At 33.0% G+C, this 273,704-nt stretch overlaps 1 protein-coding gene across 2 annotated transcripts; it reads right to left on the bottom strand.

Annotated features, from left to right (window-relative positions):
• Positions 1-31,270: 31,270 nt before the first annotated feature.
• LOC114324607 (T-box transcription factor TBX20-like) lies at positions 31,271-258,481 on the bottom strand. Of its 2 annotated transcripts, none has more exons than XM_050655194.1 (6): positions 258,045-258,481; positions 211,924-212,230; positions 97,061-97,334; positions 94,615-94,776; positions 48,009-48,085; positions 31,271-35,900 (listed from the first exon to the last, which is right to left on the bottom strand). In XM_050655194.1, the coding sequence occupies exons 1-6, from the start codon at positions 258,172-258,174 to the stop codon at positions 35,438-35,440; spliced, it is 1,413 nt and encodes a 470-aa protein (XP_050511151.1). In that variant the 5' UTR covers positions 258,175-258,481; the 3' UTR covers positions 31,271-35,437. The 2 variants fall into 2 exon arrangements, with proteins under 2 accessions (XP_050511151.1, XP_050511152.1); XM_050655195.1 differs by having other exon boundaries at positions 31,271-35,885.
• Positions 258,482-273,704: the final 15,223 nt, after the last annotated feature.

The raw sequence follows: 273,704 nt of genomic DNA, 5'->3' as shown, positions 1-273,704 counted from the left end.
GCGTTTTTGAGAAATGGGTGAATTAGTCCCTAGGCACAGGGTGAATTAGGGTGCGTGCTATGCACTTTTGGTACAAAGACGTCTACAGGAAAGTTGTTCCAGGTTAAATTTACTATCGAAATATTACATTTTAAAGTAAAAAATATTTTTATTTACAAAATTATATTCAAAAGAAAACCAAAAAAAACAACACGAAAGAAACCAATTTTGATTTTTGACCCATAACTTTTTTCCACGAGGATATAGGTATAGACATTGCTTCAGCAAAAAATAACCTACATTCTTTCTCTTTAAAATGACGTTTAGTAGAAGTCTCTAGGATTTATATTTCCGAAAAAGGAATTTTTCAAAATTCGCCGCTCACATCATTTTTGGACCATTTTCCCCATTATTTCGCATTGTTCTGTAACTTTTTTTACACATTTATAGGTATATTCAACTTTTTATTATTATTTTTTATGATTATTTTGTAAATTTCTCATTATGACTTTTTTTCTTGTACATCTAGGGATATACATTGTATAATAGAAAACAGCATATTTTCTTTACTTTAAAATGGTGTATTCCAAAAAAATCTAGGACTATTTTTAAACAAGATATCCGTAGGATATCCAAGAGTATCTTTAATTTAAAAAAAATTTTAAATTTTTTATTTTTTTCAATTAGAAGAATATCATTGCATACTATAATATAATTTTCAATTCCAAATAATTTTTCTTGATAACACTTTTCGATATTGTGAAATATAAAGGTACTTTACTCCTGAGCAAATTCATATTTTTTAACATATCTCGTACACCATCAATAAAATTTTATATCTTATAATTCCATTTTAGGTTTAAGACAAAGCAGAGCATTTTATAAAGAATAACTTTTTTTCATAAAATTAATACTAAAAAAGTTTTCCATATGGTTCCAACTATTGCATGTGTATATGTCGCTTTGAAAAAGCATATCTTGTTTAAAAATAGTCCTAGAATTTTTTACAGTACACCATTTTAAAGTAAAGAAAATGAGCTTTCCTTTTTATTACACAATGTATTTATACTGAAATATACAATAAAAATAGTTATGAGAAATTTAAAAATAATCGTAAAATATATCAAAAATCATTAAAAGAATAAAATTTTGAAAAACCATATCTTGCTTAAATACATTAAAACCTGCCATATCCGGATCAATGTGGCGACAGACCGATCCGGATATGAAAAAATCCGGATATCAATCAAGACCACTTCTTTTATAGTCTCTAAAACGTTTTCTCCTTCATACATTCCAGTAATCAACGCCGTCAATAACCTTCGTCGATAGACCTGTTTTATAGATTCTATAATACATTATTTCGCCATCTTTTAGTTCTTATGTGTCGAGGTGAGACGGTGCGTTGTCCAACAGCAGGACTGCTTTTCTCGGTATATTTCGGTAGATGCGGACATATGGGGAGGTCCGGATATGACAAGTCCGGATATGACAGGTTGTACTGTATAGACATACGGCCTTCTACTACAGAACATTTTAAAGGTAATTGACTTTTCTTTCTACTAAATGTACCATTGCGTGTACTTAGAAATGCGTAGAAAAAAATTACAGAACAATGTTTGCGAAGTACAGTACAACCTGCCATATCCGGATCAATGTGGCGACAGACCGATCCGGATATGAAAAAATCCGGATATCAAGACCACTACTTCTTTTACAGTCTCTGAAACGTTTTCTCCTTCATACATTTCAGTAATCAGCGCCGTCAATAACTTTCATCGATAGACACGTTTTATAGATTCTATAATACATTATTTCGCCATCTTTTAGTTATTCTTTTAGTGCGTTGTCCAACAGCAGGACTGCCTTTCTCGGTAGATTTCGGTAGATCCGGACGGCGCAGAACCGTCCGGATATGGGGAGGTCCGGATATGACAGGTCCGGATATGGCAGGTTGTACTGTAACAAGGAAAATATCCCAAAATCGCTGTGAGTGGCGAAATTTGAAAAATCATATTTTGGAAATTGTAAATCGCAGGGACTTCCAAACGCCATTTTAAAGAAGAAGGGTGGAAGTTTTTTTTCTGTGAAGCAATGCCTATACCTATATCCCCTTGGTAAAAATTTATGGGGCAAAAAACAAAATTGCTGTCGTTCATGTTTTTTTCTTGCTTTTCTTTTGGAAATATTTTTGTAAAAAACGTGTTTTTGACATTAAAATGTGATATTTCGATAGTAAACTTAACCTGAAACAATTTTCCTATAGACGTGTTTGCACTAAATGTGCATAGAACTCACCGTAATTAAGGAAAACAAAAAAAGGAAATTTTTACTATTTCTTCCTACCATGAATTTACTTGCGAAAGATTTAAAAAGGAGTGGTTGTTGTATCTGATTTTATAGGTGGATTTATTAGCAAAACCTTCAAATTATTATCTAATCCACTGTATATTGCTGAGCCATCCTCCCCTTCCTCATTAGCAAGGAAAATTCATGAATAAAAGGTACCAATAATTCATCAAGAACAAATTAATGACCTGAAGAAACTTTTGCAGTACGTCTCTCAAGAACACAAGTGGTTTTCCAATGAGCTTACCCAATAGCCTACAGTTGCAACCAAAAAATGAGCAAAAATGTATAAAATGGCAATTAATTTTAGCTAATTGTATTGTCTTATAACTGTTTTAATAAAGTAATATTAATTATAAATAAACATGGTGTAAATTCATCTACCAATCAAAACTTTCCCCGTAAAACAACACTTTTGTTTATGAAAGGCCATTTGTCAGCTATTTTCAATAATAAAAAATACAATATTGATTTTAAAAAGTGTTACTAACATGATTTATTTTGAGTTTTAAGGTCCTTAAAATGTTTCGAAAAATCAGAAAAGTATAAAATCGTTTTTTATAAAATTAAACAGTTTTTTCTTGTTTCCCAAAATTTACATTTTGTGACAAGAGGCCTTTCATAAATAAGCGATTCATATATAGACAGTGTCTTTTTCACGTCAAATTTTTGGTTGGTGCAAAAATTACCACGTTATTCAGTTATATTATGTCTAAATTACTATTGGTGCTTAATACGAAATGACTCTTCAACGTCTTTCTATGTAAATGCATTTTGCGGCCTTTTTCGTATCGAAACTTTAACCACAAGTTACCAGTACGAGTATGACTATAATTTATTCAGACTTGTATAAATATATGTTTTTTCTTGAGTAATAGCTATCATTACAGCCAATAAAATTACGCATAAAAGTCTGTTCCAAACAACTAAACGTGTATAAGAAAATTAATTTCACCGTCGTCTTCATTTTTAATTTATTGATAAGCCAGAACAAAGAAAGGTAGAAAATATGCATAAAACATTCGAAAAGATTTATTTAAATCTCATCCCGAACAATCAGATAATATATTCAAAAATCCAGAGTGTGATTCTTAGATCAGCAATCGTAAAACTACGGTGAAATAATTATCTGTAGTCAATATATGTCCCAAAGACATTTCTTCATCTGGTGGTCTTCATCAATCAAACTCACGTTAGGTTGTCACGTTTGACGTTTCCCTTTGCCCCCCTGCCGCTTCTCGATGAATTGGAAACCATTAATAACTGAGAAATATTTTATGTATGTATATTATTGTGGTTTCTTCATAGGGAACGTTGTAAGCTTGTGGAAAAAGTGAAACATTTTGAACAAATATATTTGATAAACCATCAATCTCTTAAACATTCGAAAAATTAGTTAAATTAGTGAATTATTTCTTTAAGTTTGATTCATCATTATTGAACTTCAGTACGTTTGATTCCATTGAACATAACCTTTTAAAAAGTTTTTAGGCTTTAAAAAAAGCTGAAAAAATCTTATACAGCTTTTTAAAGGTTCTAAATGGTATAGGATAGATCTTTTTAACTTGAGGCATTACCCAGTGAACGGTGAAGGTATTCCCATACCTTCACGGTTCCTTTTCCATAGCTTTAATTTCGTTTGTAATCTTTTAATTCGTTCGAGTATTTGTTGCTGGTTTCAACTTTTACCATGTTGATGTTGTGTTATGGCTTCTTATTAGACCAGGAAACATCTGTAAAAATATTAGTACATTTGGATGTTGAGAGGTGACTCAAATTTTTTTGCAGAAATTGCTTGAAAATAACTCATATAATAATATTTGAGTTATCCTCTCACTCCAAAAGGTCCGGAATATTGTTTAAATAAGCAAAATGTCAAAAAATAAAGGAAAAACTCGATTTTTTCTTGGTTTTTTGATTATAACTTTAAAAGTATTCATTTTCGAGAAAAGTTGACCGACATAAAAGTTGCGTAATTAAATTTCCTACAATATAGGACTAACTGTAAATTTTAAAAATTATCACCCTTGTTGCAAAATAGCAATAATTTCGAAAAAACCATAAAAAACAAGTATTCGGATTTTACGGTTTTCAACCATTTATGCTACACTTAGAACCTTCATATTTCACCCAGATAAAATTTATGATATGATAAAACAATGCTGTAAATTTAATTAAGGTCGGTTTAATAGATTTTACAAAATAAATTTTGCAATCCAGATTTCGCAAAAACAATTATTTTTTAAAATGTTGCAGCACTGAAAATAAAGCAGACAGCAAGTTGAATTTTTTTACATATAAAAGAATATCGCACCTTTCATTTGCAATTTACAAAAATAAAATCGGTTAACTACCACGGCGTCAGGAATTTTTTTAAATAAATATTAATTTTTGGTGCTACGCGCAGCACAACGGATATGTTCGCTCTGCTTGGGCATTCCAATGACCTTTGTTAATTATTGATAAATTTAAATTTTTAATACTTTTCGAAATGAATAAATAAATGTGTTTATTGCAAAATAAAAACACATACTCTGTCCGTTGAAATAAAATTTTTTTTTGCAAAAACTTTCTTTGTTCATATATTTTAACTTAGAATATAAAAGTGTATTATTTTTAAAAATATGCAATTGTTTAAACAATTTTTCACAAACAATAATCTAATTAGTTTGATTTTTGTGGAATTAATATGAACATACAACAAAATATAGAGGAAGAAAATAATATATTAGATAAAGATTGGAAGAAATTTTGGCGGAAATCAACTTGTGTGAATCGAACACCGCTTTCCTGCGCGTAGCACCAAAAATTAATGTTTATTTAAAAAAATTCCTGACCGATTTTAATTTTGCAAATTGAAAATGAAAGGTACAGTATTCTTCTATTTGTAAAAAAAATTAACTTGCTATCTGCTTTATTTTCACTCATGCAACATTTTGAAAAAATGAATTTTTTTTGCGAAAGCTGGATTGCAAAATTTATTTTGCAAAATCTATTAAGCAAATCTTAACTTTTACAGAATTGTTTTATCATATCATAAAGTTTTTTTGGGTGAAATATGAAGGTCAAGTGTAGCAGAAATGGTTGAAAAACGTAAAATGCGAATACTTGTTTTTTTATGTTTTTTTCGCAATTATTGCTATTTTGTAACAAGGCTAACAATCTTAAAAAATTTTAACTAATCTTATATTGTAGCAAATTTAATTACTCAACTTTTATTTTAGTGCAACTTTTCTCGGAACTGTACACTTTTAAAGTTATAATCAAAAAACCAAGAAAAAAATCGAATTTTTCCTTCATGTTTTGACATTTTGATTATTTAAACAATGTTCCGGACCTTTTTGAGTGGGAGGGTAACTCAATTATTATTATATGAGTTAATTCCAAACAATTTTTCTGCAAAAAAATTAGAGTCACCTCTCAACGTCCATCTCAAAACAAAACAGATCCGCCCTGGACTATCTATTAACCTCTTCTATCTCGATTTTCTTCATCGTTTTCTATAGTTGTTTTCTGAGAACCGTGTCATATGTTCCTTTTAAATCGATGAATACCGTGTGTACCGGTGTATTAGGCTATTGATTATATTCAAAATAAGATAGCTAAAAGGAACTACAACGTTAACGGCGTTTTATTATTTGATGTGGTCAATGGACATCTATATATGAAAAAACCGCGGAGTGCTACCATTTAAAGGGGTGCATTTTTGAGAAATGGGTGAATTAGTCCCTGGGCACAGGTTACATTAGGGCGAGTTCTATGCACTTTTGATACAAATACGTCTACATAAAAATTTTTCCTGGTTAAATTTACTATCTAAATATAACTTTTTAAAGTCAAAGATACTTTTTTTTACAAAAATATATTCAAAAGAAAAAGCACAAAGAAACCCAAAAGAAAGAAATTTTGTTTTTTGTCCCATAACTTTTGTCCACGGGGATATAGGTATAGATTGCTTCACAGAAAAAAAACTTACATATTTTCTCTCTAAAATGATGTTTGGTAGAGGTCATTAGGATTTACAGTTTTCGAAATATGATTTTTCAAAGTTCGCCACTCACATCAATTTTGGGCAATTTTCCTTGTTATTTCGCAAATATTGTTCTGTAACTTTTTTCTACGTAACTTTAGGTATATGCAATACACGTAATAGGAATAGAAATCAATTACCTTTAAAATGGTCTACTGTATAACGTTGTACGACTTTTTTTTTAAAGAGATTGTGATTTTTCAAGGTTTTATACTTTTAACGATTTTTTTATAATATAATATAAAAATAAAACAAAATTATTATATAATATATTATATAATAATTTTTTTATAATATAATATAAAAATAAAACAAAATTATTATATAATATATTATATAATACCTAATATAAAAAAAATATTATTTTTTACATTTTTTACGATTATTTTGGAAATTTCTCATTATAACTTTTTTTCTTGTACATGAATATACTATCTATATATTGCGCAACAAAGAGGGCTTACTTTCTGTTCTTTAAAATGGTGTATCATCTATATTTAAATACATAATGTAAAACCGAGTGATTCTTTGATATTTTTTTACCTGTATTATTTAAAATATTTCTTTTACAAAAATTACAAAAACATTAGTCTTAGAAAACATCAGTCTTAGCTAAAATTATTTAAACGTTGACATTTAAAAAAATTTCAAAATCAAAGTCCACCTCTTCGTTAGCATTAGCTTCAATATCTTCCTCTGACACCTCAGTTATCTTAGAGTTCCCACAATTAGTACCCATGCACATGCACCCTTTGCAGAATATTGAACAACTAATTCCTATCTTCCTACAACCGCAGTTTTTGTACATCCTTTGGTACATTTACATGCTATTTTTTCAAGCAAAACTTGTGGTGCAGGAGCTTTGACAGTAAATATTGGAGTTAATCCATATTTTCAAGTTTGCCCGGCCGAGTCAAGTGGATCAAAAGTATTACCTATAAAAAATAAGATTCAATCATAACACACAATCACATAAAAAAGTTATAATGGGGAATTTAAAAAATAATCCTAAAATCAAAAATCGTTGCAAGTACTTATTACAATTTGAAAAAGCATATCTTATTCAAAAATAACCCTAGAATTTTTTATAATACACCATTTTAAAGTAAACAGAATAAGCTTTCTTTTTTATTATATAATATATACCATATAGAACAAAAAGTTATAATGGAAAATTTAAAAATAATCGTAAAAATATAAAAACTCTTTAAAACCTTTCGTTACTCGCGCCAACTTTTTGTGATCGGATACTCGCGCACGGTGCAGGAGACCGGGTTCAAAAATATGGGTCAGCAGTGTTTTAAAATTATTTTTTTTTGCAAAATTGTGTACGATTAAATTATTTAATGAATAAATGATCATATAATTTTGTAGATATGCGTTTGTGTTCACATTATATTACTTTAATCAAAAATTTAATAATTTTCATTGTTATCCATTTATATGTATATACAAAAACTTTGGAAGTGAAAAAAAAATTGAATATGGTTAAATTTGTTTACTAAGAACTTTAGATCTTAATTCAATACACAAAAAAATTAAAAATAAAGAGTAATTGTAGTAACAAAAAAAGTTATAAAAATTAATTAACGTTTTTAAAACATGAAATACACAATGGTGTCACATTCATTGGAACAATGGTGTTCCAAACACAGATATTTTGAGCATATTTGGCAGTAAAACTTTGTTTTTCTATTTTTCTTCCAATCACAAACAGCACAGCGATCTGAAGTTCCTGGTGTTACGACTGGTACTTGTTCTGTTGGTAAACCATATATCTCCCTAAACTTCATTCTGATGGTTCTGGGTAAGTTATATATTTATATTTATATATATAAATATAAATAAACTAATCTATAAACATTGAAAATAAGGAAAAGATCTTAAATTACCTTACTAATTAAAAATAACGATGTGTGATCCAAACACAAAAATTGGTGCACAAATACTCGCACACGGTGTACGGGACCGTGTTGCGTAATAACAAAAGGACAGTACTATTTTTTACACTACGAACTGACTTTATCCACAGTTGATTGACCACTGAAGAGATATACGAAGTAGCCATTCAAAATCCCCACTACAAGCAGAGTTACAGGAATTTATTTACAGGCCCGGTCTCCCACACCGTGTGCGAGTAACGGAGGGTTTTAAAAGTCTTGAAAAAGATAACCTCTTTAAAAGAAGTGGTACAACATTATACAGTAGACCATTTTAAAGGTAATTGATTTCTATTCCTCTTACATGTACCATTGCATATACCTAAAGTTACGTAGACAAAAGTTACAGAAAAATATTTGCGAAATAACAAGGAAAATTGCCCAAAATTGCTGTGAGTGGCGAACTTTGAAAAATCATATTTCGAAAACTGTAAATCCTAATGACCTTTACCAAACATCATTTTAAAGAGAAAATATGTAAGTTTTTTTTCTGTGAAGCAATGTCTATACCTATATCCCCGTGGACAAAAGTTATGGGACAAAAAACAAAATTTCTTTCTTTTGGGTTTCTTTGTGCTTTTTCTTTTGAATATATTTTTGTAAAAAAAAGTATCTTTGACTTTAAAAAGTTATATTTAGATAGGAAATTTAACCAGGAACAATTTTTATGTAGATATGTTTGTACTAAAAGTGCATAGAACTCACCCTAATGTAACCTGTGCCCAGGGACTAATTCACCCATTTCTCAAAAACGCACCCTTTTAAATGGTAGCACTCCGCGGTTTTTTCATATAGAGAGATTCATTGACCACATCAAATAATAAAACGCCGTTAACGTTGTAGTTCCTTTCTATACCTAGTACATAATCAATAGCCTATATTTTTTGCCGTTCTTTTCAATTATTAATTGTTGAAAAAATGTACATATTTGGTCTAAACCAGGACCAGTTCATTAATGATTCCTCCTGGTACCACTGATTTTTTATTCTTTAGAGTACTAATGACATCCTTTACTTCACTTAATTTTAGCTAATTCGGTTCTTCGTTTTGATTTCGTTGATATTCATATTCAGTATCTGACTGTATGAAATCTGGGCGATTGAATGTGAATAAATCTTAATGGTATTCTTCTCACTCTTCTTATTATATTTAAACTTTTCGGTGGTATTTTTCCTTAAAAATTTAAAAATTTTCTAGAATTCATCTTTTCTTATTCCTTATGTTCCTTAACATTTTTCATTCTTCTCTTTGCCCTTCTTGATTTTACTTTTCTATTTTTCTCTATGTACTTCTATCTTCAGGAGATTGGGTGTTCGTGTTCATACTCTTCATATGCAGAATTTTTATTTGTTCAATACATCTTTAGCTTTCTTCGATTATTTTTACTTTATTTTGTTTATTTCTTTTCTAGTGTTAGTGTGTTTTACGTAGGTATTCGTTTCTTAAATCGAATTTCTCCTCTGGTAAAGGTCCATTTATTTGTCTTGCAGTAAATGTACGTTGAACTTTATATTTTCTTCTTTCCCTTCATATTTCTTGGTGTCCATGCTTCTTTCTAGCTAGGGTGTTTAACGTACAGGCAGGAAAACCCCAATTTTAAAAGTATTATTATTTTTATAATTTTTTGAAAGTACATCAATAATCTCCTCTTTAATAGCCATTTCCTCGTACTCGTTCTTATTTCAGCCACATGCATTCGTTCCTCCTTTTTTACTCCCAACATTTATTTCCGATCATTTTAAATCGATATTATCAAGAGCTTGTCTCCACTGGTTTAGTTTTTATTCTAAATATTTTTCAGTATTTTCTACTAACTTTGCATCATCGGCATACATAAAGCATCATGGAGTGTTACCATGTAGTTTCATTGTTATCTGATCGAACACTAATTAAAATAAGAGCAACTAAGTCGCGAGCCCTGAAGCAATCATACTTTTAGATGAAATTAATCAGTCTATCCCACATTTATCTTAACCCTAATTGTTAGTCTCTTTCTTATTGAGCACTGACTACATAATCTCTTGAAGCATTATCATATGCTTTTTCAAGATCAATTGGTTCCGCATGAGTTTCTTTCCTTATTTTTGTATTTTTCATCAAAAAAAAAAAAAAAATCTTCAAAAATCGCGTTACGTAATACTTGAACGCTTCCCAGTATCTGTTAGCTCAACTTATTTATTTAATTGTCAAATGTCAAATTGTTTATTTAATAAATAAACTCAAATTGTTTTATTATTTTTATATCGAAGACGTGTAATCTGATTAAAATCTTTTGCTTTCTTTGCTCTATGTTTAGCTACTTTATATATTTTTGCTTCGCTCTCTTTGATACTTTCGCTTTTTTAAGGACCTTATAGTTTTTATAATAAGTATATGTATGCGATCTATTTCCTTTCCACATTTTATATAGGTTCCTCTTTTCCTTTATTTTTTGTTGAACTTCGTGTGACCTCTAGCAGGTCCCTTCATTCACTTTTTTTCTCAAAGTTTCCTAAGGTTTTTCAAAGTATTTCAATAGCAGCCAATAATAATCTTGCCCATGTTCCTCCAAATTGCAGTCCTTACTTTACATTTACATATACCTCCTTTTTTGTCAATAAATTATCTTTTTGGTGATTTTGTCCACTATTGTTTGTGATACTTGTACGTGATAAATTATTTTGATTATTCACTAATATGAAAGAGTACCCACTTACCTCTATGTATTTGTATACACATAATTTACCAGAGAGCCAACTATACAGGGTGTATCAAAAATACAGGTCATAAATTAAATCACATATTCTGGCACCAAAAATAGTTCGAATGAACCTAACTTACCTTAGTACAAATATGCACATAAAAAAAGTTACAGCCCTTTGAAGTTACAAAATGAAAATCGATTTTTTCGAATATATCGAAAACTATTATAGATTTATTGTTGAAAATGTAGTGAAGTTTTTTGAAATGTAGTAGTTTTTATTGAAAAACTATAGTGAAATTAGTGAAATTTGTACACCCAATAAAAATTTTATAGGGGTTTTGTTCCCTTAAACCCCCCCAAACTTTTGTGTACATTCCAATTAAATTATTATTGTGGCACCATTAGTTAAATTCAATAATTTTAAAATTTTTTGCCTCTTAGTATTTTTTCCATAAGGTAGTTTTTGTTTTTATCGAGTTGCGGCTTCTTTTTTAATATGTTTACATACAAATTGTATGCGGGTTTTGTTCCTTAAACCCCCCAAATGTTTGTGTACTTTCCAATTAAACTATTGCTGCGGTACCATTAGTTAAACACAGTGTTTTTAAAACTTTTTGGCCTTTTCGTATTTTTTCGATAATAAATTTTCATATTATTACCAAGTCTCCATAATCGAACTGAACCATATACAAATATGTGGTGGATTTGACAAATATTCAAAATATCTCGATAAAAACTGACTTTTCGAAAAAGTACTAAGAGATAAAAAGTTTTTGAAACATTGTGTTTAACTAATGGTACTACAATAATAATTAAAATAAGTAATACTACATAAAATTTGTATGGGGTGTCAAAATTTCACTATAATTTTTTCTAAATATGTATACTACTGCCGTAAGATGCCACATGTCCATTTTCAATAAAAAATCTCTAATAGTTTTCGATATATTGGAAAAAATCGATTTTTATTTTGTAACTTCAAAGGGCTGTAACTTTTTTTATGTGCACATTTGTACTAAGGTAAGCTAGGTTCAATCGAACTATTTTTGGTCCCAGAATATTCTATTAAATTTATGACCTGTATTTTTGTTACACCCTGTATAGACACGAAAATTAAGGACAAGTTAACGGATAAAACTATTATTAATTCCAAAATTATATATTTGTCAACTCAGTAAATAAGTTTGAAATAAATTCTTTCAAAATTTCGTTATTGAATTATTAGATTTTAATTCAGTAGAAAAAACATGAACGATAAAATCGTAAAACAGGAACAGCCTACAATTTTGTTTGTCATCCCGAGCATTACATCTCCCAATTTTTATTAAATTATACCACAAAACTTGTGCGTTATATATTCTTCCTTGTAACTCTTAATGTGATTGGTTTTCGAGATCTTGCATACGTGAGTACATTTTCCTTAGTCTATTTTATAAAGTGGTTGTGATTTGGAAGAATTGATTTATGAAGATGTCAATGAAAAGTGCCAAGTCATAACAAATTTTGCAACTCAGGTTTGGCAGCCAGCAGAGGTGTTATCCACAGAAAGAAAAAATGCTTGTAGAAGTTGTTCATATATTTTATATAAATTTTTTAGTTGTATCAATAATTTTACTGAAAATATATCCTCAAATTGTAAATATACTTTTCAAAGTTCTACGTTAAAAGAATAAAATTTTAATGATTTTCTATAAGGAACAAAACAAGTTCCATAAGTTGGATTTATCTTGTATGATTATATGGTCAATTTTAGATACAAAATAATACACATACATAATAATAACATTTTAAATGAAGTTCAGGCAGGGTACAGAACACGGCATTCAACCATAGAGAACATTATTAATCTTGAGTAAAAAATGTTTATATAATATTTGTGGACTTTACTGCTGCTTTTGATACTGTTGATCGGGAGCCCTTTCTTAGAAGTTAAGTCAGACGGGATTATCTAATAAAGCGGCCAATTTGTTGAAAATTGTTTCTGAATTGTTTAACTGCAATGTAGGAGTGAGGCAAGGATGCCTTTAAGTCCATTACTGTTTGCGCTTTTCTTGAATGACCTGTATGAAACATTGGGTGGCGGTTTGGAGATAAATGTTTTGATTATCAAAGTAAGATAATTAAGGTAAGATTTTCAAATTAAGATGTGGAGTTCTATTTTTGAATGATCGACCTGACAGAAATGATGAGAGAAAGTTTTGCTCAATGTGTAACGTGAGGAAATGGAAGATGTCATAAAGTAGGACCAGCTATCTAAGACACTCATTAATATTCAGCTCAACGGGTGCTATTGTTGGAGGTGTGGAAATCCATAAACAAGGGATCTACGTATTTTATGAAATAATCCCTTGTTTATGTAATTTCGTACCCTCAACAATAGCACCCCACTGGAGCTGAATATTAATGAGTCTCATGGATATCTGGTACAAGTATAAATTTTTTGGAAAAATGCTCAGATTAGGTTCAAATTGGGTAGAAATGAATTTAGTAGAGTAGAAGTAGTTAGTATAATGAAAAAGGGACTTAGCGATTATTGCAAGGAGGCATGGTCGTATAGGTATGAGTTATTGAAGTGGGGGTATTATAGTTGATAATGGAGAATACGAACTCTTTCTTAACATCAAAAAAACCAAATTTATGAAAATTAGCAAGAACAACAATACCAACGAAATATTAACGGTAGGCGGCCAGCAGAGAGAGTATAAAATTGGAAAAAAATCCTTCGTAAAAGCTATAAAATTTTATTAAAATCCCTTTAAAAGGCTACATCACAACAAAACGTTTTCGGTTTTTATAAAAAATCATCATCAGTGTTAGATCTAAAAATAAGTATAACCGATTTAATGAATGTAAAGTTGGTATTTAAATTTTGACTAAGGTTAGAGCAAGTTGGTTATACTTACAAACTGGATGCTAGCTGAGCCACAAAAGAAAAATATTCGGGTAAAAACCCTTTAAATATAACATATATGCGTTAAAAGTGCATACTTTAATAAAATGCCTTATGATGGTCACATGGCAATTAGGATAATGCCCTAAGGTAATGTAATGAATTTCCCAACACGTGGGATCCAAATTGAGTTGTTTACATTCCAATGACTTAATGGCAACTAAATGCAAAATGAGTGATGTTTCTGAAAGGTGTCAAAAGACAAACCGACAACGTGACGTAAAAGTTACCCTGTATTACCACAGCCAACTAATTGTAATAAAAGATAACAAACATCAACAGAGTTGTGGCTATAATTACATTTAAGTACCTTGATTATGTAAGATGTAGGTAAAGTATAAAATGTATAAAGTATAAAGTATAAAATATACCTACATCTTACATAATCAAGGTACTGAAATGTAATTATAGCCACAACTTTGTTGATGTTTGTTATTATTGTTGAAAAAAATTTTTTTTTAATCTTTTATTACAATTAGTTGGCTGTGGTAATACAGGGTAACTTTTACGTCACGTCGTCGGTTTGTCTTTTGACACCTTTCAGAAACATCACGCATTTTGAATTTAGTTGCCATTAAGTCATTGGAATGTAAACAACTTAATTTGGATCCCACGTCAGTGGCGGCTCGTGACCTCAGTATGCGGGTAGGCGACAAAAAATATCCTACAATTTGTAATACATTTTGAGCCGTCTTGCAATACTAAATGTAATCTATGAGCGCAACAATTTGTAAAAATTGCTTTTGGAGCATCTACTTTAATTTTTGATTGTAATCCGTTTAAAGAGCCAGCCATTACACTTGCACCATCGTAAAATTAAGCAATTAATTTATTTTTGTAATCATATGGCTCAAGCACGTTTGAAATTAAACTATATAAAGAGAAAAAACCCTAAAAATCTTTCTGTTACCTGAGCAACTTTGTTAACAAAACGGATTGTTAAAGTACACTGTGATTTTTCGGTTATATCAGTAGTATCGTCCGCTAGTATAGAAAAAAATTGACTTTCATTAATTTCTGTTGAAATTTCATTTTTTACGTAATTGGCAAGGCAATCTATTAAATCATTTTGTATTGTTTTTGACAAACCCGTGAACACCCCTTCTATTTTTTAACATGATCCTGGATTTCCTGATCGCGTTTAACTACTAAATTAAAAATTTCTTTAAAATTACCCATGTTTGAAGAATTATGGCTCTCATCACAACCGCGAAATGCAAGTTCTTGTTTTACTAACATAATTGTAACATCAATTTCTTCAACTTCTTCAATCTTTTTCAACTTCTTCATTATATATTTTACTTATTAGATAGAGAAATTTGTCCAGCTAAAGCACTGTCAATAGTTTGTTTATTTTTTTCTAACCGTTTTAAACCTAAGCAATTGTTTAAATGTTCTTTCGAAGATTCGTGTTTTTTTACACTAGCTGATAAATTTTTCAAATCTGAATATCCCTGACTCACCCAAACATTTTGCTTCAAATTTGGGAGCAACAGACAAGACCAACAGAAAAGTGAATTTTTAAAATAACTTCCGCTTAGCCATTTATGATTTTCATACCATTATTGGTTTAAACGATCTCGAAAATGGTCGATTGTCTTTTGTCTTATCTGTGGATAAAATTGTTAAATTTGGTAAAGGCCGGCCCATAGAGGCGTCTCGATCAAACTGCATATTACATCGTTTAAAATATTCAAATTCGATGACTAAAGTTTTTCCACCAATAAAACTAATACACCTACGTTTCAACAACGTCAAATATTACTTATTTTATTTATGTATCAAATAATAATTTACTCTTCGAATAAATTGATAAGTTAACAATTAACCTCGCTTTAAATTTTTAATTATCTATATAATCTAATAACACAATCCGTCAGTTTAACTTTAAATTATCCAAATTGTATTGAAACACAATAAAAATATAATGGACGACTGACAAATAACTATTCACAGATTTATTTGTCGTTAGTGAATTATTACTAAATTAATATAAAATTAAAATGCCCTTCAATAGACCGATCTCAAATTTACCTGTTTATTATTCAGTTTTCATAAACAAATTTAAATTGTCCTACCTAGTTTTATTCAATACTTAACCTACTAATAACAGCCAAAATCAAAAAAACAATTATTTAAAACAGTTTCACAAGACACAAGAGAAGCAACTGATAAAATTTTGTAGGTCCGGCTATAAGACTCTGTGCCTATCCGCCTACTCAAAATCGTAGAATACGGTCGCTACCAGCAGACCTGCAGCAGGCCTGCTCGCGTAAACAGAGGGAGATCGCGCGTCAATTCGGTGTTGGCGTCGTTCTATTTCAGGCTACGTTTTCAAGTGCCTGACCAAGGAAGAATATAGAATCTTATACAGTACTACTGATACTACAAGGAGCGTACAATAATTATTATAACTACGGAGAAAATTTTTTGGATATTTTTAAAAATAATTTGGATAAATTTTACTATTTTATTGTAGGTATTGTGTCAAAATTTATAAATTACAATTTTAAAATAAGTAATTTATATTAATAATTTATATTATTGTACTACATTTGAAGAGGGTAGGCGGCGCCTACCTTGCCTACCCTGACGGGCCACCCCTGTCCCACGTGTTGGGAAATTCATTACATTACCTTAGGGCATTATCCTAGTTGCCATGTTACCATCATAAGGCATTTTATTAAAGGCACTTTTAACGCATCTATGTTATATTTAAAGGGTTTTTACCGGAACATTTTTCTTTTGTGGCTCAGCTAGCATCCAGTTTGTAAGTATAACCAACTTGCTCAAACAGCTAGTCAAAATTTAATTACCAACTTTACATTCATTATATCGGTTATACTTATTTTTAGATCTAACACTGATGATGATTTTTTTATAAAAATCGAAAACGTTTTGTTGTGATGTAGCCCTTTAAAGGGATTTTAATAAAATTTTATACCTTTTACAAACGATTTTTTTCCAATTTTGTGATTGATGGTATACAGCCAAGTACAGGAAAAACTTTTTCTTTTCCTTGTGGATGTTTAGAGTATAAAATATACTTGGGAACGATAATCACAGAAAATAACGTTTATACTGCAGAAATAAGAGTGAGAATTGAAAAAGCACGTGCCAACTTCGTGAAAATGAAAAAGATTTTATACAGCAACGATTTGTCATAGGTCCTCAGTGTGCCAGTGCCATGTTATGTACACAGTGTGCTTTACTATGGAGCCGAATCATGGACATTAAACCGAGATGCAATAAATTGACTTAACGCGTTTGAAATTTGGACATCTAGAAGAGTGTTAAGGATTTCATGGGTAAATAGAGTCACAAAATATATAAGTTTTAAAGAGCATAGACAGAAAGAGAAAAATTGAAAAAACAGTAAAGGAAAGGAAATTGCAGTATCTCGGACATGTGATGACAGGGGAAAAATATAACATCTTGAGATTCTTGAGACTCATAATTCAAGGAAAAATACTTAGAGGGTAGGAGAAACGTAGGAAGGAAACGCGTTTCCTGGTTGAAGAACCGAAGCGAATGGTTTGGTTGCAGCTCAAGGCAACTGTTCAGGGCAGCTGCCCTGAAGGTCAAAATAGCCATGATGATTGCCAATCTTTGTCGCGGAGATGGCACTTAAAGAAGAAGATTCAAAGCTATATGGCTATACGGCGTTAAAACTTGCACTCAAATAACAAAAGTTGGTGATTTGTGATATGACTTGTTGGTTAACTAATAATGGTCCCACTGAAATTCTATTTTTGCTTATAACCATGTTTCTTTGATGTTATAATTAAGCCAAAACCTAATACTTACTTCTGATGCCCTTTAGACAATGCCTGCAGACCTTACAGAATATCTACAAAAATTACAGAGTACTAAGAGTATCTTATGTTGTTCTGTCGATCTCAATTTATAAGTATTTCCTATCTACATCAGTTAGCACTAGGTTCATAATACACTCTGAATATAAAACAAATATTAATGGGGACAATATACATCCCTGTTTCACACTTTTTATCTTTATGTCGCCTGTTAAATGATCCGAACGCTAAAAATTGCAGTTTTTTCGTAACAGATATGGTTTTTATACAGATATCTCTATACTGTCTAGATCAAGTGATTTTAATATTTCATTCAGGAGTCTGACTATGACATGCATAGGTCTGTTGTATATTCCTGTAATTTGGTTTATCCATCTTGTTGAGGATCTTCCTCGTAATCCTCTTGGATAATAAGTATTTCCATGTTTTCTGTGTGTACTCTTATAACATGTCCAAAGTATTTTAATTGTTAGAGAGGAAGAGTTACCTGAGAGCCGTTTGCTGAATTCTATTTTTCTCCAACTGAAGATTTCAGTGACATATATTTTTCTTCTTTCCGCTTGTCTTAGGGTCCAAGAATCACATCATGTCAGTATTGGAAATATTAAGCAGTTCGTCATAGCATCAGCAGCAGTTCGGGGTCCGGACAAATAATCCCCGGACAAATAATCCCCGACAAAAAAGCCCCACAAATTATCCCTGGACCAAAAATCCCCGGACAAAAATTCCCCGTACAAAAAATCCCCACAAAAAATCCCGGACAAATAATCCCCACAAATTTTTTTGGACAAAATATCCCCACAAAAAATCCCCAAGAAATATTTGTTGTCGAATAGTTCTCTAAAAATGTTTCCCGAAATTTTAAAAAATTTCGAATTCTAATTCCATGGTGAAAACTTCAAAGGGCCTAGCCGGGTAAGATGATGAAAAGTGCCCGCAACTCGATTCGAATTCCATATAGGTCACCGTTTAGCATATATAGTGAAACTAACTTTCTGAAATTTTTAGCCCCCTAGGTGGTCATGTGACCCACCTAGAGCCTAATTAGGCTTTTATGTTTTTATTTTTATCTCAGCCGCATCGAGAACTAGCGAAAAACTTTAAACAAAAAGTAAGATTTAAAAAGTTCTGTGCGAAACTTTTTTTTTTTAATTTTTGGCGGGAAATTAAAATTTTAGAACGATTTTAAAATTTTAAATTAGTATAAAAAAATAACTAAGACATTCGTTTTCACGAAAAAAATATATAACGTATATTTTTGCATAATATTTCACCCTGAATTTTTTCAAAGTTTAAAAATTGGTGAAACGCACCTTCAAAAATAAAAAACCGCATTTTTTCGGTTTTTTTTCGTTTTTTGATACAATTTTATACATATTTTTCAAAAAAGGTAACACCGTCACTGGAGCAGGTAAAAAATTTTAAAAGAATTGGGGTTTGCTTAATAAAAATTTTTTGTAACACCATCCATTTTCAAGATACAGGGCGTTGAAGAAAACAAAATTTTACACATTTTTTACGATTTTGCCGAAACTACTGGCAACATTGTAATAAAACTTGGCGGGTTTTAAGAGGTAGTTATTGTGCATTAGGGTGGAGCGAAAAAATCAACTTTTAAAATTTAAAATGCCTGTATGCGGAAAAGTGGTCTGCATATTTGTTGTAATACCCTGCAAAATTTCAAATCGATCGGACTTCGTTTAGCGGTGCCCCCACTACTTCGAAATTTGAGGCTATTGGCCTCCCACTAAAGTAATGCGCCGATGCGCCCGCCTTCGTTAATACTTACTTGGTTAATTTTGGTAGTAGTTCGATTCGAGAGCAAACTGCGTTTCTTGTATTAGTATCAATTTAGATGCAATACAGTGAACCGTTGTTTTATTCTGTGTTGTTAAACTGTGTCCGTGAGATCCGTAAAAAAAGAAAACATGCCTAAAACACGAACAGACGTCGCTTGTTGTGTTTTTGGAGCACCAAGGAAGTTTAAAGACAATATGTTACCGACCTGTGCTGATGTTATCAGAAACTTTTTGTGTATTCGCCAGTTTATGAAAGAAGCTGCAGCAAATAATGCTGAACCAACTGTTAGTGACATTAATGAAATTCTTCTTGTTGAATTAAAATTGCTGTGGGTTAAAGCATCCATTCCGATAATATCCGATCAACAAATTAAATCTAAATTAAAGGAATTACATCAAAAATACAGAAATATTAAAAAACCTATGAAAAGTAGAAACTCAGCCAATATGCAAAGAAAGGTTAAAGATTTTAGAGATTTATTGGAAAAGAAATTGTTTGATATTGCATCATGCAAATGTTCTGACTATTTATTATGCAAATGCAAAAATAAAATACCGGCTCGAGAGCATGACTTCATTAAAGATCAGAGGCATGATAGAAAAATGGTAATTGGTTCGGTGGATAAAGTAATTACCAAAAAACTAGAACGCTCTATTTACCGGAAAATTGTGGAAACACAATCTCCAATAGCTACATCTTCTTCATCAAGATCCGAAACACATCTTCCAGTAGAACAAATTATAAGTGAGTCTTCAGATGAAAGTGCCACAAGTGTCTACGAGAAAAATACAAAAACCGGAACAAAAGACGATTTACCGAATACAAAAAAAACAAAACAAATGCGAATTAGTTTGCCAAACTTAGCTCAAGCATGCGATCGTACAGGAGTATCTGATAGAGTAGCATCCATAATAACAAACTCGGTGTTGCAAGATCTAAGTTTCATCTCGGTAGAAAGTCATGACAAAATCATAGATCGGAGTAAAATTAGGCGGGAGAGAAAAAAAAGGCGCAACCAGATTAAAATTGATGATACAAAAATTTTTAAATTTCTTCATGGAATCTATTTTGATGGTAGAAAAGATAGAACTCTACAAAATGAAATGAAGGATAATAAATACTACAAAACTACCATATCTGAAGAACATATTGTCTTAGTCTCTGAGCCCAAGTCAAAATATATAGGACATATTAGTGTATCGTCGGGTAGTGCAGAAGAAATCAGCAAGACAATGTTGGACTTTCTAAATAAAAATGTAGACCTTGATAATTTGGTAGCTGTTGGATGCGACGGAACTGCTGTCAATACAGGTATTCACAATGGTGTTATCCGTAAAGTAGAACTTGCAATTGGTCGATCAATGCAATGGTTTATTTGCATATTACATACCAATGAACTACCTCTGCGCCATCTAATAAAGCACTTGGATGGAGAAACTACCGGACCACGTGAGTTTTCAGGACAAATTGGAAAAGGACTACAAAACTGCGAGCATCTTCCTGTAGTTAAATTTGAGCAAATTCGATCAGTTTTACCCAAATATGATGCAAAGGAAATCGAGAAGCTTAGCACGGATCAGAAATATTTATTTGAAATTAGTAATTCAGTATCTAACGGTAAAATCTCGAGTGACTTAGCAAGAAGACAACCGGGAAAAATTTCACATGCTAGATGGCTAACAACTGCAAGCAGAATTCTTCGTCTTTACGTAGCAACAGATCCTCCTTCGGAAAACCTAAAATCTTTGGTATGCTATATACAAAACGTATATGCCCCACTGTGGTTCGAGATTAAAGCAAGACCATTTTGTTTTGATGGACCAGTACATTTATTTAATTTAGTAAAAAGGACGAGGTATTTGTCACCTGAACTGCAAAAAATAGTGGACAGGATAATACAAATTAATGGTTATTTTGCACATCCTGAAAATGTGTTGATAGCAATGCTTTGTGATGAACGGCAGCATATCAGAGAGTTAGGTTTGCGGCGAATCTTAAAATCCAGAAACTCCCATGAAATAAGAAAATTTAAAGTCCCAGAAATTAACTTTAACGCAAATGACTACATTGAAATGATTGACTGGCAACAATTAGTGATAAGCGAACCTCCAATGACAAAAAAAATTTCAACAGAAGATCTAAAACAGATGATTAAAGATGTTCCTGAAGAAATGGAGATACTACGTTTTCCCTGTCACTCCCAAGCTATAGAACGCTGCGTTAAGTTGGTAACAGAGGCATCCTTAAAAGTATGTGGGCCTGAAGCAAGAGATGGCTTCATAAGGTCCCAAATAGTTTCCCGACAAGCATTACCTAAATTTAACACAAAAGTTGAGTTTTTAGCTAATCTCAAGCATTAAATCATAAACGTTTTAAAGGTGGGTGGGTGGGTGGAACTCGAATTGCAGCCACCTCCTCGTGGTGAGTTCTGGGTTGTTTTCACGGAAAACAAGCGAAGAGCTGCAAAAAAAATCACTTTATTTTAATTTTTAGGTGGCTCGGGGCACCGGAAAAAATTATCGCATCAAATTCATTTTTTGCAAGCTACTTACACTACACGTGAGACCACTTTTCCACATACAGGCGAAAAAATTTGAGAAAAAAAAATTTTTGTTTTATTTTCACGTTATCTTAATTTTTAGGTGGCTTGGGGCACCGGAAAAAATTATCCCATCAAATTCATTTTTTGCAAGCTACTTACACTACACGTGAGACCACTTTTCCGCATACAGGCGAAAAAATTTGAGAAAAAAAAAAATTTTGTTTTATTTTCACTCCACCCTATTGTGCATGTTTTGACGTACAATTAAGGATTTGATATTCATCATTGGCGCGCTTAGGGGTAATGGTCTGAACTTTTCAAAGAAATAAAGATAGTACGCCACTGACATATTTCAAATTAACAATCATTTTTGAATTCCTCATTCAATTAGCGATAAAAAAACTATCTTATCATTTTTTCATACGAGGCGCCGTTTTGCTGCAAAAAATAAAATATCTGAACGCTTCCAAAGTATTCGAATTAGTTTTTATAATGGACGTACGAGTTGTACGTATGTATGTAGATGTAGAAACTACTAATAGAAGTTCGAATACTTTGTAAGGGTTAAGATGTTTTATTTTTTTAATAAAAATGGCGCGTCGTATGAAAAAATAGAAAGATAGATTTTTTGTCACAAATTAAACGAGGAATTCAAAAAGGATTGTTAAAATGAAATATGTCAGTGGCGTACTATCTTTTTTCTTTAAATAGTTCAGACTATTACCCATATACGCGCCAATGATAAATATAAAATTCTTAATTGTATGTCAAAAAATGCACAACAACTACCTCTTAAAACTCGCCAAATTTTATTACAATGTTGCCAGTAGTTTCGGCAAAATCGTAAAAAATGTGTAAAATTTTGTTTTCTTCAACGCCCTGTATATTGAAAATGGATAGGATTACAAAAAATCTTTATTAAGCAAACTCCAATTATTTTTCAGTTTTTTACCTATTATAGTGACGGTATTACCTTTTTTGAAAAATATGTATAAAATTCTATCAAAAAACGAAAAAAAAAACGAAAAAAATGCGGTTTTTTTATTTTTAAAGATGCGTTTCACCAATTTTAAAAATTTGAAAAAATTCAGGGTGAAATATTATGCAAAAATACACGTTATGTATTTTTTTCGTGAGAACGAATGTCTTAGTTATTTTTTTATACTCATTTAAAATTTTTAATTCGTTCTAAAATTTAAATTTCCCGCCAAAAATTAAAAAAAATTTTTCGGACAAGAAAATTTTCGGAAAGTTTTTCGCTAGTTCTCGATGCGGCTGAGATAAAAAATAAAAACATAAAAACCCTAATTAGGCTCTAGGTGGGTCACATGACCACCTAGGGGGCTAAAAATTTCAGAAAGTTAGTTTCACTATATATGCTTAACGGTGACCTATATAAAATTCGAATCGAGTTGGGGGCACTTTTCATCATGTTACCCGTCTAGGCCCTTTTACATGACAAAAGAGTGTGAGTTTTTTCAAAAATCGTGGAAGATATTGGGAATGAGCTAAGGCCCCGTTTTCAAGACAGGCGCTTAACGCGAGTTTTAATAACGCGCGATTACTAAATACATTTTACTGAAGACCGTTCACATGCTAACGCGCGTTTTAGGTCATTAAGACGCGCATTGGCATGTGAACAGTCTCAAGTAAAATGTATGTAGTTGTAATCGCGCGTTAAGCACCTGTCATGACAACGGGGCCTTAGCTCTTTCCCCGTATTTCCACGATTTTTGAAAAAACTCACACTTCTTTGTCATGTATAATTTAAAGTTTTCAGCATGGAATTGGAATTCGACATTTGTTAAATAGTCCATTCTTTCACGGTTTTTGCTCTAAATTTTAAAGAACCACTTGGATTGACATGAAATTTGGCATACGTATAGCTTACATATAAAACAAAAAAAGTGATATTGTGCCGATGTGTGCTTTTGCCCTGGGGGTGACTTTCACCCCCTCTTGGGGGTGAAAAAATATATGTCCAAAATAAGTCCGGAAATGGGTAAACTGACGAATTTTAAGTAACTTTTGTTCTATAGAGCTTTTTCGGAAAGTCAACACTTTTCGAGTTATTTGCGAGTGAATATGTTCATTTTTCAACAAAATAATCACATTTTTAGACGGTTTTTCGCAAATAACTCAAAAAGTAAGTATTTTGTCGAAAAAAACGTTCTTAGCAAAAATATAGCCTATAAAAAAGTAAAAAAAAATGGCGTACGCTTTAGGTCTCTGGATCTCGTAGAACCAGAGTTATAGCCAATGAAAAATAGATTCATATTCACCAAATTTCAAATAGAATATTTCGACGTGAAATATCCAAAAAATTAAGCACCTTTTGGGGAAAACCCATTATAACTTTTTTAAAGTGTTTAAAAAAATATTTATTTCTGTTTTTACAAAAAGGTTCTAGCATTAAATTTAAGCCAGTTACGCTCAAAATAAAGTTGGTTCCTTTTGTTTTTGCAAAAAAAAAATCGGGAAGACTACCCTCTAATTAGCAACTCAAATGAAATTAATCGTTACCGCTTCACAAATTATTTTACTTATGTTGTGTTTATATGATCTGTAAATTTCATCGATTCAAAGTGCTTATTTTTGAAAAAATTTGGTTTCAAAATAAAATTTTTAAAAATTTAAATTTTGAAAAATATGCTTTTTTTCAAAATAACTTAAAAATTGTTCGAGATACCAAAAATCTTGAAAAACAAAAAAAGTCAGATTTGCTTTTCTGAATATCATGTATTTTTTTGTTTTTCTGTTAGACAAAAATTGATTAAGATTTGGTGTTCCTAAATTTGCATACATTCGTGATCAGTGACTCGTTCAACCCATTTTAACTACAGCCCTTTCAATAATAAGGACTTTGAACCGATGAAACTTACAGATCATATAAACAATATATACACAAGTCAAGAAACTTGTGAAGTCGTAACGATTAAGTTCATTTAAGATACTAATTAGGGGGTGATTTTCTCGATTTTTTTAACAAAACCAAAAGGGACCAACTTTATTTTGAGCGTAACTTGTTTAATTTTGATGCTAAAAATTTTTTTTATAAAACAAAAATGAAGCTTTTTTTTTAAACACTTTAAATAAGTTGTAATGAGTTTTCCCCGAAATGTGCTTCATTTTTGGATATTTCACGTTAAAGTATTCCATTTGGAATTTGACGAATGTCAACCTATTTTTCATTAGCTATAACTCTGCTTCTACTAGGTGTAGAGATGTGATATATACACCATTTTTTAAAAATTTTTACTGGCTATATTTTTGCTACAAATGTTTTTTCAACAAAATACTTACTATTTGAGTTATTTGCGAAAAACCGTCTAAAGGCGTGGTTATTTTGTTGAAAAAATTAACTTATTCACTGTCAAATAACTCGAAAAGTATTGACTTAGTGAAAACACTCTATAGAACAAAAGTTACTTAAAATTAGCCAGTTTATCCATTTCCTGACTTTTTTTGGGCGAATATTTTTTCACCCCCAAGAGGTGGTGAAAACCACCCCCAGGGTAAAAGCACATATCGGCATAATATCACTTTTTTTCTTTGACTTGTTAGCTATGTGTATGCCAAATTTCATGTCAATCCAAGCGGTTCTTTAAAATTTAGAGATTTTGTAATATTTTACCGTTAAAGAACGGACTAAAAATTTCAGGAAAACTTTTAGAGAACTATTCGACAGCAAATATTTCTTGGAGATTTTTTGCCCGGGAATTTTTGTGGGGATATTTTGTCCAAAAAAATTTGTGGGGTTCATTTGTCCGGGGATTATTTGTCCGGGTATTTTTTGTCCAGGGATAATTTGTGGGGAATTTTTGTCCGGGAATATTTGTACGGGGATTATTTGTCCTAGCTCCGTTCAATGATAGAATAAACACAGGAAAAATAAAAAACGTTTAGTTAATTAAAAATTACCTTTAATCTTGTTCATAGGTTTACAGTTTTACAATTTTGTACACAAAGACTAAAAAATAAGAGGTGATAACTATTTATTGCGCAAATTATTGAGAAGAGTGGGTGGTGAAAATAATATTATGACCGTTTATTATTTGTTTTTTTTATTAACAACAGATATTCAGGATGAATTATTACTACAATTAGAAAATTTATTTTAAAACGCAAAAAGTAGTAGTGAGAAGTTTAAAAAAAGATGTCACCGGGGTGAGGAAGTATATTCTCTCACCAGCTCAGCCTCATCATATCTTTCAACGGTTCTTGTGAGTCCCTTTCTGTGGAAGGAAGTTCGTCAAACAAGATAAAATAAATGATCGTTTTCAAGCTTAATGTGCGGGACGATGAAATACATGATGAAGCTTATGAATTACATTAATCTAAAATAAATAGTTATATTTATTTACAGAATTATAGACATATTGTACATAGGATTCATTTCCTTTTTTCGTTTCTATTTTGGGTTGTTTTACAGCACGCTTTATTAAATCAATGGCGTAAATAAATCATTGAAAACTACAGTTTTAAATTTCTGTAAAATATACTTATTAACGAAAAAAATTAACTTTATTTTTGTCTAACTCCCTTAGGATTGGTACTAGAGACTTTTATAAGACATAAAAATACAGATTTTTATCCCATTTTTGGATAAAGGCCACTTGATTGTAATATACCTAAGTATTAAACTATTCTAAATGGAAAATAAACCACAATTTAATTAAAAAGATGATTTTATTAATGTTTCGACGCCCAAATCGGATGTCGTTGTAAAAATACAAAATATTACTAAATTAAACAAAAATGTTGTTGCTTAGTAAAAAATTCTTGTAATTATTTATTTAATCTGACTCATTTATATCGGCAATGCAGACATAATATATTATACATTTTAAAGTAGAAAACTTTAAAATGATATTGCCAATATTTATGGGTTCCTGGGACGACTTTACTGAAAGATAGTTCATTCGATTACATGAAATCAACCCCAAACTCAAGAATATCCGTCACAAAAAAATCATAGCATGTGATCTGTCTTTAAAAAGACAACCAAATGCAACGGTGACATATTCTTGAGTTGGGGTTGATTTCATGTAATCGAATGAACTATCTTTCAGTAAAGTCGTCCCAGGAAAGCAACTCATAAATATTGGCAATATAATTTTAAAGTATTCTACTTTAAAATTTATAATATATGTCTGAAATGCCGATATAAATGAGTCAGATTAAATAAATTATTAGAAGAATTTTTTACTAAGCAACAACATTTTTCTTTAAACCAATAATATTTTTTGTATTTTGACAACGAAAACCGATTTGGGCGTCGAAACGTTAATAAAATCATCGTTTTAGTTAAATTGTGGCTTATTTCCCATTTAGAATAGTTTATTACAACAATGCCACAAGAAAATAGTTTCAGGTCAACATACCTAAGTATTTTAGCAGTCTTATTCCTATCGTAGTGGTTAAGTCCTGCTGCCCGCAGGCAATCGAAAAGTGTATCGTGTAGTACTCTGTATGCCTGCCCGAAGTCGATGAAACAAACATAAATGTTCTTTCGGATCTCAGTTTTTTGTAAGAGAACGCTTTACATGAGAACAAAATAGTGCCTCTTATCTTATCACCCATTCTACATTCACACAGAAAAAAAACTCCGTTTTGTATAATTCGTAAAAGTACCTGTGGCTCATCAAAGTAAATAGTCTAAAATCGCTGCATTTGCTGGGCCTGCTTTTCTTTGGTACTACAGTGGAACCCCGATAAGTTGGCCCCCGATAACCCGGAAGTCCGGCTAACCCGGATCGATTTTCATCAGGCAAATATTTCAACAATAATATAATATAATATAATATTTGAGAGGTAATGTGTATTTGTGTAATTTCAACTATACGATAGTAAAAATGACTCATGGCACACGGCGGCAGAGCGACGTTCGTTATCTCGGATTATCGGAAACAACATTTATTTCAAACTGTTTTAGCATTGTTTAAAAAAGACTAAAAGACTATTTAAAAAAATAATTTTTAGACAATGGTCTTAGTCTCCACTGTTCTTAAATAACATAATATCTATATTGTGTAGTATTATAGTCGTATTGTTTGCTTCCGTTCTGTAATCGTGCTTCAGATAAGTTTGTGTTTGCGTATTTTTTTGTCTACGTAATGGCAACAAAACGTAAAAATGTTGTAATGACAATGGAAAAGAAACTAGAAGCATTAGGTAGGATTGATAAAGGCGAATCTTTAAAAACAATTGCAGCATCATATGGTGTCGGTACATCTACTTACAGTTACGCATTGGAAGAAAAATATAACTTTTTATAGAGTTTTAAATAGAATTTTTTACCAAGAAATGAACAATGCTCTATACTTTATACAACTATACGTAATTTATATGTGTACTGTGCTTATATGTATATTTCGTGTTATTCAATTATAACGCAGTTTATCTGTAAGTATACCGTATTTTATTAACTTTTACTATTATTCTCCGGACGTCCGTCCCAATTAATCCGAGTTATCGAGGTTCCACTGTATTATAAACAGTAACTCCTACTAATCATATGGTATCCTTCTTTGATTTGGTGCAGGTGCTTTATTATTTTTGGGTTGCTGTATTGCTTTTCTAACGTCTGATTTCCGTATACTCAGACCTTTGTCTAACTGGTTGTCAAAGATCTAGTTTTAGAGGAAGGTAAGTAACCTCGTTATTAAATGAAAGCATAGATAGGTATCTGTTAGAATTATATAGGTAAAATTTGGAAGTTAATTTTAATGTGGCGTTACGACTTAAGGGATTTAATTTGTGATTGAACACATCGAAAGAAGTCAACAGTCATATTCAGAAATTATCTTCTTCTTCTTCTTCACGTGCCATCTCCGCGACGGAGGTTGGCAATCATCATGGCTATTCTGATGAAAGTATCTTCAGTGATAGACAATTAGATTATCTATATGAACCCAAAATTTAGATTTTAGTTATTAAACTGTAGTTTTCAATTTTATAATACAAATATTTTTTGCCAACGACCAGTTGAATCCTTTCCCCATATATCACATGTTTTATCTAATTTCTTATTTTGGTAACGATTTCCGAAGTGTAGGTCGAAATAAGTCAAAAATAAGTAAAAAAAAGAAATCAAAGAAAGTCAATGAATCAAGAAAGTCAAAATAATCTTATTTTAAATTAAAATTCTGGTTAATTCGTAATAAAAATAATAGAACTGAAATATGCACTCTAACAAAAAATTGAAATTAGTAAATTAATAGGTGAGGCTATGCAAAATCTTTGAGTTATATGTATATGGCTCTTGCAGAGATAGTACGACAAACTAATGGAGCCACAGATACAATTAAGAACTAGATAGTCTGTTCGGAAAGGAAAATCGGGTATTTCGTTAAAGCCAATAGACTAAGATGAGTAAGTTAGACATCTGAAAAAGGGATAGGAACAAACACAATGTATTTTGGGAAATATCAGATAAAAGAAAAGCTATAGGACGGCCTAGCACAGCTGTAGAACGACACAATAGAGGTGGAAAGATGCAATCAGAGATGATCTGGATAAAATGGAGGAGATTCAATGGGAAATAGTGGCACAGTACCGACATGAGTAAACGTGGCAAAGATTCACGAAGAGCTCTAACGTCGTTGATAACGATGATAAAAAATATAGGAAAAAAGAAGCAAACATCATATTTAGATTCTTATAAAACATGTTATATAGTACCACGTACAATTTTCTGGTGTAGAAAAAATTTCTTACTTTGCTGTATCTAATTTCTTTATATATTATAAAAATAAAAGGTAATTATTCCAGGGCGCATCTGTTTTGAGATGGACGTTGAGGGGTTTTCCACTCATATTTTTTCCAGAAATTGCTTGGAATTACATAACTCATATAATAATAATTGAGTTATCTTCCCACTCAAAAAGGTCCGTAACATTGTTTAAATAATCAAAATGTCAAAAAATGAAGGAAAAATTTTTTTCTTCGTTTTTTGATTATAACTTTAAAAGTATTTACTTCCGAGAAAAGTTGCAGTGACATTAAAGTTGCGTAATCAAATTTTATACAATACAGGATTAATTAAAAGTTTTAAAAATTGTCACCCTTGTTGCAAAATAGCAATAATTGCGAAAAAACCATAAAAATACAAGTATTCGCATTTTACGTTTTTCAACCATTTATGCTACACTTAGAACCTTTATGTTTTACCCATAAAAACTTTATATTATGGTAAAACAATACTGTAAATTTCATTAAGATCGGTTCAATAGATTTTGCAAAAAAAAATTTGCAATCCATCTTTCGCAAAAAAGTTCATTTTTTCAAAATGTTGAAGGACTGAAAAAAAAGAGCAGACAAGTTGATCTTTTTTGCTTATAGAAGAATACTGTACCTTTCATTTGCAATTTGTAAAACTTAACTCGATTAACTCCCACAGCGCCAGGAATTTTTTTAAAGAAACATTAATTTTTGATGCTACGGGCAGGACAGCCGTTTTCGATTCACCAAAAATTGTTGATTTCCACCAAAATTTCTTCCAATATTTATCTAATGTATTATTTTCTTACTCTATATTTTGTTGTATTTTAATATTTTAATTCCACAAAAATCAAAATAATTGAATTATTATTTGTAAAATATTGTTCAAATAATCGCATATGTTTAAATAATAAACTTTTATTCTCTAAGTTAAAATATATGAACAAAGAAAGTCTTTGCTAAAAAAGTGTTATTTCAAAGTATGTGTTTTTATTTTGCAATAAACAAATTTATTTATTTATGTAGAAATTTACTAAAAATTAAAATTTATCAATCATTATCAAAGGTCACTGAAATGCCCAATCAGAGCAAACGTATCCTATGTCCTGCGCGTAGCACCAAAAATTATTGTTTATTTAAAAAAATTGCTGACACCATGCTGGTAAACCAATTTTAATTTTGCAAACTGCAAATGAAAGGTACAGTATTCTTCTATAAGCAAAAAAAAATTCAACTTGCTGCCTGCTTTATTTTCAGTCCTGCAACATCTTGAAAAAATGAATTTTTTTGCGAAACTTAGATTGCAAAATTTATTTTGCAAAATCCATTAAATCGATCTTAATGAAATTTACAGTATTGTTTTAATATATTATAAAGTTTTTCTGGGTAAAATATGAAGGTTCTAAGTGTAGCATAAATGGTTGAAAAACGTAAAATGCGAATACTTGTTTTTTTATGTTTTTTTCGCAATTATTGCTATTTTGCAACAAGGGTGACCATTTTAAAAACTTTTAACCAATCCTGTATTATAGGAAATTTAATTATGAAACTTTTATGTCAGTGCAACTTTTCTCAGAAGTGAATACTTTTAAAGTTATAATCAAAAAACGAAGAAAAAAATATAATTTTTCCTTAAATTTTTGACATTTTGATTATCAAACAATGTTCCGGACCTTTTTGAGTGGGAGAATAACTCAAATATTATTATATGAGTTATTTTCAAGCAATTTCTGCAAAAAAATATGAGTCACCTCTCAACATCCAAATGTACTAACATTTTTACAAATGCGCCCTGGTCTAAATGTGTAACAGGATCCGGACTCGAACTACCTAACTCCGGAAACCAACGTATTTATCGATTTTTTTTTGAAACCAACTTATCTCTAAATCACATCATTAATACAAGGATTTTCCGATAGCATCAAGATGGCTTTGTTTGAGCGATAAAAATATGCGTAATATGGTCGAGGACAACAAACTGGAAACACTATTAATTTGTGATTTGTGTATTGAGGTTGTATTTTTTTATTGATTTTTTTAAAATCAATTTAAAATGGTAATAAATAATTAATAAAGATTTTTTTTGATCCAAAAATAGTCTTAAAATTTAACAATTAAATTTGAAAACAAAGATGTAAAACATAACAAAATTTTTTATACAAAAATAAACATAAATTTCGTTAACGATTAGTTTGATTTATTTTTTAGCATTCTATATAGGTACTATTTTGGATTATTTAGAAGTGCTTTACTAGTTTATTTTGGGAAACCATTAGCTAAATATATTATCGTAAGATGGTAGGTACAAATAGAAATTTGTTCAGTGTTGTTTCTTATTTCTTCTTTCAAAATATTGTATTTTACTCAATATATACCGCTTAATTCAAAATACCCGCAATATCCCCTAAAAAACAAATAATTATTGTTTGACAATAACGACAATGATGAGAAGGTTCTGATACTGATTGTTTTTGGCATGTTTAAGTCAAAAAGGTAAGTAAACGAATCAAAAGAAGATCGAATAGAAAAAAAAGTAAAGGATTATATCAAATCTACCTTCATCTACCGAGATGAAGAAGGGTTTCGCCAAAATCAGGGGCAAATAAAGAAATATTCCAAACAAGTTTTGGCTCATAATATTAATTTGACGTGATTTCACTGAAGATGACTCAATCACCGTGATTTAGAAATCACCGATAACTACCGTTCTTTGCCAACTTCGATAACCGTGACCACGTGACCAGTGACCAGATATATCAAAAATCAATTTCACAAAACGTGTTTATTTAATAAACATTATGATATTCTTGGTGAACGTAATTTGGGGAACGGTGCCTAACATCTGTGGAAAATAATGTCATTAATTTATTGATAATGTTTTTCTTTCATAAAGATATTCTTAAAAGATTATAAAAAAATTTAAGTGTGGTTCGAGAGTTATTTTTAGAGAGTTATATAAAGAGCAACCTTTGTCAAAAAAGTTTTATAGTGCCTTAAATGGATTACTTTATTTTTCATATCGTATTTTTATTAGTATAAATCAAACCAACTAGTGTCGTTAGTTGGTTATTCGGAAATCACAGTCACTAGTCACGTTGTGATTTAAAAATCGTCACGTTAACCATCACTAGGTTATAATGAGTTTATGAGATTATGATAGCGAATTAAAAAATGTGATAAATTTTATGGGAGGAAATTATTATAATGGCTGCATCCGTTGCATAAAAAAGGAGTATGCGAATCCACTAAGCGCCAAAGCTTTTAATTACTTTCTATCGATTTCTAATTAATAAAAAACATTTTATACCGAAAACTTCACTGAATAAAATTTAAATATTTATAAATTTTGCTAATTGTTCCATTATTATTCATTACTTTCATTTGCCTATGCCAGAACCGATCATTTTTATGACCAAAAAATAATAACATAGTGTAACCTATTGCAAAAGCAAAAAAATACAACAAAATTTAATGAAAAAATTATTTGTAGGTGATCTGGATGTAAGTGGTAGGGGGTGAATTATTAAGGGGAAAAATTTCCGGCAAAACTACAATTAATACAAGTGGGATCAATAAAAAAATGTTAAATAGCAAATTTATGGGTAATAAAAAGATCTAAAGCTTATGTATTCATACTTTTTTCAAATAACCTCAACATTTATATTTACGAAAAATTCAAATAATCAAATTTTGGTTTTTTTATTTTTATCTTCCATCAAATGTATTCAAGGAAATATGTTGAAAACCTTGCCTTTTATGTCCCAAAAACACTGTAATTTTTTTATTTAAAATATTTATTTTTTCTGCTTATTTTGATGTAATATCGAAAATTCTCACGTCAAAATATTTGCTTTTTTTTAAGTCGGTGCGCTTTTTGTTTAACTCTACTTTCTGACAGTGCAAACAAAATATATTTATTTATTGCCGATCCTTTTCTTCACAGACCACACTTAAACGATTCTTTTTTCAATAGCTTTTAATAAAAAGGCTGCTTATTTATTTTATTTATTTGCTTATCTGAACAGATTCATCCATACTCTCAATATTAACTAAATTTGTTTGTGAAAAATAAACAAACAAACATACATACATACTATTGTGTGGATTCCAAAACTTTCTTTAAAATAGGAAAAATTGAATCGTAACTCAGCCTGTACGTGTATTTTTATAACCGATGTTGTTTTCTGCTCTGTATCTCGAATACTGATAAATGGTTTTTGCAGCTGTTACGAAATAATCAACAGGGAGTGAAGCCCTGACCATCCTAACCCATTTCCCACTCCTCTATGAATACTTACCCATGTCTTTTCAAAATGATCCTACAACTTTCCCAAAATATTGTAGAAGTCTTTTAAACTAGGGATGGCGGTTGTTGACAAAACACCGGTTTTTGAAATAACCGATTTTTTCAAATACGATTTAACCTGGCGGTTATAACCGGTCAATAAAACCGGTTATTCCAAAAACCGGTTTTCGGTTTTTAGTCAATAGCTAATACCCAATAGGATACATTTACACTGAGCTTTAATTTGCGATACTCCATTCTAATCGATGTCAACCCATATCAGTATAGAAATCAGTCATCAATTTTGTCAAATCGGTTTCGGTCAGCTTAAAATTTCTCATTCGGCGTGTAGAAGTAAAAATTTTCCATTTTTTTCTGAATTCATTATTTTTTCCACTTATCCGGTGTTTTACCGGTTATTACTTTAAAATGAAAAAACCGGTTATAACCGGGACAAAAAAACAACCGGTAAAACCGATTATTGCTTAGTAAAAAACCGGTTTTAGATTATAACCGGTAGGTTTTTTCCATCCCTATTTTAAACTATTAACTTTATTTATTTGGTTGTTAATTATAGTTGTACATTTCGATTTGCAATTTTTTAGTTCATGGCTTTATAGTAAATTTATGGACAATTTCGAATTCGAGTTTTCTTTCCATATCCATGTATATTTTTTTCACCATCAGAAAATAGTAATTTCAGATAACAAAAAGCATACCGACTAAAAAAAGCAGATATTTTGAAGTGAGAATTTTCGATTGAATAATTAGGGTGTTTTTCGATACTTTTTTATTGGACTTTTTTATATTGAACGACTTATAGTTTTGTTGGAAATCGTTATAAATTGTTTTTTGCACTTGCTTTCGTTTCACTACCTCTGATCACCAATAAATTGTTTTTTTATTCATTTTTGTTATATATGTATTTTCTTCCTTTTACAATGGGTGCCATGGTGAAACTAATTTTTTTTTTCACTTTTTACCATTTTCAAATGATACTTATTTTTATATCGTTAACAAAATTTATTATTATTCTAGAGTATGTAGTACGTAATTTATTGGCGATAAAATAATTATAACAATATTATACATCATTAGAGACACAGAATAATTTTTTATAGTTTAAAAAAAGTTTATTTTAATTTACTCAGCATCACATAACTTTTATGAGAGCTAAAACTTAATTAAAGAAAATTTAGGAACTTTTGTAATACTTGGTAAAGATTTAGACATGTTACCTTCAAAAATAAATTGCTTTTTACCTACAGTCCATCACATCAGCCAACCAATAACTAGTACATTTACCATAAATAATTTAAAAAAGTTGATATCACAAATATCTTTATAATGGGCTACTGGGGGAGTCTCTATCGTCCCGTAGACTAGTATCGGGAGATGACCTTTGCGGGGGAGTGTAAGGAGAAAACCTATGTTGAGCTAGTGGTCTCGCCAACGGCGACTGCAGCTGGGAACTACCTGCAGCAGCTACTGCGAGTTGATGCTGGTGCTGAGCTGCTAGCAGTGAAGGGCCAAGGCAAGCCCACTGGTTCCATAGGATTCCTGGAGGTACAGGATTGCTTTGTGATCCTCCAGCACCCGAGTATAGTCCCCCCATTAGCGGACCGTAAGGGCCTGCAGCTGCAGCTGCTCTTAGAAACAGCTGAGACCGAGCTGCAAGGATAGCTTTTTCTTCTAGGGATAGATTGTTGTTGTGGGTGTCCATGTCTGCAAACGGACGAAGAGGTGAGCGGAAATAATGCTGCTCCGCTAGCATAGACTCCATTGTTTCCCTGTAATCACAAAAACTGGTAACGGTTATTACAAATTTAACAATAGAAATAATAAAAAGATAAAAAACATAAATATATGATACTAAATATTTATGTCCCAGACATACTAATAGCAGTATATGAACAATATTTTAAACAAATGATTTACAAAGATATCAGAAGATTTAAATGCGTTTTATTTGTCTATTACATGATAGTTATTATTTTTTGACATATTTTACTTTACATAATAATTACACAGATGAACTAACGGATACAGTAACAGCAGTGGTCATCAAAATAACAAAAGACAAAGACGTTCTCGTGTTTCAAAACACAAAAAAAATGTAAATAAGTTGTAAAAGATGATTTTTCTACTGCAATGCGGACATTAACAGAGCCAGATTTGATAAATCCAAAACAAAAAGGATTCTAGAGACAACTGAAATCTGAATACTAAGCAGAATCACGGGAAACACACCAAGGGATTGAAAGAGAAGTGACGAAAGGTAAATTGAAAAAAAAAACGAGTGAAAATTAATGCCAAATAGACAGCCTAGATTATGATAAAAATGATAATTTTAGATTATTTTAGATATAAAGATGAAGTAGTTTTCAATTCTAATAGCAATGTTATTAATATTTGAAATATATTAAAAAATTACTAAAAGATTTTTAAATTGAAAACTTATTGGTCCATTTTCTTGGTAACACCTCCATGGCTTCTAAAATTTGCAAGCCAGATGGATGCTGAAGCGAAGAAGACAAGAGGGAATTCAAAAAACTTACAATTCACGACCCCGTCTATTCAGCTGGTAAATTCCAACCTAAGTTACTCAAAGAGGTAACGACCAATAAAATGGACCTAAGTTACTCAAAGAAGTAATGACGGGGTCGTGAATTGTAAGTTTTTTGAATTCCCTCTTGTCTTTTTCGCTTCAGCATCCACCTGGCTTGCAAATTTTAGAAGCCATGGAGGTGTTACCAAGAAAATGGACCATAAGTGTTCAATTTAAAAATCTTTTAGTAATATTTTGGTATTTTTCAAATATTATTAATATTGGTATTAGGATTAAAAACTACGTCATATTTCAATTGCCAGATGACGCTAGTCACCTAGTCCATTCACGTCAGTTGTGGTGTGGGGGATGAACTCTCGGTGTTGATCACTTAAAGTATGGAGAAGCAGGCCTACATTCTCTCCGATGAGACTCCAACAAGAGTCGAAAATCGTCGATTCAGAGGGCTGGACTGCGCTCCGTATTTTAAGTGAAAGATAGGATTGTTTTGCCTTCGCATTGCAACTGAATAAAATGGAATTTTTATTTTATTTTAGACATTTTTTCAGAAAAATCCCCAGGAAGTATATTTTTGAAAAGAATGTCGTGTTAAAACTAAAACAATAGGTGTATTATATTTCAATTTGTTAAGAGGGTGCCATAAACAATCTTACTAGTTTTATTCTTATTAGAAATCATCAGAGATTGTATATATGGATATCTCTGAACAAACTAAAATAAAACTTTGAATTGTTTTAAGCAGATGTCGCTACGGCATCCATATTTATTTGTTAGTCGTGATTCGATACTAATGGGCTCAGTTTATTTTAGTTTATTCAGAGATACCCATATATAAAATCTCTGATGATTTCTAATAAGAATAAAACTAATAAGAGTGTTTATGGCTGGCTGATTGGTTTCTGAACAAATTGAAATATAATACACCTCTTGTTTTCGTTTCACGACCAAATTCCTTTGTATTAGTTTTTCTCCTATCTGAGTATCGAGACCTACTTTTCGTTGGAATTTTATCACGTTGTATAGACGGGTAGTGAGACGCAAATGTTAGATATCTTCTTTAATCTTCTTTCATACAACATTCGTATGGTTTGCAAATAATAGAAACCACGTAGAGGTAAACAGAAAATAGGTCTCATAAAAGTTTATTTTTTCGAAGATAAAACTTTGAATTATACATTATGTTTGAAATATTTCTTCATATTTCCACATTTTGTGAAGATGTTACACCGTTTTTATTATGTATAATATTTTTATTCGCTGGACTAAAAAATTCAAAGTTACTCCTTTTGAAGACCTTCTGATTTTGGTATTTGCAAGTGAAATAGCAGTTGTTGTCAATATTTTGCATAGTTTTCTTTCAATCATATCTAAATTAAATATTTAAATTACAAGATTATTTAATTTTTGTGTAAACTTGTCAATCTATCCATTCAAATTCCTGGTTGCTATCGACGACGAACATTTGGCAGATTTTCTCCAATGTGTAAGTATAAACGTGTGTATTAGCATTATAATATAGTAAAATATAATAATTTCTCTCTTAGAATTTTAAATAATCACATTAGTCCAGAAAGCCACTGCGCATCCGCTAGGAAAAATATTCTAATTCGGATTTTTTGCACAACCTTACTCAAAAAGGACTCCTTTTAACAAATTTGCATGTTGCCAGGACCAAAAGGTGGTCAAAACTTTTTTAAACGTTTTTTTTTGTTTTTTTCCTAAAATTATTTTTTTTTGCATGGAAAATAGTTTTTTTAGGTTTTTTGGATCATTCCAAACAGAAAAGGTCTGTAGTGACTTTTCTCTAAAAATGATAGTTTTTGACATATAAGCGATTAAAAATTGAAAAATTGCGAAATCGGCCATTTTTAACCCTCAAAAACTATGTGAAAAACTGAAAATTTTAATGTTGCCAAGGTAGGTAGATATTCTTTAAACATCGATTGATGAAATCCCGAAGAGTTTTTTGCAATACAATATTCAAAACTCCTTCGTTTTTTAATTGCTAATCAAGCGTGCGCGACACTATTTTCCACCGGCGCGCGGCGACAGTATGGTGCAAATGAAAGGAATAAATTCGTTATTTCGTAAACCGGCAACTTTAAGTAAAAATCCCGAAACAGGTCGATTTTATTTTCAAGTTATGATATTGTGGCATATATGGTATACTAGTGACGTCATCCTCTTCAAAGGTCAAAGGTTCTTCAATCCTCTATTTAGTAATATAAACATTTACATAATTATTTATACAGGGTGTCCAAAAATTTTTTATTAAATTAAATTATTTGACAAAAAAAGAAGTAGAAGGACACCCTGTATAAATAATTATGTAAATGTTTACATTACTGAATAGAGAATTGAAGAACCTTTCAAATGAGCTACCACACGACCCCTATTCTCATTTAAAAATCATCGATTACGTCATCACGCCCAGATGGATGACGTCACTAGTATACCATATATGCCACAATATCATAACTTAAAAATAAAAATCGACCTGTTTCGGGATTTTTCCTTAAAGTCGCCGGTTTACGAAATAACGAATTTATTCCCTTCATTTGCAACATACTGTCGGTGGAAAATAGTGTCGCGCACGCTTGATTAGCAATTAAAAAACGAAGGATTTTTGAATATTGTATTGCAAAAAACTCTTCGGGATTTCATCAATCGATGTTTAAAGAATATCTACCTACCTTGGTAACATTAAAATTTTCAGTTTTTCACATAGGTTTTGAGAGTTAAAAATGGCCGATTTCGCAATTTTTCAATTTTTAATCGCTTATATGTCAAAAACTCTAATTTTTAGAGAAAAGTCACTAAAAACCTTTTCTGTTTGGAATGATCCGAAAAACCTAAAAAAAAATTTTTTTTATGCAAAAAAAATAATTTTAGGAAAAAACGTTTAAAAAATTTTTGACCACCTTTTGGTCCTGACAACATGCAAATTTGTTAAAAGGAGTCCTTTTTGAATAAGATTGTGCAAAAAATCCGAATTAGAATATTTATTTTCCTAGCGGATGCGCAGTGGCTTTCTGGACTACAGATATCACAAAAATTTGAGAAATAATTTGTAATCCACATGAATTTAAAATATCTGATGGTCTGATAAGTAAACTCCTTCGCTAGTTAGGTCTGCGATCTCAAAGAAAAAACACTAGTTCTAGAAAGTCTAAGCTTTTTTGGGCATACAAATGCCCAATAATATAATTAACTACAATAAGCACAAAACAATATCAATATTTGATATTACCCAAATATGGAGATAATAGATATAGCGGGGGACGAAACTCATCTCCTTGTACCTAAGCGACTGGCGGTTCAGAGAAGGGAAAATGAGTAGAATAAGATATTCAAAGAATTAAGCATCCAATGGAAATTCTCAATAAATTCAGAAAATACTCAAGCGGTTATCGTCAAAAAGAGAAGTCATAACTCAGAAAAAGAGCTAACAGTGCAAGACAGAGCCATTTAATGGCAAAGGGAAGCCAAATACCTAGGAGTAACAATGGACCAAGGTCTAACATTCACATCACATGTTAATCCGACAGTCCAGAAAACAGCAATTGCCCGAGCCGCAATAAGAGAATTCACGGGAAGAAGAAGCAAATAAGCTATGAAAACAAAATAAAGAATAGTAAATAGCATCATACTATCAATAATTACATATACATCTCTTTCATGGGGACATACAACTCATAGCAACAGAAAGAAGATTCATTCATCACACAACAATTGCCTTAGAGAAGCTACAAAGGTCATCAGATAGATCCAGACCTAAAACACATGAGGGTACTAGATATGATAACGGAAAAAGCTAGAACAACATTCGCCGAGCTAGAAAACCACCAAACACGATCCTGCAAGAGATATTAGGGTAGGTGTAATGTGTACTGGGGCATGGAAAGTATTGGGGCAGTGTGGAGAAATTCCATCATGAAGTGAAGCGGTGAAGATAACCACTTGAGTATTTTCTTATTTATTGCTATTTTCCATTGGATACTTGATTCGTTGGATATCTCATTCTAATCATTACAAGAGTAGAATGCAAGAGAGATTTATCCTGCAAGAGATATTAAGGTATAATGTGTACTGGGGCATGGAGTGTATTGGGGCATGGTGGATTGATTCCAGCTCACATGAGTTAATCCTCCTTGCACCAATGAATTCGTATCACACGAATCTCATTCTCAAGGGGTGTACCAGTCTTTCAAGCTGGGCTAAATAATATTGCTTGATTGCTACATAAGCTATAATACCCGATAGAAATTTAACGTGAAAACTTGGCTAATGGCTATAAAATATAAATGTGAATTAAGGCAACTTTCAAATCAGAGTTACCACCTACACATAATTTATAAACATTTATAAGTTAAGCTCATTCACAATGAAAACGATTTCTGGATTGGAAATCGAAACCTCAAGCCAAGAATAAAATATACTTTTAATTAAAACCATCATCTACCCTTCTGCGTCCAAAGTTTAACAATATGCGTCCACTAATTTGATCCAGTAAATTCTTCCTTTTATAAATACAGACAATTTAGTGCTGTCGCCAGCGGCAGCGGCTTTCTTTATTTAGATGGACTTACCCAAATTTTTTTATGTATTTTGACCCGTAGAACACAAATTTTTTGGGTAACAGTTGATCCGGATGTCGATAAGATTGTCATAAACAAAGAACTTGCAGAATTACATAACAGCGATTTTTCGCAAAACAAAACATTTCTTTTTGTACTTTTTGGGTCATTGCAATTTTTTTGCAAAATTGCAATTTTTGAATCCGAATAACTTTTGATTAAAAAATAAAATAGCAATCAAGTCCATTATACCCATATTGATTATTTTTATTGCTAAAAAATAAATTTTTTTACTATTAAACAAAGCTATAAACCCATAGTGCTTGAGTGATGTTTTCAATGCATCTCTCATTTAAAATTGAACGAGTAGTTATACTTATAAGTGCAAGCACCTGCACACAGGCAAAATCTACATACATAGCATGCGTTAAAACGCATGCATTGGGCACGCGTCAAAACGCTCAAACGCTACTTGTTAAATTAATAATAAAAAAAATTAGCAATGCAAATACTGCAAACCGGTATAATTTGACTTGATCTTTCAAATGCGGTAAGCAGAATTGCTATTTTATTTTTTAATCAAAAGTTATTCGGGTTCAAAAATTGCAATTTTTCGATTTTTTGAAAGTTCAACCGCGTTTACCTCGAAAACTATGCATCCTATGAAAATAGAACATTTTTTGCTTAGAATGACCCAAAAATACAAAAAAATGTTTTTTTGTGAAAAATAGTTGTTATGTAATTCTGCAAGTTATTTGTTTATAACAATCTGATCGATATCCGGATCAAATGTTATCCAAAAAATTCGTGTTAAAAACTTGTCCATATAAATAAAGAAGACCGTTGTAACCCATGGCGCCAGCAATAATTGTGATTTAATCCCTTATCAAAATATTTATCTTGTAGGTTTTGTCCTAATACGTCTTGGAACAGTAAAGGTTAGTATGTATTTATTGGAAAACTGTTATACCTATTATGAGAACTCTTTCTCATATGCTTCACATTCTGCCGAGTTTTTGTTTTATTAGTATTTTTTTTACAACTCCAGTTGTAATAATCCGAGACTATTTTTAAAAGGCGTTGACAATGCCATATGGAACCTAATTTGACGTTTTACGCCGACATGTGAAAATGATTCATAAAACATTTAAAAAAGCAAGCATGCCAAAGTAGCTAATTAAAAAAACTACCGTCATTTACACGTCTCAACCGCAACTAATTTTTTTTAATCCGAAATCAATGCCTTTCACTCAGGATTGACTAGGGAGAACTAATCGATTCATTCAATATAAAAGCTTGTCAATAATTTAACTTTTTTGGGACATTAGCGCCCGTCGTTCATTCAGGGCAGGGTTTTAAAATATAAAGCAGAGAAATGTCCAATAAGCTTAGAAAAATTTAAACAAACGGAAATCAAAAACCAGTCATATTCTTCTTCAGCCTTCAGTAATCCAACTTTGGACATAGGCCTCCCCCAATTCAATCCCGTGTTTTATGTCATCAGCCCATTTCATTTGCGGCATTCCTCTGCTTCTATTTCCTAACCACGGTCTCCATTGTTGTATTTCGTCATTCCATCTTTTATCCTTCAGTCGGGCATTGTGTCGTGCGATGCTCCATTTTAATTTGGCAGCGTGTTCTCCTGCGTGTCTTTTACTTTGGTTTTGCTTCTGATCCATTTAGGTATTTGTTTTTTTTGTCTATAAGTCTTACCGCGAGCACTGATCTTTCCATCGCTCTTTGTGCCTTTACTATTTTATCTATATTGGCCTTGGTGAGTGTCCCCGTCTGTGAACCATACGTAAGTATAAGGAGGATTCACTAATCGTAAACTCTGGTTCTATTTTAGTGTTTTTCAAGATCCAACTCAGTTTTTCAAATCCTGCCCACGCTAACCTTATTTTTCTGGTAATTTCGGCAACTTGATTTTCTTTGTTAACTTTCATTATCTGTCCCAGGTAGATGTATTCGCTTACTGTTTTTAAATGTATGTTATTCAACCTTATTTTTCTGATGTTCGGTGTATTCGTCATTATTTTTGTTTTTTCCAAGTTCATCTTAAGACCTACTTTTTCCGAAGCTTGAAATAGTTGCGTCATCGCCGTCATCATGGTCTGTAATTCTTCGAAACTTGTAGCAAATATTACAATGTCATCTTTTTCTTCTTCTTTGTCATGGCTATTCTGATCTTAGATGCTGCTGCTCTAAATATTTCGGTTGATGTGCATCCGTACCATTCCCTCAAGTTACGCAACCATGAGATTCTTCTCCTTTCTACACCTCTCTTGCCCTGGATTTTCCCCTGTATAATTAATTGAAGTATGTCATATCTCTCATTACGCATAACATGCCCCAGGTATTGAAGCTTTCGTGTCTTGATGGTTTCCAATGTTATCAGCATATCTCAAATGACTCAGTTTTCTTCCATTAATATTAATTCCTTTACCCAGTTAATGTCTTTGAACACGGCTTCAAGTTTCAGTGTGAATAGCTTTGGTGAAATACCGTCTCTCTGGCGAACTCCTCTGTTGTTTGTTTATTGGTATAGCTTTGGTTTTCTCATCTATAACCAGTCGTTTAAATTAGAAAAAAATTTATATATTGATGAATGTATCTATATTCGAACGACGAACCATCTGGATTGCTGCTATGATGAAAAGCTATCGACGACATGGATTCTGGGTGCGCAGTGGTATCTAACAGAAGCCTCTGTTCGGACTCAGCGTTGAAAAAATTGTGGATATGCGCATCTTCTTGATAGTGTGGCCATTGATTGGCATCATTAATGTCTCATCAACTGTTACATTGTTGACATTTCTGTAGTCTACCTCGAAATACGAAGATTCATCACCATTAATATAGGACTGTTGTAAGATGACTTGCTATGTTGGAGGATCTATGTCTCCAGCAGTTCTGCACCGGCTAGGAGATCAGCTTTTTCTGCGTCGATTAGTATCTCTATGGCCTAGTTTTATTGGTTTTAATGGTTTTAATGGTCGGGTGCGTGTTAATTTGGCTTGCATCCCGATGGTTTTATATGGTTTGTGTCCTGGGTCTGTTGTCGAGTCTGCTTAGTTATCCTGGACTTTTTTGCTTCGTGGAGGTATACGGTGGCATCGCATGTCTTCGTTATCTCTTTGCGTTTTCTGTCTCTGAGCTTGCCGCTAGCGGTATTTTTGTTAGCTCTGGTATTCTAGGTCGATCTTTCTCTGACACGATGCATAGTCGTCTGACCTCTTCTCTTAAGTTTGGATTTGTCATAACTAATCTGAATCTCATGATTGACTTTATTATGTAGAAGAAAAATGTTTCTATGAATATGAATATGCCATTCTTTTCTTTAAGGCACATTCTCTATCCTCGAAAATGGATTTTGTCTTTCCCGTTTGCTTGGGGTCGAACCGTTTACCTTATTATAAGCCTTAAAGTATCATATTTGTATATCATTCTCATATATGCATAGGAACAAGATCCATGAGTCTATAAATACGGTCACGAGATTCGCATAGGAGAAGACAACCAAACTGCTGAACTTCTCCATTGTATAAGACTGACTTGGGCAGCCTTCGGCAAGTGGTGCCGCATTTCAAGATCGTTCGACATACCTTCTTCTTCTTCAAGTGCCATCTCCGCGACGGAGGTCGGCAATCATCATAGCTATTCGGACTTTGGAGACGGCTGCTCTGAGAAGTTCGTTTGATGTACGTCGGTACCATTCTCTCAGGTTGAGCAGCCACGATATTCTGCGTCTCCCTATGCTTCTTGTTGCTTGAATCTTTCCCTGCATAATGAGTTGGAGCAAGTTGTATTTCTCTCCACGTGTAATATGTCCAAGATATTCAAATTTTCTGGTTTTGATTGTATTTAAGACTTACATTTCTTTATTCATCTTTCTAAGAACCTCTTTGTTTGTGACGTGTTCTGCCCATGACATTTTTAGAATTCTTCTATATACCCACATCTCGAATGATTCCAGTTTTTTCATTGATGCCGCATTCAAGGTCCAAACTTCCATTCCGTAAAAGAGAGTTGAGAAAACGTAGCGTCTAGCCAACCTTACTCTTAGCTCCAACCTTAGATCTCTTGTACAGAGCACTTTTCTCATTTTGTTAAAATTCGCTCTAGTCTTTTCTATTCTAATTTTAATCTCCTGGAAGTAATCATTTGTGGAGTTGATCATTGTTCCAAGATATTGGTCTACTCGTTCGACGTTGGTTCCGTTTATGAGGAGATTCTCGTTATTTCTTTGAGTTTAAGATATTCTCATAAATTTTACTTCTTGATGTTCATTGTTAGACCGTATTCTTGGCTATACATCGCTATTTTGTTCACCAGTATCTGAAGATCTTCAATCTTTTCGGCTAAGATGACAGTGTCATCCGCATATCTGATGTTGTTAATGGGAACTCCGTTCACCTTTATTCCAGCTGGTTCACCCTCAAGGCATTGTAGGCATTAAAGAGAACTGGCGACAATACGCATCCCTGTCTCATCCCACGTCTAATTTAAATTTCCTCTGACAACTGTTCGTTAACACGTACTTTTGCTCGCTGCTTATAGTATAAATTAGATATGATCCTGAGGTCATTGTAGTCTATCTTCTTTAATTTCAGGACATTCGTTAATAATAATTGTTCATGTCGTACTTTATCGAAAGCTTTTATATAATCAATAAAACAGACATATATATCTTGATTGACATCTAGGCACCTTTGTATTAGGATATTAAGTGAGATAAGAGCTTCACGCGTTCCTAGGTCTTTGCGAAACCCAAATTGCGTATCATTAATGTCTATGTCCAGTTTATGATACATATATTCGGTTATGGATGACTTTCAGTAGCAACTTCAGCATATGGAACATCAAGGTGATGGTGCGGTAATAGGCGCATTCTCTTGCATTTTTCTTTTTGGGGAGACAACATGTCGTCAAAGAAAACCTTTAATTAGTGTGTTTTGCCATTGTTGATTTAGGGAGCAGAAACGTTGACCATGACAAGGAGAACATTGCAAAAGATTCGTGTAGCTCAAAAGGCGATAAAGCGTGCTATATTTGGCACTAAAACAGATGGAAAATTATGAGGGATGTCTAGGTCCAGCAGTGGACAAGCGAAGATTGGATGATATATGTCAGTGACTATTGTGGACATAAATGCGTCTTGTTGAGCGCCATGTTTTTTTGTCAACACATGCTGGTTCCCCATCTTATAATATCTTACGCGTATATCAACACTTATATAGTATCATACGCTCTACCAAGTCGTCGAGTTTTATTATTTCCTCTTTGGGAATAAGCAAAATAAACAAGAACAAAAACAAAAAAAAAATAAAAACAATATCAACAACTAAAATAACAATAAGACAAAAAATACAGACAAGAAAGAGACAAAGATGAAAACGAAGGAAACTTAGCAAAATAATAATTATTATTGAGAGGCTGATGGAGAATAACAATAAATTACAAGAGGAAACCAAAAGACAATTTTATCTGTTGAGTTTATTTTATTGCGTTAATTTATTGTAAATATGTTTTTAGTCACTTTTGCAAGTATCTATTTTATGCACATACAAAATTTCAACCTACTTGACAATATAGGGAATGTAGTGAAAAATGTGTATAATCCGATAATAAGAACACCTAGTTCCAGAACCGTTTAGACGGGGCAAGGAAGCAGTGAAAAACCCAAAACATCAATTTTTTGCAGTTGGATGAATTTTAATGATATTTTTTGCATTCGATTCGTAAGAGTAATAGGAAAACTAAAGTGATGATGTGAGATGAAAATTGGATTATTAAACAAGAAAAATGCATTTTCCAATCATTTCGAGGTGGGGAAAAATAAAAAATTTGTAATTCTGAAATAATTGAAATAAGTTCAATATTACTACTACGGTATTTTTGGGGTCGCTGAATACGAACATCATGACGGAGATATTTTTCGAGGCACCTGGTGACAAGGACAAGCCTCGGATCATCGACAAGATTTGTAGAAATTTGATACAATGTCAGTATTAACTCGATACTCGGAGGTTTTTGGATCGCTGAACGCGAATATTATGGCGGTGACAGTCGCAAAAGCACCTGGTGCCCAGCACGAGCCTCATCTCCTGGAGTTTTGTGAAAATTCGGTACAAAATCAATACCAAGTCTTTACTCTCCAGTTTTAAGCGTCTCTGATTACGAATATCTTGTCGGCAATGATCTGCGATGCACTTGGTGCCCAGTCGGAACTCATCTCTAGGATTTTCATGAAAATTTTACGCAAAATCTTGTTTTCCCCCCGCCCCTCCCGGGAAAAAGCCTCACGAATAATGAGTTTGCGCTGATTTTGAATTTCCTAAAACTCCAAACCAGGCCCATCCTAAGCAATGGGTGCCCCTGAAACTATCGCATATAAGATATTTGAATTCAGAGATTGCAAAAACCTCCAAATTCATTTCCGTCAATTATTTCCGAATCACAAAAAAGAATTTATTATGTTTCATTACATCGAAATGCATGTTGGAAAATGCACTTTCCTTGTTCAATAGTGCAATTTTCATTTTGCCATCATCACCTTAGTTCACAAAATTTCCTGATGCTCTTACGAATCGAATGCAACAAGTTTGATTCAGATCCATCCAACCACAAAAATTGGTAGATTTATTGCTTCATTGACTCATATCTTTTGAAGCTTATAAAAACCTACGAGTATATCTCTACCTGTTTACCCTCTTATAAATCCGTTCGTGCATAATGTTACTAATAAATATTAATAAGATGCATACCTTTCAAATTCGGTGAGTCTAGATGAATCCCTAAAACCTTTGGCAAATGGGTTGCTGTCAATCTTCAACTTCGTTATCTGTAATAAAATTAAAATGATAATTGCAATGATATATAACGTGGTAGTATCTGATTAAAGAAGGTATTTATATGATTTTAATTAAGTACATAAATTATATTATATGAACTTCTATTTTGTTTGACATATTAGGTATTAGTTTTATAAATAAAAGGGACAATAAGCTATTCCTATCCCTAAGTATAGGGATCGAATTATGCTATGTAGAAAATTTCTGTATGCTTTTCTTCCTACCTACCAGTTCCTAACACCAAGACTTTGGTGATTGTGTAATATCTAAAGTGACTTTTCTAGATTTTCTCGGAAAGGGGAAGAAAACTGGTGATTCTCTTTTATTACATAAATTTCTCCCCTCTTCTTCTTCTTTCAGTATCCTATCCAGAACCTGGGTTGGGTAACAGATAACAATCACCAAGGTAGAGAGATCAGGACACGCATCGAAATTCCAAGAAACGCATTTATAAAAATGAAAAAAATGTTTGTTAATCGAGACCTACCTCTGGAGCTGAGAATAAGAGCCTTAAGATGCTACGTGTTCTCGACTTTGTTGTATGGAATGGAAAGTTGGACATTAAAAGTAGACAACATAACGAAGTTGGAAGCATTTGAGATGTGGTGCTATAGAAGGATTTTGAAAATACCATGGATCCAATGAGTTACGAATGCAGAAGTGTTAAGAAGGATACAAAATGATTGCGAGGTGATAAAGAACATCAAAACAAGAAAGCTGGAATATTTATGCCACATTACTAGAGGTGCGAAATATGAGATATTAAGGCTCATAATGCAGGGAAGAATTAAGGGGAAAATATCCATAGGTAGAAAAAGAATTTTGTGGCTGAGAAACTTAAGAGAGTGGTATAGTTGCAGCTCAGTAGATCTTTTCAGAGCAGCCGCCAATAAGGTACGGATAGCTGTGATGATAGCCAACCTTCGTTAGGAGAAGGAACTACAAGAAGAAGAAGAGATTAAGGATGTTACCAGGAAGTGGATCCACTAGAATTTTCAGATTTATAGTTTAGATCTGGGACATTTCTCTTTTGTTTACGTCAGTAGTTTCCTCCGTCAGTAGTTTGATGCCCTTCACATCTAGAATGACGTCTTGCAAATGTTCTAATAGTAGGCCACGCCGTACTCTATTAAATGCTTTTTCGAAGTCTGTGAAGCATATCATATCTACATATATTTTTCTGTTGGTCGGAGCATTTTTGGACCAGAACTAGTAAACTGAACAGGGCTTCGTTCTCTGGTTCCCTGTTCCTCTACCGGCTGTGAATCCACACTGATGATTGTTTCACACTTTTTATAGCTTCGATTTTGTACGACTTTTAGTGCATGACTCATAAGGCTCATCACACGGAACTTGTTATATGTAGTGTTGTTGGTTTGGTTTTCTCGGTAGTGGGATGAATATGGATTCTAGCGAGTCTTGGGGTACTTTTTCTTTATCATAAATGCGATTGAATAAAATGACAAAATTGTTATTACTTCCTGAAAATTAGATCTAATTTTGGTTATTTGAATGCCAATGTCTTTGTCGTAATAGGTACGTTCTTTAAAGGTAAAATATTGCAAAACCTCTAAATTTTAAACAACCGCTTGGATTGACATGAAATTTGGCATACATATAGCTAACAAGTCAAAGAAAAAAAGTGATATTGTGCCGATGTGTGCTTTTGCCCTAGGGGTGAGTTTCACCCCCTTTTGAGGGTGAAAAATATATGTTCGAAATAAGTCCGGAAATGGATAAAATGACTAATTCTAGGCAACTTTTGGTCCATAAAGTTTTTTCATTAAGTTAATACTTTTCGAGTTATTTGCGAGTGAATATGTTAATTTTTGTACAAAATAACCACGTTTTCAGACGGTTTTTCGCAAATAACTCAAAAAGTAAGTATTTTATCGAACAAAAATTCCTATCAAAAATATAGTACGTAAAAAAGTGAAAAACATGGTGTATATATTAGGTCACTATACCTAGTAGAAGCAGAGTTATAGCTAATGAAAAATAGGTTCATATTCATCAAATTCCAAATTGAATATTTTAACGTGCCATAACCAAAAAACGAAGCACTTTTTGGGGAAAAGTCATTCATTTTTTTATAGTGTTTAAAAAATGCTTATTTTTATTTTTTTTTTAATTTTTTAGCATCAAAAGTAAACAAGTTACGCTCAAAATAAAGTTGGTCCCTTTTTTTGGTAAGAAATCGGGAAAATCAACCCCTAATTAGCATTTAAAATGAACTTAATTGTTACAACTTCACAAGTTTTTTACTCTCGTATGTATTGGTCATATGATCTGTAAGTTTCATCGGTTCAAAGTCCTTATTTTTGACAGAGCTGCAGTTAAAAGGGCTTGAACGAGTCACTTATCACGAGTGTATGCAAATTTGGAAGCACCAATCTTTGTCTTACAGAAAAATAAAAAATATAAAATATTCAGAAAAGTAAAGCCGACTTTTTAATTGTTTAAAATTTTTGGTATCTCTTACAATGTTTAAGTTATTTTGATAAAAAGCATTTTTTTCAAAATTAAAAATTTTAAAAATTTGGCTTTAAAACCAAATTTTTTCAAAAATAAGCCCTTTGAATCGATGAAACTTACAGATCATATTAAACACAACATAAGTAAAGTAAGTTGTGAAGCGGTAACGATTAATTTAATTGAAGTTATTAATTGGGGGTGATCTTCCTGATTTTTTTTTTGCCAAAACAAATGGGACCAACTTTATTTTGACCGTGACTTGCTTACATTTGATGCTAGACATTTTTTATAAAAACAGAAATAAAGCTTTTTTAAAACACTTTAAAAAAGTTGTAATGTGTTTTCCCCAAGAATGCTTCTTTGTTATTTGGATATTTCACATTGAATTATTCTATTTGGAATTTTTCAAATGTGAACCTATTTTTCATTAGCTATAACTCTGTTTTTGCTAGGTATAGAGACCTAATATTACACCGTTTTTTTCACTTTTTTTATAGGCTATAGTTTTGCTAAGAATATTTTTTTCGGCAAATTGCTTACGTTTTGACTTATTTGCGAAAAACCGTCTAAAAACGTGGTTATTTTGTTGAAAAATGAACATATTCACTTGCAAATAACTCGAAAAGTATTGATTTGGTGAAAAACCTCTATAGAACAAAAGTTGCTTAAAATTAGTCATTTTATCCATTTCTGGACTTATCTTGGACATATATTTTTTCACCCCCGAGATGGGGTGAAACTCACCCCCAGGGCAAAAGCACACATCGGCACCATATCACTTTTTTTATTTGACGTGTTAGCTATGCGTGTGCCAAATTTCATGTCAATCCAAGCGGTTCTTTAAAATTTACAGCAAAAACCGTGAAAGAATGGATCAGTAAGTTTCAGGTAGACCTTCAAGAATTGCAGGAACTTATCTCATTTCCAGCATTGTGATATATTATGGTTACAATCATCAAATTCTCATGCTTTTCTTTTTGTATTTTTTTATTTTTTGTTTCATAATTATCAGCATAAATAGTATCAACAATAGTATCAGCATAGAATAAAGATTAATAATTATAACCACTTTCAGTAGAACGGATTAAATATAATTTCAAAAGCAGTATCTTACTAACCAAAAAATATTAATATTAATAGGTCATAATATTATGTCCAAATTATAAAAAAATATATGCATGGCGCTATAGGAACCAAATATAGGATGTATAAACAACTTCTGAGATGATGCGTGGGGCGAGAAACTACAACGTACCTCATTACTACCGCCTAAGATTCTCATCTTTATTGACTTTATGGCTTATAGAGATATTTTAACGGCTGCCGTTCGCGTTAATCGTTTTTATTGGTTATGGAGATATTAAGGTACTAGTACACTTTAGAAGACCAAAAATAAGCATTTTTTCAAGATTTTTTTTCTCAGAAAATTTATTAGAAATGAACATAAAACTTTTTACATATTAATGCCTAACTCTTAGAGAATACAAAAAGTATATCTTTTTTCATTTATGCACATACACTAATATTGTAGAGGGCACCAAAGTCGAGGCCTTGAAAAAAAGTACTTCCGATGGCGGACAGTTAATCTCAGGATTGGGATCTCTGAAGCAAAAAAATTGTACGGTATTTGAAAAAGGAAGGTTTCTTACGTGACAATTTACCACCGTTAGTGAAAAATTTTGCAAAACAAAGATTTTACGGAAGTTCGAAAAATTTTTGTGAAAAAATCGCCCGTTTTCTTTCAGTTTTTCATAGTTAAAAAATATTTATTTTTTATTTTTTGGTCAAATTGTGGTAAATTGTCACGTAAGAAACCTTCCTTTTTCAAATCCAGTACGATTTTTTTGTTTCAGATATCCCAATCCTGAGATTAACTGTCCGCCATCAATTTTCGAGGCCTCGACTTTTGCGCCCTCGACAATATTAGTGTACGTGCATAAATGAAAAAAGATACATTTTTTGTATTCTCTAAGGGTTAGATATTAATATATAAAAAGTTTTATGTTCATTTTTAATAAAGGTTCTGAGAAAAAAATTCTTGAAAAAAATGATTATTTTTGATCTTCTAAAGTGTACTAGTACCTTAATGACTGGAGCACAGACGAAACAAGCTCCAAATAAAACAAAATTAGAATAATATAGTCAATATTAAGATTACAGGTACATAAAGTTCCGTGGTTAATATTAATTGGTTTACCGTTCACTTTAACATCGTTAGTTTACTATTCTAACTCTATTTCAACGAGTTTTTATTCTTTTCTTTTCATCAGTAATGTGTGAAACTATCGAAGGTACGACTTTATTTTTCATCATCAGTTTCTTTGCCTTTACTCCTATGCAGGGTCGGCTTCCCTAATTACATTTCTCCATCAGTTTCTATCATCATGGATTATATCAATATCAATCCCCTTTAACGACATGTCCTATCTAAGCGTCTCCCTAGGTCTTCTTTGGTATTTCCCTCCTACTCCATGCATGAACCAGCAGGTCGCCAATTCTTTGTATTGGGTGATTAATGTCTCGACGTTGAACATGACTAAACCATTTTAACCTATCGAGTTATCGAAGCTTTGCACTGAAAAGGTGTTCTACTAAATAGGTACTACATAAACAACATCAGGTATTCAGATGACACGATAGTGTTTGCGGATAACCTACAAGGTAAGTCCTGCAAGTACTTATCAACAAAATCACATATTATAGTCAAGAGTATAGACTAAATATAAACGTAAAGAAGACAAGGCTTATGATAATTTACAAGAAAAAGATAAGAGAAGGTTAACTCTACATCCACCAAACCCTGTAGAAAGAGCATTACAATTACCTTGGCACCATAATAAATGAAGAATGGACCAACAACCAAGAGATATGAGCGCTCATCGTGAAATCTGGATTCATCTTCAACAGAAAGGAGGCCTTCTTCAAGAGCCATAACCTCTCTCTTGGGCTCGGTCAGATGGCTTAGTAGGCTGAGGCGCACGATCGGCAACTCTAGTGGATTTTCGATCGAAGTTCGATTCCCGGCCCGGACATTGAAAAATAAAAAGGCCAACGTCGAAGTATAAAATTCTATATAGAATCTACGGCTTGGTTTCGAATAAGCTAGGTATCTGATCGGCCTATGGAGGAGCGGTACGGCAAGGGATAAGGGCTTGTAGCTTGGTGATACTCCTCCATAGATCCCTACCGGAAGGGCGTTGACGCCTAATAACAGTGTATATACATATTTACCTCTCTCTTGGCATAAAAGTGAGAATGCTGCGATGCTACGTCTTCTTCTTCAGAGAGAATACTTCAAATTTCGTGGACTAACCGCAAATGAGAAGGCCCTCAGAAAAAAGAAGAAGAAACAAGGAGTACTTACCATCATCAAAGCTCGAAAGGTAATTCAGATATGCCCTACTACAAACCATCCTACAATGAAGGAAAAGTATTTCGATGGCGAGGTCCAGGAAGAAAAAGAACATTCTGGTTAACGAACATCAGACCCTGGCTTAACATAATATCTGTGTAGCTTTTCCGCACTGTTGCAGACAAGATAAAGATTACAATGATGATCGCCAATATTCGTCGCAGATAGGCACATCAAGAAGAAGAACCTTAACCTATGCTCTCTCATTTTAGTGCCAATTAGTGCGACCCCTAGACTTTCCCTAATATGCTTATGCTTTTATCGTTTTTATCACTACACTGTCCCGAGATCACAATTGAAGAAATTACTAGGACAAATAATTCCTACCAAATCTATAAAAAAGGAAAATTCCCTGTCCAATGGTTTGTATCTACCTTTATCCCTTTGCCAAAAAAGAACAACGCAACAAAGTGTCAAGACCACCGACTGATAAGTCTGATGAGCCTTAAAAATATTCCTCAAAGTTCTTCACTATAGAATCTCCACAAAATGCGATAAGGTTATTGGTTGCTCACAATTTGGATTTCGAAAAGGCCTGGGTACCAGGGAAGCACTAGTTGCAAACCAAGTGCTAGCTCAGAACTACTACGATCAAAGGAAAGATGTAATGATGTGCTTTATAGATTATGAAAAAGCCTTCGATCGAGTGCAACATCATAAACTCGTACATATACTAAAACAACTCGACAGATCAAAAAGACATTCACTGCATAGAAGATCTTTACTGGAATCAAACAGCTGTCGTCAAGGTGGATAATGAAACAACGCAAGCTCAAAAAATTCTCAGAGGTGTAAGACAGGGATGCATTCTCTCCCCACTACTGTTCAATCTATATTCAGAAAGTATCTTCCAGGAAGCTCTTGAGGAATGCGAAAGCGGCATCAAAGTAAATGGTACCTGGGTCAATAATATACGATATGCGGATGATTCGGTCTTAATAGCAGACAATATAGAAGACCTCAAAACCTTCTTAATAAAATTGGAGAACATAGCGAGAACGTGGGACTTAGCATCAACATAAAAAAGACGAAGTTCCTTATAATCAGCCGTCAATTATTTCAACATTAAAATGCAAGACTAGCATAAAACAACCAAGATGTAGAGCGCTTAAGAAAATTTAAGTACCTGGGAACCTGGCTATATGAGGACTGGATGTCGGATATGGAAAGGAAATGTCGGATAGAAAGGGCCAGAAGTGCATTCATGAAATTCAGAAACGTCTTTACGAACTCTGACTTTGACCTGAACCTAAGACTAAGATTCACGAAATGCTATATATGGTCGGTGCTCCTATATGGCATGGAAGGATGGACTTTAAAAATAAACACAATGAATAAGCTAGAGGCCTTTGAGATGTGGATTTATCGACGAATCCTTAAAGTTCCCTGAACCGCACGAATAACAAATGAAGAAATCCTGAGAAGAATTGGTACAGAACGACAACTGCTATGCACAATTACACAGAGAAAAACGGCATACCTGGGGCACCTAATTAGAAACGAAAGATACCAGTTTCTGCAAACCTTAATTGAAGGAAAGATCGAAGGAAGAAGGGGAGTAGGCAGGAAGAAAATGTCATGGCTCCGTAATGTCAAACAATGGACAGGACTAAGAAACATAGGAGACCTAATACATACTGCAAGGGATAGAGAAAAATGGTCAAACGTGATCGCGAACATCCATTAGTGGATTGCATAAGAAGAAGAAGAAGAACTGTTTGGAGCGGACGATGTTTCCTTTGGAAGAGATCTCCATACCGATGGCAACCGGATGCAGTTATTTCTTTTTTTGAGACAATTCGGTCGTTTTCCAATCTCCATGACTTCTCCAAAAATTCATGGTTTGTATGATTGCTATGATTCTAAAGTTTTCAGCTCTAAGCAGAAATTTAATCGAAATTGAGAACTGAAATGGAATGTTCATAAATCCAGTTTTTGGATTCTACGATTAGTTTGGCTGGTGTAATATTGGGGACATTCATTTGGAATGTTATCTGCCTGATCAGACAAGAGATGAAAGGTTTTATTCGAGGATGGGGTAAATATTGCCTTCATTGCACTTTAATTTTAGTATTTTGTCGTCGATTTTCTCATCGGCATCTTTAATGTAAGAAACAAAGCTGATGTATGATGAAGGTCTTTGGGTTGAGACTGGATGTTTTTGGATGCTCCTATTGATATGATTGTGACATTTTTCGTAATTTTTAACGTATTTTTTAACTTTGTAACGTTATAAACCTCACGTCTTTATTCATTTATATTTAAATAATTATTTGATTAAAATTTCTATTGAATTTAATAGTTTTATATTAATTTAAATACTTAAATGTGCTACCCTTATAGACGGAAGAAGAGGGCCAGGTCGAAGAAGAACGTCATGGCTTAAAAACCTAAGAGAATGGTTTAACAGATCCTCTGCATCCCTTTTCCGAGCTACCGTCAACAAAATTACTATAGCCAATTTGATAGCCAACGCTCGATAATCGAGCATGGCAAATGAAGAAGAAGAATTACAGGGAGTATATTATTATTTTTTTATTATAAAAAGGATCTAAAGAATTACAGATCCATAACTTTACTAAATGTGATGTAGAAACTATTAACCAAGATATTAACAAACAGATTAACAACTAAATTAGATGGATACCAGGCAAGAGAACAAGCCGGATTTAGAAAGAGCTTCAGTACAAGTGACCACCTTTTAACGATGAAGATATTAATCGAAAAAGCTAACGAATATCATATCCCGCTATACATGGCATTTATTGACTTCAAAAAAGCATTTGATATTGTGAACACTGGGCAGTAAAGAATTCCCTACAAAACAGCAGAATAGACTACAGATATACCGACTTAATTACAAATATATATGATAAGGCAACAACAACTATTAAGCTAATGAAACAAACGGAGCCTATTAAAATAAACCGAGGAGTAAGACAAGGAGATACCATCTCGCCATTCAACCATTCAAGCTATTCAACCAAGCGCTAGAAGATGTATTCAAACAACTACACTGGAATGGCTTGGGTATAAACATAAACGGGCAATATCTGAATCACTTACGACATGCTGATGATATTGTATTCATACCAGAAAGAAGTGAACAATTACAAAGAATGATGGAAGAACTAGATAGAGAATCGACAAAGATAGGACTGAAGATGAATTACAGTAAAACAAAAACCATGACTAATCAACAAGAAGAACTAATAATTACAGTGACACAAACAAGAATAGAACAAGTAAAACAGTATATACATCTAGGATAAATCACTAGATTAAATAAAGAAAATGAAACCGAAGAAATAAAAAGAAGAATAATATTGGCCTGGGCATGATTCGGAAAACTGTCTTATATTCTAAAGAACCGAAAATACCCGCAATACCTAAAAACAAGAGTATTCCATCAATGTATACTACCTATTCTAATATATGGCTCTCAGACATGGACGTTTACAAAAGAAAATATGGAAAAAATAGCAAAGACAGAAAGTTTCATGGAAAGACCAATGCTGAACATTAAACTATCAGACAGGAAAAGAAACGAATGCATCCGTAACAAAGCAAAAGTGAAAGATGTCTCTACCCAAGTAGCAAAGCTTAAATGGAAGTTCGCCGGACACACCCTACGCCAGAAGGATGAAAGATGGACTAAGATGATTATACATTGGAGACCGTGGAACCACAAACGAAAAAGGGGAAGGCCACATATGCTATAGTCGGATGACCTGAAAAAACACACTGGGTAAAATTGGATGCAAATTGCCCAAGATAGAGAGGCATGGAAGAAGGAAGAGGATGGATGTTTAGGGCTGATTAGATAGATAGATATTATTTTTTCCACCTACCTCTACCGAAAGTATACATTTCCGGACCTGATTGTAGGGAGGAAAGTTGTATTTTTCCTCCCTAGGGAGGAAAAGTAAAAGTGACGTCATGGTATTTCATTCATGAAATATAACTTGTTGACGCCCTGTATAATATCTATTTTCTATTACGTATCTATACATTTTAACGTTTATTTATAAAACACCCTGTATTTTGCAGATTGGTAAAAAACAGTAAATTGTTATTTTGATTTAACAATGTTTATATTAATAATTTTACTTATATTTGACAGTTGACAGTTATATTGTACCTACTTGTTAGTTTTAAGGTCGCGTCATATTATAATGAACGTCGCGTTTTCGGCACGTAGCGTTTGCAGACCGGCAATCGGACTGCCCATTCACATTATCATACATAGAACGTTTACGTTGGTTTCAGTTTGGTGCGGTGCAGATGTGTTTATTGTTACAACACATGTTTACATGACAAATTGCCTCGAAAACTACATTTTAAATTAGACCGGACAGTATCGTCGCCCCGGCTAGCGAAATTATTCCGATTCGACATTTTTAAACAAACTTACTCAAAAAGAAGTCCTTATAACATATCCACAGGGTGCCGGGCGGTACCGTGGTCGAAAAATTGTTTAAACATTTTTTTTAAACAAATTCACAAAAATATTTTTTTCATTTCGAGCAATATTTTTTTAGATAAACTGGGTCATTCTGGGCAAAAAAGGTCTCTTGTCATTTTTCTCTAAAATTGATTGTTGTCGAGTTACATGCGATTAAAAATTTGAAAAATGCGAAAAGGCCATTTTCAAGGCTTAATAACTCGGTTAAAAGTATTATTATGAATTTCAATAAGTGACCAAATCAAGTTTTAAACCCCTTCTTCAAGGTCCCAAAGAGATTTTTGTCATTATTTTACTACAAAGCTGTTATTTTTAGTTATTAACAATTAGCGCTATAGTCCAACTATATCGTTGCACCCGTTAGCGAAACTATTCCGATTCCATTTTTTTGCAGAAACTTACTCAAAAAGAGTCCTTATAACAAACACATCCACAGGGTGCCGGGCGGTGCCCTTGTCAAAAAATTGTTTTAACAATTCTTATTAAACAAATTCACAAAAATAATTTTTTCATTAGGAACGATTTTTTTTTTTAGATAATTTGGGTTATTCTTAGCAAAAAACGTATCTTGCAAAAATGCGGAAATGGCCATATAACTCGACAACAATCAATTTTAGAGAAAAATCACAAGAGACCTTTTTTGCCCAGAATAACTCAAATTATTATTAATTTGGGTTTAATTAAATTATTAATAAAAAATTATTTTTGTGAATTTGTTTAACAAAAATTGTTTAAACAATTTTTAGACCGCGGCACCGCCCGGAACCCTGTTGATGTGTTATAAGGACCTCTTTTTGAGTAAGTTTGTGCAAAAAAATCTAATTTCGCTAACGAGGGCGACGATACAGTTGGACTATAGCGGTAATTGTTAATAGTTAAAAATAACAGCTTTGTAATAAAATAATGACAAAAATCTCTTCAGGACCTTGAAGAAGTTGTTTGAAACTTGATTTGGTCACTTATTGAAATTCATAATAATAATTTTTAATCGAGTTATTAAGCCTTGAAATTAGCCATTTTCGCAATTTTAGAGAAAAATGACAAGAAACCTTTTTTGCTCAGAATTACCCAAATTATCTAAAAAAAATATTGCTCGAATGAAAAAATATTTTTGTGAATTTGTTTAAAAAAGATTGTTTAAACAATTTTTCGACCACGGCACCGTCTGGCACCCTGTGGATATGTTATAAGAACCTCTCTTTGAGTAAATTTGTGCAAAAAATCGAATAGGAATAATTTCGCTAGCGAGGGCGACGATACTGACCGGTCTAAATACTCTGTATCAAATTCAAAGAAATACCTAAATAAACAACGAGGGGAAAACGACCCGTAGCTGTCAACATCCGAAAAATATTGTTTTCGAATGAACCGAACGCAGACGTAACGTGTCTTATACGCTACGTTACGTGTCTTATACGCACAATATGAATGGTTCAATTTAAAAACCATTAAATTATATTTTTCGCAAACGAAACGCTACGTGCCGAAAACGCGACGTGCATTATAATATGAGGCGACCTTTAGTTCTAATAAATTTTGTTGGTTAGTTACATAAATAAATTAGGTAAAAATAAAAAAATTACTTGTTATTTGAGGAAGGTGGAGAAACCATATGTATAACATGGGAGTAAAGTGCCTTTTCCTCCCTTGAATGGTTACTGCCCTCCGCTACGCGTCGGGCAGTAAACTTCATTCTCGGGAAGAAAAGTAGCACTTTCCTCCCTTGTTATACAAATAGCTATTTTTTATACATATATTTATATATTTTTAATTTTTTAGTTACAGAAGACGATGTGACCGAACTTGTTTAAATTGTTTTTTAAGATCATACAGATTGAAGATTTTCGTTTTTTGGTTATCTTATCTGTTTATTTTCATTACACTTTATAGTTTTTACCAGATGCTACCTTAAATCTAATTAAGAAGCCGTAACCATTTGACGTCCATGAAGTTTTCAGTGTAACATATAAATTTAGTGTTTAAATGGTAAAGGGGATCGTTAGTGACTTCCTAACACATTGATGTTGTGAAATGTGTCATGTAAGCTCGCAAGGCATCCTCATAATACCAACCGATTCCCTTTGGTAGGAGCAATTCGTCACTCGACGTGAGCATCCCATCATGTGTCTTGCCACACACACGCGCGTCGTGTGAAACGTCCTGTCTCATTTAAAAACTATTATTTATGTTTACTTTAAGTCGGGGAATGCTACTTCTTAAGTTCTTGTGTTCTTATGACTGCGTGTTTACTTTTTAGCACAGCGGATAGCTGTCGTTTGCGCATAGTGTTAACTTCTTCCTACGAGAATAAATCTTTCAACTCTCTTTCAAACAAAAAATATATAAGTAGAATGGATATAATACAAGCTACCAGAAATATTTGGAGTTGTTACAAGCTCTCTGATACTATTCGTAAATTTAATTTTGGAAGGCTGGTAACTGAAATTTTAAAACCTCAAATACTTTAAGTATGCAGTAAAAAATGAACATAGTGATTTAAAACAAAAACTAAAGGATCTTGATATATTTCTATGATATCGACTCTTTTTAATAGAATTAAACCACAATTTTAATTCAAAATATGTTATATTGTATATTGAATTCAAACTGAGGTTTCATCCCATGAAATAGAATCGATAAAGTTATGAAGAATGAAGAACTAAATATATATTAACATTTTTCTACTAATCTATTTATTTTTTAATGGATTTCCCTTAGTTATATTTCTCTTTTTTTTCTTCGAATCCTTTTTTATATGTTTTTCTAGTATGTTGCAATTTTTAGTGCTTTCAGTGTTTCGACTCTTTTCCATTACAATAATTAGAACGTTATTTTTCATCCATAATATATGTCTGAATTTTTTCTGTCATCCATTGCCAGTCTTCGTTCTTTTGGTCGTAGATATTGATCTAATGTGGTCCCATTAATAACTTCATTTGGTGCTTCAATTTATCCTTCTATGGTGTGCGCTTTATTGTACCCAATTAAAGTCTGTCATTGTCTGTATTTTTTAATATCTCTTTACTGAACTTCTTTCAGCTTAAATAATATTGGATATCGTATACTATCTATTAGCGATTGCAATTGCTGGATCCAGCATCCAGCAATCCAGCTGGATCCAGCAAACCGTGCTGCATCCAGCACGCGGATCCGCAAACGAGCCAAATTCGATAAAAGCTACTTAATGTCTTCATTAGCCTCTATATTCAAAGCCGTTAGTCGGTAACTTGCCATTCTATCGCGCTAGCAGTATGTAGTTCAGTATGCTGGAAAGTTTCTACAGCCTAAAAGTTTACATAGATAAAGCGTTGATAGACATTGATTCGGTGATAATATTCTCTTCTGGGATATCATTGGAGTCAGTGAAGTAAGACGACATGGAGAAAACCTGACAACACTAAAATCAGGGCATATATTTTATAGTATAGGTAGTGAAACCGAATCAGTCGGGGGAGTTGGATTCTTTATACACAAAAGACTTGCAAATGACATAGTGATTACAAGAAGTATATCCACAAGAGTAGCCTATTTAATCGTAAAGCTAAACCGAAGGTATAAAATAAAGATTATTCAGGTATACGCACCAACAACGAACCATCCGGATGAGGAGATTGAAGACTTCTACGATGACATCTCAACGGCACTGAAAGAAACACCAACACATTACACGATTATATGCGGCGACTTTAACGCAAAGATCGGTCTAAAGCAGGATGAACAGGAAACAGCACTAGGTAAATTTGGATCCAAAGGCAGAAACGAGCGTGGCCAAACACTACTAGAATTTCTATTACAACAAAATCTTTACCAGATGAATAGTTTCTTCTCTAAAAAAGATCACAGAAGATGGACGTGGAAAAGCCCAGATGGTAAGACCAGAAACGAGATAGACTACATAATCAGTGACAAAAAATATATATTCAACGATGTCACAGTCCTTAATAGCTTTACCACAGGCAGCGATCATAGAATGGTAAGAGCCAAACTAAAATTAGACTTAATAACAGAAAGATCCAAAATGATTAGGAAGAAAGCCAACCCAATATGGATTGACCCAACGACTTTAAATGAATACCAAGGCAATATCAATAAAATCCTACAACAAAATGAATGCATGAATAATGTAGATGCCCTAAACGAAAATATCGTAGAAGCTATTCGAGAGGCTCAAGTAAAATGCTGTCCTAAAAGAAGCCAAGACGAAAAAATAACCATTGAAACAAAGCAACTAATGGAAACTAGAAGAAGAATCAAAGAAAACGAAAGCACTGACGAAGAAGAACTGCGAAAAATAAACAAAGAAGTATCAAAAGCTATAAGGAAAGATTTAAGGAAATTTAAGAATGAAAAAGTCCAGCGGACTATAGAAGAGAATAAAAGTCTGAAAGTCCTGAGAAGGCGGCTAAACAATGGAAAATGCGAAATACACAAACTAAAGAACAAAGAAGGAGTCCCCACATCAAATAGAGAAGAACTACTACACATAGTTGAAGACTTCTATCAAGAACTATATACAAGCCAAAGAGAAGACCAAAAGAATTTAGAAGCCGCTGCATCACGCAAAGTTATCAACCAGGGTTCAGAGCTCATGCCAGAGATCACACTAAGCGAAATCCAGGACGCAATGAAAAGGATGAAAAACAACAAAGCGCCAGGAGAAGATGGAGTCGTAATAGAAGCTATAAAGATGGGTGGACGTGTCCTTCTCAACCAAATAAAAATTTTGTTTAACCTTTGTCTAACAGATTGTTGCATACCGGAAACATGGAACAATGCAGTAACAATTTTACTACACAAGAAAGGAGACAAGGCGCACCTAGAAAACTATAGACCAATCAGCTTATTGAACCACATCTATAAAATGTTTACCCGAATAATTACGACAAGACTAGAAAAAAAGTTAGATTTCTACCAACCCCGAGAACAAGCTGGATTCCGCTCAAAATTCGGAACGAACGATCACCTACAAACAGTAAAAACCTTAATAGAAAAGTCGATAGAATATAACAAACCACTGGTACTTATCTTCGTAGACTTTCACAAAGCCTTCGACACTGTGGAATTAGACAGCATTATAACTGCTCTGAACAATAGTAGAATAGATTACCGGTTTACAAAGTTAGTGCAAACATTATACCAAAACGCCACAATGCGTGTAAAACTACATGATACTACCAGAGAAATTCATATCAAGCGAGGTGTGAGACAGGGCGACACTCTCTCACCTAAATTATTTATAGCGGTCCTCGAATACGCCTTTAAAATGCTAAAGTGGGAAAATAGAGGAATAAAGATAGATGGAGAAATGCTCAATCATCTGCGTTTTGCCGACGATATAGTACTTATTACCGAAGATCTGGGTGAAGCACAACAAATGCTACTAGAATTAGAAAACGTGTCTTCAACAATAGGTCTAAAAATGAACATCAGTAAGACCAAATTTATGACAAATTTAGTTCCCAGCGAACACCTAACCATCCAAAATCAAGTGGTAGAATTGACAGAAAAGTACATATATCTCGGTCATGAAGTCAGAATAGGCAAGGACAATCAGACCTGCGAATTTCAACGACGAATAACACTTGCTTGGGCGGCGTATGGATCACTAAGAGACATCTTTAAGAGCAACATCCCGACAGCTATGAAACGGAAGACATTTGACCAATGTGTTCTTCCTATTATGACATACGGAGCAGAAACTCTCACGCTCACAAAAACAACAGCACTAAAAATGCGAGTGGCACAAAGGCGCATGGAAAGATCGATTCTCGGCGTGACAAAAAAAGACAAAATAAGGAACCAAGACTTAAGGAAAAGAACAGGTATCACTGATGTCGTTGAACGTATAGCCAAGCTGAAATGGAATTGGGCAGGTCACATAGCGCGACTGAAAGACTCACGATGGACCAGAAAACTAATTGACTGGCGCCCAAGAGAAGACAAACGCAGCAGAGGACGACCACCAACACGCTGGATGGACGACATTAAACGAATATCCAAGAAATGGCAACAAGAAGCACAGAACCGTGAAGAGTGGCGAAGAATGGGAGAGACCTATGTCCAGCAGTGGACAGAAGAGGTTGTATGATGATGATGATTCTCTTCTGGCGAGTGGTCAACAATCAATGACTTGATCGCCACTCTTTAACCGGTGAAACTGGCTGTAGAAGCTCTTTGGACAAGAGAGTCCACTTTGATAACGGCCGACACAACCATGAAATTTGTCATAGACAAACTAAATAGCCAGTACTCGAGACTTCCTCTAGCCAGTAATCGCGGAACGGCGCCTCTCTGAAATTATAACTACATTAACCCCATGCCGAAAAAGAATGCAATGCGACAAGAGATGAAAAATTTGTTGTCGTATAAATAAACAAGTGATTGTGGAACCAGTGCAAGAGGACATAATGGAAGAAGATGTGCCAACTAACCCGGAGCCCGTGAAGTTTAATTTGGAACAAGAACTTGAGATTTTATTGAAACGAGAAAGAGAAAAATTTTATAACCAAAAAAACTGGTTCTCTGAAAGATTACGAAAATATTTTGGAAAAGGAAATGGCTGTTTATGAGACAGTGAGTGAAAGGCGATCATTTGTCCGTGGTCTATGACTATTTGATGACCTTAAAACCGACCAGCATAGAGGCTGAAAGGGCTTTCTTCGCAGCCGGCTATGTGTGCAGTTCTGTGTGAAGTAGGTTAGACGATAGATAAAATATATTTTTTAAGGTCTCACTTCCAAAAAACTAAATAATTCATGTTTCTGTTGTTTACAAATTTAAAATACAGACAAAAAAACATTAAAATCGTGTTTTTATTTTCATGCGACACTTTGCTGGATCCGCGTTGGATCCAGCTGGATTTAGGCCAATCTTGCAAAAATCCAGCTGGATTGAAAATGCTGCTCTACTATCTATCTATCTTTCTAATTAGTCTTCTTCGGTCCATCTTTGAATATAGGCCTCCCCAATCATTTTCCATTCTTCTCTGTCTGTCGTTACAGTCATTCACCTAGAGCCCACGTGCTTCTTGATATCATCTGCTCATCTCATTTGGGGCTTTCCTCTGCCTCGTCTATATTCCCATGTTCTCCAATTTGTCTTATATTGTGTCCGCCAAATGTCCATTTCAATTTTGCAACTTCTTGTCTAACATCCCTCACTCTTGTTTTTCTCTTATCCCCGTTCTTCTTTTTATTCATTAGTCTTATAATATGTATTTGTCTCTTCATTGCTCTTTGCGTTTTTATGATTTTGTCCATGTTTGCTTTCGTAAACGTCCACGTTTGGGAACCGTAAGTGAGAACAGGGAGTGCGCTTTGATTGTATACCGTGGTCTTAAGATGTTGTGGATATCTTTTGTTTTTATATATGTAGCTACCAAATGCCTCCCATGCTATCATAATTTGTCACTTGATCTCTGCTGTTTGGTTTTCCTTGTTAAGTTTTATAATTTAGTATATAACCGGCATTTTAAAACTATTCGAAGTATCCTTTTCATACTTAGCAAAACGTGCGACTACTAGACTCCCTACTAAATTATGATAAACAAACGTTTCTAGCTACTACCAGAGGCGTACGAAAGGGATGGTAAATGTTTAACCCTTCTCAAATTCTACGCCACTGGAGGAATTACTATTTTAGTGCGATTTTTAGATGTTCCAATACTTTCTACGTAAATAATAAACTTTTCATTGGTAACGATAAAGTCATTAGTATTCGAGATATTTGAAGTTAAATATGAAACGGCACAGTTATTTTGAGTAATTTACGATATGATTTATAATTAAAATTTAAAAATTATTTGTACCCAGTACTTTAAAACTATTTAGCGTATACTTATCATACTTGGCAGAAAGTGTAGGTACTGTACACCCTACTAAATTAAGATAAATAAACGTTTCTAGCTACTACCAGAGGCGTACGGCAGGGGATAGTGGCTGGTTGACCCTTCCCAAATTCTTCGCCACTGACAAAATTGCTATTTTAGTGTAATTTTTTGATTTTGCAATACTTTTTATGTAAATAATATACTCTTCATTCGTAACGATAAAATGATTAATTTTCGAGATATTTGAAATTAAAAATGAAGCGATACAATACACTGATCAAAATAACCCTGTCATTTCATTTTTAACTTCAAAGATCTCGAAAACTAATGACTTTATTTTTACGAATGAAGAGTATATTATTTTCATAGAAAGTATTGGAGAATCCAAAAATTTAACTAAAATAGCAATTTCGCCAGTGGAGTAGAATTTGGAAAGGGTCAACCATTCACTTTCCCCCGTCGTACGCCTCTGGTAATAGCCAGAAACGTTTGTTTAACATAATTTAGTAGTTTGTACAGTACCTATACTTCCTGTCAAGTATGAAAAGGATACGTCAAATAGTTTTAAAATGCTGAGCAAAAATAATTTTTAAATTTTTAGATAAAACACCTTGTAACTCAGTAAGGAACCACATTTTATTTAAGTGTTTTAGGTTAAATCTTCGTATTTTGTGCTAAGGTTTCTCCAGTTACTATATGGACAATTATTAATGAAACATCCTGTATATTGGCTATAAGGTCTGTATATCTGTGGTCAATTCTGCTATTAATCAAAGAAATTTTCACTGTCCCATGTTCGAAACTGTCAAAAGCCTTTTCGAAATCTGTGAACGCTATATATAGAGGTATGTGGTATTCATTTGCTCGTTCTATGTCAAATGGTCACTTGTGGTGAATCACTGTCTAAAATTTTGTTATTCTTTCGTCTGGTATCGTCGAATTTTGTCGTCAATATATTGGTTAAAATTTTTGTTAGGAGTTTATACATTATATTAAGGAGTGCTACAGGACGGTAGTTTTTTATATCTGCTTTGTCTCCTTTTTTTGTGTAGGATAATTGTTACGGATTCCTTCCAGTTGGTTGGGATTCTTTTTTTCTTTTAATAATTGGTAAAAAATGAATGTAGAGTATTAATTACCACTTTTCCACCATATTTCAGCATCTCTGCAGTTATTCCGTCTTTTTCAGGTGATTTGTTGTTTTTCAGTTCTTTCAATGCCTTCTTTATGCCTGATTTACTTATTTCTGGCTGTAGCTCTGAGTTGACATATTCTATTTTAGTCTTAAGTTGGTTTTTAATTTCTTCTGGTGGTTCCTTTTTTGTTTTATATAAATCTGAGTAGAAATGGTGGATTATATTTATTTATGACGTCGTCTTTAATATTTGTTTCTACTCCGTTTACGTGTTTTATTTTTTTTATTTCAAATCTGCCTAGTTTCGGTCTTAAGCATTTCATATTCTTGTTGGTATGTATTACTTCTTCTAATTTTATTTCTTGTTCTTTTCTCTTATTTTCTTTTGTAATTTTGCTTATTGTTTTATTAATTTCTACACATTCTATAGAGTTCCTTTTGCCTTCTTCGTTCAGATTTCTTCTTTTATCAATAATTTTCTTTGTTTATTTTGATACATAGTTGTACTTTTTTACATCCTTTTTTGCTATTTCTTTTTCTTTTTCGTTCAGATTTCTTCTTTTATCAATAAGTTTCTTTGTTTATTTTGATACATAGTTGAACTTTTTTTACATCCTTTTTTGCTATTTCTTTTTCTGGTGTAACCATCGTTGCTGTAAGTATGATATTTATTTCGTCTATGTCGTCGGATATTGTATACAATTTCACTCATTTATCTTTTTTTATATATTTGTGCTACTTGTGCTAATTTCAGTAACACATTTCCCAATTTTCTTCGGCCAATTTCTACCTTGTAAATTTAATTTAATTTGTATCATAAATTCACTGGGGGAATTAACTGATAGTCGTCCAACAATTCATGACGGCGTTCAAGAAGAAATATTATAATACACCTTGTCACACGGGATTGGCGCTACTGCTCAGTTTACGTTCTCAATTCACGGCTTTCGTACTCTCTTTTACTTTTTATGGCATGTTATTCAATTTCTGCTCTTTCTTCGTATTTATATATTCGACTAATCGTCTTGTGTTCTCTAACTTATTAAGTCAATATACCGTTAAGAAAACAATGGAAAACCATAGGAGGTAGACTATTCGTATCAGAAAATGATATCAATTAAATAGGTACGAATACGTTAAGAATTTCACTTTCTTTTCAATCAAGATTTAAAGTCAAGTAAAATTTGATAATTTCGAAAGTTTGAGTAAATATTTTTTATTTATTAAAGACACATTTTATTTAATAAATGTTTCATTTAGGTTCAGAGATAATCCACCATCCCCATACGTCCATTTAGATCTCTCCTGACGTCTTTTGTGGGCCTCCAGTGACGGTTTAAGGCATCATGGGGCCCTAGGCGGCCATAAGAAGTAGGCCCCTTTTGGACCAAGAGCTAGCAACGTCGGGAAAACAGTGATTTTAAGACACTTGGTTTTTTAATATATTATTCCCTATGCTTCCTTGAACACCTTACCGACCATCTGGCTACTGAGACAGGTTGCGTTCATTACTGCGCAGCGCACCTGTATAGGTAAATATATCGAATTTAAAATTATTTTATGACGAAAATTTTTTTTGCCATTACTTTTTAAACATTATTAGAAATATGAATCATAAATGCCAGGCGTTTCTGTGGTTGCTAAATATGCGCCAGACGCTATTTTTTATAAACAATATTTGAAAAATTTAAGTCATTTTAGTATGTCTGAAATTTTAATATTATATTATTTACACATAAATAAATGCAAAATTAATTTGCCAGGCATTAATTCGGTTGCATTCATCAGCCAGATGGATTTAAAATCATAAAAATAATGTGTATTTTCAGCAAAACGATCGCTGCTTGGGTTAAGAAACTAGACAAACAAAAGATACGACAATTTCGGGGGTGAATGTTGTCGGCACGTGTTATTAAGATGGTCAGTCACAGTCACAATAAATTCACAGTTTGTTAACGATTCTTGTCGAGTTTCTATTTAGTGAAAAGTAATTGTGATACAATATAATGGCAAATAAAATACAATGTGTGTTTTGCAAGGAAAAAAACGAGAATATAATAACTTTTGTGGATGAAAAACTGTTAAAGTGTAAAGAAGTTTTGAGTGCGCGTATGAAATACAATTTAAAATATAATAATGTACAGTTAGCGGACCAAGTGAATACCACTGATGGATACCATAAAAAATGTTACAATTCTTTTGCAGCCTTAATGGCTAAGGGCCGGTTGTTCGAACGCTAATCAACAATGATCATTATTAAATATTTAATTACTGTCACCAAAACTGTCAATGTCAACTTTGTTTGGGTTGCTGAAAACATAATTAATTACAATTATGAGATTTATTATTAATTATGTTAATAATTATTGTTATATTAATTGATTATAGTCTCAGAATTGTAATTAATTATGTTTTAACAATTGACATTGACAGTAATTAATTATTTGATAATGATCATTGTTGATTAGCGTTCGAACAACCGGCCCTAAGGGCCGGTTGTTCGAACGCTAATCAACAATGATCACCATCAAATATTTAATTACTGTCACAACTGTCAATGTCAACTTTGGTTGGGTTGCTGAAAACACAGTTGATTATAATTATGAGATTAGTTAATAAATTAAAATAACAATTATTAACATAATTGCTTAATTAATTTCATAATTGTAATCAATAATTATGTTTTCAGCAACCCAACCAAAGTTGACATTGACAGTTGTGACAGTAATTAAATATTTGATAGTGATCATTGTTGATTAGCGTTCGAACAACCGGCCCTTAGTATCGTAACATATCTGACATTAATTCAGTTTTGTCAAATCTTCGTCATACAACAAGTTCTTCGCTGTCAAGTGTGAGTGACACTGTTTTAGATAGTGATGAATTTTCCAATTTTCCAGTTTTTCTGATACATCTAGTTCTAAGACATTATTACCAAAAACTTCAATTAGTATAAGTGAAACAGTGGCATATGACGAGGCTTCTTCAAGTTCATGTACCAGTTCAAATTTCCAAGAAACAAACTTTTGTCCTGAAATCCCGCCGATTGATGATCGTCAGTCAACAGACACAGGTAATAAAAGAATATGTTTTTATTGTGGAAAAGATAGAAAACAATTGAAGTGTAAGAAACAAATTCTACATTCCTGTAATGATGTTAAGATATATGATAAAATAACAGAGTGGGTAACAAAAGTCTACTCTACCGCTATCTTTCTGTAATAACTAATATATTACTGGAATACCCTACAACTTTAACTTGATCTGGCTGATGACTGCAACCGAGTTAATGTCTGGCAAATTAATTTTGCATTTACTTATGTGTTAATAATATAATATTAAAATTACAGACATACTAAAATGATTTACATTTTTCTATTATTATTTATAATAAATAGCTTCTGGCGCGCATTTAGCAACCACAGAAATGTCAGGCAATTATAATTCATGTTTCTAATAATGTTTGAGAAGTAATGACAAAAATTTTTTTTGTCTTAAACTAATTTCAAATATATTTACCTGAATCTTTTGTTTGTCATATTTCTTAACACAGCCAGCGGACGTTTGGATGAAAATATATATCATTTTAAATGATTTTAAATCCATCTGGCTGATTACTGCAACCGAGTTAATGTCTGGCAAATTAATTTTGCATTTATTTATGTCTAAATAACATAATATTAAAATTTCAGACATACTAAAATGATTTAAATTTTTAATTATTATTTATAAAAAATAGCGTCTGGCGCATATTTAGCAACCACAGAAATGCCTGGCAATTATAATTCATATTTCTAATAATGTTTAAAAAGTAATGGCAAAAAAAAATTTTCGTCTTAAAATAATTTTAAATTCGATATATTTACCTGTACAGGTGCGTTGCGCAGTAATGAACGCAACCTGTCTCAGTAGCCAGATGGCCGGGAAGGTGTTTGAGGATTCATAGGGAATAATATTTAAAGAATCAGCTGTCTTAAAATACTTTCTCGAAAACGTTGAGAGCCATTTAGACTATAGCGTCTGGCACGTATTTAGCAACCACATAAATGTCTGGCAATTATAATTCATATTTCTAATAATGTTTAAAAAGTAATGGCAAAAAAATTTTTCGTCTTAAAATAATTTTAAATTCGATATATTTACCTGCACAGGTGCGCTGCGCAGTAATGAACGCAACCTGTCTCAGTAGCCAGATGGCCGGTAAGGTGTTCTAGGATGCATAGGGAATATTATATTAAAGAATCAGCCGTCTTAAAATACTTTCTCGAAAACGTTGAGAGCCATTTAGACTATAGCGTCTGGCACGTATTTAGCAACCACATAAATGTCTGGCAATTATAATTCATATTTCTAATAATGTTTAAAAAGTAATGGCAAAAAAATTTTTCGTCTTAAAATAATTTTAAATTCGATATATTTACCTGCACAGGTGCGCTGCGCAGTAATGAACGCAACCTGTCTCAGTAGCCAGATGGCCGGTAAGGTGTTCTAGGATGCATAGGGAATATTATATTAAAGAATCAGCCGTCTTAAAATAGTTGCTCGAAAACGTTGCTAGCTCTTAGACCATTTATAGCGGCCCTTTACATTAAAACAAATTTGCAAATATTACGACAATATAAACAAGATCATTTATTATTAAGTACTGAATAAAGATAAAAATATTTAGACGGTTTTTACTGCGAATTTTAATGAACTGCTTGGATTGAAATGAAATTTGGTATACACATTCATAGGTAACAAGTCAGAGAAAAAAAGTGAGAACGTGTCGATGTGTGCTTTTGACCTGGGGTGAGTACCGCTCCTTCTTGTGGGTGAAAAAAACATACGGTCAAAATAAGTCCGGAAGTGGATAAACTGACTAATTCTAAGCAACTTTTGTTCTATAGAGTTTTTTCACTAAATCAATACTTTTTGAGTTATTTGCGAGTGAATATGTTCATTTTCAACAAACAACAAACACGTTTTTAGGCAGTTTTTCGAAACATGTAAGTATTTTATCGAAAAAAATATTCTTAGCAAACATATTAGCTAATAAAAAAGTGAAAAATGGCGTATGTATGAAGTCTGTAGATCCAGTAAAAGCAGAGTTGTAGCTAATGAACAGTAGGTTCTTATTTGTCAAATTCCAAATCGAATATTTCAACGTGAAATTAATAAGCAAAACATGAAGCACTTGTCGGGGAAAACTCATCAGAATTTTTAAAGTGGTTAACAAAAGCTCTATTTTTGTTTTTTAAAAAAGTTTTTAGCATCAAAAGTAAGCAAGTTACGCTAAAAATAAAGTTGATACCTTTTTTTGTAAAACAAATCGTGCAAATTACTTCCTAATTAGCATCCCAAATGAAATTAATCGTTACCGCTTCACAAGTTACTTTACTTATGTATTATTTATATAATCTGTAAGTTTCATCGGTGGAAAGTGCTTATTTTTGAAAAAAATTAGATTTAAGGTATTTTTTTGGTGTTGAAAAAATTCTATTTTTTTTTCAAAATAACTTAAAAATTATTAGTACCTAATATCTACCAAAAATTTCAAAAAAAAATGTAGATTTTGTTTTTCTGATTTGGATTTTTTGTTTTTTTTTTTGACAAAAATTGGTTAAGATATATGGCTGTTCAAAATTTGCATACACTCGTGATTAGTAACTCGTTCCTACAAAAACTGACAGATAATATATAAACAAAACATAAGTAACTTATGAAGCGGTAACAATTAGTTTCATTTAGGATGCTAATTAGGGAGTGATTTTCACGATTTTCTTTTCACCAAAAAATGGACCAACTTTATTTTCAGCCTAGTTTGCTTACTTTTATTGCTAGGAACTTTTTAAAAAACAAAAATAAAGCTTTTTTTTTAATTTTTATAAAGGTTGTGATGAGTTTTTTCCCGAAAAGTACTTCATTTTTTTATTATTTCACGTTGAATTATTCGATTTGGAATGTGACGAATGAAAACGTATTTTTTTATGAGCTACAACTTTACTTTTGCTGGGTCTATTGACTTCAATGAATACACTACTTTTTCGTGTTTTATCAGCTACATTTTTTCTAATTATATTTTTTTCGGTAAAAAACTTACTTTTTGAGTTATTTGCGAAAAACCGTCTAATAACGTGGTTTGTTTTTGTTGATCATGAACATAAAATATTTACTCGCAAATGACTCGAAAAGTATTGACTTAGTAAAAAACTCTAGAACAAAAGTTGCTTATAGAATTAGTAAGTTTATTCATTTCCTGACTTATTTTGAACGTATGTTTTTTCACCCCGAGAATGGGTGCTACTCACCCCCCATGGCAAAGCACACATCGGCACAATATCACTTTTTTCTCTGACATGTTATCTATGAGTATGCCAAATTTCATGTCAATTCAAGCGGTTCTGCAAAATTCGAAAGTTTTGCAATATTTTACCGCGAGTGAATGGACTAATTGCCAATACTTTAAAAATATAACCAGAACAAAAACAAAACCCTATCATAAAATGAATACGTTAAACTCTCTAAATAAACCTAATAAAAAATAATAATAATAATTCAATATTAATGTATTTGCGCGGAGAGCGGGCCTCATCAAACAAGCGGGCCCTAGGCGGCCGCCTAGTCCGCCTAATGGTTAATCCGTCGCTGGGCCTACATGAACACCTCAGAATCGAAACGAAACCAAGCTGTCAGAATTATAAAAATATAGCTTATCAGACGCTGTAGTGACATATATTATTAGCCAAAGAACAAGCTGGATTTCGCACAATCTTTGGAACAAACAACCATCTGCAAGCAGTAAAGTTACTAATTGAAAAGTCAATAGAATATAAGTATTGTCCAAGCACCCGTGGATTTTCCTAAAGCCTTTGACACGATAAAGCTAGATAGCATTTTAGAAGCTCTAAATGAATACTGCATTGAGTATCGTGGTTGTACACTCATCTGTAATATTTATAAGGAGGCAACAATGAGGGTTCAGAAACATGATAAAACCAAACAAATAAGCATAGAACGCGGAGTAAAACAAGGAGACAAGCTCTCGCCAAAACTATTCAGAACTGTTCTTGAATATGCCTTTAAGATGGGACAATAAAGGGATCACAATAGATGAAGAAAAGTTAAATCATCTTCGTTTTGCAGATGACATAATCCTTATAACTGATGACCTAGGAGAGGTAAAGGAAATGCTAAATAAGTTAAACGCTATCTGCTCCAAAATAGGCCTGAAAATAAACTTTACTAAAACTAAATTTATGACTAATCTCATTCCTTGCAGACAGCTGATTATACGTGAACAAGAAGTAGAACTAGTGGAAAAGTGAATTTACTTAAGTCATGAAATTAGAATTGGCAGAGATAACCAAACATGCAAAATAAAAAGAAGATTAACTCTTGCTTGGGCAGCCTACGGAGCGCTGAGATACTATTTGGGAGCAGTATTAAAGACACTTAAAAAAATATTCTGGACGCTGCCGGAGAAGTCCTTGGAACGAAAATAATAAACAAAAACAACAAACGGTCAACGAAAACACCATGGTTTACACTAGAGGTTTACACTACAAGCATCCCTTGTAACGGCACGTAAGTAGATCAAAAGTTCAAAAAAATTTAAAATTTTTAGAAAATTTTAAAGTTTAATGTAATTTAACAAATAGTCATAAACCACAAGCAACTGTGTGCGTGTGCGTGCTTATGAGTATCTGTTTGCTCATGTGCATGCATACGTATGTATTTGTTTGATGTTCTGAAATATCAACATTTACATACTTTTCAAAGTTTTGGGCTTTCTATCAGTTTTCATACAACCAGACATTGTTCTAACTCTGGCTTTCTTTAATTGTAGCATTTAATCACTTGTAACGCCGACCTTAAGATGATCTGTATATTGTAGAGATCGAAACCGGTCGTGGAAGTAATTAAATGATTGTAAGTACGTCTGTGTTTCTTTACTGCATTCATTTAAAATGAACTTACATATGCAACCCATTCAACATTTGAAAAATTAAAAATGACAGACAGCTAGGTTACATTTAGGTTCAGAGATGATCCACCATTCTCATAGGTCCGTTTCGGTCTCTCCAGATTTCGTTTTATTTAGGTTTTATTTAATTAGCATATTGTTCCTGGTGCTGCACAACTGCTTCCTTTAATACTTTAGTCAGACAAATAAAAAGGGAACACTGCCAGAGCTATTCAAAACAGATGGGACACTACTTATACGGAACACAAAAAGAAAGATGGAGAATAATCAGAGGACAACGAAAAGATATAAACGAACTAGTAAAAGCCAGACACATTGAGAAGAAAACAAGGCAGTCTATCTTCGATCCCTAATTGCTGAAGGTGACGATAATGAACCACCAACACCAGAAGTGACTATACAAACGAAGCAGTGAACATCGAGGAGGGAAAGGTAAAGGAAGCATTTAGAAAACACAAGAATGGAGATTAAGCATCCTAATACCCCCCAATGATCATTTATCGTAGGAAATGAAATATCGCATTTTGAGAAAAATGGTCCAACTGGATGTATATCTACATGTTCAGATAAGGGATGGTTAAACAATTTATTGTTCTTGAAATGGTTTAATTTCTGGTTTCAATATTAATGCACAGTTATGGAGATACAGAAGCGGAAGTTGCTTAACAAATAAACAAAGCCAACAGAATAACAGGATGTCTTAAACACACTATCTGGCACAACACATATCTACGGACAGAAACAAAGGAGAAAAATCTATAGGACAATAGTTAGGCCAATTATGACTTACATTGCGGAAACAAAACCTGATACCACAAGGACAAAAATACTGATGAAAACGTGTCAAGTGAAAATAGTCCGAGATATCACAAAAAAATCATTATGGGATAGACAGCGACGCACAGACCTCAGGCAAAGCTGTAATACAAAGAACATACATGACTGGACACTGAAAAGAAAAAAAATGGTATAGCCATATAAGCAGAATGGGTGAAGGAAGACTGGTAAAGGTAGCACGAGACAGATCACCAAACGGCCGAAGGAGTATAGGAAGGCCAAGGAAGAGATGGAGTGACAACCTGGATATCTGATGAGGAGGCATCCGAAGATGGAATAGGTGCGAGCCTATTAAGGAAGCAGGAGCAAGAAGAAGAAGAAGAAGAAGAAGAAGAAGAAGAAGAAGAAATGGTTTAAGCATTTCCAGAACTATGAAAATCAAGTGCGCCGATCCAGTTTGCTGCTATCATTCGAGCCATATATCATTGGATATTTATAGCAGGGGTTTGGTCTTAGCTGTTGATATTTTCATGATGTAGTTCTTCGCCACTGTATTGAAAGTCTCTGCCATTAGCTGTAGGTTATCCTCGTTATCGGAGATTAAGATTGCGTCGTCAGCATAACAGAGGATTTTATTTATTTTTTTTTGCCATCTTATATCCTATTTAAGATGGCAGAATATATACATTGTTCTTAATTTTATTGAACATTTATTAAATTTTTTTTAAATTATTAATTTGTTACTTTTCCAGCTCAAATAACATGCACGATATTGCCTTACCTAAGTGACATTATCCCGCCCGCTACTGGTGGGGTAAATTTATATTTTACTTTTTGAAGTTATACTTCAGAAGAAGAATCCGACGCCCTGAAGGGCACTAAGGATTATGAGAAAGAAGAAGAAGAAGTTATACTCAGTGGCGTGCTGGAACTTTTCAAGCGGCCCGGTGATTTTAGAGAAAAGCGGCCTCCAATCCTTATTTTATCTTCTATTATCAGAATTTTTATTTCTTATTTATAAGACAAAAATACTTATTCTTCTTCTATTTGTATAAACATGACTCTGTCTGTTTTTTCAATGTGCCTCTAGTAAGTTGTCGTTCCATCGTTTTCGTGGTCTTCCCACTGATCGTCTTCCTATTGGGGAACCGTTTCTCGCTGTCCTTACTACTCTATTTGTTGTCTTTTGACGTATGTGGTCATTCCATTCTATTCTTCTGTTTCTTATCCAGTTATTAATATTGCCCACCTTGAATTTCCGCTGTATATTTGTACTTCTAGCTCTGTGTCTCATAGAGTCTTACCATCGATTTTTCGAACGATTTTTTGTCCTCTCTGTGTCGGGTCGTGTTTCTGCCGCGTATGTCATTATTGGTCTTATGACTGTTTTGTAAATTCTGCCTTTCATTTCTTTTCCGATATTTTTATTTCTCCATATTGTGTCATTCAGACAACTTGCTGCTCTGTTTGTTCTATTCACTTCTGTTTAGACCCTTTCGTAGCTAGATAGTGTGATATCTAGTTATTAAAACTCCATCACTTGTTCTATTAGCCCTCCAGTTCCAATTTACATATTATTGAATTTGCTGTTATAACCATGCATTTTGTCTTTTTTGGGGAAATTAACATGTTAAATTTTCTGGCGGTTATGTTAAATTGGTGCAGCATACGTTGTAAGAAATGTTTGATCTCCTGCGAAGAGTTGAGTAAGAAAGCAGTAAAGTTGGTCTGAAAATCAATAAAGCTAAGCATAGGCGTAACCAGGGGGGGGTTTTGGGGGTTGTAACCCCCCCCATTGGGATGTACTTTGAGCTCTATACGCTTAACACCATAGCCCTCAGAGACCTTCCAGTAGTTGTAACCCCCCCCCTTTCAGGTAGTTGTAACCCCCCCTTAGGATCATCCTGGTTACGCTTATGAAGCTAAGACAAAAATAGTGGTGGTCGACAGATTCGACACTATTCAACTGACTAATATGTTACAGGAATACCAAATAGTGAACACCTTTTTCTCTCTCGGGTCTAGTACAACTAACGAGGGTAACTGTGAAGCAAAAGTTAGGAGACGTATTGGTATTGCAAAAAATGCGATGAGTCGCCTAACTAAAGTTTGTAAAGACAGATCTATCTCTCAAAATATCAAGATGAGACTGGTGAATGCTCTTGTATTTTCAATATTTCTATACGGGGCAGAGACTTGGACTCTTTGAGTCCAAGTGTGGTGCTTTTGAGAGCGGATGCCTTTGAGATGTGGTGCTAGAGAAGAATGCTGCCCACAACTTATACAGCTCATAGGACAAACTTTTCCATTCTAAACCAACTCGAAATTAAAAAAAAAGTATGTCCACAATACGTCTGTAACGAATTCTGCAATTCTTCGGTCACATTGCTCACAGAGGTGACGATAGTTTAGAGATATTAATTGTTTCTGGAAACGTTCCGGGCAGAAGATCAAGAGGACGATCACCAACTAGATGGTCCGACCAAATTAAGAATTCAGCTAGAGAAGCTGAAGATAGAAACCAATGGAATAAAATTGTTAGGAATATTGGAAGAAATCACGATCCTCAGTAATGGGGAAACGACAAGAGAGAGATATCATCTTCACTTTGAGACATTAGTATTGCATCGCCTGCATAGCAGATTTTTTTAAGTTGTTTTTCCATTTATAGAAAATATTATAAAATCTATATTAAACATATATTTCTAATGGATCTATCCTCGCTAATTTCAAGATAACCGCAATACATCGGCTGATTCTGTCCACTCAGCAAAACCGAAAACATCCAAAAATACTTAACGAAGTTTTCCCAGAAACACATATCTAAAGAAATATATACAATTGCTGAGTTGTATTTTGTGTAAAAGTCTGTGTTTATATTATCAGCCGAATAATACCTATTCATGGCTCAATTAAACGTCTTAATTTTAACCGTTTTGAAATACAGTGTATAAAACAGACAACTGGAATTAATGCAATATTATTCAAATGGCTCGAACACTATGTATGGAAATAAAATATTTTTGAAATGTTTTGTTAATATCATTCGATTAGAAATTAAAAAAAATTTGTTACATCCAAAATTTTTTGTGAAAAAAACTTATTTGACCGGCCTCAATAGGCCGCGGCCTCTCGGTGATTGCACCGATTCATTTATATGGCCAGCACGCCACTGGTTATACTTCTTTAGGCGCGATTGAGAGTAAAATTTCATAATACTGCGCGCATGCGCACACAGACAGTATTGCGTTTAGTTGCTGAATCTTTCAAGTTATATATAAATATATCAGTGCAAGAAAAGGTGTGAAAAGAATATATTAGTGTTTTTAGTAAATATATTTATTATAATTTTTGTGTCTTTGGATTTGTCTTCCTCAGGAGTAAGATGAGTATTATTAAAGCATTTTATTGTATATTTATTTTGTCTGTTTGTTACCGTGAAGTGTCATTAGGTACGTCCGAACCGATACAGACACAGTCATCGTAGCGTATTTGGTATAGCATTCGGCCAGAGATCGAGAGGTCTTGAGTTCGAGTCCGGAGCAAGCCTACACTTTTTTTTATTTTTTTGAAAGCGGTAAGCACAAAATTAGTTTGGTGTTTAAAAAAATTAAAACAAACTGTTTAAAGTACAGTGGAACCTCGATAAGTCGGATTAATCGGGACCGCGGCCGATCCGGGTAAAAGAAAATCCGGGTTAGCAGGAGAATATGGTAAAAATTAATAAAATACGGTATACTTACAGATAAACTCCATTATAATTGCAAAAACATGAAATACATATGCACAGTACATCTAAATTACGTACAGTGGTATACAGTATTGTTTATTTCTTGGTAAAAAACTTAGTCAAAGTGACAAAATGTTTGTTTTGTCTGACGAAAATCGGTCCGGGTTAGCCGGACTTCCGGGTTATCGGAGGCCGCCTTATCGAGGTTCCACTGTATATTTATTTTTAAGAAATCATATAATAGAAGTATAACTTCTTACGTGCGTACAAAGTACACACATTCTTATATAATAGAGGTATAACATCTTACGTGCGTACAAAGTACACACACATGCTTTTTTTAATTCTTCTAACATCTTAAACCAAACATATTTGTGCAGAGTTTACGAATTAGTCAACTTTTTCTGCTTAGCCGCGCGATATTACCCCTCCTACCCCTGTACAGTACTTAAGAAATGATCATTCCGACTAAAAGAAATGACGTGATTTAATTTTATACAAATATTTAAAAACAAATGTACAACTGTGAAAATAAATAAGTAGGGGCGCGATTAACAGAATACACAAAGCTAACCATCTGCTGGTATAAATCATGAGTAAGTGTTTGACCATTCAAACTGCTTAAAATTGAATCGAACCATTAATGAAACTAAAGGTGCATTCATATTATTAATTGAAATACGTCCCTGTAGATTTTCCAGATATAAGAGGGTGCTAAATATACAGGTCGTCAGTCCAAGTCACAGTCAGCAAGGCAGCAAGAGAATGAGGCACTCCTGAGGTGGGCCAATTATCTATTCACGGGGAGTGACAGCAACCGATACGAAGACCTCGTGGAATGCAGTACTCTGGCTCCCCGGGGCGGGTGCCCCGCTTCGAACTCGTTGCTGAACAATATGATGCATGAGACGACATCAGCTTTTCAGGTGACATACACAAGAAATGTATATATTCAGGGACCACTCGTTATCACCGACTGATCTCAGATTTTAATCCTGTTTTGCATAAACATTTTTGTTAGGATTTGAATTTTATGGTTCTATTGTAACGTTTAGTGACAATAATTAGATATGTCCGATGTAAGCTATAAAAATTAATAGGGTGGCCATTGTATTTGTTTCTATCTCGTACTAGCTGACCTGGCGAACTTCGTACTGCATTAGAATTATAGTCTGGGCTGATTATCGGAGAATAGGCCATTTTTGGGAAAAGTTATTTACCAGCAATTTTATTGCTGGAATCGAATCTTATGATTGTATATATTAATAATATAGATATGCAAAGTCCGCAGATAGTGTGCTACTTTTTTTTATAAACAAAATGGCGCCCGAAAATCGTGTTTTTTTAAATTTTTGCTCTATAACTCCAAAGATTTTAACTTTAGACCAAAAACACTCAAATAAAAATTCACTGCAATTAAATTCTGCATAGAGACGTGTTTTTTCCGATTTACTTCGACGAAAACTTTCCCCGGAAAAAGCGGGTTTTTCCAACAAAATCTTTAATTTCCAACTAAACTTTTAGATAAGTAGTTGTTAATAAATAATTAAATAACTTGGTAACGTAAAAGCCCTTTCCGTGTATATTATAATTCCAGAAGCCGATGGAAATTGAAGGAACAGTTTAGCAACAATTGAAATGTTAATTAAAAATTTACGGTCGCTATAATAACGACAATAATTATGATGCATAAGAATAACTACGATTTTTTCATAAAAAGACACTATACCTATCTAATATACTTTACAGAATTGAAATTGGACTATTTAAGCGGCCTCAGGAATATTTTAAAATTATAAACAATTTTTTGACTTATAAGCAAATAGAATATCTCGGGAAATATTAAACTAAATTAAATTGTGAAAACGTCATTCGAAAGACAGCGGCAGGACGCTTCTTTTAAAAGAAAAAAAGTTTAATTATGACGAGTGGTTCCTGAGATACAACCGGTCAAAGTTGACCGAAATTTACGGCAAAGATATAAATAATAAGATCATAATTTTCAAACCATCACCTTTTTATTTTTGTCCTCTTTTTCCACACCAATTTTCATATCTTTAAAATCCTCATAACATATATTATTATAATAAAAACTATCGATAATACGTGTGAAAATTGCCAAAAATAGCAAAATTCCAATCAAAAATTAGGTTGGAGAAAATGTAACCCTCTAAGTTCAAAATCGGTATACGTTAAAAAAATGCATTTTCTCGGCTTCTCATGGAGCAATTTCCTTCATTCTTTTTTTGTTCCCAAGTAACTCGAGTAGAGCCATCGAACTAACGCAATTATTAAATGTCAAACTTGCTTTTGTTTTGTTATAATAAATTAATTTATTTATTATAACACAATATTTTAATTTGTTTAAATAAAAATTGTTTAAATAATTATACAGCTTTCAAATGAGAATATTTATGTTTTTAACTTTAAAAGGTATACTTGTAGTAAGTTTATCTAAAAAAAAGCCTACAACTGGAAAAAATATGTAATTTTCTGTTCTAATAAATAAATTAATTTATTATAACAAAACAAAAGCAAGTTTGACATTTAATAATGCGTTAGTTCGATGGCTCTACTCGAGTTACTTGGGAACAAAAAAAGAATGAAGGAAATTGCTCCATGGAAAGCCGAGAAAATGCATTCTTTTAACGTATACCGATTTTGAACTTAGAGGGTTACATTTTCTCCAACCTAATTTTTGATTGGAATTTTGCTATTTTTGGCAATTTTCACACGTATTATCGATAGTTTTTATTATAATAATATATGTTATGAGGATTTTAAAGATATGAAAATTGGTGTGGAGAAATAGGACAAAAATAAAAAGGTGATGGTTTAAAAATTATGATCCTGTTGTTTATATCTTTGCCGTAAATTCCGGTCAACTTTGACCGGTTGTATCTCCGGAACCACTCGTCGTAATTAAACTTTTTTCCTTTTAAAGGAAGCGTCCTGCCGCTGTCTTTCGAATACCGTTTTTACAATTTAATTTAGTGTAATATTTCCTGAGATATTATATTTGTTTATAAACCAAAAAATTGTTTATAATTTTAAAATATTCCTGAGGCCGCTTAAATAGTCCAATTTCAATTCTGTAAAGTACATTAGATAGGTATAGTGTATTTTTATGAAAAAATCATAGTTATTCTTATGCATCATAATTATTGTGGTTATTATAGCGACCGTAAATTTTTAATTAACGTTTTAATTGTTGCTAAACTTTTCATTCCATTTCCATAGACTTCTGGAATTATAATCTATGCAAAAAGGGCTTTTACGTTACCAAGTTATTTAATTATTTATTAACAACTACTTATCTAAAAGTTTAGTTGAAAATTAAAGATTTTGTTGGAAAAACCCGCTTTTTCCGGGGAAAGTTTTCGTCGAAGTAAATCGGAAAAAACACGTCTCTATGCAGAATTTAATTGCGGTGAATTTTTATTTAGGTGTTTTTGGTCTAAAGTTAAAATCTTTGGGGTTATAGAGCAAAAATTTAAAAAAACACGATTTTCGGGCGCCATTTTGTTTATAAAAAAAGTAGCACACTATCTGCGGACTTTGCATATCTATATTATTAATACATACAATAATAAGATTCGATTCCAGCAATAAAATTGCTGGTAAATAACTTTTCCTTGTATTTTGCTAATTAGCCCAGAGTATTAAACAATATGTCAAAGTTACACCAATTTAATGGTTTCTGATAAACAAAATTCTTGTTTTTTTTTGCGTAAATAGACAATGATGACGGTTTTCCACGCGCGAATAATTGCAAATAATTGTAATAAATGGTTAAGAAATAGAAGAGTGGAATGGAATGACCACATAAAAAATAGAGTAGTGAGGACAGCGAGAGACAATTCCCAATAGGAAGACGATCAGTGGGAAGACCACGAAAATGATGAAACGACAACTTACTAGAGGCACATTGAAAAAACAGACAGAGTCATGTTTATACAAAAAGAAGAAGAGGAGGAATAAAAAATTACCTACATGTTCAAGAATTTATACAACTGTGTAGGATATTTTTATTTTTTTGTTGATTTATGAGACCGGAGCACATAAAAACTCTTACATTAACAATAAATTTTCCACACTAGCAGATGTGAAATGGTATTCATAACTTGCAGACGCGACAATATTTATACATCAACAGATTAAGTTTGTCATAAACAAAATATTGTTGTCCGAATAGCAACCTCTTAATTAACGAGCTAGCAGCGAGGTATTTTGGCCCAGCGCCAATTGTGGCCCACCCAAGCATCGGCGCTGATAGCAAAATGAATGTACTTCTGCTGTGTGACAATTTTCCCGATTCACGGGCTGCAAAACGTATTGTTTTTCAAGTTGGTTGATCAACATCTACTCCGGCCATTAAACTTTTTAGCATCCCAGAGAACTTCTTTAAAAAAATAGGAAAACAGTTTTTAAGAAACGCTTTTCTTTAGTTAGGAGTGACTAAAATTAAAAATATTATAAAAAAATCAACTAAAAAGCAAAAAATAAAAAAAAATTCAAACTCGAAGAATTCGAAAACTACTGTTAGACAGACAGATTAAATATACAAAAATCTTACACATGTTAAAAAATTGGAAAATCTAACAACACATTCGTTAAAGAAAATCGTGGGGCGCGAAAAGTAAAAAAGTATCTATCCTCAAACCGTTTATTCGTTGAAGACGCGCCCCACACTTTTTTTAACGAATGTATGAGATTTTTTTATATTTAATCTGTCATAACAGTTTTTTCGAATAATCCTTCGAGTTTGATTTTTTTTATTTTTGGCTTTTTAGTTGATTTTTTTATAATATTTTTAATTTTAGTCACTCGTTACTAAAAAAAGGGTTTCTTAAAAAAATTTTTTTCATATTTTTTTATTTTTTACTTTTTAGTCTTACACTTATTAGAAATTTAAATATATCGTCATGTTTAAAAAAGGATCTACATATATGATAGACACATTTTTTGCATTTATTTCAACATTTGTACGTACATTGTACATTTTCTTTAATTTTTTTATTCTGTAACAGGTACAGCACATAGGTCACAGAAACACACTTGTTTATAAATGACCGTTGACTATGTTTAAGGGTTCGTAACAAACTGAATTATTACGCCAAAACGAATTCTAATGTTAATTATCCCAATTTGGATTTCGCAAATTTAAATCTACTCAAGATGCTATAACTGCTCTCGTAATAACAGTTCAAGTCAACTTCACGGAAAACGCATCTACTGCAGCTGCATTTCTGGATGTATCATCTGCTTTTGACAACATAAATTTGGATATCCTTGAACAAAAGTTATTGTCAGTCGGGATACCTATAGTTATAACATCTTTTTTGAAAACTTTGTACTCAGAGAGATTGACTTACTTAAAAAATCAATGAAAACATTTTTCCTCCTCGACTGTCCAATATAGGCCTGCCGCAAGGAAGCATATTAAGCCCACTTTTATATATTTTATACAACATAGATTTAGAAGGCATTGTTCCAATTAACACCAAAATACTACAATTTGCAGATGATGTTGTACTTTTTTCATCAAACAAATCAATTGATCTTTCAAAAAATAATTTAACAACAGCCATCTCATCAGTACATGCATATTATGAATCAAATGGATTAACGTTATCAGAATCCAAGACAGAAATCTGCTTCTTTTCTAGAAAACATAGAATTCCAGAAAGATATATAAATTGTGGTCAATTCAAATTTCCAATTAAAAACTGTGTCAGATATCTGGGAACTTATTTAGACAGAAAACTTTTGTGGAAAGATCATATACAACATATCATCAAAAAACCGAAAAAGCTATGAATATCCTAAGGGCTTTCTGTAAAACCAACTGGGGTGCAGATCCCAACATTAGTTTAATGTTTTATCGATCTATGATACGGCCACTTTTCGATTATAGCTGTCACTTGTATGAAAACGCTTCGATCGAACACACATTTATCAAAAATTGAAGTACAGAAAAATAAGTTCCTACGCCTGTGCCTTGGGTATCTTAAATCTACACCAATTAATGTAATGGAAATTGAAGCTGTTGAACCTCCATTGAATTTGCGGCGGCAGTATCTTACCGATAAATATATAGCTCGTACCATTAGCAGAGACCAAGTATTTCTCAAAGATATACATAATCTGGCTGTTTTAGATCTGACTAAAAGTTATTGGTTTAAGAAAAAAAGAATGTGTGTGTACTTTGTACGCACGTAAGAAGTTATACTTCTATTATATGGTTATATGATTATAAACGAAATTAATATACTTTTTATTTATATTTTATTTAAATATTAAATTAATTTATACTTACTACTTCTCAAAAATTTTTATTAAAACAATGCCAAAAAACACATTAAAAATGCCACAAATGATTTCTGAACATTAATTGTCGGAAAAATTTTTAACTAAATACGTATTTTCTGAAAATAAAATTATATAATAAATATAGGTACTTACAATCATAAAATGTATAAAAAAATATAAAAAAATAAAAGTTTCTATTGGGATTCGAACCAACTTACCACTCGGCTGGTATTTGCGTTGTATTGGGATTCACCCGCATTAAAACTTCGCCACAGAGACAGCTTGTCATTATGTGCGAAGATCGTCTAACTAAACAGATTAACCTTTTGACATTTTTAACTTATGTAAATCAAATTATTTTGATTTTGAATTGAAATGATTTAGAATTGAAAAAATACAACAAAACATAGAGTAAGAAGACAATATATTAGGTGAATATTAAGGTGTAAAATAAAAGTATTACATACTACTTATGTATTTTGGTAGGTTCAAGGTAGGTATCGGAGCCCGTATAACGACTAATAAATTTCGCAATCACTTGCGTCGTGCCAAGTGGCTATGTTCAAATATCATAACAAAATTTGATCAACTATTTATAAAACACTTACCAGTGAAATATTCTTTAGCTTTGAATAAGCGAGATCTGCGGCACTCATACTAGGCACAGTTTGATGAGCTTTCACATTGGCATGCAACAATCATCTCTTCTATGTAAATAAGTCCAAAAATATAACATGAAAACTATTTAAAAAGGCAGTATAACCATTAACTAACTTTTTGTTTGTTGTTTCTCTTCCTACAAATTTTAAAACGCAACAAGCATACATTATAACCAAACCATGCACAGTCCCACAGCTGCCATATTGGATAATTTTTGTCATGTCATTTGAACATCCAATCAGAACAAAGTTATAATGCGCATGCGCCCGGTCGCTAGGTTTTCCCATATAAAATTTCACCGTCATTACGCCCGTAAAGAAGTATAACTTCAAAAATCTCCACTTGTGGCGAAAAGCTACAGAAATCTTTCTAAATTCAAAAAGGTGCTTTATAAGGGTCATATTCCACCAGTTTATACTGAAAAACCTCAGGTATTGTTCTCAACAAAAATCAAGACAGAATTTCTTAGTGATGTCCAAGGTCCCATGTTTAACGTAGAAATTCAGAAGAGATGGGCTAATTATTATTATTTGTTTACCGACGGCTCAAAAAAAGGAAATAACACAGTATACCAACAGTATTCTGGACAACAACAACAGTATAAATATAAGATACCTGATGAAGCTACCATCTACACAGCCGAAATGCTGGCTTTAAAGTTTGCTCTTTCTCACGTTTTGAAAAAGAAATTGAAGAACTGTGTAATATTTACAGACAGTAAAAGTGCAGTAGAAAGATTATGTTTAACTAATAAATCCAAGCAATTAACTCATCTTGATATAGAGATTTTAAAATTGTACTACGAGGTTTCAAAACTCGGAGGGGCAGTTATTATCGCTTGGATCAAAGGCCATTCAGGGATAAAGGGAAATATAATAGCAGATGCCTTGGCAAAAGAAGCATTATCAAGTGGAGAAAACATAGACATCAACATTCTACCGATATCAGATATAGATGTATGTAGTAAACATTGGCTCAAATTAAAATGGCAATCCAATTATACGGAATCAGAAAGAGAGTCAATCTTTAAACATTGGCAACCCACACTTCTTCAAAAAAGGTGGTTTTCTTCAGAGTCCAACCGAAATTTTATTAAAACTATTAATAGGCTAAGGTCAAATCATGTTCTAACACCTGCAAGAATGCACAAAATGAATCTATCAGACACTCCAAACTGTACTCGTGGTAAATATGGAGATTTAACACATATCTTATTAGAATGTGAAAACGAACAGGGAAATATTGCATATTTTTATGAAGACTTACGAAAACTAAATGTCTGTTTCCCATTTCACATAAATGAACTAATTTTCTCTGGAAACGTAGAAATGTTTAATTGTATTTATCGGTTAGTTAAAAAATGTAAATTCAAACTTTAAACAATATAATGTACTAACCATAGAATTAAGATGAAACTTGTAAGCAATCTGGAAACACATCAATAATGTAATAAATCTTATAATACGAAAAAAAAGAAACAAAAAAAATAAATAAAAAAAATTAACATAAAAAAGAAAAAACAAAATAAAAATTTAAAATTTATATACCATATCAAAAAAAAGTAATATAATGAAATTAAAAAAAAAGACCAAAAATAAAAAATGAAAAAGAAAAAAAAATAAAAAAGATTAAAAAAAAACAGTAACAGTCAAAACAAGTCAAACTTTTTAATTTAATTTATTACTAACTCGAACTCTGATTGTAGATCTGTGAATACAAATTCCAAAATAGTCTGGTCAATTGGCTATGCCAAGGCCATAAAAAAATGTTAATTATAGCACGAAACGTCTCTACCGGTAATTTTTCTAAGACTACGATAAAAACACGAATTTTTTGAATTCGAGTTTTATATAAACAAATATATAAGCGTTCAAAATCGTCGCCGCTTAGGATGTTTATAAACATGATGTACAAATATGAAGAGTAGTCGGAACCGGCAAAAAATTTAAAACTTTATTGTTTATTTATGAAGCATAACGTAAACAATTTACATAAAAGTGAAATTATGTATAGTTCATATAATTAGCCACAATCTGTAAAAGTTTCAAGTTTCTACATTGTAAAAATAAAGAGAATTTAAGCATTTTCAATTAAAATCGTTTTTTATTTAAACAATTAATAAACAAAAACAATCTTTTATTGACTATTCGTGTATTGCTTCCGCGAGTGTGTATGTCTGCAATTTTTTATTAATTTGCATTGAAGAAAAGACAGTCAAATTACGTCTAATAAAGATTTGACATAAACGATTGAACTAAAGAAAAGCGTTTACCTAATAAACAGAACATTCTGTGTTGTGTCGCTGATTGTAATATAATAAATATTTGAATTAAAAAGTAGACTGGGAAAGTTGTATATCTGATGATGATTTAACATTAATTTAGTTTAAGTAAGAAAAACATGCCTGTCCCGTTTATTGTTCAACCCTTTTTGACTTAATATACAACGGCACGGCTTTTTAACTTTTTATTCATTATGAAATATAACATTCCTTGGGCTATCCAAAATAGAGCCAAGTTTCGGTTATGGTCTCACTATTAGTTTTAAAACTACTTTGGGGAATAGAAACTAGTAACATGTGACTAAATCAGGTGATGCAGTGGGCGGTCGATCAATTCGTATCTGAGTATTTGAGATAACCAAAGAAGTTCCTCAAATCGATGAAAACAACATAATGGGGCTGTATAGTACTTATTAATGTGCCTTTTTTTCAGTAATCAGATAAAAAATATTACAGTTTGCATTCTAAAAAATATTTTGTCTCCATTAAGAATTTCATAAAGAGTTTGTACATGTGTATCAAGGGGCTGATGGGTATATAATTTTCTAATTTTAGTAATGTCACTTTTTTTGTCTCACATGAAAATCACTGCATTCTTCCAGTCATTTGGACTCGTGCCCTCGTGTAGGCATTTACGAAACGATTTTCTGCACTACATTTGAGACTTAACTGATTTGAAACGATAATCTAGAAATAATTCCTTTCTTTTTCCATTCTATTATTGAAACAAAAGACCCTATTATCGTCGGAATAATTTCGATAAGCTGTTCTTTCGGGTCAGTTTAAAGATCTGAATCTTTGATCCATTACTATACAGAGAGAAAACTGTGAAGTTTTAGAAACTGGTGGCAACAGCATTTACTATAAAGCCTGATTGGATATTGGATAGAGGTGTATTTAAATCTCGGCATTTATATAAAACAAGAATAATAATTACTATTTGGATATAAACGTTGATATTCTATTGTATCATAAATTGTTAATTAGGTATACCATATTGGTGACCATTTATACAGGGTGTCCCGAAAAGATTGGTCATAAATTATACCACACATTCTGCGGTCAAAAATAGTTCGATTGAACCTAACTTACCTTAGTACAAATGTGCTCATAAAAAAAGTTACAGCCCTTTGAAGTTACAAAATGAAAATCGATTTTTTTCAATATATCGAAAACTATTAGAGATTTTTTATTGAAAATTGACATGTATCATTCTTATGGCAGTAACATCTTAAAACAAAATTATAGTGAAGTTTGTCCACCCCATAAAAATTTTATGGGGGTTTTGTTCCCTTAAACCCCCCCATACTTTTGTATACGTTCCAATTAATTCATTATTGTTTTATCATTAGTTAAACACAACGTTTTTAAAACTTTTTTGACTCTTATTATTTTTTCAATAAGCCAGTTTTTATCGAGATGCGGCTTCTTTTTTAATATATTTACATAAAAATTTTATGGGGGTTTTATTCCTTTAAACCCCCCAAATGTTTGTGTACGTTCCAATTACACTATTATTGTGGTACCATTAGTTAAACACAGTATTTTTAAAACTTTTTTGACTCTTAGTCTTTTTTTGAGAAATCACCTTTTATCGAGATATGGCTTCTTTTTCAAAATATACCTAAAAATGTAAATTATAAATACATTTTCAGATTATTAACAGGTCTCTATAATCGTATTTAACCATATACAAATATGTGGTGGATTCGACAAATATTCAAAATAGGTCGATAAACACTGGCTTATCAAAAAAGTACTAAGAGGCAAAAAAGTTTTAAAAACATTTTGTTTAACTAATGGTGTCACAATATTAATTTAATTGGAACGTACACAAAAGTTTGGGGGGGTTTAAAGGAACAAAACCCCCTTAAAATTTTTATGGGGTGCACAAATTTCACTTTAATTTTTTTTTTAAGATGTTGCTGCCATAATAATGCCACATGTCCATTTTCAATGAAAAATCTCGAAGGGTTTTCGATATATGAAAAAAAATCGATTTTCATTTTGTAACTTCAAAGGGCTGTAACTTTTTTTGTGTGCACTATTGTATTGTTTTATAGGTAAGTGAGGTTCAATCAACATATTTTTGACCCCAGAATCTGTGGTATAATTTATGACCATTCTTTTCGGGACACCCTGTATATCGGTTGTTAATTAAATTTAGATTGAAAATTCCCACTAATTAAAACAAAGAGAATAAAAAAAGATCAGATAGGTACCTATTTAGCTTGTACATTTAGACCAAGACATTTAAAACAAAAATCACCTGAATAAATCGATTTTTAAATAGAGCATCTGGAGATTTTTTTTAACTACAGCAACTTTTTCCATTGCGTTCAGGAAACAACTCTAGAATAGAAAAATGGGTGGAAATACATAACTGTATTTTAAAATGCATCCAAAAGTACATAAATATATCAAAATAAGCATATTAATGGCCAGATTTTGTTACTTGAGAGTTTTTGGCGTCGCTGTACACGAATACGCCATCAGAACCGACCCCCGGAGCATCTGGTACCTAGGATCACTGCTAAGGCATGCCTTCTGGAGGTACGAGGGTTATCGGCAATAAATTGATGCAAGCAGATTACTTGGAGGCTTTTGGAGTCGCTGAACACGAATACGCCATCAAAACCGACCCCCCGGAGTGTCTGGTGCCCAGTGTCATTGCTAAGGCATGTCATCTTCTAGAGTTTCGAGGGCTTTCGGGATTGGTGGGGTTACTAAAACCGAATATGTCATCAGAGCGACACCCGGTGCACCTGGTATCTAGGGTTACATCATCTACAGGAGTTTCGAGTGATTTCGGCAATAAATTGATGCAAACATCTCGTTAGAGGTCGTTAAAGGCATACGTTGGTAGAATATTTACCACCACTCCGTGCGTTTTGATTCAATTCAGTCTTCTTGCAAAGCTTCTTTGATAACGGGTAAACCTAAAAACACGTGTCAGAGGATTGCAAGAGACAGAGATGCAAACAGATTACACGGGGTTTTTTTGGGGATGCTGAATACGAATATGTCATCATAACCGACTCCTGGAGCAACTGGTGCTCACCATCACTGCTAAGGAACGTCATCTACTGGAGTTTCGAAGTTTTTCGCCACTAAATGCATGCAAATTGATTACTAGACGGTTTTTGTAGTGGCGCCAAATAATACGCCATCAGAACTGACTCCCGGAGCACCTGGTGCCCAATGTCATTGCTAAGGCACGTCATCTGGAGGTTCGAGAGTTATCGAAACTAAATTGGTCCAAACAGATTACTTTCGACACGCATTGAAATTGCAAGATAAGCATTTATAAAAGTGGAAAAAATATTTGTTAATCGAGAGCTGGAGTTCAGGATAACAGTCTTAAGATGCCACGTGTTCTCGACTTTGTTGTATGGAATGGAAAGCTGGACACTAAAAGTAGACAATATAAAGAAGTTGGAAGAATTTGAGATGTGGTGCTATAGAAGGATTTTGAAGATACCATAGATCCAATGAGATACGAATGAAGAAGTGTTAAGAAGGCTACAAAAGGATCGGGAGACCTAACGCTAGATGAGAACATCAAAACAAAAAGCTGGAATATTTGGGCCACATTACCAGAGGTGCGATATATGAGATGTTAAGGCTCATAATGCAGGGTAAAAGATCCATAGGTAGAAGCAGAAGTTTCTGGCAGAGAAACTTAAGAGACTGGTATAGTTGCAGCTCAGTAGATCTTTTCAGAGCAGCCGTCAATAAGGTACGGATAGCTGTGATGATAGCCAACTTCCGATAGGAGAAGGAACTACAACAAGAAGAAGAGGTTGCTGTATTTAAAAATCTATTTACTTTGTTCTAAATGCCCTGGTCTATATTCAGCTTGTACATTTACATGACATATAAAGAAATAAAACGGTTAAGCTGTCGTTTAATATAACCTTCGATGAAAAGCTGCAACACCTCCTCACTCCGCCAGTTATCATAAATTACTTTCTAATGGACACAACATGTTTTCAAACAGATTTCGTCTGTGGATTCGCTGTAATTAATTTATGTTATTTTGGCTGCTGTAAACATGGCCAGGAGTGTCAGTGAGCGTCTTACGAGGTTCTTGAAATATTTACTCAAGTTAATCAATTAGAGAGGGAACTGTTCCTCACACAAAGTTTTCTTGGCTTTTTTCCTCTTTTTTATCAATTTTTTATGCCAGTAACAATTGTACATCTAAAGCTTAGTCACAGCTTAGTAAAGAAAATTCTTCAATTTACAAGAATGCTTTCAAGGTCAAAGTGTGGTTTAAACCTACATTTTTCACAAGAATAGTTTATTCCTTTCTTTCTTCTTACTGCATGTTCTCAACATACCTATTAATTTTTCGCTTTATTCCTCCTTTACAAAACTGTTTAACCATAGTTATTTTCCTGTTGATCATCTTTCTGCTAGTGATTTATCGTTTTCTATTTTCACTATAGTATACAGTGTGGGCCCAAGAAAACAGTCCATCTCGATATTTGACAGTAGTCATTAGATTTTAAGGAAATGCCGAAACAGGTCGATTTTTGATCTAAAGGGGACACATTTTTACGGTACATACATCTGTCATTTGTCAACCCCCTCCCTTCCACTTCATCAGTCCTTATTTCTAAATAGGGAATAGGGGTCGTGTGTCAGCTCATTTGAAAGATTATTCAATTCCCTATTCAGTAATATTAATACTGACATAATTATTTATACAGGGTGTCCAAGAAAAAATATTTTGAATTAAATTAATTGACATAAAAAGAAGAATGCGTGTAATTTATTTAACTCAAAATACTGCTGACAGAAAACAGAAAAAAATGTTTATTTGATAAATAAACATTGTTTGTTGCTTACATTCAATATTCAAGCTACCAAGATACAGATGGGCGGCAGATTGAATACTGAAATCAAGCTAAAAGCAATGTTTATTTATCAAAAAACATTTTTTTCTGTTTTGTGACAGTAATTTTGAATTAAATAAATTACATACATGTTTCTTTTTGTGTCAATTAATTGAATTAAACAATTTCATTCTTAGATACCCTGTATAAATAATTATGTTAATGTTCAATTATTAATGTGTAATTAATGTCATAATATATCTTCGTTCTTTGATGTACTCTTGCTGTATAAAACTGAAGCTTGGACGTCAAAAATCAACATTAGGAGGCAGCTGGAGACCTTTGAAAAATGGGTAATGTGCAAGATGCCAAGGCCTAGAATATCATGTAGAAAGGAACTTTAGAGTTTAGAAATACGAGTACGTATAGATATCGAATTTTTTTTGCCAAGTTGAAAATTTTATTTAAAATGTTTATTTCGTACGCGGAAGTTCGTCGCTCAAAATCGTCGCTCGCTTCAAGCATTGATTCTGAAAGAATGGTTAATGCTACACAAAAATTGCCACAAAAATTTTTTTCTAGACACCGTATGAAGAAGAATAAAGAACAATATTTTAATAACACATAACAGACTTACCAGTTGATTTTGATATGCTGTAACAGCCGTAAAGATTGTTTCAGGAAATATAAAGGTTTTGTACTCTTCATTCTCCAAATCCGTTACTGCACCAGCCGTACCTTCCGGTCGTTTCACTAGGTGAATCCTAGGTTGATATTTATGCATTGAGTTTAACACCAGCTAAAACAAGATGTAAAGGCAGTTAAAATTATGGATAAAAATATATATCAAGGTTGGGAAAACGCATCCGGAATTTGCAATTACTCAAGGATTAAGACAAGGTTATGACTCCAATCTTTCTTTTTTTTAGAAAGAGAAGAAAATTTGAATTTCAGAAAATCAATGATCACTTATTTAAGGGTCATTTAGAAGAATATGGTTATGGGAAGAACGTGATGAGCACACATGACTGACAAAAGAAATGCATACAAAATAGAGCTGAGTAGTGAAACGGTACGGTTACAGTAGAAGTGAAGGTGAAAAACATTTTGGCATCGATAACGAGTGGGGAAGGATGGAGAATAAGAACACGAAGGTCATGATTGATACAAACAACCTAAAATTATGATATATGTACTTATGCCAAGGCACAAATAATTAAATAATACAAAATCTGAGAATAACTTGAAGAAATCATTCCTATTTCGAGGCATAATTTTACGAGCTGTATGGTTTTAAAGTGTATCAGTAGGGTGCTAACCTGGCTGTAGAACCCCTCCTCCTTTATCCGGATTTGGGACTGGCAACAAGTCTGTCGAGCTACTCTATCTACCCAACAAAACTACAGGCGGAGTTTTGTTGGGTGTACAAAAAGCAAATAGATTAGCAGGATGTCTTAATGACACTATATGGCGAAACAGACATATTAACACTGAGATGAAGTCAAGAATTTACTTCTGAGTCTGAGATCAGAAACAAGACCCGATACAGCCACAACCAAAGGACTACTGGAAACGACAGTAATGAGGGTACTTATAAGAATTACAGGAAATACAGAGGAGTGAGAACATTACATAACACAAATGTAAAGTACAGTGTATAAACGAATGGACGCTAAATACGAAAAAGAATAGAATAATTACATAAAGAGAATGGGGGAGACACGAGTGGTAAAAATAGCAAGAGATAAATCACCAATCGATAAATGAAGTATCGCCCGACAGCGCAAAAGTTGGAGTGACAACCTTCCATAGAGGTACCAAGAAGAGAAAGAAGAAGAAGAACTTGAAGAAAGTAGGTATCTTGAACAGAAGAACAGAAACAGGAAATAGAAGATGATTAAGTATTTTCAAAATCTGTATCTGTAGAATTTGTATCTGTAGAAATAACTTACAGGCACACAAACATAACTTTTTTCTCTATGCCTAAAAAGCCTGTTGTACTCTGTAAATGAACAAAATTTCATATCAAGACCCAGCTCACTAAATGAAAACTCATTTATTGAAGTCATATTCTTTTTTTCCTTCAGCCTGATATTGAAATCTACTCCTGTACAAAGGCCTCCCCATAGGTTTTCAAGGTTTTCACTGTTCTCTGTTTTGATGCCAGTTTCTTTCGACAATTACTTTTATTTTTGTTTAAAATTTGCCTATGTGTAATGGTCAGTAATATCTCTTGTAAACAGTTGAAATCTCTCAAAAAGTACGGCTCAGAATATTTTCTATGCAGATACTAACATAAGAATGGCTCTATAGTTCTTACAATCAAGTTCATAACTCTTTTTATGCGAGCATCATCATCATAGTCATTAACGTCTTAGCAGATGTGTTGTGATTCATCATTGAGCTTCAGCAGCTCGGATAGTTTGATTAACGATATTTCTCCGCTAGTCGCAGCCATCTGCTACATATACTGTCCCAGTATACTGTTTGTTGAGAAGCTTTTTTGTAATGTTTGCCCATCGCTTTGGAGATCTGCCGCATTGGCGTTGATTCTGAGGCCTTCCTTGGACCGCCAATCGCTCCATTTTCCAAAGAACTAAAATTTTAAAATAAACAGTACTAGAGAGACGATGATTAAGTTTAATTTCATTTATAACAGAGACATTTCTGCAGCGAGCCGTGCATGCAATTCGAAGCATGTTCGCATTTTAAAGCAAGCATATTATTGCCTTTAGCCAATTATCTGGTAATAATTCATTTTGCGATGGTATAAGTACTATCAACTAATGGATTACTGCCAAAAGATGGTCAGTCACATTCACTTCAATATAAATGATCTAGTGGATCGATAGTTTAAATCTTAGTCATGAAACAACAAGGATAATGTAGTAGTGTAAAATCTAGAGGATCTCTTACTTAGACTAGAATACAATATTTGTATTGGATAGATCTCTGCCTGAGCACTACGGCAAGAGATGGGACCTTGCAGCTTGGTGTTACTCACTTCATACATCTCTACAAGACAAGCTTGTACGCTTCAAAAACCGGAAAATAGATAGAAAACATTTGAAGCAGATACTTACATGACCATGTTTGTCCATTTCATTATTGGTTAACTTGATTTTTTCGAAAGACACGACTTGTTTCCTGAGCTGTTCTCCAGAGAAGGGTGAATCGGGGTGCGAGCAGGTTCTGCATGGAGCAGGAGGATCAGCCTTCCCCGCTACTAACCACGACGATCTATGGTAAGCGTACCGGTATCTTTTATTATCTACAGGAACTATATCTAGCAGTACGGCATATTTTTGTTCGTTTCGAATTCCAGTGAAAGAAACTCTAACGGTAGGAAACATGCGCCTGCAATAAAAAATATTTATTGTTAAAATAAATTAATAATAATCAACCAAATGATAAAACAAACAATAATAACGTACGTCCTAAAAGGATTGGTCCAAAATTCATTGGTTTTAATTTTAACGCAAAAACAAAATACAATCAAGTTGCCTTTAGAAACAAAAGTTTATTTGCTTTGTTTGCTATCAGTTGAGATTTATTTTTCATTTTGAAGTGTCCACTCTAAAATATCGTATATATTAGAAAAAAGAAAAAATATCTAAAAGTTGGTTGCGCTGGTAGTCAAAGCTGAAATCTGTCGAATACTTCAAATGGAAAAGTTTTTTCGCAGAACCATGTACACGCCACTGTATGTTTGACACGCCACTTTTAAAAGGATTACTTTTTCCAACTTTCACTATCTCACTTTTCAGCTGCTTCGCTGCTTGGTTTCTTGTAAGGCCATCATTATTATATTATAACCTATATTATATAAATTTCTAATGCTCATGTTCCTCGTAGATCCCTCTTACGTTCGTTGTTCCTACTTTCAATCCATTTTTAATGTGTATGTTTCCTTTTTTTCTATCTTCTTTTTGTTTCGTCTTTTTGCATGTGCTGTTTACTATTTATTAGTTTTTTATCTCCCTTGTGAAGCTTCCCATGTTTTTTTCGTATCAATAATCCTTTTGTTCATCCTATCTCTCTTCTCTACCGTATACTGTTAACTTTTTCTATCCTATTCTTTCCATTTTCCGTTTTTTCTTTCTGCTTTCGGCACTTTGCTAATTTTTTTCTGTATTCATTTTTCTTTCATCATAAACGAATATTCGGATACAGGATGAACTACAAAAGAAAATTACAATTTTCCCATATTTTTTAAATGTAAAACTATATATTTTATATATTCAAAATATTCCAGCAAAGCAATCCTTTACCCAAACTGATTACTTCCAAAATATTTGTTCAAATTTCGGGAATAACTTCTTCTTTTTTTTGTTTGACATTTGCGTTTATTAAGGTCATAAATTGTTAAAAATATCCTAATTCTTTGCGATACCATAAAAATTGGAACGTTTAGGCTACATTAAACACAAAAGTTATTATTCACAAAACTTACCTAAACATAAAAGATCTATAAACTAATAGTTATAGGTATTTTGCGCGAGCATTAAAAATAATAAATATAAAAACCGAAATTAAAAAGGTAGGTTGAAAGTACAAATAAAAAAAGTAATAATCTTCTGGAAATAATATCTAGTTAGGTCCTCACCCTCACACCTAATGTTTCGAAAATTCAATAAACTTTGGCGGCTTAATCGCCTTCTCAACTGTTGTACCTTAAATGGCCTTTAATTAACCCTAAGTTATCATTTCCTAAAAAGTGAACTCTCCGAAACCCATAATTGAATCCGAACATGTTGCATCCGTAACGACACCTTTCGATGATAAATATATTTCAAAGCGGTTATACATCAGTAAATTTTCGAGACCCACAATAACCCAGTCAATTTTGGCAGCAATTAAAATACTACGAGAAACACACTAAAATACTCTACAAAAATAGATATAACAATAAAAATAAAATAAAAATTGTATTTTTAATTCAGTTGCAATGCGAAGGCAAAACAATCTTACTTTTCAATTAGAATACGGAGCGCAGTCCAGTCCCTTGAATCGCGATTTTCGGCTCTTATTGAAGCCTCATCGGAAAGAACGTAGGCTTGTTCTCCATATCCCAATTGATCCGTACTGAGAGGTTTTCCCACCCATTGCAACTCCTTATAGATATAACAGTTTGTAAATTTACATTTTGATTTCTATTTTTAGAATAATTGAACACTATTGAAAAATAATGCTATTTTTTATCTTTCTTCTCTCTCTCTAGTTCCATCCGTCCTTGTGGAGTATTGGGTGCTTACCCATTCCTTGGCCAAAAGGGTAAGAATGCTGACTGGTCGGTTCAGCGTATTTTCTTTTGTGTTTATTCTCTGGATAAACTGTGTACTAGTTTCTTCCGTTCTCTTCTATTTTTTGTTCTGTTTTTGACTTAACCCCATTCTAGTCCAATTTTTTCGTGTTCTCTCGTTGTAGTTCTTTTCCAGCTGTTGTTTGGTCTTCCTCTCTTTTTTTTCCTCTGGTTGATAATCAAGTGCTTGTCTTCCGTTTTTCCTTGACTATAGTAAATATTATGTTAGTTTGCTTTGTTTTCCCCATAGTTTTTTGTATAAATTATTCTGTTGGAAAAGTATATTTTCAGTATTTTTCTTAGAGATTTGTTTACAAAAGTTTGCAATTTTTCAATTGAACTGTCCTGTTTCCATGCTTGACTCTGCTCCGTAGTTTGTCAGTATACTTTTGATTAAACTATTAAAGATTTTAATTTTTGTTTCGTTTGTTCGCCAAATTCTATTTAAAGCATTGAATGCATGTTGAGTCTTTATTACTATATGTGAACTTGTCTACCTCTTCTATTTCCTTACCGTTTATCATTATTTTATTATTTGAGTGACTGAGAGTTACTATTGTTTTAGAGTTTGGTTTTATCTGCGTTTATTCGGTGTCCGATCGTGTCTGAGTATTATGTCAATTTGTAAATTTTTGTTTGCATATTAGTCCAGAAAGCCACTGCGCATCCGCTAGGAAAAATATTCTAATTCGGATTTTTTGCACAATCTTACTCAAAAAGGACTCCTTTTAGCAAATTTACATGTTGCCAGGACCAAAAGGTGGTCAAAAATTTTTTAAACGTTTTTTTTTTGTTTTTTTCCTAAAATTATTTTTGTTGCATGGAAGATAGTTTTTTTAGGTTTTTTGGATCATTCCAAACAGAAAAGGTCTTTGGTGACTTTTCTCTAAAAATGATAGTTTTTGACATATAAGCGATTAAAAATTGAAAAATTGCGAAATCGGCTATTTTTAACCCTCAAAAACTATGTGAAAAACTTAAAATTTGAATGTTGCCAAGGTAGGTAGATATTCTTTAAACATCGATTCATGAAATCCCGAAGAGTTTTTTGCAATACAATATTCAAACTCCTTTGTTTTCTAATTGATAATCAAGCGTGCGCGACACTATTTTCCACCGACAGGTAGGTGCAAATGAAAGGAATAAATTCGTTATTTCGTAAACCGGCGAATTTATGGAAAAATCCCGAAACAGGTCGATTTGTATTTTTAAGTTATGATATTATGGCATATATGGTATACTAGTGACGTCATCCATCTGGGCGTGATGACGTAATCGATGATTTTCTTAAATGAGAATAGGGGTCGTGTGCTAGCTCATTTGAAAGGTTCTTCAATTATATATATAATTATATTCTCTATTCATTAATATAAACATTTATATAATTATTTATACAGGGTGTCGTTCTACTTCTTTTTTTGTCAAATAATTTAATTTAATAAAAATTTTTGGGCACCCTGTATAAATAATTATGTAAATGTTTATATTACTGAATAGAGAATTGAAGAGCCTTTCAGATGAGCTACCACACGACCCCTATTCTCATTTAAAAAAATAATCAATTACGTCATCACGCCCAGATGGATGACGTCACTAGTATACCATACATGCCACAATATCATAACTTAAAAATTCAAATCGACCTGTTTCGGGATTTTTCTTTAAATTCGCCGGTTTACGAAATAACGAATTTATTCCTTTCATTTGCACCATACTGTCGGTGGAAAATAGTGTCGCGCACGCTTGATTATCAATTAAAAAACAAAGGAGTTTTGAATATTGTATTGCAAAAAACTCTTCGGGATTTCATGAATCGATGTTTAAAGAATATCTACCTACCTTGGCAACATTCAAATTTTAAGTTTTTCACATAGTTTTTGAGGGTTAATAATGGCCGATTTCGCAATTTTTCAATTTTTAATCGCTTATATGTCAAAAACTATAATTTTTAGAGAAAAGTCACTAAAAACCTTTTCTGTTTGGAATGATCTAACAAACCTAAAAAAACTTTGTTCGATGCAAAAAAAAAATATTTTAGGAAAAAAAACAAAAAAAAACATTTAAAAAATTTTTGACCACCTTTTGGTCCTGGCAACATGCAAATTTGTTAAAAGGAGTCCTTTTTGAGTAAGATTGTGCAAAAAATCCGAATTAGAATATTTTTCCTAGCGGATGCGCAGTGGCTTTCTGGACTATATGATTTTGTTCCGTTGTCAGTTATTTTTTTAATTTCTAAAACTTTTTTATTCGAAAACTTCTCGCAAGACTCGAAGAACTAAAACTATTACTATTGTTCTGATAGCTATTTCCTTGTGGCATCTTAATGCCACTTACAATATTATTGGGAATGAGCCATGATCTTACTTTGAAATAAGCTTCTTTTGATGCCTCGATTTTCACTACAGACATGTGTTCTGATTAGTTTCAAAGTCTTCTCTTCTTCTTCTTAGTTCAGTCCCGATTCGTTAATTACTGGCACTCAGTAGTAAGACTTTTATACTATATCTTGTTTTTACATTAAACTCAGATAAATCCTGTAACCTCAACGAAGTCCCACAGTTATTTTCTTATTGGTAGTTTATCATCTCTTCTGGTGCAATATTCAGTTGCAGTGGATTTCTGCCTCGCAGAAATGCCATCACTTAAAAGATTGCAATGACATATATGATATGTAGTCCTTGACAGTCCTTTCTTCCATTTCGCATTTTCTGCACCATGGTTCTTTCACATTACCTAGTTTTTTAAACGATATCTTAAACGCATTTTAGTGACTGTTTTATTCTCTCGTTTATTGAGGTTCATCAAATTTTTTATGAGTACGTATTCTTGATTTTTTTCTTAGTCTGTATTTGCCCTTGAGTGGATCTCCATTTTTTTTTATTCCTTATTAACTAGTTCTGCACCTCGTTTATTGTAATATCTTCAGTGTTGTCAACGAAAGGTTCTTAATCCACAAAGGTCTCTCTCGAGCCTTCTTTTTCAAACATATCTGCTCGTTTATTCCTAAGCACTTCTTCATGATCGGCACTCAGATTGGCAATGGCTTATGATGCTTTATTATCTTTTGCTAACTTGTTGAGGCGATCTTTATAGTTCCTTGCCAGTTTTGATTTGGTGAGTGGGGTCTTTACTGCCAGAAGTACTCTCACTAATAACTATGTGGCTGTTCAATATCTGGATGGTAATAAAGCCGACGGCCGACATAGATAATTCCATCGAAAGGACAGCTGTGAATCCTCTGATAGCCTCTAAATCTGCCGTTTCTGTACAATTCAAAGATCCTGTTATATTTAGAAGCGTCTTTGTAGGACGATGAGAAAGGTCGTACAAGTTTGCAAGACGTCTTTTTTCGCCAAAGAATATAAGTAACTCTCGGTAGCATCACTGATGTGTATATCGAATAGATTATCTTTAGTTTCAACTCCCAGGTTTTACCTACAACAGAAAGGTTGCATAGCTCTGTTGGTTTTATTGTTAATATTAACTCTCCAATTGAGTTTTAAATCCAGCGTTACCCCTAGATAATTGACCTCATTGGTACTCTCTAGTTCTTCCCGAAATTATTTGCTATCTCACCATTGCTTACAGCAATGGTACAACCTTATCGAAACGTATAGATTCTCATATAGAATTTACTATGTAATCATGCTCAGCATAAAACAATATTTTTGTAGGTATATCATATATCACTATATATAAATGGATGGGTTAAAATCATACGGATGGATGTACAGATCGATACAGATCGATCAACATACTCAAATAAAAACAGTACTTTGTGCCGATGAATCAAATACAGAGACACTGATCACAAAATTGACAGGTTTTAAAAATAAAAATAATAAAAATGTATACCATGTATATTGGCCCATTTATTGGCCCATAAAGTTTTTCAATTAAAAATCTTTTAAAAATATTTAATTTACAAATATTTTTATTAGGTTGAAAAACTTAGTCTTTTATTTAGCAGATGCCGCTAGGCACCTACTACCATCTCGTCAGTTGCGGTGGGAGATGGATATGTCGAAGATTTTTACCTGGCCCAGAGAAAAGCAGCCTATGCAGTCTCTGATGAACCTCTAACAAGAGGTGAAATCGTCGATAAGGGTGCTGGCTGCACTCTCTGATCTGAGTAAAAATTAAGACAGTTTTGGTTTCGCACCGCAATTCAATGAATAAAAATGGTATACATTTTTATTTTTATATTAGTATTACTCCTATAGAGTAACTAGGTCCATTTTCCGTTGGAACTTTACCACGCTGCAGACGGGGGTTGTGAATTGCATAGTGTAGAATTCCTTCCCTTTAGTCTTCACTGCAGCATCCATTTGGCTTGCATATTGTAGAAGCCTTGGAGGTTGTCACCAGGAAATGGGCCAATAAAGTTTTTCAATTAAAAATCTTTTAAACATATTTAATTTACAAATATTTTTATTAGGTTGAAAAACTTAGTCTTTTGACAGGTTTTAGTATATATGCCGAACGATTCACAGAACCTTGAACAACAGGATAAGAAAACATATAGGTACTAATAACAATTTATAGGCCAATAACCACATTTTACCTGTTATATGGATGTAAAACCTTGATCTGAGTTGATAGAGAGCAAAATGAAGACGTAAGATAAAACTGATCATGTACGTGGTGAATAAGAAAATAAAAGCATACAGAAAAAATTAATGAAAATCGACTAACTAAATAAATACTAAATTAGAGATTAAAAACAAAAAGGGTGACACAGAAATTCATAGAGGAGGCGAGGAAACGATATTATATAACAAAAATATAATCTTGAATATCGGTGAGCAAGCATATTACCACAATAAGACACATTAGATGAACCAGATATTTTTTTAATTAAAACCAAATGAATTTAAAGGAAATTCGGGAAGATCTCCTACCAAATCTGCAACCTGGATGTTTTTTGAGGACGCCTATGTTCAGCAGTAGACTGATGACGACACAAGTTTGATTTTTTCATTGACACAGTTATGATTGTTATGATTTTCCAAATATTTAAAATGTTATTTAAGTACGTAGTCGAATATTTAAAAGTTTCAATATACTTAAAACTACTTTTGACTTTAAAAATACAAAATTACGTCTATAAATTTTAATTTAAATAAAACATTATTCAATTGTTACGCTTTGTTTTCCATTTTTCTTTTATTTTTTTACTCTTTTCAAATCTCCTCTTTAGATTTCTAGTTAAAATGATTTTTATTCAAGCTGCGACCACACATTGACCGTACTATCAATAATTTGGCAGCTTTATAAAAGCCAACTCAGTTAATCATAACCCTCGAAAATTTATTGTGTTACGTTGTCATAATTTTTATTTATGTGTAAGGGCCCACCCTTGTCTTTCCTTCGGAAGCCAGTTATCAACGTGGTTTTTTGCCTTAAAAATATGTTTTAATTATACCCCTTACCTTTTCGTTCACGCAGTTTCTGACAAGCGTTTCCGAAATACCGATAGGTTAATAGATTTTAATAGATTTTTGTATTTTATATAATAACAATAATTATATTAATATATTACCTATAAAGCTTTTTTCCTACATATATCTTTATTTAGTGCGTAATTATTTAAAACAATAATTTTTGTCCTCGCCCTATATTTAAAGACCCCTTATTGCATAAATTTCTAAAATTGCTATTGGAAAAATAGTTGGAGATAAAAAATCGTTTAAAAAATGTAGTTTAATGTAAATTAATGTATAAATAATAATGTAAACGTATTTCTAAAATATTTTTTTCTACAACCGTGTTAAAAATGCAATTTTTAGCACTCCATAGGAGCGTTAAAAATGCTACTTTAAAGCACTAGTGCCTTAAAATTTTTAAGGCACTGCAGTTAAAAGTGAATTGTCCAATTGTGAAACGTCAAAATATTAATATTTCATTATTAACATTAATATTAATAGTGCAACTTGCGCAATTTGAAAAAGGTGGTTCAAAAGGTTTTTTAAAATTTAATTTAAACTGTATTATTGCATTTTTAACACGTTTGTAGAAAAAAACTAATAAAATTTGTTAGAATATACAACAATAAAAGTAAGATGTTATTCTATAGTTGTTATTATTTACGTATTGACGTTTTTGTAGATATTGTCCTGTAATTGAGAATGAATAAATTATAATTGTTGATATATAAGACGTTTGTAGAAAAAATATTGTATGATATACGTGTTAAAAAGTACATTTTTAAGGCACTCGTGTGAATTGCACTTTTCATAACTTTCACATGCGTGCCTTAAAATTGTACTTTTAACACTTATATCATATCATAAATAACTATCAAGTTAATATGTAGTTTTGATTCCTATACACCCTAGTTCTGACCCTGGTGAAAAAAGAATACCGAATACCTTCTTCTTATTTTTCTTTTATATAGGCAGTAGTTCCTGTTTTTCCTCAACGGTGCCTTTTATTCTGCCCCTAAATTGTCGTTCTATCTGTTCCTGGGGCGTCCTATACTTCTTTTGATTAACGGTGAATTGTCCCTGGCTATTCTTACGATCCTTCATTCAGACATCCTGCTTATGTATTGATTCCGCTCTTCTTTTCTGTTCTTTACCCAGGTATTTTTATATTGTCTACCCCACACATGCGTCTGATTTCCTCACTTCTTACCCTGTCCTGTAGTCCTTTTCCAGCAATCCTTCTTAAGATCTTCATTTAGTTGGTCTCCATATTTCTTTGTGTTTTGCTTGTGTCTGGTCTTGTTTCGGTCGTGTAAGGCATAACTACCTAATAACTGACATTACCATAATAGATTAAAAAAATATTACTTCAGTCATTAACTTGGTAAAAAGATGGTATTCGAAAAGGCAAGTCAACTAACGACAACGTTTTTATTACAAACAAATTATTGAAAAACGAAGATAATTTAACCTAGGACCCCATATGGCATTTAAAGAATTTGAAGAAGTCTTCAAACCACAAACCACAAACAAAATTTGTCTATCCGCGTGTTTATGCGGGGTTGGCTTGCCTTATTAAAAAATAAATAAAAATACAGAAAGATGGGCCTGGAAATAAACATGAAGAAAAGAATTAATAGAAATTAAAAGAACGCAGAATTTTAAATATTTGGGATTTATAATGTCGAAAAATGCAACAAGAGAAGAAAAGATAAAAAAAGAATGTGTGTACTTTGTACGCACGTAAGAAGTTCTACTTCTATTATTATGATTTCAACGAAATTAATATACTTTAACAGGTTATTTGTATTTTATTTAAATATTAAACTAACTTTCTTTACCTACCATTTTTTTTAATAAAACGATACCAACAATATAAAAAAAAAAGAATACGAATCTTCCGGGATTTGAACCCGGGACCTCTTGATCTTCGGTCACACACTCTACCACTGAGCTACATTCCTTTTGCTTTGACAGGTTACAAGATTTCTCATACATACTGGTAAATTTAATAGACCAAGTGAAGTATACAAAAATACTTTAAATATACTTACTATTATTATAAAATATCTTATTCCCGAGGAAGACAAATCCAAACACACAAAAATTATAACAAATAATACATTTACTAAGAACATTAATATATCCTTTTATATGATATAATATGACTTATTTGCGCTGACAGCGCTGATACATACATATCTTGAAAGATTAGCAACGTAATACATACTGTCTGTGTGCGCATGCGCCCGGCATTATAAAATTTCACTCTCGATCGTAAAGAAGTATAACTTCAAAAATTGAATGATTGTAATGAACAAGATCTTAGAGAAAGAGTATAAGACAAGTCTATAGTATAATCTAGAATAAAAACATCGAAGAAAGCAAAAGAAAATTATATACCACAAAATAGTACGAAGTATCATGACATATGCAGCTGAAATTTGGATCATAAAAAAAACCAAAGAAGCATTCTGGCGACCGAAATGGAATACTGGAGAAGATGATGTCGCACCTTGAAAACAAAAGTGGCACTATACTGAAAACATCAATTTTTAGTTATAGCGACATCTGCATTACTTTTGACTAAACGCTCCTTTTGCAGAGACTCCTGTTCTAATAGCTCGCATAGTTTCTCCTAGAAGTCGCTAGTGTCACTTTTGACTTTTAGGTGTTTTGTCAAAGTGGTAATTTAAAAAGTGGCACTCTATCTGTTTCCGGCGGATTGTTAAGGGAGAAGCACGTCGTGGTAAGTAAAAAAGTGACATTTTTTCTTTAGTGCCAGTTTTTACGTAAATTATGTAGTTATTCTGCCTAGTTAATGAATGAAAAACTGACATTTTAAGTATAGTGTCGGTTTTTGAATAACCTAAATGACTAAGTTCTTATATCAACGAATTAAATAATAGCATTTTTCGTTAAGTGCCATTTTTCTAAGAAGTGGAATGAGATTATACTGTTTTTTGTAACTCGATAAATGTCAAATTTAGTTTAATGTCAGTCTTTTAGTAAAAATAATAGGACAATCATGCTGTATTTTAATAAATAAAAGATAAATAAAAGATATTAATTGCAGTTTCTCGTGTGTAGTGGTTTTATAATAATGAAATATAAATAACTGTGATTATTTCTTGAAAAAGAACATGATTTTAACGTTAGATACACCATCAAAATATTGCTAAGTGCATAGACTTTTTTTGTTTAAGGGGTTATAATCATGGACAATTCACACAGTAGAAGTAGAAGAATATTACAATTAGTAGCTCAAAATAAAGGTAGTCAAAATCCAGTACCTGAAAAAATGGAAGAAAGATGCCAAAGTTTAGGTTTTACAGAAACTAAATCCAACCATTTACAAACATCCAGCAACGACTTCGGTTCGTTTAACAACGAAAACTTATCCAGTGATGACAGTGGTGACTTTTCACCCGTTTCAGACGATGACAGAACCTACGCACCCCCCAAAAAAAGATGCCGAAAATCCAGCTCTTCATCTACTTCCAGATCTTCATCTTCTTCCAGCTCGTGCTCCTGTTCTACAAGATCCTCTACATGTTCTTCAAGTTCTTCCTCACATTCTTTCACTAAATGTGCAGCTTACGTAGATGAAAAAAATTCAGAACTTTCTAATGAAAACGAAATAATCATACATGAAGAAGTAGTAAGTAAAAATAGTGGTGATTTGACGACAATTATAAATGAGAATAATTCAAATTCTTTTAACGAGGATTTTAATGAACATGTTATATCTAACGATATTGGTGATGAGTTGCTAACTATAACAGATAATGAAAATGTTCGGATTGCAAATAATAATGTCATGGAGGATATTCCATCTGCTATTTTAAATGGGATCGACAAACCTAGGAAACAAAAAAAAAATGAACGATATGCCAAAACTGCTAAGTCTTTAAAAGACTCTGGACAAGAATATGTTTCGAGTTCTAGATCAAAAAAAGTGATCCAAGCTAAAACTATAAAAAGTTCTTGTGGATTAAGTTGTCGCCTGAAATGCCCAGAAAAAATTAATGAGGAATCAAGAAAACGATTATTCCATGATTATTGGGGAATGGCTTCGCTGATCAGGCAAAGAGAATATATCTCGCGTAATATAGAAGAGATTCATCCAAAGTATCAATACAAGAAAGCAGATTCGACTAGAAAGTTAAAAAGTGCGTTCTATTTTGATGTCAATGGTACTAGAAGCAAAATATGTAAAACATTTTTTAAAAATACATTAAATATAACAGATAGATGTATCAGAACAGTTATTGAGAAGAGAAATAATATGACTGGTATACTAGAAGGTGAACAAAGAGGTAAACATGGAAAACATCGAAAAGTGCCAATTGACTTGACAGAAGGAGTAAAACGTCACATCAATAGTATACCTCGAATTGAAAGTCATTATTTGCGGAAACAAACAACGAAGGAATATATAGATGGCGGAAAAACCTTAACAGATATTTATTTTGATTACAAAGAAGACTGTATACAACAAAGATCACCCTATGTAATGATACACACATATCGAAAAATATTTAACGAGGAGTTTAATATTGGGTTCTTTGCACCAAAGAAGGATCAATGTGAGCAATGTACTAAATACAAGATTGCTGAAGGTTGTGAAAAAGATGCACAAAAAGAAAATTATGAGCGACATTTGGCTGAAAAAGAAAAGAGTCGCGAGGAAAAGGCTAATGATAAAGAGAACGTGTCGCACAGTTTTATTGTGGCATGTTATGACTTGCAAGCAGTAATGCCAGTTCCAAATGGTGAGGTATCAACTTTCTATTACAAGTCTAAAGTAAATTGCTTAAATTTTACTATCTCTGAACTCAAACAGGACAAAACTGAATGCTTCTTTTGGGATGAAACACAAGGAAATCGCGGAGCTAATGAGATAGCTAGTTGTGTTTTAAAGTATCTGCAGAAAAAGTCTCTAACTGCTGATGAAAAATTGAATGTCATCTTTTATTCTGATAACTGTTGTGGACAGCAAAAAAACCAGTTCATTATTGGGATGTACATACATGCTGTCCTAAATTTAAAAATAAAATCTATTACCCACAAATTTTTAATACGTGGTCATACTCAGAACGAAGGGGACGCTGTACATTCTTTGATTGAAAAACAAGTCAAAAGATGTCTTAAGTCAGGACCAATATACGTACCTTCGCAATATGTTTGTGCTATTCGAAGCGCAAAAAAAAGAGGGACACCTTTCGCTGTAAATGAAATGAGCTATGGCGATTTCTTGGATATAAAACAATTACCGGTTCCGAGGCTGAATAAGAGCGTAGATGGCCAAGTTGTAAAACTGTCTGATTTAAAAGTAATCAAAGTTGAGAAAAACGAACATGAAGAGATAAAAATTAGCTACAAAACATCTTACTTTGATGATTTTAAAGAGCTTGACTTAAATAAAAGAACCAATAGAAATAGTCGTCCTTCAGAAATCAAACCTCTGTATCAGCGTAAATTGGATATATCACAGAGAAAGAAAGATGATGTAAGAAGTCTTATTGATGCTGGCTTAATTCCCAATTATTACAGATCCTATTATCAAAGTATGTTTGAATAATATTTAAGTTTTTTAATTATTTTAATTTCGAGAAAATGTGAAGTTTCATTAAGTATTAATAATAGTTTGTTTACTTTTACCAAATAAACGATTGTTCTTTTTAATATGCGACAATTTCGTTTTATTTTTCTGTTTTTTTATCATAAGGTAAATATTAACTTGACTTTTTATTCTAATAATCAGAACTTTTAAGTAAAACAAAAGTGGCACTATAAGGAATTTTTTTTAAAGATTTTTTTTTAAATTAGTAGTTACATTATTAATTTGCCTTCTTCGGTAGAAGCTAACTGTGCTTTAATCAAACTGTTGAATAACATTAATTATAGTATGTAATTCGGTTATTTTAGTTCAATATCCATTACAGAACTCTTCGAAAAACTTTAAACGGTCATACTGAAATATTTAGTTTTTGGGATAATGCCACTTTTGTTTTCAAGGTGCGATGTGGTCCGATCACAAGAGAGACAATATCAAATGAAGAGATAAAGAGAAGAATGAAAGTGGAGAAAGATGCTCTGTAGTATATAGAAAAGAAAAGACTAAAATGGCACGGCCATGTAACTAGAGCAGAAATTACATGGATAAGCAAGGTTGCAGAATGGAGCCCAAGAAGAACAAGAAGGAGAGGATGACCGGGATGATCATGGAAAAATGAAGTCGACGAATTACTTTTCTCCATAAGTTTCTACCTTGACTCATACCAATATCAATTCCTTTTACTAACATGTTTTCTCTAAGCGTCTCTCCCAAGAGAAACCAAGTCCTCTTTGGTTCTCTTTGAGACCAAAACCAAGTCCTCTTTGGTTTTCCTTCCCTACACCTCACAGGAACTGGCAAATCAGTTATTCTTCGCACTGCTTGGTTAAAGTCTTAATGGTTTATTTGGGGGGAGTGTTTATGCTGTTGCTAATTCCAATATATCATCTCCAGCTTCATTTATAATTCCAAAAAGCTTAGTTAGACAAGGCGAAAACGGCGGGTTCGTTGGGAAAAAAAATATTCCCATGAGATTCTTTTGCATAATTACATTCGTGAGACATCCCAGAATAAGGTTCAAGAAGTCGCCCACGTGAAAAGTGGGCCAAATTTTTTTGAACAATTTTTTTTTAATCAAATTGCAAAAATCAATATTTTTGGCCCGGACATCTTAACCTATGCTCTCTCATTTTGGCATCAATTGGTGCCACACCTATACTTCCCCTAATATACTCATTTCTAATTTTATCCTTCTTTGCCACTCCACTCATCCATCTAAGCATTCTCATTTTCGCCACATGCATTCGTTGTTCCTCTTTTTCTTTTTCACTGCCCAACATTCAGTTCCGTACATCATAGCCGGTTTTATGGCTGTTTTATAGAATTTTCCCTTCAGCTTCATTGGAATTTTTCTGTCACACAACACACCACTCGCTTTTTTCCACTTCATCCATCCAGCCCTAATTCCACTGCATGCATCTCCATCTATTTTTCCATTACTCTGTAATACCGATCCTAGGTACTTAAAACTATTGTTTTTCACAATCATTTCACCATCCAAAGATACCATTTTATTTGTAGTAGCTCCATCTTTAAATGAACATTCCAAATACTCTGTTTTTGTCCTACTAAGTTTTAAACCTTTTTCCTCCAGAGCTTGTCACCACTGTTCCAGTTTTTGTTCCAAGTCTGTTTCACTATTTCCTACTAACACGACATCATCAGCATACATTAAGCACCATGGAATGTTACCCTGTAGTTTCGCTGTTATCTGGTCCAAAACTAATGAGAATAAATACGGACTAAGCACAGAGCCTTGGTGCAATCCTACTTTCACATGAAATTTATTAGTCTCACCCACACCTGTCCTAACACTAGTCGTTACTCCCTCAGACATATCCCTCACAATCTTTACATATTCACCAGGGACTCCTTTCTTATTGAGTGCCCATCACAGAATCTCTCGAGGAACTCTATCATATGCTTTCTCAAGATCAGTGAATACCATATGAGCGTTTGTTTCTTTACTCCTGTATTTTTCCATCAACTGCCTTATAATGGAAATTGCATCTGTTGTTGATCTACCCTGCATAAAGCCAAATTGATTCTCGGGTATTTTGGTCTCTTCACGTATCCGTCTATCAATTACTCTTTCCCATATGTTCATGGTGTGGCTAAGCAGTTTTATAGCCCTGTAGTTTGTACATTGTTGTATATCTCCCTTGTTTTTGTAAACAGGTACCAGTATACTGCTTCTCCATTCGTCTGGCATTTGTCCAACTTCCATAATTCTATTAAATAGACCTGCTAGCCACCTTGTTCCTGTGTCTCCCAATGCTCTCCATACTTCCCCAGGAATATCATCTGGTCCTACCTCCTTTCCTTTCTTTATTTATTGAAGCGCTTAAGCCACTTCCTCGTTGGTTATTTTGGTGACCATTGTTGCTACTGTCTCCGTTGACTCTACAGGCTGTCTGTCAAATTCTTCATTTAATAAGCTGCCAAAGTACTTTCTTCATCTCTTTTTGACATCCCTTTCGTGAACTAGTATTTTATTATTTTCATCTCGGATACATCTAATCTGATTAAAATCTTTTGCTTTCTTTGCTCTCTGTTTGGCTATTTTATATATCTTCGTTTCGCCTTCCCTGGAATCAAGTTGATCGTATAGGTTTGAATACGCTTCTGCTTTGGCATTTGGTACTGCTACTTTCGCTTCCTTTTTTCACCACCATATAGTTTTGAAGATCTGTGTCGGATCTGTTTAATAAAAAGTAGTATTATTAATCAAATTAATGCAAATGCTTAAACTAGAGAATCCAGAACAATGGAATACTCCAAAATGGAAAAAACCTCAGAAAATGTAATAGCAAAAATCCAATTATGTTACTCCTCCCTGAAGCACTCGGTAGAAACACGAAGAAAAAAATAAACACACAAACACATACACTATGTGTGTGGCATTGTTTGTTTTGATGTAAAAAATAGAAATCAAATTTTTTGAGGTAATTATGTTTAAAAATAAAGAAAATGAAGCCACTAACAGGCTATGTGTATCGTTTCGTATCCACTATTATAAGTTTATTTTCTGCTGTGAAAATAGTTTAACTTCAAAGTGTTGGCAGTTAGTCAAAGCAACATCTTTATGCGAAACGCACAATTACATCTTCACGAGCGTGTCGTGTCGGTCCGCGGTTCGCCACTCGAGGTGACGTTTCTGTCTGCAGTGATTCATTGCCTACTTGTGGCCCAATATATTTTCATGATTACTGAACAATTTGGATAATATGTAAACTCAATTTTTCTATAAATAAGTTTTATTTTATTGTCGATTTTTATATACACTTTCAAAACATAAATAACGCATAATTTTTGATGTTTTGAATTTGATAATCCGTTGATTCTGAATGTGAATTTGGTTGGCCCATTTCGTCAAGATTTCCACAGAATTTAAAAAAAACCTTATATCAAAAAACTAATCTCTTCAAGTGAGAATGACTTACAACGTATGCCGCACCAATTTAATATAACTGCCAAAAAATTTAACATGTTAGTTTCCCCAAAAAAGACAAAATGCACGGTTATAACAAAAAATCCAATAAGATGTAAATTAGAGCTGGAGGGTCAGATAACAAGACAAGTGATGGAGTTTAAATCAGTGATGAGCGCGCTAATAACCGGCCAAATAGCTCAAAAGATGGAAAATGTATTAAGTTGTGAGATAAAAAGAAATTCAACTAGTGGAGGTGGGATTTTATCGGTATTTATTTATAATTTTCATTACCATTATGGATAGTTTCCACCTTTATACCTTCAAACGTCAGCTAGTTAACTTCGGTCATAATTCTACGTATGACGTTCTTTCAAACCTAGTTTTAATAAGTTATGTATGTCTTCTTCTTCTTTTTAATACGACCAACGACATACGACGATAACTGTTGACCAATACACAATCTGCTTCTACCTCTTTTTCTCGTTCTTTAGTTAATTGGCAATTTTGAATTGTCATGGGACAAATACAACAAAGGCAAAAACCTTTCCAGCACAGGGACAACTGCCGATCATTACAAGATTTCCCTGGTGTAAGCTGGGCGAATTATCCCGAGGGATATAACCCAATAAGAAGAAGAATAAGATCATTACAAGATTGCGTAATGTGGCCTCGGTTAGTTGAAGTGAAGAACCCAGATGATTACAGACTGTTGTATTGTTATTTTACTCAGATTTAAATTATCTAGTCGTACAGTTAAGTACGAAAAATGAAAGAATACCCATGAACGAACATATAAAACACGCTGTATTTTCCCGTCACCGTGTCACACAAAAAATTGGCCAGCGGAAGTACATGTAATAATTATTGTTACATGTACTTGCACTGGACAATTTTCTTTGTGACACGGTGACAGGAAAATACAGCGCGTTTTATATGTTCGTTCATGGGTATTCTTTCATTTTTCCGACTGTAGGTAATTTTTGACATATTGTTCAAATTATTTATTATTTTATTTTATACATTCATTTCCAATATTTTGCTTTCCTCATAACTACGTATGACTTTAACATGGCATTAACATTTTTTTTTTGATTTCGCATAAAGTAAAAATCAATTGAAGACAATAAAGTAAAATAAAAACAGTTTAATTAGTAATTAGTAATTTTTTATTCTAAAATTACCTTAATTTCTACCATGATTTTAGACCTCTCGCATTCACTCATGTCACTACGGAATTGTCGAAGCTTGTTTCAAATCCCACACTTGTGACTTTTTTTGCAATAATTAAATATTAAAATTTGACATTATTTAGTTATACACTTGTGATTTTTTTGCAATAATTAAATATTAAAATTTGAAATTATTTAGTTATTCACTCTAAGGGATTTTTCCTTGATTCTGAGATTATGAGCTGGCCAAAATACCCATGCAGGTAGAAGCCAATAAACCAAAGAAGAAGACATACATAACCTGATAAAACTGAGTTTGAAGGAACATCATACGTAGAATTAGAATTAGGCATTCCAAATCACGTGATATAATATGGCTGCTGGATGGCGAAACTGTCATCCATAGGCGTATCCAATATTTAAACCACTTCATATTTAATTTGCTATCAAAATTTCACAAATTTCGGTACACAATTAACAAAAAAACAAAACCAAACAGGATATTCTTTACAAATTTGTCAATATTCAATGTAAACATTAGATACGCCATGACCACCCCCCTTAACTATGTCTATGGCCATGTCAGTTTAGCCATCCACCGACCACCACTGACAGTTCATTGGAATCCCTAATTATGACCGAAGTTAACTAGCTGACGTTTAAAGGTATAAAGGTGGAAACTATCCATAATGGTAATGTAACTTATAAGTCAATACCGATAAAATCACACCTCCAGTAGATTAATTTCTTTTTATCTCACAACTTAATACATTTTCCATCTTTTAAGCTATTTTGCCGGTTATTAGCGCGCTCATCACTGTATAGCTACAGAAAGCTCGAAACAGAAGTGGAAGATCAAGTGAATAGAGCCCACAGAGCCGCAGGTTGCCTGAATGACACAATATGGAGAAATAGAAATATCGGAAAAGAAATAAAAGGCAGAATTTACAAAAAAAGTCATCAGACCAATAATTACATACGGGGCAAAAACACGACCTGACACAGAGAGGACCAAAAGATTGCTCGAAACAGCGGAGATGAAAACTCTTCGAAAAATCGATGGTAAGACAATATCTGACAGAGCTAGAAGTACATATATACGACATAGATGCAACGTGGAGAACGTTAATAACATGGTAAGAAACAGAAGAGTAGAATTAAATTATTACATAAGCCGAATGATAACAAATAGAGTGAGTCGTAAGGACGACCAGAGACGGTTCCCCGGATTGATGAAGCAGTACCTATGCCAAAGCTTTAAATAAACAAGATGACTGCTTTAAAACTACTTGTGCAACAAATTTCCGGCACTTTCTGAAGATAAACTTAAGGAAGGCATTTTTATATTTCCTCATATTCGAACCTTAAAATCGGGCAGATTGTTCCAGAATATCCAGGTTGAATCTGAATACCCTACCTGAATACCCAGATTGAACCCAGGATGAATTTGAAGCACGGAGTCTTTCGTAGAAGTCATAGACGGTTTCCTTGGAAACAACAAGTTTCCAAACTACAAAGAAATTTTAGCCATCATGGTCGACCATCATATAAAAACTGGAATGCAACATGAGCGTCAAACTTCATGTTCTAAATTTCTAAAATAGTAAATTAACTAAAGCTTATGTGCTTTCAGATCTTCATGTAGTAGATACGTCTGCAAGATATTCTCCACCTTTTCTTATTGTTGACATGATAAGCTATGGATTTTAGGACTTAAAACAAGCATAAGATGAGCACATTAATATTACAAAGCTAAATATCAGTAAAGCTAGCTCTATAATGATCGACATTGATCGAGGCAGCAAATCCTGTACTATTTAAGATAAAAACTTATTCTTCTGATCCTCAAGAACCGATAAAGTCTTCAAGAAAGAGAAAACTTTAGCTAAACTTAGACATGCTGATATACTTATACTGACATCAGAGTGTAGGGTGTTATAAAATAAAAAGACGTCACCTTTAAGCATGATTCCATATCAACCGTCTCCAGAGTAGCTACTAACTTTTCTACAAACAGCTGCTTCAGAATGAAGAAAATGTTTAAAAAACAATAAAACGCCTTAAAATGTATCTAGTAAACGCTAAGGCACCTACACTTTTTTCTAATTTGCTTAAAAGCAAAGTATTTTTTTGTTATAGCTACTATTGCAGTAAGTTGATTTAGGATACATTTATCATTTTATATTAAATGTATTATGTACCGAATAAAGTTTTTATCAGTAATGTTTTGGATCTTCATACTGTTTTTAGACTATCCCACAACTTTGTTTTTGGCACTTTGGCCCTTTCTAATTTCCACCCTTCAATTAACCTGCTTTCTTCACAACAATACCTCCTCATTATATAAAACAAACACTCCCAATTAATGCTGCTTAGAAAACATTTTCTGTTCGTTCTCCATGCTACACAATCTGCTTGAAACACCTTAACGCGAACGAAACATCTCATTTTGCCGAGTAATTCTACATTCAAATTGAATTACCACGACAAGGGTTTGTCACATTTTCTGACAAATTTCGTGTCTCGCGACTGACTCCTTTTATTATTTATCGAATTCCTGCCTAATGAACCGATCGTAAATTTTTTATGTCGTTTCGGGGTATAGGAAGCATAATAGGAATGAATCCGATGAATACTTTATGGATGTTTACACTTTGAATTATATTTTGTCCCGCAACTTTTAGAAATTCCATTGTAGATTTGTGTATATTTGATATAAATAGTAGATCCGTACGTATGTGTGAAGAAGTAGGGGATGAAACTCTTGTACAGCTTGTTTCGAATGCAGTGGCGGGAAGTTCCATGAAAGATTTTATCGCGTAGACTGTAGACTGTAGACCAGTCATGTCAAAGATACGGCCCGCGGGCCGCATCCGGCCCCCGGGCCATACCAATACGGCCCGCGATCGCAATGTGTCACAGAAAGAAGAATCATGTTTTTTAGAGCTTTTAGACTTCACTCGATTGCTCTACGGAAGTTTTAAAATGCGTACACTACACTACATTTATAAGTCATTTCAAAGGCAGCGCGTGCCTAGACAAGCGAGAGAGATAGACAGTAACACCATCTCTTAGCGGAAACACCCTATTATTTTTGTTGAGAACAATAGAATCTTCCATGCGCTTCGAGTCTAGACTAGAACCTTCCTTATCGATATAAAAGAAGTGCGTCGACGTGTCACGTGAGTCAGTTGCGAAGTAGTGGTTGAGAAGGTATTGTACATTTGTTTGTGTCGTGCGTGTGCGATATCCATAATTGTGTCGAGTTCCATATTTGTTACGATTTCGGCATAATGTCACAAAAACGTAAAGTTGATAGTGAACGTAGAGTTTTTCAGTCTAAATGGGAAAATGCATATTTTTTCATAGAATGGAAAGGTAAACCACTGTGTTTGATTTGCAATCAAACAGTTGCTGTTTGTAAGGAGTTTAACTTGAAGAGACACTATGATACGAATCATAAATCAAAATTCGATTGTTACACTGAAAAAATAAGAATGGACAGATTGTCATCTTTAAAATCTAAACTTCAAGGTCAACAATCGATGTTTACTAAAGCTAATACTGAGAGCGAAGATGCCCTGAAATCAAGTTTTATTATTGCATTAGAAATCGCGAAGAGATCAAAACCTTTCACTGATGGTGATTTTATTAAAGACTGTATGTTGAAAGTTGCCGATGTTTCATTTCCATTTCAAAAGTCAATAATTCAAAATATTTCGCTGTCAAGAAACACTGTTGCTTCAAGAATAAATGATTTATCTCAAAATTTGGTTCTTCAACTGAAGGAGAAAATTAAGGAATTTACAAACTTTTCACTGGCTGTTGATGAGAGCACTGATACTGTTGATACAGCTCAACTTGCTGTTTTTATACGAGGTATTAAGAGTAAGTTTGAAATAACTGAAGAACTATTAAAGTGCGTTCCATTGACAGGTACTACAACAGCAAATGATATTTATTCTGCATTGGAGCATTTGATGGCAGAATATGGACTCGATTGGAATATACTTAGCAGCACAACTACGGATGGCGCTCCTGCCATGGTTGGCCAACATTCGGGCGTTGTAACTAAATTAAAACAGAAAACATCAGGAAATTTTGTGGGATCTCACTGTATAATTCACCAGGAATCATTGGCATCCAAACATTTAAAAATGGACCATGTCATGCAACCTATAATTAAAATAGTAAATTTTATAAGGAGCAGAGGACTAAATCACCGACAGTTCAGGCAGTTTTTACAAGATTTGGACGAAAAGTTTTCTGATGTCCCTTATTTCACCGAAGTTCGTTGGCTCAGTCGAGGAGTAGTTTTAGAAAGATTTTTTGCATTACGTGACCCTATTCAAGCTTTCATGTTAGAAAAAGGCAACCCAATTGATTATGACAATGACTGGTGGGTTGATTGTGCCTTTTTGGTAGATATGAATAAACACTTGACTGATCTGAATGTAAAGTTACAGGGTAAAAATCTGATTGTCACTCAAATGTACTCATGTATTCAAGCCTTTGAAACAAAGTTGAGGCTGTGGGAAAATCAGGTAAAAAATCAAACTTTGGATCATTTCCCTCATTTAAAATCATTTGGCACAGTGGATCAAAAAAAATTGGATCAATATTCTCAACTTCTGCAAAATCTTATCACGGAATTTAACAATCGTTTTGAAGACTTCCACAAAATGAATGAAATGGAATTCCCAATTTTCAACAATCCATTCAATTTTGAAGCTTCACAGGCACCAGTTCATTTGCAAATGGAGTTGATAGATCTTCAATCGGACAGTATTTTGAAAGAAAAATTTAAAGAGGTTAACGCACTTACATTTTATACACAATATTTCAAGAGTTTGGATAACTACCCGGAATTAAAAAAGCATGCAGCACGCATTCTGTGCATGTTTGGTAGCACCTATTTATGTGAGCAGATGTTTTCCGTCATGAAAATAAATAAGAACAAACATCGCACAAGACTTACAAATGAACATCTCCAATCAATTCTTAAAATAAATACAACGAATATGATACCTGACATCAATGAGCTTGTCAAAAACAAGAGAAGTCAGGTATCTGGATCCTCGAGCTCAAAATAATTACCCTCTTTTATAACTTTGATATGATTTTTAACAACCGTATATTATAAGTATACTATTAAATAAAATGTTATAATAATTCAGTACATTTTTTTTTATTTGAATCTGGCCCGCCGACACATTCTGAATTTAATATATGGCCCTCTGCAAAATTGAGTTTGACACCCCTGCTGTAGACGATAGGAACAGCTATGCAATGGCGTTGCCATATTAAACAATTTAAAAAGACTATTTTTCTACAACCGTGTTAAAAATACAATTTTTAGCACTCCATACGAGCATTAAAAATGCTACTTTAAGGCACTAGTGTTTTAAAATATTTTTAAGGCACTGCAGTTCGTATTGACCGTATAGACAATTTTGATTTAATGTCAAAAAAATATAAAAATGGAATGTCAGTCAAGTTCAAGTAAAAGTTTTTGTAGATATTGTCCTGTAATTACGTTTGTAGAAAAAATATTGTATGATATGCGTGTTAAAAAGTACATTTTTAAGGCACTCATGTGAATTGCAGAACTCGCTATCGCTCATTCTGCAAACTTTTACATGCGTGCCTTAAACGTGTACTTTTAACACTTATATCATAAATAACTATTAAATACCGAAAAATGGTGATGGTGAACGTAGTGATTTTTCAATCTCGCCGTGGCCGGTGAACTTGATTTCTAAATAACAGTGATTTTATAAACTGTGACCGCAATCACCGATCTTTTATGCACAGTTATTGTAGACTAATCAACACAATAATAAGCAGAATATGTACTTATATTGTGCAATAAAAGTTAATCTTCAATAGCACAACTTTGTCTGCTTGGTACATGCTTCAATGTTTCACGTACTGATCCTTTTCACTTTTGAAACGTTATTTGCTGACCAGGAGATTCTTAGCACTCTGTTCCCACCTAAGGGGTGCCCGGGACTGAGCGGAACTGACTGTTTTTTTTTGTATTTTCAGGTATTGTGGTATCCTACGGACGTCCTTACAGATATTTAATGTGGTAGTCATCCCGTGGCTTTCTACATCTCAATTCTCCGGAGTCAATTTTTCATTCTACATAAGGATCTGTAAAAGTATTGGCACAGGAATTTGCCAAAGTAACTGTAGATAAGTTGAAGATGGAGTGTTCAAAAACATCTGAGACAATAAAAACATAGAATTTGCTGTAAAGCTTAACATTTACAAGGACTTAGTGAGACCGGTTTTGATATATGGGGCTAAAATATGAACTTTATTTCAAAACAACGAGAAGCTACTTAAATAAAGGAAGCATAACGCAGATGATAAAAAATAAATCTCTCTATTCAATCCTGCCCCCCCCCCCCATCTCTGTCTCTGGTCATTTCTTTTTTTTAAGTTATACTTCTTTAGGCACGAGTGTGAATTTTTACATTCCCTGGCGCATGCGTACACCGACAGTATTGTATTAGTCGCTCAAACGTTATACGGGATCTGATTGGGTGTTAAAATCATCTGCCAAAATTGTTCAATATGGAGATTATGGATAAACAAATGTTGTGTATATTAGTTTTTATTGTTATGATGGCAGAGAAAAAGCAAGTTTATATTTGTAGTGAGTTTTTAAATAGTTTTTTAAAAGCGACAGGTACGTAATATTTGTAAATGTTTCAGTATCCTAATAAAAAATTGCATAGGTACCTATCTATTTATGCTAATATGTAATGCTTTGATATACATAATTTGATTACCATCAAAATTTCTACCGATATTCATCTAATATATTATTTTTCCACAAAAAACAAACTGATTTGATTAAATTCATATAAGTAATAAACAACTACTGTCAAAAAGTTTATGGTGTAAACGTTCAGTTGGTATATATTCCCACATGACAGAAACGCGAAGTTGGCGCAATGGGAAAGCACTTCGATTTTCGATCGACGGGATCGACGGGAAGCGTATTCTATCACCAATGCAAGTTACTATTTTTTTATTTTTTTTTATATATTTTATGATTGTAAGTATATTTTTATATAATTTTTGCAGAAAAAACGTATTTAGTTAACATTTTTGGCAACAATTATTGTTCAGAAATCATTTCTTTGCGGCATTTTTCAATGTGCTTGTGTGTGTTTTATTGTTTTATTTTTTTAATTTTTGGTATTGTTTTAATACAAATTTTTGGAAAGTAGTAAGTATTAAAATTAGTTTAATAGTTAAATTAAATATAAATATACTGTTTAAAATATATTGATTTCGTTGAAATCAAATAATAGAAGTATAACTTCTTACGTGCGTACAAAGTACACACATTCTTTTTTAACGCATGCATAGGTCTTTTGCATATTTCTGAAATCTTTCCTTGTATAATGAGTCTAACAAAGAAATGGTAGACCGAAATAAAGACAGATAGGGCAGATTATAGGTACAGGTGAAAAAGGAAGCATCTATCAACAAATAAAAGAAGTTTCAACAGACTGAAAGTACTTAAAGATATGAATATACTCGTATATCTAAGAATTGTGGATCCGGCCCATGAAGAATATAACGAATTATAAAAGACAAGAGTAAAAAAGAAAAAAATATTGTTACTTTTTATTGTTACTAACTACCGTGCCCAAATTTTAGGGGTGGGTAGCTTCCAGGAGAATTTGCCGATATCGTTCTCGATCTTGAGCGGCATGTAATAATTAATTCATCTGCTGATAAACCACTCCATTGACGAATTTTTCGGAGCCATGAATATTTTTTCCTACCAATTCCTCTTTTTCCGTCGATCTTTCCGTTGAGTATTAACTGCAGTACGCTGTTTCTGCTATCTCTCATTATATGCCCCTGATATTCAAGTTTTCTCTTTTTATCTTTTTATCTTTTTATCTTTTTATAAGACTTCTCTGTTTGAAACGCGTTGAACCCAAGATATTCCGAACCACATCTTGAAGGCTTCTAATTTGTTCATCATGTTAACCTTCGTTATTACCAATATTGTTACCTATATATGTAATTTCAAATAATCATATGACTCATTAATAAGGGTAAAAGTTAAATCTGTCTTTTAAAACATTGGCAATGGTTGACTATTTATTGGTATTCGCTGGCGCCTGCCAAACAAACAGTTTGAATTTGTTTGTTTGTTCTTTAAGCGTTCCTGCCAAATTCTACATGTTTCGAATGGTGAACTTTTAATGGCATGTGTGAATGTGTAGTTGTAATTGCTTTAACTGCCTTTAAAGAATCTGGTATGGTGGACAATGATTTAGTTTTACTGAAGATGATACTTCTTCCGAACTTGCAGCTATTGTGAGACAAACAAAATCTTATTAAATTAATCTTAAATTTGATTTGTAAGTTCTGATGGTTTTAAATGCAGTGGCGAGAATTTCTCGGAACAGTACATAATTATGTAACCTAAGGAATCAGTGGCGTATCAAAAATACTTATTTAAAATTATCTAATAGTTCAAATTGTTGAAAATTGGTACAAAATAAACACTTCTTCCTTTTCAAGTGCCCTGTCCATTGCGAACGTTGGCTATTAACATGGCAATTCTGATCTTGGTTACAACACTTCTGAATAATTCGACGGATGTGAGCCTGAACCACTTCCGCAGATTTTGGAGCCACGAGTGTCTTTTCCTGCCTGGCCCACGCTTACTGTCTATTTTTCCCTGGATAATCAATTACAGTAGACGTTACTTATCGTGTCTCTATATGTGGGCTAGATATTCAAGTCTTCTTTGTTTAATTTTCAAGTCTTCACGATTTCTTTCTCTTTTCGGATTATGTGAATTACCTCTATGTCGGTGACATAATTGGTCCAGGATGTACGAAGAATACGTCGGTACACCCACATTTCGAATGCTTCTAATTTCGTGAGCGTCTCTGTCAGCGTCCAGCCATCCACATTATACCGGGTGTCCACTTATATTTTCCTCCATTTTAACTGCCTATAACTTCTAAACGGCTCAAGATAGAAATATGCGGTTTTCGCTGAAATATTTTATTTTAGTAAAAGTTTTGTCTGAATGGATTGAATTTTTTATATCACTTTCAAATACGAAAATAAAAATGGCGGATTTTTGAAAAAAACGTTGACTTTTTTTTAATGGAACACCCAGTATATTTTTTTGTACATTCAAAGAAAGATCATTTACCTATCCAGCGATATAAAGTTTTTCAAAATCGGCTGTCAACTCACTGAGTAATTAATTTTTAAAATGAGAGGTGCAACGTTGATATCACATACCTAAATAACATAAATAAGCAAATTGATATTATGTTATGTGATTTCCACATTGCATCTCTCATTTTAAGAATTAATTGCTCAGTCATTTGGTAACCGATTTTAAAATTTTTTATATCGCTGGATAGGTAAATGACCGGTTTTTCAAGTTTTTAGGTAAATGACCATTTTTATATCGCTTTTAAATAAAAAATGGCGGATTTAAAAACAAAACGTTGTTGACTTTTTTTTTAAAACACCCAGTATATTTTTTGTAAGTTGAAAAAAACGGTCATTTACCTATCCAGCGATGTAAAAAGTTTTAAAATCGGTTGTCAAATTAGTGAGCAATTAATTTTTAAAAGGAGAGATGCAATGTGGAAATCACATAACAATATCAATTTGCTTCGTTATGTTATTTAGGTATGTGATATCCACGTTGCACCTCTCAATTTAAAAATTAATTACTCAGTGATTTGACAACCGATTTTGAAAAACTTTATATCGCTGGATAGGTGAATGAACTTTCTTTCAATTTACAAAAAAAATATACTGGGCGTTCCATTAAAAAAAAATTCAACAAAGTTTTTTCCAAAATCCGCCCTTTTATTTTCGTAATTAAAAGCGATATAAAAAATTCAATCCATTCAGACAAAACTTTTGCTAAAACAAAACATTTCGGCAAAAACCGCATATTTCAATATTGAGCTGTTTAGAAGTTATAGACAATTAAAATGGGGGAAAATATAAGTGGACACCCGGTATAGTAAGATCGGAAAAATGTAGCATTTAACTATTAGACGTAGTTTTAGGGAAAGAGACAAATCCTTGCTTATCAGGAGCTTTTTCGTATTGTCAAAGGCTGCTCTAGCTCGTTCTATTCTCACCTTAATTGTTGTGCCTTGTTCCCATTTTGCATTTACGTTGATGCCAAGGTATAAATACGATTCTACATGGTCAATTGAGATCAATGCCCTGAGAGTACTTGGATCTATCTCAAAGATAAGGTAATCGAGGCTGCAGGAGACTGTGAGGCAGCGGTTTCCACTAGCCGTAAGCCATGGATATCCGATAATACGTGTACTGTGGTTCAACGCAGAAAAGAACATAAAACTAGATACGGAACAAAGGTGAATACAGAGCGTTATCGAAAGAAATCAGAAAACAGTGCCGCAAAGACAAAGCTGATTACATCCCTCAAATATGCAAAGAGATAGAGGAACATGGCTGTCGACATGAACCGAGGGATTTATTCCAGAAGATCAAACTACTTACCAGAGAATTTAAACCTCAAACGTGGTCTGTAATAGATAAGGAAGGTAATCTAAAGACTGATACTGACGAAATATTGGAAACATGGCGAAACTACTGTGGTGAGCTATATAAAAATAACGAGGTATCAGCAGAAAATTAGTGGCCCTCTGACTACCCTAGAGAACCTACGGTCTTACTCGCTGAAGTCAAAGATGCAATTAAATCACTAAAGAGAAATAAATCCCCAGGCATTGATTCAATACCATGTGAAATACTACAGTTACTAGGTGACAAAGGATTACATATCATCCATTCTATCTGAGTCGCTGTTTGAAATTCAGGAAATTGGCCATCTGATTGGTGTACCTCAATTTATATCCTGCTATACAAAAAAGGAATTACTACCATATGTGAAAACTACCACACACTGTCACTAATAACACATGCTAGTCAAATCTTGTTACACATCATCAAAAACAGATTAAAAACCTATCTACATTACCAAATACCTCAGGAACAAGCAGGGTTTGTAAATGGTAAAGGTACAAGGGAACAAATCCTGAACCTGAGACAACTCATTGAAAAGACCAGAGAATTTCAAGTAAGTACCTATGATTATGTGCTTCGTTGACTTCGTTGACAAAAGGCATTTGATTGTGTAAGCTGGATACATCTGTAGTCAATTTTAATAGAAATGCAAACTCAAGTAGACACGCTGTATATCGATGAAGCACTCAGGCACTGGAAGAAGAAGTGTAAAGGGATGGGGCTATCTATTGGGGATGAAACGTTATATACGTTGCACTATGCAGATGACCAGGTAGTTATTGCCCAAGACAAAGAAGACCTGGAGTATATGGCTAGAAAACTAATGGAAGAGTACAAAAAATGGGGCCTCGAAGTAAATGTCCAAAAAACACAATATCTTTGCGTAGGAGGAGAAAATACTCCAGATGACCTCGACTTAGAAGATGAAACTATTAAGAAATGTGACCAATGTACATATTTGGGGGTAAAACTGACAAAGACAGGAAGAAGTGATGAAGCCATAAAATACAGAATAACCAAAGGAAAACAAGTTATAGGTGCGTTGAATTCAGTATTATGGCAAAAAAATATAAGACCGGAAACAAAAAAACGAATATATAATACCATATTAAAACCAGTAATCGTCTATGGCTCAGAAGTGTGGCAGTTATCACAAAAACTTAAAGGTAACCTATTGGCAGTTGAAATGGATTTTTGGAGGAGATCAGCGGGAAAGTCTAGATTAGAACATGTGAAAAATGAGGACATCAGGAGACAAATGAAAGTACAAAGATCAATTATAGAAGACATCGAAAAACAACAACTAATATGGTACGGACATGTTAGACATATGGGGGAAGAAAGACTACCCAAAAAGATATTAGAATGGGTACCACCAGAGAAAAGAAAACGAGGACGACCACCAACAACATGGATCCAAGGAATCTCAAAAGCAATGTCAGCAAGAAATCTATCTGAAGAAGACTGGCAGAATAGACAGGCTTGGCGAACGGGAACTTGAGCGCAAAAAAATTGATGCCTTTGAGATGTGGTGCTGGAGAAGAATGCTGCGCATACCTTGGACAGCTCATAGGACAAACGTTTCCATTCTAAACCAACTCAAGATTAAAAAAAGGCTGTCCACAATATGTCTGCAACGAATACTGCAATTCTTTGGTCACGTGGTTCGCAGAGGTGACGACAGTTTGGAGAGATTAATTGTTTCTGGAAACGTTCAGGGGAGAAGATCAAGGGGACGATCACCAACTAGATGGTCCGACCAAATAAAGAATTCAGCTGAAAACTCATTCTACGAAGCTCTTAGAGCAGCTGAAGATAGAGACCAATGGAGAAACATTATTAGGAATATTGAAAGAAATCACGATCCTCACTAATGGGGAAACGACAAGAGAGGGAGACATGGTCAATAAGTATGTTGTTAAACTGTCGAGCAGGTTGTCGCGTTTTGCTTATCAGCATCCATTTTATCCTCTTGAAGTTGAGGTTCATCACTAACTGAATTAACCCTTTCCATTGCCTGTTGTAGTTCATCTATGCTACTGGCAAGGATCAACGTGTCATCGTCATTTCTTATACTATTCGTTACCTCACCGTTTATTTTGATGCCCTTATTTGCATTTTCCATACATTTTTTAAATATTTCCTCGGAATCAATTTTGAATAAGAGTGGGGATAAGATACATCCCTGCCGGACACCTCATTTTAAAATAAACACAGTGTATTAAAAAATAATATAATATTTTATTGGGCAATATTTTTGTATCTTTTTTTGTATCTAAACAACATGTACTACAATAATATTACTCATTGAGGGAAACATTGTTTTAACTTTGAAACCGTTATAATTTATTAGCATTATTACTAAAATAACAAGTAACATATTATTAGTTTTGTTGCCAAAAAAACAAACCTGTTACAAAAAAATTTGAGACATCAATAATTCCCCTTTGGCTACTTCCTTCTGTCAAGAACTTGTGTCATGATATGCATTAACATATTTACATGAAAATTGACAATCTTTGTTTTCTGGTTAATCTTAATGGATTACCCGTTTTCCCGCTCTGCTGAATTTTCAATCAAGAAAAGTTCAATTATTGAAATGACTTTGTAATAAAATTCATAGGGAACGTTCTATGAGACGTCAATAGTAGTCCCCACAGAGTTTACCCTTTTGCAGGCAGAAGGGTGTAGTTGCTTTTATTCTTATTATCCTCTTGTTTAACTCTGCTGATTATTACATGTCCAATTAGTGTTAAGTGCTATCAATAAATGTATGAAGTATGTTTTAAATTGATGAGAGCAGGTAGTTAAAGTTAATGCCTTAGACTCGAAACGTTAATCAGTAATATGCGGCCTCTCTGTTACTCATTGTAAAAGTATCACAAATTACGGAAAAAAAGAATAATTATGGAAAAAAGGAAAAAAAGAATGTGTGTGTACTTTGTACATACGTAAGAAGTTATACTTCTATTATATGATTTCAACGAAATAAATATACTTTAAACAGTTTATTTATATTTTATTTCAATATTAAACTAATTTTAGTACTTACTACTTTTCAAAAATTTTTATTAAAACTATACCAAAAATTAAAATAATAAAAGAATAAAACACACGCAAACACATTGAAAAATGAAACAAAGAAATGATTTCTGAACAATAATTGTTGAGAAAAAAAATATAATAAATACAATCATAAAATGTATAAAAAAATTAAAAAAAATTAAAATTTGCATTGGGAATTGAACCTGCGTCTGTCAGGTTGTTAGATTATTTTGAACTCACCCCACGCAGAATTTAACTACCGAGAGATGTGAATAAACTGGGAAGATATAGCAATTAAACGTTTTAAAAAAAATTTTGACAGTTGCTTATTCTCTTAGTTTAATCAAATAAGTTTGATTCTTGTGGAATCGAAATACGACAAAATATCAAATTATGTAAATCAAAGCATTAATATCTACCAGCTAGATAGGTACATTTTCCAAATAGGTACGTAATTTGTAATTTTTTATTACAATACTGAAACATTTACAATAAGGTACGTACCTGTTGCTTTTAAAAACTATTTAAAAAGTCACTACAATTATAAACTTGCTTCTTGCTTTTTGTCTCTGTCCTCACAACAATAAAAACTAATATACACAACATTTGTTTATCCATAATCTCCATATTATTGAACAATTTTGACAGATGATTTTAACACCGAATCAGATCCCGTTTAACGTTTGAGCGACTAATGCCATACGCGACCATACTGTCAGTGTGCGCATGCGCCCGGCAAAATAAAAATTCACCCTTGTGCCTAAAGAAGTATAACTTAAAAAAAAGAATAATTAAGGAAAAATAATTTCTCGTAGTCGACTGTTAGATAGATAGATAGATACATAGCACTGATGACGGAATTGTTATTCCGAAAAGGTTCTGTGATGTAGCCCGAAAGGGTCTTTTTTAATATACCTAACAAATATATCTTTTATTAAGGATAGTTAATATTTTTTTTAATTATGTTGTTTGTATTGTACTTATGTATAATCTAGCCTTGTAACATGTAAGCCGGAGGTCTCCAAGATGTGTTAAACTTGAAATATGCATTTAAAATGGTTAAAGCCATTAATGAAACTAACACATCGATTTCCTACACGCTGAACTGTTTTCTCAAGACAAATGTTTAAAAACTAATTGCAAATACCGTTTCAATTATAAATTTAAATAGGTATTTAAAGTTGTAAGCATTAGAAAGACTCCTAAACATATAAATCTAGAATGGAAGTGCAATGTTTGTTATAACAAGAGTTTTCCAACACTTTAGTAGATTTTTTGCTTGCTTGTCCTTAATGGGAAAACCATTAGTGTGGGTGCTTCTGTTCAAAGTTTTGCTGTATTTGTAGATTATTATACATTAGTTATGTAATGGCGAAGATAAACGATTTGTAAGTATGTAAATGTATTGGTTGAAATGAAGGAACGAGACCAAACGATTGACAATTACATGGTTTAAACTTCGTATTCGTATATATAATTATTGAGAATTACTACAAGACATATGGATAGAGCCAAACTGATTTTATTATGATAAACGGGAGGTCTCGAAAAAACCTCTCTAAATATTTTTAGATTAATAAATACCATGTATACTGGATTACTTTTTACCATGCTTTTCTCAATTAATTGTTGGAGTGTATACAGTCGGATAAATGAAAGAATACCCATGAACGATCAAATCAATCACTTATTTTGTATTTGCTGTCTTTTTCTATTAATAACAAACGTTTGTTATAAAAAAAGACAGCAAATACAAAATAAGTGATTGAAGTGATCATTCATGGGTATTCTTTCATATTTCCGACTGTAAGTAGTCTATGCAGGACCTTCCTACAGTAGTAAATCTTATCCTGAATAATCATGACCGACTTACTTGGGCTAGACAGTTCCAATTATTCTTTCAGTATTTTCCCATGTAACCTGCCTATACATGCTACTACATGGGTAATGGGATAAATTCTGTAATATTTCTGCTAAATATAAGAGACTCTAGAAATTAACTTTTAACGGTCCTCTTAAACTTTTAGGGAATTGACGTTGTGTATACAGATATATTATAGAGAACCGCAAAAAAAATTTTTTAGAGGAATCCAGTAGAAGGTTTTTAATTAAATACGGCAACAACGCACGTTGATCGTGTTTAAACTACTTTTAACGTAGAAATTGACGAAAAACTGACCGTTGGAGGCCAAAAAACTTAAGAAAGATGAAAAAAAGATATTGAAAGTTCGTTGGAAATAACATTTGATTTTATTTGTGTTCGTAAATAATATATAAATAACATACAACAAATGTTCCCCTACACATTCGGCAACTCATTGCTGAAAAACGTCGTGCGAGAAGAAACTGGCAAAGATCTAGAAACAACATAGATCAACATATATACAATAGACTACGTAGACAACTTGGAGTAGCCATCAAAGCTGCAAACAACGAAACCTTCGAACATTACATTACAAACCTTACAGCAAATGATCAGACGCTATGGAAGGCGACTAAGAAACTCAAAAAACCATACACAACTATTCCTCCCCTCCATAAACCAAATGGCGAATGGGCTCGTTCCAACAAAGAAAAAGCGGACGTCTTTGCTGAACATCTTACGAGTGTATTTCAAACCGAGCCACCAGACCTTGATGAAGAAGTGGAAGAACTAATTAGCGCAGCATGTCAAATGTCCCTTCCAATCAAAAGTTTTACCCCTATAGAAGTCAAGAAAGAAATAATCAAACTCAACTCACGAAAAGCTCCAGGTTATGACTTAATCTCGGCACAAGTACTAAAACAACTTCCTCGTAAGGCCATTATTATGCTAACAGTAATATTTAATCGCATGCTAAGTTTATCATACTTTCCAAAAATATGGAAATTTGCAGAAATTATAATGATCCTTAAGCCAGGTAAAGCTCCCAATGAAGTAACATCTTATCGACCTATCAGCCTACTCCCAATCGTTAGCAAAGTTTTTGAAAGAATGCTGCTACAAAGAATATACGCAGATCATGAATTCCTAACATTACTACCAGAACATCAGTTTGGTTTTCGGGAAAATCACTCTACTACACAACAAGTCCATCGAATAGTAAATGAAATATCAAAAACTCTCGAAGAAAAGAAATACTGCAACGCTGTATTCCTAGATATCTCACAAGCGTTTGACAAAGTTTGGCACAGAGGACTGCTTTATAAAGTAAAATTAGCACTATCTAGTAACTATTTCCTCCTAATTAAATCCTACTTATCAAATAGATATTTCTCAGTAAAATTCAAAGACCAACAATCCAGCCTCTGTCCTATTAACTCTGGAGTTCCGCAAGGTAGTGTCCTCGGACCTCTGCTTTTCTCACTCTACACAGCCGATATACCAGAGTCTCCTAATACTACGATTGCTTCTTTGCTGGTGACGTAGCAATACTAGCAGTAAATGAAGATCACATACAAGCCTCACAAGACCTGCAACACCATCTGGACATACTCAGTGAATGGTACACAAAATGGCGAACTAAAGTAAATAAAACAAAATCATCTCAAATAACGTTTACAAACCGCCACAACACATGCCCACCTGTAAGAATGGAAAATGTACGAATACCAACAGTAACAGAAGCTAAATACCTTGGCCTCCATCTTGACCAACGTCTTACTTGGAAAAAACATATACAGACTAAAAGAAGACAACTAGACTTGAAATTTCGGCAAATGTATTGGCTCCTTGGACGCAGATCAAAACTCAACATCCAAAACAAAATTCTTCTGTATAAAGCAATAATCAAACCTATTTGGTACTACGGACTACACCTCTGGGGCTGTGCAAAGTCAACATCACTGAATATCATTCAAAGATTTCAGTCGAAAGTTCTAAGATCAATAGTGGATGCACCCTGGTATGTAACTAATCAAACACTTCACGAAGACTTAAATATACCTTTCATTAGAGAAGAAATCCATCGAGCCTCGGAATCACAAAACGAGCGTACCATTCACCATGACAACGAATTAGTAAGGGAATTATTTCATAATGGCCCTGTCACAAGGAGACTAGATAGAACCTGGCCTCAGGACCTATTTTAAAACTTTAAACATAAATAGAATAAGATGAGACATCATTGAAAGTCTCTTCTTCATGACCAAAAACATAGAAAAAATTTACTTAATACTCTTTTAATGATGTAGATTGTAAATAAACATAATTACATAAAAAAAAAAAAAAATTTGTGTTCGTGCTTTGTTGAAACATAATATTCCATTTTATTTGTGTTCAGCCTTTGTTGATGTATGTTTTCTTCTTTCGGTGTCATAATTTTATTATGTCTCATGCTTCAAGAACCACAAGATCTTAAAAATGAATTTTTAAAGTTAAGTTATTATAAATTATTTCATTATAACTTCATCAATGCAACAACTCATGCTTAGTTGGCTTAAAGCAAAATTGTATTTTCGTCCAGAGGATAATAATTGATAGCTTCCAGTACCATAAAATTTCGAAGTTGTTAAAGTCTTCATTTCTTTAGGAAGTACAGACATTCGTTGCCTTCTTGCATAATATGGACTTATCATGTCAATGAGATTCTTGCATCATCTTTATTAAACCGAAAAAGTTTTCTAAATGTTGAAGGAAAGGATCGCTTAAATCTAGAATTATCATTTGTTGTAATCTGAATTCAGCTCTACAAATAAGTGTAGTATGGCAATTGTAAAGTAAACTAAGAGTAACTTTTCATAATTATTTATTATTTCTTCAACTAAAGCTTCGTCAAATCATACATCATAAAAATCCATTTTCTTTTTGTTAACTTTTAATTGATCTATAAATTACAAACTACTAATCATATAAACAAATCGAAACAAACTAAAAACGGACCACTAAAAATAAGAGAAGATTTGATATTTGCCAAAATTTCTGTCTATAACAGTAGTTTTCACGGTTTAGGTCATGATTTTAAAGGATGCATAATTTACAGAATACAAAAATATTTTTAGCGGACGCTAAAATTTTAGAGGTCACTAAAATTTAACAGAAGTGTTACAGGATACACCCCAATATGTGCGTTGGACCACTCATCCGATTTTTGGTTTAGTTTTATAGCGTTACTGAACATTCCGTAGATGTTTCTCTGTTTCGTACTTTATGAGCTCATTTACGATTCCTCCTGGTTCTCCTGATGTTTTGTTCTTTACAGTTCTTCTGGTATTCATTATTCCTAATTCAGAAATTTCTTTTAAGTCCCCTCTGGCAAAGATCCCTTAATGCGTGGATATAGTATATTATTTTCTTTTATTCTAGAGCCAAAGAATGCAGAAGCCTCTTTAGATCGGTTCAGATATATACAAAGTCATCCAGTTCTTGTTGATTGACATGTTGGATGCTTTTTGCATCTGATTGAAAATCATTATCGTTATCTGATTGAAAATGCTCAAATTCATCAGACGTGGATGTTGCTTTATCTTTTTAGAGTGTAATTAGACTGCCAAATGTTTGAGTGGGTATTTCTTCAGCGCATGTAGAATTAATCTTCTTGCCGAATCTAGATCAAGTCTGTTCCTTACTGGATATTGTTCGGAATGAGGCCTTTATTATTTTTAACACAAAAATAGAAAGCATCGAAATAGTTTCTTGATTTCCTCCAAATCACTGACACTCCAATCTTAAGAGGTTTACCCTTCCCAATTTAACATTGTCGCAAATGTTTAAAGTATGTTTGAGATATACAAAATAATGAGCCCAAGCATATAAAATATATTCGTTATTAAATCTCCAGCACCATTTTTTTTTAAATTTTGTTGGGCTGTGTTATCGGTTTGAGTGGTGTGCTTATTCTTTGTTAATTGTGGGCAAGATGGTTAAATGTTTAAGGACAATACAATGCAGGACAGCTTGATATATTACAGATTATTATTTTTCATAACCTTATAAAGATGTCTCTCCCTTGAAGTACTTAATTTAATCGTACAATATCCATCTTTGGTATTGTAAAATACCCCTGGTATAAACCTGTTTCGCTTGGCCCTTATCCCCTTGTGGCAGGGATTGGTGTAGATATGTAGTAGTTATTAAACATGCCCAGTGTAATGTAGAAGCATATGTCGCACGCTAGTAGCTTGTATCATACTTATTCATTTAAATTGAGATGTTTTGATCTTTAACGATAATTTGCTTATTCACCGCAGATACTCATTTGATAATATTTAATAACTTTAGTTGTCAGGAGAAGTCTTTTTAAGGTACTGTAAGAAGGGTGACTTCTAGAGATATTTTATGAAAAATGTGTTTCCTTGTATGTTTACTTAATTTTTAATTTCACTTTTCGCTTTTATTTATATTGCATTATTAGGTACATGTATTTTTATGCACATGTAGCTTTAAGCTACAGAGTAAGAGAATTACAAATAAAAGACAAAGATGGGTTTCAAAATATCTAGGAAATTTTAGAGAAACAGAGTGGTTTTCTTCCTAAATGCTCATGTGCTGATAGGCATTCATAAGTATGTGATTTTCCATAAAATAGCTCATAGAAAAACAATAATTGTATTCAACGCAGAATTGCCAATTATATTTATAGATCTCCGAAAGGCCTATGATAGTATCCCAATCAATAATTTTTGGAAAGCAATGGAAAATGACGAAGTAGATAACACTTACATAAATGCCGTACTTTTCTAAAACAATTATTAATGTAGAACAAGTAGTGTCGTGTCGGAAAAAACTACTCAGAACCGTTTAATATCGATAAAGGCCTTCTACAAGGATGCTGCCTGTCGCCAACCTTATTTAAACTTTATATAAATGAAAAAATATAAATCCGGAACAAGAAATGTAAACAAATGTGACTCAAAATTGACGACAACTATATCCATAGCCTCTTGTTTGCTGATGATCAAATAATTTTAGCAGAGGACAAAGATGACGTCATCTACATGATAATATAGTTGGAAGAAGATTTTGGAAGCTGGGATATGGATATTAATTATGATAAAATGCAATGGTATGGAAACACCGCAGAAGACCTGCAGTTAATTAACAACTTAATAGAACAAACAAATGTATATAAATACGTGGGGTTAACTTTAACAGTTACATGATCAGATGAATAAAATAATAAAAATAAAATAATGAAATGAAAGACAATAATTCGACAATTGTACGCACTAACGGAAAGTAGGAGTTGCTCACTGTATGGGTCAAAGAAAAGAATCAAAAATGTAAAAATGGATGTGGAAATGATGCTTTGGGCAAAACACTGCAGATAATCATTAATGGACAAAGTGAGAAATGAATCCGTTAGAGAACTAATGAACATGAAGCAAAGACTAAATGACGAAATACAAAAATTAAAATTGCTCTGGTATAGACATTTGCAACGGAGGGACGAGACAAGAATACCGCTGCGAACTTGGAAACGGAAACCAAATAGAAGGAGAGAAAGAGGACGTCTCAGATCAAAGTGGAACGAAAAATAAAAACAGCAATGAAAAAAGAGACCTCACTGAAGAAAATACATATAACAAGAAGAAATGGCAATTGGGAGGAGGTATATGACAAACGGAATATGCTGTACAAAGCCAGGGATAAGTAGATACGTCAGTAACTGAAAATATCAATTTTATACTCGAGAAGGAAATAAATGTAAAACAAATATTCTCATCAATTTAGGATAAAATGATTGTATTAATACGCCAGTCAATGGGAGCAAAAATAGGATAAGTATTACCTCCGAATTCTATCCTACTGCATGGAATTTAATGACATTTTTAGAATAGCCTCAACTTATCTCCTAATTCAAAGTCTACCCTATGCTGATGTGTGCTTTTATCTTGGGGGGTGGTACCCACCCATTCTCGGGGGTAGAAAATTTCTTGGTTAAAATAACCACGGAAGTGGCTAGAGAGCTTAATTGTAAGCAAAGACTGTTTTATAATTTTTTTTTGAAAACTCATTATTTTTTGAGTATTCTTCGTTGAAAATTGGCCATTTTCAATGAAACATACACCTTTTCGAACGGTTTTTTGCAAATATCTTAAAAACTATGCATCTAACTAAAAAAACTATATAAAACATTTTTGTAGCTTATAAAAACCAAAGAGACTAGTTCCTTCATAAATCTTCTAGTTATAATATAAAAAGAGATATGGTAGGTGAAAATATTTTGTTGTTTTGGTGTATGCTCAAATCGTTGTATTCAACTTGAAATAACAGACAAACGGTCGATTTTAGGTGTATAATGTTACCAACACCTTTTGTAGTGCTTAAAAAGATCTTTAAAATGAGCAATATTAAAGGTACATTGCATTCAAACTAAGCGAGATATGCTGCAAACAAAATTGATGATTAATGCATTTTAAGAACAAATAAGAAGTATATTTTTAACCTCTCATCCACCAGAATTTTAATGCATCATTTTACTTCTACAATACCTCTTATTATAGTATTATGGACGGGTTCAAAAAGTTGAACGGGTTTAAAATGAATGGTTTTTGAAAAAAAAAATAAGATCAATTTAAAAAGCGCATTTTTAGATTTCCTTAAAAATCTTCTTTTTCTACATGTAACTTGAAAACGATAAGAGATACAATAATGAAACATAAAACAAAATTTTTACTCAACAAAATCCTATATTTTTGTGTGGTACCCTTTTTCGTATCTCGTATCATTTTCGAGTTACATGGAGAAAAAGGAAGATTCTTAAGAAAATTTAAAAATGCGCTCTATAATTTGATCTTATTTTTTTTTTCAAAAACTATCCCTTTTTAAACACGTCCAACTTTTTGAACATAGAAATAACACTATAATAAACAGTATTGTAGAAGGAAAACGATGCATTTAAATTCTGATGGATGAGGGATTAACTGAACTGCTAACTGTAAAAAGGGGACTTCCAACAAATTTTCATAAATTCACTTTTTGTTATTTTTGCGTTCTATACACGTACACAGATCGTTTTCAACAAAAAGGGGACTTCTGCGTCTATGCTAAGTATATTGAATATGCGGATAAAATTTCTCTAACTGCAGAAAAGGGGACATTTACAGCAGAAGTATAACGAAAAATAGCCGAAAAAGTGACAGTTTTGCCTTCACAACGCGAGTTTACTCTGAAACACGCCCATTTATGGCCTCCAAAGTTGAAAACATCAAAAAAATGCTCAGATTCATCGACGATGGCAATATCCCATTTTGGAGGGAAATAACAGAATGGCCTACTGTTCAACAAGCTGATAATTAATACTATGGACTATTTTCTATTCCTTTCTTTATGTTACATGTTGATAATGGCAAATAAAGGTGTTTTCTGGCAAGTAGTGTTTATCTAATTGAATTATTCCTAATAATTTTTATTTTTATTACAGTTAACTGCAAAAAGAGGACTTCTACACAACATTAAAATGTGAATATTATACAATTATAATTAAAATTATTTACCACTTATTTACATAATTATGTATACAGCTATATTGAACATGTATACCAAGTTTTCCGTTTCTAAGATATTTGGTTACATAATTATTTAGTTTTTACCTTCTGTAAAATTTGCGTTTATGCAGATGTCCCCTTTTTGCAGTTAGCAATTCAAATGTACTTCACATTTTTTTTTAAATTCCATTAGTCATCAATTTTTTTGCAGCATATCTCGCTTACTTTGAATGTAATCGAGATTTAATGTGGATCATTCTAAAGTTCTTTTCAAACACTACAAAAGGTATTGGTAGCATTATACAACTAAAATCGACCGTTTCTCTTTTATTTCAAGTTGAATACTCCGATTTCAGCGTGCACCAAAAAAACAAACTCTTCTCACATACCATATCTCTTTGTTTTTTATAAGCTACAAAAATGTTTTGTATAGTTTTTTTCGTTAGATGCATAGATTTTAAGGTATTCGCAAAAAGGTGTCATTTTTCAATGAAAACGGCCAATTTTCAACCACGTATAACTCAAAAATTATTGAGTTTTCAAAAAAAAATTATTGAACAGTTTTTGCTTTGAATTAGGTTCTCTAGCCACTTCCGTGGTTATTTTAACCAAAAAAATTTACACCCCCGTGAAGGGGTGGAAACCACCCCTAAGATAAAAGCGATCATCTACATAGGGCAGACTTGGTTTCTTGAGCTATTCTCTGCTTATTTTGATAATATCAAGTAAATCGATGTAGTAGGATGGAATTCGGAGCCAAATAACTTCATTGACTGCCCTATAATAATATTATTAACAACTATTTCTCGTAAACAATCTTCCTATGTACCTACTTGGGATTTAATGAATATTCTAACATGAAAATTTAACCAGATAATTAAGGATGAGAAATGTTTGTTTCAAAAATAACCCTCTTGATAATTATTCTCAGAGGGGCGATTCTAGATACGAAATTGTGTGTGTGGTCTCTGAAATGGTAAGCATATGTCATGAAATTTTATGCCAATTAAAGTGAAAATGGAACAATCAATTATTTTTTGTAAAAAGACATGGGCTGGATTATATTTTAGCGCATATCAAAAATTTAGTTTAATTTAGGATTTGCTGTTAGTTCTTAGCAAAAAGCTAGTTCGGAAAAAGGTCCTATGTAGCAAAGATTTAACATTAGCTCTTAAAGTACGCCTAACAAAATGTTACGTAATCGGTGTACTATACTATGGAGTTGAATCATGAAACGTGGACGTTAAATGTAGAGACAATGAAACGACTTAACGCCTTTGAAATGTGGACCTATAGAAGAATTATAAGGGTTTCCTGGGTAGATAGAGTTACAAACAACGAAGTACTAAGAAGAATAGGTAAAGAGAAGGAAGTTGAACTTACAATTAAAGAAAGAAAACTACAGTATCTCGGACATGTGATACGGGTCGAGAAGTATGGCATCCTGCGACTCATAATGCAAGGAAAGATAGATGGCAGAAGAAGCATCGGAAGAAGACGAATTTCATGGCTAAAGAACCTGCGAGAATGGTTTGGATGCAGCTCAAAATAACTACTTAGAGCTACTGCCTCAAAAATTAAAATATCTATGATGATTACCAACCTCCATAGCGGAGATGGCACCTGAAGAAGAAGAAGTTAGTTCTTAATTTTATTATACACTACTCTCCAAAATTAAAGCATAAGTACCACCTTAAATGTACCATAAGTTGGAAACTATATTTCTTCTGAACCGTTCATTGGATTTTCATGATATTTTTTACATTAGGTATAGGTCCATTTCTGTTGAATTAATATACCTTTGTTTTCTGATAACTGTCAACATTTTATCAATATACGGGATGAAAACTATTTAAATCAAATGAAAGCCAACAGTTCACAACTCACATAAACTTATTGACGTTTAAACCAACAAAAACCTAAGAATGTATAACCTAAATAAACTTTAACAAGTTCATTTCCTCGATTATTTCATTCATAGGAGATTCTGACCAATAGAAAGCTACAGAAATCTGAATTAAATGGATAATTTTTGATAATTGCCCGTCGCTAAGTATATTACGTCAGATGCCCTTCGTTCCTACGAAAAAATACATTCAGTGGCATTAATGACAATTAATGTTTTAAAAATTATAAAAGTGATGACTTTCAATCGTCAAATATTTATAAAAACTTTGTGTTTAATTGTACTAATTTGTACTTACATAAATAAATTACAATAAAATTTTGGTTTTGAACAGTTTTATTCATGAAATAATCGCAACAAATTGCACTCGAACTCTAAAATTAACATAGAATTTTAGAGTTCTTGTGCAATTACTACTGAAAATATGTAAGTATTTCCAGCTCTATTTCTAATTATTTCTACCCAGTGACTAGGTATACTTAAAATCAAGCTTCGTATTCGGTCTTGATCAATTTCATTCCAAACTTCTTTCACTATAACTTGTTGTCATGAAAGGCAGGTGGTAGTGATCTACTTCTGAGTTGACGATCAATAATATCATACAAATTCTCTATATCATGACGGCAGGGTGGCCAGTTCAAAAAAGTAAGAACTGAAAAGGATACCAAATGGGAGAAAAACAACTTAAAATAATCTTCTATGCAAACAATGAAATACTAATCTCTCAAAGTGCAGATGATTCACAACGTATGCTGCACCAATTTAATATAATCGCCAGAAAATTTACATGTTAATTTCCCCAAAAAAGACAAAATGCATGGTTATAACAGCAAATCCAATAAGATGTAAATTGGAGCTGGAGGGTCAGATAACAGAAGAAGTAATGGAGTTTAAATATCTAGGCATCACACTATTTAACTACGGAATGTTCGAAACAGAAGTGGAATATCAAGTGAATAGAGCAAATAGAGCCGCAAGTTGCCTGGATGACACAATATGGGGAAATAAAAATATCGGAAAGGAAATAAAAGGCAGCATTTACAAAACAGTCATCAGACCGATATTGACATAGGTACATTGCAGTCCCTGCATGTAGGTGCGGCAGAAACACGACCTGGTACAGAGAGGACAAAAAAATTGCTCGAAACAGCGGAGATGAAAACCCTTCGAAAAATCGGTGGTAAGACTCTATGGGACAGAAGAGTATGAAATGACCACATAAGCTGCATGACATCAAATAGAGTAGTAAAGAGAGCGAGAGACGGTTCCCCGATAAAAAGACGATCAGTGGGAAGACCACGAAATCAATGTAACGACAAATTACTGGAGGCACATTGAAAAAACAGACAGAGTCATGTCTATACAAAAAAAAAGAAGAAGAATAATTAATTAATCGTTACCATCTTAAGATTAAATTGCACCAATTGAGAATAGTCATTTTTTGTCTTTGATAAACAATGACAAAACATTGTACGTGTATTATATGTATGTATGTAACTTCCTTTGGCAAATCGTCCACTAATAGCAAAAATGACGGTAGCGGCGGTGGCAGAAGGATATTAGTTAAGGCTAAAAAAAGTAAAGAACCGGCTGTAAAACGCACAATTATTTCACTTCATTACCGCAACCATATGAAAAACCTTAAACAGGAGCAATTTAATGTTTTTGTGACCGCAAACATCGGTTTCGAGATACGTACGAGTCCAACCCCTTGCATTATTGAATAAAACGAAAGGAAAGAAAACATTAAATAATAATGAAGGTAATAACTATAAAGCCTTGTTCAGTAGCCGAAAAACCTGTAAAAAATCATTCGTTTGCGCCTTAGGGTTGAAGTGAGAGGGCGTGGCGTAATAACAGACTGTCCTGAGTCAAATTTGCGTTCACCATTCACCAGTATCGGACTTTTTCAACGTTTTTTTTTGTTTTAAAAGTTCTGCAAGACAAACTTGGAAGATTTTTCTGATTAAATGTTCTGTCATTAACCCGCTGTACATAAAACGTACACAGAATAAATAAAAAGGTTAATACCGTGATACATGGATTAAAAAAACTAGTTGACAAAAAAATGATAATAGTTGCTTTAGAAACGAAGCCAAAAAAGAAATATCAATGGGTCATTCCATTTCAAATCACTCAATTTTGGAGCAAAAAAAATGTTGGGCCTCCGATTTGTCTGAAAATTGGTATATAACTTCTGCGGGACGTAAAAATAAGATATTTAAGGTCAAAAAATCTTCTTCTTCTTTTTTTCTCAAAATGTTATTTTATGCGATTTTACAGTGATTTGGTGTTTATTTATACAAATTTGCATTTTCTATCGTAAAGTATCAATGGAAAACATAATATTTTAATGGAAGGGACTCACAAATGTCATTATATGGCATTATAACAAGTTACTTTGATTCAAAACAAGCTTTTGATCAAATTTTATAGTGTAGAAAATGTTAAAATACCGTTTTTTACATTTTTCTCCATTCCCAAAATACATCATAATCGATTTGGCTGAAAATTTGCCCACAGATAGAAAAACATAGGACTTTAAGTGGTGAGAAGGATTTGAATTATATTACAATACCAAAAAAGTTACATGCAATATTATAGTCAAAAATATAGGCGTCTACTGTAAGTAAAATTAACTCGAAAATATCGACCTCACGACAAAATTTGTTAAAAAGAAATTGTAATAATTGTAAATACGATTTATTTGGAACAATTTCAGTTCCTACCATTTTTGTCGAAAAGTTAAAAATGGCGGAGATATTGAGCCAAACAGGTTCTCCTTTAAAATCAAGATGGCGGCTAACGTAACGGAGGAATTCATTCGTGATTTTAAATTTAGGCTACTATTGACTCCCTTAAAGATCAGAAAAATAAAATTTTGGGCAGCTCGGCATTCAAGGTCAAATGCTATCCCGACTGGACTAATATATTATACTTTTGAGTCTGATATTACTGCATGTAACTTTTTTGGTATTGTAATATAATTCAAATCCTTCTAACCACTTAAAGTCCTTCTTTTGGCTATCTATGGGCAAATTTTCAGCCAAATCGATGATAATGTATTTTGGGAATGAAGGAAAAGGTAAAAAATTTTAACGTTTTTTACACTACAAAATTTGATCAAAAACTTGTTTTGATTCAAAATAACTTGTTATAATACCATATAATGACATTTTTGAGTCCTTTCTATTAAAATATTATGTTTTTCATTGATACTTTACGACAGAAAATGCAAATTTATTTAAATAAACACCAAATCACTGTAAAATCGCATAAAATAACATTTTGAGAAAAAAAGAAGAAGATTTTTTGACCTTAAATATCTTATTTTTACGTCCCGCAGAAGCTATATACCAATTTTCAGACAAATCGGAGATCCAAAATTTTTTGCCTGAGTGATTTGACATGGAACGTACCCAATATACATGATCAGGAGCTTTCGTCATCATTATCATCAATATTATTCAACCAATCGCGTCCACTATTAGACATAAGCCTCGCTCAGTTTCTTCCAATGTTCTGTACACGAAGCCGCTTGCAGCCAGTTTCTTGCTACTCTTTTCACGTCATCGGTTATTCTTGGCTTCTTTTATAGTTTCTGAGCTTCTATTCCATGATTCGTTTTATCAACCGTCCATCTTGTGTTCTACTTGTGCTTTGTCCAGTTCCACTTAAGCATCGTATTTCTTTCGATAATACCTTGAACGCCTGATCTTTGCCTGATTTGTTGGATTGTTAAGTGGTCTTAAAGTCTCACGACCAGGATTGCATGTTTCATGGCAAGTTATGTAACTCTGAGTTTATTTTCAGATATTTGCCTCAGTGTTAAAGTCACTGCTCCATAAGTTGGTACCACTAAAACCTATATGTCATAAACCTTTTGTTTGGGTCACATGGAATTGATCTTCTTAGAATATGGTTTAGTTTGCCAAATGCTGCTAATGTCAGGCCTATTCGTTTTTGTATTTCATGTATTTGATTGTCTCTGTTTATTTTGATCTGGTGTCTCAGATATTTCGTGTCTGGTTGTTGTATGGCATTACCATTGTATAACTGGACAATGTAATTAAACAATGGTATTAGATACTGTATACTGTGTATTTTTTACAGTTTTTACAGTATTTTTTTACCATGATAATATTTTTTACTCACAATCGGTTAGTAATTTATGGATTTCTAACTTTTGAAGTAATCAGGAAGCGACTTATTACTTACTTTACTTTCCCAGCTAGCCGGGAAAGTACTTTCCCGGCTAGCATCTGACACTTTTCTACCTGCAAATGTCAATGTCATTTTTGATTAAAAGATGGTTTAGAAAGAATAGAATCCACTCAACATTTATTTAATTAAGAAACAACAACAACAATAACAAAAAGAAAACTATTTGGAATTATAAATATTAATAGTTACATTGGAATTATGATTACTATTAACGGTTAAAGTAAGACCGTGTTGCTCAAAATTATGAGTTTCAGAGATAGATTTGTCAGATTCAACAAACTTGTTTTGTTACCTAGCAACGATCTCACAGGTTACTTAAAATAATTCATCTTATCACATAATGAAAATGGATACAGATATTTGAAACGAAATTATTATTGGTAGATTGTGAGTATAGGGCTTTTCATCGATTGTCATTTGTTTCGAGCTTCTGTCATGTGTCACATAATATTAATATATCTACGTCATACGTCTTTGGTTTGTATCATTGGCAATACCAATAACGTATGACGTAGATATATTAATATTATGTGACAACACTTGGCATTTTGCCTGGCTTATGCCCTCGATGTTAAGGTGACAGACTCGGATACACGGTCCGAGATCTCTAGCCAGTTGGTTCTGAGAAGAACCTTTATTTGTTCCCATCGTATGTTTACGTATAGATAAGATTTCTGTTTGTGATCTGTGATGTTGGCAGGATATTGTTTTTGTTTTTCGTTCGTCTGCCGCCAAATTTTTGCTAGTTCATTTAGCGTTACCCAGGGTGCACCACATGGAGGCGAACTAGCATTACACCCCAAGGCAGGCATACCCACCTGGTCGACACCCAACTAAACCGTACTATGCGTATGATAACAGGCACAATTAAGCCCACCCCTACAATGTGGCTACCTACCCTTAGTAATATAGCACCACCCAACCTACGCCGCGAACATGCATTGGTTAAAGAATATAACAAAATAATGGACAGTCGCCAGCTTCTAGTCCACAACGACATCCCCGATATTCTTGGAAACCGTCTCCGATCCAGGTTACCCCCTCTACAATCTGCTCAAGCGCTGCAGCAATCCAACTTTGACTTAAATACCCGATGGAGAGAAGATTGGGAAAGTAGGACAGATCCGCATTACCATAGTCTACCGGACATCATAGGGAAACCTGGCGAATTTGAACGTCCCCGTAAGATTTGGGCAGCCCTTAATCGAATTCGAACAAACTGTGGAAGATGCGCCGACTCCCTCCACAGATGGGGTAAACTCCCCTCGCCTTCTTGTGACTGCGGCGCTGCAAGACAGACGATCAGTCACATTGTTCAGGACTGCCCACGCAGAGCATACACAGGCGACCCTATAGACTTTGTAATGGCAACCGAAGGGTCAATCGAATATATAAAAAAATTGGACATCTGTTTGTGATGCATTGTATAATGCATAAATCTAAATATATTCTGTGATATACTTAAGCCATACGCTAAATAAAAATTATGTGACACATGACAGAAGCTCGAAACAAATGACTGTGAATGAAAAGCCCTATTAGAAATCCATAAACTACTAACCGATTGTGAGTAAAATAGTATACAAACCTCGCGGGAACTCATTCTAGCCTCGCGTATGTAGCCGCTCGGCTGAAATAGAGTACTTTCCCGCTAAATATGTAATATACTATTAATTGTCAATTGACGATATTTAGTATGTACCTATGTGTCGAAATTTCTCTGGCAATTTTTGAATAAATATTTTATCAGAGCTTTTTTCTAAAGCTTTGTTACAAATAACCGTCGAGAAACTTACGACTTATGATGAGTTAATGTCAAAATTATTTATTTTATATTCAGTAACTAGATGATTATGAAAATTTAGTTGCCAGGATATACTTACTCAATATTTTCGTTTATTTTTCCGCCAACACTGCAATTGCAAGTTTATAGAAACCAAACCATTTCAATATTTTATTGTTAATGATAGACTTTAATGTATTGTTGAAATCGTTCTTTTAGATGTTTTCATTAAATTTTCGTTTGTCCGAATGTTTGGTTGTTAAGGCTCGTACATCAACTTTCTTGTCCACAACAACTTAATACTGCTTCTTCAAGTGCCTGATCCTTTAAGGGCATTAGCGATCATCATGGCCCATTTTAAGCTGCAGAGGTTCTAAAGAGTTTTATTGTTGTTTCCCATTCCACTGCTCTCTTCCCACTCGCCGGACCTTTTTTTTAAACGCTTTTCTTTAGTTCAATAGTTTGCGTCAAATCTTTAGACGTTAATTTGACTGCCTTTTCTTCAGTGCAAATGAATGAAAATTTGCAGACATATGCATTCGAGGGAACAATACACGAATAGTCAATAAAAAAAAATTTTCATGTTTATTAATTGTTTAAACAAAAAAAAAACTATTTTAATGGAAAACGCTTAAATTCTCTTGTTTTTTACAATGTAAAAACTTGAAACTTTTACGGATTGTATAGCTAATGATATGAAGAATACATAATTTCACTTTTGAACTAATGAACTTTTTACGTTAATTGTTTACGTTATGCTTCATTAATAAACAATAAAGTTTTAAATTTTTTGCTGATTTCGACTACTTTTTATGTTAATACATCATATGTTTTATACATATTTTAACCCGCCATTACACGCGCTATGAGGAAATCCCTCACCATATTTGTTTATAACCAATGAAATTGTGTAAACTAATACGATAACCTTAAGCACCCAGGAATGCCTTTAGCATGGTTTATGAGAGGGTATGAAAAAGTTATAGAATATTTCAGACGCCCAGTGTGCTGTGTGATAGTTGAAAGAAGAGACATCCTTCTTCAAGTGAGGGAATTCCTCACTGCGCGTGCAATCACAGTGAAATCACGTTTCTATTATCTCAAAGAAACTTTTAGGTTTTTATTTAATATTTAGGTAGGTTTAATTAAAATATTATTGTTTGGATTAGGTTAGGAACAGTGGCACACCGAGGGGGGTTTGGGGGTTTGTACAAGAATTCATCTGTACTCAGTAGATATATCTTAAAAACACCCTGTAATTATCTACGATAATTACTTTCAGTTATTTATGTCATCATAACAATATTACAACCTTCATTCGATTATATAAATATTGTTATCCTAGATCACGATTCACTAATAATTGCAGAGTCAATTATAAACACTTTTCATGGTCGATGCTGAATAGGCATTTCTAAATATATAAACAGCAAAACTATAACAAGGGAATTCTTATTATTATATTAGACATTCGTCATTCTATTTTGATCAGACGTAATATTTTGCACATTAAAGATAGTGCGGTGCTACCAGCTTATGCTCATGCGAGTGTAACTAAAACAACTCAACAAGTAAAAGCGTATCAATTATTCCACCCCTCGGATAAGGGATAACCACCCTCACCGGGAGCAGATAGCCTTAGTGCCCAGGGCTGTCATATGGCGATCCAAGACCAGGCGAGAACTCAGAACTAGCAGTCTAGAACGAGAAATGAGAAAACACGTCAATGTTCAGGCACCTAGACCACCTTAGACAACAGTGTAGTATGTAAAATGGATGGAGACATCAGGCCGACGCGGAGCTGAAAATGGAATAGTATGGAGATGGAACATCGTGGGACAATGGAAAATGGACAATGCTATGGAACGTGCAGCGAGGACTTGTGATACGAACAAAGACGTGTAAAAGTGGTAAGTCCATATTAGCTATTTTTATGGTATTTCCTGATTAATATAAAGTATAAAGTATAAACATTATGTGCTACCTTAATTACATTAATATATGTTTCAAGTTTACCTATTTTTACTTAATTATTCTATTCTATTACCAATATTTATCAATATACAAAGATTTTTTTTTACCCTCATATTAAGTTATTATAGGACGCAATGATACAATTTTATATGATTTTTTTACATATTTATCAACGTATACCTTATCCTTGCTGACTTTTATTCATTTATTATTTGACTACTGATTTTTAGTACATTTTTGCAATTTTTTATGATTTTAATATTTGCTATCGTAAATATACCTATCAAAATAAATATACGATATATAACAAATATACGCTATATGCATAATACATTTAAATTATTATTCTAACTACTTATTTACAAGGGTTAATATAACGTTATTTATTTTTGAATTTTTTATTACCACTGCAATTTTTACATATTTTTACCATATATTGACGTATTATTTTATCTCCATATTTTTTACTATATATCTATATACTACATATCTATATACACCGTAAGACTATCGAATTTATATTTTCGCTAAGAAGTGCAGGAGCTGAAAAAAAAAATTATGTATAAATGAGTAGCAACAAAGTTACTTGGGAAGATTTTGTCAAAATAGTTGAGGAAATTGCACAAGAAATAGACAGGCAAAGCAGAAGAGTCTTAAAGAAAAAAGTTCCGAAATCTAAGGACATAAAGAAAGAAGTAACGACACAGCTAATTAAAGCTTATAACAAGTTCACGCAATTGACTAGGAAAAACTGGGAAGCACTTTCGGACAAACAAAGGGAATCGTGCAACAAATATTTTGGAAAAATCAGAGACAAAGTTATACGATCATTTCAAGTAGTAAATGTGAGAACAGTGGTTCCAAGTTCAATACATCAACCAATCGACAAGGAAGTTGAAGAGGAACAAAGCGATGAGGAAATAGAAGAAGGAAAAAGCGACGAGGAAGGAGAAGAAGAAATAATTAACGACGGAATAAAAGAGGAAAAAGGTGACATAAAACAAGATATAACAATATTAAACATGGCTTTGACAATCAATGAATTTTTGAATATCGCAAACAAGATATTGCCCAACGAGTTCGATGGAAGCGCAGGGAAATTACAACCATTTTTAGACGCATTAGAACTACTTGGGAAATTGGCAGAAGGTCATGAAGACACAGCTGTAACGCTAATAAAAACGCGACTCACCAATAAGGCTAGGAACCTAATAACCACAGAAGATACGATTCCACGGATAGCTGAAGCACTAAAGAAAGAATTAAAAGGTGATAATCCGAAGAATTTAATAGCCAAATTATCCAAAAAAGGCAAGGGCATAGAGATGCAGCAGTGTACGCATCTGAAGTGGAAGAGTTACCAGAACAATTAAAAGTAGCATACATAGCGGAAGGAATGCCACTTGACTTAGCAAAGAAATATACGACGGAAGCAGTAGTAACAACAATGAAACGAAACGCTAATGCAGAGAAAGCTAAGCTAATACTGGAAGCAGGTAACTTTACATCACCGCAGGAAGTAGTATCTAAATTTTTGTCGATCGATACGACTGAAGAAAATGCACAAGGAAGAGTCTTAAATTATAGGACAAACTACGAGAATAGGAGAGGACAGCAGCAATACAGAAGAGGATACCATAACAAATATGACAGAGGAAGAAGAAATAACTTCGGACAACGGAACGAAGGAGAAGCAACGGACAATGAACGAAATTATTCGAACAGAGGATACAGACAATTTAACAATCAAACATACAGAGGAAACCAGAGAGGCGGACGTAACAGGAACGTAAGGTTACTAGAAATAGAGGACAGTCAAGAAGAGCAAGAAAACCAGCAGTTGGGGTTTTGAATGAACAAGAAGTTGGAAGCACACAGGCAGAAATAAAATATAACATTTACAACTTCGACCTAAACCTAACGAACTTTGTACGAATGAAAACAGGAATTCTTGAAAACACAAGCACTTTTATCATAGACACAGGAGCTGACATTTCAATACTAAAATGTTCACAAGATTTTATGAAGGAACAGGTGAAACCAAACACAAAGGCAAAAATAAAAGGAGTCACTAAAGGAGAGTTGCAAACAATGGGAGAAGTTGAGACAACACTCGAAGTAAAAGGAACTCGATTCGAACACATCTTTCATTTGGTAGAACCTAACTTTCCAATTCCAACAGACGGAATCATTGGGAGAGACTTTATTTCTAACTTTCAATGTATACTAGATTACGCAAACCTTAAAATGCACATTAAAGAGGACAACGATTGTTACATTAGTACGAAAATTCTGGATAATATAGACAATGACACCATAATAATACCGCCTAGATGTGAAATTTACAGAATCGTAAAAATTTTTCAAACGTTAAAGAAAGACAGGATAGTGGAACAGCAAGAAATACAACCAGGAATATTCATAGCAAGAGCAATTATTTCAAGTAATAATCCATACATCAAAATTTTGAACACAACGTACGAAACAGTAAATGTAGACGCAAGCACAATCAGGACGTTGGATATTAAACTATTCAATATATTGTTATATTTCTATTTGATATGAAAATTAAAATTTGATAATTATAGACAAAATTCAATTTAATATAAAATATTTTCAATTTTCTCAACCACGGGCATATAAATTGAGAACAACCTGTATACAACAAATTGTTATATTTAATTTTAAGAAGTGATTAAATAAGACTCAAGTGAAATCGTTAATAGGTCATTATCGTTGTTCGCGGAAGGATCGGTCATTAGCCGATGCTAATTAAGACTAAGTGGAAATAGAGAATAGGTCATTAAAATTTGTATATAGTAGAAAGTAATTTTAGAATGGGAATTAACTATTTTCTTTGAAATCCATTAAGCATATTTAGAAAGTTTAAAAATTGGTTTTGAGGAATACTGCGAATGAGAGTTGGTGGTGGAAGTTTGATTTGTGAATCTGGAAGGGATATTTAGAAAGTAGGGGAATGAATGACAAATAGAGATCAGAATGTTTTGAGCTGTCGAGAAGTGAAGTCGAGTAGTAGACGGTAGTGTACGGAGAGTGAGAAAGCCTGTGTAGTTCCGTGAGTGTGGAGTATCTATCGTAGAACGAGAGGTAGGCCAGGTTGAGAGTAAAAGAACCTCCTTGAGCCAAGAGTTCCCGGTAGCTGATTGCAGTTTCGAAAAAGGTAGAAGACAGCATCACGACAGAAGCAGGAAACGAGAGCTATACGAGCTAGTTTCAGAGGAGAACATTACTGGAAGCCAGGACGAGGTTTTGATTGCAGCCAAGGATAGCAGGAAACGGGTCTTGTGTGAAGACATTCTCAGTGCACCAGAAAAAGGTCAGTCTCATTTTTTTGGACATGAATGTATGGGTTTTTCGTAGTAAATACCACATTTAAAATTGAAGAAACATAATCAATAATATCAGAAAAGCTTCATCAAACTTAAATAGAATTGTTGCTAATAAATCATAATAGTTAAATGTTAATAAAAACTTTCAATTGGAAATCAAAAGAAAATAAGATTCCCATGTGTAAATTTTATGTTTAAGAATAATAAGATATAGCAAATATTAAGCAGTGATTGCCATTTGAATAAAATAAACAATATTTTGATTACAATTGTAACCCATATGTGTTATTATTTTACTCTTTTCTTTCCTATCCCGATTAGGAACCATTAAGAAATACTTAGAAGCCACGTATGTAAGTAATTAATTTTATAAAAAGCCCTGAGATTGAAAATATATTGATATGTGATCTGGTAAATTAATTAGATTATTAGTAATGCATTGATTAAATTAAATGACATATAAAATTATCATCTCATATCAATAAACAAGATCACAACAACTGTCGTCCAACGTGGAGGGCATTGTAAAGTATTTCTAGTGGCAAATTTGAAGGATAGAAAGAGTAAAGCCGGTATTTGAAAATTTATATGCCTGTGGTAAAAAGTGAGATACTTACATTTGATAACATAAAATTTTAGATCTCTTTAGGTACAAATTTTACATAACTGATTTAATATTTTATTTTTACGATATTACATTTGATATATTTATTGACAATTTATAATATTTGGGTGAGAAAAAGTCGTCTTGGTAACATACTAGTAAAATTTCATATTTGGCGGGGACAGTACTTCTTGAAAACAAATGTCTGTGACAAGAAGCCAAAGCAAGGACAACAAAAAACAAAAAGAACATTCAGACCAAGAAGATATTTTAGACACGACAATCATGGCATCAGAACAGCAAGAATTATCAGGAATAGATAAACTATTACAACTGATGCAACTCCAGTCACAAAAACTGGATGACAATCAAAGAGAAACAAAACTAGCAATGGATGAAGCGAAAAGGACAATGGATAAAAATCAGGAAGAAACATCAAAGAAAATGGATGAATCACAACAAAAAATGGATCAGAAAATGGATGAAACACAACAAAAAATGGATGAAACACAACAAAAATTGGATCAAAAAATGGATGAAACACAACAAAAAATGAAACAAGCAATAGAAGAGAACAACAAGAAAATGGAGGAACGCATAGGAAAGTATGAAAAGGAAGTAAAAGGATGTTTGACAACAATGAAAAACGAGATGAAAGAACAAGAAATGAAAATTCAAAATAAAATAAAGGAGATAACGAATGGCCAGAAAAAGGAAATAGAAAATGTGGAAAACAAGTTTGAAAACGCTATTCAAGCAATCAGAGAAGAAATGGAAAGAAAGATTGCGGAAATCAATATTCAACAAAATGTAGGAGAAAGAAGAGAAAATGTTATACATAGCACAGATGACGTGAAGATAAGGTTTGGCGGGGATGTAAGAAGATTACACCCAGTGCCGTTCATAAATAGCCTGAAAAAGAAAATACAGCACATCGGAAATTTCGAAACAGCAAAAGAAACTATCAGAAACCATCTAAAATATGAAGCAAGCCTATGGTTCGATTGCAAAGAAGAAGAATTTGACAGTTGGCAACAATTTGAACAAAAATTTTTGAATTATTTCTGGGGAAAAGTCCAACAATTGGAAATTAACAAGGAATTGCAAAATGGGAAATACAATGATAGGATGGGTATGTCAGAAAGGACATATGCATTACAAATTTACTATAACGCAAAACATCTACAATATAATTACTCATCGGAACAATTAGTCGAACTGATTGCAAGACATTTCGAAGAAACGCTGGAAGACCATATCACATTGCAAAACTACAAAGACATAGATAGTTTATGCCAATTCCTACAAATAAGAGAATCACGTTTAAGAGAAAGAAAATCAAGAAGGTCGCGAGAAGATTACAGGCTCCGAGAAACACAGGATTACAGAGATAGAAATCAAAATAGGAGGGACTATACAAGACGAGAATTTAATCCCAGAAGGGAAAACGAAAATAGAGACAACGGAAGAGGAAATTATGAACAAAGAAATAGGCAATGGAATGAGGACAGAAATCGAGAATACCAGAATAGAAACACCACACTCGCAAATCAAGAAAACAGAAATAATGGTAGACAAAATGAACAGGGATATCGAGAAAACCGAAACAGATCCGACAGACCAAGAGAAAATAGAAGAGAAGTAAATAATACCCAGACAGATGAATATGACGGAGAGAGACATTATGACGAAAATATAAACTACGATGAGCAACCGGCGTTTTTTCACGACGGCGCTCACTAAAAACCAAAAATCAAACAGGAATCTTTTGTAACCCCAAGGAGTTTATTAAATTGGCAAGAAACAACGAAAAGAAAAATGGAGTTAATTTAAAATTTGTGGATGGATTTATCAACGAGAAACCAATTAAAATTATGATAGACACTGGATCTGAAATAACATTGGTCAACAGAAAACTAATAGAAGAAGTTAACTTAACAAATTTAATTTACAAAATACCTAGGGTAAATTTAGTGGGCGCAAACAAACGGACATTGGCAACTATAAATGAAGGCATACGAGTAATGGTACGACTGGGTAAGAATATGTATGCACTACAATGTGTAATAATGCCAAATATGTCACATGACATGATAGTAGGAGTTGACGAATTGGCAGAAAAACATGTAGTGATAGATTTTAAAAATAATACGATGAAACTAACAGAAGAAAAAGAAAAAGAACAGGACAAGGAACATGACAAACAAACTACGGACGAATCAGGTAAAGAACAAACAGTGGAAATGAATTTGGCAGCGAAGCAAGGACAAAGAAAAAAAAGGAGAAAAGGTCGGAAAAGGATAAAAGAAAATGAAACCTGTGGCTCCTCAAAAGAAGAGTTGAGCCCAGAAGAAGAAAGTTTGAGAGTATCAGAAACAAAGGAAACCTGGGATTCCTCAAAAGAAGAGACGAGCTCAGGAGAAGAAGAAATAAAGCTAAAAAATGAAAGTGAAAAGAATATGATTGAAACAGTAGTATTTGAAGAGGAGGTATATGCAAACGAGGATGCAGAATGCACGGTAAACATGTGTGAAGAATCTGAAAAAAAAGACAGAAAATTGATATGTGGAGAAGGGAAAGAAAAATAATTGCGGTTGATGTTAAGAAACTACGAAAATTTGATCAATGAGGAAAACAGAGTGGCGAAAAAGTACGAACATTCATTTGAGGTGAAAAACTTGGGAAATTTTCGATCAAAGACTTACCCGATTCCATACAAGTATCGACAAGAGGTGAAAGAAGAAATAAATAAAATGTTGGAAGATCAAATCATCGAAAGATGTGATTCACCGTATGTTAACCCGATTGTGATAGTAAAGAAAAGCAATGGAGAATTGAGATTATGTTTAGATGCCAGGAATATCAACCAGCACACTGTATCACAATATGAATCACCTCTAAACATCGAGGCCATTTTTGGAAGAATCACCGGGTCACACATATTTTCGAAAATTGACTTAAAACACAGTTTTTGGTTGATACCGTTAGCTGAAAAGTGTAGAAACTACACCGCTTTTTCTATTGATGGTATTGTCTACCGGTTTAAGGTAGTGCCATTTGGATTGCAGAGTGCTTGTGCTGCACTCGTCCGAGCTCTACATACCATTTTGAATCGCCATGAAGATTTCATAGTTCATTATATCGATGATTTATTAATTTTTTCACAAGATACTCAGAGTCATCTGGAACACATAGAAATAATTCTGAAAGAATTGGACACAGCGGGATTGAAATTAAACATTGAAAAATGTCAATTTTTTCAAAAAGAAGTCATTTATTTGGGTTTTCAATTGGACACCAAAACAGTAAGATTAGCCGAAGACAGAGTCAAGCTCATAGATGAATACCCAAGACCAACGAATTTGAAAACATTGAGAGGTTTTCTTGGCACGATAAATTATTTTAAAAAGCTGATTCCCGATTTGAGCCAAAAGGAAATCCCTCTGATAAAATTGCTTAAAAAAGGAATAAAATGGAATTGGAAAGAAGAACAGGAGGAAGCTTTCGAAACATTAAAACGAGAATTCGCAAAAGGAACGAAAATATACCACCCCATTTACAATTTACCTTTTATACTCCGAACTGATGCGTCCATACAAAAATTTGCAGGAGTTCTGTCTCAAATACAAAACGACCAAGAAGTGCCGATATGTTTTATATCTCGAGTGACTAAAACACATGAGAGAAAATATAGTGTTACAGAATTGGAGTTTGCCAGTGTACTATATTGCGTAAACAAATTGAGGTTTTACTTATTGGGAGCAAAATTCACAATCGAAACAGACCATGCAGCTTTAGTACATATCATGAAGAATAGATTAGTGAATAATAGAATACATAGAGGCATTCTATTATTACAGGAGTATGATTTTGAGTTCCGATATATAAAAGGGAAAGACAACATAATAGCCGACGCTCTAACACGGGATGAGGACACCGGAAAAAAGGAAACAATTACTCTACAGGTGGGACTAAATAGATTAATACAAGAAGAAGGGATATATTCGTTAAATGAGATAAGGACAAACCAGGAAGACCTAGAGGAAAGAGAAAAAAGAAGAGCGGAAGTAGAAAATAACATATATTTTAAGAGAATAGACGGAAAGGAACTATATTTAGTGACACAGACATTGGCCGAAAAGATAATAAAGAAATTACATGAGAACAATGGGCATATCGGTAGCAGAAAAGTTTGGCTCGTTTTTAGGGAAAATTACATAAGCCGACAGGATTACCGCATTGCAAAGGAAATTACCCAGAAGTGCGATGTATGTCAAAAATATAAGAGTCGGAATTTCAAAAACGAAAATGTTGCCAAAAATATTGAAGCCCGAAACAAACTAGAAATTGTAGCAATAGATATGTTAAGCGATCTAATTATGACCACTAAAAGGAACAAACATATTCTGGTAATGGTGGATGTGTTTTCAAAATACGTAAAATTATATAGTTGCCGCACCACAAAGGGGGAAGAAATATTAAGAAAAATAGACAATTTTATAGCCATAGTAGGAACACCAAAAAAGATTCTACTGGACAATGCAACGTATTTCCGAAATGATCGTTTCAAGGGACAACTTCGAGAACGAGGAATAGAGACAAATTTTGTCAGCATCAGGCATCCACAGAGTAATCCTTCGGAACGATTCATACAGGAAGTGACGAAATTTCTTCGCATTGCAACAGATGGTCAACATCGCCACTGGGACAGGAAAATGGTGGAAATAGAAAGGTATCTAAATACAATTCCGAGCACAGTAACAAAAGAGACCCCAGAATACATCATGAAGGGTGTACTGCCGATAAGGCCATGGGAAGACCAAGAGCCAAAAGAATATCAACAGGTGATTGAAACCGTACAGAGAAGATTACGGCGAAGCAACGAAAAATATATCCAAAGACAGGAACAAAATAGAAAAAGAAGACCAGTGACTTTCCAAAAGGGTGAAAAAGTACTCGTGAGGGCATTACGAGTATCAAATCTTCCTGGGGGCATTTGCGCAAAGTTGATGCCTGTTTTCGAAGGCCCGTATATCGTGAATAATGAAAATGGGATAAATAGTTATGAGTTGAAGCACAGGAACTCGGAAAAGATCCGAGGAATTTATAATATTCACGAAGTATACAAATATCACGAATAAAAGACAGAATTACATGAAGTAGATAGTAAGTTAGGATATAAGACGTAGATTAAAGTAAGGAAATATACAGGGAGTTGGTTTTGCCTCGAGGAAATTTATTTAAAAATGCAGATAAATTTTATCGAATACAAGGCGGGGATTTGTTATATTTCTATTTGATATGAAAATTAAAATTTGATAATTATAGACAAAATTCAATTTAATATAAAATATTTTCAATTTTCTCAACCACGGGCATATAAATTGAGAACAACCTGTATACAACAAATTGTTATATTTAATTTTAAGAAGTGATTAAATAAGACTCAAGTGAAATCGTTAATAGGTCATTATCGTTGTTCGCGGAAGGATCGGTCATTAGCCGATGCTAATTAAGACTAAGTGGAAATAGAGAATAGGTCATTAAAATTTGTATATAGTAGAAAGTAATTTTAGAATGGGAATTAACTATTTTCTTTGAAATCCATTAAGCATATTTAGAAAGTTTAAAAATTGGTTTTGAGGAATACTGCGAATGAGAGTTGGTGGTGGAAGTTTGATTTGTGAATCTGGAAGGGATATTTAGAAAGTAGGGGAATGAATGACAAATAGAGATCAGAATGTTTTGAGCTGTCGAGAAGTGAAGTCGAGTAGTAGACGGTAGTGTACGGAGAGTGAGAAAGCCTGTGTAGTTCCGTGAGTGTGGAGTATCTATCGTAGAACGAGAGGTAGGCCAGGTTGAGAGTAAAAGAACCTCCTTGAGCCAAGAGTTCCCGGTAGCTGATTGCAGTTTCGAAAAAGGTAGAAGACAGCATCACGACAGAAGCAGGAAACGAGAGCTATACGAGCTAGTTTCAGAGGAGAACATTACTGGAAGCCAGGACGAGGTTTTGATTGCAGCCAAGGATAGCAGGAAACGGGTCTTGTGTGAAGACATTCTCAGTGCACCAGAAAAAGGTCAGTCTCATTTTTTTGGACATGAATGTATGGGTTTTTCGTAGTAAATACCACATTTAAAATTGAAGAAACATAATCAATAATATCAGAAAAGCTTCATCAAACTTAAATAGAATTGTTGCTAATAAATCATAATAGTTAAATGTTAATAAAAACTTTCAATTGGAAATCAAAAGAAAATAAGATTCCCATGTGTAAATTTTATGTTTAAGAATAATAAGATATAGCAAATATTAAGCAGTGATTGCCATTTGAATAAAATAAACAATATTTTGATTACAATTGTAACCCATATGTGTTATTATTTTACTCTTTTCTTTCCTATCCCGATTAGGAACCATTAAGAAATACTTAGAAGCCACGTATGTAAGTAATTAATTTTATAAAAAGCCCTGAGATTGAAAATATATTGATATGTGATCTGGTAAATTAATTAGATTATTAGTAATGCATTGATTAAATTAAATGACATATAAAATTATCATCTCATATCAATAAACAAGATCACAACAATATATAGGCTAGTCAACGACAGCAAGGACAGAAAAAAAGAATTACGAGAATCACTGAAATTAGACATACCAGAATACATACGAGACAACTTAGTATCGTTATGCGAGGAATATTCAGACATATTCGCCCTAAGGCATGATATGTTAACCTGTAACAATTTCTACGAACAAAAACTAAGAGTTAAAGACCAAACTCCGGTATATATCAAGAATTATAGGACACCTCATGCGCAAACAGAGGAATTAAATCGACAAGTACAAAACCTAAGAGACCAAGGAATCATAGAACCATCTACATCCGAGTACAACAGCCCAGTAGTACTGGTACTGAAAAAAGCTATAGATGGAGGAAAAGCATGGAGATTATGCATAGATTTTAGACAACTGAACAAGAAGATAGTTACAGACAAATTTCCATTACCAAGAATAGATTCGATATTAGATCAACTAGGAAGAGCAAAATGGTTTTCAGTTATAGACTTAATGTCAGGCTTTCACCAGATACCATTAGAAAAATCATCGAGAAAATACACATCGTTCAGCACAGAAAATGGAGCATTTCAATTTACCAGATTACCTTTTGGATTAAATGTAAGCCCAAATAGCTTTTCAAGAATGATGTCAATAGCATTTTCAGGATTAACACCAGACAAAGCATTTCTTTACATGGACGATATCGTAGTAATTGGAATATCCGAAAAACATCACTTAGACAACCTGAAAAAGACATTCGAGACATGTCGAAAATTCAATTTGAAACTTAACCCAGGAAAATGTCAATTCTTTAGAAGGGAAGTAACATATTTAGGACATGATCTTTCTCAAGAGGGAGTATCACCAGACAAAGCGAAGTATGCAGCAATTGAACAATATCCGACACCTAAGACAGCGGAAGAAACAAAGAGATTTGTAGCATTTTGCAACTATTACAGACGTTTTATTAAAAATTTTGCGGAAATATGCAGACCACTCAACAAATTATCGAGGAAAGGAGTAGAATTTTCGTAGACCGAGGAGTGTGAAAAAGCATTCAAAAAGCTTAAAGCATCTCTGACGAAACCACCAATTTTAAAATATCCCGATTTCAACAAACAGTTTATCTTAACAACAGACGCATCTAATGAGAGTTGTTCAGCAATCCTAAGTCAAGATTACAACGGAATTGACCTACCTATAGCATATGCATCAAGAAGTTTTAGTAAAGGAGAATGTAATAAACCTATAATCGTTAAGGAATTACTAGCGATTCATTGGGGAATTAATTATTTTAAATGTTATCTATATGGAGCACCAACATTCAAAGTAAAAACAGACCATAAACCTTTGACACACCTATTTGCAATGAAAGAACCAACCTCAAAACTCACGAGGATCAGATTAGACCTAGAAGAATATGACTTCGAAATAGAGTATATAACAGGGAAAAGTAACTACGCAGACAGCCTTTCAAGAATAACATTGCATCAACTAAAAAACCTATACATAGACAACGCCCATATACTAGCTATAACAAGAGCTCAAGCAAAAGAAAAGGAGAAAGAAGCAAGACAAACAAAGGCTGAAAGTGAACTCGCACTACAGCCAGAAGCCACCAAACAGACAGTAAGGAAGGTACTAAATAATTTAGAGGCGCATAGACTACCAATTTTGTCCTTTGGAGCAGAACTAATCTCACCAAGACTGAGCATTAGGGCCAAAAACAAAATAAAATGCAGCAAAAGCATAGCCACAGGATTGAATCATTTCGATTTAAACCAAGCGTTGGTACAGCTTGATAAGCTGGCGGTAGAGAATGCAGTACGTAAAGTAAAAATATACGTAAATGATATTATTTTTAAAATGTGCACAATTGATGAATTTATTAAAGAAGGAAATAAAAAATTGAAGAATATAGAAATATACATATGTGAAGTACCAGAAACAATAAAAGATGACAAAGAAAAACACAGATTAATAGGAGAATACCATAATCACCCGATGTTCGGAGGACACTTAAAGAAAAATAGACTAATAAAGAAGCTAAAAGCAAGATTTAGATGGAAAAATTTAGAAAAAGACGTAAGAAAATACGTTAAACAATGCCATGAATGTCACATTAACAAACCGAATAGAACACTTGTCAAAGAAGACGTGATAACGGACACTTCTTCGAAACCAGAGGACACAGCGTACATAGACACGATAGGTCACCTCACTAGAAGCAATGAAGACAAAAAAGAGCGGCAAGAAAAGAATAAGCTCAAAGCAACACCACAACACTTTAAAATAGGAGACCTAGTCCTTGTAAAAAGGGAAGAGAATGGTAAGTTTGATAGTCTTTATGTAGGTCCTTTCACGATAACAGAAGTAAATAACGTTAATTGTAAAATCAGAATAGAAAACAATAAAATCAAGGAAATACATAAGAATAGATTATATGCTTACAATCCGAAAACACAGTGAGTGACAAGTGTTACGAAACAATGTTGTTAAACGAACATTTTATATTATTTATGTATTTGCGTAGGCTTAGGAAGTTTGTATATAAAATAAATTTGTTGTATTGATTACAACACAGTATGGGTTGGTAGCACGACTTGCAAATTTCCCTCCCCGTAGTCGGAAAATTCCTAAAAAGGGAAGGTGTACAAGAATTCATCTGTACTCAGTAGATATATCTTAAAAACACCCTGTAATTATCTACGATAATTACTTTCAGTTATTTATGTCATCATAACAATATTACAACCTTCATTCGATTATATAAATATTGTTATCCTAGATCACGATTCACTAATAATTGCAGAGTCAATTATAAACACTTTTCATGGTCGATGCTGAATAGGCATTTCTAAATATATAAACAGCAAAACTATAACAAGGGAATTCTTATTATTATATTAGACATTCGTCATTCTATTTTGATCAGACGTAATATTACCACATTAAAGATAGTGTCTCTTTCTTCACGAGACGTTCTTTGGGTGCGGTGCTACCAGCTTATGCTCATGCGAGTGTAACTAAAACAACTCAACAAGTAAAAGCGTATCAATTATTCCACCCCTCGGATAAGGGATAACCACCCTCACCGGGAGCAGAGAGCCTTAGTGCCCAGGGCTGTCATATCCCACCCAGAGCATATAGAAATATATATAAAAGAAAGTAGGAAAATGTAACTTGTCTTTCACAAATAATACAAAAAACTTTCGGTGCCCAAGCAAACCCCCCTCCCCCCAGAGGAAAATTCTAGGTACGCCACTGGTTAAGAACCCATTTTTAAATTTACCTACATATTCTAATTGGGAAATAAGCCACAATTTAACTTGAAAAATTGATTTTATTGACGTTTCGAAATCCACCTCGGACGTCGTTATCACAATACAAAAAATTAATAGTTAATTACATAAATGCCACAAAGAAATAGCTTCAGAACAGTTTTTAATTTTAATTTGTATTTTTAGTAAAATGAATTCGCGTAAAGAACGTTAATTTCTTCAGTGGCTTGCTGAAATTTAAAATTAAGAAAACTTGCTTTTGATCTACATTATTTTTACTTTTGTTTTGTTAAATTAATAAAAAAAAATTGGTTTACGAGACTTTCTATAATATGTTAGTACAACCCATTTTATATTTATACATGTTGACATTCATTCTTCCTCGAAATAAGTCGAGTTTATGTAGGTGAGGGCGACGCTCATACGCGTGCAACCACGTCACAATAGAAGACGCGTGTAACGGCGGGTTAATAAACATGACGATATATTTTAATGTTTGAAAAGTGTAAGACTAAAAAGTAAAAAATAAAAAAATATGAAAAAAAATTTTAAGAAACGCTTTTCTTTAGTTACTAAAATTGAAAATATAAAAAAATCAAATAAATAGCAAAAAATAAAAAAAAATTTAAAAAATCTAACACATTCGTTAAAGAAAAGCGTGGGGCGAAAACCGTTTATTCGATTAACACGCGCCACGCTTTTCTTTGACGGATGTGTTAGATTTTTTCAATTTTGTTTTATTTTTTGCTTTTTATTTGACTTTTTTATATTTTTAATTCTAGTAACTAAAGAAAAGCGTTTCTTAAAATTTTTTTTTCATATTTTTTTATTCCTTCTACTTTTCCTTCTATAAGCAATCGCATAAACTTATATTTTTCATTTCTATTCTTGCATGTGAGCAGAGTAGCTCATTTTTCTTTCCTGATAGTGTTGAGCATTTCTTTTTCTCTTTTCATCTTTAGAATTTTTATATTTCTCAATGTTCTCCAATATTACTAAAATTTCTGACGCATATGTTATGATCCGTCGAAACATCTGCAAGAGGATATGTTTTTGTCTTATTAACATTTAGTAATTAAGTCAACATTTCATGAATTATCGTCTACTGAATGTCCAATAATTAGCTATAAAAATACGACGGTTTATTAACGCCAACAAACATTCTAACGTAAATCAAACACAAGTCTAGTCCGAGAGCTGGTAGACAATTTTAATAATAATTGACAGGAGGAGCAAACTCCAAAGACATATTCACACCCAATAATGTCACTGAATAATGTCACCCAATAATGTCACCAATAGAAAAATCACCAAATACATCTTCTTTTTTGGTTGATAATGTCACTCATTGAAGCTTCTTCTTCTCTTCTTCTTCTTTTTGTATAGACATGACTCTGTCTGTTTTTTTAATGTGCCTCTAGTAAGTTGTCGTTCCATCGTTTTCGTGGCCTTTCCACTGATCGTCTTCCTATTGGGGAACTGTCTCTCGCTGTCCTGACTACCCTATTTGTTGTCATTCGGCTTATGTGGTCATTCCATTCTATTCTTCTGTTTCTTACCCAGTTATTAATGTTATCCACCTTGCATCTCCGTTGTATATCTGTACTTCTAGCTCTGTCCCATAGAGTCTTACCATCGATTTTTCGAAGGGTTTTTATCTCGGCTGTTTCGAGCTATCTTTTTGTCCTCTCTGTGTCGGGTCGTGTTTCTGCCGCGTATGTCATTATTGGTCGGATGACTGTTTTGTAAATTCTGCCTTTCATTTCTTTTCCGATATTTTTATTTCTCCATATTGTGTCATTCAGGCAACCTGCGGCTCTGTTTGCGCTATTCACTTGATCTTCCACTTTTGTTTCGATCCTTCCGTAGCTAGATAGCGTGATGCCTAGGTATTTAAACTTAATCCCTTATTCTATTATCTGACCTTCCAGCAGTTCCAGCACCAATTTACATCTTATTGGATCTGCTGTTATAACCATGCATTTTGTCTTTTTTGAGGAAATTAACATGTTAAATTTTTTAGCGGTTATATTAAATTCGTGCAGCATACGTTGTAAATCATCTTCACTTTGAGAGATTAGTATTGCATCGTCTGCATAGCAGATTATTTTAAGTTGTTTTTCTTCCATTTGGTATCCTTTTTTAGTTCTTACTTTTTTATTATTTGGTCCATGATCAAGTTGAACAATAAAGGACTCAAGGAATCCCGATGTCTTATCCCATTGTCGGCTTCAATTGGGTCAGCTACTCATTGAAGCGATGGAAAAAAAAACTTGAAGCCTTTGAGATGTGGCTATACAGGCGAATCCTAAGGATATCATGGATGGACAAGATAACCAACATGACAGTATTACGAAGAATGGGGAAAGAAAGACAGGTGATGTATACCATTAAAAGGAGAAAGTTAGAATATCTCGGACACATAGTGAGAGACGGCACTACATATAGATTACTGAAGGTAATCCTTCAAAGAAAAGTGTTCGGAAAGCGAGGAAAGCGTACCATGGTTAAAGAACCTGAGGAAATGGTTCTCTACAACAACAACTAATCTATTTAAAGCATCAGTTAATAAAATAATTATAGCCAGAATGATCGCCAATATTCGAAACGAATAGGCACCAAAAGAAGAGGAAGAAATTATAATAATACTTCGCTAAAGAATTCTAAAAACAAATGCTTTTTATATAAAAGCAGACTAAATATCTAAAAATTATATAAGAGAATAACGCGGAAATCATAAAAAATCGCCGATATAACTTAATTAACCTATGAAATGCCAATATTGTCAAACTTGTAAATGTCAATAGTGTAAAAATTTTAAATGTCAATAGTGTCAAAATTTTATAACAGTGGAGTAAACAGAGACATGTAAAGAGGATAGACTTAACTAGGGATATGCAACTCAATGCATCGAGGTGTAACGCCGACATAGGATTGAGTGGTCTAGCCATCTTTGTCGGCTACATGCGCGAAGTCCCTTGGTTAAAAGAGATAGATAGACCACCGATCGACTGTTTACATGCGTTTTTCCGCGTTACGCTTTTTTGGTGAGTATGCCGAGTCTTGGCTTAATATGTCAATGGGAGTAAACTTGCCTGAGGTTGGATCAATTACAAACAAGTATTACAAGTATTTATAGATACGCTCTTTTTTAGAATATTTATTTTTAATATTAAAAAATACCCCATCAATATAGCTATTGCACCTCACTCTATTTAAAGAAACTATCTAGCTATACATGTATAGTTGTATATTTTATACTGGTTAATATTATGTATATATTCAGATGCAGCCCCCTGAAAATAATCCTGGGGACGCGCATATAAGCTTGGCATGGCTTGTTTATTTTGTTTATTTTTGAATATTTAAATTTATTTTAAAAAAAATTACAAGTCGTCTCAAAGAGATTTCTTGTATTAAAAATGTTTTCCACCTACCTTTACAGACAGTATACTTTTCCGGACCTGATTGTAGGGAGCAAAGTTGTACTTTTGCTCCCTAGGGAGGAAAAATTAAAAGTGACGTCATGGTATTTCATTCATGAAATATAACTTATTGACGCCCTGTACAATATCTTTTTTCTATTACGTATTTCTGTATATCTGTCTTTTGCAGAATGGTAAAAAACAGTAAATTGTTATTTTGATTTAACAATGTTTACATTAATAATTTGACTTATATTTGACAGTTGACAGTTATATTGTACCTACTTGTTAGTTTTAGTTCTAATAAATTTTGTTCGTTAGTTACATAAATAAATTAAGTAAAAAGGAAAAAATTACTTGTTATTTGAGGAATGTGGAAAAACCTTATGTATAACATGGAAGTAAAGTGCCTTTTCATCCCTTGAATGATTACTTCCCTCCGCTACGCGTCGGGCAGTAAACTTCATTCTCGATAGGAAAAGTAGCACTTTCCTCCCTTGTTATACAAATAGCTATTACACCTTTTTTTTAAATTTAGGGTTAAATTTAAAAATATAAATACAGAATAAATATTGTGTATTTTGATAACGACATCCGAAGTGGTAGTCGAAACGCCAATAAAATAATTTTCCAAATTATGGCTTATTTCACAATTAGAATAGTAAATTACATAAATGGCACAAATTCAGAACAATATTTACGGGTCATTTTAGAGGTAAATAACCGCTGCCTTCCAGCAAGTCATGCATTTTTGTATTAGGTTATTATGGAAGAGTAACCTGAAAAATTTCAGATTGTCTCAAATATCTACCCAAAAATGTCTAACAGCTCTCGTGCTAATACAACAGCAAAGACCATTAGACAGAAGAAGAGAGCAAGAGCCGAGAGTTAATGGACAATCGGTTCGGGAAGTGGATACGTTAGCAAGTGCAAGAGCTCCGTGAATCCATCAACTCGCCTCATATGTTTTAATTAAACGTAAAGATGTTTAAGCATCAGACCGAGTGACACTACAAACGGCGCGTGATGGTCGCACTTCAACTACTAAACAACCTATTTATTAGCAAACGGATTTCACAGCTAACTACTGAAAATATCCTCATTGTTAGTTTTTAAATTTTGTTTAAAAATGACTTTGTTTTAAACATATCTCTCATAGTTAAACATATGAATGACTGAAACATAAACAGCTGAATATAAAAATACACGTAGAAGAAATACAGTGAGTGGCAAAATTATGGAATAAGTTAATTTTTTCGAGAATGGGAGATTTTGGACCCAAGCGGCCTTGAGGACTTTAAAGAACCCAAGGATAACCTCAAGGCTTGTATGGGAATGCTACGAAGAACTTGGCACATTGGTGGATCATCATCACACAGCTAAATTTGTCCACTGTCGGACATAGGCCTCCTCAAGATATCTCCACCCTTCTCTGTCCTGCGCACCCCAGTTCTTCGCCGTAACTCATCATTTTGTATTTTGGCTCTCAAAGTTACGCCAAGCATGGATCTTTCCATTTTTCTTTGTGCTACTTCCAATTTTCTTATATATTGATGCTTTAGTCAATGCCAGTGTTTCAGCTCCATAAATGAGCACCGGAAATACGCATTGGTTAAATACTTTTTTTTTAGCTTTATTGGGATATTTTCCTTGAACACGTCTCTTAGTTTGCCATACGCTGCCCATTCTAAAGCTATTCTTCTAAATAATTCGCATGTTTGGTTGTCTCTACTTATTTGTATTTCGTGACCCAGATATTTATCACCTGTTTCGATATGGCAGTTTTCTAATTTCAATGGTCCGTTGGTACTAAATTGGTCATCATTATAGTTTTCCCAAAGTTTATTTCCAACCCTGCTTTTTGGGAAACTCGTTGTAGTTCTTGCAGCATTTCTTGGGCTTCCTTTAAGTCGTCGGTTGTTAGAACTATGTCATCTTCTAATCGTAGGTGGTTCAGGTTTTCGCATCAGACCGAGTGACACTACAAACGGCGCATGATGGTCGCACTTCAACTACTAAACAACTAGTCAAATTTGTTTTAAAATGCAGTTTCTTAAACATATCTGTCATAGTTAAACATATGAATGACTGAAACATAAACAGCTGAACATAAATAAACACACGTGTTAGAAGAAATATAAATAATGACAGTATTCTTCATCTTCAGCCTGTCTTCGTCCACTGCATAGGCCTCTTCCATTTGCTTCCATCGATTAGAGGAACTGGTCCGAATATGGGCTATGTATTTAATATGGGCCCACACACTATCTATGAAACAAGTAGTGCTATCTGTTAGAAAATGCCCAAATATACTAGAAAGCCCCTCTCTTGTCATATATTTACAGATTCCTTGACCAGTAAATATGTTGTTGTTACACAGTGTCGACCGTTTGATTTTGACTCTTGAAAAAATTTTATTGGGTAAATTTATATTACGTGTTATTTGTGTTTATTGACATTATTTTGGAATTGATATATTATGCTTGTGTGGCAGAAAAAGGGAGGAAAAGGGTTTTAATGTAGATTATTAACAAAAAATAGTTACAAAATCATAAGTTAATATTTTTCTTGAACGTACATATTTTGAAATATGGGCCCTTTGTGTGACGTAAATATGGGCTAGGGGCCTATATTCAGACCGCCCGCATATATCTAGCAGATCTATTGGAAAAAGCATTTCTGAAATGCCAGACGGTAGAGATAGCTACCAATGGGTTTAAAGTAACGTAGGAATAGGGCCAATAAATATATCCATTTTTTCTGATGCTAATTTCAGTGCTGAGAAACTTGAATCTGAGAAAACTTGTAACTCGACTGAAACTTATTTGGAAGGATTGACACGTGACCTTGCAGAAACTTATTTCTTCAGAAAATATAACAGTTCGTTCAGAAGATCAAGGAACAAGTCATTCTAAAGACCCAGATCGACCATTAAGGAACACAACGAACGCAACAACTGTGTCAGAATACTGTTCAAAAATATTCATGAATCCATTCGTTCTTTCACCTTCCATCAGTTACGAAGCGTGCGTCTTTAAGAGGAAGGAAAACTTCTCGTTCTCAACTTAGACATAGGACAGTAGGTATTCTCCTGAAAGCAATGACGCCACATGTCTATTTGGTGAACAAAAGTTTTCTAATGATACTAGAGGAGAAACGTGGGTTCAATGTTTAATGTGCAATCTCTGGGCACGTGAACAGTGTTCCGGAGCTGAAAAAGACCCTTACGTTTCAGATTTTTGCAGATGATTTTATTTAATTTTTTCACGGATATGTTTATTGTTCTTTAAGCATAAACTGTTGGCTAAATTATTTCGCATTTTTGTTGTCAAAAAAAAATTTTGTTAGTTTTTGAATGGGGCCCATATTCCAGACAGCCTGGCCTTGTTGGAAAAATATGCCCCATGTCATATAATTACCCGTAAAATAAATAAACTTTATTATAAAAAATATATAGTTAGCAGTTTTTTTTTTCTAAGATCTTATAGCATGTACAAAAGATATTTAGACATTGCTATAAAAATATAATAAGCCAGTTTCAATAGAAAAACAAATGGGGGGCCCATATTCGGACCAGTTCCTCTACTACTCTTGGCAATTCTCATCCACTGCTTGCCCGCGACTTTTAATATCATCTGCTCACCTCTTCTGCGGTGTGCCTACTCCTCGCCTGTCCTCAATATGACAGTAATGACAGTACTATAGAATGATATTCTGCAAAATGACAGTATACCTACTACATTTCATATACATAACGCTAAATGGAGCACCCATCTTAGCCAGGGTAAGGAGTGGCGAAATGTACATCCAGCTATATGCCCAGATTTGAAAAAAAAATAGATTTCAAGAAAATGAGGAAGTTACTAACAAATTTGGGATAAAATGTTTTAATTTCGGAATAATAGGTTATTTGCAAAATAATTGCAAAATCTGATCCCAGCCAAGGAAAGAAGAGCCAAAGAATGAGGTAGAAGGTAGTCCAGAAACACCCAAAAGCCATTCACAGAGCCCCACTAGAAATAATGGCGTAGGTCTTTAAGAAATAGATTTCCCACAACTGACCACAAAATGGAAATCTTTATCTTTTCGTAATCTGAAGGTGCTCATTTGAAGCAGCAACTAGCGATTAGTAAAAATGAAATAGAAAAGGGAACAATTGCCAATTTTACAAGACGTAAGGTAAAGGGTGAGGTCTTCATCTTCTTGTAGTGCCTCTCGGTTTCGGATATTGGCGACCATCATGGCCATCTGTACTTTGCATACTGCTGCTCTAAAAATATTTGTGGTTGTTGTGTTGAATTACGTACGTAGATTTTTGAGCCAGAAAATCCTTCGCCTTCCTGGTCCTCGCTTTCCTTCTACTTTTCCCTCCAAGATTAGTTTCAGCAGTCCATATTTTTCACTGTTCCTCATGATGTCACCGAGGTATTCGATTTTGGCTGTTTTTATTGTGATTAACAGCTCTTTTTCTTTTTGCATTCTCAGCAAAACACCCTGATTAGTAATGTGGTCGGTATAAGATATCTTAAATTAGCGATAAACGATAAAGCCACATTTCAAAATCCTCGATTTTCTTGCAGGTGGAGTCTGTGAGAGTCGTGGACTCAACTTCGTACAACAGTATAGGAAGGATGAGGTAACTCAAAATAATACAAAAACTATATAGTTAAATCTGGCATACAAATGAGGGAATTTGGTGAAGCAGAGGGATGTGTTAAATGAACATTTACAAATATTTCAAAATATTTCAAGATGATTTGAAGGAATTATAGGTCAAAAGCCAGTGCCAGCTTAAAGAACAAGAGAATTTAAATGAAGAAGTAAGTCTTCAGGTGACCACAATTAAACGGGAAGAAGATAATAATCAGATTTTCCTGGAAAACTTTAAAAAGAGTCAAAAAAGACAATGATGGAGTAAAACACATTTGGCAGGAAATATAGGCTATGAATATGAAATATCCACTCTGTTTTCCATTCTTAGGGCATTCTTTCTTCTTACCAAATCCTTGTTATTAGGTCATATATTCTTCGTTGCCGTTCGTCTACGCCTCGTCTTATTAGCTCGTTTGGGATTTCGTCCGGGTCTGCTGCTTTCTTTTGCTTTAAATGCCGTTTCCTCTGCGCATTCGTGATTGCTTTCTTTACCCATAACTCTTCGTAATGTTTCTCCAATATTTTGATATCAATCTAAACTGTTGGATTTTTCTTGTTTTGTGAGTTGATATATTTATATAGCTTAACATTATTCTTGCTGTTTACTTTCAACTTGCAACTCTTCTATAAGTTTTTCAATTTATCTCTTTTTTTATTTGTACAGAATTTGTCTCAGTCTCTCTTTCGTCTCCTATACCTACTTTTCCAAATCTTCTTCTCTGCCTGTCTTCAGCAATTTCTTTCTTTCTATTCTAAATTTACAATCAGGATGCAGTAGAAATAAACAAACCAAGACACGTTAAATGCTACTCCCGAATCATAATTTACAATGTATATACATTGTAAATTATGATTCGGGAGTGCTCATTATGTTCATTATGCATGGGATAATGAACATAGAGTTCAGTGGAGAGATTCAAGCATAGTCCTGAAAGAATCAAATACATAGTAAAAAGAGAAAAATCAAAGAAGCGGCTCTAATTATGCTAAATGAAACCAATTGTGTCGCAAATTCCTCGGTAGAATGCAGTAGGATGTGATTACCCATGTTGAAAGAGGAAGTCAATAGAAAGAAAATACCACGATTAGTAAGTCAATAACATATCGAGTTAGTACAAATTTTATATTTTAGTATTACTTATTGTATATCTATATGTTATTAATATTATTTATAATTTAAACATATTAAAGTCAGAACTTGGTATTAGTTTTTTGAAAGTAAATTAAATGTAAGACCAAATACTTACGATGTCGGGATAGTATCTCGAGGTTTTTTCCTGGTTTTCCCTCGTGATTTACTATAAAATCTCTAACGCGAGAATTTTACTGTCATCGTTGCATTTGGTTGTCTTTTTAAAGACAGATCACATGCTATGATTTTTTTGTGACGGATATTCTTGAGTTGGGATTGATTTCATGTAATCGAATGAACTATCTTTTAGTAAAGTCGTCCCAGGAACGCAACTCATAAATATTGGCGATATCATTTTAAAGTCTTCTACTTTAAAATGTATAATATACGTCTGAATTGCCAAGATAAATGAGTCAGATTAAATAAATTATTAGAAGAATTTTTTTACCTAGCAACAACATTTTTGTTTATTTTAGTAGTATTTTGTATTTTGACAAAAACCCGATTTGGGCTTCGAAACGTTAATAAAATCATTTTTTAGTCAAATTGTGGCTTATTTCCCATTAAAAATAGTTGATTGTAAAAAATGCCACAAGGAAATAGCTTCAGAACAACATTGTTTATTCCTACTGCATCTTGATTGTAAATTTAGTATAGATTTTTTCCTTGATTGCTGTTTTCGTCGTACCATTCTTTTTTCTTTTTTATTTCTTTATATCGCATTACTTTTGCTGCTTCTATGCTATGGAAATGTGACCTGGTATTTCTTTCCACGTTTTTCTGTAGTTACCTTATATGCCAATTTTTTCTTGTTGTGTTTTTTGCATTTAGATATTTATTTTCATTTCCATATTTCCTAGTACTATAAAGTGGTCAGAATCTGCAGTTGCACTATCATACAACTTCTCCACTTTTTTTAAATAAAAATACAATCTATTTGATTACCCTCAGTTGATCCTGCTATTAGCCATGTTACCTTATTATATGCTCTTTTTTGTGTTTGAAGCGTGTGCTTATTATAAATGTGTTGCTGCTGCTAAGCTATTAATTCGCTAGGTTACAAAGCATTCTCCCATTAGTGTTTTTAATTGCGTGAAGAGCTTTCTTTCCAGCTACGTGTTTGTTTATGTCTACCTCTCCTATCATTGCGATGAACACGCCTTGTAAAATGAATATGTCAATATTGGGTATATTTTTCATATATCTATTCCAGTTTCTCGTAAAAATCGTTTTTGTTTACCTCTTCTGCATTCTCAGTAGGAGCATATCTATGCATCAATGAATGTTAAATTATATTCATCCTCATCATTAGCCGTTTTGAGACCACTGCTGAACATAAGCCTAAAGCGAATAATTCCACAGAATCAGATCTTGACCACCATAAATCCAGTTGTGTTGTGAAATTAGATTGCTAATTTTTTATTGTGACATAAAATAGTCTTCCACATATTGTTTTCAAATCACTTTATCCCTTCGTTTACTGCTAATTAGAAAAGTTGTACCATTATGATCCTGAAATATAATAAAAAAGAAACACAAAACATTGTGTATTTCTTTTTTACTAGTGCTCCAATCTTTCCATCGAATTTTTTGTAACGCTAAAATTTCGATCTTGTATTTGTCAGCTCTTCCATTTTACGGGCTCTGAATAGAATCTGAATATTTTATATTCCTATACTTATCCTGTTAGTTTTTCTGATATTTCGATTTATCGTTTTTTTTTTCTTGCACTCTTTACAACCTTTTTCCTAGTTTGTGCCAGGTTTTCTTAAGTATTGGTTATCTTTGTTACTGTTGCTAGTTTATTTTTGTGTAGCTATTTGGGCATCTGATCGGAGATCTTTGACTGACTGTTCCAGCTTTATCTTTGTTTTCCTTTTTATTTGTTTTCCTTTGTTTTTATTATCTTTGTTATCCTTTTTATTTGCCGTGTTCTCCAATTGTTTTTCCCATTGTGCACATTTCTTTTGCTGGTTCGTTTATGTCATAGCATTGATGCGGGCCCTAAATATGTATATAAACGATGAAAATATACCAAAACAATGGAAATATGCCTTTTTTTGCTTTTCTCATATTTAAATTTGTCGTAACAAACTAAATACTAAATACTAAAACTATTTATAGGTTTTTTTCTTCACAATATTTTATTAGTTGCTAGTACCTCACAGAGTTATAAAAATAAATTATCGAAAGCGTTTGTTTCTGTATCAGATGGTATTTATTAAAGCTTAATAGAGCGATGCCGCCTTAAAATTATAAAACCGCAAACATAAGTGTAACAATTTGAGTTATGTTCTTACCATCTGGGTCGAAGGGATCATTATCACGACGATATTCGACCCACAATAATCGATTGGACCTGAGGCGAGTGGAAACAGCGATGAAGATAGCGGCTTCTAAAAGCCTATAATTTCACTACTAATTTGTTTCGATATCTTTTCCGTATAGACTTCAATAGGAAGAAGACGAGCAAGCGAGCGCCTACTCCGATCCATGAGCCAACTAATTTTAGTTGCTTTCATAATAATTAAGTTTACACAGAAGTGTATGGCAGCGAATTAGTGAGAGATGTGAGAATTTAAAGAGATAAAATTCAAGTAACGTATTAGTTTTTTATAAAACCATTGATCTATGTTTGTTAATTATAGATGTAAAAATTTGAACAATACAAATAATATATTAGCCATTGATATTTTTAACATTTGATTCGGCACAATACTGCGGGAGGCAATGATTTCTAAACTCTTACGCACAATTTCTTGCAAACTCACAGCTAGATTAATAGAAATATGCCCACTGACAGAGTATTTTAAATAGTTATAGGATCAGAAATCAGCACCCTCAGAAAATTCACAAATAGTTTGCTATAAGTCTTACGTCGCAGATTTGCCGACAACGGCATCAACAAAATTTGGCTTTATTAATATGTACCGGGTGTCCCAATAGGAATGGCTCTTGGCCATATCTCAGGAACCGTTTATAGTACAGCTTTGAGAAAAAAATATTTATAATAAAAGTTGCCTCGGGAAAAGCCTGGAAATTATTTTCATAATTGTAGGTCCACCTCTAGACGGAGTAATTGAATATCAAAAATTAAAAAATCAAAATTATACAAAATTTACTTAATGAAAGGGCACTGGAAATCCAATCATCATATTCTTCATAAAATTCTGCACATATTTGATTTCACAAGTTTAAGTCTACCTTTGCAAATAAGAGGTGGGGGTGAATGGGAATCTTCTTATGAAAAAATGGCTGTAATTCCGGTTCTGCTAAATCGAATTGTGCATACTTGGTCTTGTTGAGAACAGCTCTTTTTCATCAATGTAAGAGTCTTCTTTTTCAAAATAGCCTAATTACGTAGTAGGCGTTATTTAATTATTTTCGAAAATCTAGTTTTCTTTGGAGAATATTAAATACAAGTATGCATTTTTAATCCTGTATTAAAAAATTAAACCAAATTACCAACATAATACCGAAAACCGCTGTTAAATGTCACCGGTAAACGAAGTTAAGGAAAAGTAGAGTGCCATGGAAAAAACAAAGAAACATTTTACAGATGTAAACGTATATAATTAATTAAAACCACAATAAGACAAACAACACTATAAAATATAACAAAGAAATAAAAGCAACTACTTAGTAACGACCTAAATGTTCAAATTGTTGCCCATCATTTTCGATGCAAGCATTTACTCTTTCAAGAATAGATTGAACAGCAGTCTCAATTTCTGCTTTCGCAATGCTTTGAATGGCGTTTCGTATTCTCTAGATTCTAGATCATGTTTTCTCGAGTAGTGGGCCTAGCGGCAAAAACAAGGTCTTTAATCCGTCGCCACAAATAAAAGTCTAAAACAGTTAAATCTATTGCTATTCAATCTACTCTTGAAAGAGTAAATGCTTGCATCGAATATGATGGACAACAATTTGAACATTTAGGCAGTCACTAAGACTAAGTAAGTAGTTGCCTTTATTTCTTTGTTATATTTTATAGTGTTGTTTGTCTTATTGTCATTTTAATTATTTATATAAGTTTACATTTTAAAAATGTTTATTTGTTTTTTCCATAGCACACTACTTTTCCTTAACCTCGTTTACCGGTGACAGTAACAGTTATGTTTAAAATTTACACATTTCTTAATATATCTCGAGATAGAAAAATGGTATCGACATGCGGTTTTCGAGATTATGTTGCTAATTTTGTCTAATTTTGTAATACAGGATTAAAAATGCATATTTGTATTTACTATTTGCCAAGGAAAACTAGATTTCTGAAAATAATTAAATAACGCCTCCTAGCTTGCATAATATTTAGGCTATTTCAAAAATAAAACGCTTACTTTGACGAAAGAGAGCTGTTTTCAACAATACCAAGTATGCAAAATTCGATTTAGCAGAACCGGACTTACAGCCATTTTTTCATAAGAAGGCTCCCACTCACCCCAAGCTCTTATTTGCAAACTTGTGAAATCAAATATGTGCAGAATTTTATGAAGAATACGATGATTGGATTTCCAGTGTTCTTTCATTAGGTAAATTTTGTAAAATTTTGATTTTTAAATTTTTGATATTCAATTACGCCCTCTAGCGGTGGACCTACAAATATTAAAATAATTTCCAGGCCTTTTTCCGTGGCAACTTTGGTTATAAATATTTTTTTCTCAAAGCTGTACTCCCTGAGATATGGCCGAGAGCCATTCTTATTGGGACACCCGGTAAAAACAAAATCGCTAGAATAAGGTGTAGTAGTAGTAGTAAGACATTCTGACGGAAGACATAGAAGTTATGGTTAGAGACCGACCGATTAATCGGCTTCGGCATCGGCTTCGGCATCGGCTTCGGCCACCTTCGGCCAATATTTAAACCTTCGGCTTCGGCCAAAAAGAAGCCGAAGGTTTCGCCGAAGGTGAAATAATAAAATGCTCTGAGTATACTATACTATATAAATAATCTCTAATAATGCTTCGGCGAGCCTTTGATAATTTGAATAATATTTACACCCTATTTTATACCCTAATAAACTAAAACGTTTTACAAACTTTCAGGTAGTAGGTAGGATATAAATTTTAACAATAGGCCAAGTTGTCTCAAAGATCTTCATTTGAATATTTCTCACGTAGTAAAATTCTGAGAAACTATAATAATTTTATTGTATTTGTTAAAACTCAAGATTACTGGTGTTTGAGTACCTAAATATTAATGGCAAAACATCGACCATCGACTATCCCTACTATGAATGCAAATATTTAGTCAACTTCGGCTTCGGCTTCGGCCGAAGGTATACTACAGGCCGAACTTCGGCATCGGCTTCGGCTTCGGCCAAAAAAAAACACATTCGGTCGGTCTCTAGTTATGGTAAGTTACTTTCAAAAACAAGGATTTCGCACCAATGCCTCCAAAATCGAAGTAAGGTGGTTCCACCTAAACTACAATTTGGCGTCAACAATATTAAACGTTCACTTTGATAATATAAGTATGATTTAACCACAACAAACATTCGAAATTGACTCTCAGTGCTGAGCGGCATTCCACCACCACACCTTCGCCGATTCAATTTGCTAACCAAATATTATAAAAAGATTCTTAATAACACGGCACTGCTGTTTCATAACTATGTAGAAGATGCAATGATAAGTCGATTGCGCTCCGGAAAATTTCCCATACAAACCGACATAGGCGTAACCAGGATGATCCTAAGGGGGGGGGGGTTACAACTACTGGAAGGTTTCTGGGTTATAACCCCCAAAACCGTCCCCTGGTTACGCCTATGCAAACCGAAGAATATGCCGCAGCCACCGGGTTCAACATAATAACCAGATGGATCCATGAATGGTCGGAAGCTCATCCAAATACAATAATAATTATCCCTTGCATCACAAAAACACCTCCTGGATTTGACCTACCACTTAATAGGACACACTTAAATGGAGACCAAAGAGAATCTCAAGAAGCTTGGAAAGACCTCAAAAGATATGGCATAACAGAGAAGAGAAAAATGGAAGTAATTGGGACATACCTACATTTAGAAGTAGACGGAAAATGGTTAACAAAGAGTATTTTTGTCTGTAAAAGTTTTAAAACTTTTTCCAAAGTTTGTACCTAGTAATCCAGTTTTTGTTCTAAATCCCTTTCATTATTTCCTACTAACACTACGTCAATTGCATACTTTAATCTCTCCTACACCTAACCAGCGCAAGCGCCTTATTTTAGCAGTTTCTTTTTGGCATAAATCCTGTTTCTTCTAAAGAAATATTGTTCTTCACGGCCACGCACTCTAACAGCTTTGAATAGGTTATTTTTTCGTAAATCTTCGAAGTAACTATTCGTTACAAAGTACTTTTTACTTACGAATACCGAAAGTAACGATTCCTATGGAAAGAGGCAAATCGTTACATTGATTACTCTACTTCGTTACTTCGTACCAAGCGTATCAGACCGAGTAACGACTATTATATCTACTTTGATTACTTTGATTACTCTGATTACTTCGTTACTTCGTACCAATCGTATCAGGGCGAGTAGCGACTATTGTGTACAACCAGTACACTTGATTACTTTCTAGTTTCTAGACTGACCGGAAAAATGTAGAAATGATAATGTTTCTACAGTTGTTATATCTGTGATATTAAGGGCCGGTTGTTCGAACGCTAATCAAGAAGTTGATTATAATCAATCATTTATTGTAATCAATTTTCTTGATGGGAATCAAATCGCGACATGAAAAATACATGTAAAACACTAATCAGTTATTGATTGTAGGTAAAACAGTAATTAGAATATAGCCGCAGCTCTTAAATTATTAAAAATTGCTTATTATTATTATTATTGATTTGTAAGTAAAAACAAGAAATTAACATCAGAAAGAGTTTATTTATCCTAAACTAAAAAGGGGTAGTTCCCTGGATTGGCTGTATACCTTATAGTTAAACAAACTGGAACATGAAGTAAAAACCACTTCTATGTAAATTTTATTTATGTTTTATTTTAAATTAAAACCAAAATAATAAAATAAATCAGTCAACATAACCTCAAAATGCGACATCTGTCAGAAGTACGCTTAATCAAATATAATTCTAATTAAATATTTGATAATGATCAGTTTTGATTAGCGTTCGAACAACCGGCCCTTAATGTTATATCGGAATACCTATACAAAACACCTACCTACTGAGAAATACGATTTTCGATATGATTACCGGTATTCAAATACAAAAGTAATCATAGTAATCAAAGTAACGAATACTGTAAATGATTACTTGTTAAAGCGGAATACCTATACAAAATACCTACCTACTGAGAAATACGATTTTCGATTTGATTACCGGTACTCAAATACAAAAGTAGCAAAAGTAGTCATAGTAATCAAAGTAACGAATACTGTAAATGATTACTTGTTATATCGGAATACCTATACAAAATACCTATACTGAGAAATACGATTTTCGATATGATTACCGGTACTCAAATACAGAAGTAATCATAGTAATCAAAGTAACGAATACTGTAAATAATTACTTGTTATAGCGGAATACCTATACAAAATACCTACCTACTGAAAAATACGATTTTCGATTTGATTACCGGTACTCAAATACAAAAGTAGCAAAGGTAGTCATAGTAATCAAAGTAACGAATACTGTAAATGATTACTTGTTATATCGGAATACCTATACAAAATACCTATACTGAGAAATACGATTTTCGATTTGATTACCGGTACTTAAATACAAAAGTAGCAAAAGTAATCATAGTACCTAATCAAAGTAACGAACACTGTAAATGATTACTTGTTATATCGGAATGCCTATACAAAATACCTATACTGAGAAATACGACTTTCGACATGATTACCGGTACTCAATTACAAAAGTAATCAAAGTAACGAATACTGTAAATGATTACTTTATACAAAAGTAACGATTTGTAACGAATACTCGAAAGTACCTATATCTATAATCAACATCACTAACAACGGGGCGATTGGTCTATAGCTCTTCCAGCTCTCGTCAAATGGTCAAATGAACAATTTGACCATTCTCTAGGCAATATTTAAGATGTATAATAATCTTTTCTTTGCTTTTTCTCCTATACGGCGTTATGCATAACTCGACCAAGCGCCAAAACATAGTTTTGAGATAAATGGCTTCAAAGTTTTTCGTTTCTTGGTTGCTTAATGGTCTCTTAATGGTAAGTGGATTAATGTCGCTTGGTTTAATTTTGTTTTTCTTAGTAACCGTTAACGTGACAATAACAGGAATTTTTTCCAAGATAGTTTTAGCTATGTGTCACCAGAATCCGCTGTTATCTCGATATTAAAGAAATGGCGCTTGGTCAAGTTATGCATAACGCCGTCCAATTTCAACATTTCTGGACGAACTTCATCGTTTCCAAGAGCTTTCCCAGTCTTTATCTTCCCTATTACTTTCTCTAGCTCTTCTTCCTGTATAGCTTCTGTTTCCTCAGTGGTTTCTTCTGATCCTCCAATCACGTTGTTTTTATTTTCCTTTGCTTTTCCTAGTTTTTAGTTCCACAGTTGTTCGAAATGTTCTCTCCATTTTTCCATTATATAATTATCATCGGTTAATATTGTTCCATTTTTGATCATCTTTGTTGCTTCGTAAATTTTTCAGTGTTCTATAAAGCATATTTATATTTTCCTTACTATTTTCTTCAACTTTTTCTTCTAACTTGTCCTAGCTTTTTATTCTCATTTGTGACTATTGCTTTAAGTTTTATTCTCTGTGTTTTGTATCTTTCATATTTTTGTCTTTTACGTATTCTTTCCACAATTTCTTCTTTTCTTTTATTTCGATTTTTACCTCCTTATGCCGAAACACCATGGTGTTTCTCTTTTCAATTATATCTTCTGGTGTCGCATACAAATTTTTCTGAATTTATCATAGCATTTCTAAAGTTTCCCCTTTATTCTTTTACTATTTCGCTTGTTTCCTCTTTTGTTTATTTCCTTCTCTTACTCCTCCTAAGAATCCTGAAGAAGAATCCTGAAGATATCATGGACCGAGCATGTAACAAACAACGAAGTCATGAGAAGAGTCACCAAAGGAATGGAAATATTGAAAACCATCAAGACACGAAAGTTGCAATACCTGGGGCATGTTATGCGTAATGAGAGATACAACATACTTCAATTAATTATACAAGGGAAAATCCAGGGCAAGAGAATTGTAGGAAGGAGAAGGTTGCGTAATTTGAGGGAATGGTACGGATGCACATCAATCGAACTATTCAGAGCAGCAGCATCTAAGATCAGAATAGCCATGATGATTGCCAACATTCGTCACGGAGATGGCACGTAAAGAAGAAGAAGACTCCTGCGTATACCGATTTTGGTTGTTTCTTTGCATAGTTTATATATTTAATTTATCCTTGTATTTTTTATTTTTCTTTTCTGTGCTTTTTATTTCTATTTCCTTGCTGTTAAATGTAGTGGTAGTGACCACTGCCTATTTCGTATCTTTTTCTCACCCTTACGTCTCTTGTCCATCCCTCTTTGTTTATTTGCACTACATATAGTGTAGTCAATAGTTTATTGTTCGTTAGTTTTGTAGCAAATTATATTTTACTCTATAAAAATACGTAGGTACCAGTTTCAGGGGTTTAAAAAGATTTTTAGTAAAAACAAAAATCAAGTCATTCCTCAATACACTACCCGCTGTGTGTTACGATATTTAACGTTAAGATAAGGCTATTTTGCATTTTTTCTACACCTGACACCCTTATTACCACCACAATGATTTATGAAAAGAAACTTATATTATCCGATATACAAATGTAAACATAGAAAATGGTAATATATACAGGGTAGCCATTACTCAATTTATATTAAACGATGAAGATACTGTCAGGAGAAAAATGTTATTTTAATTAATGAATGGCTTATTGGGGCTTAAAAGCCCTGAGTCATTTATATTAAAAGAAGATGTAATTAGGTTAATTATGACTTTTGTTTAGTTCTTAGGAAATATCACATGTATGTATTAGATTGATTAGAAAAGATATATATAATAAAGATTTTCGCTATCGTTATTAGTCATCTATATGTAATACAGTTTTATATAGAAGCTGTACTTAGATTCTATATTACCTAAATATTGTTAAGTATTATTGTTATATTGATAAGTAAAAGTTTTTCTTGTAACTAGAAATCAATACAGTCACTCATTTAGTTGTATCATTAACGAATCTAAATATAATTTTTCTTTTTCAAATAACAGTATTATGTTTTGTATACGTGTTATAATTTTTGAATTTTACTTCTTAACATGCCATACACCAAAGTGCGTAGGTGACTATCTCATTACTAAGGTTCTGTACTTGGCGGCGTGATACAGCTCGCCTGTGTTGTGTATTCTTGTCCATTCCTTAATATTCCTTAACCAGGATAGTTGTTTGCGGCCGACCCCGCTCCTACCTTCAATCTTCCCTTGTAGGATTAACTGTGGTATTTCATACTTTGCTCCTGTTAATTTGTGCCCAGGTAACTAATCTTGTCAGACAAGCTCGCCAAGAGCGATTCTAGACCTGTCGGCTGGAGGAAGAGGAGGTGAGTTTAGTCGGTAGGCGGTTCGGCACGGTGAAGCGTGACGGACCGAATCCGACACACCTGGGACACCTTCCCAGATGGTCTTTTGAAGATTCTCACCTCACAAAAAAAAGCAGCATCTCCAAAAAATGTATGCCCTTTGTTCGAAAAAAAATGCAGTGGTAGGCTAAAATTAGGTTAAGTCTTATTTTTAATCACATAAACGTAAAAAAATGAAAAAAAATTAATTTTGGGAGTAAGGGGATTTTTCCTATCTTTAAAGCTTAAGTTGTAAGCCTAAATTGAGACATACACAATACACAATATTATGAAGACTTAGTATTGTTGGACATTTCTTTATTTTTACGTAGGCATTTTTTAACAACATAATTGGTAATTTTATCTCTAGAAAATATATCGCTATACCGACAGTAAAACAAAGCGACCTGCATGAAGATATCAAGTTGTTACTAAAATTTACTGAAGGCATAAAGGTCTGTGAGGAAATTATTGGTCTAATAGTAGGTAGACATAACAGTACAAAGTAATTGTCAATAAATAGTTAAATTTAAATAACAATTACTGTTTATAACGACAGTTTTAGTTTTGGGTGTAATTGAGACTGAAAAGGTTTATTGCGTCGTATGGAAACATATGGAGGATAAACTAGTTAATTGTAGTAGTTAGTGTCATGGATATGTTGTAATGAAGTGTATACTGTTAATACCATGGGTTTGTATACGTGAATGATCACTTAAAGCTTTCGAAAAAAATGGAGATAGAAAAACGTGAGTTTCAAAATTAAAAACCCCGTAATAGGCCTGGATCCCGCGGACCAAAAAAAGTTGTTAATACCAAGCTCAAAATTTGTTAATAGCTTAACGGTGTCTAGTCGGACAAACTTGGATGTACGGGAACACTGGAAGAGGGGAAGTTTTAATTGTGGAACAGTTTAAAAATTTGGAACGTCAGATTACGAAAACGTCCCATGTATTTGTTACCCTTTCATTAAACTCTCATGCAAAAATCAGACTGCTATTACTAACCAACATGATTTCTGTCATTTGACATGTTCTTTGGAACGTCAGATTACGAAAACGTCCCATGTATTTGTTACCCTTTCATTAAACTCTCATGCAAAAATCAGACTGCTATTACTAACCAACATGATTTCTGTCATTTGACATGTTCTTCGTGTTCCACCTATTAAAATGTCCAGTTAGCAGGGGCGTAACAGAGGGCCCCGCAGCATGAAGCTTGCGGGGGGGCCCCAATCGCTTAAGGGCCCCATCTTGTCATCTGATATTATGTAAAAATCTGTTCTTGTTATATTATTTTTACGTTGTCTGTTTAAATTTAAAAACGTAAAAATTTCTAACTAGACGTATTTGCCAAGTGAATCATCTTATAATATCTAGAAACTTAATCCCTTCCGGCCTACCGAAATTTTATGGCAGAGACAATAAACTATATAATGCTTTGTACGTGACTATTGAAAGATATTAGAATTGCAATTTGCGGAATTTAAGAACAATATTTTTAAATCTAAAAATGGGTTTTCTTTCTCTCTGTTCTTTACCTACTTTTAGTATTTCGATACAATATTATCGCCAGTAATTTCATATTGGTTGTTTGCATTGAATGTTATTTATTATGTTTGTGTTGTTTTACGGTTATAGTTGCATCAGTTTGGTACGCATTTATTTAACAATTATTGACGACTTTTCTTGTGTAATCATTGGACAATCTCCCAACAGATAAACGCTAAGATAAGGAAATTAAAACACTTACGCTTTAGGGAAGTCAATGTAGAAAAACTTGCATTGTTTCGGTTTCGGAAAAAATCAAACAAGCTTATATTTTTCTAAAACATTTTTTGTTAGTTTATATATCTTATCTTAAAGTGAAAAGTTCTACTTACAGATGCCTCTAATTGTTTATTAATTCTTTAAACAATAAAACTGTTCTATATTAAATAATTTTAAAAGATATCGGTGAATTCATCATTTTACTTTGCTCAAAAATGTTTCTATTTGCTTTTTGATTATGCTGAATTCGAATATGTCATTAAATCAGGGCCATAAGTACGATGTTGGGGGCCCCGGAGCAAACGTGATCTGGGGGCCCCCTACCGGGGGGTCTGGGGTTAATCACCCAGCCGAAGGAGTCCGGGAAAATTGATATTTAACCACTTGAAAACGCATTTTAATGTACTCCATGACTGAAGTTTCCTGTACCTACCTACATATTGCTATTTTAGTTGACCAACACAAGAAAAATTTGAAATCACATTATTTTAAGCTAAATATTTACCATCAATATAACATCTTTTCTGTTTTCATAAAAAATATACAATATACTACATATAATGTTACTTACATTCTTCGGCTATAATGTAGGTTTTTAATCGCGGGACCCCCTTCGCCGGGGGCCCAGAGGCACTGCCCCGGTTGCCACAATGGTAGTTACGGCCCTGTCAGACATTACAATTTGAAAATTAAAAATAAATTTTTTTGAACACTTATACAGTATGTCTGCGTGGCTTCGAACCATATGGAAACATTTTTATTATCAATTTTTCGAAAAAAGTTATTCTTCATGAAATGCTCTGAATGGTCTTAAATCTGAGATACAAAATAAGCCAGATAAATCATCAGATATCAAAGATTATCAATTTTATACGAGGTAAGTCAAAAAATAGGAATTTAACTCAAGGATAAAGTACTTTTATATTTAACAATATACAATTTTAATTTTAATATGTAATTACATCCTTGTAAATAAAAAATTAATTTTTCCAAATATTTCTCAAATTACCGATAACCAACATCATTTTATTACAATTATAATAACTATTTTATTATTAATTTTTTAATTTTACGAAAAAATTCTTTATAAAATTCGTATGAGATTCTTTATAAAAAGCTCTGCATTATCTCAAAACGAAGATTCAATCGTAATATATCACATTTTACCAACTTTATACGAGGTATGTCGAAAAATATGAATTTCTCTCTAAGAGTTAAGTACCTTTATAGTTCACAATATTTCAACTGGAATGATATAATTGCATATTTAAACATAGTTTTTAATTGCGAACAACTTTTTATAATAAAATTTTCAATATTGTAAAATATAAAAGTGGTATAGGTACTATTGAGCGAAATTAATATTTTTTGATATACCTCGTATAAAATCAATAAAATTTAATATCTGATTATTGCAACTTAAGTTTTATACCATGCAGAGCATTTTATGAAGAATAACTTTTTTTTCGTAATATAAATTTATGTAATAAAAAAGTTTCCCATAAGTTCCAAGCTACGCAAACACACTGTATAAGAGATCAAGAAAGAATTGCTTTAACATTTACTATTTTTAAAGCTGGTTATTAAATGTATTGTAGGTAAGTTGTACAGAAAACAACAAAAGAAGTTGTTTATTTGGAATGGGTCTGTATACCAATAATGATGAGAAATGTAAGTTGTTATGAACAGTGAATGATAACGCTAACACAAAAAAGTTTTTGGTAAATAAGTCGTATTTAGTAATTGTTTAACGCGGGAGCAGTCGCGCTCACTTCTGTCACGTAAGCAGTCGCGCCTAGAACAAAATCTAACAATACGAATTTAAAACAAAGTTCAATTTTATAATATTTTTGTTTGCTTGTTATGTTAAAAAGATCTATTTCTAACAATTTTAAAACTAATTGGTTCCCACCAAAGCCATAAATTCCACAAAAAAAAATAAAAATGAAATTAAAATTTTTTTAAAAAAATCCTACGCATTACTACAATCTTCTTCGAGGCACTTACAAGTGGAAAGTTATCTTGCAAAATTTTTTATTAAGTTATCATGGAAAATGATAAAAAGTTGGATTTTTTCTAACGGCGCGACTGCTCCCGTGTTAAAAAGGGCCCCATTTCAAATTCTGCGGGGGGGGGCCCGACGGAGTTTGTTACGCCACTGCCAGTTAGTGATAAACACCAGTCTGATTTTTGCATGAGAGTTTAATGAAATGGTAACAAATCAGTTGTAAGTTCTGTCCGACAAAATACATGGAACGTTTTCGTAGTCTGACGTTCCAAATTTTTAACCTGTTCCACAGTTAAAACTTCCTCTGTTCCAGTGTGGCCATATCAAAGTTTGTCCGACTAGAGACCGTTAAGCCATTAACAAATTTTCAGCTTGCTATTAATCAACTTTTTTTTGGTACGCTGGATCCAGGTCTATAACGATCACTATAATGTAGCTTTTAATTGAGTCAAATAATGTAAATATATTTCTTAAGGTAAAGCCAATATCTTGGTCTTTGGTCCTTCCCAAAAGGGTCCTTTAGGTGTTTGTATCAGCCCAAATCTTCGGGCCATTCATTCCTATACATTCCTATGTTCCTTCGTCCACACAATGCATCAATTTAAGAAAGGTAAAGGTTGGTGTGAATGATGTGGAAAGATGATTTTGTTATGATAATGCTAGATATACTGCATATCTTTCCGTTGTACTCTGTGCTCGTTATCCCAGGCATGTTTGCATATCTGGAATTTCTCGAAGTCTCTGTTTTTGATTTATATTTAATTCTCGTTTATCCTGACATTTATTGGTCTTACAATTTCTCCCACATATAAATTGTTGCATTCACATGGTATTTTATAGATGCAGGTTTTGGATCTCTATTGAGTGTGGTTGGAGTTGGTTTTGGATGGGATAGATCTCAGAGGATTGGCGGTTTTGCATATTATGGTGATGTACTTATGTCCTTCTTCTTATTCATGTGCCTCATCCTTTAAGGACATTGGCAATCATCATGACCCATCTTACTCTGTCTGCAGCGGTTTTGAAGAGTTCTATTGTTGTTTTTCCACTCCACTGCTTTAAATTTTTCAACCAAGATGCGCGTTGTCTTCCCGGTCCCCTTTTTCCTTCCAATTTCCCTTCCATAACTAATTGCATCAACTCATATTTTTCATTTCTTAGTATGTGACCAAAGTAGCTCATTTTTCTTTCCTTATAATTGTCATCTTTGAGTCCCTCCTTGTGAAATGCTTGAAATGCATGTGGTGTTTTATTGTTTCTTGTCTTCAAACTTTGGGATTCCTTGTTTCTAACTGAAAGTGGTATCCATTTTTAGTTATAACTTTTGTTATTTACCAGTTATTTTTCCCTCTGAAAAACATTTTAATTGGAGTAGGTGCTTCGGGCTCTGTCATACACGGATTTGATAATTCCTTTTTAAAATTTTACGTTGTGGTTGGGGAAGTAATTTAAATATTGGTGTGGAATGGTTGTATGTAGACTGGTTGCATATCCTGTGTCTTCTTATGTAATTAGCACATCCAAAAAGGAAACTGAGTTATTGTTTTCTTGTTCCATGGTGAACTTAATGAATTCTTCTTTATTGTTGTTGTCAATCTTGAAAAGACATAACCTAATAAAAGTTGGTTATACATCTTCCCAGAATTTTTAAAATATTCTTTTTTGAGAACGATTTTCGGAGTAAAAATCGAAACGTCAAACATTTCAAATTTCACATATAAAAAAAGCAAATTACCCTTTAGTAATGGTTGATATTTAGTAAATATTTTACAAATGTAGGTCTTACATGGACACAGTTCGCGATTTCAAGTATATTTGGAAGTGATGTGTACACACTTCGCGTCACAGAAAACGGGCACCCCAAAAAATGGGTCATTTTTGATGTCTCGTATCTCCGAAACCTGTTGTGCGATTTACGTAATCTTTTTAACATGTTATAGCCATATTCTTTAACAATATCGCTGTAGTAATATTGTTGCTAAACAGGTAAATTTTCATTATATACCGGGTGTACGAATCAAACTGTGTTTTTTTCAAAGTTCGCAACACCCTGTGGAATATTCTAGCCCTTGTAAAATACTGAAATTAAAACCCAACTATAGCCTTAGGTTTGCTTAATATTCTGTTTTTTGATTCATTAGCTTGTGTTGGATAATACAAAAGTTAGCTACTTTAACAACTAGCCACGTTCTTCATCAGTACAGGGTGTTTCTAAATAAGTGCGACAAACTTTAAGGGGTAATTTTGCATTAAAACTAATGACAGTTTGTTTTATAATCGTATGTCAGCGAATGCTTCGTTTCCGTGATACAGGATGTTAAATTTTTCTCACAAACTGACGATTTATTTATTGCTTTAAAACTGGTTGAGATATGTAAATGAAGTTTGGAGGGATTTAAGACGTAGTTATCGTATATTTTTTGATATATCATTAAGAATTTTATATTCACTATTGGCGTGGATACGTGTAATATGATCGGTCATGTTATCCGTATGCGCTCCAATGGTGCATATAAAATTTTAATTTCATATCAAACAATGCAATGAGCAATAACTATCTCTTAAAACCTACCAAATTTCATTTGCACATCTCAACCGGTTTTAGGGTGGTAAATAAATCGTCAGTTTGTAAGAAAAAATTCAACATCCCGTATCTCGAAAACCAAGCATTTGCAGACATAATTATGTTTATGGAGCAAAAAGTAATTCTTTTTTCCATTCAGAATTGCCCCTTAAAGTTTGTCGCATATAGAAACACTCTGTACCTATTAAGAACATGGCTAGTCGTTAAAGTACCTAACTTTTGTATTATTCAACCCAAGCGAATGAATAAAAAAAAAGAATGTTAAGGAAACCTGAGGCTATAGTTTTGTTTTAATTTCAGTATTTTAAAAATGCTAGAATATTCCACAGAATATTCCAACAATGTTATTACAGTGATATTGCTAAAGAATAGGTCTATAACATATTAAAAAATTACTTAAATCGGACGACAGGTTTAGGGAATACCAGACATCAAAAATGACCCATTTTTGGGGGTGCCCGCTTTCTGTGACGCGCAGTGTAGATGTGTCTTTTCTTCTCTTTTACCGTCTTCTGAGGCATTAATGCCAATAATTGTGTAAAATCTCTATCAAAGTTTAATCTTGTTCGTTTATTTATATCTGAATAGCTTTCTAGTAAAATTAGAGTTTTTGTATATCCGTAGTAATAACCTCACAGACATAGCATGTTAGAATGGTATATACACTAAATATAGTTCAAAAAACACTCGAAGATCATTAAGGCAGTTGTGTATATTTAACGATACCCTAAAAGATTATCAACATCTTGTAATATATTCATATTCATAGGCAGTGAATTATAATTTTTACATAATTACATCCGCACCTGTTCTGCGTTAATACCGCGCTTAACAGATTTTTATCAAGATTCATCAAGATTGCCGTCTATTTTCCACTTTAAAGCTTTACCAGTAGAAAAGCAAAAGGGCTTGGTCGTTGGTCGGCAAAGCTCGAATAGTTTCGATAATAATTACCACTTCACTGAACAGCCACCAGAAAAGAAACGAATAGATTTTTATTGATGTACGAGGCATGTTTAATTGAAACAAATCTTTGGTACCGAAAAATTATTTAATGAAACATCCGTTATAAAAGGTAGGTATATAAAAAAATTTATTAAAATCCCTTTAAGGGCTACATCACAGAACGTTTTTGATTGTTTTAGAAAATAATCATCAGTGTTTTTCTTCTTCAGGTGCCATCTCCGCTACGGAGGTTGGTATTCATCATAGCTATTTTAATTTTTGAGGCAGTAGCTCTAAATAGTTGTTTTGAGCTGCATCCAAACCATTCTCTCAGGTTCTTCAGCCATGAAATTCGTCTTCTTCCGATGCTTCTTCTGCCAACTACCTTTCCTTGCATTATGAGTCGCAGGATGCCATACTTCTCGCCCCGCATCACATGTCCGAGATACTGTAGTTTTCTTTCTTTAATTGTAAGTTCAATAGTTCAACTTCTTTCTCTTTACCTATTCTTCTCAGTACTTCGTTGTTCGTAACTCTATCTATCCAGGAAACCCTCGTAATTCTTCTATAGGTCCACATTTCAAAGGTGTTAGTTAAGTCGTTTCATTGTTTCTACATTTAACGTCTATGATTCCACTCCATAGTATAGTACACTGTATACGTAACATTTTGTTAGGCGTATTTTAAGAGCTAATATTAAATCTTTGCTACATAGGACCTTTTTCATTTTCATAAAATTAGAACGTGCTTTTTCGATTCTGACTTTGATTTATGCAGTGTAGTCATTATTTTCTGTTATAAGTGTTCCTAGGTAAGTGTACTTTTTTACTCTTTCGATCTGCTGGCCCTCTACTATCAAGATTTCGTTATTATCATGGTTGTTTTTACTAATTTTCATTAACTTCGTCTTTTTGATATTGAGAGAGAGTCCGTACTCCATACTACACATTACTATTTTACTCATGAGCCTTTGCAGGTCTTGTAAACTATCGGCTATTATTACTGTATCATCTGTATATCTGATGTTGTTAACTAAGACTCCATTTACTCCTATGCCTACTATTTCTTCTTCCAGAGTTTCTCGCATTACCTCTTCAGAATAAGCGTTAAATAATAGAGGTGATAGTATGCAGCCTTGCCTGACTTCTCTCTTTATTTCCATTTCTTCACATATTTCTTTTTCAATTCTTACTATTCCTCGCTCATTGTAATAGAGGTGTGTTATTAGTCTTAAATCTCTTTCATCTAGGTTTTTAGTTTTCAGAATTTCCATGAGTCGATCATGTTTTAGTTTATCAATCGCTTTATTGTAGTCTATAAAATAGACGTAAAGAGGACGGTTAACATCCAAACATCTCTGTGTCAGCACGTTGAAGGAGAATAATGCCTCTCTGGTACCCATACCATTGCGGAACCCATATTAAGTGTCACTAATATCCAGCTCTAGTTTAGAGTGCATTCTGGCGTGGATAATTTTCAGCAGAATTTTCAAGGTATGTATGTGACATTAAGCTTATGGTTCGGTAGTCACTGCATTCTTTGGCATTCTCTTTCTTTGGCAAACACACAAATGCTGATGTCAACATTTCTCTAGGGATGATTCCCGTAGTATAGATAGCGTTGAACAGTTCTACTATTATGTCCAGGTTTTTCTCGTTGACCAACTTTATCAGCTCGCTAGGTAATTCATCTGGACCAGCAGATTTATTGGTTTTCATAGAGTCTATTGCCTGACTAACCTCTGATTTGGTTATCTCTGGGCCCACATTTCCGGTTTGGCTATCTACGGATGTACTAGCTTCTCTCTGGTCATGAAACAGTTTTTCGATATACTCCATCGTCGTAGTTTTCGTTCTGTCTCCATTATAATATTTCCATTTTTGTCGAGCAATATATTTGAGGTTCTTTTATTTCCTATTCCGACTAGTTCTTTGACTATTTTATGTAGCTTGAAGTTGTCATATCTGTTTTGCAGTTCTTCTTTTCCTTTACATTTTTCAGAGTAGTAGGTTTCTTTAGCCTCCCTAATTTTTCATCATCAATGTTAAGAACAGGTTAATTGCAAGCTGAGTCAGCAAAGAAATACCAGGGTGAGAACCGTTTAAATGGCATATAATTATATTATAATCGCATTTTTGCTTAAAAGTCCATAGGATGGATAGTATTAGTATTATCTAGATAGTATTTCACATCACGTGGGTCACAAAGCGAGTTAATGTGTCTCTACATGACGACAATTAGGTGGCAACTCTAACTGTCGTCATGTAGAGTTGCCATCTAACTGTCGTCATGTAGAGACACATCAACTCGCTTTGCAACCCACGTGATGGGGAAAGTCATACTTCGCCGAAGGGCCTAATTCCTTATAAATACTATCCATCTTATTTCAAGCAAATATGCGATTATAATATAATTATATACCATTTAAAGGGTTCTCACCCGGGTATTTTTTGGTGGCTCAGTTTGCAATTAACTTCATAACACTGATGATTTTGTAAAAAAATCGAAAACGTTCTGTTATATAGCCCTTAAAAGTATTTTAATAAATATTTTTTATAATTTTTACAAACGATTTTTCATTAAAAAATTTTGTAACTGATGGTATACAGCGCCGCCAGCTACAGGAAAATTATTCCTTTTCCTTGTGATTTAGAAAAAAATTATTGGGAAATATAATATAAATATTGCCCCTACAATTAAGGCACATATCCCACTTTTTTAGCAACCGATATATACCCTGCTTAAAGAATTATTGTGGTGAATACTGGAGTGAATAGAACAGGAGATACAAATACATGGTGAATGCACCAAAAGATTTATTTTAAACTGTCAAAAATATTGTTCCTTATGGTACATATATATGAACTTTATCCAACACACTTAAACATGAATTGAATCTTTAAGATACGTAAATCTGGACGTTTCCAATTTTTCATACAAGGGTAGTTTTTATCCTCAGATGACAAAACAGATCCATCCAGAAAATATAACTTTTTAAGTGGAAGGCTAGACGAGCTAATGTACCTACCTACTAACTTTCATGAAATTTATGGATACAATGGAAAGCAACGGTGGAGATGGGTGTAGGTACCTACCTAAGAAACTGGATATGGTGATGAAGGACAGGAGGAAAGACGAAAGACATAAAAGTATTTATGTGTAAACTCTGGAATAAAACAAGCAGATTCGTTGTTTTCATTGTTATTTAACCTAGCCTTGAAATATGCCATGAGAAATTTGTTTTCGAAAATTAAACTCTCGGGGAGCAAATAATCTTTCTGCTTCTGCCTTTGCATATAATGTGGATGCAGTATGGCAGTAACTGTCATACTGCATCCACATGCAACTTAACAGTAGAAGTTAAGCATATTTTCTCAAATTTTGAAAAAGCTGCATTAAATATCGGTCTTAATACTTGTAAATGAATAAAAAACAATATCCATGGTCCTTGAAAACAGGAACGATAGTAAATCAAACAAAGCAGAGGTGGTCGTAGAATACAAACACAAATACCTAAGAATAACATTTAGGTCTGGATCACGCCTATGAAAAAAAAGTTGATTAATAGCAAGCTCAAAATTTTTAATAGCTTAAGGATGTCTAGTCGTACAAACTTTGTTATATGCTATGGGAACACTGGAACAGGGGAAGTTTTAATTGTGGAACAGGTTAAAAATTTGGAACGGTCAGACCACGAAAACGGCACATGTATTTTGTCCGATAGAACAGACTTAAACAGAATAGAAATTAAACTCTCATGCAAAAATCAGACTGCTATTCACCAAATGGGCGTTTAAATGAGTGGAACTTGTAGAATATGTCAAATGACAGGAATTATGACAGGAGATAAATAGCAGTCTGATTATTGCATGATAGTTTAATCTCTGTTTGGAGAGTTTAAGTCTATTCTGTCGGACAAAATAAATGTGCCGTTTTCGAGGTCTGACCGTTCCAAATTTTTAACCTGTTCCACAATTAAAACTGCCCATGTTCCAGTGTTCCCATATATCAAAGTTTATCCGACTAGACACCCTTAAGCTATTAATAAATTTGCAGCTTGCTATTAATCAACTTTTTTTTCATACGCGGGATCCAGACCCAATTCACTAATAACAAAAATGTAGAACGTGAAATTGAAATGCAAATTACGTCGTAAACAGACCTCTTCAGAATCAGAATTGTTGGCAATCGAGCATCTAATGAATTCAAAACTTCTCTTCTGAGAAACCAAAATCAACATCTACAAGATTATTATACGATCAATAGTCACATACTAACAGAAACACTAACAGAAATCAAAATTAAAAAATCAATCGCGAGAGGAAGCAAAATCCTAGTTACTGGGTGTTGCAGAGATAGCACGATAAACGAATGGAGGCGCAGGTACAACAACAAATTAGATAATCTATTCTGAAAGGAAAATCTAGTAAGATACGTAAAGACCAATAGACCAAGATCGATAGACTATGTGATATGGAGTAGGGACAGCCAACTTATACAGTTGAGTCCCTGAATCTTTACCCGTGCGTCATCATTTAAAGCATACGAAATAAGTCGATGATAAGTCGGAAATTGAAATTTACTATACGCAACAGCAAGTCACTTACTGTCACTTGCTGTTGCGTTTAGTAAATTTTAATTTCCGACTTATCATCGACTTATTTCGTATGCTTTAAATGATGACGCACGGGTAAAGATTCACGGACTCAACTATAAAAGCGTTGTTTTAAGAAATACCAGATTAGATAAGAGCTGTAGGGTAGTGTAGAAAATACAAGAAATATGTAGTCAGAAAAGATTTGGGGAAATTGGTGGTGATACAATAAGAAATACTGTCCAACCACCTACAAGAATGTATGACAATAGTGAATGTGACAAAGATTCACACACACACAGTGTCAATAACAAATGCCAGATTTTGGAATTAAAGGAGTTAAAATCAGTGGTGGTTATTTTGAGATTATACTAATTACAAATTAAAACGTTACAGTAAAATATGTTCTGATTGACATATTCATATTTTTTATTAACTCATATTTTCTCTGGTTGAATTCGTTTCCATCCTTAACATGCCTCACATACTTCTCATTCATAAATTAAAACTCAAATAGTTTGTTGAAGGTATAAAGTTAATTGATTATATTTTATTTTTATTTGGTGGATTGTCCACCGTCTGCCTGCCATCTAGTAGTTCTAAAAACGTCGTCCCCGCAGCGATAAAACCGTTAAGACAACACGTTGTACCTTGTTTTTTGGTCGATAATCATTAAAATTGTTTATAGCAATCAAGAGAGTGTACTGCAGCCATGAAGATATCTATTTAGTTAATAAAATTTATTGATCCCATAAAAGTTTATGAAGAAATTATTGATCGAGGAGTAGGTAGTCAATAGTAGTTAAACCACTAAAATGTAATTGTCAATAAATAGTTAAATTTGCATGTCAATTAGTTTTTATATTTATGGGTTAGGTTTATGGATTCGGGTCTAAAAATATTTTTGTCATAAAAGAAGCTAATTTATAGCCATCAGTGTAATTCTGAGTATTTTGAGGCTAACAAAAAGTATAACAGAATGTTTACTTTATATCTATAGCTAGTCAACTATTCAACTGAATTTAATTAGTTAATTAAATAAATTAATTTATTTATTAATAGGTTAATGAAATTTAGACAAGTAATTACATACTTAATTAAAAATATTTTAAGGTTTGGCTCCAGATTTAAAATTGTCCTTTAAACATATAATATGCCAATGCAAATCTGCAAATATATAGAAATCAATGCTGAAAAACATCTCACTGGTGCTGCAAATATTTATCAACTCGTTGAACTATGGAAGCCATTGTTGCATGTCTAATCCGCACTGGTGTTAGTGAACCAAATCTCGTCTTCTTAGCCTTCTATCGTCCATTTTTAGACTCCCAACTCCTCCCCTGACCAACATACATCCGATTTGTTCCGGCTATTCTTTTGATGTCATCTACTCATCTCTTCTATGACTGTCTACCTTTACAAGTTCTCCAATATTGTATTTTGGAATTCCAACGTTGACATTTTTATCTAGCTATGTGTCTTGTGAAGCTGTATCTGAGTTTGGCAATATTTGTTGTAATATCCCCTTTATTTGAATAACATTCTTTAAAATTTCCAAATAGTGCCTAGCAAGATTTCCGTCATGAAAGTGGATACATAAAATTCAGTCACCTGAAAATATATCAAAAAACTAATAGCAAATATCTAGGACTCAAATACGATATATTCAACCTGCATAAAAAGGTTAAAGAAATGGCAGGGCTGCAAAAAAGAAACTACAATACAACTCTTTTAGACAAAAATGGAAACACTATTATAACGACTGACGAAAAGCTAAAACGATGGAAAGAATATATGGAAGAGCTTCTCGACGACGAAAGAGGAAACCTACAAGACATATCTTTCGAAAACAGAGAAACAAGTGTAGAAATTACAAAGGAAGAAATATTGTAGGTATGCATTAAAAAACACCAGTAACGGAAAAAGCCCGGGGCCAGATCAACTCCCTATTGATGTTCTTAAAATAATAGAAAATGAGTACATAGATGTCCTCTTAAATCTCTTTAATGAAATTTATCAGTCGGGTGACATACCCAATGAATGGTTGACCTTAACATTTATTTGTCTCCCAAAAAAGAAAAATGCTAGAGAATGCACCGACCACCGTACCATAAGCCTGATGTCTCCCACACTTAAAATGTTTTTAAAGATCATTCATAAACGCATTTACCAAGCACTTGATATGGATATTGAAGAAACCCAATTTGGATTCCGTAGAGGCGTAGGTACCCGTGAAGCTCTCTTTGCATTCAACGTACTAATCCAGAGATGCTTGGAAGTGAACCAGGATATGTACGTCTGTTTCATAGATTACAACAAGGCTTTTGATAAAGTCCGCCACAAACAGCTAATGGACGTCCTCAAAGCAAAACAATTACAATACAATGACCTTCGAATTATAATAAATCTATATTTTAAACAGCAAGAACACATTCGCATTAACAAACACACATCAGAAGATTTCTAAATTGAAAGAGGAGTGCGACAGGGGTGTGTATTGTCACCACTACTATTCAATGCATACTCTGAAGAAATTATGAAAAGAGCTCTTCAGGGAGAAACAGCAGGAATAAAGGTAAATGGAACGCTAATTAACAACATTAGATATGCGGACGATACTATCATAATAGCAGACAACCTTAAGGACCTCCAAAAGCTAATGAACAAGATAGTTGAGTATGGAGAAGAATATGGATTATCAATAAACATCAAGAAAACTAAATTTATGAGGATATCAAAAGCCCAAAATAATGAGGAAAGCCTGACAATTAAAGGTAAAACTTTAGAACAAGTAGAAAACTACAACTATCTTGGCACAATAATTAATCACACAAACAATTACTCCAAAGAAATCAAAGTTCGAATAGAGAAAGTAAGAACAAACTTCAATAAAATGAGAAAGGTACTTTGTGCAAGAGAACTGAAATTAGACTTGAGAGTTAGGCTGGCAAGGTGTTATATTTTCTCGACTCTGCTTTACGGGATAGAAGCGTAAACTCTTAACGCATCGACTACTAAAAAGTTGGAAGCATTTGAACTGTGGGTGTATGGAAGAATCCTGAAGATATCATGGACCGAGCATATATAACAATCAACGAAGTCATGAGAAGAGTCAACAAAAGACTGGAAATATTGGAAACCATCAAGACATAAAAGCTGCAGTACCTGGGGCATGTTATGCGTAATGAGAGATACAACATACTTCAGTTGATTATACAGGGGAAAATCCAGGGCAAGAGAAGTGTAGGAAGGAGACGAATCTCGTAATTGCGTAACTTGAGGGAATGGTACGGATGCACAATAACCGAACTATTCAGAGCAGCAGCATCTAAGATCAGAATAGCCATGATGATTGCCAACCTCCGTCGCGGAGATGGCACGTGAAGAAGAAGAAGAAGGACTCAAGAACCTAATAAGACAGCATCGTCTATTTACTTTTTATTGCACAAACGTGATAAAGAACTACATATATTATAAATTTAAATGATCTTCATCTTTGTGGATATGGAATTTCGGATGCTAATTACATAATGCCAATTCTGTTCCACATACCATTTCTCGTAAATTTTGCCTTGTCAACCATAACGCAGGTTGCGAGTAAGAACTCCACAATGCCAGTGGAGGATAGTAGGTACTTCATGAAATATATTCTGAGGCGCATCCTCAGAAATCTACAGAAAAACATATAGAAAGAAAAAGGATGAAAAAGAACCGGTACCTTAGAAGTTTGGAATTGGAGTAAAAAACCAAAGAGACAAAATGCTAACTAACTTTTTGTTGTAACACAAACCAAAAAAGGGACATGGGTTAGTCCAGAAGAAAGAATTAAAAAATAAACATATATAATATTACAATAACAGACAAAAGAAAGAGTTCAGGATGTAACTGTACTCAATAAACTATCAGTAAGAAGTGATCATAGACTAGTAAGAGCCATAGTATCTATATACATGTATAAATAAAACTACCTATTAAATAAAACTACCTATTGAGATAGTCAGAAGCTCTTTCACTAAGATGAAATTAGTATTATGTAATGAAAAACTGGGAATAGAACTTAGAACTAGAGTATTGAGATGTTATGTATTCTTTACACTTTATATGGAGTTGAAGCCTGAATAATCTCGGACAGAAAAAAGATTTGTCATCTTCGAGATATGATGTTATCAAAGAAAGTGAAATATATCATGGACTCAACAAGTAACAAACACGGATATATTAAGAAATAGGAAATAAGAAAAATAAATACTCAACACTATGAAGAAAAACAAAATGCTACTTTGGTCACATACTAGGAAATGAAAATATGAGGTGATGTGATTAGTTGTACAAGGGAAATGGAAGGAGAAAGAGGACCGTGGAGACGACGTACGTCCTGATTGAAAATTTTAAAGCAGAGAAAAGAGGAATGGATAAACTTCTTCTTCTTCTTCTTATAATAGGCCTCTTGGCCTGTTCCTTACCGATTTTGAGCTTGTATTCGTAGCTGTGATGTTGACTGGATAAGGATCTAACCACTGTGATCAATGGATAAACAATACTAGAAAAATATCCGTGATGATCGCCAATGTCCATAAAGGGTTACACGAAGAAGAAGAATAAAGAAGATATTATAATGTATTCTACTTGTAACCATTCGATAATCATCAATATGATTGAGGCGGTTATCTTTTAATAAAAAAAAATTATTTTATTCAAAAAAAAAAATCATTATTGTATTTGGTGGATGCGCCGCGTAAAATATGAAAAATAAAAAAAGCAGAGGCCTAATCTGTTTTTTTTATCTTTCATTGTCACTCTTCGACGAAAAATGACAAAAATTTCTTTGAATACACTTTAAATTTATACCTTAATCGGCCTTGTAAAAGCGTTAAAGCTTTATAGGCCAGGGTAATAAGGCAAAAATATACCCTGTTCGTGACACTTTAACAGCCAGGGTACTGAAGCATTTTTTCGACAGGTAATACCTATAAGAACAAATTGTAACTATTTCCTGCGTAGGATCTGGCGGCCATTTTTATTTATAAACAATTTAATGTCGAAAAACGGCATTTTTTCGGTTTTTTCTCAAATCAATGGAAAACAGTGTACCTTGTGGTTACATTAGTACAAACATCTTCGTGAGCATGGAAAAATCTTTAAAATGACGTATTACACAGATTGATATACTTATTTATTGTTAATATAATTGAGAAAAAAGGTCTAAATTGCAAGAAAAATTAATTTTGCAATAACTATTGTAAAAATTAGTGTACAGCTTTGAAATTTTTGTCAAATAAGGGTTCTGTAGTGCGTAATATGTGACAAAAATTTCAAAGCGATTTATTCAATTGTTTATATTTTATTCAAATTGTTTATCCCAGAGAGCTTTTTTTTGCAATAAAATAAGTCAGAAAAACAGAATGTTAGAACCATTCTCCAGGTGTCAAATAAAAGATCATAAGCTAAACTTTCAAACTTGTTTAAAAAAAGTTAATAAAAAGTGCATTTATTAGTAATAAATAATTATGCAAAAGTCTCGTCAATTTTTCCTTATAAACAATTTGAATAGCTTTTTTGTTATGGTCGGCACAAACATTTTTTTACATATTCTACAAGATGGTATTTTTACACGAACTTAAAAAAAATAATTTAGCCTAGGTCAATTAGGGCCAAAGTTAGCAACATTTTTTTAAAAATTTACAGCTAATTTGTTTATAATAAATAAGGATCGAAAATAGCGCTTTTTCACTTTTAAAGACATGAAGTATTCATAAAATTTTTTTGCTCTATTTGCTTTTCAAGGAAGTCGTCAATAAAGCTTTAGAAATGAAGTATGTAAATCCATGCGACCTAAAATTGAAATATTAACTTCAAAATCCTACAGTTTTTTGTATCTTGGGAACCAACCAATGGATTTTAATGTTTTTTTAATTTGTATGTACTTTTAGCGTACTTTACAAGTATAGAGTCAGTTGATTCATAAATTATAATAACCAATTTAATTTATTTAAACAAAAAAAAAACAATTTATTTAATTTTTTACCGTGTTTTAGGTGCACTACTACCAAGTAATGTTAGGTATATAATAACTGATAAAAAATTGTTATGAATATATTATAATATAGACAGGGAGGGGCTAAATTATGGAAAAAATTAATTTTCTCTAATTAATTTAATTTAATCCAAAATTAGTCCATTAGTCCAGTCAATTAATTTAATCCAAAAATTATTATTTTGGTCACCCTGTATAAATAAGGATATAATCGTTTATATTACTGAATAGACAATTGAACACCCTTTCAAATGAGGTGTCACATGACCCCTATTCCCATTTGAAAAAATCATCGATTACGTCATCAAGCTCAGATGGATGACGACACTAGTATAAAATATATGCCAAAAAAATTGTAATTTAAAAATAAAAATCGACCTGTTTCGGGATTTTTCTTCAAAGTCGTCGATTTTAGAGAAAATGAATTTATTCCATAATTTAGCCCTCTCTGTATATATTATTATAATAAAAGAAAAATTTCTATAAAAGTGTGACTTTTACTCTATAAGTTTGCTTACAGTTGCAGTAATTTTTTTGATTCATTGTTTATCAAATCATTGTTATGTCTTAGATTTTATATTTATATGAATAAAAAAAAATATTACCTGGGGAATAGTCCGATATTCCTCTACCAAGGCCATAACTGTACCAAATTTTCTGGAGGCCTGGGATAACGGCGAATAGCTCTTTTTAATTCATCCCATAAATGCTTAACAGGATTGAGATCTGGGCTGCATGCGGGCCTTCTAATCTTATCAGTCCAACCTCTATTTTATGAGTAAATCAGTGTTTTTATTTACAAAAAATGGTACAGCTCTTACACGAAAAGAGATATTCGGATAATTCAAAAAACAAAATTTTAGTGATGTCTCTGGGATAATATGACAGGACTATTACACAAAATGAGCCCTTCCGTTTTTCCACAGAATTTTTTAAAGTTAGTAGAAAATACAACGCTTCCATTCACCCCTGTATAATGCCACGCAAGCAAATTTTTTTGTTACCGGAAAAATACGAAACGATATCAATATATGTATCTACAAATTGGTGCAAGAATCTTAAAAATCGGAGCACAAATAATAAAGTTATAAACTATTAAACTTAATCAAAAATTTTGGGTGGCCGAATTTTGTGCCGGTGAGTGTAGTAATTATATATTTATTACAATTTTTTATCAATTATTACATACATAACATTGTAGTTGTTCACCTAAAATACGGTAAAAAAAATTAAAAAAAAAAATTTTTTTAAACAAATTAAATTGTTTATTAAATAATTTATAAATCAACAGACTCCATATTTGTAAAGTACGCTAAAAGTACATATAACTTAAAAAAACCATTAAAATCCACTGGTTGGTTCCCAAGTTACAAAAAATTGTAGGATTTTGAAGTTGATATTTCAATTTTAGGTCGCACGGATTTTATGCTTCTACTTCATTTTTGAAGCTTTATTGACGACTCCCTTAAAGAGCAAATAAATCCAAAATTTTTTCTGAATACTTCGTATCTTTAAAAGTGGAAGAGCGCTATTTTCGATTCTTATTTATCATAAACAAATTAGCTGTGGATTTTTAAAAAAATGTTGCTAACTTTGGCCCTAATTGACCTAGGCTAACTTATTTTTTCCTAAGTTCGTATAAAAATGCCATCTTTTAGAATGTGCAAAAAATGTTTGTAGCGGCCATAACAAGAAAGTTATTCAAATTGTTTATAAGGAAAAATTAACGAGACATTTTCATAATTATTTATTACTAATAAATGCACTCTTTATTAACATTTTTTAAACAGGTTTGAAAGTTTAGCTTATGCTCTTACATTTGACACCTGCAGAGTGGTTCTAACATTCTGTTTTTCTGACTTATGTTATTGCAAATAAAAGCTCTCTGGGATAAACAATTTGAATAAAATATAAACAATTAAATGAATCGCTTTGAAATTTTTGTCACGTGTTAAACACTAATTAACCCTCATCTGACAAAAAATTCAAAGTTGTACACTAATTTTTAAAAAAGTTATTGCAAAATTAATTTTTTTGAAATTTAGACCTTTTTTCTCAATTATATTAACAATAAATAAGTGTATCAACCTTTGTAATACGCCATTTTAAAAGCTTTTCTATGCTCTCGAAGATTTTTGTTCTAATGTAACCAGAAGGTGCACTGTTTTCCATTGATTTGAAAAAAATCGGAAAAAATGCCGTTTTTCGACATTAAATTGTTTATAAATAAAAATGGCCGCCAGATCCTACGCAGGAAATAGTCACAATTTGTTCTCATAGGTATTACCTGTCGAAAAAAGGCTCCAGTACCCTGGCTGCTCGAGTGTCATGGAAAAAACCTTATTACCCTGGACTATTATAGTCGAGGCATTGAAGGGTTGAAGTGTCGATTTTTTTGCACTAAGACGGATTTTAATGCGGATTGGTGCGTTGGATTCGTGAGAATGTCAGGAAATTTTGTGAACTAATGTAATGAATAAGAAATCTCAAATTGCATTTGTGCATAAGAAAAATGCATTTCAAAAATGCATTTCGGTAAATAGTGGGAAAAATTGACTCAATTTTCTTACTCGGGGGTTTTTGGGGTCGCTGAAAACGAATATGAGGTCGACGAGAGTATGCAAACTACCTGGTGCCTGCAGCGGTTGTAATAAAAGTCTTCCTCTGGAGTATTATAGTAATTTGTTAAATAATTGACCCAAACTTGTAACTCGGGAGTTTTTGGGGTCGCTGAAAATGAATATGAGGTCGGCGAGAGTGTGTAAAGTACCTGGTGCCTGCAGCGGGTGTAATAAACGTCTTCCTCTGGAGTATTATGGTAATTTATCATATAATTACAGTCAAAATCGTTTACAACGACACCGGCTATAACGTACAATCGGATATAACAAACAAAATGGTAGATCCCGTAAAATGTCATATAAAAAAAGCATTTATATTGCGTATAACGAACAAATCGGTTAGAGCAACCATATTTCTTGGAACACTAACAGTCGAAATATTGGTTACAGCGTACATATGTGTACCTCAGAGAAATACAACATCCATTTTTTTAATTATGACCTTTTTACACATTATATAATAAACAATTATACCAAATGCATGATTAAGGGCCAATTTCTCATATCGAGTTCAACTCCAGTTTAACCTGAACTTTTAGTGAACGTCAGTTTAAAGTCAAAATCGTCTTTTTCAATTCACGTTCAACCGATGGCAGTTTAAACTTGAACCCTGCAATTCGGCCGTTCAAAGATTCCAGAACCATAGATCAAAGCAGATATGAGAAATAGACCCTTAAATGACAATAGATACACCTAATATAATATTGTTTCCTCATCTCAATAAATAGCTGTAGCAGTAACACTTTTTGTTGAAAATAGTTTAAAATTGCTTTGCTGTAAAGTTATGAAAATGGGCATTGTATTGTATCTCTCCGAGGTACCGATATTACCACGAAATAAAAAGGAAGGTTTTATTAATTTATGGTTATGATGGTACATCCGAGCAGGGTCCACTTGTAAGTCCTTTAGACACTAGACTTCCTAGGCGGGTTCATTATCACAAAAGTTTGTTATAACATAACGAACTGACTGTTGCTACCAGTGTAATATCGTTTTTAGCAACCTGTTCGCTGTTCGTTATAGCAGATAGCCGCTTACAGAGAACACTGGCTCTACAACGTACAAAAACCACCAGTCCCCTGAAGTTCGTTATAAACGGTTTTGACTGTAGTTTAAACCTGTTACTCGGGGGTTTTTGGGGTAATCTATTTTCTTCGATGTAACTATAGTTATCGAAATGGGTGGTATTTTTATTAGAAATAAACATAATTTTTTATTATTATAATATATTTATGGTTAAAAAAGTTCATTATACAAAGTTCATCGTAATTTATCTTTAAAATTCATTTTCTTCATCATTATCATCTTCTTCATCATTATTGCCTTCCTCTCTCGAGTCCAATGCAATATTTGTGCAATCAGAGCCTACACAATATTTGCAGGCTAAATTACAAACTAACCCATGCTTCCTGCACACGCATGAGTTGCCGTAGTCTGACTTACAACTACAGAATATTAAATTTAAAATGTTTGGAGGACCAGGTGGCTGAGTCATTGTAACTGGAATTAATACATTATTTTGTAATGCCCATCCCCAATTGGTTGGGTTCATGTTACTGTCCTCTCCATGCAGCCAAATTTGTGTCTGTAAATATACCCTTTTTAAATGCTGGGTAAATGCATCAACAGACGAAAGAATTTTTCCAATGACAATCTTTTTATTTTTGGCAATAGCCATTAAGTACATTTAATTCTGTATCTAATAATTTTCTCTCAAGGCAAAATCACATCATTCACTTCCGACTTAATTCAATCTGCTTTAAATGATATGAAATTAGAATTTAGTCGTTGTGATATTTATTTATAGTGACCCCAAAGACCCCCGAGTAACAAGTTTGGGCCAATTATTTAACAAATTACCATAATAGTCCCGAGGAAGACGTTTATTACACCTACTGCAGGCACCAGGTAGTTTGCACACTCTCGCCGACCTCATATTCGTTTTCAGCGACCCCAAAAACCACCGAGTAAGAAAATTGAGTCAATTTTTCCCACTATTTACCGAAATGCATTTTTGAAATGCATTTTTCTTATGCACAAATGCAATTTGAGATTTCTTATTCATTACATTAGTTCACAAATTTTTTTGACATTCTCACGAATCCAACACACTAAACTGCATTAAAATCCGTCTTACTGCGCCAAAAATCGACAGTAAGGCCTTTTTTGTGCTTCAATGCCTCGACTATTAAAATTTTGTAAATGCGTACAAAAATCATAAAAGTTAGATATTTGTTTTGAATATTTTTGTATAAAACAGCTTTTTCAGTAAGAATATACAGAGCATTATACATTGTTTTTAATTTATTATTCTTTTTATTTTCATTGAAACCGTTAAAGATAAAGTGATCCATAAAAATGTCTTGTGTCTTACTTAAATTGAATCCAGATTAAGATATCCAAGGGAGTGTAAAACAGGAGGTCGTAGGTGGTCTGCAGGTAGAAAAATGTCTACTAATCGATTTCTAAAGTGTTTGATGGGTAATATTGATTACCCGAAAAACAGATGGTCAAACGATTGGTAGATTGATCGGAAGATAGATTTAACTGATTTTTGAGGAAACTCCTATTGATAAGTATCTAATATTTAGATTGTGAATTATAGCAGAATTGAAATGGGCAGCAGATATTTCAAAAAGAAAGAAAAAAATTTAAAGTAATATGAGATATTGAACAAAATTTGATATGTGGCAAATTATAAGAGAAGGAAAGAATAAACAAGGAAACAATAAAAAATGAGAAAGAAATAATACAAAGATCGAAGGAATACTTCGAAAAATATATACTAAACATGGCATAACATAGTGAGACAGTAAGCCAACACCATAAGTTGCTTGTTCTGGACATCGAAGTAAAAAGCGAAACTAAACAAAAATATCAGAGAGGACCACAAAAAAACAAGTGGTGGATGCTAAAAGATGAGAAAGAAGGTCTATTCAGGGAAAGAATAGTAGAAAAAATATGTTGCAACATGAAAGGAAGCCCTAACACAATTTGGAGAAAAATGGCCAATATTATTAGAGAGACGGCTATTGAAATACTTGAGAAAACGCCAGGAAAGAAGTTTGAGGATAAAGAGACTTAGTGGTGGTCAAATGAAGTACAGTAGAACCTCGATTATCCGTCAGGGCACCGGACCAAGGGTATGACGGATAATCGAAAAGACGGTTAACAGAACATTAAAAAAAATTAAGAATTCATAGTAGGTACAACTCTCAAATTTCATTTGTATGGTTTGTTTGACAATTTAAGAGGGATTTGTGTTCGTACAATCGAATCAATTTAAAATATTCTGAAATCTTTGTTTGTTTTACTGTTGCTTCACATTTTGCGACGGCTGAATTTCTTAATCGGCATAAGATCATGCAATCTAATTTATTGGCTTCTTCTTGTTGAGAATACCACTCGATGAATTATTGTATATGCAATGCAGCTTCTCTAGATTATTTACGCAAACCTTTGTCAGTTACAATAGGTTCATCAACATAGCTACAGTCAAATTCCAAGTCTGTGTCAGCTCTAATCTGTTTGGTCCGCCTTTGTTGCCATTTCAACGATTTCTTTATCTGTCAGCAATGGATAGCCGTTTGTGTCCTCATCACAAATCAAATTAACTTTTTTTTTATTGTTTTACATTAAAATTTTTGCTTGTGTAGTCAATACCACTTCTGTATATACCCTGACGGTTAACAGAGGTGACGGTTAATGGAGAGACGGATAATCGAGGTTCCACTGTACAAGAAAAAATAAAAGAGAAGGGACATAAAAAGTGGCAAGAAACCAGATCGGACATAGATCGTCAAAATTACTATATGATCGCCAAAAAGGAAGCGAAAGTAGCAGTAGCAAAAGCAAAAGCAGAAGCGTATTCAAACCTATACGATCAACTTGATGCCAGGGAAGGCGAAGCAAAGATATATAAAATAGCCAAACAGAGAGCAAAGACAGCAAGAGATTTTAATCAGATTAGATGTATCCGAGATGAAAATATCAAAATACTAATTCACGAAAAGGATGTCAAAAAGAGATGGAAAAAGTATTTTGACAGTTTATTAAATGAAGAATTTGACAGACAGCCTGTGGAGTTAACGGAGACATTAACAGCAATGGTTACCAGAATATAAAACGAGGAAGTGACTCAAACGCTTCAAAAAATAAAGAAAGGAAAAGCAGTCGGACCAGATGATCTTCCTGGGGAAGTATGGAGAGCATTGGGAGAGACAGGAATAAGTTGGCTAGCAGGTCTATTTAATAGAATTATGGAAGTTGGACAAATGCCAGACGAATGGAGAAGCAGTATATTAGTACCTGTCTACAAAATCAAGGGATACATACAACAATGTACAAACTACAGGGCTATAAAACTACTTAGCCACACCATGAAAGTATGGGAAAGAGTAATTGATAGACGGATAAGTGAAGAAACCGAAATATCCGATAATCAATTTGGCTTTATGCAGGGCAGATCAACAACAGATGCAATTTTCACTGTAAGGCAACTGATGGAAAAATACAGGAATAAAGAGACCAACGCTCATATGGTATTCATTGATCTTGAGAAAGCACATGATAGAGTTCCTGGAGAGATTCTGTGGTTGGCACTCAATGAGAAAGGAGTCCCTGGCAAATATGTAAAGATTATGAGAGATATGTATGAGGGAGTAACGACTAGTGTTAGGACAGGTGTGGGAGAGACTGACAAATTTCAGGTGAAAGTAGGATTGCACCAAGCTCGGTGCTTAGTCCTTATTTATTCTCATTAGTTTTGGACGAGATAACAGCGAAACTACAGGGTAGCATTCCATGGTGCCTAATGTATGCTGATGATGTAGTGTTAGTAGGAAATAGTGAAAGAGACTTGGAACACAAACTGGAACAGTTGAGACAAGCGAGGAAAAAGGTTTAAAACTTAGTAGGACAAAAACCGAGTATTTGGAATGTTCATTTAAAGATGAAGTTACTACAAATAAAATGGTATCTTTGGATGGTGAAATGATTGTGAAAAGCAATACTTTTAAGTACCTAGGATCGGTATTACAGAGTAATGGAGAAATAGATGGAGATGCATGCAGTAGAATTGGGGCTGGATGGATGAAGTGGAAAGAAGCGAGTGGTGTGTTGTGTGACAGAAAAAATCCAATGAAGGTGAAGGGAAAATTCTATAAAACAGCCATAAGACCGGCTATGATGTACGGAACTGAATGTTGGGAATCAAAAAGAAAGAGGAACAACGAATGCATGTGGCGGAAATGAGAATGTTTAGATGGATGAGTGGAGTGACAAAGAAGGATAAAATTAGAAATGAGTATATTAGGGGAAGTCTAGGTGTGGCACCAATTGATGCCAAAATGAGAGTCCATAGGTTAAGATGGTTTGGTCATGTTCAATGTCGAGACGTTAATCACCCAATACGAAGAATAGCTGAAGTGCAGATTCCTGGAAGGAGTAGGAGAGGAAGACCAAAGAAGACCTGGGGGGAGACGATAAGGCAGGACATGTTGGTAAAGGGGATTAACATTGATATGACTCAAGATAGAATTGTGTGAAGAAATGCAATTAGGGAAGCCGACCCCGCATAGGGATAAGGCAAAGAGAATGATGAAACATGGCATATCATAAGTCATGTAGAAGACGAAGTAGAACCACTACTACACACTAGAGCTAGAAGGCTAGAAGTGAATATTAGACAAAATACAGCGGAAGAAATTGAAAACACTGACGTGGATATTTCAGGACGTAGACTTTAACATGCGGTATGGCATACCGTTGCCTATTCTCCTTACGGTTCAATAGGAATCTGTATTATATCATTGTATTTGTTTTATTCATCAACTACGAAATTATTCTGCACACTGCTGTAGAATAAAAAACTGCTCCAAATAAAATAAACTTTATTTTTTTCAAGAAAATTATGAATAATACGCATGCATAATATTAAAAATTGGCGGAGGTTCTTAAAAATCCTGTATGAACTGAATTAAAAAAAAACTTGAGCATTGATAACTCAAAAATAGTAAAATAGTGCTTTCCACTTGAAAGTATGTTCCGTTGGTGGTTTACGGAAACAATTAAATGAAATTATAATAAGTGTAAGACAACGAACAATAATATATTTATTTATTTTTGGTTAAAAAGGCGTGCTTATATCTCGTAAGAGGGTTTGTTATTCTTTGCGGGACGAGAGTTCGTGTCAGATTGCCTGTGGATGAACTAAAAACATTAGTTTTACATTTCTGTGGTTTTTAAAGAAGTTGAAGACTGATTTATTGACATAAGGAGGCTGGTCCTTTATCGTCCCGTAATCTATTACAGAATATGCGTTTCCCATACATAAACTGAGCAGGCCATCAACATCTGGTGTTCTAAAAGCTGAGAAGTAATTTTATCTGAATAGGTACTGATATATTTCGTTTCTTAAAATTTAACAGGCCCTTTATGCATATGGTTTGTGAATTTTAAAATGGGACGTATTATTTCATTTTGAAAAAGTTATTAAAAATTAAAATAAGCAAAATAGTAATTGAAGCGTGTCGCCACAGGTATAACAACTAGATGAACTTGCTGCCATACTCATAGCGACATAATCCACTGGACTGCTTTTAACTATATAAACGTAAACAAGGACATACGGTACGTGATACCGCAAGAAAACTTTACGTCAACGTAGCTCAAAGACTAAACCATACTAAAACTGCAGCAGGTGGGAGCACGTACAGTTACACACAACTTAAAGGTACATAGATGGTGTTCTAGGAATCTTTTATAAAACACGTTTTGCAACAAAATATATTTTCGAAACGGTATGGCATACCGCATTTTCAGTATGGCATATAGCATTTCATATGGCATTTTCAGTGGTTAAGAGTTAAACGAATCACCAGATTAGAGCATTGCCTTAATTCTCCTACAGAATACACCGAAAACCAATAGTCTCTAATCTATGCAGGGTATGGAAGAACCGTTATTGCGCATATGCGCAAGAGGTACTAGCATTTCGAAAATAGCCATAACATACATCGTACTGTCCGCGAATGTAAAAAATTTCGACTAAATCAATCATCGGTGTGATACAGAAATTGTCAAAAGTTGCTATTTTGGTGCATGGAAGAGAGCAAAGGTGACTGGGGCTCTAGAACAGGAGACAACAACAGCAAATGGTGAGTACCCTGTTTTTATCAGTTGTGTGTTAACCGGATCGTCATTTTACTTACCTTATCAATTTATGTTAGTTTACGAAAATAAAATTAGCAGACCTAGATAATACAGTTCACGAAGGAAACAATCACAATCTAAATATCGTGCGCTAACACTAATCTCTAATAGTGCAGTCACTGAAGGTTTTCACCTACGATTTCGTTGAACCTTCATCTGTTTTCATGAAAATTGGTGAGCAGTTAGAGGATACGACAAGGAACAAAGGTGACATGATGCCAACTTGCGCTTTTAGCCTGGGAGTGGATATCACTCCTTCTCGGGGGTGAAAATTATTTTAATAAAAATAATACCAAAAATCGATAGAGGGACAAATTTTAAGCAAAATTTGTTATATAAAGTTATTAAGAGGAAACAGTAGCGATCAACAGGTAGCGAAAACGCGTTCCAAGATTGCGGCTGTAATTTTGAATATTTTTTCGAGATATTTGGCACACGTATTGGTAATATAATAAAGAATGGCGGTACAGAGCCCAATTTGAAAAATATATTAATATGTGGAAATTACTCTGTAATTAAATACAATATTAAAAAAAACGAGCCGGTACCGCCATTAAGAAGAACAAAAAAATACACTTTCTTCAAATAAACTTTTTTATCCGATGCCTAGATTTTGTGTCATTTTGGAACTACTAATGAAATAAAAAATTTTAGTATGTAGTTCCAAAATGACACAAAATCTAGGCATCGGATAAAAAAGTTTATTTGAAGAAAGTGTATTTTTTTGTTCTTCTTAATGGCGGTACAGGCTCGTTTTTTTAATATTGTATTTAATTGCAGAGTAATTTCCACATATTAATATATTTTTCAAATTGGGCTCTGTACCGCCATTCTTTATTATATTACCAATACGTGTGCCAAATATCTCGAAAAAATATTCAAAATTACAGCCGCAATCTTGGAACGCGTTTTTGCTACCTGTTGATCGCTACTGTTTACTCTTAATATAAATCAATAGTTTTTGAGTTATTAAAGATCAAAATTTTTATTTTTTCCTAAAGAAAATGCATGTTTTAAAGCTGTTTTTCACATATAACTCAGAAAGTATAAGCTTTTACAAAAAATTATTATTACCAAAATTGAAGATAATAAAAAGTTGAATACATTCCTCACTTAAAGAAATAAAATAAATGTCAATTCAAAGTGAGCTATGCGTAATTGGATATATATTCAAGTATTGAATATATTCAATATATTGTATTCAAGTTTGTATCATTGTATGATAAGTATTCAAGCTTAAATAACGGGAAAACGATGCAATTTATAAAAAATGCTTTCTAAACACTTGTCAAAGTACTTCGGAATACCTATCAAATGAGCCCCAGAAAAAGTTAATAGCGTCAAAAATAAGCAAATTATGATGAAAATAAGAGAACCCTTTCGAATTTTTTATGAAAAAGTAAAAAATAAAACATATGCCATTTCCACAAAAATTAAAATTTATAGTAATCCTTACAAGAATTTCTTTATATTAGCATAAGTAATTGTTACAATAATTATGACCGGTTTAGAATGCATATTTTTGAAAAAACGATGTAATTTAAAAAAAAAAACAGAATTTTTAAAATTATCGTGATTATCATATTCTTTTGATAATAACTGCAAAAATACCCACTATACGTAAAAAATTATAAATAACCAAATTTTAGTTTTTTCTATACCAAATATTTTACTGTTTTTGCTATTTCTGTAGGGTAAAAAATAACCGAGGTAGAAACGTTTAAAGCTTAAATTTTGCACGTAAGCGGGGCCATTTAACCATTTATTTTTAAAAAAGTAAGGAATTTAAAAGATCCAATTCAACGTGGTTTAATAGCACTTAGAATTTATTAGCTTTAAAATGGATTTAAGGTGAACCTCATATCATAAAAACTAACGGAGTTACTTAATGAAAAACAATAACATTTTTTTAAAAAATTTTTAAAAGATAAATTTTGAAAAGTTTTTGTGGCATAAATTTTAATGCTATTGACTCGTTCGGGTGCTCATTTGATAGATATTTTTAAGTTCTTGGACAAATGTTTAAAAGTAATTGGACAAATCATTTTCCCGTTATTTAAGCTTGAATACTTAGATTTGGGTACTCGCCGAAAAAAATATACATTCAATTAGCTATAACTCACTTTAAGTTAACATTAAAAGATTTTTCTAGTAAGAAGTTTATTTAATTTTTTATTAGCTTTAATTTTGATAATAACAACTTTTTTGCAAAAACTTATAGTTTTTGAGTTATTTGTGAAAAATCGGTTAAAAACATGCATTTTTCTCATGAAAAATTAAAATCTTTGATCTTTAATAACTCAAAAAGTTTTAATTTATTTAAAAAACTTTATATAATAAATTTTGCTTAGAACTTGTCCCTCTATTGATTATGGGGTTATTCTTAATAAAATAACTTTCACCCCCGAAAAGGGGTGGCATCCACCCCCCCCCCCCCCAGGGTAAAAGCGCAAGTTGGCACCATGTCACCTTTGTTCCTTGAGATATTTTCTAACCACTTACCAATTTTCATGTAAATCGATGGAGGTTCAACTAAATCGGAGGTAATAGTTCATATCCACCTTCAGTAACTGCACTAAATACATCGCCTGCTTTATACGTAAAACAACGAATCCCTAAGATCTAACAATACCTAAAATTATGGTAAAATTCATTATTAATACAATTCATCTTAGCCATTTATTAAACTGAATCCTGTACATATTATCAACAGAAACCAATTTACCTTCCAGTCTTTGTGATAATCATCTCAGTGCCTAACTCGTTGAACTTGTCCCACAATTCTTTTGTCTCTAAATGACAGGTAATATTTCGTAACTCTTCACTGGTACACCTCTCTTGCAAAAGGGGATTTCTAGTCGGAGATCGTCGCTCACTAGTCTGCGAAGCTGTAGTCACTCCCGATTCCGACGTAGACGACACGTCCACGGGCGAGTCGCGACCACTTTCGTTGTCCGCACCCACGACGGTACAGTCTAAGCCCAGAGGTTCTGGCGTGGAAGGTACTGAGGGAGATGTGTCGGTGAATTTTTCTGAAACAAATTTTTTATTATTAAACATGGCATATCTTAAAATCAAATATAAATCAATTAATTGAAAAAAAAAGTATTTAAAAAGTGTGAAAGATTCCTAGTTGACAGCGTTCGACTTACAAAGTCATCTTCAGAGCCAGGCGCGGATACAGGGGAAGGGGGCAACGGGTCCATGGACCCCCCTATTGTATTTAGTCTATAAGTATTTTTTTATTATTTATTATTTTTTCTGTTAACTCTAAACTTTGGGCCATCAGTACAACACTAAATTACACGACAACCGCTTCCAAAGAATTGAAAGAAGCCATAAACTCTAATAAAACACCCTTCTCTGAAAAATAATTTGCAGGTGCATTTGTTTGGGTACCGGTGGGACCATAAACAACGGAAATATTTTTCTCAATTCAAAGAATAACAAAAATTATATTTTAAAATGCAAATACATTACACTGGGTATAAACCTTATCTCATGAAAACGATACAATCTCACGTTTCAAATTTGCGATACAATAAAGATATAAAAATTTATATTTTACTAGATAATCCATGCGTACCTACCCGTTGATGGTAGAAAGGTTAATCTTTATGGTAAAGAACGACCAGTGAGATTAATAGTCGTGAATTGTCTATCAATCCTTTTAATACCGTAGGTATCTGGGACTATAATATAGTGTATTTTATCTTTAGAGTAAGTGTGAGTCGTATGGCTAAATCTGGAAAATATAATATTTTATTTGAGGTAAATCTGCCCCCCCCCCTATTATGAATTTCTAGATCCGCGCCTGTTCAGCGCCATGGTCACAATTTTAAAAGTACTAAAAAGAGAGAATGAATGAGATGGAGCCGTCGAAAAACATTTATAACCAATAACCGGTAGGAGTAAAGAGAAGAGTTATGCCCAGAGCACGATCTAAGGCCCAGGTGGAAAAGAGACTTACGAGTATCAAGAGTACGAAAAGGAAAACCAAGGTGAGGGATAGGAAGGAATGGAAGCTGATTCTAGAACAGGTCAAAACCCACCATTGGTTGTAGAGCCAATGATGATGATGAAGAGGGATCCCGTTGGTTAAAAAATACAAAAAATTTTCCTCCAAAAGTTACAAAACTTCGAAAGTTCTCAAAAAACAAAAGAGACTTCACAAAAAACACAATAATTTTTTTAATGGATCTTCCTCACACGAAATTTGTAGTCAACCAATAGTCCAGAAAGCCACTGCGCATCCGCTAGGAAAAATATTCTAATTCGGATTTTTTGCACAATCTTACTCAAAAAGGACTCCTTTTAACAAATTTCCATGTTGCCAGGACCAAAAGGTGGTCAAAAATTTTTTAAACGTTTTTTTTTTTGTTTTTTTCGTAAAATTATTTTTATTGCACGGAAAAAAGTTTTTTTAGGTTTTTTGGATCATTCCAAACAGACAAGGTCTTTAGTGACTTTTTTCTAAAAATGATAGTTTTTGACATATAAGCGATTAAAAATTGAAAAATTGCGAAATCGGCCATTTTTAACCCTCACAGACTATGTGAAAAACTCAAAATTTGAATGTTGCCAAGGTAGGTACATCGATTGATGAAACCCCGAAGAGTTTTTTGCAATACAATATTCAAAACTCCTTTGTTTTTTAATTGCGAATCAAGCGTGCGCGACACTATTTTCCATCGACAGCATGGTGCAAATGAAAGGAATAAATTCGTTATTTCGAAAATCGGCGACTTTAAGGAAAAATCCCGAAACAGGTCGATTTTTATTTTTAAGTTATGATATTGTGGCATATATGGTATACTAGTGACGTCATCCGTCTGGGCGTGATGACGTAATCGATGATTTTTTTAAATGAGAATAGGGGTCGTGTGGTAGCTCGTTTGAAAGGTTCTTCAATTCTCTATCAAGTAATATAAACATTTACATAATTTTTTATACAGGGTGCCCTTCTACTTCTTTTTTGTCAAATAATTTAATTTAATAAAAATTTTTTGGACACCCTGTATAAATTATTATGTAAATGTTTATATTACTGAATAGAGAATTGAAGAACCTTTCAAATGAGCTAGCACACGACCCCTATTCTCATTTAAAAAATCAGCGATTACGTCATCACGTCCAGATGGATGACGTCACTAGTATACCATATATGCCACAATATCATAACTTAAAAATAAAAATCGACCTGTTTCGGGATTTTTCCTTAAAGTCGCCGGTTTACGAAATAACGAATTTATTCCTTTCATTTGCACCATACTGTCGGTGGAAAATAGTGTCGGGCACGCTTGATTAGCAATTAAAAAACAAAGGAGTTTTAAATATTATATTGCAAAGAACTCTTCGGAATTTCATCAATCGATGTTTAAAGAATATCTACCTACCTTGGCAACATTCAAATTTTCAGCTTTTCACATAGTTTTTGACGGATAAAAATGGCCGATTTCGCAATTTTTCAATTTTTAATCGCTTATATGTCAAAAACTATCATTTTGAGAGAAAAGTCACTAAAGACCTTTTCTTGGAATGATCCAAAAAACCTAAAAGAACTTTTTTCCGTGCAAAAAAAATAATTTTAGGAAAAAAAACAAAAAAAAACGTTTAAAAAATTTTTGACCACTTTTTGGTCCTGGCAACATGCAAATTTGTTAAAAGGAGTCCTTTTTGAGTAAGATTGTGCAAAGAATCCGAATTAGAATATTTTTCCTAGCGGATGCGCAGTGGCTTTCTGGACTACAAGTAAAACAATCAATAATAAATGAAATCAACATCAAAAAAGACCCTGGATTTGACCTAATCTTTGGCAAGATTCCAAACGAAGTGTCGGATAAGTGCATAAAACTAACTACCTTTAACCTTTATATTTAATGCAATTCTGCTCCTAAACTACTTCCCTAGTTCATGGAAGGTGGCACAAATCCTAATGATCCTTAAACCCAGAAAAAGACTGGAAAATACATCTTCATACCGACCTATAAGCCATTTGCCTATGCTTAGCAAAGTCTTTGAAAAAAAAGAAGGTTAAAAAAAACGATAATAGACGAACACAAAATAATTCCAGAATATCAATTCGGTTTCCGAGACAAACACGGAACCGTAGGACAAGTGCATAGGCTAGTCAACCAAATAAACAAGGATTTTAACTCTAAAAGATACTGTTCTGCTGCTCTCCTCGACATATCTCAGGCTTTCGACAAGGTATGGCACATAGGGCTACAAATAAAACTAAAGAAACTCCTACCCTAATCTCACTTCCAGCTCTTAAAATCCTACATAGACAATAGACACTTCCTTGTGAAGCACGACACTGAGCACACTAAGATATTTCCTATTCACTCAGGCATTCCGCAAGGCAGCGTTCTCGGTCCAATTCTATATCTTTTATACACAGCAGACATTCCAACATCTAGTACAACTATAGTTGCAACGTATGCAGATGACACTGCTATTCTGGCATCCCACACAGATCCATCAGCCGCATTAAGAAATCTTCAATCAAATCTAAATAGAATTCAGCAATGGATGAAAGTATAGCGCATTAAATCTAATGGAACTAAATTATTACATGTAACATTCACGCTACGTAGAGAAACATGCCCCCTCTATATATTGATAATTGTCTATTTCCTCAATCTGTGGACACCAAATATTTCGGCATACACTTGGACCGCCGTCTAACTTGGATAAAATATATTTTTATCAAACGAAAAAAGCTTGGACTTAAATTGAGAAATATATGTATTGGCTCATTGAAAGCAATTCAAAACTATCTTTGGATAACAAAGTTTTACTCTACAAGTCCATCCTCAAGCCCATATGGACTTATGGGATTCAACTATGGGGCACTGCTAGCGTCTCCAATACAAACATCTTATAAGGTGCTGCCATAGTCAATGCGCCGTACTATGTATCCAACGAAGTGATTCAACACGACATCCCCCTAGAATTCGTGAAAGAAGCCATACAACGTTTAGTGTTAAATGCTGTGAACGATTGCTAGTGCATCCTAATGTGTTTGTCAGACAATTAAATATGCAGGACGTTTTTGAAGTGCGTAGACTAAAACGGCAACTGCCGTTCGACTTGACCAACTGAATGTATTCAAGTGTATTCAGACTAATAAAATTTTAGTTTTAGAATTGTAAAGAGGTTACTCACTGGAGTAGATAACTCTCTAATTTTCTGTATTTTTTACAACAAATGCTTAATGCTCATAGCTACACTCAATGGAGTTAATAAAAAAAAATTTGGTTATGATGTCTATCTGAATAGAGCTGAGTCGACAGATAGTTTGGCAAAACAAAAGACAAAATTGACAAATTAAATAAAACTGGTAAATAATTTGCTATTTACAAACTGTCTTTTGGGGATTGTAACTTGACATTATAATGATGTGTGTGACAGACTCGTATGCACAGGTAAGAATAAGAAACAGAACATCGATACCATTTAATATGACATTAGGACTTAGCCAAGGAGACCCTTTAACACCGTTGCTATCCAATTTGGTCTTAGAATATTGTTGGCCTTTGCTGATGATCTAGATGTAGTCACTCATTCTACGAGAGATGTAAGAGAGGTGTTTTCAAAACTCGAAGAAGAAACAGGTAGTCTGGGCCTTCGAATAAATGAAGAGAAGACGAAATACATGCCCGTAACCAAAAATTCAAGAGCATGAGCTAGGCAGAACATAACTATTAATTATCACAACTTTGAAGTACTAAAATAGTTAAATATCTGTGGGCGGTAATCACAGATGACAACCACATTGATTAAAAGGTCTCAGTAAGGATAGCTGAGGAGAATGGAGCATTATACTCCCTATCATCATTAGTAAGATCTACCGCCTGCAAGATCCCCGGATTTAACACCCCTAGTTATTTTTTATTGGGTTATCTAAAAAGCAAAGTGTGTGCAAATATGCCACATAGTATCGAAGAACTAAAGCTTACCTGTCTTTAATTGTGTTTTATTTAATTATCTTCTTTTTGTAAGACTGCGGTAGGTAATTTATATAAATATTAGCTCCCGTGTTTTAGGCAGCTGTTTGGATGCCTAAATAGAGTAATTTCAACGAAAGGTAGAAACAAATTTTTAAACAGCCATAATAATATCCCTAATGTTTTCGACACACATTTTAACGGCAAGCTTTTCTATTCAATTCCTAATTGTTGGTTTTTGAACATTAGCCGGTTGGGTAATTTACAGAGTATTATTACATGCGTGATCCTCCCGATGTGAGCTGATAATAATCTCATGGCGATCATTCTTGCTTAGTAGCCATTGTTGTTTTCGGCCACATTAGACCCCTTCGCTTCCGCCCAATTATTACACTAGATTAGTAGAATGATATGAGAATTACCTGAATTATATTTCATAAAAATGATATTATTTTATAAGGCATGCAATTGGTGAATAACTGCCATGTTGGAATAGTGCCTCGCGTTTGAAATATTACATCTTTTGTTTTAACAGCAATTTGTATACGTACTATACTTGAATCTTGTTAGTCTATATTTTTGACGTAAAATCAATAGGACTTTTGTACTTTTTTCTTTGAAAGTGTTTGTATAATATTGTAAACGTTGTTCGTGAAACGTCTGTTTGTTTTTTCGTTTTCAAATTTTTTATCATTGGAAATAAACCACAAATTAATGATACAGGGTGTTTTATTGGGAAACGGAAATACTTTAATGGTGAATATAGGTCACTGGGACGGTTCTAGATATACTACATTTTTTGCCCTATTGACTTTTATAACCGAGTTACAGGATGTTTTATCGATTTTGCCCATTTCTTTCCTAAGCCATAACTTTAGAACCACCCTGTATATTTTTTTGATATTTGGTACACATATGTCTCATTCAAAACCCAAACGGCAGACATACTAACCATAAGAAAAATCTAGGTCCGGATTAACAAAAAATTATAAAGTAATTGTAACCTTAAAACAGCACCCAAGGTGACAAGAAGCTGTCAGAAAAATTAAGAACAATCCCAATGTAATTCGAAAATCGATTCGAAATTTTTTAAAACGAGCAAGGAAATGCAATAAACAAAATGGCGGACATTTTAAGCAACTGTTATAGTTGTAATATTTTTAATTTATGTAAAATTGTTGAATTGTTAAAACGATTTTTTTTTTATTAGACATAGCTGTTTTTTTATTCTTTATTAAATCAATAAAGTATTCCAATTCTCGCAATTCTAATTTTTAATGATGTGCATACAGCTACAAAACCAGAGAATCCATAAATCCAGCGTAGTAAATAAGTATTAAGTATTTTTAAAATTTTATTGATTCATTAACATTAAATTATTAAAAGTTAATACATGGTTTTTAATCTCAGAGTTCTTTAATACGTCAATATAATTTCAACATTGCTGTAGTTAAATTAAAATTAAATGTAAAAAATTAAAATGAACCTTTAATCACAGTTTTTATGCTCTTTTAAAATGCGCAAATTTTCAAAATTCCAATATACAGGGTGTTGGTTCAAGGTCACAATCACTTTACACTTTACATTATTTTGTTAATCCGGACCTGGATTTTTCTTGTCATTAGTAATTGGGTCGTTCCAATGTGGTAAATAATTATTGATTATTTTTAAAATGAGTATTTATTCATTAACTTTAATAAATTATAGTAATTAAAAGTTAATAATACCTGCTTTTTAGTTTCAGAGTTGTTAAAAAATAATTCAATATAATTTCAAAATTTAAGTCAAAAAATTGTCTGGCCGAAAAATTGAAGAGAACCAATAAATTTAGTTTTTTGTGCTCTTTTCAAAGATGCAAACAGATTTTCAAAATTTCAATATACAGGGTGTTATTTTAAAGTCACAATTACTTTATAAATTTTTGTTAATCCTGACCTGGATTTTTCCAGTGATTAATATGTCCCTCGTTTGGGTTTTGAATGAGACATATGTGTACCAAATATCAAAAAAATATACAGGGTGGTTCTAAAGTTATGGCTTAGAAAAGAAATGAGCAAAATCGATAAAACACCCTGTAACTCGGTTATAATAAAAGTCGGTAGGGAAAAAATATAGTATATCTAGAACCGCCTTGGTGATCTCTATTCACCATTAAAGTATTTCCGTTTTCCAATGAAACACCCTGTACAATAAACTCCAAATTAAATGGAATCTTTTATTGAAGATATCCTTCTTTAGATGCGATTCGATTGAGGATAAAATTGTACATAAATCTGCGCGCCTGCGCAGACAGTATGTACACAGACAGTATGCAGTTCATTGCTAATCTTTCAAGATAGGTATGTATTATTGTGTTTTCAATTTATCAATCAAAAGCAAAATGAAAATTAAATTAAATTTTTTTTAAATAACGCGGGCACATAAATTAGATACACCCTGTATATTGAGCTGTAAATATTTCTTAGAATGTAGTTTGGATGTAAGTGGATTTCTCTTTTAATGAGCTTTCCGATGAACCATTAAAGACTTTTGTGAATAATTAAAGTGAAAATAACGATGTATTTAGATTTAAAATGGAAAAAGATTGTTTAGGGTAGAGGTAATTATCAATTTCTCGAAATTGATAATTTAAAAGAAAGTTGGAATTTTGATATCTTTGTTTCAACACGAGTATATGTTGTAGAGTTTCTCCGAAAGTAATTAGGATTGTCGGAATAATTTTGAAAAGGACTGTTTTGTTTGTCGAATGGAAAAGTCGAGGTTTCTGATGTTTGGCAATGTGGAAGGGGAAAGGTAGTTAGAATGATTGAGAGAGTTTGAAAAAGAAGTCATTATGTTTTTGGCATCGATGAGGAGCGGTTAGACGTGTTGAGTGGATAGATAGTTAGCAGATACCAGTGGCTGTTTGATAGTGGAGAATAGTGTTGAAAAGTGGAACGAGAGACAGATCAAATTGAGACGAAATACCTCTTTGATTCTGTATTATTGTGAGAAGGAGAGCAGAGAATCTTTGGAGTTTTGTTTGAATCGAGTACGTGTCAAAAGAAGGCCCGGCTTGTTGAAGAATTGGTGCTGGTATGCTGATAGTTTTGAAGCTGGAGAACGGAGAGGGCTTTGATGAGTAGCCTTTAACATAGTCAACGAGGGAGAGCTGTTTTGGGTCACGAGAAGACATCAGAGTGAGTGAAGCAAAAGGTCAGTCAATTTATGTGAAAGAGATTTTTATGTTCGGAAACTAAATTTTTGAATAAAAGGCATATGAATTAAAATTCCAATATTTCAAAAAGTAAATAGTAAATATAGGTAATCTTGCGAATACATAAATTTGTTTTGTTTAGTTTGTTTTACCAAAGTCATCGGGAACAAACCGATAAATTGTTTTTTTTTAACTATAATAAATTTAAGTGGTAAAAATTTCATTCGGACATCTGTGTCCACAGGTTTTTAGATTCGATAGATTTCAGAGTATTGATTTTGATAAATAAAAGACAATTCTGTATTTTTATTTTAATATTTTGCTTTATTTCTTTTCCCTATTTTATCCCGATTAGGATCAACTAAGAGGTACTGAACCCACGAGAGAGAAGATAAGTATAACGTGAGATAATTTGGATTTTTTTTAATAGTATAAAAAGGCACCCTGAGATTTTTTATTCAATTTTTATGTATGATTTGCGACAATTAAATAATTAATCAAATAAATAATAATTAATATAAAATTAATAAGAAGCAGATCATAACAGTATGTATCTGTAACCGTGCAAATAAGTCATTAAAAGAATATATTAGTGTTTTTAGGAAATGTATTATTTATTATAATTCTTATGTTTTTGGATTTGTGTTTCTCTGTAGTAAAATAATAAAATATTATGTAAGCATAACATTTTTACACTATATGTCGCCTGTTGTGTAATTATATCCGAAACTTACATGTCAATTACAAGGACCTCGCTGGAGTAGTTGGTAATGCGTTAGCTCTGAGATTGGAATGACGCGGGTTCAAATCCTGGGAGATTCATATTGTTTTTTTAATTTTGGTTGTTTTAATAAAAAATTTTTGAAAGTGGTAGATAAGAAAGTTAGTTTGATTTTTAAATAAAATACAAATAACCTGTTAAGTATATTTACTTCGTTTAAATTACCTATTATATAATAGAAGAATATCTTCTTACGTGCGTAAAAAGTACACACACCTTCTTTTATTTTTGTACCATGCTTGTTTTGCTGGATGTGGTGCTGGAGATGTGGTGCTGGATAAGAATGCAGCACATACCTTGGACAGCTTTTAGGACAAACGTTTCCATTTTAACACCTTCAGCGCCACGGGTGGTTCACAAAATTTTCATTCTGGGCCAAAATGTTTTTTTGGACGAATAGTTTTTTTATGTTATCTTAGGGTGACTGAAGCAATTTTTTTATTTATTTGCAGTTTATTTTCGTATTTTTCTATTTTTCTAGTTACATACAACCTATCTTTTCATGTCTACGTGTCTAAGGCCAAACCCAGTTATACCAGGAAATTGGCTTCGGCCATAACATTATTCTCTACATATAAAAACTTAAGAAAGTGTGTACTTTTAGGAGACACAACCGATCGAACACAACGAGCCATGTGTACCTTTTTCGGTACACAGCGTTGAGGACAGTGTGTAACTAAATGGATACACTGGCGCTGAGGATATTTTATACCAACTCGAGATTAAAAAAGGGCTGTCCGCAATATGTCTGCAAAGAATTCTGCAGTTCTAAGGTCACGTGGCTCGTAGAGGTGACGAAAGTTTGGAGAGATTAATTTTTTCTGGAAACGTTTCGGGGAGACGATGAAAAGAACGACCACCAAGTAGATGGTCCGACCAAATTAATAATTCAGCTGGAAACTGATTCTGCGAAACTCTTAGAGCAGCTGAAGATAGAGATCAATGGAAAAAAATTGTCAGGAATATGGGAAGAAATCTCGATCCTCAGTAATGGGGAAACGACAAGAGAGAGAGAGAGAGAGAGAGAGAGAGAGAGAGAGAGAGAGAGAGAGAGAGAGAGAGAGAGAGAGAGAGAGAGAGAGAGAGAGAGAGTTAACAAGCTGTTGGAAGGAATGCTTCTCGGTTGGTCTTCTTCTTGATGTGCCCATCCATGACGTTGGCGATCATCAAGGCAATATGTATCTTATCTGCAACAGCGCAGAAAAGCTGCACAGATGTTGTATTGAACCAGGTTCTATAAGGTTCTTTAACCAGGATGTCCTTGTTCTCTTTGGATCTTGCATTCCAAATATTTTTCCTTGCAGGATTGCTTGTAGGAGGGCATATCTGGATTCATTTCGCATAATGTGTCCAAATTATTACAACTTTCGATATTTCCTGTGAATTTTCATGGTGGTTAGTACCCCTCAGTTGTTCTTCATTCTTCTGAGGACCTCCTTATTTTTAAATCGGACAGCCCACGGAATCTAAATATTCTCCGATATAACCATATCTCACATTATTCCATGCTTCACGATTGGTCCAGGATTCAATACCATAAAAAAGGACAGAGAAGACGTAGCATCGCAGAATTCCGTTTTATATCAAAAAAGGTTATGGCACTTTAAGCTGGCTTAAGAATCTAGCTTTTTCGATGCGCGTTCTTGGTGAACTTTTGAAATTTTCGTTCTCGGTTTGTGTGGTATGCTTTTTATAGCTAATCCAACAAGCTTCTTCTTCTTCTTCTTAGCCTTCTATCGTCCACGTTTGGACATAGGCCTCTCCCAACTCCTTCCATCGGTCTCTATCCTGAGCAACATATTTCCAATTCGTTCCGGCTACTCTTTTAATATCATCAACCCATCTCATCTGTGGTCTTCCTCTCGGTCGTTTACTTTGGTAAGGTCTCCAATGTTGTATCGTGGCATTCCAACGTTGGTCTTTTTGTCTAACAGTGTGGCCTGCAAAGCTCCATTTAAGTTTGGCAACTTTCGTTGTTATGTCCTCGACTTTTGTTTTTGATCTTACCCAGTCGCTCCTCTTTTTATCTGACAGTCGTATACCTAACATTGCTCTTTCCATAACTCTTTCTGTTGTAGCTAGTTTATTCATATTTGCCTTGGTTAGGGTCCAGGTTTGACAGCCATATGTCATGATAGGAAGGATGCACTGGTTGAACACTTTGGTCCTCAAATATTGAGGTATTTTGCGGTTCTTAAGTATCCAACCAAGTTTTCCAAATCCTGCCCATGCTAGTCTTGCTCTCCTATTAATTTCCGCACTTTGGTTTTCTTTGTCAAGTTTCAGGATTTGGCCTAGGTAGATATAGTCCTGGACTTTTTCTATCTCACTGCCATTTATAGTTATGCGTCTGGGGTCATCTGTGTTTGTCATTATTTTTGTTTTCTTCATGTTCATTTTTAGACCGACGTATTGGGAGCTGCCTGCGAGTTCCTCTATCATAATTTGCAGTTCCTCGAATGAGCTCGCTATAATCACAATGTCGTCAGCGAATCTGAGGTGATTTAGCTTCTTGCCATTAACGTTAATGCCATAGGTTGACCAATTTGTCGTTTTGAAGACGTCTTCTAGTGCTAGGTTGAAAAGCTTTGGCGATATTACGTCTCCTTGTCTCACGCCTCTCTTAATAGGGATGGGATTTGTATTTTCGTCTAGTTGTACTATCATAGTTGCATTTTCATATATATTATGTATTAGTTGTCTATATCTCGAATCTATTCTACAATTATTAATAGCTTGTTCTATGGCCCACATCTCGATACTATCAAACGCCTTTTCATAGTCTACGAAGGCAAGAAATACGGGTAGTTGGTATTCATTTGCCTTCTCTATCAATGTTCTCATTGTCAGCAGATGGTCTGATGTACTATATCCTTTGCGGAAGCCAGCCTGTTCCACTGGTTGGTAATTGTCCATTTTGTAGGTCAACCGGTTGCTAATAATTCTCATGAATAGTTTGTATACTTGACTGAGCAACGATATCGGTCTATAATTCTGTAGGTCACATTTGTCCCCTTTTTTGTGTAAAAGTATTACTAGACTTTCGTTCCAGTCTTTAGGGATCTTGCTATTATGGAGACATTTATTAAATAGCTCTGTTAGTATAGGGATTGTTACTGTCTTGCTTGTTTTCAAGAGCTCGGCAATTATACCGTCCTGTCCTGGAGCTTTATTATTTTTTAGTTCTTTTAAAGCTCTTTCTATTTCGAATCCCTTTATATTTGGTAGTACTTCTGATCCCACGTTTTTTATTTTTCTTTTGACGTTCTCCTTTGTTGATTCATTAGGCTGGCTTTGCGAGCTGTACAAGCTTTTGTAGAAGTCTTCGACTATTTTTGTTATTTTGTTTTAATTTTAATGATTTTTTGAACACCCAATGCGGGTCTTAGACATTTTAAGCCTCTGTTGTTTTCAATGACTCGCTCTATTAAGTTCTCGTTCCATTTTTGTAAGTCGCGTTTTAGTTCTTTTCTAATTGTTTTATTAAGTTCTATGTATTCTTGAGTATGGCGTTTGTTTTGCGTTAGTAGTTGTCGTCTTTCCGTCATTAGTTGTTTAGTTTCGTTGCTTATTTTGTCTTCTTTAGTACCTACTTGTTTTCTTTGCGACCTGTAGTCCGGCTTCGAGAAGGTTCTTATTGATGTTTTTGTTAATTTCGTCAATTTCATCTTGATTATGTGAAGGATCATATTTGAACTTATCCGCTAAGACCTCTCGGAATTGCTCTTCATTTGTTTTTACTTTAAATGCATCTATTCGCGTTGTTTTTTTAAATATTCTTTTCCTCTCTTCTTTCATGTTAATATTTATTTTTGCTCTAACTATACGATGGTCACTACCCGTTGTTACGTTGTTTATTGTTGTTACGTCTTCGAATATTCTTTTGTTGTTTGAGAGAAAATAGTCTATTTCATTTTTGGTGGTTCCGTTAGGTGCAACCCATGTCCACTTTCTGTTAGGTTTCTTTTTGTAGAAGGTATTCATAATATACATGTTTTCTTGTTCCAGAAATTCCATAAGTTTTTCTCCCCTTGTGTTTCTTGTGCCGAATCCAAAATTTCCAATCTTGCTTTCAGAGTCTTCAATCTTACTTCCAACAAGCAGAATTGCTTATAAAGCGGCAGAAGAAGAACGATATAAAATTTTCCAAATTTAAATATATAGCTTTAACTTAAACTATTGGTATTAAACATTTTACTTGTACATATTTCGAAATATTAAACGGATTCGGCTTCTGTTTAATACAAAGTAACAAAACTGAAATAATCGCCATGCTTCGTCAATTTTTTGTATAGAACTTAGCTAAAGAAAATTAGAAATAATGGCTTTAAATAAGTTAAACAAACTGATGGGGTTATATTCTTCAAATTTTAACTCTGACATTTATGACTACATTTTTATTAAGAATTCATCGTTGACGATTACTACTTGAGTTTATGAAACCATATGGCTAAACACTTTTAAAGAACAAACATGGCGTTGTTAATAATTATGAATATGTTACATAACTAGTCTTATATTTTCAGCGATTGTCTGAGTGTATTCTGTTAGGTTAAATAAAGTATATGTAATAAACAGACAAAGAGTTGCGTGGTATATTCACCTTTGTAACAACGATTTAAAAGACCCGACAGTTTTGTATAACGTTTAAAGTTTAGATAATTTCTCCAACTACCGGAAACAAAAGAATTAATAACCTTCTAGCTCGAGACAAATAAGGCATCAAAAGAAATTGATATAATCCGTACTTAGAGGTTTGTTTCTGGCTATATTTTTATGTATGCCTCTGACTGCCTTGGTGGATTTCAAGCTATGCCTTTACAACTGTTTATCACATTTGCTCTTTTAGTAGAAGATCCGAACCTAAGTCGACCTTCACCGGGCTGATAATAGAATGAAATATATTTTATAATCAATTAAGTATATTAGAAAATATATTAAAAATAGGTTCGCTAAAAAAATCCTGGACAGACTATTTTTAATTATTTTTTGAAAAATGATTTTTATTAAAATATTGCAATATCAAGATAATAAGAAAATTTTGTCCTGACTGAAAGTGTGAAACGTATAGAATGTGCAGCTATTGGGTTGTCCATTATTTACCTGGGCGAACTACTGGGTTGGCAGGTATAAACAGGTATGTCGATGCCAGTTACTTTCACTTGATTGGATAATAGAAAAAAATTTATATCACCATAAGCGCTGTTTTATTGCGAACACGTTGATATAGGGTTGTCTACAAAAAATTCGGTCCTACTAGAGGTTTGCGAATTTTAAAGATTTGAATTTTATCACGCGTGGAAATGTATGACAGAGGTAAAGATCCGAGGTAAATATACAATGTAATAATAAAGGACCCAACATCGCAGTCGCCTGTGATGGGACCCTGAATATAAGAAAGTGCGCATGCTCGGTATGTAAACTGTGGAGGGGAGAGGTGTAAACAGTGCGCATTATTTTGGAGTAGCTATAATATTGGATTGCATCGAAAACACGTGTTATTCTGTATTATTGTGATAAAAAATGACTAAAAAGTGTTTTTTGTGTGGCTCGGACGATAGTCCTGTCGCCAGGGGGGGTACAACGGCCTCGTTAATTCAGATGGACTTACCCAAGTTTTTTTTATGTATTTTGACCCGTAGAACACGAATTTTTTGGGTAACAGTTGATCCGGATGTCGATAAGATTGTTATTGACCAAGAACTTGAGGAATTACATAACAGAGATTTCTCGCAAAACAAAACATGTTTTTTGTATTTTTTGGGTCATTTTAAGCAAAAAATATTTCTACAAGTTTTTTAGTAGGATGCACAGTTTTCGAGATAAACGCGGTTGAACTTTCAAAAAATCGAAAAACTGCAATTTTTAAACCCGAATAACTTTTGATTAAAAAATAAAATAGCAATTCTGCTTAGCGCCTTTGAAAGTTCAAGTCAAATTATGTCGGTTTTGATTATTTGCATTGCTAAAAATTTATTGTGTTATTGTTAAACAAAGCTACAAACAACTAGTGCGTGAGTGATGTTTCTATGATTTCTCATTTAAAATCGAACGAGTAGGTAGAATAGGTACTAGTGCAATCAAGACTATTTCTACGTTACATGCGTTAAAACGCATGTAAAAGCACGGGAAACCCTACGTGTTTATAGCTTTGTTAAACAATAAAAAAATAAATTTTTACCAATGCAAATAATCAAAACCGATATAATTTGACTTAAACTTTCAAATGCGGTAAGCAGACTTGCTATTTTATTTTTTAATCAAAAGTTATTCGGGTTCAAAAATTGCAATTTTTCGATTTTTTTAAAGTTCAACCGCGTTTATCTCGAAAACTGTGCATCCTACGAAAAAACTTGTAGAAATATTTTTTACTTAAAATGGCCCAAAAAATACAAAATATTGTTTTGTTTTGCCAAAAGTCGCTGTTATTTGATTCCTCAAGTTCTTGGTCTATAACAATCTTATCGACATCCGGATCAACTGTTACCCAAAAAATTCGTGTTCTACGGGTCAAAATACATAAAAAAACTTGAGTAAGTCCATCTGAATTAACGAGGCCGTTGTACCCCCCCTGGCGACAGGACTACGAGTCTTTAAGTGATTTTACTGATGAAACTTATAAAAATTGTTCGTATAAAAAAACTATATGGAGGGTAGTCGAGGTACCTCTCCCCTCTACAGTTTACATACCGAGCATGCGCACTTTCTTATATTCAGGGTCCCATCACAGGCGACTGCGATGTTGGGTCCTTTATTATTACATTGTATATTTACCTCGGATCTCTCTGTCATACATTTCCACTTTCCACGCGTGATAAAATTCAAATCTTTAAAATTCGCAAACCTCTAGTAGGACCGAATTTTTTGCAGACAACCCTATATCAACGTGTTCGCAATAAAACAGCGCTTATGGTGATATAAATTTTTTTCTATTATCCAATCAAGTGAAAGTAACTGGCATCGACATACCTGTTTATACCTGCCAACCCAGTAGTTCGCCCAGGTAAATAATGGACAACCCAATAGCTGCACATTCTATACGTTTCACACTTTCAGTCAGGACAAAATTTTCTTATTATCTTGATATTGCAATATTTTAATAAAAATCATTTTTCAAAAAATAATTAAAAATAGTCTGTCCAGGATTTTTTAGCCAACCTATTTTTAATATATTTTCTAATATACTTAATTGATTATAAAATATATTTCATTCTATTATCAGCCCGGTGAAGGTCGATTTAGGTTCGGATCTTAGACTATTTCTTTTTGTAGGTTTATCGTGGCTCTAGATCTCACTGGTCTATGATCGTTCCTACTGATAGTTTATTGAGTACGTTCCTACATATTTCGAAAGATTTGTTTTTTGTCTTTTATATACCCCTTTTCACTTTTAGTTCTTAAGACTTACCGAAGTGCATTTTCTATTATGTTTCTTCTCAAAAAAGTATTAATTGCATATAGTTTGTGTTGCAGTAGAAGGTTAATAGGCCAGGAACCGAAGCTTTTCACCTCGCAATTTTTACAGAATGGATCGATTTGCTTGAAAATTTGAGAACAAGTAGTGGATAATCCAAGGATCAAAATCTATATGATGCCGAAAGGCGCTTTTACCATAGGGGTGGTTGCCACCCCATCTCGAGGGGTGGAAATTTTTTATCTTATTTTGATCGCAATTATTGGTAAAAACATTCATTCTAATCAAAAAATGCTATACAGTTTTTAACAAAACTAATAGTTTTCGATTTATTTGCTATCGAAAGTGTTAGTATTAGGTTTGTTCTAACATCAGTTTCAAACGGTTTGAAACCATCAGCGAATAGTCGACCAGCGCGAGTAGAGGGGATAGCACTGGTGACTGTATCATGTTCTCTCACTGACCAACTGTTTGCTGACGGTTTCTGACTAGTTTGACTGTTTGCTAGAACAAACCTATTATATCAAGAAAATCAACGTTTTCCTATAGGTATACTCATTTACGATTCACTCAGTTTTTGCCGTAGAACAATTTTTTTCAAACCAAATTCTTGGGAATTAAATAACCTACAATTTTATATTAAAATATTTTTTCGTATCTCTGATGGTAATCTTTCAATTCTGAAGAAAATGGCATTTGTTACCAAACTACAAAAATTCGTTATTCGCTTTTAACTCCAGTTATTTAAAAACTAATCGTTCTAAGCCAGTCAAACTTCTAGAATCTATTAATAATACATAAAAACATAAATAAATAAGAATTAATAAGACTAATGACTAAAACACCGATAACTTACAATATTATGCTTCCAATTGGATTTCTCTTTTTTTTTTCAAAAAAATATATTGATTTTTTAACCGTAACTGTTTTATTTTTTACCTTTGGTTTGGTAAAGTTTGGTAAAAACAACTTTATAAGTTTTTACAAGATCTATAAGCCTATTAATATTAAATCTTTTTAAAGTCCTCAGTCGCAAAATGAGGTGACTTTGAAAGGGAACTTGGAAAGGAAACTTTTTGTAGTAATAGTTTTGCATGTTATTGCAAGTTTTAGTTGTCAATAGCTCACTCAATTTTTGCCGTAGAAAAAATTTTTGCAAACCACGTTCTTGAGAATTAAATAGGCTATCATTTCATATTTAAACATTTTTTTGTATCTCTGATGCTAATCTTGCTATTCTGAAGAAAAAGCCATTTTTCCAAACTACAAAAATTCATTATTCGATTTTAACTTCATTTTTTTTAAAACTAATCATTCTAAGCCGGTCAAACTTTTAGAACCTCTTAATAATACATAAGTAAAAAAGACCAAATTGAGGTCAATGACTAATTTTAATTAGGGTGGTGATTAGAGGATTGCTTCCGATCACTTTTCGCTGAAAAAAATAGGGACTGATATTCTTTTCATTATAAGTCACTTCACATCTTTTTAAGCTAGAGACATTTTTTATTTCTGGAGACAGATATTTTTAAATACTTCAAATTAGTTTGAACATATTGTCCTCGAAAAATGCATAGTTTTCCCGTCTTTTGACTTTGAAACTACAATATTTAGCATTTGATGAAGAAGAGCCAACATATAATAAGGTATAGCTCGATTACTATTGGTCTTAAAGAAAATTATAAAAAAATGGTTTCGTTTATTTTTTTAAAAGATACATTTTTGTTGAGTAAAGATGTTTTGATAAAACGAAAACTTTTGGAGTTATTAGCAGAAATCTTATTACAAACATTGATTTTTTTTTATATAAAACTAACACTTTCGATAACGAATAAATCGAAAACTATCAATTTTATCAAAAAAGTGTATAGAACGTTTTTTTCTTAGAATAACGTTTTTACCAGCTTTTGCAATTAAAATATAATAAAAAATTTCCACCCCCGAATGGGGTGGCAACCACTCCCATGGTAAAAGCGCCTTTCGGCATATCCTTGGACTATCCACTACTTATTCTCAAATTTTCAAGCAACTCGATCCATTCTGTAAAAATTGCGAGGTTTTGTCCTATTTTAAGCTTCATTACTTGAACTATAAGCCAGAATTTCGCCTCTTTCGGCTCTAACTCCATTTCCACAATCTCCAATTTCCACTTCTTGTTCGCCCTTTTTGTTTCCGAGCTTGTCGTTAAAGTCTCCTATTATCAGATTGTAATGAATGAGCCTGTTCCTGCTTCCTTGCTCTATCAATTTCCTTATAGAAAACTTCAATTAATTTGTCTTACCTATACTTACCTGGATTATTTTTTCAGATTGTATCTCTTGTTTAGCCTTAAGCCGGCTACTCACGGTACTGCGATTCGACAAAATCGTTGATGATAACAATTCTGCAGTACTACAGCTTAGAAACCAGTTTCTCTGTGTTCACATTCTACGATTTTGTTGGATGCAAGGTTACACATATACAGCGTGTCTACTTGAGTTGGAAACATATGGGAAACTTTTTTATTATTAATTTTACGAAAAAAAGTTATTCTTTATAAAAAGTTCTGCATGCCCCAAAACCTAAGATTCAATTATCAGATATCAAATTTTCTCAATATTATACGAGGTATGTCAAAAAATATGAATTTCGGCTAAGGGTAAAGTACCTTTATTTCTCTCAATATCGAAAATTCTTATGATAAAAAGTTGTTTGGAATTAAAAACTAAGATGAAATATGCAATTACATGCTTCTTATTGAAAAAAAAATATTTTTCTCAAATTTATGGATACCCAACATCGTTTTTAATTATTACAAATATCATAACTCGTTTATTATTCATTTTACGAAAAAAAGTTATTCTTCATAAAACACTTTGCATGGTTTAAAATCTAAGACACAACCATGATATATCAACTTTTATTAATTTTATACGAGGTGTGTCAAAAAATATGAAATTCGCTCAATATTTTAGCACCTTTATATTTCACAGTATTTCAATTAGAAGGATGTAATTGCATATTGACACACAGTTTTTAATTCTAAACAACTTTTTTAATAACCGTTTTCAATATTGTGAAAAATAAAGGTACTTTACTCTTGAGTGAAATTCATATTTTTTGACATAACTCGTATAAAAATAATAAAATGTCATATCTGTTGGTTGAATCTTCGGTCTTAGGACATACAGAGATTTTTATAAAGAATACCTTTTTTTCGTAAAAGTAATAATAAAAGAGTTATCGTATGTGTAATGAATAAAAACGAAGTTAGTATCAATAAAATTGAGAAAAATTTGGAAAATTTTTTTTCCAATTAGAAGCATGTAATTACATATTTGAGCTTGATTTTTATTTCCAAACAACTTTTCATAATAAGAATTTTCGATATTGAGAGAAATAAAGGTACTTTAGCCGAAATTCATATTTTTTGACATACCTTGTATAATATTGAGAAAATTTGATATCTGATAATTGAATCTTAGGTTTTGGGGCATGCAGAACTTTTTATAAAGAATAACTTTTTTTCGTAAAATTAATAATAAAAAAGTTTCCCATATGTTTCCAACTCAAGTAGACACGCTGTATATATACACAAAATATTTTTCAATTAGTCGAATTCGACAAAATTGAAAGACGTCGCAGTATCGTGCAATGCAATGAATACGCAGAAATTTTCTGTGTATTAATAGACCTTTTCCTTCAGTTGTCGATCCTGTTTCCCTTTTATAGTGGAATATGTTGCTGATTATAGTTTGACCTGAACTTCACCTCTTTTTTTTACTTAGCTCATCATCATCATTCTCTTTGCCTTATCCCTATGCGGGGTCGGCTTCCCTAATTGTATTTCTCCACACAATTCTATCTTGGGTCATATCAATGTTAATCTACTTTACCAACATGTCCTGCCTTATCGTCTCCCCCAGGTCTTCTTTGGTATTCCTCTCCTACTCCTTCCAGGAATCTGCACTTCATCTATTCTTCGTATTGGGTGATTAACGTCTCGACGTTGAATATGACCAAACCATCTTAACCTATGCCCCCTCATTTTGGCATCAATTGGTGCCACACCTAGACTTCCCCTAATATAGTCATTTCTAATTTTATCCTTCTTTGTCACTTCACTCATTCATCTAAGAATTCTCATTTTCGCCACATGCATTCGTTGTTCCTCTTTCTTTTTCATTGCTCAACATTCAGTTATGACTTTTAGCAGGTCTTATGACTTTTTTATAGAATTTTCCCTTCAGCTTCATTGGAATTTTTCTGTCACACAACACACCACTCGCTTCTTTCCTCTTCATCCATCTAGCCCTAATTCTACTACATGCATCTCCATCTATTTCTCCATTACTCTGTAATACCGATCCTAGGTACTTAGAACTATTGCTTTTCACAATCATTTCACCATCCAAAGATACCATTTTGTTTATATTAACTCCATCTTTAAATGAACATTCCAAATGCTCTGTTTTTGTCCTACTAAGTTTTAAACCTTTTTCCTCCAGTGCTTGTCTCCACTGTTCCAGTTTTTGTTCTAAGTCTCTTTCACTATTTCCTCTTAACACTACATCATCAGCATACATTAGGATTAGTCGTTACTCCCTCATACATATCTCTCACAATCTTTACATATTCGCCAGGGACTCCTTTCTTATTGAGTGACCACCACAGAATATCTCGAGGAACTCTATCATATGCTTTCTCAAGATCAATGCGAACATGCATTGGTTAAAGAATATAACAAAATAATGGACAGTCGCCAGCTTCTAGTCCACAACGACATCCCCGATATTCTTGGAGACCGTCTCCGATCCAGGTTACCCCCTCTACAATCTGCTCAAGCGCTGCAGCAATCCAACTTTGACTTAAATACCCGATGGAGAGAATATTGGGAAAGTAGGACAGATCCGCATTACCATAGTCTACCGGACATCATAGGGAAACCTGGCGAATTTGAACGTCCCCGTAAGATTTGGGCAGCCCTTAATCGAATTCGAACAAACTGTGGAAGATGCGCCGACTCCCTCCACAGATGGGGTAAACTCCCCTCGCCTTCTTGTGACTGCGGCGCTGCAAGACAGACGATCAGTCACATTGTTCAGGACTGCCCACGCAGAGCATACACAGGCGACCCTATAGACTTTGTAATGGCAACCGAAGGGTCAATCGAATATATAAAAAAATTGGACATCTGTTTGTGATGCATTGTATAATGCATAAATCTAAATATATTCTGTGATATACTTAAGCCATACGCTAAATAAATAAATCAAGATCAATGAATGCCCCTGCCCTACATAAAGCCAAATTGATTATCGGATATTTCGATTTCTTCACGTATCCGTCTATCAATTAGTCTCTCCCATATTTTCATGGTGTGGCTAAGTAGTTTTATAGCCTTGTAGTTTGTACATTGTTGTATGTCTCCCTTGTTTTTGTAGACAGGTACTAATATACTGCTTCTCCATTCGCCTGGCATTTGTCCAACTTCCATAATTCTATTAAATAGACCTGCTAGCCAACTTTTTCCTGTCTCTCTCAATGCTCTCCATACTTTTCCAGGAATATTATTTTTTTCTGCTTTTACTTTCTTTGTTTTTTGAAGCGCTTGAGCCACTTCCTCGTTTGTTATTCTGGTAACCATTGCTGTTACTGTCTCCGTTAACTCCACAGGCTGTCTGTCAAATTCTTCATTTAATAAACTGTCAAAATACTTTCTCCATCTCTTTTTGACATGCTTTTCGTTAATTAGTATTTTATTATTTTTATCTCGGATACATCTAATCTGATTAAAATCTCTTGCTTTCTTTGCTCTTAAAGCATTAAAAAAGTTGTGCATTTAATTAAACTCATTAAAATGCCCAGTTGGTGATAAACACCAGTCTGATTTTTTCATGAGAGTTTAATAAAATGGTAACAAATCAATTGGAAATTCTTTCCGGCAAAATACATGGGACGTTTTCGTAATCTGACGTTCCAAATTTTGAACCTGTTCCACCATTAAAACTTCCCCTGTTCCAGTATTCCGGTGCATCAAAGTTTGTCCGACTAGACACTGTTAAGCTATTAACAAATTTTCAGCTTGCTATTAATCAACTTTTTTTTGGTACGCGGGATCCAGGTCTAATATAGAAATCTGCAAAGTAGAAATCTCGGAAGGAGTATCTGCTGATGAGCTGATGAAAATAAAACATATTCTAGCCAATGATATTATACGTACATTGTTTAGTTATATTTAGAGAACAATGGAAGCTGTCTAGCTAACGCTCTCATAAATGAAGCTCTTTCAAAATTCCAAAAAGAATAAAATTGATTTCAAAATACACAAACACTATAAACGTGCATCTGAAGCATTCGGTCGTTTATCTGCCCCATTTTGTATACAAAGTTCCACATTGAAAGCTTTCACGTATTGGTGAGCATATTGTTAAAAATAATAAACCTTTAGTTTAAAAATATACCTCCTGAAAGTTATGACGGGTCTTCGCCTCCCAGTTTACATTACTATGAAAATTTGTTTAGCTTTTGACGTACCAAAAAGGTGTGAAAAATAGAATAACATTTTTCTTACATGAAATAGAGAGATTTATGTCTGTAAACTTTTTTAATTACGGATTACTTATGTGTCGTATTTGATTGTTTTGTTAGATGTATTATTTATTTCATCATATGCTTACTGTATACTGTTTCAATGAGATAAAACATGGTGGTTTATGAGTTGATATTCTAAATATTTTGACAGTATTACTAAGGAATTTGTGTAATTTATTAATTTTGCATTCTCTCTATGGATATTTCAACGATAATAACCGCAAAATTTAATATACAGCTTAAATATTTAATTAATTATAGAGGTAAAACTTGATCTTGATCTTAACATAGAAAAATGAAAAGTAAACAAAAATATTAAATTTGTGGAGTATAGAAAATCCTATTTTTAATAGAGAACGCTTTTTTAAACAACATCCCAAAGGGTTATATTCTTGGAAATCGCCTGTAGACAAAGAAGAATCGTCAGGAATTAATAATTGAGTTCTACTTGAATAGAAGTTTAAGAAATACATACAATCCGCAAACAAACCTACCTTAAACAGTTGAAGATCTAGAGCAACATGGGTACAGGCCACATTTAGTCAAAAAATGAGTTATAGATTATAGATACACATTTTTAATAAGAACTGACACATACTTACTCAACCTATGAAAATTATCTCTAAGGATCTATAGTTGACGGCACAAATTGGAACAACCCTTGTTCATTTAAACACAAAATCAAGTATTTTAACTGTAAGAAGGCTATTTGCCATGTAATTTTGGGCATCAAGCAGTACGACAGCTCGTCAAAATGCGGCGCATAGAGTTGAATACAGTTTGAAGACATATAATTCCACAAACCACAAAATGAAGAAAAAATCGTGGATAACAAATGAGATTTTAGATATGATGGAGGAGTGAGGAGAGACGAAAGTTCAAACGACATTAAACAAAAGATAGACAAAGAGATCAAAAAACAGAATACCTAAACCTAAGGATATACGGTTAAAAGAATAGTGTGCGGAAAAACAGCTATTGGAAGATAAACATGATTCATTCAATAGATACACACAAAAAGCTAAAGAAGATTCAGGCTTATACGAACCTAGATGAGTTGGGGGTGTGTTGCAGGTAACCCAGACAAACCTCTATTAAGTATGAAAGGGAGACTAAACACTTGGAAGAAATAATATGTGGAATTAAAGTTTATAGATGAAAGACAGAATACCAATGAACACACGGGATGCCTCGATTACCATCGAAGAAGTTACGACAGCTATTAGAAAAATAAAGATGGTAAAGCTGTAGGGTCTGAAAAATTATGTGAAGAATTTGTTAATATTGCACTAAAAGAACTATAAAAGAAAATGACAGTGCAACTATTCTACAAATACAGATTTTGTTTACAATACGCATATATTCCGAACAACTGGAAAAATGCAATGATCATTCCTCTACTAAAACCAAAGAAGGGCAGAAGAAAAACCGAAAGTTACAGGCCAACATTACTATTGAAATCACTTGGAAAAATATTGGAATTAAAAGAAAATTGTGAAAATTTACAGAAAAAATTGTGAACTACAACTGGCAAATCTGATCGGTGATGCAAAAATCGACTTCAACAAAAAGAACAGGAAAGAATGGCCATAATGGGTATAGATAAATCTACAAAATGGAAAGAGCTAGGCTGCTACATTACTTAATGTGATACATATTTGTCTAATAGAGCTTTTCAGACTTCTGCTGACAAAAAGATGTCCAGAATGCAAGAAGTTCAAGAAAGTGTGCCTCAGGGCAGCATTTTTTCACCAATAATTTTGTTTCATATTGGCCCACTGATGCCAGAACAAACAAAGCCCTATATATGCAGACGACACAGCGGTCTGATCAGTCTACACCTCAGCCAAAGATAACAGGAGGATCCTCGACAGACTCGAAAACCACCTAGAGAGAATTGCACACTACACAGACTAATGAAAGATAAAGATCAACACAGAGAAGACCCAGTTTATCATCTTTACACAGCAAACCATACCAACCAGAGACGAACTAACGGTGAGAGGATATAGAATCCAGCCACAAAAGGTCCTCAAGTACTTATAGGAGTTCATCACGACAGAGGATTAAATTTTACAAAACACATCCAGGAAATCAAGAAAAAGGCAATAGTGGCGAAGATATTGATTTAACTCCCTTGATAACATATTGCAGGACCATTCCGTAAGAAGAATAAATTATACTAGGCCTACGTTAGAGCAGTGATGTTATATGCAGTCCCAGTAAGGAGTTTAACAGCGGAGTCCAACTGAAAGAAGCCTGTAAGAACAGAAATAGCATGCTACAAGTTAATGGATCTTCATGGTAAGAAGAGTTTCAAACGCAACCATCCAAGAAAGGCTCGGCTACACACCATTGAGAGAGGGGACCGTGAACAGAACCAGAAAATTCTTCCATCTGGTCGCAATAAGACTAGGGATATCCTCGCCAGAAACACAACGCAGAGCATACATCGTGAAACCTATAAACTGATTGACCATACAATCAGATACGAAAATACTTTCGTACTTCTTATATTGCACACTAAAATATTCGTGGTCGCGATTATCCAAAACAGTCATATATTCGTGGAATACACCATAGGTACTTATATTTTAAGAAAATTTCATGGCAATATACTGATGGTGAATTTATTTTTGTAAATATTTTATGACCTTTTTCAATAGAACGATTTTATAAAAGTTATAAGGTTAAAAAGACATGTGGTCATGAACTGACTTTTCGGTTTCAGATCGTTTTTGTGTTTAGCACTTAAAGTGGCATTAAATGATCGATCACGGGGATAATAATTCAGTAAGTTGACAGATTAGAGAGCGACATAAAAGAATTTATAGCTTTTGTGCTCCCATTTAACTGTCCCTATTTATCAGCCGAATTATTATGAAGATAATGTGATATGGTTTATGAATAAATTCATATTTGGGATATTTTAAGAGACCACATACTATAATGTTGATCGATAGAGGTTCATCCATGGCGTCTCAGAGTTAAAATGTTCATGAGTTGGTAAAACATATTTTATTTTAATAAACTAATCAGACTAAACAGATTCTCGATCTAGAATCAATTGCTTTCACATTCTATAAAGTTTGATGTTTTTGACGTATTTTAAGTTATAAAAGTTAGACATTTGACAGTATTTTTGACAGTTATTTCTAGGTATCAGAAAATAATAGGTCGTATTTTATATTCAATATTGATCAATATTAATCAATATTATTCAATATTAATATAAGAGTAGATATCACGCTAGTAATGACAACTGAAAATTTGTCCATTAGGTAATACAACTCGTTCATTATAATCATCAATATACTTGGCTCTACATTGCGTTGTAGCTTTTGGCCCTTTCCAGAATCAGATACTCTTCATTATAAATAATTTCCCCTAAATATCATAATCAGAACCATTCCTTATAGAGAAGGTCCCCTAAATGTCATAAAAACTATTGAAAACATCTACCAAAACAATAAAATGGAAGTTAGAATAGATGGACAATTTACAGAACCTATAGACATAGGTAGCAGAATAACACTCATTGACACCTATGCTCTTCAATTTTCATGGAAGAAATCATCAAATGCGTCAACAAAGCAAGAGGATACAGAATGGGAAACACAGAAGTAAAAATACTTTATTACGCAGACGACGCAATATTGATAGCCCAAGATGGGGATTGAAAGATAGAAAAATTAGTCTGCAAAGACTATTCCATCGACATGCAATAAAGAGGAAGAAGAAGAAGAAGAAGAAGAAGAAGAAGAAGATCCTTTGAATTGTCTCTTTTATTTTTTAAATGTATTTTACATATTTTTTAAATACAGATTTTTTCTTTTTTTCCTCTAAATTTCTGCAGTGGTATACTTATTCAAATATTGCGATTTCAGTTTGAAAGTCAGCACAGAAGAAATACTTCGAAACATGTAGTTAATACTTAACTTGGCAGAATACCCTTGGGTATTTACTAAACTAACTGGGAAAGGACATATAATACAAAGGAATAAACAGATCAATATATCTAACACTTATAAGTGCTTTAGGGGAGAATGGGGCGAGACGCCGTAATTTGGCGCAACTTTTCGTTTGCAAAATAAGTATATTACATACTTACATTTTGAGAGAGCACTGAATAAAGAAGAGTTAGCGTGACCCAAGCGTATATTTATGGCATCAATATAAAAGAAAGGAAATTGAAAAAACTGCGAAAACTATCGAGTAATGAGCAATATATCGTCTATAGGCAGACTGTATGGAAAGACCATAAAGGAAAAATTAGAAATACACATAAAGGAAAAAATCGGAGAAGACCAGGTAGATTTCACAGCGTCGGAATCATATTTAGATTACATTTATACTGCCGACCACTAATAGAAAAAATAATGGCCAAAAATAGATCCGCTCATCTGGCTTTTATGGATCTTAAGAGATACTCGATACCTACAACCAAGCTATGGGAAGCAATGGAAGACATCCAAGTTTTACGAATATTAATAAAAGCAGTAAAAGTACAAGAATAATAAAGTAGCTATAAAAACGGGCAATTGAATATGCAGTCCATTTAAGACGACAAAGGGACTACGACAGGGCTGCTTCACACCCCCTTCTTCTTCTTTGTATGCCGTGCTTGTTTTCAAGAGTTGGCTATCGTCGTAGTAACAAGCTGATGAAATGTTTCTCGGTTGGCAGCTATATGAAACAATTCCTCGACCGTTCGACCTGTCCAGTGTCCATTGTCTAATGTTACGCAGCCAGGACAGTTGTTTTCTTCCAACCCAGCGTTTTCCTTCGTTTTTGCCCTGAATTGTCAACCGGAGTGAGTGATATTTATGTCCTCTCATTATCATCCCTACATCCCCTACCCTGTTCAAAATATTACTGAAAAAAAACCTGAAACCATGGAAAAGAAAGTGCGAAGGAATGTGTATACAAATAAGAATTGAATACCTATTGGGACCGTGCAAGTTCGGAAAAGCGACACCTATTTCTACGCTCTACACTTTTATTCGCACTTTTGATTATATTGGCCAATCATATGGTCCTGGTTACTGGATAATTGTCAAGGCCATAGTCCAAAAAAAATAATAAGAAGAAAAAATAAGATTTAGGTTATGCTATTTAAACGTAAACAATTGTATGTAGTAAATAAAATTAGTTATTAGAATGCAGTACTGCAAGCAACATACAATTAATTAAATTTACCTTTATATAATAATTGCATATTATATCAATATTGTGGAACAATATATAATTTTTCTTCTTAACTGACAATAGGTATGAAATGTACGTCAATTTGACAATTTCAATTGACAATATGAATTATTTCAGAAAGTTTCAAGATTTCTCCGATATTTGCACACGATCGTTTCGCGTATCCCTTCCAAGTACTTGCACACCGCGAATATACCGTAAGTTTTGCTGACGACCAAATAGTGCTCGCACGAGACGAAAGTGACCTCAGTTTTATGATGAGAAAACTTCAACAGGAAAATACACAAAATGGGATGGAAATACACCTAAAGAAAACTGAATACCTAACAACTGAGAACACAGAAATAAAACAGCAGGAAATAGACGAAGTTAAATAAATCAAAAGATCAGACAAGTACAAGTATTTAGGTTTCATAATATCAAACAAAAGAACAACTGAACTCTGAAGAAGATATAATATAAGGAATAGGTTAGGACAAAAAAGAGACTGCATACGAAAATTTAACCCGGTACTGTAGGATAAGAACACAAGTATAAACACAAAAAGAAGAATATATTTTAACAACATATAGGGTGTGAAAATTGGACAATAAATAAGAAAACCAAAAACAAAATAAGAGCGACAAAGATGGAATTCCTAAGGAGAAGCTGTTTTTGCTTTTTACATGCATGTTATCCTGAACATTTATTTAAAATAAACATATTAGAGTCGAATATTTGTCAAGAATGTGAGGTTAAGAGTGACTTGAACCACATATTTTTTGAATGCAAGAAGCATAAACACCTAACCAATCACCTAATTAAAAGAATTATAGACCAGAACATCCCACTTCCTGTAAATATTCTCTTTATTCTGTCACCGAATAAAAAGAAAATTTTTGACTGTTTGGTATCTTTCTTGTCGGATAGTAAAATATTATTCTAATTGGTTCTAGGTATTTGTAAAATATGTTTAAAAAAAATATATTAAAAAAAATGAAAAAAAATAAAAAAAATAAAAAAAAATAATAAAAAAATGAAAACAAATTAAAAAAAATAAATAATAAAAAAAATTAAAGAAAAAAAGTCACTAAGAGGATTTAAACCTCCGAGGGGCTGAACCGGGTTGACATCTTATCGTAGTGACAAAGAAACAAAAAACAAAAAAAAACTAAAAAAAAACTAAAAAAAAATACAAAAAAAATGCATTTATTTTAATACTAACATTAATATTTTTATTTGTAAAATGTATACACTGTGTTCTTGATAAACATTAAGTAGTATAATATATTTATAATATGTATTAACATAGTATGTACATTAGCTGTAACGACTAGGTAAATAAGAGGAAAAATTGTAATATTATTATAATAACCATGTTTCACTAATTGACAATATCCTTAATACATTTCCTTTTGATTGAGACTGGCTGAATGACTACAGTCCAAGCCAAAAAAAACATAAGGAGAAGCTGCATATTAACAAAAAGAGATACTTACATAGAAGAAATAACATAAAGATTAAGAAAAAAATGGGAATGAACTGAGACATAATAGAATATATACAATACATCGAACAGAAGAAATTAACCTGGTATGGACATGTCAGAAGAACAGACAAAAATCGTTGGATAAATAGAATAATAGAGTGGAGTCCGACAGACGACAGACCCTGAAGATATTTCAGATATGAACTGAACGAAGCAATGGAAAGAAGAAAACTACAGGAAGAGGACTCACAAAACAGAAAGAACTGGAGAGAACGGTTGACTGAAAGAATACAGTGAAATCCTTACCTAGGTACATTTTCCAACGAATTAAGAATATAAGATATTGGTATCTACTGTAAGAAATCATGAAAAATACAATACAAGGTGTTTGGTAAAGAATGGGCCATAGCTTAACCTTAGATTCCTGAGCTTAAAATAGGTCGATTTAAGTTAACTTACCTTAGTACAAAAGTTGATAATAACCGATATACAGGGTGTGAAAGTTAAACTTTTATTTTATTTATTTTTGAATATTTCCTGAGAGGCATGGGACAACAACACGAAATTTGGTAAGTGGTGCTGGTATTGTACAATCTACTAAATTATGTTAAACGTTTCTGGCTACTACCAGAGGCGTACGACGGGGAAACGTGAAAGGTTGACCCTTCCCAAATTCTACGCCACTAGCGGAATTGTTATTCTAGTGCAATTTTTTGATTCTCCAATACTTTATATGTAAAAACCATACTCTTCATTCGTAACGATAAAGCCATTAGTTTTCGAGATATTTGAAGCTAAAAACGAAGGAGCATAATACATTAATCAAAATAGGTGTGCCTTTTCATTTTTAACTTCAAATATATCGAAAACTAATGACTTTATCGTTACGAATGAAGAGTATATTATTTGCATATAAATTAATGGAGAATATAAAAATTATGCTAAAATAACAGTTTCATCAGTGGCGTAGAATTTGGGAAGGGTCAACAATTCACGTTCCCCTGTCATACGCCTCTGGTAGTAGCCACAAACGACTATTTAACATAATTTAGTAGGGTATACAGTGCCTACATTTTATTCCAAGTATCACACGGATATGTCAAATTATTTTAAAGTATTCTTTTTTTTTAATAATTTATTCTTTATTTAAAACTTTAAGAATTATGTGTGTCCGCTACTATAAAACTATTTGACATATCCTTATGGTACTTGGCAGAAAGTGTAGGTAATGTACATCCTACTAAATTATGTTAAATAATCGTTTCTGGCTACTACCAGAGGCGTACGACAGGGGAAAGTGAATGGTTGACCCTTCCCAAATTCTACGCCACTGATGAAACTGCTATTTTAGCATATTTTTTAGATTCTCCAATATTGTCTATGCAAATAATATACTCTTCATTCGTAACGATAAAGTGATTAGTTTTCGAGATATTTGAAGTTAAAAATGAAAAGGCACACTTATTTTGATTAATGTAGGTATTATGCTCCTTCGTTTTTAGCTTCAAATATCTCGAAAATTAATGACTTTATCGTTATGAATGAAGAGTATGTTTTTTTACATAGAAGGTATTGTAGAATCAAAATATTGTACTAAAATAGCAATTCCTTCAGTGGCGTAGAATTTGGGAAGGGTCAACCAGTAACGTTCCCCCGTCGTACGCCTCTGGTAGTAGCCAGAAACGTTTGTTTAACATAATTTAGTAGGGTGTACAGTACCAGCACCACTTACCAAATTTCGTGTTGTCCCATGCCTGTCAGGAAATATTCAAAACTAAGTAAAATAAAAGTTTGACACTCTGTATTTTTGTTACTATCAACTTTCGTACTAAAGTAAGTTAACTTAAATCGACCTATTTTAAGCTCAGGAATCTAAGGTTAAGCTATGGCCCATTCTTTACCAAACACCCTGTATATTATAAGTCGTGGTGGAAAATACATCATATACATTTAATAATGCAGGACTAAATTGAACGTAAACGCAACACGGGATGAAAAAGAATGCTCTGATTTAGTAATCTTAGAGAATGGTTCGGATCCAATTCAATACAATTGAAGTTTCCGTGCGGCAACCTCAAAGATAAGGATAGCAATAACGATTGAGAAGGCACGTGAAGAAGAAGATGAAGTAATAAATCGTTAGTGGCACGTATCAAGCAGGTGAATTAGTTTTGAGTTGTTGCGACTATATTGTACGTCAATTGGCTAAGAGCCAAACAATAATTTCTTTGTTCATGTTATTGTTTGTATTATTTTTGGTTGTTGTTTAAGTAATTTATAAAATCCATAGTTAGTTGAACCTCTAACATCCATATGAAATATTTCACGTATTGAATGTGGAATAGAATGAACTTTAAATAATTGATGGATTCGACCGTTACTTGATGGAAGTTCATTTTATCTCACAATAAAACACTGAAAAACGTTTGTTTTCTATACTTCCACAAAATTTATTACAACTATGTTATTACTACAGCTGTTTCGGCAAAGTGCCTTTCTCAAGTGAACTATAGAAAACAAACGTTTTTCAGTGTTTTATTGTGAGAATTAACTTTGCTAGAACATTCAAAAAATAGTCAAATGATATTAAGAACACCTGAATCACATGTCACAAGCATATATTCAGTGTAAAAAATGCTTTATTGTACCAACGAGTATCTATTGTAAAATGTACAAGGTATCATTATCATCATGTCATCTAAACTCCTGGCGGCGTGATTGCCGTCCTCTTTGGGCTTTTCTGATCATCTTTCACAATATTTCTCCTTTGGTTCCTGTTTTTGCTCATGGTTTTCCATTCTCTAACTCCAACTCTCATCTTCTAAAGGTCAGCAATTATCTGATTCTACCATCCTGTTAAGAGGCGGAATAGCTGATAAGAGGCGGAAGGAGTATAGGAAGAAGGAGAGTGTCATGGTTAAAGAATTTAAGGGACTGGTTTAGATGCAGTTCTATGGAACTCTTTAGAGCAGCGGTGGATAGAGTAAAGATAGTGATGATGATATCCAACCTCCGATTAGGAGACGGCACTTAAAGAAGAAGAAGAAGACCATCCTGTTTTCGGTCTTCCTCGTGGTCTGTCTGACACTGGTGTCCATTTTTTGGTGATTCTCCTTATAACTGCTTCTAGCTTTCTACTTTCTATATGGCGCAAGCATCTGAGTTTCTGAAATCTGCCGATGTTTTCTCCTTTTAAAAAAGTTCACTTACTTTGGAGTTCATCAGTTTTATAAATTCATTATTAACAATGTTCAGTGGACCATCTGTTCTCCGAATGATTTTTCTCTCTAGGATCATCATTCAGTCTTCATCTTTTCGTGTCAGGCACATTACTTCAGCATCTTAAATGATTAGGTAATGGTATAATTGCTGCTCTGTGGATTTTCAGTTTAGTATTCTGAGTAAGCTTAATATCTTTGAGGAAGTTTTTGTATTTCCTGTAGGTTCTGTTTCCTGCCTGGATTTTTTTATTGATTACTATGCTTCTATCATTAGTTCCATTAACTAAAACCCTAAGATATTGAAAGTGTTCTACCTTTTCAAACTCTTATTCGCCAATATTTAAACTTGTTACACGAACTGTATTTTTTCTTGAGCATATTAGATATTCCCCTTTATCTTACCTAAAAGTAAGTAGGTAGTAGTTCAAAAATTCAAGAAAATTCAAGAAAGTTAATAAGATGCTGTATCATATCAGATATTGTAAAACTGCAAAATAATTTAAATTTGTTTTACAGCAATACCAGCTGCAGATATACCTGTATACAATGATTTACAGTTTACTATTTCTATTGGGACTAAGCCACAATTTTATTTTAATATAGGTTTATTTTACTTTTCGATTTACACTTCGGAAATCTTTCTCAAAATACAAAATATTAATATCTATATTAAACAAATTTTGTTTTTGTTGCTTGGTAAAAAAATTCTTTTAATAATTTAATTTTATCTAACTCATTCATTTGGATAACTCATAGACATACCTACCTACATTATAGGTACATTTTTAAGTAAATGACTTTAATGATATTGTTAATATGGAGTTATGTTCTTGTGACAACTTTATTTAAAGTGAAAGATTTAGGCCTGGATCCCGCGTACCAAAAAAAAGTTGATTAATATCAAGCTGAAAAATTGTTCATAGCTTAACGGTATCTAGTCAGACAAACTTTGATGTACGGGAACACTGGAACATGGGAAGTTTTAATTGTGGAACAGTTTAAAAATTTGCCAAGTCAGATTACGAAAACGTCCCATGTATTTTGTTGGACAGAATATCCAATAGATTTATTACCCTTTCATTAAACTTTCATGCAAAAATCAGACTGCTATTACTAACCAACATGATTCCTGTCATTTGACATGTTCTTCGTGTTCCACTCATTAAAATGCCCAATTGGTGATAAACACTAGTCTGATTCTTGCATGAGAGTTTAATGAAATGGTAACAAATCAATTGGAAGTTCTGTCCGACAAAATACATGGAACGTTTTCGTAGCCTGACGTTCCAAATTGTTAACCTGTTCCACAATTAAAACTTCCCCTGTTCCAGTGTTCCCATACATCAAAGTTTGTCCGACTAGATACCGTTTAGCTATGAACAAATTTTCAGCTTGCTATTAATCAACTTTTTTTTTGGTAAGCGGGATCCAGGTCTAATAGTTCATTCAATTACATAAAATCAACTTTAGCTTAAGAATAACCGTCAGAAAAATCATAGCAATTTATTTGTCATTAAAAAGACAACCACATGCAATGACGGCAGTAAAATTCTTTTCTTAGTGATCCCATAGTAAGTCATGGAGAGAGAAACGAGGAAAAACCCTCATGATACTATCCCGACATGGTAAGAAGGTATATAGCCTAACATTTAGTTTACTCTCAATATTAACACCAAAGTCTGATTCTGTATGTACCTATGTTATTTTAAAAAATAAATGATGTATCCTCGATCGGTTATTGACTTACTCATTGTGGTATTTTCTTTCTGTCGATTTCCTCTTTTAGTAATTATGGTAACCAGATCCTACTGCATTCAATTGGTTTTATTTAACATAATTAGAGTTGCTTCTTTGATTTTTCTTTTTGCCATGTTTATTTCAGGACTATACCTACTTGAATCAATGAACTCTATGGTCATTTGCATATGTTTTACACAATAGTAAAAATAGTAAATTACTTTAAGATGACACAAGAAAATAGCACAGAACAATATTAATTTACATAATTAGGTCTATTAAGTTTATATTTATAGACCAACAGAATTATTCACTGTTTGTTTATTAATGTTGTGTTAGTTTCTTCAATATATTTTTTATGAACATTGTTAAATGTGCATAAAAAATGTTAAAAGTAAAATAAAATTAAACAAACAAATAGATGTAATAATTCAGAAACGTTAATAATTACTGCACCTTTCATTGAGAGGCAACTTGAATTCTTGTATTAAGTTTTATAATTTAATTAAATATTTTATTTAACTCATTGTAGGCCAGTGTCCTATTTATAGCTCACTGAAAATTTTATTTTTTTCTCAACCGTTAAAACCTGTTTAAATTTAAAGAAATAAATCCGTAGATATGCTGTACTAAACTGAATTATAATTTTGGTTGTATTATATTTTCAATATCCTGTCAATAAATAATTAAGATCAAACGAATTTGCTGACTTCATTTTGATTTCCTCCTCTATCTCTTTTACCTTCTATCTTTTCTCCTTCGTAAGGATGTACCTAATGGCGTCATGTAATTTAGTAGTAACCAGTCATCTACCTTATTTGGTCCAACCATGGTGCTGGAGATCCTCCTCCGGATCTTTTGCCTGCTAAGTTGCTTTTAACTATTTTGTTCCATACCTTCTCTTTTTCTAGTTATATGCAGGGGCGTGCGGTCCATGGAAGCAAGGGAAGCATCGCTTCCCTTGGTTTCCGTAGGTAATACCGTACCAACTGAGTAAGTAACTGAGATTATTTAAAAAAAAATTGAACAAACACATAAGACGAAGCAGGATTTTAAGTTGCATACGAGAATATTTAATTATGTAACACAAGCAGTAAGTAATAAGAAAAGACCAACGTATTTTACTCTATTTCTGTCATACAGCAAATAACAAAGCAATGAAAAATACTCTTAAGCAGCGCTGCATGCTGTATTTCTAGCTTTCGTTCCGTACGCGGACCCATAGGCCATGATCGTATTTTTACGTTGGTATTCGGAGTCATGTCAGCAGATAATCTGATTTCAAATTTTCTTCTCCTCAGCCTATGTAAAAATCACCGGGGTTACACGCAGTGTGGCGAGTTCAAATTTCGGGCATATCTTTCGCTTATAAGCAATTTTGTCAACTGCATACACGGAGCTGTTTTCGTGAATTTAAATGGGATTTACCAACATTTGACAATGACGGGCTTCGTCGACTGATTTTGTGGAATTATGAAGATTGATTTTATTTAATTATTTATATAAATAAATATAATAGAATTATTTATATTATTTTTTTTTGGAGAATGGCGAAAATGCGAAAAGTGGGATACAGGAAAAGTATTGCAATGAAAGATAAACGAGATTGGTTTCTGTGTAAAAAAAATTAGCGAATTTAAAGATGTTATTAAGAAAAAGAGAGAGATGACTTTGAAAAATGTTGGAATAATATGATGGCAAGAAGTTTTGAGCCTAAAAGGAAACGTATACGCACTGATAATGTTGAAAATGTCCAAAAGTGCTACCGCCGACTATTATAGTCTATAATACTATCAGATTTTAGATCAAATATGCCAACGAATGCAAAATAGGTTTAAGAATTTTGATGACCGAGATTCTCTTTCAGATAGAAGAATTGAATTACATTATAAATAGGTGTTTTTACAATTTTTTTATAAATTGCTTCCCCTGTTTAAAATTTCACCGCACACCCCTGGTTATAGGTCCAAAATATCTCAGTATATTTTGGTTGATATGTAGTTGTTGCGAGTACAATTTTTATGTTAAGTTCTTCTAGTGTTGAATTATTTGTGCGATGTGCGGTCCATGGTATGCGCAGCATTCTATGATGGACTCACATTTCAAATGCCATCATACGCTTCAAATGGGTTTTTTATGGTCCATGTTTCTGAAGCGTAGGCGGTGATAGAAAAATTAATGCTCGAACAAGGCGTAATTTTGTGTTTTTTGTAATGTCAGTGTTCTTCTTTTTGTTAGTTTAGCTGTTGGTGATCTGGCCATTGTGATACGTCGACGGATGTCGTCTTCGCATCTTCTACTGTTAGTAGAGTAGGTAGATACTGGCTGAGCCTAAGTAATTAAATTGTCTAACCACTTCGTAACCTGCCATGTTTCTTATCTCTGTTTGGTTGTTTCTGATTCTATCGATGATCATTACTAGACTTAGGCAAATATGCAAATTGCATATTTTGCATATAATGCATAAAAAATGCAAAAATGTCAAATTTTGCATATTTTTATAAAACTGAGCATAAAGTGCATATAATTTGAAAATTTGGTGTTAACTATATATTTTTATATTCAAACTTACAGATAGCATGAAAATGCCAATATTTAATTTTGTTTTATACCTAATCACTTGGTATTCAAATTCTTGGTATAGTAACTAATAAAAGACAGCGGCTTATAGTTTTGTCACGTTTTGTCCTGGAATTAAGGGTTTGTGTTTGCCAGTTTATGTCTTTAGGTAAAAATTTTTATTTTGACGATCAGTTTTCAAAATTTCACTTGGTTTCACTTTTGTTGTAAAATTGGAGGCGTAACAACGTGTATTTCTAATTGCCAATAATTATTGTGCTTTGAAAATGCCGAAAATAAGCAATGTTTCAACTTGGATAAAACCTTACACAAGATCTATGGATATGGATAAAGTTTATTGCTCATGTTGTGGCAAAACCGTAAGTACATACGTATTATTTTTTATTTTATTGTAAAAATTTACACGGTGGTACAAACAAAGATTTTAAAATTGGAGATTATGTTTAAGAAAAGTACCGACACAAGGCTAGTTCGCAATAAAGCGATGTATTTTTCTTTTTTCAAGCATTTTTTAAACTCCTTGCGATAAAAAATTTAAAATTCAAATCGTTCAATAGTCTACTGAAAGGTCGCTAACATTTTTTTAACAATAGCGTAGTTTGCTTTAATTTTGCTAAAAACAAAAACATATCATATATTGGACTTAATTAATTAAGTGCTTTTAATTTATGCTCACAGTATGTTTTCTTTAAATGTAAACAGAAAAGACCAATAGCCTCTTGTAAATATTTGGGGGTTCTTCCTTCTTGCACAGTCATTTCTTGACATTTTCAAGATTACTACACTGATTTTTATTTGATTTAATTTAAATATTTTAATTGTTATGCAGAAACGGTTCATTTTTAGTTTATTTCTACAATCTTAGATTTTAAAAATGGGTACAACTATAGAATATTTATATTCTTTTTTAGATTTCATCTGAAAAAAAAATTCAAATAGATCAGCATGTAAGAACCGCGAAACATTTAGCTAAAAAAGTAAAAACCACATCAAGTGAAAAATATCAACCTTCAGTGTCCAAGTGCTTTCAGTCAATCTTTATTGGAAGCTAAGAAAGCCTTACAAAATAACATCCTCCAACAGCAACAATAACTGTCAGTCATAAAATCAAATTATAGTTTTGTCCAGAAAACTATAACTCAATTAGAATCCTCCAAATTATCATTGTTAGAGAGTACAGTTTTAATAAAAGAATTTGAGTCATTGTGTCAAAACGTTAAAGGCACTATTGGAAAGGAAATTTTTCAAAAATTTAAAGTAACCATGGAAAAAAATAATAGTTACCAGGTTCTTTCTGAAGTGGTTCAAGTACTAGCTGGGACGTTTTCGGAACCACTTAATTTAGAACCATCTATTATAGTAAATTTGAAAAATGTCGAATTTGATGTCGAAAGAAGTTTTACTATTTACAAATATATGTATTCAGATAGAAGCCATAAGTTTTTATTAGAAAATTTTGAACATCATTTGATAATCTATTGCTACCACAATTCAAAATAATATTTATATGTTAAAATAATTGTATACGTTATGCATTTATAATATTGTAAGTATTTTTGTAAATAAAAAAATATTGTAAATATTTTTATTACATGCATATTTTCTAGATAAATATGCATATTTTGCATAAAATACTGCATATTTTTGCATAAAATACCGCATATTTATGCGCATATTTCATACTTTTTTATTTGCATATTTGCCTAAGTCTAATCATTAGTTTGGTTTTCTGTAGGTATATTTCTTTTAAAACCATTTTTCTTACTCACGGTGTCCAGCATATTCATAATTAATTCCACTTCTTTCGGTGGAGACACCAATATAAACGTGTCATCAGCATAACGTAGGTTTTTATTTTTCTTTCTCCTAGAATATATTACATTTTTTATATGTACTCATATGTATATCAAAAAAGAAGTTTCATATCGTCCCTTTTTATCGTTTACTAAAATATTCATATTAGTATGGTATAGTTAGACCCAAACCCAGACGTCCAAAGTGAAAGTTATCCTCCAACACCAAATTGTTCTATATGGTCCACATAATGTTCAGAAAAAAGTCACACCATTTTGAGCGTCGGGTTTGGGGGGGATAGGGGGGAGAAATCTGCAAATTCGTATTTTTTATGTTTTTCGTCAATATTTTTAAAACTAAGCGGTTTAGCATGAATAACCTTCTACACAAAATTGTTCTACATTAAATTTGCAATAAAAAAGGCCCTATGCATAACCATTCTAAAATGAACGATTCCAAAGTTACGGAGGTAGTATAGTATAATTGGTCCAAAAAAAGGCCTAACCCAGACATCCAAAGTAAAAGTTTTCCTTCAACACCAAATTGTTCTATATGGTCCACATATTGTTCAGTAAAAAGTTACACCATTTTGAGCGTCCGGTTTGGGGGGGAGATGGGGGAGAAGTCGGTAAATTTTTAGTTTTTTTTTACGTTTTTCGTCAATATCTCTAAAACTATGCTTTAGCCTAAGGAATGTTCTATAGAAAAATGTTTTACATGAAATCTAAAACAAAAAAGGTTCTATACATAATTGCTATAAAATCAACGGTACCAGAGTTACGGAGGATGAAAAGTGGAGGTTTTCGATACTTTTTATATTTACCGATTTCTCCCCCCTCTCCCCCCCCCCCCCCAAACCCGACGCTCAAAATGGTGTGACTTTTTTCTGAACATTATGTGGACCATATAGAACAATTTGGTGTTGGAGGATAACTTTCACTTTGGATGTCTGGGTTTTTGGTATAGTTATATCATAAATATTGCCCAAAAAATATAAAAAATATCGAAAACCTCGACTTTTCACCCTCCGTAACTCTGGAACCGTTGATTTTATAACGATTATGTATAAAACATTTTTTGTTTTAAATTTTATGTAGAACATTTTTGTATATAACATTGTTTACGCTAAAACATAGTTTTAGAAATAATGACGAAAAACTTAAAAAAACTACTAATTTACCGGCTTCTCTCCCATCTCCCTCCCAAACCGGACGCTCAAAATGGTGTAACTTTTTCTGAACAATATGTGGACCATATAAAACATTTTGGTGTTGGAGGAAAACTTTTACTTTGGATGTTTGGGTTAGGCCTTTTTTGGACCAGTTATACTATACTACCTCCGTAACTTTGTAACCATTCATTTTAGAAAGATTATGAATAGGACCTTTTTTATTTCAAATTTAATGTAGAACAATTTTGTATAGAAGGTTATTCATGCTAAACCGCTTAGTTTTAGAAATATTGGCGAAAAACTTAAAAAACTACGAATTTACCGATTTCTTTCCCCTCTCCCCCCCAAACCCGACGCTCAAAATGGTGTGACTTTTTTCTAGACATTGTGTGGACCATATAGAACAATTTGGTGTTAAAGGATAACTTTCACGTTGGATGTCTGGGTTATGCCATCTTTTGGATCAACTATACTATACTATATTGAGTAATGCATATTATAAATAAACTTTGTCCATGAATATAATATTCAAATTCTTGGAAATATAATTTCTTAAATTGTCATTATAAATTTTATTTTACTGATCTATAAATAGGACACTGATACTTAGTGTTATCAAAAACTGCAGCATTTCAGTATTCGATTGAATGTGAATTTGTGCAGAAGTCGTTGTCTGTTTTAGTACCTATACTAAATTTGTTTTTGTGATTTGGAAATAAAATTTTATATTTTATCATATTTAGGAAAATTTTTTCCGCAGTAACTAACATCAGGCCAATGCTTTGTAAATGCATTAATTTTTTTCGAATCCTGAAAAAAACTAATAAGAATTTTTTTTAAAGGACACCGCACACATCTCATGGAAAATATAATGTCACTCAAATGAAATAAAATTTACATGAATAGATTAGTCTTGAAATTTCAATAATTTGATACCATTGCGCCAACTCTGAATTTTGCTTAATTAGGGCGTTAATTGTAATTAAAGTTTATCGAAATCGCATTTTGAAGTCCCTAAAACTGGCATTCATAAATAATATTAGTCTAGCGGCTATTGAAAACAGTCTATTCACAACTAGCTTAAGCCGATTAGAGGCGGTACAACTAACCAAATTATACCTACTTTATTATAAATAATAAAAGGAAAAGATAAGAGTAAGCATCTGCCTTAATCCCTCAGAAAGATTTATGGAGTACCTAAGCGAATCACAACATCTTTTTTCTCTCTTGGACACACGTACCTACAGTCCTATTTGATTTTAGATTGATTTTTATCAATTTACACTTTTGTGAATCAAAACTGTTGGCACAATGATAAAAAATGTTCGTAAATTCGGGACAAATCTGTTCATGTAAATTTTATTTCATTTGAGGGACATTATATTTTCCATAAGATGTGTGCGGTGTCCTTTAAACATAGAATGAAAGATTACATTATTACCGAGGGCCGAAAGTCCCTGAATACTTCTATAATGCCAATTTTAATAAGTTACATTGGTAAAAAAAGAGAAAATTGAGTGTGATTTATAACTTCAAATATCTCATTCAAAAGAAACTTTTTGTTTATTTTAAGGGACTTTTGGCCTTCGGTAATAATATTCATTCTGCGTTTAAATGTTTCAAAAATACTTAGGTACCTATTAGTTTTCTCAGGAGTCGAAAAAAAAAATAACTGCATTTAAAACACATTGGCGCGAAATTTTGCGCCTACGCTTTTAAATACATTTTAGTGAGGTCAATGTTGCATGGCCCCAGTCAAAACTATTGGCAGCCACTCTGAAAATGTTTGACATTATAATTTGAAAACATTGGAAAAATTTTACTTTTTTAATACTTTACAATGATAGGTGGCACTGACATTTATTTATTTGAGACCAATAAAATCAATTTCCTATTCACTGTCACCTTCAGAATTACTTTCTTCCTCGGCATTCTGTAACAAATTGATAAATTCTTTCATTTGCTCGACAAACGTTATTTTACCACATTGTAACCTTGTTTATACCATTTCAAAATTGTCTGTTCTGCCCATGTTTAAATAACAGTAGTCCTGAATTTTTACCAACAGATTGATTTCTGAAAGAGCTGATTCTGTGAATGCACCAAAGAGATTGTTCTGTTACCAATTCTTCCTTTTTAGACCTCTAGCATTGTGGAAAATGTACTGTAATTTTCAGTGGCGTACTGAGCATGGTTCCACGGGTCCCGTGGAACCAGGGCCCGGACTCCGCAGGGGCCTACTCTATCGCGCCTTTTGCTTCTTCTGTTTCTAATTTGATGGGGAAATTTTGAACTACACAAGTACACACTAGGAAATGTAACTGCTTAAAAAATTTTAATTTTTGTCTAGGTATTTATGAATAAAAACGAAGAATACCTATTCATCAAAAAATTTGAAAACACAATTTATTAAGAAATACAGGGAACGCTTTTGTAAGGTTTCTTACTCGTTTTACCTGCTTACCGAAGCGCTTATTTCAATACTTGTTTAAAGACTAACCGCCGGTGCCTGCCTACACGTGCTAACCCAAACACTTTTATTTTTTTTATTAGCATGATCTATGAATAAGTTGTAGGTAAGCTACAAAGTTGCAGAAATTCGGAAACTGAGATATTCAATGCAAGTTTTATACGGTGGGTCATAAAAATAATCACAATACCATCGTGTCGATGCATGATATTCGTGTTTATAGCACCCTCATCTTTCAGCATGTACTTTTATGTAATTCTTAATAACTGAAATTAAATTCTAAATATAGACAATAGTGGTAAGGATAATAAGGATAAATAAATTTTAAGAAAATCTCGTCTTGATAAAAGATATGAACTTCACCGTTATCCAAGGTTTTTTTTGATATTTTCGCATTTAAGCGCTTTATCTACCTAGAGGTTTGTATGTAATTAAGTATCTACCTATTTACACTTGAGTCCGGGAATTTTTACCAGTGCGTCATCACTTAAAGCATACGAAATAAGTCGATGATAAGTCGGAAATTGAAATTTACTAAACGCAACAGCAAGTCACTTACTGTCACTTGATGTTGCGCTTAGTAAATTTCAATTTCCGACTTATCATCGACTTATTTCGTATGCTTTAAAGCAGCGGTTCTCAAACTTTTTGAGTCATGTACCACCTACAGTTGTTTTTATTATTTTTGGTACCACATATGTATACAGGTAACAAAAATACAGGTCATAAATTAAATCACATATTCTGGTACCAAAAGTAGTTCGATTGAACCTAACTTACCCTAGTACAAATATGCACACAAAAAAAGTTACAGCCCTCTGAAGTTACAAAATGAAACTCGATTTTTTACGATATATCGAAAACTATTGGAGATTTTTTAATGAAAATGGACATGTGGCATTACTATGGCAGGAAATTATAGTGAAATTTGTGCACCCATAAAAATTTTATGGGGGTTTTGTTCCTTTAAACCCCACCAAACTTTTATGTACGTTCCAATTAAATTATTATTGTGGTACCGTTAGTTAAACACAATGTTTTTGAAACTTTTTTACCTCTTAGTATTTTTTCGATAAACCAGTTTTAATCGAGATGCGGCTTCTTTTTTAATATGTTTACATAACAATTTTATGGAGGTTTTGTGCCTTTAAACGCCCCAAATGTTTGTGTACGTTCCAATTAAACTATTATTGCGGTACCACTAGTTGAATACAGCGTTTTTAAAACTTTTTTGCCTCATAGTATTTTTCCGATAAGGCACCTTTTATCTAGATGTGGCTTCTTTTTTAATATGGTTAAAAATATACCTGAATCTGTAATTTATAAACAAGTTTTCATATTATTATCGGGTCTCTATATAATAATAATCGTACTTAACAGTATACAAATATTCGGTGGATTTGACAAATATTCAAAATATCTCGATAAAAACTAGCTTTTCGAAAAATTACTAAGAGGCAAAAAAGTTTTAAAAAATTGTGTTTAACTAATGGTGCCACAATGATAATTTACCTGGAACGTACACAAAAGTTTGGGGGGAGGTTTAAAGGAACAAAACCCCCATAAAATTTTTATGGGGTGCCCAAATTTCACTATAATTTTTTTTAAGATTTTAATATGTCCGTTTTCAATAAGAACACTCAAATAGTTTTCGATATATTGGAAAAAATCGATTTTTATTTTGTAACTTCAAATGGCTGTAACTTTTTTTATGTGCCCATTTGTACTAAGGTAAAATCAAACTTATTTTTGGTCCCAGAATATGTGATTTAATTTATGACCTGTATTTTTGTTACACCCTGTATTTTTATAGTGTATTATGAAGACTTACTAAGTACTACTATTTTAATTTTTTTTTGTGTTTTGTGTACCACCACAAGTAATGAAATGTACCACCAGTGGTACCACAGATTGAGAATCGCTGCTTTAAAGGATGACGCACGGGTAAAGATTCCTGGACTCAACTGTAACTTATTTATAAATTTATCATATGCAATTTGAGAATCTATTTTGTTGATATAAATTTCATTTCAATGTTCATTTTTTAAAAGCTGTTTTAGTTTTCGGCTGGCGTAAAGTGATCAGTCAGGTCAGTATAAGAAGCGATAGGAATAATTTAACTTATTGTTTTAATAGTCCCTTGTTTTTTTAAAAAGGTTTCTAACATCAAAAGTAAGTAGATAAGTTACGATTAAAATAATGTTATCTTTTTTTTGTTGGTAAAAAACTCGTGAAAATCGCCCTTAATTACCATCCGAAATGAAATTAATCGTTACCGCTTCACAAATTACTTTAGGTACTTATGTATTGTTTATAAGATATGTAAGATTTGTTGATTCAAAGTGTTTATTTTTGAAAAGGCTGTAGTTAAATGAGCTTGAACGAGTCAATAATCAGGAGTGTATGCAAATTTTTGAACAGCCATATAACCAATATTTGTCTTACCTAAGGAAAGCAGAAAGTCCAGAATATTCACAAAAGCAAAACCTATATTTTTTTAATAGTTGAGATTTTTGGTATCACCAATAATTTTTAAATTATTTTGAAAAAAAAAATTTTTAGAAGAAGAATTTAAAACCAATTTTTTTCAAAAATGAACCGATAATATTTACAGATGATATAAACAATACAAGTCAAGTAACTTGTGAAGCGGTAACGAATAATTTCATTTGGGATGTTAATTAGGGAGTGATTTTTACGATTTTTTTACCAAAAAAAGTGGACCAACTTTATTTACAGCAAAAACCGTGAGTGAATGGACTATAAATTAGCTTGAGTTTTTATAAATATATGATATATTTTATGATATATGATGATTTATATTTAATGTTTATTAAAAACTTTTGATATGCAATGTGTGTTTTTATTGGGCGGGCGGGTCAGCATCCCAACTGGAAGCAGGGTCCGCTGATCTGTCAGTACGCCACTGGTAATATTGTGTACACAAACCTCTGACATACTGTGGAAAATGTACTCGAACATTGTGTAGGTAAAGCTATAATTGCAAAGAGATAAAAAATTTCATAATGTTCCCCCATTAAGAACAATATTACTGCACCTGAGGGACAGCAGACGTTCGGATACAATTAAAGACAATTTAGTCGACTTTACTAAGTAACAAGACATTTGTTCAATACACAAACTATTATATATTAGGTAGGTACTCATTACTAAGGCCAGAAATAAAAAAACAATAATATTGATAATTATGTGCACAATTTTGAAACGAAAAAATATAATTGGAGCGTTAATGGGTTAAGTTATGATAGAATTATCCTTACCGAGAGAAGAAATTGTATCCGGCGGATCCCGATCTCTACATCTTGCAGTTCTAGCCCGCCCATGTCTGGACATGATCGCCGCGATGCTAAAGTCTGTTGCACACGGCCTCATCGTGCAGTTTTCCTCCATTATCACCGACACATCTTATCTATCACACAACACTAGACTAATAAAAAAATCACAAGCGCGGCGAAAATTCCCACCGAACCGTCTTCAGGAATTTTCGGCCGAAACACGCTATACCTTTCACTACGTCTACAAAACGGTGTAAAGTATTTAGCAACAGAAGCAAGCTGTTTTGACAGAATGAATATTTAGTCCCTCTTGGTTCACATTTAATGTGATTACTTTGATATCTAGCGAAAGCCTTCAGATTGGTCGCTCCCACTTTCGGGAGGCGTTCCCCTCTTGCGGTATAATTGATAGCGGTTACTTTTGTTTCTTAAAGGCTACTTCCCGCAATGTTGTTGGAAGTCAACTGACCACTGTACCGAGATGTAATGTGCCATTTTTTGGGCAAAATTTCCCCCTCTGCACTTTTGATGACACGTTGGTTTTTTGTTTTAACCCCCCTGTACACCTGGGCGGTGTTTTAACATCCTTTCTTTCAGTATTGTTTTGATCCCACAAGTTCCGATCGAGGAGGGGACGGATTCAGGCCGCGCCCAGTTGGGGCGTGCGTTACGCGGAGGGGATACGCCCTCTGAGGTTGTTTGTTAGATTTCTTGGTTTGCCTACCTGTTGTAAATTATTTCTTTTATTAGACGATAATTGCCTCTAACAGCCTACCCTATGGTGGAATTTTCGGAAGCTGTCGATGTTTGTAGGTATAAAGATTTATAATATAAAAACAAACAATGACGAATTCTAAACAATTTTAAAATTTTTTATTTTAAATCACAATAAGTAATTAAAAAATAGCTTTCCTACTTCTATCTAAATATAAGAAGGAGGGTGAGAATAAGATTAAAATAATGAGAATATTTGTCAAAGATAAGAAAAAAATTACATATTTTATCAACCCCTTTATAGAAGACTTCGCGCATATTCTCTGCGCTTCATCAATTCTATGTGAATGGTCTAGGGTTGTTTAGGTTTAGATATTACAAGGGTGTTACGATAATGCCAACATTGTAGGTAAATATTTTTGTATTTAATTTTACTTTATTACAGATTTAAAAATATGGATAGGTACATTTAGATATTAGATATAAAATTAAGTGGAAAAAAAGTAAATTATTTGAAAATTAATCACAAATAAAAATTCACGAGGAAAATAAAATTCATGTAGTTGACTGTATATACCATAAATCACAAAAAATACAAGATCCTTTGTAAAAGGTATATTTAAAAGACCCCAATAAGTAGGGTTACCATAATTTATTAAGGCCAAATCCGGACAAGGGTAGTCCAAGGAAAAAAACATATCCTTGCCCTTGCCTTTTGACACCACCAAAGTTAGTACATATTAGTATTATCAGCACAAAGGCAAACTACTTTTGAATCAACTGAGTACTTTTTAATACATTTTAAAACATGTTCTACTAAAAAATCAGATGTTTAACCCGGAAATTCATCAAAAAATAAAAGTTTCACGTTGACACCTTCATTTTGCGTAAAATAAGGAACACATACCGAAGTCAATTTGATTTCGTTTCTGTTTGAACTATCAATTGTAACCGTAATAAAATTTGCATGTTTGAGATCTTCGAGTAATTTGTTAAATATGTTTTTTTTAATATTTTTTTTAGTAAATAAAAAAATCCGGACATTTCTCATATCCGGACGCCAATCCGGATGTCTTTCAAATCCGGACTGTCCGGACGAAATCCGGACGTATGGTAACCCTACCAATAAGGGTTACATCACAAAACAAAACGTTTTCGGATTAACAAGTAATCCATCATCAGTGTTAAGCCAATAGCATGCATGCGGGAGCCACCAAAAAGTTATGGGTAAAAACCCTTTAAAAGTTGCAAGATCTTAAATGAGGGGATCAGATGCTAAGGGGTACAAGTGATAAAATGGTTCAATTGAGAAAAACGAAGTCAAAGTTAAATTTACATGGTAAATTCTACAGCAAATTAATGGCTTATTTTAAATTAATTTTATACCTTATATTTATCTAATTGTAAACGCTTTTGTAAAGTTAGTTCATTCAAAATATTTGAAATTTGGAAAAAGACGTTCGCAATTGTAGGTACCCCTCTTCTTCAAATTTTGCACTTGTTTCTCTTTGCACCTTACCTAAGTACCTTACCAATTTCTTAAATACTTAAACTAAAATAAAAGAAAAATTACGTAAAAATTAAACATTTTTATTTATGAAAACTTACTTGGTAGGTACATTTTGTGTTTTTATTTCACTTATTTTGAATACTTTTTTAAGGGCTTGATTTGGAAAGATACTAAGCAAATCACCAAAAATAATATCCAACACCTTACAGTCAAAGGGATGCACAGGGCCACTTTATCCATTAGGCAATTTAGGCAGTTGCCTAGGGCGGCACATTACGAGAGGGCGGACAAAATACTGTACAAAAATATTTTTATATAAAAATTATGGATCTGGGTTCTGTCATTAAAGAGTATGAAGCTCTTTTAAATTACTTTACCGCAAGGAAGCCAAAAAAATTGTGCCCAAATAAAAAATATAAAGAAATAAGAAAGAGAAAAAAAATCAATTTGACGAGGAGGCCGATGATGAACCAAACTTTTCAGCTAGTGATGAGATGAAAATCCACACATTCTATATTACATATAATCGACACTCTGATATAAGAGACCTGAATAGACGTCTGGAATCATATCGACTTATTTATCAACGTTTTCGTGTTATTAACATATTTGCCAAAATTAAGCAATGAAGAAATTATTAAAGAAGCTGAAAATCTGATACAAAATAAAGACGACCAAGATACATCATTCATACATGAATGCATTCACTTAAAGGGCCATTTGGTTACCACAATAAAATCACCTATTGACATACTTATCTTACTATTTAAAGAAGAGTTATTGAAAGATATTTTCCCTAATGTTGACATTGCTTTGTACATTTATTTGTGCATCCCAGTTGCCGTTGCCAACGTGTCCGCTAAAAGGTCATTTTCGAAAATGTCAAGAATTAAAATTTCCCATCAAGTATGAGGCAAGAACGTGTTAACAATTTATCGATTTTGTCAAGAAAAAGAAATTTTTTTTAGAAAGTCTTTTTTTGAAGAGAAGTCTCTGATGTGATCGAACTGGGATGACTATTTTTTCTGTTATAGGTATATAAACATGGTTGTTTAAATCCATTTTTAGTGTATTCTTATTTAAATAAAAATGTCTGCATTTTTTTTGCCAAAATGGTACATGTTTGAAGTGCGGCTACTAGAGAATTGCCTAGGGCGTCAATTGACCTAAACGCGGCCCTGGGGATGCAAGTGAAGTTGTACCTGTTTAGCCGCAAACTGTTTTTAAATATTTCGTAAGTAGTCAAATTAGAACCTGCGATATGTCGCCAATAGTAGTTTAATTCACCTGTATCTCTTTCCCACTAAATTTTAAATACTATCTATATTATTTTGTGCACTTAACTCAGTTTACAATATTTTGTCACTTGTAGGTAGGTACCCCTTAGCATCTAATCGCATAAAATAATTTTAGCATAAAATAATTAGCTATTTAGATGGAAAATAAGCCACCATTAAATTGAAAAAATAATTTTATTAACTAGTCTGGGCTGATTATCGGAGAATAGGCCATTTTTGGGAAAAGTTATTTACCAGCAATTTTATTGCTGGAATCGAATTATAAGATCCTATATATTAATAATATAGGTATGCAAAGTCCTCAGATAGTGTGCTACTTTTTTTATAAACAAAATGGCGCCAGAAAATCGTGTTTTTTTTTTCAATTATTGCTCTATAACTCCGAAGATTTTAATTTTACAACAAAAACACCCAAATAAAAATTCACCGTCGTGATTAAATTCTGCATAGAGTTGTGTTTTTCCCGATCTGCTCGGATGAAAATTTTCCTCGGAAAATGCGGGTTTTCCCAACAAAATCTTTAATTTTCAAATAAAGTTTTAGATAAGTAATTATCTACCAATAATTAAATAATTTGGTGACTTAAAAGCCTTCTTGGCTTAGATTATAGTTCCAGAAGCTGATGAAAATTAAACGAATATTTTAGCAACAATTCAATTGTTAATTAATAATTTACGGCCGCAATAATAACCAAAATAACTATGATACATTATAACATTATCTTTAAATGTTTAAAAAAAACTAGTTATAAACAAATTAACGTTTCTCAGAAAGTTTTTATTATATTGTAATTTTAAAAAATAGCTAAAATGCGCATTTCAAATATCTTGAAAATGAATGCTTTAATACTTTTTTGCAACTATTTGCAAAAAAGTTATGAAACAGCAAAGTAAACATACGATTTCTACGGTGTTTATAATTTTTTTTAATTCTTTCAAAGCGTAGAAGTGAGTTTAAAGTACAAGCTAATTATTTACAAAAAAATTACGGTTATCAGTTTAATGCTTATATTTTAATTAAAGATTATAAATATATTTTTTTGTAATTTACACGCGCGAAAGTAGAATAATACAGCACTGTAACTAAAATTTTCACTCGGTGCGACGACGGGCCGCGCGAGACGCACACTTTTATAAATAATGCATGCTGCGTGTCAGTCGCTTCGAGTGAACATTTAAGCTCCGACTCTGTATCAGGCCTACTTTTGCGCTAAAAATTACAAAAAAAAAGTATTCTTAATCTTTGATTAAAATATAACCATTGCACTAATTTTTGATAATCTTTGTGAGTAATCATATTATACCATAGACTCACTTTTAAGCTTTGAAACAATTAAAACAAATTATAAACAACGGAGAAAACGTATATTTACTTTGCTGTTTCGTAACTTTTTTGCAAATGGTTGGAATTTTTTTTTAAAGCATTCATTTTCAAGACCTATGAAATACGCATTTTAAGTATTTTATAAAATTAGAATATAATAAACAATTTCTGAGAAATGTTCATTTTTTATAACAATTTTTTTAAACATTTAAAGATTATGCAAAAAAATGAAAAATTTATATTTTGTCGACAAAATATTAAATAGGCATCGCACCTTTATAATCTTTCTAAGTTTAATCAATGTCTCATGATTATTTTGGTTGTTATTGCGACTGTAAATTGTTAATTAACAATTGAATTGTTGCTAAAATATTCGTTTCATTTTCACCGGCTTCTGAATTTATAATCTATACCAAGAAAGCTTTTATTTCACAAAGTTATATAATTATTGATGAATAATTACTGGTCCAAAAAATTTATTTGAAAATTCGAGATTTTGTTGGAAAAACCCACATTTTCCGAGGAAAATTTTCGTCGGAGCCAATCGGAAAAAACGTACTTCTATGTAGAATTAAATTGGGGTGAATTTTTATTTGAGTGTTTTTCGTGTAAAGTTAAAATCTTCGGAGTTATAGAGCAATAATTGAAAAAAATAAGATTTGTCGGCGCCATTTTGTTTATAAAAAAAGTAGCACACTATCTGCGGACTTTGCATACCTATATTAATAATATATAGGATCTTATAATTCGATTCCAGCAATAAAATTGCTGGTAAATAACCTTTCTTTGTACTTTACTAAGAATACCAGCGTATTATAACTATTTTTTTTTTCAAAATTTAAAGATTATGCAAAAAAAAGAAAAATTTATATTTTGTCGATAAAATATTAAATAAGCATCTCATCTTTATAATCTTTATAAGTTTGATCATTGTATCATGATTATTTTGGTTATTATTGCGATCGTAAATTGTTAATTAACAATTGAATTGTTGCTAAAATATTCGTTTAATTTTCACCGGCTTCTGGAATTACAATCTATACCAAGAAAGCTTTGATGTCACTAAGTTATTTAATTATTGATTAATAATTACTTACCTAAAACTTTATTTGAAAATTAAAGTTTTTGTTAGGAAAACCCGCATTTTCCGAGGAAAATTTTCGTCGGAGCAAATCGTGAAAAACATATCTCTATGCAGAATTTAATTGCGGTGAATTTTTATTTGGGTGTTTTTGTTGTAAAGTTAAAATCTTCGGAGTTATAGAGAAATAATTGAAAAAAATACGATTTGTCGGCGCCATTTTGTTTATAAAAAAAAGTAGCACACTATCTGCGGACTTTGCATACCTATATTATTAATATATAGGATCTTATAATTCGATTCCAGCAATAAAATTGCTGGTAAATAACTTTTCCATGAATTTTGCTAATTAGCCCAGAGTAAACGTTTCGACGCCCAAATCGGGTGCCGTTATTATTAATTATTATAAATTATTTTTTCAATTTAATTGTGGCTTATTTCCCATTTCAATATTTAATCATAAAAATGCCACAAAGAAATAGCTTCAGAACATGATAAAAATAGATGGATGTTGCAAATATTTCTGGATATTACCCAGGGCAACATAGGACTCTAACCCACGTGGATGTAATACGAAAGGGATGAACCACACATATTGAAAATTGAATGTCAACTGATAACTGACTTTCAATATGTGAGGTTCGTCTCTTTCATATCACATCCACGTGGGTTAGAGTCCCATGTTGCCCTGGGTAATTTCCAAGAATATTTGCAACCTCCATCTATTTTAATCATAATATGTAGTAGGTACCTATACAGGGCTGTATTTTATCTCCACTATGGGAACAAGGGGCTTGTTGTAACAGGGGTAAGTAGTAACACGGCTTTTTCATAGGTTATTTGACCGTTTTTAACTAATTTAGATGACTCAATCTTATTCTGTTATCGCCCTAAATGACACCATCTAGCCAGCCAACCTCCGATAGTAGTGATGTTGAAAAAGTAACTATTCGTTACAAAGTACTCGTTACTTACGAATACCGAAAGTAACGATTACTATACAGAGAGCCAAATCGTTACTTTGATTACTCTGATTACTTCGTACTAGAGTTGTACAAGTTTGACTTGAATGTTTGAAATTGACTTGAGTTTGACATAATTTCAAGTCAAACTCAAGTCAATCCTTCTGACAAATAATTCAAGTCAAGTCAAACTGGTCCATAGTTACAGGTTTGAATATTCAAACTGTTTGTCAAACTAGTTTGAGAGTTTGAAAAATAATTTATTTAGTAATTTAGTAGATATACTTTTTTGTCGAGTTAGATGCTAGTTACCGATGACAAAATTGATGATATAGTACTGATAGCCAGAAATAAACAAGAATTAAAAGAAATAATAAAAAGACTAGAGACTATAGCGAGAAAGAAGGGGATATACATAAATGAAGAAAATACTAAATATATAGAATGAATAGAACGAGAAAACATAAAAGGACAATACCGGACAATAAGCACAGAAAGAAAATCATATAAATTCGAAGAAGTAGAATTATACCAATATCTAGGAGCGATATTCACTAGGAGACCAAATATGAAAGATGAAAACCAAGCGAGAAATATGACTGGTAATCTTTGTATCTTTGCTCTAAACAACTTAAGAAGTAAAAACATATCTAGAAAGGCTAAGATTGAAAATAGACAGTGATAACACCTATAGCATTACATGCCAGTGAAACACGGACAATGAACAAATCCGAACAAGTCATGCTGAAAGTGTGGGAAAGAAAAGTCCTCAGGAAAATATTTGTAGAAAAGCTATGAAATGGAATGTGGATAAAAATACCAAATGTAGTGGTACCAAATGGTGTGATAATGAGGTGGTTGGGACATATGCAAAGGATGACAAACACAAGACTTCCCAAAATAATACTAACGGGATGAAAAAGAGGAAATAAGAAGAAAAGTAGACCGAAAACCAGATGGAAGAAAGATGTTAAAAGAGACATAGAAGAAATTAAAATCACAAATTGGAAAAATAAACCAGCAAACAGGAAAGAATGGAAAAGAAAAGTAAACCAAACCATGGGCATTCTAGGCCTGGAGAGCTAAATTATATATTTACATCTGAGTACATAATGTGTAAAGACTTATATCAGAGAACAACAACCACATTCCTATAAGTATATAGAAATTACCATGATGTCGATAAAATTACAACATCCACAGTGGACCTACTGTAAGATGGTAAAATTACTATTGAAAGTTTGAAATATTGAGTTAAAATATGCTATAAAATTAAATGTAACTAAAAAATTCTGATGCTACTATAGCATGCGTTCTACATGCGCACATCTATTGCAGTGCTATTATATTGTAGTGTGCAAAATAAGCCCATTTTGTGGCTTATTCCAAACTAAAATAGTAAATTGATGTGACAGAGTATTAATTACATTACATTTAATTAACAGTTAAAATAATAATTCTCATAATTTATGCGTTTTATTCACTGTGTAGAATTTCAAGATTTTTTGCCGGCACTATAATTATGTGTCGTAGACCGCAAGCCATAGCAGAAACGGATATTCGTTTGATTTTTGAACAGCAATAAAGCACTTGAAGTCAGAATTCTCGTTTAAGGGATGCAATTAAAAAAGATAAACTGGAATTTGTCAATGGATAGTTGACGATATATTTATGAGAGTGTTTGTACTATTTCTTTTATCTAAGGGCCAGGTCGAAAACGCTGGTGGCATATGGTGTCAAGCTGTCAGTTCGCTCCAAAACGTACAATACAGAAGTATTTTTTAAAATTCAAATAATCTACCTCTTAAAGGTTGTTTTCCTTTTTACATCATTATATAGACCAGTAAGAATCTGCGAAAAAACGTCTATTTTTGGATGTGAGAGGTGGCATTCGGATTTTTGCTGATAAAGTTAGGTGACACCTTCAGTAATAATAATTGACTTATGCTCCTTCTCAAATATGCCCGGAACATTAATAAAAAAAATTAAAATATTTAAAAATTTCGAAAAACATCGATTTTTTTCTGCTTTCTTTGCTTATAACTTTAAAACGATTCGTTTTGGAACAAAGTCGTAGAGAAATAAAATAAAGATAACTAAATTTTGTAGGTATGATATACGACTGGTAAAAAATGTCTTAAGATATTACCTTTTCTGCAATACAGCAATAAACACAAAATAAGGGGGCAAAATAAGTCTGTTTTTATTCAATATTTTTTAACCACTTTGGTGGCACTTAGAACCTTAGTAATTCGCTTAGGAAATTCTTTGTAACATACTTAAATCGTGTAAAAAATTTCATTAAAATCGACCTAATAAGTTTTGCATAATAAATTTGCATTCTAAATGTTTTTAAAAAAGTTCAAATTTTTTAAAATCTTTCTGAACAAAAAGTAGATCATTTAGAAGTTGGCTAATTTTTTTACATATAAAGAGGTGCTCTACCTATCTAATACACTGTACAGAATTAAAATCGGATTATTTAAGGGGCCTCAGCAATGTTTTAAATTTATTAACAATTTTTTGGCTTATAAACAAATAGCTTTGTTTAATAATAAAAAAATTAATTTTTAGCAATGCAAATAATTAAAACCGGTAACATTTGACTTAAACTTTCAAATGCTGTCAGCAGAATTGCTATTTTATTTTTTAATCAAACGTTATTCGCGTTCAAAAATTGCAATTTCTCGATTTTTTGAAAGTTCCACCGCGTTTATCTCGAAAACTATGTATCCTACGGAAAAACTTGTAAGAACATTTTTTGTTTAGAATTACCCAAGAAATACAAAAAAAATATTTTATTTTGCGAAAAATCGATGTTATGCAATTCCTCAAGTTCTTTGTTTATAACAATCTTATCGATATCCGGATCAACTGTTACCCAAAAAATTCGTGTTATACGGGTGAAAATACATAAAAAACTTGGGTGAGTCCATCTAAATAAAGGAGCCCGTAGCACCCCTCCTGGCCACAGCACTAATTTGTTTATAAGCCAAAAAATTGTTTATAACTTTAAAACATTGCTGAGGCTGCTTAAATAATCCGATTTCAATTCTGTAAAGTGCATTAGATATGTGGAGTACTTTATATGTAAAAAAATTGACAAATCTTTTTATGTTCTAGTTTTTGTTGTGCAAGATTTTAAAAAATTTTAATTTTTTAAAAAAAGTTTAGATTGCAAAATTATTATGCAAAATCTATTAAGTCAATTTTAATGAAATTTGGTGTACGGCTTTAGCACATTACAAAAATTTTCTAAGCGAATTAGGAAGGTTCCAAGTGTAACCTAAGTGATGGAAAATCATTGAATAAAGACAGGCTTGTTTTGCCCCCTTATTTTATATTTATTGCTATTTTGAAGCAAGGGTGATAAATTAAGACATTTTTAACCAATCGCATCTGATAGAAAATTTAATTATCTTTGTTTTATTTGTATACGACTTTGTTCTAAAATGAATAGCTTTTAAGATATAAGCAAAAAAAAAATAGAAAAAACACCAATTTTTTTGAAATTTTTAAATATTTTATTTTTTTTATTAATGTTCCGGGCATATTTGAGAAGGAGCATAATTCAATTATTATTAACGAAGTTATCACCCAACTTTATCCGCAAAAATCTGAATTCCTCCTCTCTCATCCACCTAAAAACAGATCCTTACTGGTCTAATATATTTTTTCATGTTCTGTAATACCGCCTAACCCTGATGATTATATTTCATATAAAAAAGAAAATATTTAAAAATAATTGAGTAATAATAATAGGGTTATTGGTTTTATGTCTATAATTGAATTTTTTTTTTCAGATACAGTCTACAAATGTTATGTTTGGGTTTAAATTTTAAATATATTGACCTATCTATATGCATTAAGTTTTCTAAATTATCCAAACTTATAAACTAGCGCGTTTATACGCTGTGAGCTCGTACGTAGAGGGGATATTTAAAAATTCGCGAGCGCCAGTAGTGACAAGTATGTAAACGTTTACTGGAAATTTGACATAAACCTCAAAGTGATTAATTTAAAATTAAAATAAAAACATTAATTATAAAAAATATTAGTTGGTCAAAGCTGTGGTATATATTTTTACCTTAAATATACTTACGTTTTAAATACTGAATATGTTCCGTAATATGTAATTATAAATAAATCTATTAATTTTAGCGCCATTTACACGATAATTGTGAAAGTATCCGAATTAAGAAATTAATATTTCATCAATAGAACGTCAGAATGATTTGCAAAATCTTAAAAAAATCCATTACAATTTAATTACTTTTTTGCGTTGTAAATATTAAGCTATAACAATTAAATAATAAATTTAAAAATTACCGGTGAAAGTTGCATTACTAATCCGCTAGGAGCGACACCAGCGAAGCTTAAAGCCGTAGAGCGTATAGGGTTTTATTTGTCTGTCTGTGGTTTAAGTATCATATTATCAGGTAATACATTTCAATGTTTATTGAAATTTATTTTTTTGTCTTGTTGGGGGAGGGGAGGGGGGAATTTCTCCTATGTTTCCTCCGTAAATCCGCCACTGAGACATTATCGCACAAAGCACACACTTCACAACGAACGTAACTGAACACAATATGGTATTCAAACTTCAAACTGTTTACTGTTTGAAGAAGTTTGATTTCAAGTCAAACCTAAAGATATTGAAATCAAGTCAAGTCAAACTTTTTTACAAAATAAGTTTGGTTTTCAAGTCAAGTCAAGTTTGTCGAGTAAAATCAAACTAGTTTGACTTGATGCATCTCTACTTCGTACCAACCGTATCAGAGCTAGTAATGACTATTGTATCTACTTTGATTACTTTGATTACTCTGATGACTTCGTTACTTCATACCAATCGTATCAGAGCGAGTGACGACTATTATATCTACTTTGATTACTTTGATTACTCTGATTACTTCGTACCAATCGTAACAGAGCGAGTAACGACGATTGTATCTACTTTGATTACTTTGATTACTCTGATTACTTCGTACTTCGTGAAGGTCGTTATTATATCGGAATATCTATACAAAATACCTATCTACTGAGAAATACGATTCTTGATATAATTACCGGTACTCAAATGCAAAAGTAACAAAAGTAATCATAGTAATCAAATCATTTTTATCCCTTAAAGCCTTAAACAGATTGGTGAAGGTCGTTGTTATATCGGAATACCTATACAAACCTATCTACTGAGAAATACGATTCTCGATATGATTACGGGTACTCAAATACTTCTTCTTCTTCTTCTTCTTCTTTTTGTATAGACATGACTCTATCTGTTTTTTCAATCTGCCTCTAATAAGTTGTCGTTCCATGGTTTTCGTGGTCTTTCCACTGATCGTCTTCCTATTGGGGAACCGTCTCTCGCTGTCCTGACTATCATATTTGTTGTCATTCGGCTTATGTGGTCATTCCATTCTATTCTTCTGTTTCTTAGCCAGTTATTAATGTTATCCACCTTGCATCTCCGTCGTATATCTGTACTTCTAGCTCTGTCCCATAGAGTCTTACCATCGATTTTTCGAAGGGTTTTCATCTCCGCTGTTTCGAGCAATCTTTTTGTCCTCTCTGTGTCGGGTGGGTACTCAAATACAAAAGTAACAAAAGTAATCATAGTTTTAGACAGATCGGTGAAGGTCGTTGTTATATCGGAATACCTATACAAAATACCTACCTACTGAGAAATACGATTCTCGATATGATTACCGGTACTTAAATACAAAAGTAATCATAGTAATCAGAGTAACGAATACTGTAAATGATTACTTTATAGAAAATACCTACCTACTGAGAAATACGATTCTCGATATGATTACCGGTACTCAAATACAAAAGTAACAAAAGTAATCATAGTAATCAAAGTAACGAATACTGTAAATGATTACTTTATACAAAAGTAACGATTTGTAACGAATACTCGAAAGTAACTATAATCAACATCACTATCCGATAGTTGCAAATAATAGTTTTGTGCACGTGCTTTATTTGGATGAGGTAATTTAAAATTTGACTCTCATAAAATTTTCGTTATCGTTATTGTTTTAAACGGAAATGAATCTTTCGGTATTCATTTCTTTTCTAAATTTAGTTATACTTTGATGTTGCTTAACGATTTTACGATTAGCAAGATATTTTTAAAGTTATTTTAATAAATATACAAAAGTGTGCTACGGGGTATGTTATAACAAAACGTTGGGGCTTGTTGTAACATGTTACAAATTGCGCTGAATCTTACTAAATTTATGATCTACAATATAAAAACGTATTATTTAGTTTAGTAATAGTCCAGAACGAGACAACATAACAGAAAATCAGAAAGGGCAACTCAAAGTCTACGGGATAGGGATAGGTTCAGCGGAAATTTTAGATAATCAATGTAACATAAAGCAAGCAAGTAAAACAGCACGGACTGTGTCATGTATCTTTATAACGATATAGAAAAAAAGAAAAACATTAAGAGTCTACAAGTGGGCTGTACTAAACCAGGGATAGTTTTTACAACCGAAGAAGAAAAAAAAATGGCTTCGTATATTCTGAAGTGCACCGAAGTATATTTTGAACTAATTCCCATGAAAATGCGAAAACTGCCTTAGGGACCGTTCAAGTATTACGTAACGCACGTTGGGGGTGGTGGTCAAAAATCTTCCAAAATTGCGTTACTCAATAGTTAAACGCCCATTAGAGTGCGTTACGTAGGAGGGGGGGGGGTCAAAAATCTTCAAAAATCGCGTTACGTAATACTTCAACGCTCCCTTACCAATATGCTGTGAAACTCAGTGCTAAGCAACTTCCTTCTTTTTGGTATCAAAATTATACAGTTGGTCCAGATTGGGTCCAAAATTTTATGCGTACATTTATATTTAAGAACACCAGAAGCTACCTTATTAAGTCGAGCAACATCTTTCAACAAGACCAACGTTGGTATTTTCTTCGAAATATTCCAAAAAATTCTAATTTTCGTAATGTTACAACCTGCCCCAATAGATGTTACAACTAGCCCCAAGCGCGGGGTAAGTTGTAACAATGCACTTTTTTTGGTAAAATGCTATTTGATTAAAAAATAACAGTTTTTTTTAACTTTTCTTCAGTTCAATTTTATTCAGAAAGAGTTAAACTAGCGTTTAGTGTTTAATTAGTGATGATTGGGAAAATAGCTGTTAATATATATTTGATTTTATGAAAATTGTTACAGCTAGCCCCCTTCCCCCCTTCTTCTTAACGTGCCCTATCAAGTCCCCTTGACGTTGGCGATTAACATGGCGAAACTGTCTCTGTCTCGAGCTATTCTAAATAGGTGTTCTGCTTTCTTTATTCCTGTCCACTCCCGGATATTCTTCAACCAAGAGGCCTGCTTTCTACCAATTCCTCTGCGTCCTTCGATTTTACCCATCATAATAAGTTGAAGAATATTATACCGGTCTCCCCTTACTACGTGTCCAAAAGAGGCCATCTTTCTATATTTGATGTTATCAAGCAGCTCGCGGGTAGCATTTGCTCTCTTAAGGACTGCCACATTTGTCAGCATAGACGTCCATGGTATTTTTAGAATACGTCTGTGCAGCCACATTTCAAAGGCCTCCAAACGGTTAATGGTGGATATTTTTAATGTCCATGCTTCGACACCATACAAGAGGACTGACCAAATGTAGCATTTAATCATGCGCTTTCGAAGTTGAAGTTGCAAGGTATCATTACAGAAGAATGACCTCATTTTGAAAAATGTCGTGCGGGCTATCTCGATTCTACATTTTATCTCTTTATCTGGATCTAGTTGTTCAGTAATATGGCAACCAAGATATTTAAAACTGGGTACTCTTTGAATTATATGACCATCAACATATAACCGTGAATCTTGATGGGCCAAACGGCTAAATACCATGTATTTTGTTTTTGAACAGTTTATATTTAGGCCAAACTCTCTTCCCACTCTGTCAATGGCATTTAAAAGGTGTTGTAATCCATTCATATCATCACTTAAAATAACTGTATCGTCTGCATATCTGATTGTATTCATCAGAATTCCATTAACCTTCACACCCCATTCCAAATTATGCAGCGCTTACTTAAATATTCTATCTGAATACAAATTGAACAACAGTGGGGACAGTATACAACCCTGTCTGACGCCTCTTTGTATTTTGCATATTTCTGTTGATTTTCCATTTATGCAAGCTGTCGCTGTTTGACGCCAGTATAATTTTTCTATGATTCTTACATCTTGACTATCAACTCCTTTTTCTTTAGTATTTTAATTAATTTGTGATGTTGTACTCGATCAAAGGCCTTCTCATAGTCAATAAATACAGCAAAGACGTCTTTCCTTTGATCTCGGCATTTCTGCAATAACACATTTAGTGCAAAGAGTGCGTCCTGGGTTCCCAGTCCATTTCTGAAGCCAAATTTTGTTTCATCCTGGTCTTCTTCACATTTATCTCTGATGCTACTGTGGATGTGGATTCTCCCCTACTATTCAATATTTACTCTGAATGGGTATTTAAGGAAGCTTTAGACGGTTGTGCGAAGGTAGTATTAATAAATGGTGAATGGTTTTTAATTAAATTTTTAATAACATTAGATATGCAGATGACACCATAGTTTTTGCCGATAATCTGAATGATTTACAGATAAAAAACCAATACTAAACGCTCAACTTACAATCAACCAACAGAATATCGAAAGAGCTGAGCAATATACATATCTGGGCACGAATTTAAATAGCCAATGGGGCCACTCAACAGAAATTAAACAGCGAATAAT

This window comes from Diabrotica virgifera, chromosome 1, assembly GCF_917563875.1.
Source record: "Diabrotica virgifera virgifera chromosome 1, PGI_DIABVI_V3a".
NCBI lineage: Eukaryota > Metazoa > Arthropoda > Insecta > Coleoptera > Chrysomelidae > Diabrotica > Diabrotica virgifera.
Note: the sequence above shows the minus strand (reverse complement) of the source record. Positions and strands in the feature narration are given on the sequence as shown.

What these genes read in the sequence shown, in the direction of transcription:
- LOC114324607 (XM_050655194.1), bottom strand. Translation starts at nt 258,174, where the DNA reads ATGGAGGAAAACTGCACGATGAGGCCGTGTGCAACAGACTTTAGCATC. An exon ending in GGATACAATTTCTTCTCTCG is followed by an intron (nt 212,231 to 258,044) that starts GTAAGGATAATT and finishes AATTTGTTTCAG; the next exon opens with AAAAATTCACCGACACATCT. An exon ending in AGACTCACCGAATTTGAAAG is followed by an intron (nt 35,901 to 48,008) that starts GTATGCATCTTA and finishes AACCGTTACCAG; the next exon opens with TTTTTGTGATTACAGGGAAA.